General features: G+C 42.9%; 4 protein-coding genes across 6 annotated transcripts in view; all 4 read right to left on the reverse strand.

Annotated features, from left to right (window-relative positions):
• Positions 1-12792, reverse strand: part of WWOX (WW domain containing oxidoreductase) — a 748321-nt gene extending 735529 nt beyond the window's left edge. The window contains exons 1-2 of the mRNA XM_055000490.1: positions 12631-12792; positions 1090-1154 (exon numbers count right to left, since the gene is read on the reverse strand). Coding sequence (XP_054856465.1) covers positions 1090-1154; positions 12631-12737 — 172 coding nt within the window. The 5' untranslated portion in view covers positions 12738-12792. The remainder of the gene's footprint in view (positions 1-1089; positions 1155-12630) is intronic.
• Positions 12793-44023: 31231 nt separating this feature from the next.
• CLEC3A (C-type lectin domain family 3 member A) lies at positions 44024-49221 on the reverse strand. Of its 2 annotated transcripts, none has more exons than XM_055000795.1 (3): positions 49104-49221; positions 47723-47800; positions 44024-44415 (listed from the first exon to the last, which is right to left on the reverse strand). In XM_055000795.1, exons 1-3 carry the CDS (start codon positions 49219-49221, stop codon positions 44024-44026), a joined length of 588 nt encoding a protein of 195 aa, XP_054856770.1. The 2 variants fall into 2 exon arrangements, with proteins under 2 accessions (XP_054856770.1, XP_054856769.1); XM_055000794.1 differs by having other exon boundaries at positions 49095-49221.
• A 25172-nt stretch (positions 49222-74393) lies between these two features.
• VAT1L (vesicle amine transport 1 like) lies at positions 74394-179744 on the reverse strand. The gene is made up of 9 exons (XM_055000864.1): positions 179524-179744; positions 158549-158678; positions 152361-152576; positions 135736-135878; positions 127360-127463; positions 126081-126136; positions 121645-121839; positions 79785-79868; positions 74394-74505 (listed from the first exon to the last, which is right to left on the reverse strand). Exons 1-9 carry the CDS (start codon positions 179742-179744, stop codon positions 74404-74406), a joined length of 1251 nt encoding a protein of 416 aa, XP_054856839.1. The 3' UTR covers positions 74394-74403.
• Positions 179745-216646: 36902 nt separating this feature from the next.
• NUDT7 (nudix hydrolase 7) lies at positions 216647-227674 on the reverse strand. Of its 2 annotated transcripts, XM_055000547.1 has the most exons (5): positions 227567-227661; positions 226208-226293; positions 223767-223920; positions 220584-220742; positions 216647-218952 (listed from the first exon to the last, which is right to left on the reverse strand). In XM_055000547.1, the coding sequence occupies exons 3-5, from the start codon at positions 223917-223919 to the stop codon at positions 218581-218583; spliced, it is 684 nt and encodes a 227-aa protein (XP_054856522.1). In that variant the 5' UTR covers position 223920; positions 226208-226293; positions 227567-227661; the 3' UTR covers positions 216647-218580. The 2 variants fall into 2 exon arrangements, with proteins under 2 accessions (XP_054856522.1, XP_054856521.1); XM_055000546.1 differs by lacking the exon at positions 226208-226293 and having other exon boundaries at positions 227567-227674.
• Between the last annotated feature and the right edge of the window lie 60684 nt (positions 227675-288358).

The following is a 288358-nucleotide window of genomic DNA, read 5'->3' on the forward strand; positions in this document are numbered from 1 at the left end:
TGGCCAGAATTCAGAAAACAGTACTTGTTGAACAAGCATCGTGTGCATACAGTATTAGCTAGAACAACTATCAAGCATCTTATATACTAACAGCTAAGTAGCCCTGATCTGTGGATTCTTAAATCTAGAGACTGGAGCCAGGGACAGACAAGGCAGATCTTCCTACACACCTGAGAAAAGCCCCAAGTTTGCAGAAAAATCTGAAAAGTAATATGTATATATTGGTAGTTAAAAAAACAAAATGATAAAAGGAACACCTTTAACCAGATGTCCTCAGTGGCTGTTGCTAGGCAACTGTAACAGTTTAGCCAGTATTCCAGACTTGGTTTCTGTCAGTAAATGGTGGGAGGAGGGAGCAGGGCCCTTTCTCAGGCTGTTTTGAGGGAGGATTCAGTGGGACCAGGCCCAGAAGCAACCACCAGATGACATGATTCCACAAGACTTGCATGACTCACCCAGGTTGGGCTGCTTGCTACTGTTCAACAGCAGCCACCCCCCACCCCCACAAAAGCCAGTGTAGTGTAATGGTTAGAGTTTCAAAGTAAGTGAAGTACTCTGCCCCCTCGCTGCAAGTCCCTGCAGGTTCCCCACCATGCAACTGTGCCCGTCTCAGCTGGTACCTTGCAACTTGGGTATAGGGGAGAGGCTATCAGGGAGAGGTGAAGATAGGGGGAAGACAGTGGTGGATGGGAAGGAGAGAAAGAAGCAGGAAAGGGGGAGAGGCTCTGATCAGGAAGGAGGAAAAGAAATGCCTTCCTCTAGTCCTTGCAGGTCCCCACGTGTTTATACTATCTGTAACCCTCAAACATACATGACAGCCAATACTTCTGAAGCTGCTTTTATATGCAGAAATGTTCTTGCTTACAGTCATACAGGTTTACCGACACTCCAGGAGCAGCCTCCAGATTTCAAAGTAAATGTTCTGGGTTAAATGGTTTGAAAACAGACATGTAGATCCCCTTTGTAATTCAACTATTATTTAAATCATGTTTTCCTAGCTGTTACAGTTAAAATCCAGTGTTTTCAGGTTTCAGCTCACCAAGCTGATAGCTCAGAAAATTTGTTCCATCTCTTAGACAAAACACAAACCTCCTGCAACACGCTTCCGTTTTCCAGACTTGGGATGGTCCCACTGAGTTCTCTCTTCAAGGTGACTGAAAAAGAGAATCATTAAACACTATTTTAATGAAACATTGCTTGGGGAAAGAAGCACATCCTCAATAGCATTTTAGCACATGCCAAGACTATCTGATGTATAAATGCTCAACGTAAAGCAGTGTAGTCCCTCTCTATACTGCCCTGGTCAGGCTGCACCTGGAGTACTGTGTGCAGTTCTGGAGGCCCCACTTCAAAAAGGATGTGGACAAAATCAAGAGGGTGCAGAAGAGAGCAACAAGGATGATCAGGGATCTGGACATTGAGCCCTACGAGGAAAGGCTGAGGGCCTTGGGAATGTTTTGTTTGGGGAAAAGGAGATTGGGGGGGGGGACATGATTGCTCTCTTTAAATATTTGAAAGGCTGTCATTTAGAGAAGGGCAAGGAGCTGTTCCAGTTGGCAGCAGAGGATAGGACCCGAAGCAACAGGTTTAAATTACATGCAGAAAGGTACCAGCTGGATATTCGGAATAACTTTTTCACAGTCAGAGTAGTTCAAAAGTGGAATCAGCTGCCTAGGAAGGTGATGAGCTCCCCTTCACTGGCAGTTTTCAAGAAGAGGATGAATGAATATTTGTCAGGGATGCTTTAGGCTCATCCTGCATTGGGCAGGGGGTTGGACTAGAAGGTCTGTATGGCCCCTTCCAACTCTGTGATTCTCTCTGCCAATACCCTCTAGCTGCTTTCTGGCATAAATTTCCTCTAGAGCACTTAACTGGCTATAAAAGGGGTCATTCTAAATTCATACCAAGCAAGTCAATGCATGCTAGCTTGAACAAACAGACAGAGCATAATCCCTCTAAATCGTTAAGAGACAGAATTTACACAATTCTTTCTACAGAGATGGTCACGGAAGGAAAGTTTATGAAGAAAGGGAACAAAATAAGGAATGCTAATTTGGAAGACAAGGTGTATTTAGAACTTTATATTTAGAAGATGGTGTTGTACTGATTTTTAAAACAAAAGAAAGGTTTATTTCTTCAAATTTGCAAGCTGCAAACCAAGAAATTGTCAACTCTATTATAAACTAACTAGCACCATTAACCTCAGCCCATCCTCTGCAGTACTGGGATAACAACAATAGTTATCATTCGGCACTTTGAACACTTGAAATTGCTATACAGACACCAAGTCTGTAGGTCTGAATTCAGGCTCTTTATATTGGTGAGAGAGTAATTCTTATGTACCTAAATACACTCGGCAACATCAATGAAGGGTGTTTGGAGAGTTGGGTGGAATCATTTAATAAGTGTATATATATATTAAAAATATTTCTTTCCTGCCTTTCCACAGTGCCCAAGGCAGCTAGCTATACACTAGCAATTCATCCTATAAAACAGGACAGGATCCGGCTTGCAGTGGTATGGATCTTTGGCTACTCTCTTAAATTTCCAATCCTAATTAACAAAATGAACCTGAGATTATAATCAGAATACAGTTTTTTATTATTTATTATATTCATATCCTGCCCTCCCCGCAGGCGGGCTCAGGACAGGTACACCAACATCAAAAGCAGCAGTTCCAACAGCCTTCTATACACCCACATCACACTAACCAGGGTGGATAAAAATCAATGATTTTTTAAAAAAAATCAAAAAAATCAATTTTTTGTATTTAAATTGGATTTTTTTTAAATCGGATTTTTTTTTTATTTAAATCGGATTTTTTTTAATTTAAATTGGATTTTTTTAAATAAAATGCTTTTTGAGGAAAATATATTACCATCCAAAGGTTATTCCATCATGAAATAAAGATTAGTTTTTAATTATGTACAATAAGGATATATATGTTTAATTTTTTTGGTAAATAAATTCCATTAATCCATTCACAATGTCATGCTCTTCCAGAGGTTTTTGTAAGATTATTGGGCAGTTTCTCTGCCTACAAGATATTATCACAGATGCTTGGTTTTGCAGTTCTCAAAACTGAATTTGTGTCAGCTCAGCAGAGATCACATGCCTCTTCTTCACAGTAAAAATGTTATAACATGAACAGAGTTGAGAAAAAGACCTTAATCCTATTGTTCTACAAACCTATGAAGACAGAATCAACCCCTTCAGTGCTAAGTTTCAAGAAGTTCAGTGAACAGAAACAATATTTTTCTGATTGTTTGGAGTGAAATAGATCTGCACAAGAAGAAACTAAGTGTGAGGAGGGACGGGCAAGCAGTACAAAATGAAAGTGAAACTTTTTGAGCACAATACTGCACAAGTCTTTGGATCTTTTGTGTGTATGACCTGAGGTTTATCACATTCTTTCCTTGGAGGAAAAAACCTATAATGGCAGCAGGCCGTAAAAGAGACCCAGTTTGGGAATACTTTAATGAAGTTCCTTTACCTGTCGGTAAGGCAGGCATGCGTGCAAAATGCAAACACTGCAACAAAGAAATGCAAGGCCTGGTGGCCCGAATGAGGCAACATCATGAGAAGTGCTGTGATGAAGATGACCAAAGAAACACATTTGAACAGGCAGGATCTTCAGGTTGGTAAACATTTTTATTGAATCATATTTCTAAAGACTGCCTTGAACTGTCATGTTCTTATTATGAACTGTCATTTCTTATTATTACTGCATGTTACTGTCATTTGGTACAGTTATGAAGAAAAGCAAATATTCCTTTTGGGGCAGTGCTGTACAATAAGCAGAAATTGTATAAACAATAAAATAACAGCATTGACTTTTTTTGTTTAGGGGAATTCATCGTCAACATTAAGGATTCTGGAAACTATCCACCTTCAAGATCACCATCCTCCTGTTCTACAGTTTCAGAGTTATCCATCCCGGATAGTGCTTCATTTGCATCATCATCAGACACCCACAGTATATCACCTAAAAGAAAGAAAAAACCCTTCCCTCCTGGAACCACCATAGATAAGTTTGTGATAAAAACTAGCAGATTAGAAAAAGAGTTGATTGATGAAAAAATTGCCCAGTTTGTTTATGCAACGAACTCTTCTTTCCGTCTGACTGAGAACCCACATTTCATTAATATGGTTCAGTCACTGAGACTAGGATACAGTCCACCCTGCAGAGCAGATGTTGCAGGGAAACTGCTGGATAAAGTGTATGACAGAGAAATGGAGCAATGTGCAACAGCTCTGGAGGGTAGAATTGTTAACCTAAGTATTGATGGGTGGAGTAATGTCCACAATGATCCTGTTGTATGTGCTTGTATAACAACAGAAGAAGGGAAAGTCTTCCTTGCACAAACAATTGATACGTCAGGAAATGCACACACAGCAGAATACTTACAAGAAGAGGCAGTAAAAGCTATAATAACATGTGAACAAAAATTCAAATGTCTAGTACGCAGTTTGGTCACAGACAATGCTGCAAATGTATCCAAGATGAGAAGAAATTTAGAAGAGCAGGAAGAGAATACAAAGCTAATAACATATGGTTGCAGTGCTCATTTGCTGCACCTCTTAGCCAAAGACTTAAGTGTTCCAGAAATAAAGACTAATGTTGTTGAAATTGCTAAATACTTCCGTAACAATCATTTTGCTGCAGCAGCTCTGAAAAGGATGGGTGGAACCAAGCTAACGCTCCCACAAGATGTTAGATGGAACTCTGTGGTGGACTGTTTTGAGCAGTATATCAAGAACTGGCCTATTTTGATGACAGTTTGTGAACAAAATCGAGATAAAATAGATGGCACTGTCACGGCCAAAATCCTCAACATTGGGCTTAAGAGAAATGTTGAACATATGCTGAGCATCCTGAAACCCATCTCTGAAGCTTTAAACAAAATACAGAAAAATAGCTGTTTTATTGCTGATGCTGTTGAAATTTGGAAGGAACTGAGTGAACACTTAAAAACAGAACTACACATGGACAGAATTAAATTACAAGCATTAAAAAAACGAATGGGACAAGCACTGTCTCCAGCTCATTTTTTGGCAAATATTGTCAATATCCAGTACCAGGGTCAAAACTTAAGCGCTGAGGAAGAGGTGTTAGCTATGACATGGGTATCCAGCAATTATCCATCTGTAATGCCAACTATAATAAACTTCAGAGCTAAGAGGGAACCATTCAAGAAATATATGTTTGCTGAAGATATTTTAAAGAAAGTCACACCAGTGAACTGGTGGAAGTCACTTAAGCGCTTGGATTTAGAGACTGTTCAAGTAATGATTTCACTTTTAACAGCAGTAGCTTCTTCTGCAGGTGTTGAAAGAATATTCTCTTCCTTTGGACTCATTCATTCTAAATTGAGAAATTGTTTGAGACTCGATAAAGCAGGAAAGCTTGTTTTTCTTTTCCAGATTATGAATAAAGAAGAAGATGAAGATGACGAGTGAGCTACAGAGGACAGTATTTAAGTTTTTCATGTGTAGGCTGGGCTGACAGTCTAAGTTTCTTAAAATATATATATTTTGTTTAGCCAAATTAGTTAACAAACATGGATGTTTGTTTAAGCAAATAACATATGCTGTAATGTTATTGTTTCAGTTGAATAAATAAAACTATTTAAATTGTTATTATTAAGGTAATGATTATTTTTCTCCTTCCAATAAAGTACAACGGAAAAGTTGTCCAAATATGAATGATTAACCTAAACTGGGGATAATTCATCTCACAATAAATTAACTATAATGTGTTTCTAATAGTATTAAAATCAATATTTTATACAACTGTAAAACTAATATGAAAAGTTGTTATTCTAAAAATCTTCATCTACTTGCATATTAAAGTTATACCCGCAAGAATTAGTCTTTATGTAGAAAACTATTATTTAAATCAAGCCTTACTGACTAGTGATTTAAATCATGATTAAATCAGTTTGATTTAAATCAAATCCACCCTGACACTAACTAAAACAAAAACTTCGGACCTCGAACTAGTTCACAGCAGTGTTGACTAAAAACTGCTGGACAAGATTAGTATGAAAAAATGCAGAAAGTGCAACATTATGCAATCATATTTTCAGGTTTTGACACACTAAATCATCCATTTTACTACTCACTCATAATAATTAGCAATTGCTTCCAGGCAAGTAGCGCGCAAGGAAACATTGCACTATTATTGTGACTATTTTAGTCCTCTAAGGACTGGAGAAGGCTCTGTGGACAGTGCATCTTTTTTCCATCCCAAGACACAAATATTTCGGTAGTCAGGCAAACGAAAAAGTACAAGATTCCTGAAGATGGAAGATTAATCTATATGTAAGACTAGGTCATGCATAATATCATTTGAGAATTACAACCGGTATATTTGTACAACCTAAAACTGGAACGTGAAGAACAAACGGTAAAAAGAGCTCAATCCAAGCTATTATCTTCCCTCCCACCGTGAGAGCAGCTCAGTTATCATTTTACTTAACCAAACATAAAGCAATGCCTGCTTTAGAAATCAAGCAATAAAGGCAGAGGAACAGGTAACCAGCAAGAGTTTACAGAAGTCAGCTCTAAACTAGGCCTAAGTTTAAAGAGGAAAGAAAATAAAAGTCATCGTAACATAGTCAAGGATTCTGCAAAAGGGATCTTTTGCAGGGTGGTCTTCTGTATTAGGTTTCTGGTTTAATATAGGCAGTCTTTCAGTTCCAGAAAGTAATATAAGTTGCAACATACATTGGAAAAAAAATCATTTCATAACTAAATATAAACTACAACGGAGCCACTCATTGTCAGTTGCAACAACTCTCCGGGCCTCCCTCCGCCCCCCGTTTAATCATTGTTTGCTTTGGGCTTTGATTCTTCAATTAAAAATTAACAACTCTCCATAATGCCACGGGGAAATGTGCCTTAGAAAAGCAACGAGACTTGAAAGCACTTTGTGATACGGAACCAGAGTATTGTTCACTCCACAAAATACGCCAAGGTTGTGGGGCGGGGGGAGAGACTGAAGCCCAGCTGCTGAGAATTTGCACTCGTAGCCTGGTAGTGTGAAAGGGGACTGGGAAAGCACATGGAGACACACCTTTCACCTTTTGTTTCCATTAAGGTATGCTGTCGACTGGCTCCTAGAAAGGGCAGCATCCCTGCAAGAGGCACAAGCCAAAGGGCAAGAGCAGAGGGGTCTTGCCCTCACACCCAGGCCGATCACCCTGTACCTGGGTAGAAATCTTACCAAGCCATCAGCAAGGGAGAGACCAAAACAGCTCCATGAACGCCCTGGAAAGCTCCAGAGTTAAGACAAGACTATACTATGAGTGGGGCTCAATGGCATGTAACATCTGGAACACGAACAAACCCTGTAACAGTTGACAGTGCAGTAGAAAGCCGTTGTGGGGAGATGCTTGGATGTGGTTTTAGGAGGTTTCTACTGTAAGGAAGGGGTTTCAAAGAGATGCATTAGTAAAGGAATAGGGAATATATGTGTTACCACTATGGAACTGTCAGCCGCTGTAAGTATGATCCTACTCGGCAGTTTCTGCATTGTTTAATATGTCAGGCCTAGAATTGCTTTAATAATTAATTTAATTATTTCATTGATTGATAATTTATTAATCATTGTTTAATATGTCAGATTTAGAATTGCTTACGCTCTGTTTCAGCGTTGATTCAAATCCCTACAAATTTGCAACTGTGCGCCCTGTTGCATTGTTTATTGAAAGTCTCTGCTGTTGTCTGAATTGACTTACACTGAGAAAGGTAGACTATAAATAACATAAATAATAAAAAAAATACTGTTATCATTCAAATATATTTTGTAATTGGCTTATAGATTGACTGAATAGTTCTATTGTACTTGTAATCCACCTTGAGAGCAAACAAGAAAGGCGGACTATCAATGAAATGAATAAATAAATGTGCATTAGGTATCTTTGGCTCTCACAGAGCAGATCGGGGCTGATGAGCCTATCAGTCACATTACTATAAAAATACTTGGTAAGATTGTGCAGCAGTACTTATGACTTCTTGCATCTAGTCTGCATGTGTCTGGGCTCAGAGCAGCTTGGTTAATTCAACAAGGCTGAAGTTTAAAACAAAAGTGTTATCAGAACACCTGCTAATCCAACCTCCCTGAAACACACTGAGGACACATAGGTAGAATTGCTTCCTCTTTCAGGTATGTTATACTTGTTCCCATTCCCAATGTTGGCCAAAGTGCAGAACAGCTAGGTGTGTCTCCCACTACCCTTGCAGAGCTTTCTAGAAAGGATGCTGCGTGTTCAGTTTCAGTATCTGTTTGCCTAATCCAAACAAGGTTATTATGCGTATCTAATCAGAAAAAAATATTTATGTCACTAAACGAGCAGCAGTTGTTTTGAAAGATGCTTGAATGCTGAGGAATCTGGCTCTTATCCTGCTTGCAGGTTGCAAGCGTGACACCAGTTGCTCAACAAGCTGTTCAGACGGTGCCAAAACAAATTTGCGTGTGTGTGCGTACATTTCTCATGATTACACTGCTTTCTCATCCACACTGGAAAACAGTGCCAACTGGAAACCTCTGCCTAAACTACCTGTCTCAGCAGAAATAGTGCAAATAAAAATTGAAAACCATGACCACGGAAAGCAATTCAGAGATTAACATCTGGAACTGAAAGGAGGCACACAATGTGGCCCTATATAGCTACTGCACAAGCTTAAAGCTGCTCGAAAGGAACTTGGGACAATGACCATCCAGCTGATCTTGAGAGCCAGTTTGGCTGTAGTAGTTAAAAGCAGCAGGACTCTCATTCGGAGAACCAGGTTTGATCCCCCACTCCTCTGCTTGAAGCCAGCTGGGTGACCTTGGGTCAGTCACAGCTTCTCAGAGCTCTCTAGCCCTACCCACCTACCAGGGTGTCTGTTGTGGGGATAATATGACACTGACTTGTTAACCGCTCTGAGTGTGGCACTAATCTGTTGAAGAGCGGTATATAAGCAAAAGGTTATTATGATTATTATCATCATCATCTAATCAAGAATTTGCATTCCATCTTATTGAGGGAGAGAAACAAGGTAAGTTTGCCTGGCGGCCCTGGCCATTTCTAGCATGTCTGGTAGTTACCAGCTGAAATCTTTTTAATCACCTGCCAAACTAGCAGAACACTGTACAAGCAAAACCAAAACAGATGCAACCAAATACCAGCAATGCAAATACTGAATTAAACCAAGTGTTTTAATGACTGAAAAACTGCACTGGAGACAGGGTGCAAGGAGCATGGCCTGTAGTGACCCAAACTTCAGGAGAAGTTTCCAGAACAGAAGCCAGTTTGCCCAGATATATTTTTAACCTTAGCAACTTCTTTACCAACTTTAATCCTATCTTTGTGTTGTGGTTGGGCAGCGTCAGGAAATTATGGTGAGGCGGTGAGACAACTGGGCAGCAATGCCAATTTTGGAATCAGCCTCAGAAGCAGCCTGGCCTTTTAACAGTAATTTGCACGTCAGCGCTCAACGGCTAATAATGATAATAAAAGAGAACTCCATGTCCTGAATAGCTTCTCCATGTGATTCTGAAAGATCAAATTCAGTTCAAAGCATATAAACAAGCTTGTCATTTCTGGACAAACACAAACTGTTCCACGCATTCATTCCTGATGCAGAACTCTTACATTCCATTACTGGTTGAACTCCTAGAAGCCAAAATGACAAAACTGAGGCTTTCATACTTTGGTCACATCATGAGAAGACAAGACACTCTGGAAAAGTCACTTTAGAAAAGTGAAAGGCGGTAGGAAAAGAGGAAGACCCAAAATGTGATGGCTTGACTCAATAAATGAAGCCACATACTCCAGCTTGCAAGATTTGAGCAAGTCTGTTAATGAAAGGATGTTTTGGAGGTATTTCATTCACAGGGTCACTATAGATCAGAGGCAACTTGACAGCACATAACACACACACACACAAAGAGTTGAACCCTAACCCGCATTAAGAATTACAAGCACAGGAGGAGGACAGACAGAAATCAGGATGTATTACATTACACAACTCTCAAGAAGGGCAGATGTGCTAATCTTTTGCAGCAAAAATAAATCGCAATCCAACGGCACCTTAAAAACCAACAATATTTTATCCCAGATTTTACACTGGAATAAAGCTTTGTTAGCCTTTAAAAAGTGTCAGGCCTCCTTTTCGTTCCCCTAAATTCCTGCCCATCACAAAAGGGTGGGAGGAAAGAAGGTTCACCTTCTTGCCTGCCTGCATTACTTACTGGGTATGTCTTCTCCATAAAGAGGGGATCACAGACAATACCATCCCAACAGGATACAGGTGAAGTTTGCACCAAAAATGGGGTGGGGGGGCGCGAGGGGGCGGAAAGACAGCTAGTATGCCCTATTCAGATTCCACTCCACAAGCTACAGGGAGGAGAGAGGGAGACCAACTCTTTCTTTTCTAACAACTCCACGCTCCACACTCTGTAGCTGTGGAGCTTCCTCCTTTAAGGGCACAAGGAAGGAAAGAGAAGCATCTGCTGAATTTTTAACTAACTACTAAAGGTAAAGATGAGAGGATGCTGAAAACCAGTGGACAAGACAAAGAAGTTTGCACTCATACATCTGGAGGGGAGAGAACAAAGGCAGTACCCATTTGGACCCCTCCCCACAAGCCACTGGGAAAGGACAGGCTAATTCTCCCCATTTTCACCCCTCTCCAGCAGCAGTGAACTTTCTCGTCCTCCCTTCCTCTCCACAACTAAGGGAAGAAAATGCTGAATGCCTGCTTGCCACACCAATGGTGAGGATGTGAACCAGCACGGTTGGAGCATCAGACAAGGATATCGGAGACCCACACTCAGATTTCTTCCACACGGCTATGGAAGCTGTTGAACCAGGCACGCACACACACTCTCTTTCCTACCTCACTGTCAGTCCTAGGGTGGCAGTCCCTGGCAGTTACATCCCCAAGCCCCTCACAGCAAGCATGCAGGTGCATGGGTTGAAGAAACTTTATTCAGAGATCTATTCAGTTCAGGTGTGCACTTGTAGGTAGAAGTTTGCAGAAATGATTATTCAAACAATAGGACTACTGATTATAGGGGACGTTCTCCCGTCCTCTGGCCCGTGTTTGCGTTCAGGCACGAAAACCCAAAAAGTTACATGGGAACAGAGTACAGAGTGGAATCATTCCCTCCTGTAAAAAAGATACATTTCAGTCCACAGCTGCAGCTCTGGTCCAAGGACACTCAGAAGTGAAAGCGCATATTTCTTAGAGATAACAAAGAGGCCACCGGCTCCTCTGGAAATTAGTATTAGTCTAGAAATTAGTCTAGACACCCTCAAGTGACTTATATAAAATGCATAAGATACAGTATTTAACTTTGGCATTATATCAGTAGGAGTTTAAGATGCAGTGTAAAATGAAGAACACAACAATGGCATGGATGCTTATATCACTCTCAGCATAAGATGCAGAACACAACAATGGCATGGATGGATGCTTGCATACCTGCCACTCATATAGTTGTTGTTGAGTGGACAAAAGAAAGGCGAGGAGAACAGTGATGCAAGACACCCATCAGGGAGAATAGTGGGGTATAATCATTTAAACAAAGACCAACATGTGTGTGTGGGGGGGGGGGGGGCAAAGCATCGAGACAGAACAGAAACTCTGCTACCAGGAAAGCTCCCACCCGCCTGGCTTTCTGCAAACTATGCAAAACTGAATTATTCAGAAGGGCATTCTACTCAGATTATAGGGCTCTGTCATAATAAATAGCTCAGAGAGACACCTTGGTAAGAGACAGAGACTACAGACTAACCTACTGGGTGCTGTTCGCTAATATGGGTATGTTCCTACAGGGTAGTCCCCATGTTACTAACAGCAGGTGCTGTTTTGCCTTGGGTTGTACTTCTGCTGTACTTCTGCCTGCCATGCATCTGAGCTAGGCAAGCAGAGGTGGGTGCAGAGATGGAGCAATGGGGCAGGAAGGGAAGCAGCTGCATTTAGACACCCCCCAAGAACAGAGGGAAAGGCTTCCGACACCCACCCCTCCACCCTCGATGTATAGGGTTGCCAATTCTGGGTTGAGAAATTTCTGGGGATTTGGGGACCCCCCCCCCAAGCTGTTGTTTCTTTCAGGAGAGCTGATCTTTGTCACCTGGAGATCGGTTGTAATTCCAGATCTCCACACACACAAACACACACACACCGTGTATATATATAAATGGAGCTGTTTCCCCTCCTGCTCCGGCAGCTCCATCTCTGCACCCACCTCTGCTTGCCTCGCTCAGATGCATGGCAGGCAAAAGTGCAGCAGGTGCTGCTTTGCCTACCTGCATCTGAGCTAGGCAAGCAGAGGTGGGTGCAGAGCTGGAGCGACCAGGGCAGGAAGGGAAACAGCTCCATTTAGACCCCTCCCCGCTCAGAGCAGGGAGAAAGGCTTCCTACACCCATCCCTCCACAGAGGGTTGCCAACTCTGAGTAGGGAAATTCCTGGAGATTTGGGTGGGGGAGCCTGGGGAGGGACCCACCAAAGCTGGCATTTCCTCCAGGAGAGCTGATCTGGAAATCAGCTGCAATTCCGGGAGATCTCCAAGCCCCGCCTGGAGGTTGGCAACCCTCCCAGAGGCAGCCCCTGGCCCGCTCCCACCCCTTCCTCACTTGGCGTAATAGACCCAGCCGTCCTTGGTGGTCCGCTCCTCCCAGCCGGGCGGCAGCTCCTCGTCGCTGTCCGTGTCGTCCAAGCCGGCGTACTTCAGCGCAGCCATCACCGCCCGCCAAACTCTCCCGTCCGACTCCTCTGCCGCCTCAGGAACGATCGGCCGGAACTCTCCCTCAGCTGCGAGGGAAGGTGACAACCCCTTCCGGGACAATGCAGCCAATCTTAAGGCGCGGAGGGCCAGGGGCACGCTGGGAAATGTAGTGCCGGAGGGGAGAAACCCACGTGCCGCTTTCCTCGGGATTGGCTGCTTAGGAAGCCGCGGAAGAGAATTTGTGTTTGGACTCAGGGACGTTTTGACTGCAGGAGCGCAGTGAAAGACTGAGCGGGTGGCTCGCTCGGGGCAACTGACAGACAGACAAATTTATTGTATGCGGTCATAGGCCTTCACAAGTTGAAAACCTGTTTACAGCTCTAGAATTTTAAAACTTCTAAAATTACAGCCATCTCTAAAAATGCACCGTCAGACTCAAAGATTACATTTCATTTCCTCTAGCTGCTTTCTTAAGAACCACATTTGCTCTGATCGATTGTCAACTTTCTTCTTTAGGTTAGCACCTGTCATTAAAAAAAATACGCTTTGACTTTTTCAAGTGCAGTCCTCGCCACAGTGCCTCCCATCTAAGCCCCTCGATTTCAGTCATAGTGGCCTTAGAGGGTTGTAACTACACAGGATTGTACCCTTAGAGGTGAAAGGGAAAAGTGGAGGTTTCGGGATGCTACCCACCAAACTTGTTGTTCTTGTTCTTCCAATGTTCTGGCCTGTAAGTGCGAAGGCGCTGGGATAATGGATAGGCCCTAAGCGTTTATTTGCAAATGTAATAAAATTAAATGTTTGGTTAATATTACTTTATATATGCTATTTTATAACTTCAGATAAAATAGGCATGTTGCATCATGTCCGTTCTCTATTGATTCCCTCTTCCCTGTATTTTGGCTGCATACCAGAAGGAGGTGAAAATGGTATTACCTTTAAAAGGGCCATGTGGAAATTACCAGTACACAACATATGTACAATCTCATGCCTGTTCTATAGTGAACAAGCTATACTTATCATTGTTAGTAGTACTGCTCTCACTATATCCATTAAACTGCAATGCAACCCCTAAATCATTCAGTGATTTCAAAGTGGCTTACACTGGAGTAATTCTGCTTAGGCTTTCACTGATTATGTGAAATCAAAAAGAGTCCAGTAGCACCTTTAAGACTAACCAACTTTATTGTAGCATAAGCTTTCGAGAATCACAGTTCTCTTCGTCAGATGCATGGAGGGCAAGAAGAAACTGGTCAGATATATAGGTGGAGAGGGGAGGGAGGAGTAGATGCAAACAGTAGCTTCTGATATGGGTTGTAGATCACTGATGATACATTGGATGGGTTTGAGCTGGGAACTATAATGGCACAGCCATGGGCACACGCATGGCACCACAATACATTGCAGTATTCTAATCTAAATGCAAACAGGGCATGTACCAGAGTGGCCAGCTGTTTCCTACCCAGGAAAGGCCACATCCAGCCAACCAGCTGGTAAAAGGCACACATGACTCCTATGTGAAGTTCCTGGATGAATAATTTGGCAGCCAGATGGTACTTTGTAGGGAATTACTTAGCGTTGCCAGCTCCAACCTGGGAAATTCCTGGAGATCTTGTGGGAGAAACCCAGAGAAAGTGGGGTTTGGGGGAGGGAAAGGACCTTGGCCTGGCATAATTCCATAGAGCCCACCCCCCAAAGTAGCCATTTTCTCCAGGTTAACTGATCTCTGTGGCCTGGAGACCAGTTGCAATTCCGGGAGGTCTCCAGCCACTACCTGGAGGCTGGCAACCCTAGAAATCTGTTGTCAAGAGAATCATACTAGATAAGATTAGTACCTACCCACAGGAATCAGGAACTCTGGGAAATGTCTTGGATGAATGAGAAATTGATTGCGAGTCAATTGGATCTGTGTGGCCTGCAAAACATTCATCTGCATAATGGACATTTGCAAGGTGGACATTTGCTAAATTAGATCATTGTGGCTGCTGAGAAATACCAACTGTCAGAACCTGAATTGACCAAGAATGGCTTATTAAGCACAATGACCAGATGTGAGTGGATTGATATAGATGATATAGATGAAAGGAGTAATGAAATCATGAACACACAGCATTGTTTGTGCAATTGGCTTAAAACTGCACCAGGTGGTGCTGTAGACACAGTATAAAAATAATCAGGACGTTTCAGTCGGGTAGCTGCGTTGGTCTGCAGCAGAAGAGCAAGATTTCCAGTAGGGCTCAGTCTGGAAACCTTGTTGGTCTTTTAAGGTACTAGTAGACTTAAATCTTATTATATAGGAACAAACATAGCCACGCCCTCCCTCGGCATTACATTTATCTGAAAGACAAACTGCAATCTTAAGAATACTTTCCCAGGAGTAAACCGCATTCAGGAGACTAGGGGCCAAGCTACACATGACGAATGACACTTGAACAGCAAGTGTATTTCTCCCTGTTCACTTGCCCTCCGCTCAATCCACTTGCCGTTCAAGTATCATTCGTCATGTGTAGCTTGGCCCTTAGTAAGATTCTAGAACTCCTTAGGATTACACTGAAAGAAAGCAGTACAGCTCTCGTACATGCCTGTGGACCTTTGTACTTCGTCCTAAGAGCCACTGAGTGGAACAACTGGGACAGAAGTGAGAAGATTTTATCTTTTAAGATGCACAAACAGGAAGTTGCCTTGCACAGAACAAGACCATTGGTCTACCTCAGGGTGTTTGTTTCGTTTCATCCTTCGTAGGCAAATCTCCAACGTCCCATCAGAAGCCTTGCTGGGCAAAAGCTCTAGCTGGCCCAACCCACTTTCTTAAAAACACTCGGTAGGCACCAGGAAAGGTGGTTGCCAGCTCTGAGTAGGGGAATTCTTGGAGATTTGGGGGGTAGAGCCTGGGGAAGGTGGGGTTTGGGGAGGGAAGGGACCTCAGTGGAGTATAATACCATAGAGACCACCTTCCAAGGCAGCCATTTTCTTCAGGGTAACCGATCTATGTCGCCTGGAGATGAGTTATAATTCTGGGAGATCTCCAGCCACCACCTGGAGGTTGGCAACCCTAGATGTTGACAGTACTCATAGTGCCCAGGGGCACCGTGTTGAGGATCCCCTGTTCTAGTAAAAGAACCAAAGCAAAAAATGCAAGGTCTTGTGTCATGGTTATTCTTTTGGACTATGCCATCCACACTGACCCTGTTAACCCTTAGTCTACTGTTCGGATTAGGGTTCATTTAAATCCCATGCGGCTCACTCATCCCTGCATACCTGTTCAGCACTTGAAAACACACCCCTCTCTTTAGGCACAATCGGGGCACATTTTGGATTGAAGACATAGGTTTGCCTCCATGCGTTGTCGTTTGACCCTGAGCCCATTTAAATGTTAGTTATTGGTGCTTAGAGGTCCGGGAAGGCAGTTTCCTAGAAAGCATAACATTATTTACCAGGTTTTTTAAAATATGCAATAAGTTGCAGAACCCTCTTAGTTCTTCAGTGTTTGTGCGCATGTTTCATCTGATTATTCAAACATGGTAGCAAACAATCCATTCTGCTTGAAATCCTCTGTGACCTGCTTTGAGTGTCGGATTTTAGCTGCTAGCGCCTCAAATATATCGTTCTGATTCACAGCTGTGGCCACCTTGTAGATTAATTCTTCTGTAGATTCCAAGCCTCTCAATCCAAGATTGACTCCACAGCCTGCCAGCGAGGAAGTTTGAAGGGAAAGAGAACCATTACTTTCAAAGACTAATCAAGCTTCAGTGAATTTGTGAATTAAAATTGCTATTTTTTTAAATGTTTGCAACTGTTCTTTACCCAACAAAAAAGCGATCAAAGCACATATGACAGTATTGTAAATCATGGTGCAATTGTTATATGACCTAGAGCTGGAGAAAATTAAATCAGTTACTGACTTCAGCCAAGAGCCTGAAGAATGATGTGCGGTGCTTTGGGTCACCATAGTTGAGAAAGGCGGGGTGTAATAGAAATAAATAATAATGTTTTGTTTTAGGCAACTGTACATGTAAGAAAAATCCTGGGTTCGTTTAATTCCTCTGAGAGTCCAAAGAAAATAAAAGTAAGAATGAAAGTCGCCTTCGTCTGACTTCTGGCATCTAGATGTTAAAAGTGCTGTGCTGGTAATTAGCCATTTTCCCACTGACGTGAATTTCTGGACTCTGGATCAAAGCAGGTTAAGATGAAGACTTCTGCACCATTTGGTCAAAGTTTACAGCCCCTGACACCTTCCTATAATATAACTGGGCTTTGTCTGCAAACTAGGAACTGGGAACTGGGAACCAACTTCAGCTTCATCTATTCCAGCTCTGATCCCAGTGTACTGTAACCACAGCTTAGAAAGCCTCAGTATCTGTGTAGTCAGAACTATGTGCTGTCCCTTTAACAATTGGTACTCATGGGAATTGTAGTCCCCCTCCAATATAGAAGTTTATTGTAGATTTCCTGTGAAGGTGTTAAAAGTCTATGGTCCTCTTCCTCCCTTTGTTTGGACCTTTTCCCCTCAAGCAAGGATGCAACAGCTATAATGAATTTACCGCTAGTCTACGAATAAATCTGGACCAATAAAGATGTAAGTGCAGAAGGCTGCACTTCTCGGCCATCAATAGCCTAGCAGATGCCTACATCCTTTGAAAGAGCACAATTCAAGTGTGACAAAGTGTCTACATGGAAGTAAGTCTCATTTTATTCAGTGGGGCTTACTCCCAGGAAACAGCCCTTAGGATATCAACTAAAGAGTCTGAAATAAAGAGTTGGCTGCTAGATATCTAACTTTTAAAAATAGTTACCATTCCATATCCTCCAGAATGGAGCAGCCTGCAGACTCAAGCAATAAATGATAATGAATGTTCATAATTATTGCAGTACTCTCTAAGAGCAGACTTCATGCTCAAATGCAAAGGAAAAAATCTCAAAGGAAACAATAATGGGCTGGTCTGCACAAAAGGTGGGGGCTAGGAACTTGCAGGAGATGCTAGGAAAATATACGGAGCTGAAGTTGGTTCCCAGTTCCCAGTTCCTTATTCGCAGTTCTTCGTTCCTTATTCACAGAGCAAAACTCAAATATTGGGGGAAGTTGAAAAGCTCTGTACCCTAAAATAAAGACTGTAGGAGCACATATCATACACCTCAGTATTCAGCAGACTCTACCCTCTAAGGGCCAAGCTACAAGTGAAAAAAGGAACAGGTTGGACACTTGTCAGCTTCCCTCAAGTTTTGATGGGAAACGTAGGCATCCTGGTCTTGCAGCTTGGCTCTCCGACTGCTGTCCGATGGACTTTTCAACTGTCACTTGTCCAACATTCCGCCAAGCTGCCTACATTTCCCACCAAAACTTGAGGGAAGCTGACAAGTGTCCAAGCTGACAAGTGTCATTTGTCACTTGTAGTTTGGCCCTAAGTGGACATATACTAGGTTCTCCTACAAAGCCCAGTTCTTGAGTTAACACTTCAAAGTAGGGCAAGAGATACAAGTCCTCTATACCCCCAAACAATCTTGGGTGGCCCCAGAACACACAGCCCTGCACTCACTAAACTGTCCCCTACAACCAGACAGCAGGTTAAGATGAATGGTGGTGCCCATCCAAACACTGATTCTGGAGCTAGGACCTCCTGTTTGGGCCGCCTCCCAGAAGCTGGTGTTGGTAACACTGAAATATGGAGGTGTATGATATGTGCTCCTACAGTCTTTATTTTGGGGTACAGATTTTTTCAACTTCCCCCAATATTTGTGTTTTGCTCTGCGAATAAGGAACTGGAATAAGGAATAAGGAACTGGGAACTGGTTAGAACTGCAAACACGGAACTGGGAACTGGGAACCAACTTCAGCTTCGTGGAAAATATTTCCTTTTAAATGAAAGAAAGAACCCACACACCCAGGAGCTTGAAAAAGACTGAGCGTGCTTATTGCATTGAGATGCTGAAAGCAGCCGGATTCGGTTTCGTTTTCTCAGCCATGCCGGATGCTCCTCTTGGCTGGTCCGGGAGGAAATGACCGGGCACCCTGACCGGGCGGCTGATCCGCAAGGATTAGCCCCCAGGACTCCCAGGGAGGGAGCCAGGGTCCGGGACGCGGCGGGAAGAACTCCCCGAAATCAATGCGGGGGGGGAATTGCCCGTTTGTCCCTATGGAGGCCGGCAGACGTGCGCGGCGCCTCGAGTGCCGCCGGGCAACGAGAAACGGCAAGTAAAAGAAACAGGCGGAAGCCTGTAAACAAGCGAATCCCTTCTGTTCTACAAGCGTTTGTGAAGGAGAGGTTGATCTGAAGAAGACTCGCTCTTCCCCTTCGTTGAGTTCCAGAATTTTGTTGGCGCCCCCCCCCCCCAAAATGGCAGCAAAGAAGCAAAGTCCCGCTCTCGGTAAGTCAATCTCGGCTACCTTGCAGAAGGGGGAGTCGCTCGAAGAGTTGGTGCGCAGGGCGGTGGTGGAAGCCATAAAACCCTTTGTTGACAAGCTGAACGAAACTGATCAAAGGGTGGGCTTAATTGAAAGCGAGGTGAAAACCATTAAGGCAGCAGCGGGGGGGGGGCAGAGAAGTCTGCTCTGGAAAGTGCGTCACTTGTGAAGGCTACAAAAAAAGAGCTGAAGTTGGTGGAGAACCAGCTGATCGGGCTACAGGTGGAACGAACGCAGACAATTTTGCGTCTCCAAAATGTGAAAGAGGAGGAAAAAGAGGATCTGTGGGAGGTGGTCTCAGAACTATTGGCGATACCCGCGAGGACGACTAAAGAAGAGGTCAAAAGCGCCATTTTGGAGGTCCGTCGGGCTTCTTCAAAATATGCAACAAAGCGACAGTTGCCTCGTGAGATCATTATTGACTTTTCATCTAAAAAGATTCGGGACACCATCCTATATAACTCATACAATGCGGATTTGGACTTTATGGGTTTGAAAGTCAAGATTTTGAAGGACGTTCCATTTCTAGTCCGGAAACGGCGTTTTAAATATAAAAAGTTTGCAGCTCTTCTGAGGGACCATGGAATAAAGTACAAATGGTTATTCCCGGAAGGAATATGGTTCAGATATAAAGATCAGGCCTATAAGATATTATCAGAAGATCAACTAAAGGATTTTGAGAATAAAAACCCAGAACTCTGCTGCACCAAGAACGAAGAAAAGGAGGAGCCGGAGGGGGGGGAGGAGGAGGAGAGCACCGCAACAGCAGTTGCACAGAGAGAACTGCGTCCGGGACCTAGAAGGGGGAGGAAAGTTTAATCAGAATTTGAAATGTTTATTCTCTGTATGACTAACCACTCCATCATTATCCTATGGAGCTATTTTTGTATTATGACAGTATGAAGGGAAACATTGAAGTGTAGTGTTTAGGGTTTGTAGTTCATTCCCCCCCCTTTTTCTTTTTTTTTCTTTTTCCACCCCCCTTTGTCCCTTCCCTCTCCCCTTTCCTTGTGATAGTCTTGTGTAGTGCTGTGTAGTGTTTTGTAGTTATGAAAAATAAAAAAATTAAAAAAAAAAAGAGATGCTGAAAGCAGCCGAGAAGCAGCTTGGAGGCAGGAGGGAATCAATTGACAGAGATGAGAAAATCGGACTTAGGAGTTCATAATATGTTGGAGAAAATGATAACAGGTCAAGGAATGTGTCCCCATCATTTACATCCCCTCCATAAATCATGAACCATCAGCTTCCCCCACCCCCCACCCCCCGTGCCTTCTTTGACTGCCTGCTTTCCAAAAAAGGCCATTGTTAACATTCTGCAAACAAGATTTATTTTATTTACTTCATTTATATTCCTCTTTCCTCCGCAAGGGGAACCCAAAGCTGCTTACACTGTTCTCCTCAACATGATGCTATCTTACTTAATGTTCTTTTCCTTACTTTACCATGCCCAATTTTGCAAAACTCCTCTGAGCACATGTTGCAATGAAAGATCTCTTCCCAGATACGTCCTTCACCCTTCCCTGTTCACTTCCATTTTGCATGATTTTGCATAATGATTCCTTTTTTAAAAAATAGACAAACTAACCAGTGTCAAAATTCAACACTCTGGCTGCTTCTCCTTCCACAGTAACAACAGCATTATCACCCTCAATGAAAGCGGCAGTGACTCGCCTGCGGGATAACATGATCTCAAAGATGCGACGGCTGCACTGGATATGATGGAGAGTCAGTTCATTCACTCGGGGCTCAATATCCATCTTATAAGCATTGAAAGACTGGTGAAAGATGTTTTTCATTATCTGTGAGCAACAGAAACATTGTTCCGGGTTACAAACTTAGTCCCATGGAATTCTTTAAAATTATTAAACATAGGAACAATTACTACTAAAGATACGGTGGGTAAATGGCTAGAGATGGGCATGAACTGGGAAAAAAATGAACCATGTGGTCTGTGGTTCGTCAAATTTCACGAACCACAAACTTTCATGAACCTGCCCTCAGTTCATTTGGTTTGTGAAAATGTTCCATCCAGGTCAGAAAATCATCAGTTCGGGTCAGCAGAAGGTCTGCAGGAAGTTCATCCCCTGTTGCCTAGGAAACTGATTGATCAGCACCAGGCTGTCTGCAGTGACGACGAACCAAAAAACGAACCAAATGAACCTGCCTAAAGTTCGTGGCAGTTCATCACAAATGGGATCTGATGAACCGCTGGTTCAGCCTGATTCATCACGAATTTTGGTTCGTATTTTGGTTCGTTCCCATCTCTTTAAATGACTCACTCAAGTATCCCAGTCTCACTTACAATGGAACAATAGTAAAGAGTCCAGTAGCACCTTTAAGATTAATCAACTTTATTGTAGCATAAGCTTCATCAAATGCAGCTTCGTCTTGAAAGCTTATGCTATAATAAAGTTGGTTAGTCTTAAAGGTGCTACTGGACTCTACTATTTTGCAACTACAGACTAACATGGCTAACTCCTCTGGATTGGAACAATAGGTCCATAGGTCCATCGAAAGCATCTTATCTTTAGTTTGGCAAGGACAAAGATCCATCCTTTCATCATTTATGATATTTCTAGACCACCTTTCTAGACCACCTTTCAGAAATAGTGACACTCAAGGCAGTTTATAATAAAAACAAATTAATACAATTCACAAATTAATACAATATAATATTATAAAATAAATCAATTTGCCTGGCAAGCTGAAGAACTAGTGCATAATTGTCAGTCCTTCCTCCAAGTCATTCTGATCCGGGATCCCCAATGTGCCACAGGGCCATATCATACATAAGGCTGACTAGGCCGAAGCCTAAGGGCCCTGCAGGGACTAGGGGGCCCGTCAATTTATTTATTTTTTTTGCTGAGGCACACCCCCACAGAAATTACAGTTAGTTGATTCTCTTATCTAACCTCTATTAATAAGATAATTAACTGCTTCCTTATTGAAGTGAAACAAATTGTCTCTTATATTAAAACAATTATCCATAAATTATACATATATTAATAAATAACAAAACTGTTACTCAGTTCAAAATATTACAGTATTGAACAATTATACCCCCAAAACGTGCTTTCCTGAAGAGTTCTACTTTCACAATAAAAATATTTTTAAAATTGTGAATAGAACTCTTCAGGAGACCCTCAAAATGGATATAGGGCTATGTATTGTGGTCTAGTACCTACCATACCCAGGGTCAAGCTGTCAGATGTAGTAGGGTGAAAGATTGAAGTGCTGGAGGGGGCCCGAATATACCTGAAAGCCTAGGGGCCCGGGCATGGGTTAATACGGCCCTGATGTGCTGCTGACCAGGTTTATCACGGCACCCACCAATTTGTTATCTGGCTCCCACTCCTTCCTTCCTCAAACTGTCTCTATCCTAAAGCACAGCCAATCCTGACTTTCCTCTGCCTCCTTGGTGCAGGAGGTACTTCATATATGCTCAAGAAGCATGACTTTTATGCTTGAAGGGAATACCCATTTAGAAACAGCTGCCTCTGATATAGGAGGATGCTTGAGTGGGAAACGCCTGAGGTTTTGTGATTAGCCCCAGCTCCTATGGTAGGTAAACATTGCATGGTTGGCTGCACGCCCCATGGTAGACATTATGTGGTGGTGTGCACTACCTTTTCTCTAAATTCCAGATGAGCCTACAAACTCAACAGGGTTGTGGATCCCCTGAGCTATATGTTCCATTTACTCCCGTTTATGCCTGTTATGCTCCCTGCTTTCCCAGATCTTAGGATGGTACTGTAAGTTTATGATTGAATATTTGACTGTATATCGACTGTAGGAAGTTTCTGCTAGCTAGCTAGTGTTCTTCCATCATACTGGAAGAGGAGCATCTCCTTCCCTGTGCACTTAACAATTTGCAAATAAGCCAGATGTGTGCAATCTTTCCCCCTTTTGTTTGAGGCGGCTTCTATAAAACATTTTGCAAATCAGAAGTTCTAGATAGATGATCAGGAGCTAGGATATCACCTAAGGTCCTTATGTTCTTGACGTGCAATGTTTGTCCTTCAAGGTTAATGTAGCAGAACAAAAATTCCTGATACGACCACTCTGCAGGCAGGTCTCGTTAATTATTTTCCAACAACCCAGGATTAAAAGTGCTATAGATAGTCACATCACAACTGTAATCAGAGCTGCCCCGCCGACTAGCTGCGTCATTTCTACTAGATAGCAGAGAACAAATTTCAGTGTGATTAATAGATGAGGATTGTAATAAGAAATCTGTCATCCAAGCAATACTGAACAGAACATGGGTAAGAGGAAGATAATTCCCTTGGACGATAACAGCTGTTGTGCATGTTCGGGTGAGTGCTGGATGCATCCACCAGTACAACTGATCTGCCCAAACAACTCACAACTTGAGATCCTGTCAGAGGCAGTTCCCCCTCCAGACATTTTGCTCTGGCTCATCTTCAAAACTGAAGTGTTGTTCTTGCGAGGATCCTATTAGAAACGCACCAGTTGCCTGCCTGCCATTAAAATGTGCTTCTGCATTTGAGACAAAGAGATATTGTAGCATAGTTGCCTTACAGACAGGAATATAGTGACTCTCTCCCAAGCCCAAGAAGTTGGCTGTTTCACCAGGGTGGGAGAGCATCAAGCAGGTTTCCTCTACAGGGCCAAGTGTGTGTGTTGAGGAGTGATGGCAAGTTTAAGTAGGTATCTCCCATTCTTCCAGAACTCCCAGGGTGGAAGACAGGCCTACACAAGAGGCAAAACACTTGCTGAACTCTGTACCCTAGACAGATGGTCCTACTCAATCCCAATGTCGAGCCAATGCAGTGATTATTTTCCACCGTAGAGCCAAGCTACAAGTGATGCCTGACACGAGTTGGACACTTGTCAGCTTCCCTCAAGTTTTGATGGGAAATGTAGGCGTTCTGGTCCTATAGCTTGGCTCTCCATTTAATTGAAGTTTACGGAGCGACAGTCTATGGGAGGGAGAGCATGCGGTTGGGAGGGGAGTGCAGGCGTCAGGCTCTCGCCGAGCACTCCCCTTCCTCTCCTCTGGGTGGTGATGGTGGGGTTCTGTAAACTTCAATTAAATGGAGAGCCAAGCTGTAAGACCAGAATGCCTACATTTCCCATCAAAACTTGAGGGAAGCTGACAAGTGTCCAACTCGTGTCAGGCATCACTTGTGGCTTGGCTCAGAAAGACAGACTTTCCCAGGAATTTCAATCCAGAAGTGGGAAAGAGCTTCATACTCTGTGAAATTAAAATCCAGACTCCAGCAAAGCAATTAAGAGGAATGCAGTGGAGTCAGGATTTCAGTCTCAAGCCACACATTCTGGTTGCATTAGCAGGTTAACTAAAAAAAAAACTGAGTTGCTTTATTAACATGTGGCGCAAATGAATCAGTAGTGACAACTGGTTTCAAGCAGAGCAGCTCCTTACATGTGCTGATTTACATTGCCCTGGTATTACTTTTTGCTCTACAAGAACATTTGCGAAGTTTCTGAATTTATTTGGCCTAGATGTGGCGATCATTCTATAGTGAAAGAAACTTGGGCAGCAGATCTAAAATGAAGCTTTAAAGGCTTTACAGTAGCATTATATTAATGAAAACCTCACATCATAATTAGTTCCCCCAGTATAATCACCTGCCCATTGTTAATAACGATTTATTAACAACACAAGCCCATTGACTTCAATAGAAGGGTGTAACAGAATTGCACTGAAAATGAATTAAACTACTGTGCCTTCATTTCCTCCTGCCAGGCATGCTGAAAGTAAAGATTTAATGAAAATGCAAAGAGGAAGCTTTGGCTGGGCACAAACTAGCAATGATTTGATTAGCAGCTTGCAAACAATTAAATTATTGTCTGTCTTGTATTTATAAACCATGCAGTAATCTCTAAAGGTCACTTTGAATAGGGCTACATCTAGGTGATTCCTGGTGGTGGAGGAAAGTGCCATCAATTCATAGCTGACTTGCAGCAACCCCTGCTGGGGTTTTCAAAGCAAGAGACTAAGAGTCTCTCTGCACAAGACATCTTACACAGGGATACTCGTGAAAGATCTTATACCTGTTCTCCCATTGTGGATACACATGCACTGCTAGGGAGACAGAGTACATTTGAATATAAGACCACACAGAAAGGAAGTCACTTGAGCGTCCCCGAGTAAGAAATTGTGGGTAGACAGAATCTAATACAGGTGGTTTGCTATTGCCTGCCTCTTCAACCCTCATCTTCTGTCATGATCTGGCTGTGTCAGGAAGGCCTAGCAAGGCCTCAGAAGCCTGTTAGCAGTGGGAGTAGGCCTGCCTACGATTTCCAGGAGCCCCTGGGCTGTTTTGGTGCCCTTTTTGGTCAATCAGAACAGGGGGCTAGTGCTATATAAGTCTGGGAGGGGACACGCCTGTGTTCTTTCTCCCAGGGAGCAGGCCAGAGGAGGTTCCTGCTAGGGGGAGAGGCCCTCATCCAGGTAGGGTGAGAAGACAGGCCTGGCAGACAGAGGGGCAAGGAGTTCGGTCGCACTAGGACCTTTTGTTTATTTTGCTTTCACCCATCTATTGTTGCTAATGCACCTTGCTTGCTTGCTTGCTTGTTTGTTATTTATTGACCTCCTTGTAAATAAACCCTTTTGTTTGTTGTTACTCTGCTGGGTCCTCACACCCGTTTATTGGCCAAGCTACGGAGGTCAGAAGGGTTGGGAGGGTACTCTGGGCCTTCCCAAGGGACCCTAAATCCCGGAGTGGTGGCAGCATATGGTGGCTTACCCTACCTGAGGCATGACCATTTCTTTGGAGGTCTCCCATCCAATTACTAACCAAGGTTGATCCTGTTTAGCTTTTGAGATCAGGCTTGCCTGGGCTATCCAGGTCAGGGCTTTTAGGAGAGTCTTACTGTCCTCTTTTCCACTTTTCTTGGGCGTGATCGCGTCTGGAGAGGGTTTTTCTAAGTGTTTTCTTTCCCTTACAATGAAATCCTAAGCAGAGTTAGACTGGAGTAACTCTGTTTAGGATTACACTGCTAATTTACTTTCTCAATAAGAGACTTGCAAAGCAATAAAAATGAAAAAGAGTTGTTCCAGCTAATGGCCGTAACTAGAGATGGGCACAATCCAAAATAAATTAACGATCCAGCCAATCGTGGATTGGCGCCGGCGACGATCCCCAATAAACGATCCACACTGATCATCTCCCGTTCCCGATCCGTGGATCGTGGAGGCCAAAGCGGGCCGCGCTGCTATTCCCAGCGATGTGGGAAGATGGGTGCTGGTAGCGGCCGCCGGACCCGGCGGGCACGGGGAGACGGCAACGAGCCGCCTCCCCTCAGGGGGCAGGGGTTCTGGCCTGTGTTTGGCCATCAGAGCTGCCTATCAGAGTTTGCAGGGATGAGATTGGAGTGCCCATGGCTACAGAACACCCACTTCCTCCTCCCTCCCCTGGCTGTCTTCTCCCAACTGGTGACTGCTTTGCTGCTCTGTGGTTGGAAGGAAGCCCTGCTGATCAAGGAAAGCTGGGCTTCCATTCGGGTTTCCAGGGCGACAGAAGGAGGGCAAACAGAGCTCAGGCATTCCCCTGGCTCCATTGCCAGGGGAATAGATTGCTGGTGCCTGAGTGTCTGGCTTCCTGATCCGAGCACGATCGCCCCGATCCAGCCCCGATTCAGCCCCCCCCCCGACTGCTGCATCATTGGCCGTGGCTGAGCACGATCCGCTGGGTCCCGATTGCACGATTGCCGTTATTGTGGGGGGTTTTCGATCGTAATGCGGATCGTGCCCATCTCTAGCCGTAACAGACATAATGAAAGTTAAAAATCCTGGTTCGGTTCATTTTGGGACATAGAATGATGAAGTATCCATAAATATGCAAAGGTGCATCTCCTACAACATGGTTATCATATTACGGCTGCAGCCCTAAGAATGCTTTCCTTGGAGTAAGCACCATTGAGTAGATTGGGACTTCTGTGTCATCCTTTTGCATTGTTCCCAATATGACAAAGAGAATGTACCTCCCCTCCTACACACACACACTTTCATTTGAATTGAAGAATTTCGAAGTTTGGCTTTTTATGGCAGATCACGGTGCAGCTTTAGAAGCTTGGAACTTGACAACTAACACCGCCGTTCCCTTTCACAGTAAAAGAAGCATTTTATCTCTTCCTGCTGCATGTCCTTATCTCTTTCTCAAGCCAGCATGTATTCAGGTTTTACTCAAGAGCAGAGTACTTTAAGATCTGTTTGGAACAAAAGTTCAGATTCTCTTCTAAAATGGTTACCCAGTAACCACACGAGTGTCTCTTGAGGTACCAAGCTAGCGACCAAGCACAGGGCTATTTTTCACAATGACTCACCCATACGCTTGCAATATGCATGAACTTTACCACTTTAGGAACACACACTTGCATACAAAAATACCAATCCCGTAGCTGTGAGAAGAAAGCAGTTGGCCAAGAGGTGAGCTTTTTTTGCTCCATGTTTAGATTAACCAAAAGCAGCATTGCTTAGAAACTGCTGCATTTGGAAGTGGGTTATAATGATAAGTGCTTTGGATACTCATAAATTATAATTGCCAACAAGAAATGAATTTCACTTTTGGATCTGATGCCCGAAACAAGACATAATTGGGTCTTCTCAGCAATTTTAAAAGCTTCTGCATGGCGCTTGGATTTGGATCAGGGCTTTGTGTTACTCTGATTCAAACTGGAGGCTTGGCATGGGGGGAAAGGTGTTTACATCTTTCACCCATGCATGGGATTTAACTCTTTCACCAAACTATTATTTTTTATTTTATTTTTATTTACTTTAGACATTTTTTCCACCCTCCCTGTGGGCTCTAAACTCTAAACTCTCTAAACTCTCTGTCTCTGGCTGATTCCGCACACATTGGATAATGCACTTTTAATGCACTTTAGCTATCGTTTGGAAGTGGATTTTTTGTTTCACACTTGAAAAATTCAGTTCCAAATGATCTCTAAAGAGGATTGGAAGTGCATTATCCAACGTGTGCGGAGTCTCTGTTTGTCTGTATGTCTGTCTCTTTCTCTCTCTCTCTCTCTCTCTCTCTCTCACACACACACACACACACACACACACACACACACACACACACACACACACACACACACACACACACACACACACACACACACAAAAGTAGGATTATCAATGACCTGGAGAAAAAAGATATTCTGCCCTTTTAATGGGATATTATTTACCTCTGAGCCATGAAACACTTCAACTGCCCATTTCCATACATTAAGCCTCTATTAAAGGGGCAAGACCTTTTTTCTTCAGGTTCTTGACAACCCTAACAATCAAATATGTTAAGAGTCCTCGAAGGGAAAACGACAGGCAGAGACAATTACTGTCTTTTTATTTCCTTTCCAGGGCTAACGAAAACATAGACATGATGAGATGGGGGATCAGTTTTAATCAGGAACACTATGCCAAGGTGGAAAGAGTAGATCCCTTCCCCACCGGCACCATGGTTCTGATCTGAATCAGGGTCATATCCAGTGGCTATTGGAACCTGGAAAGATCCGATAACGAACCCCCTAATGTTACATCTCTTCTGGTCCTATGCAAAACAAAAGTTCTAGGTACTCACTGAGGAACTGAACGTGTGGCGTAGGAACCGGACAATTTTGGAGTCAGACGCTGGGCAGGCCAACGCCAGGTAGCGGTTACGGAAAGTCCCATAGATTTTCAGATGGAATCCGGACTTAGGAGACTCCTTTCCCATAGCAGCCATATCCATGCCATAAGCAGAGAGATCAAAATACAGGCTGTGGGCTCGGATCTCAGGGGTCGGCACCTATGATACATTAACATGGAAGGGAAGTACTTTTGTGACTGAGGCCCTGGGGAACATGGCCTGTCTAGATATGCACAAATATACCAACTTTGTGTGTTTTCATTCTGGCTCTTGTTTTTTGCTAATTGTCTCCAAAATGTCCTTTCTTTCTTTCATACTATTTTATTATATCATCATAGAGGTTAACTTTCTAGCTCTTTTTTGACCTGCTTCTGGTCTAAGGTTTGTTTTATTAACTTGTTTTTGCTTTTGCTTTTTAAATTTTCATTGTAAGTTGCCTCGAGCAGGACTCTGGAGGGGCAGCATAAAAATCTAAAAAAATAATCACAATTGCACATTTTTGTATGGCATTTTGTCTGTTTTACTGACTGAGGGCCAAGCTACAAGTGACGAATGACACTTGAACGGGAAGTGGATTGAGTGGAGGGCAAGTGAACAGGGAGAAATACACTTGCTGTTCAAGTGTCATTCGTCATGTGTAGCTTGGCCCTGGGTCAGTGGAATTCTAAGCAGTTACTCCAGCCTAAATCCATTGATTTCAATTACATAGGGCCAAGCTACAAGTGACGAATGACACTTGAATGACAAGTGGATTGGGTGGAGGGCAAGTGAACAGGGAGAAATACACTTGCCGTTCAAGTGTCATTCCTCACTTGTAGCTTGGCCCTCAGCCTCCTGATTCATTGAGCTTAGTATATAGACTACTCTGAATGGCTGCCATATTCCACGTGCAACATGAAAGATATGCAGGCAAAAGACGTAAGATCGTCAAATGGGGCTTTTTTCTGCAGTTCAAGAAAACCCCAGCACATGGTCATTGCGAACAAGTTCAGGCATTCAGCTTCCTCCATTTTTCAGCAGATGGTTAAATGGATTGGATGCCAAAGAGAATCAGGCTGACGTGGTTAAGGAAAGCAAAACGTGTTAACCTGCTTTGGCCTTGCCACAGAAACAACACCCTTGTCCCATTCCTTGTGCATTGCAGAAGAGCTGGGATGGTGTCCAGTATGGCACAATCCGTGCTCCAGCTGAAATCACAAGAAGAGCTGAAGGAGATGAGATTCAAGCTTGGTGTGGGTGCAGTTGTATTTGCCATAGCCCATTGTTACTACAGAGAGAAGAAGGAGTTGTGACTCATAACTCAGTGGTAGAACATCTACTTTGCGTGCAGAGGGCCCCAGGTTCAATCTGCTGCACCTCTGCTTAAAAGAACCAGGAAAGAGGTCATATGAAAAACCACCACTTGAAGTCGTGGAGTGCCATTACCTATCTGAGAGGACAATACTGACCAAAATGGGCCTCAGTGTAAGGCAGCTTCAGGAGTTCAGGGCATTCCTTCTCTTCCCCTATTCCCACCGTTCACTTTTCAGGACAGATGTGAAGCCCATTTGATGGAACATTTGTGGTCCATTGCCAGTATTACCACTGCCCCTTCCACACACCTTGCATGACATGGTTATTCAGTGCAGGATAATGCTATAGAGACACCCATTAATGAGCAGAAACAAGAGAGATTATGGGGAGGAGAAAGTGTTTAGGGGAATTTTAAAGCAAATTATCTTCTCCAAAAGATGGTGGAGGGTACCCTCAAGTCATAGCTGACTTACGGTGACCCTTCGTGGGGTTTTCATGGCAAGAGACTATCAGAGGTGGTTTGCCATTGCCTGCCTCTGCAACCCTGGTCTTTATTGAAGGTCTCCCATCCAATTACTAACAAAGGCTGAACCTGCTTAGCTTCTGAGATCTGATGAGACCAGGCTCTCCTGGGCTATGCAGGTCAGGGTATCTTCTCCAAATAGGTTTGCAAAATTTGTAATGGTTTTTCTACTCTTTCAGGTTTTTTTTGTTTGTTTGTTTGACATACTGCCCCTTGTTTGTTCATATGCCAGGAAGAGGGTTGCCAACTCCAGATTGGGAAATACCAGGAGATTTGGGGGGGGGGGGGGAGCCTGGAGAGGGTGGGGTTTGTGGAGGAGGGACTTCAAGCAGAGTATATTGCCAGGGTCCTCCCTCCAAAGCATCCATTTCCTCCAGTAGAACTGATCTCTTTAGTCTGGAGATCAGTGGAAATACTGGGAGATCACCAAGCTCCACCTGGAGGTTAGCAACCCTAGCCAGGAAGGAGAGCATAATTGTAGATACATCTGTGCAAGAGTCAGGAAAAGTCTCTTTTGATCAGTAGTGATCATCTGCAGCCATTGTTGCACCACTGTGCCAGGGGCATCACTGACTAGTTGGGTGTGTGGTGGATGGATAACAAGTAGGACTGGAGACCTCCCAGAATTACAATCAATTTCCAGACTGCAGAGACTGTATAGATCTGGACACTATAGTTCCATTGATGCAACCCCAAATCACATTTGCCTTTTTAGCTGCTGCATCACACTGCTGACTCATGCTCAGTGTATGGTCTACGAAGATCTCTAGATCCTTTCCGCATGTACTACTGCTAAGACAAGCCTCAACCATCCTATAATTAGGCATTTGATCTTTTTCAACCTATATATATATATATGTCTCTGTTGAAATTCATTTTGTTAGCTTTAGCCCAGTTTTCCATCCTTTCAAGATCATCCTGAACGATGGTTGTTGTGGGTTTTCCAGGCTGTATTGCCGTGGTCTTGGCATTGTAGTTCCTGACGTTTCACCAGCAGCTGTGGCTGGCATCTTCAGAGGTGTAGCACCAAAAGACAGAGATCTCTCAGTGTCACAGTGTGGAAAAGATGTTGGCAGGTCATTTGTATCTACTCAGGAGGGGTGGGGTTGAGCTGAGTCATCCTGTAAGAGTTTCCCAGGGTGTGGAATGCTAATGGAGGGAGGCTTCACTGTATCCTGAAGAGGTTCTTTTGCATATGGATTGGTGCTTGATGTGCTAATCTTCTCTGCAGGGCTATTGTTGAGTATAGAGTGTTTTGTTAGCCTGGTGTTTTTCAGAACTGGAAACCATGCTCTGTTCATTCTTAAGGTTTCTTCTTTCCTGTTGAAGTTTTGCTTATGCTTGTGAATTTCAATGGCTTCCCTGTGCAGTCTGACAAAGTAGTTGGAAGTGTTGTCCAGTATTTTGGTGTCCTGGAATAAGATACTGTGCCCTGTTTGAGTTAGGCTATGTTCAGCCACTGCTGATTTTTCAGGTTGTCCAAGTCTGCAGTGTCTTTCATGTTCTTTTATTCTTGTCTGGATGCTACGCTTTGTGGTCCCGATGTAAACTTGTCCACAGCTGCAGGGTATACGGTATACTCCTGCAGAGGTGAGGGGGTCTCTACTGTCTTTTGCTGATCGTAGCATCTGTTGTATGTTTCGGGTGGGTCTGAATACTGCTTGAAGGTTATGCTTTTTCATAAGCTTTCCCATCTGATCAGTAATTCCTTTGATATATGGCAAAAACACTTTTCCTGTAGGAGACTGTTTTTCCTTGGTTGTTTGATTCATCCTGGGTTTGATTGCTCTTCGGATTTCATTTCTGGAGTAGCCATTTGCCTGAAGTGCATGGTTTAGATGATTAGATTAGATTTCTCAATGACCTCATTGAGAAAGTGCGGCTCACATATCCGTCTTGTGCGATCCACTAATGTTTTCATTATGCCTCTTTTCTGTCGGGGGTGGTGATTGGAGTTTTTGTGTAAGTACCGATCAGTGTGAGTTGGTTTCCTGTAGACCTTGTGTGACCTAACTGAAAGTTTGCTTTGCGTATGACCAAGGTATCCAGAAATTGGAGTTTTTCCTCGATTTCTTTCTCCATTGTGAATTGTATGTTCCGGTGGATGTTGTTGAGATGATTCAAAAACCCCATCAATTCTTCCTCCCCATGGCTCCAAATGATAAATGTATCATCCACAAACCGGAACCATACACTAGGTTTGTGGGGTGCTGATTCTAGAGCTGTTTTTGACCTGCCAACATCTTTTCCACACTGTGACACTGAGAGATCTCTGTCTTTTGGTGCTACACCTCTGAAGATGCCAGCCACAGCTGCTGGCGAAACGTCAGGAACTACAATGCCAAGACCACGGCAATACAGCCCGGAAAACCCACAACAATCATCGTTCTCCGGCCGTGAAAGCCTTCGACAATACATCATCCTGAACCTTGATTCTGTCTTCTACTGTATTAGTTGTCCCTTCCAATTTAGTAACATCTGCAAATTTCCCTTCTATTCCTTCATCTAAGTCATTTATAAAGATGCTGAACAACACAGGACACTGGACAGATCCCTGAGGCACTCCACTTGTCCCTCCTCTCCAGCAAACAGAAGAGAGAATAAAACGGTGATTGCAATCTTTTACCTGCCTCTGATCTGGTCTTTCAATGACAGCATTGGCTCCGAAAGCGTTACAGGATTCCACAATGTAGTCCGGACTGATTCCAAGGATTGTGCTTGATTCTCCACAGGATCCATCAGCTACGATGATTACGTTTGGCCAATCCGAGGCCAAATTCTTTTTTAGAAAATCATCTGAAAACTAAGAGAGAGGTATAGAGTTGCCTTGCAAATGTTCCATGTATACATGATTAACTTACACCCATCCGGACCAACTTTCTTAGTTTCAGCCAGGTTGCTCTTCAGCTCTGTTCTGGTATCTAATTGGGCCCACTTGATTAAGTTAAAGCAAACCTGGTTGTTGTTTTTTTTTTAAACGTGGCTGTACTTTGTGAAGAGTCTTCCAGAAGAAAGAAAAACAGCACTAAAGAAAGCAGGCATGCTTTCCCGCCCGCCCCCCCCATACCTGTCCACTATATGGCATCTCAACATCAAACTCGGTGTGACAGAGGGATCCACCCGCATACTTGTTCACCTGTTCTCATGTAAAATAGGTGGCGAGAATCTATTTTCTAACAAAAATGGGTGAGAAAAGATAAACCCTGCCCTCTTCTCTTCCATGCCTTACTGTGTTTTATTGCTTTAAGGATTTTTCTTCCAGCCAGAATCTTACAGTAATAGCAAGTGGGGAAGTCTTCTTGATTCTGGGAGCCTGAAAAAGAATCAAGGATGGGGCCCCAGAATCACACTGCCCACCCCCACCATTGGAGCCAAGTGAGGAGAGGCGCTGTTGCTGGCAGCCAGCTTTGTGAGCCCCATTCGGGGCAGATATAAGCAGTGGCAAGAGCCTCCTCTTCTTTCCTCTCTTCTTCGTCTCTATGAGCAGCCAGCCTCTCTGCTCTCCGCCCCCCCCCCCCAAGGCTGGGCCTTGGGCAGCTGAAAAAGACACTGATTTCTAAAAGAAAGATTGAGAATGTGACAGATGCACCTTTTACTGTCAAAACTTCCACATTGTTTATACAGCTCAGCTTTGCAGCACAGAGGAAGCCAAAATGCAAACCAGGCAGGAAACTGTGCTACGGGAGTTCCATTGCCTCTCCAGGCTTACGAATGAAGCAATGATGAGACCGCACTGCAGTAACGAACGTAGATCTACGCTTGCAGCTTGCAAGCTTCATTTGCTAGTATTTATCTAAAGCTCTTATCATTTCCTCCTTTGAGCCTGTAGTCCCAGTGCATCCCTACAATGGATTTAGCCAGCTGATTTAACCTATTGTCAAATGTGTTAACTTTCAATATTGCAACATGAAAGGCTTACTAATGTGGACTTCCCTGGTTCTCTTTGCTTAATTAGAGCCCAACTGCTATTCCTTTAGACCTTTTCATCGTTGCCTATTGCACTTCTGTTTGTTTTGGTTTAGCGAATATCAGTTGCCTGGCTAAATATGTACAGCAATAATTTAACAGCCCAGATTTATAGATTGCTTCCATACTAACTCATCATTGCCTAAAGTAATTGTGGAAGTCTCGTAATTTCATGCAAGCTAAAGTAAACAAGGAGCAATAGCTGAGCTAATGTACCTTTGAACTAAACCTGGTTAACTTGTTAGGCATGAATCAAAGCGGTGTGCTTATTTAAATCTACAGTGTGAGATCTGATTATGATTTGATTCAATAGTGTGTTCACTGGAGTTAAGCTGATGGACATATTTGCACTCTCTAAAGCAGGCAATCATGCATGGCTGGTGAGGGCCCCTGGGGGAAAAAGCTGTTGATTCTGATTCTCACTTTATTTTTTTGCATTTTTACTAAATATAAACCTAGCTCCATACATCTGAAACCCTCATATGTCTGGTACATGTCTACTTTGCCCTTCCTCCAAAAAGCTGGAAGGGCTGTACATGATTTCCCCTTCCATTGTATCCTCACAACAACCCTGCAAGGTAAACTAGTCTGAGAGAGAATGACTGGCAGAAGGTCACCCAGGGAACTTTCTGACTGAGGGGGAAATTGAACCCAGATCTCTGCTAATCCAACTCTTAACTACTGGATCTCCCCAGTAGAGACCCTTGGAAGAGGGGCAGTTTGGAGCACAGAAGAGGTGTGTGGACAAAGGGTTAAGTACTCCATCTTTAAATTAAACCAGCTCCTAACTAAAATTCTAAATAGACATGGGCATGATCCAAAAAATAATCCTGATTTAGCTGATCGTGATTCCGCACCGCCGCCAAACCCTGGTTCCCGAACCTCACCGATCAAGTTCCGTTTCCGATGCAGAATCAGGAATCGGGAATCGGGAATCAGGAAGGCCGACGCGGGAGGGCGCCCCACCACCAACACTCCCCCAGACTAGAGTGACCAGGCACTAGAGTGTGTAATATTGTGCGAGCCCTCAGCCAAGGAGGTGCCCACTGAGCTTGGCCTCAAAGCTAGACAGCAGCCCTGGAAGCAGAGAGAGAGAATAGGAATAGAGCCCAACCCCAGCTGCAACACTCCCCCCCAGACCTGAGCCCTCAGCCGAGGTGCCCACCGAGCTTGGCCCCAGAGCTAGGCGGCAGCCCTGGAACCAGAGGAGATAACTCCCTATTCCCTAATTTCCTATCCGCTGAAGCCCAAAGCTAAAGCTCCCTCTCTCTCTCTCTTGTGCTTTCTCTCTCCAAAAGCGGCAAGCGAGAGCTCGCCTCTGTCCCACTCCACCCGCAAGCGGAAAGTGAAAATTTGTTGCGCACCACATGGCTATTTATAAAGCCTGGGTCTGCTACACAGGAGGGCTGTGTTTGGCTGTAAGAGCTGCCTCTCAGGCTTTGCAGGGATGAGATTCGAGTGCCCATGGCTACAGAAGAACACCCCCTTCCCCCGCCCTCCCCTCTCTTCTCCCAAATGGACGAGATGGGTGCGTGCTTTCCTGGCTCCTCCGTGGTTGGAAGGAAGCCCTGCTGATCAAGGAAAGCTGGGCTTCCATTCGCGTTTCCAGGGCGACAGAAGGAGGGCAAACAGCTCCGGCATTCCCCAGGCTCCGTTTCCACGGGGCTCCGTTCCCTTGGGAACAGATGGTTGGCGCCAGACTGTAATTCTGAATGTAAACCGATCGATCCAATCGAGACCCAATAGAGCACCCCACCCGAGCGCTGAACCGGGAGCCGTGGACGGAACCAATCAGCCCGGTCCCGATGGCGCAAACGCCAAAATCGGGGCAATTTTCAGACCGTAATTCTGATCGTGCCCATGTCTAATTCTAAATGCTGAATAAGGACCCCATGGAAGAGATGTGCACATTCTCTAAGAGTTTCTGGCAGAACTTTCTCTGGCACCTGTTGTAGTGCACGACAAGAAGCTGGAAAAATATCTCCCAAAAGCAAAATTGCAGAGGGAAGCAGTTAAAAAATTCTGAAATGTATGAGTATTTCAAGTATGTTACAAAGTGCAAAGTGCAACATGGATATATATTAATAATAAATATCAATATACAAAAATAGTTCATATATTATCCAAAGAATCCAATATACAACAGTTTTATAAAATAATTTTACAAACAACAGCCCTCCTATGTACGAATAACAGTCTATTTTATATTTCCATTACAGGTGCTGGCATAAATCAAGAAGCAGAAGCAGAAGATGTCAATGCTTCAGTAATCAAGGTAAGTATCCATAAAATAAGGATAATAAATCTTCAATATTCTTTATACTCTCTTTTCTTTCCGCAGGTGCTGTTATGGGGACACAGGGACGCCACGACTCAACAAGGAGCCAGCTGACACCAGCGACATTTTGAAGTGCAGATAAAACCACTAAAGAGCTTCACGGTGGTCTACTTTACGTGTGATTATTGGGCGACTCCTGAGGAAGTTCTGACGAAACAAGAGATTAGCTGGCTGGATACTTACCTTGATTACTGAAGCACTGACATCTTCTTCTTCTGCTTTTTGGATTTCTACTAATGCTATGTCTTTGTGAACTTGTGTATCTATTTACTCTATGGCATTGTTTATGGAACTGTTCCTGATATTGACGGTACTAATCTCACACTGTGTAATCCACCTTGAGTTTCAGAGAGAAAGGCAGACTATAAATAAATAAATAAATAAATAAATAAATAAATAAATAAATAAATAAATAAATAAATAAATAAATAAATAAATAAATAAATAAATAAATAAATAAATAAATAAATAATAGTTAGAAGTATGTTCCATTGGTACCAGGCAATCTTTAAACACTCAGTTCTATTTTCTGTTATTTCAGAGGCAGCACTGAAAGATGGATAACTTGTGAACAAAGATCCCCCCCCCACCCACATCCTAACCTTTCTCCAAAGAACCCTGGCTGGCACACATGTCCTGCCACTCCCCTATTGTATCCTCACAATAGCTTCAGAGTAGGTGTTGATAGTCTTACAAGCCATCCAATCCCACCCTCCAACCAGCTCAGGGCATCCACACTTGAGCATTCCCAATGGATGGGCTGTCCAGTCTTTGCTTGAAAGCCTCCAATGAGGAAGAGCTCACTCACCCAACTAGTTTATTGGTTCCACTGGTGAACCACTCTTATCCTTAAGACGGTAATTGCTGTAAGGTAGCCAAGCTACTCTGTAGCAGCAAATAAAACAGGACCAGAAGTGCCTTTAATACTAACAACATTTGTTCCAGCATAAGCTTTCATGAGTCAGAGCTCACATCACCAGATGCATTGGAGTGTATATATCTACTGGGTCTATCTTCATATATAGACAACGGAAAGGCAGGTGGGGGCTGTTACTCAGAGCTGCTGGTTTAAAAGAAGGTCCAGTATAAAAAGAACTCAGTTCCATTCATTCAGATGAAGTGGGAGTGAGTGGATCTTTTTAAAAATCATCCTCTCGTTGGAACATCTCCCCCCACCCCCCACCAAGGCTTAACCTAATATATGTACACTCTAATGCATCTGATGAAGTGAGCTGTGATTCACAAAAGGTTATGCTGGAATAAATGTTGTTACTCCTTAAGGTGCCATTGGACTCTTTTTTTACAGTTATGAAGTTTCTCCTAAGGTTTATATATTCTCTTAGGGTTTTAAGAATGTCATCGACAATGACCCTGTAGGGATGAGGAATACTAATTCAGAATGAATTGATGGAATTTGTAATGCAGCTTAGGATGCGAGTGGCTAGCTAAATGTCACTAAATGAACATTATGGTCAAGGTCGGATTAGAATTCGGGGTTCTCCAATCCTAAAAAAGAAAGAAGCTTTGATCCTTGAATGTTCTCATACCCTGGAAATCTAGTCGGTCTTTTTGAGGCTACTGGACCCGAATCTTGCAGTTCTAAGCTAAGAGATCCCACTTTGGATCTTCCGCTCTGCCACAGAACTTTCCAGATACCCTTGGCCCAGTCACCCACTCTCAGCCAAACTTATCTCACGGGGATGAAAAATGAAGGAACGGTGAATGTCATATGCCACTTTGGGGCCCTATTGGGGAAACAAATGGAAGTATAAAATAAATGAGATACTCAGCTCCTATCTAGGGTGCTATGGGGTGAGGAATTTCTTTTTCCGAAATTCCCTTTTTAAGATATAGCCATGGAGTCCTCTTGCTCTCTTTTTTTTCTCTTTTAAGATCAGGATTTCTCTTTCATTTCTCTTCAAAGAGAAATCAAGGCACCTTTCTATAACTTCAGCCCTTGCAGTTGTTTTATGTTATATCCCCTAATGTAGTACTCTAGCAGGGTGGGAAGGTTTCTGAGGACATTCCCTGCCTCTGAGCATCTACAGAGTGAAAACCTGGAATTTTTCAGACCCTCCCTTCCTGCCCCTCCTCTCTTCAAATTTCTCCTTGATCAAAAAGGAATTTATTAAAAAATGACTCCAAATTCCTAAAAAGAGGAAAAGAAAAGGATTGTTGGATTTCAAGGAGAAACTGGGAAAAGAAGACCTAAGAGGATTTCTCTTAACAACCCTGCTCCCAGGAAAGTGCCTGCCACGGGACTGTCCTTGAGCAAGAGCCCGATCCAACAGCACCTTAAAGACCAGCTAGATATCCAAGGAATGAGCTTTCAAGAGTCAAATCTCCCTTTGTCATGTACAAAGAGTGGGAAATGGAGTCTTTATAATCCAGACAAAGGTGGGACGAGTGTTGTAAATTAGGGTGTCCAGAAGCTAGCTATAATACATGCTGTCATTAGCTTGATAGATCCTGGGTGCGAAGTCCAGAAAATTAGCATCTGTTATGCTAGAAAAACCCCATGTTCCTATTCAACCCTGAAGGATCCATTCTTCTAGATTTGCAAATAAACTCAATTTCAGCAATCTCTGGTTGCAATTTTCCTTTGAAGTTTCTCTGATTGAGAACTGCTACTCTTAAGTCGTGGATGGAATGTCCGGGAGCTTAAAATGTTCTCCCCCTGGTTTTGGAACGTTGTGATTTTTTAAGATCAGATTTCTGTCCATTCTTTTGCGAGGCTACTGACCTCTTTGCACACTGCCGGCAGTGGTGCTTTACACCGCGTGGATCGTGGAGGGGACTGAAGAAGTGAGCTGTGACTCTTGAAAGTTCATACCCTACCACAAATTTTGCTAGTTTTAGAGATGCTACTGGCCTCTTGCTCTCTCCCCATTGCTCACCTTGGTACCCAGCAAGACGGAGATGTCCAGGCGTTTCTTGTGCCACTCCAGGACGCTGAGCAGGTGCTCCTGGAAGACGCCGATCTTGGTGAAGAAGCGCTCCTGGTCCCAGCAGCCTTCCATGTTGTCGAAGTCCACCCCCAGCCCCAGGAGGAAGCGGACGCTGCGCGGCTCCAGCGCGATCTGCTGCGGCCGGCAGAGGAGCGCCGCGCGGGAGCGCTGGTCCAGCAGCCGCAGTTTCAGCACCTTGCCCGAGCGGACAGCGACCAGCGCGGCCGTCAGCCCCACCGGGCCGGCGCCCACCACCAGCACCGAGACCTTCGCCCGCCAGCGGCGCAGCCCGTCCACGCTCGCCTTCAGCGCCGCGTACAGCACCACGGCCAGCAGCGTGCTCAGCGCCGCCTCCGCCGCCAGCCGCTCGTACTGGGCAGGCCAGCCGTCCGAGCGCGCCCCTGCCTCGCCCATGGCTTCTCCTGCCCGGGCAGGGCGGGAGCTCTTTAGATCAGGTTTCTGGCCATTCAGTCGCCTTTGCCCGGCTCTTTGTGGAGGGAACCGGAGAGCCGAGAGCCCCCTGCGCCCTATGCCGTCTCCATCCCCTCTGCGCGCCTAACCCGAGTGCAGGGCAGGAGCAAAAGCCAACGGTAAACCCGGCCTGCCCCTTCTGTTACCTGGTGCCAATAGGAAACTTGGCTTGAGTGATGGCTAATGAGGAGAGGAAGCAGCCGCTCTCCTCTTTAAAGCCTCGCCGATGTGTTTTAACGCGTTGTCCTGAGTTGGATGCTACTACTGGGTAGTTTCTATGTTCTTTACTGTGCCAGTCTTAGAATTGCTTATACCTTTTCCCCAGTGTTTCTTGAACTCTCTATCGGATTTCTGCTAGTTTAAATCTTTGCAAATTTGTGTTTCTGGACCCTATTCCATTGTTTATTGAAATGTCTCTGACGGTACTGACTCACATTGTGAAATCCGCCTCCTTGAGTATCATGGCTTAAAACTTTAAATTAACTGAGCCTTGGCAAGGCAAAGGCTTCAGAAGGGGAGACAGTCTGGCACACCAGAGGCCCAAAGGGCTGTGAGAGAATCCGTCCGCTCCAGAGTGATCTCCGCCGGCTATGTCATTTAAAACTACACTTCCCAGCTTAACATTGCATCTCCTGACATGTCAAGAATACATGTCAGAAGTCTTGTGCAGAGAGACTTACAGTAAAAGGCAGATTATAAATCAAATAAATTATGTCTCCATGGTTGAAACACATGCCTTCCCTTGAATTTAGGCCTAGCAAGCAACAGGTTTTTTTAAAGCAACATGGATTTGTTAATCCAAAACAGGGATTTTGTATTCACCCACCACCACAACTAAAACTAAAAGAGGATAATACTTTTATGAGAACCAATGAAAATATTACAAAACAGAGAGTGAGCTTTTGAGTTGGTCTTTAAGTGCAACTGGACTCAAATATTGCTTAATCATGATATAAAGTCTGCAGATTCTGAAGAGACGTAATGCACATGTAATTACTTTGAGGCTGTAAAGTGTAAAAAAAATTCCCAGGTTACACCAAAAAACTAAAATGTTGTAGCAGCTCTTTCCTTGAAGAAAGGGGGCAACTGCCAAATCTGTTTCTAGTTTTCATCAGAAAATGCAGGTCCCTTACTGTAAAGGAAAGACATAAAAGTTTAAGAAAATATTGCAGTCCTTATAGTATCAAAACTGGAGATTAATTTCAAGTAGTGTGCTATGAAATGTAAAATGTAAAAGCCAAACTGAGTAGTATTACCTAGTGGTTGAGGAAAGTTCCCTTGAACTCAATAACATTCACCTCCCAGTAAACATGTAGCTAGGATTGAGCGACATGACCCCTCAGTTCATACACAGGCTTGTAGGGAAACATGGCACACAATGCAGGATCAAAGCCATACTCTTGTGCTTTTCAGAAAAAAAGAACTTTATTAAAATTTAAAGACAGCAAGAAAGAATGGTATTCAAACATGAGATAGAACAGCAATGTTTTGGAAGCTACATTCCAGAGAAAGGATTCCTGCTATCTATAATTATGCAGATAGTAGGCAAACAATGAATTCTACATAACAAGAACAGCTTGTTGCTGACGTTTAGTTAAACAAATCCAGCCCCTAGGCTCCAGACACATCCATCTGCTAAAATCCTTCTTGGTTTATATATTGCTAATGAGATACAGGCTCGTGACTGACTAGTACAGACTGAAGTTTTTAAGGGTATGATGAACGCGTTTTTATTTATAATTTCAAATGCATAGCCATATTAGTCTGTAGCAGCAAAATAAAACTACTGTAGTTAATGTTTCATTACTGTTTCTCGTTAGGCAATGAACAAATGATCCAATAATAATAGCAGGACTAGAGAGACTTTATTGATGACTGTTTATTCCCAGTGTCCTGGAAGGCTTAGATATTAAACTCTTGATGCTTAGGAAACCATACAGGCTGTAGAATTTAGACAGCAATCCTAAAAACACTTTCCTAGGAGTAAGCTCCGTTTAATAATATGAGCTTTACTTCCTAGCAAATCCTGTGAAGATTGTTCCCTTAATATCTCAGGGACGATAGATCTAGTTCTCCCCCAACTTTGCCCTCTTTCCTATATTCCAGTATAAATCCTGGGATGGGGCTATACTTCATTTAATCCAGGGCATTGTGGAATACTGTTAGAATCAAAGAACATGTGTGTAAACAAACCTCCGATGATTGAAGCACTGGCAATTTCTGAGCAGTGCTCAAAAGAGAACATTGCTTGTCCTCGCAGCTTATGGCTCTTTGAACACACCAGTCCCACCAATTGCATGGAAAACAAATTAACATAAAATACCTTCTTTAGGAAAGAGGTGGATTTGCATTGAGAGATTTGTGTATTTCAGTAAACTGCAAGGTTATCAATACGAATGCAGGCGTGCATTGATCCTGAAGTGTCCCATTGTGGCTAATATCTGCTTGTATTGCTACTGTCAAAAGACAAGGATCTCAGGGGTCGGACTAACATGTTTGCATGTATGAGAATGGTAATATGTGTTTGTTTCAGAAAGAAGCCGTATCATGCTTTAAGACTTGGAAAGACTGGAACTGGAATCCAAAAGCGGAACTCAAGCTACAATTCTATGTTCTCTTACCTGGGACTTACTCCTAAGTAAACTTGCAGAAGATGAGGCTACATATCCTCTAGCCAGCATAGAATCTACAGAAAAGCTAGAGCTTCTCCACTATTCTCTGGTGACTGAAATATCTCCTTCTCATGCACTGTTTTATCAGATCCCTGTGTCCCTCGCAGACTCTTGGGGAACAGAAAGGAAATCTAGGTCTCTGCTCGGTTAGATCTTTTTTTAGTTATCAGAAGATTGAGATCAGGGAGTTTTAGTGACAAATAGTACTGGCCGGCTGAAAGCAATATTTAATAACATTCGATTTATATACTACCCTTCAGGACAACTTAACGCCCACTCAGAGCGGTTTACCAAGGGTGTTGTTATTATCCTCACAACAATCTCCCTGTGAAGTGGGTCGGGCTGAGAGAGCTCCGAGAAACTGTGACTGACCCCAAGGTCACCCAACTGACTTGTGGAGGAGTGGGGAATCAAACCTGGCTCTCCAGATTAGAGTCCTGCCGCAATCAGGCAAGAGTTGGAACCAAAGAAGGCTTGCAGATGCAGAAAGCAAAATGAGAGCAGGCAGGGGCAGAACAGAGACTGGGAGCTGGGAGCAGAGCATGGGAGATGTTATGCTGCAGAATTGGAAGGGGAAGCCCTGCACAACTTGGGTCCCACCATGTATGGCAGCCTGTTTGATGCATAGGAAATCTTGGTTTGGTGCCTTCCTGAGATTGCAAAAACGGGAAGGTGGTTGCATACCTGGCAACCATAAGGAATCCAAGCTGCGGAGGCCTGTTATGATGCAACAGTAAAGGACAGTGGCCACTTAACTGTGCCCAGATGTGAAGCCAGACTATGACCCGATAAGGTTACTTGGGCCACCAAAGCCAACCAACTTCTTGAGACATCACAATAGCTCAAAGAGCAGAGCTCCAGCCTGGTTCCTGGTTCAAATCCTCTTGTGATGGATTCACCTAATATTTCCAGCCACTTGTTGTCTAGGAAGCATATGCGAGTGTGTGTGGGTGAATTCAGTTATTGCCTATGGCCAGCATTTTAATTGGTTGCCTGTGAACATGGGTGACTGCAAGCCTAGCACGTGTGTCTTTCCAAAGCAAAATTGGAGGCAGCCCCGGCTGCAAATACAATTAAGGGATGAGGAATTCGCAAATGTATCGTTTGAGTGTGCGGCAGACTTCATCTACCCACTTTCCTTGAGCCGACTGAGAAAGCGAGACGCAATTTTCACGTTTCCCCCCATTGGGTTGTGAGCGGTCCCAGTTGAAGTAGTTCAGAACCATTCCGTTGACATCGACAAACTTCCCCTCATTGACCATATCAGTGACACCCACCCAAAAATCAGCCACCCCTGCCAGGCTCTTTTTGCCGTAGTCTCGTAGTGCATTGGTTTCATCACCGTCTCTGGGGATAGCAAGAGTCCCTCCTTTGGCTATACAGTCTTCATTGGCTTCATGGAAATGTTTGGCACTGTTGGACGCCAGGTAGCATTTCTTATGGACTTTGGTTCCACGAAGACAGACTGTGAAAAGAAGAGAATGTAGCTCATCAGGACACATGCAGCCCCCAGCAGTGCAAATTGTGCCTCTATGGGGCCATTGCAGGTCTGGAAAATGATGCAGGAATTCTCCTACCATGTGCAGCAGTCCTGATCTGAATCGGACACATACATAATAACGTAATAAATAATAACATTTGATTTATATACCGCCCTTCAAGACAACTTCACACCCACTCAGAGTAGTTTACAATGTATGTCATTATTATCCCCACAACAAACACCCTGTGAGGTGGGTGGGGCTGAGAGAGCTCCTAGAAGCTGTGACTGATCCAAGATCACCCAGCTGGCTTCAAACAGAGGAATGGGGAATCAAACCTGGTACTCCAGATTAGAGTTCTGCCGCTCTTAACCACTACACCAAACTGGAGAAACATGGATGTTCATTTGCAGCCAGAACGTTACTGGAGTGGGTCATCGGGACCGTATCACTCCAGTCATGCCTCATCTACACTGGCTCCCAGTTGGGTTCTGGGCCCAGTTCAAGATGCTGGTATTAACCTTGAAAGTCCTATATGGTTTGGGTCCAACATACCTTAAGGACTGCTTACTCCCATATAAACCTACCTGGCTCCTATACTCTTCTTCTGATGGCCTGATTCAGGTACCCCAGCTTTTTGAAATGAGATGGGTAGCAAACCGAGAGAAGGTGTTCTCAGTCATGGTACCAAAATTATGCAACTCCTTTCCCATGTCCTCTTCTAACTCTGGCTGCTTCCACACACGTTGGATAATGCACTTTCAGTGCCCTTTAGTGATCATTTGGAACTGGGTTTTTGTGTGCGAAACACAAAATCCACTTCTAAAGGATAACTAAAGTGCATTGAAAATGCATTATTCAACATGTGTGGAAATGGCCTCTGTCTTCCATTAGTGGGTGAAGATTGACTCTCCAGTAGCCTCCAGGAGGAATCTTTCCTACTCTATGCATTATTTGTTGTTTTTGTGTGTTAATGTATTTATGTATTTGGTTTAATTGGCTTTTAATTGTTTTTATGATCTGTTTTTTTGTTATGATCTGTTTTTAGTTGTTTAATAGCCTTGGTTGGGCAGAAAGGCAGGGTATAAATTTTGTAAAGAAAATGCAAATAAACTTTAGAATATGCTTCCATCTGTCCCAAAGATGTTACCTAGGAAAACATAATATTTATATCTTGCTTTTCTGTCCTCAAAAGGGCCCCTAGGAGGCTAACAAATTAAAAACAGAACATTCTAAAAAAAATATGAAAACATACATAGTAAAATCACATTTTAAAACCATTCAAACCAATCAATCATCATCAACACCAGCTGGACAAATGTCACATCTGGGCTCACCCATTTTCTAAAAAATACTTGGCAGGCCCCAAGAAAGGTGTCAGGGGATGCTGTGTTGCCCATGGGTGCCACATGGGGGAGCCCTGGAGTATTTGGCACAAGACCCAGCATCCCTTATAGAAGTATCTCCCATTTTTAGAGCACTTTTTTTTTTTTTTACTATTCATAGTCAGGATCTGACTGCTTGTGCAAGTTGTTGAAATGAATTCCAAGCTCTCTGTGAAATCCATGAGAATCCATTTCACACAGACAAAAATGTCAGTGGTGCTGGTTAATAATCATTTGAACTCAACCAGATATTCAATTTTGTCTGTCTTTCTTTCAGCTGTTCTTATTTGGAAGGGTGGAATAGGGAACAGGGAAGCTAAAAATGACTTGGGGCTGTTATTTATACTATTTATGTTCAAAAACGGTTCCCCTCTGCCTCACCGCACAGGTTTCATGGCATACTGCAAGGAAAAATGGATATTTGTATTGACATTAGAGTAGACCAAAAATATCAGGAAATAGGTGTATACTTGGCTTTGCACCAAAGGCAGGGATCTGAAGGCCTTTTCATTACTTAGGACCACAAAATGCCAAAATAAAGTTAACTGTGCATGAGGTAAGTCCAGCGCTTTGCAAATGCAGGACAAAGTATCTAAAATGCTATTTACAGGGGGGGAAAACCAAACTGAACATTCTGAATATCAGCATACTTGTTTCCTTGAACAACTGACAAAAACGAGATGCCAGTAGGAAAACGAAAAGAAATTTTCCATCTTTTCCCCCTTCCCCAGATTAATTCAAAGTGATTTAACAGAGCTGAATGACAGGAAGAAAATTGACGCATTTGGAATGTGGTGCTGGAGGAGAGTTTTGCAGATACCATAGGTGGCCAAAAACACCAATAAGTGGGTTCTAGATCAAATCAAGCCTGAATTCTCCCTAGAAGCTAAAATGACAAGACTGAGAATATCATACTTTGGTCACATAATGAGAAGACAGGAATCTTTGGAAAATTCAATAAAGCTAGGAAAATTTGAAGACAGTAGGAAAAGAGGAAGACCCAAAATGAGATGGCTTGACTCAGTAACAGAAGCCATGGCCTCCAGTTTGCAAGATCTGTGCAAATCTGTTAATGATAGGAGGTTTCAAATGTCTTTCTTTCATAGGGTCACCATAAGTTGGAAATAACTTGCGGGCACATACCACACACACACGTTTTATGGGAAGAGACTATCCAAAGATAAGCACTTTGAAATCCCAGAGATTTTTAACAGGGGTTTAATATCCTTTGACTCTGTCTCATTAGACCTCTGAAGCTAAGCAGGGCCAGCCCTGGTTGGATGGGAGAACAGCAAGGAAGACCAGGGTTGCTACACAGAGGCAGGCAATGGCAAACCACCTCTTAACGTCTCTTGCCTTAAAAACCCTATGGGGTAACCATAAGTTGGCTATGTGTTGATGGCACTTTCTACCACCAATGTGCTTTGACTCCCCCATCAAAATCCTAGAGCTTAGGACCAAAGTACATGCCACACAGATCTGTAAGTGATCTCCCAATTGGTTCAGAGCAAAAGCAGGCACAAGGGAATGCTTCACTCTTCCATTTGTACGTGGATTGTATGTGCATTCACTGTCACTTGCGAACAGAGCCTCCATGTACACTTGATTTTTCTTATACTTGTGTTGAAAAGTTCTCATGCTACATTCAAAGCGTGTGCAGCGGAACATGTGATATAAACCACACATGTATCCAGGTGTATCCACGGTTCGATTTGTAAGGTGAACGCCTGTTGGTTCTTTCTTACAAACAGAAGTGTGCACGTACGTGCAGGATGTACAAATGTTCGTTGTAACTTGTGAAAGGCTCTTAGTTAGGAGGGAGTCTGGTGGGTAGGGAAGAGCCATTTCAGAGACATCCGACCTCTAAATATTCTTGTAGAAGGAAGAGAAGGAAATTCAGTGGTACCTGTCTGGAGGGCTTGCATTTCTTTCAAGGAGTTGACCTCTTGCCAAAGCTTGTCGATTTGACTCTTTAGATCGCCATCTGAAATAGGTCAGTTTTAACAGAATCAGTACATCTGCATACAATTAGACATGTACATTTCCAATACCATCTGGAATATACATTTCTGGGAGAGAGTAACTCCACTGAATTGGAGGATTCTGAGGATTGCTCTCTTAGCTGCACAAAGCAGCGTGGGGAGGTTACTTCATTACAAATTTAAAGTGGTTTAACAAACCGGTTTCAGGACCCTGGAAACTGTTGATGTGCAAAGGGTTTGGGATTAGTAATCTCTATCAGAACTCTTGGCACTCATATTACAAATACCAAGGGTTTTGTGCTGATTGTCAGTAAGAACAAGATGCTGTCACAGTCCTTCCTCATCCAACCCTTCCTCTCCCACTCGCCAAGGCCAACAACCTGGAGGGAAAAAATGTCCTGTCCCTTTAATAGAGGCTCAATGTGTGGATTGGGCAGCCAAATCTTCTCCTGGCACGGAGGTAAGTAAACAGCAGCTCATTTCGCCTCTATTAAAAGGAAGAAAACACTTTTCTCCTGGCTGTTGGAAATCCTACCCAAGGCTTTGGGCAAGAATTTATTGAAGATCCCAGCTCCAAGCAAATTCCAGGCTGGACTCTGGTTTGGAAGGGGAGTGCTGGAGAGGGTTGTTCCAGGTTGGCATGCTGCCATGTGAATGAGCCCCAAAGCAAAAACAAGAGGGGGAAAGAGTTCCTCTGGATCCAGAAACACTGTCCACTAACTACAGAAGCTACCCGAAGTGGAATTGATTTAAATATTAATATTATTTATCTGTGAGAAGTGCAAAGTGCCAAAGTGCTGTAGTTATAAATATCAATAAATATTGCAATGAAATGCATAGTGAAATACACATACAAAAGTTTCCAATAGATTAATCATATTCCATACAAAAGTCCAACCAGTATAGAATTACCATGGATGGGACCTGCTGGATAAACGTAACGTCTAGTGGTTATAGTTCTTATTTGCTTGTCTTGTTTTTATCTTCTACAGGTGGTATAAATCCCTACGGGTGGAATTTCCAAAGACAACGTGATCTAGTGGTCCAATATATAGCTGTTAGAGCCTAACAGCTATGTATTAGATTTCAAAATGGACCACTAGACCACGTTGTCTTCGGAAATTCCATCCTTGCCCTAAAGAAAATGTGTACGGAAGCGCCGTAATATTATTACTCTTCTGGAATCTGGTATTGTAATACCAGTTGTCCAAATCAGATTAATCCATAGAGCCCAAATACGAGCGGTCTGTAGCATGTCAACAACCAAAATGATTATTAAGCGTCATTTCCATTTGCTCTGCTTACCTTTCACCCTCCGCTTGCTGTGCTTCCTGGCTTTTGAATGGGAAGCCTGCCCAGTGACCTGATCCAGGAAAAGGATGGTAACAACCAGAAGGAAGATCAGAAATCCCATTTGCGCCATATCTGCTTTCAGGCTGGGAGTGAGAGCTTTCGCAAGCAGCCCCAGTCACAGGTTAGAAAGCCACGTCCCAGAAGAACAGGCCGGGCTCAGCTTTATAAAAAGCTGAGGGGGAGAATTGGCTCGGCCTCTTGTTTACAGAATGAGCTAAAGTCTTCTGCTGGCTTCCACATAAGGTGCCTTCTTGTTCTCCGTCCTCCTCCCAGACCCGTATTTCCTGTCAATTCTGACCAATTACATTTATCAGACTTACAGCCCAATCCTAAAATTGTTGACTCAGAAGAAGTCCCCACTGAGTTCAATGAGGTCAAGTTGCTTTAACAGCCCCAGAACAACTGTCTAGGAGGACCTGCAGATTGTCAGAATTGCAGCTTAGTATAAGGCAGAAACAGTCTCTGGATTTTCCACCGGTAATTAGGATTTCCAAGTTATGAAATAACAATGATAAAATTCCTGAGGGGGCCATCACTTTTAAAAATATTTTTTCTCTATTTCTTGACACTTTCAGGAAGACATTACAATAAAATAATTCACAGAAGTTCTGACCTGTATAGGCTAGTCTGATCTTGTCAGACCACAAAAGATAAGCAGGGTCAGCCCTGATTGTTTCCTGTATGGGAATTTTATTTTTAGTACTTTGCGTTTTATTCATATCCCCCTTACAGCCAATGATTTTACACAAATCAAGACACCAAAGGCAGTGATCTTCAAAGGAATATGGATTTATTGGTTTTATATTGATAAGCCCATGACACATTGGTAGAAATGTGTAAAGATCAGTTCCACTGGAGGGCTTTTTATACCCTTCAGCTCTAATTTTTTACATAATAATTGCTATTTGTTTACAGAATAAAAGATCAATGGTTAATACAAATAATTCTTCAGAAGTACATTTCTCCAGGAAACATGGCACCAACAGGCCTAAATGAAAGGACAAATTAAATCTTGTAGTATAAACATATTTAAATATCTGGAGCTGTACTTTTGTTATGGGTATAAAACCTAAGAGACTGCTTCTTTAAGGCAAAGAAAAGAAAATGAAAACAAAAGAAATGTTGATATTCTCTCCTTACTGTAGGTTCATCATGACCCGCAGCTTTATCTGAGAGCAGGGGTCATTTCGTAGAAAAAGAGCTGGAAGAACTTATTAGCATAACTCATTAGCATATGCCACACCTCTTGCCATCACTGGAAGTGTGTCATTGGTATAACTGATTTGCATATGCCACACCCCCTGACATCACCTATTCTGGCTGTTTTGGACCCAATCCTGGCCATTCAGGGCTGAAATTGGGCCCAAAATGGCAAAAAGGGGCTGAAAATGGCTGAAAAGGGCCCCAAAATGGTCAGGATCGGGCCGCTGCTGAGTGGGAGAGTGATCCACTACCCGTCAGAGGCCCAATCCAGGCCGTTTCGGCCCCAATCCAGGCCAAAATGGGCCCAAAATGGCCGAGAGTCAGGTGGGTGGGGCTACCTGACATGTGACCTCTTTGGGGAACTGCTGGAACTGCGTTCCTGTGCATTCCCCCTCGAAATGTGCCCTGTCTGAGAGAAGGAATTTACCCATCAAAGCAGAAATTGCCTCCTGTATAAGAGGGCAGGTTCAATAAGACCTCATATAGGTAAAAGGTCAGAAAAATCCCTTAACAGTTCCAAGGAAGTCCGGGGTCACTATGCCGAGACAGGCAATGGCAAAATCATGTCTGTTCACATCTTGTCTTGAAAATCTTGTGGGGTCACCATAAATCAGGTGTGACTTGATGGTACCTTAAATACAATTCACAAAAAGCAGCAATAAAGCTGCTTAAAAGCAGCAATAAAGCTGAGTCATCCTCAGCTCAACACTCTATACCCGACAATAGCCCTGCAGAGAAGATTAGCACATCAAGCACCAATCCATATGCAAAAGAACCTCCTCAGGATACAGTGAAGCCTCCCGCCATTAGCATTCCACACCCTGGGAAACTCTTACAGGATGACTCAGCCCAAACCCACCTTCCTGAGTAGATATAAATGACCTGCCAACATCTTTCCCACACTGTGACACTGAGAGATCTCTGTCTTTTGGTGCTAAACCTCTGAAGATGCCAGCCACAGCTGCTGGCAAAACGTCAGGAACTACAATGCCAAGACCACAGCAATACAGCCCGGAAAAGCCACAACAACCATGTATTTTTTTTGTTACTGTCTCCCCCCCCCCCCCCCCAGCTGCAATGGATATTGCATGCTTTAACCTGGTTACCTTCTTTGAGTCTCCGTTATTAAGAGAAAAATGACTTTTTGAATATTTCAAGTAGATAAGATTATCTTGGAAGTTCTTCTGCAGCTCAGAATGTAAAATGAGATTCTGTACCTTCTTTGGTAAATATTTGGAGTGCTCCGCAAGTATGTGAACAAGAGTACTTTAAAGCTAAGCTCTTACTCTCAGTGAATGTCTCATTGATCACTGTGAGCTACATGGCCAGAACACCTTTTTGTTTGTGGCTTCTGTTTGGGGGCAAATTCGAACTCATTTCTTGCAAATGTTCTATATCCACTTTGTGTGGCGGAGTATAATTTCGAAGCATCTTTCCATTACCAATTTTAGTGGGGGCTACCATTCCCAAGGTGCAATGCAATGTGATACAAATGCCCAGACTTATCAGAAAATATAAGGGAAGGAAGAGAACTGTTGCTGAAATCCTATGACTTTCTTTGGTGAATGCTCGCCAAGAAAACACATCAGTGTCAAGATGATTTCTACTTGGGCTGAGGAGAGTTCATCTACCACTGCCTAACATGGAAAGAGATGAGGCATGGAAAGCAGTGAGGGAGAACCACTGTGTCCTAGATATCGAGCTGCTGTAGCATAGCAGTTAAGTGGTTCAGCCGTGAATCAGCGAATCAGCATGATGCTGGTTCGAATCCCACTGCTGCCATGAGCTCGAAGTCTCTCTACATGAGTCATCTGACACGTGAAGAACACATGTCGGGAGATACAATGGTAGCCAGGAAGGGTAGTTTTAAAAGACAGAGTTGGTGGCAGGGCTTTGCTAAACACTGGAGCTGTGCAAAGGGACTGTGAAATGCCAGAAGGGTAACTTCAGAGATTATAACCTCTCCAGGTCCAAGCCCTAACAACAACAACATCATCATCATTCGATTTATATATCGCCCTTCAGGACAACTTAATACCCACTCAGAGAAGTTTACAAAGTATGCCATTATTATCCTCACAACAAAATACCCTGTGAGGTGGGTGGGGCTGAGAGAGCTCCAGAGAGCTGTGACTGGCCCAAGGTCACCCAGCTGGCTTCAAGTGGAGGAGTGGGGAATCAAACCCGGCTCTCCAGATTAGAGTCCTGTGATCTTAACCACTACAGCAAACTGGCTCTAGAAGGCAGCTCCAGCTCATTTCCATTCCTCACTGCCCCCTGGTTGTGATCCCACACAGTTTTAGACTGGAGAAGTGAAACAGACAGTCTTCAGGGAGGCAAAAATAAAATTACAAACCCTCTGAGGAATGATCTCCATAGGCTCTGTCTTTTTAAACTATGCTTCCCATCTAACATTTTGTCTCTGTACAATTTCTGAACATGCGCTGAGGTGTCTCGTGTAGAGATACTCTTAGTACATGGCCTTGAGTAAGCCACTCTTCTCAGCACCAGCTCCCCAGTTCTATTGTGGGGATAATAATAATACTGACTTGTTCACCACTCTGAGTGGAACACTAATCTGTCTAGAAGAGCGCAGTTGTTGTTGTTGTTAGTAGTAGTAGCAGCAGCAGCAGCAGCAGTAGTAGTAGTAGTAGGCCCCGTGGCGCAGAGTGGCAAGCGGCAGTACTGCAGCCCAAACTCTGCTCACGACCTGAGTTCGATCCTGGCGGAAAGCAGGTTCAGGTAGCCGGCTCAAGGTTGGCTCAGCCTTCCATCCTTCTGAGGTTGGTAAAATGAGTACCCAGTTTCCTGGTGGTAAAGTGTAGATGACTTGGGAAGGCAAGGGCAAACCACTCCATAAAAAGTCTGCCAAGAAAATATTGTGACACGACATCCCCCCATGGGTCAGTAATGACTTGGTGCTTGCATAGGGGACTACCTGTAGTAGTAGTAGTAGTAGTAGTAGTAGTAGTAGTAGTAGTAGTAGTTCAAAAGAACCAATTGGGAATGAAAGAATTTCTCAGAGATTAGTTCATTTGAGGCCACATTTAAGGTGTTTGGAAAATATTATCCCAATTTGTAGAACCTGAAAATCTTGCTCAGTAAGGCTCTTCCAGACTCAAATCTTGCTGTCCTCCTACAGACCAACATGGCTACCCACCTGGAAAATATTCTTGAATCTGTTCCGCACATGGGTTGCGTCCACCCAGCTTTCCTGCTGGTGACAAAGAAAGGTCCCTTTGACCATCAAAAATGGCTGTCCTGGGGATCATGGGATCTACATGAACAAAATCTTGTGTGTTTGGGAGTCGTAATAAGAAGGGGGATTGGGTGAGATTGAATGAAAAAGGTGGCTGAATCCAGCCCATTTCTTTTATCACTTGATCACTGCAAACACAAGGGATGACTGAGGGGTGTGAATGAGCCATCGCAGATCTTGCTGCTGCTTCACATCTGTAAGATGGAAATAGGATGGACTGTGCAGCTCAGTCTGCAGTGCAAAAAATAAACCTTTATTTTGATTACTTCATTCCAAAGAAGTAAACAGCACGGAACGCTGCATTTTCTGCGAGGACACAGCTCTGGAAGGCTAAGCCACAAAGCTCTCCTTGTGAGAAGCCATCAGAGAGTACTCAAAAGAGCATGCTGGAAAATACAGACATAATGCTTAGTCTGAGAATGGAAACGTACTGCTTTTCAAAAGCCCATGATCCACTATAAAATGACGCCAGAGGAATCTGTAAGGGGGTTGATCTATTCCATTCCCAAATGATGGAGGCTGAAACCCAGCTTCCTGACATGCTAGCTTTCCATGTGCAGGGAGTCTTATCACCAAGGGAGAGCACATATTAAAGACAAATTAATTCAGCATAATCTTTTGTCCACTATAAAATGACACCAAAGGAAGCTGTCAGGGGGTTGGTCTATTCCATTCCCAAATGATGGAGGCTGAAACCCAGCTTCCTGACATGCTAGCTTTCCATGTGCAGGGAGTCTTATCACCAACGGGAGAGCACATATTAAAGACAAGTTAAGTCTCCCATAATCTTTAGTCCAAAAGGTCCTATACCTGGCTACCCTTTCTAACCAGGCAGTTCCACTGTGTGTCAAATCAACCGAATCAACCCTGGTGATCAATGGGGTGACAGATATCGCAGCCAGATCGCTCTCACATCCTCACAGTGTTTGAAAGCACTATGAATCTCATAGATAAGAAGCAAGCAATTCTCAGATGGGTGTGCAGGGCTGCCTCAAAGCACCTTCAGCTCTGGCCAAACCTCCGCTCGTCTCCAGGCAATGTTCAGTAATGCAAAGTCAAACAGCTCTGCCTATCCTTTTGCACATGGCCATTCACCTTTCCCCATCCATCCAGGATGAAGAGAAAAAAAGAAATTAGAGCTGCTAAAAACAATGACAAACCAGACCATTCAATACACATATTGAACTGGCATCAATGCCAAAAGTAACCTCAGGGCATTTTCCTTGTATCATACCTCCTGCCTCATGAGGTCAGTAGCCAGAGCTGAAATTAGGGAATGACTCAAGCGGTGAGAATCACTTCTTCCTTAAACAAAAGGCAGTAGCTTTGGTCAATGAAAGGAATGCTGCCCAACACCTGCCTCTGAAGTCGACTCTCTTGTGCAGTTTGAGCCAAGCAGCGGAAGTTGTGTCAAAACTGGAAACTACTTTAAGGCCAAAAGAAAGTTCAAATGGGCCTGGGAAAGGTACAAAGCACACACAAGTGAATAAGGGTTATGTCACACATCCAACCTTCCTTCTGTCCATCTCTCTATGAAAGTTCAGTTCAAGATAGCTATATGATAATAGTCAGGGCTTTTTTTCTGTGAAGAGAGGTGATGGAACTCAGTGGTGGAACTCAGGACCGCACAATGACGTCTGACAGGTGGCAGCTTTCCAGGATTTCAGGCAGAGGTCTTTCATCTCACCTACTACCTGGCACCTTTAAATGGAGATGCTGGGAACTGAAACTGCGACCGTCAGCATGCTACGTACTTGCTCTACTATGGTACTACACAACACCCTTAAATACTCACTCCTGTTCTTCTCCTAATAACCCTTTATCACAGTTTCTTTCATCTTTTCCTTCCTTTGGCCTCACCTAACCTCCATCTTCCAGCCCCTTTCCATTATGGTTCTACAGGTTCTGGTGGTACTTCATCAGCTCACCTTCACCAGGGCACCAGCCCTTTTAGGTCTCAGTTGTTTTGAGGTACCCTGAAGCATCAACTAGTCTGGCTTTGTTCCCTGTAGAACTGCAGAAGGGCCCACCTCAAACCCAGAGCACTTCAGGAGTGTGTTACGTCCTAGGCCATGGCTGTTTTACACCAGAGTCCTCCTTGAAGGAGTGCAAATGGAGTGCAAGTGAACAGGAAGGAATACACGTGAGTCTGTTCACTTGCCAGGCAAGTGTAATTTGTCACTTGTAGCTTGGCTCTCAATAAAAAGGTCTTTGGATCTGACCAGGGCTTTTTTTCTTGGAAAAGAGGTGGTGGAACTCAGTGGTGGAACTCAGGACCGCACAATGACGTCACTTTGGGTCAGCTGGAACAAGGGGGGAGTTTTTAAAAGTTTAAATTGCCCTCGGCGAAAATGGTCACATGGCCGGTGGTCCCGCCCTCTGATCTCCAGACAGAGGGGAGTTTAGATTGCCCTCTGCGCCAGCAGTGCGGAGGGCAATCTAAACCCCCCTCTGTCTGGAGATCAGGGGGTGGGGTCACTGGCCATGTGACCATTTTCAAGAGGTGCCGGAACTCCGTTCCACCGTGTTCCAGCTGAAAAAAAGCCCTGGTTAGTTGCACCAGTAACTTCTTAGCATAATGACTCATGAGAAGGAATGTGCTGCAGCTCGGTGGTAGATATTGATATTCAGTAGGTTTCTGGTGCAATTCCTAACAGCTCCAGTTAAAACATAGTAGGTAATGTGAGAGACTTCTGCCTGAGACCTGTGAGAGCTGTTGTCCATCAGAGCAGACAATATTGACCTTAACAGAACAGACATGGTGTGCCTCTGGAGAAGCTTCATGCGTATCAATTCATTAATGACTGACTAACCAAGCTGTAACATTAATGTTCCACAAGATGGCAGCATTTGAAAAAATAAAAGCAACGGTTTAGTTTTGCTTCTGTTGGAATTTATTAGTATTGTCTATGTTTCTTCTATGAACCTTGACTTCACTCTTCTTGCACATCCTGAATATGGAATCTATCAGAGAAGACTACATTGCCCAGCTCCATATCTTCAGCAGTTTTCATATTATAATTTCTGAGTTTGTTCCGGATGCATTTTTGTGGCTCTTAGAGAGGTCTCTCTTAGAACAGAGATCCCAAAGAGAGCATGAAGGAGAAAATCAGCACAGTCCAGGGCCACGAGGCAACTTTTGCATGGTTTTCTGTATAAGAGTGCTCCACTTCATACAGCATCGCCTTTGCGTGTTGCTCCATTGGGTCCAGAAAAATGAGGAACGCAACAGTTGTTGTAGCCCAAGAGACATTTGGAAACTTTTTATCGATGCTTACGTGTAGATTTCTCACTGTAATGTTCATATGTTTATTTCTATTCTGTATGAAGCTTATTATTATTTTTTCCTTTTCCAATAAAAATTAAGAATAAAGAATCATAGCCTGAGAATCATATCCTTTATACAGCTTCAAGGCTAGACAAGATCCAGACACAATGAGCACTTCTTCATAGCAATGAACATCTATTTATTAAGAATATTTTTATCCTCAAAGGCTCACAGCTGCTAACAAGATGACATTTCAAAATAACACTGTGCATCAACCAGTTTAAGCCACAGAATGTAAAAGTCCTCTTTCATTTGTTACAAGGCTACGACGTGCCATGTTGTTTCCCTGGGTGACAGGGCCTGACATAAGTAGATTAACAGGGCCATCCTAAGCATAGTTACTCCAGTGTAAGCCCATTGATTTCAGTGGGCTTAGACTGGAGTAGTCCTGCTTAGCATGGTACTATTACAGAGCAATCCTAAACTGGTTTACTTAGAAATCTAACCACGTCTATTCAATGGGCACAATTCCCAGGAAAGTGTTTTTTTTAGGACCACACTGTCGATTCTGTAATTAACAGAAACAGGCACAGATATAAGAGTTACAGTTTATAGGAAAGATCACCCTTCTGTTACCGTTCCTGTCCTACCTACTTGTTTCTGTTAATTACTGAATCTGGCCAATCAACAGTGCAGACCTAATAAATCCTTTCCTGGGAGTTAGGCCCATGGACTAGACCTGAGTAGGATTTTAGGTAGACCAATACACAAATCATTTCACAGGGGAGGAGCAATTCTTGACAAAACCCTGGTGCCCTTCAACGCCAGTCAGATCTTTCCAAAGAACCAGTTCAGCAGTTGTAAACGCTGAGGAGATCTGGCAGCCAGGAACAAGCTAAGCTTAAGAGGCTGCTTTGCTTGGATCTATTCAGGTGTCTGTACAACTGTTGTCATCTCCTCCTCCTTTCCAACAACTGCTGGAGGCCTGGGAGGAGGAGTTAAAAGGTGAGGCAGCACTGATGCTGTCCAAGGTCGTTGCAGTTCGGCTTGCTCCTGGGGCCCTTTTAAACTGCACAGTCCGTCTGCAGAAAGTGAGAATCTGTACTGCATGTGTCTAGGGATGCCAGCTCTGGGTTGGGAAATTCTTGAATATTTGGGGCCAGAGCCTGGAATTACTGGATGTGGGGAGGGAAGGGATCTCAGCAGGGTACAATGCCATAGAATCCACTTTCCAGAGCAGTCATTTTCACCAGAAGAACTGATCTCTGTTGCCTGGAGACCAGCTGTAATTCCAGGAGATCTCCAGGTCCCACTTGGAGGATGGCAAGCTTACATGTACCATTCAGCCACGATACCATATTTATTTATTTAATCACATTTCTAGTCCGCCCTCCCCGTCAGACGGGCTCAGGGCGGTTTAACAACCGTTTAAAACAGTAAAAACATTATAAAAACATTAAAACATATCAAAACAATTAAAATTGTCGGGTATAAAATATTAAAATACAGCATTTTCCTGCATGGGTGGTGGAAGGTCTTCAGTGGTATGGCCGGCAAGAGGACAGCCTAGCCCCCACCAAATGCCTGGTGGAACATCTCTGTCTTGCAGGCCCGGTGGAAAGTTAACAAATCCTCCCGGGCCCTGGTTTCCTCAGACAGAGAGTTCCACCAGGTTGGAGCCAGAACTGAGAAGGCCCTGGCTCTGGTAGAGGCCAGGTGGACCTCCCCGGGGCCAGGGGCCATCAGCGAGTTCTTAGTGGCTGATCGAAGCGACCTCTGGGGAACATATGGGGAGAGGCGGCCCCGAAGGTATGCTGGGCCCAGTCTGCATAGGGCTTTATAGGTCAACACCAAAACCTTGAACTGGACCCGGTACTCAACCGGTAACCAGTGCAGCTGACGGAGGATATGTGTCATATGAGCCATGATTGGTGCTCTGGCAACCACCCGTGCAGCTGCATTCTGAACCAGCTGCAGTTTCCGGATCAAGCCCAAGGGAAGCCCTGCATAGAGTGAGTTGCAGTAGTCTAATCTGGAGGTGACTGTTGCCTGGATCACTGTCATAAGGTCATGGGTTCATAGGTAGGGGACAAGTTGTTGAGCCTGTCTTAGATAGAAGAAAGAGGATCTAACAGCCGCTGCAACCTGTGCCTCCATAGACAAGGAAGCATCCAGGACCATCCCCAGGCTCCTCACTCTTGACACCGGCGTAAGTGGCGCTCCGTCGAGAGCAGGGAGCCGGAGTCCCGCACCCATGGACCCTAGACCCACATGCAGGACCTCTGTCTTCAATTGGATTCAGTCTCAGCCAACTCTGCTTCAACCATCCAGTCACAGCTCTGAAGGCACATTCCAGGACATCTGGGGCAGAGCCAGGCCGTCCGTCCATCATCAGATACAATTGGGTGTCATCTGCATATTGATGGCACCCAAGTCCGAAACTCTGTACCAGCTGGGCAAGGGGGCGCAAGAGTGACACCAGGAGAGACAGACAGACAGACAGAAAGAGACATGATACATTTCTTAATACTGGCAGAACTGTTTCCTAAAGGACTGTAGGAGGCACAGATTTGACTGAGCGCAGGCAAGCGTGACCCTGGGAAATGGGAAAAGGCAGAGAGTTGTTAAAACAGGGGACTGCACACAAAGGTGATGAGCAGGCAAAGAAAGGAAAATAATTTTAAAATTCTCACACTTGTTATTTTATTTTAAAGAAGGGTTATCGGATTAGATTCCCCTCTCTTCCCTTCTGTCCCTGCAACGTTTAGCAACAAGGCCGACAGTGGCTATCTGAGTAGGGCTATAATTCTAAGAACACTTCTAATGATGTAAGTAAGCTCCATTGAATGAAAGGGGGATTACTTCTGGGCGAGTCTGCTTAGAATTGCTCCTGGAAATGAGCCCCGTTGAATAAAAGAGGAATAATTTCACATCAGACCTGCTTAGGATTGCTCTCTAGGCCTGACAACCTGGCATCCGTTCACTGAAGGAAACAGTGGCCGGTTCTCATCTGGGTCGGAGCTGGAAACTGAGTTTGTGCTGCAACCACCGAAGAAGCTTTTTGTCCCCTGCAATGAGGGCTCTTTCTCACATGCTTTAGAAGACTGTGCTGGCTCTCAGCATCCTCTTGCTGGCCAAGATATTAAAGCCAAGTGCCAATGGATGGGTGGGCTGAAACATTCTTTCCATGCTTTTGTCCTCTGAGCTCACCCTTACAGTAGCACCGGCACAACAGTGTCCCTAATAGCCCTGTATTGCTGTGAATAGGGGCACATCCAGCATCGATGCACATCCATCGGTTTATAAGCAAGAACCAACATTTTCACTTTAAAAATAAACCAGGGATGAGTGCTTGAAGCAAGGCAAGGTTTAAATTGCATGCTCAGATATACACACATTGGAGGTAAGATAAGAATCATTCAGTGTGGGTATAATGAAAAAATTGGTGTACACTGTGCATGCATTGAATGCGTGCACACTAAAGTAGCGGCCCCAGACTCATGTGAGCGGCCAATTTGCTGCCTGTGGGGCGGCCGGTGGGGTAGAATATGTGGCAGCCACCAGGCTGTCTTCTTCCCAGGCTCCCCTGGGCCACCCAATCTGTTCAAATTTGCAGCTGGCCAATCAAGGCCGGCTGGGAAGCGGTTGGTCTTGGGGGCGTGGCTGGTGCTGGACCGGGGAGCCTGGTTTTCACTCAGGTCGGTCAGGCTGCTGTTTAAGGTGGGCAGCTCTCCCTCCGGCTTCAGTTGCTTTCCAGCAGGCAGAATCCCACCCACTGCTCCCTGCTATTTTGTTCTTATCCTGGGTTTTAGTTTGTTCTCTTTGTCACAACTTTAGGCAGTATTGCATTGGGATCTGATCCCTCTGTGGGGAGAGGGGGCCTGCCTGTCCCGTCTCCCCTCATTTTAGGGGATTCTCATAAGGAATCTTGGGAGTGAGTCATGGCGGGCAGGCCCAACTCGGGGGCAGCCAGGGAAGACTCACTCCCAGGTGGCCGGGGGACACTAAGGGGTGTACACCCAAGTGGACCTCTAGAACTGCCACTCCTGGGTTTCCCCCTACAGCTGGTGTCTGTGGGGGCTGGAGGTCATTGGCTGGCTGGCAGGTCAGCCGATGTTGGGATCCAATCCCTATGCTGGCCAATGCTTCTTTTTCTGCATTCAATAACGTTGTGGCCATCTTTTAACTTCATTCACTGTGTCCGTGGTTCTTTGTCGTCGCTGTTCCCTCCCCTCCACCGCCCCTCATCACTGAGCAGCAAACATGTAGGCTTACCAGTTGCCTGCTAGTGGTGGGCAATTTCACATGAGTTTGCCTGGTTGCCGGAAGGAGGTGGCAACCCCCCCTCCCAGTGATGACCTACTACCAATAGACAACCCAAGAAGCCCATACCAGACAAGCTCACAGCTAGGCACGATGATGTCACTTCCTGAAGTGATGTTATCACACTGGCAGTGTGCATGCTCCTGCTCTGCAGTGGGGCCGATTTTGGCCCCAAATGGGCCAGAATTAGTCCCACTCAAAGAGTGGGAGCATACCTGTGGCCAGCGTGATGATATCACATCCCAAAAGTGACATCATCATACCTGTCTGGGAGCACGCGTATGTGAGGAGACTTAGGGCCAAGCTACACATGACGAATGACACTTGAACGGCAAGTGTATTTCTCCCTGTTCACTTGCCCTCCACTCAAGCCACTTGCCGCTCAAGTGTCATTCGTCATGTGTAGCTTGGCCCTTAGTCCTCCACCTCTCGCCAGGGACTTGGGAACTCTAAAAACATGTGATATGCACAGCAGGCATCAAGGGCTGGAAGCAGAGGCTTGACGAAGCAGGCAGCATGGAGCCATAGCCCCTGGCTTCCTTTCATAACAAATTGGCCACATTGTAGCACCTGGCAGCTTTATAGCTGATAGTGGCGGAATTGGCTGTCTAGGAGCACCAGATTAACAGGCCCAAGGAGGATTCTGGGCTACTTTATCTTCCCCGTCTTGCTTGCAGTTCTCATTCTGACGAGTCTGATCTAAAGGGCTCCTGGTTTGGGGACCCTGCTGTGCCTGATACCCCAACCCTAATAAAATCCTGAAACAAATATTGGCAGAAAACACGCCCAGGCAAATTCTGCTACTTGAACGTGCATCCAATAGCAGTATAGTCTTCTCTTATCTCCCCTTTCATAGTACTGAATTTTAAAATCTTACTCGTTTTAAATGTTAAGAACAAAGCTTACGTTCTTAAAAATGCTCCTCAATATCAAAACTGAAAAACAAACCAAAACCCAAGAAATGGATGTATAGATTTTTATTTTTCAGTGTGTGTGCTCTAGAGGCAATCTATAAAATCTACCGGATCAGTCTTATCCATGCGCTTGTTAAAACTTCTCAAAGAACTCTGAAAGGTCGGTAAGGCAAAAGCAAATGTCGATTTTTCCTCATCAGGCTTTGTGCTGAATAATTCTGTCTTTAATAATAATTCCTAGTATTCTACCTGGGACAGACGATAGGCTAATTGGCCTGTAATTTCCAGGATTCCCCTCTTCCCCAAATTCTTTTTAAAAAATTGCTACTTTCCAGTCCTCCAGTACAGAAGTGACCAGTAACATATATTGTTAGGCAGTTCAGCCTTCTGTCCTGAATCAGCTCAAACCTGAGCGAGTTCTTTGCAAAAAGCGCAAGAAGCAAACATAATTGGCGATGCTTAGCCTCCAACCCTGCAGTGATCCAAGGGAGACTCGAGGCAGACAATAGAGTTTCTTTCCCAGAGAGTAAGAAAGAGGCATTCATACCCACAGCATGCACATTCATCCCACTTTCACGTTGGGTCAACCGGTTGTGCAAATGTTTGCAGTGTGTCAAAACCCTCCAAAAGCCGCTTGACCAGATGCATCAGCAGGGCAGGAGGAAAGATTATGTCCATCTACTGGTGTCGAGAGCTACTTGACACCCTCTTGGGTTCTCCAGGAAACTATTGTCTGTCTCCCAATGGAGAAGTCAAAAGGTCAAGGACAAGCTGTCACCTCCGTATTTTTACTCGATCAGGCTCTCTTGGAAGAAAATATTTGTTCGCAGATGCTGCAATGAGTATTTAGAACTGGCACCGTATGAGAGAGTCTTGCTTTGATGGACAGGGAAGTGGACGCCTGTTGTGGGTGGATGGTTGTTTAATGTCTGATTTGCTGAGAAAAACAGAGATGGGGCAAAAGAATTGGGGTGCATCTGCCCTTCTCTGACACCTTGACACTGGCTCGGTGTCATGTTCTGCTTTCATCTTTAAGCTTGCAGATAATTTCCAATGTTTTCCCTCTACCTCTGCACCCTGACTGTGATCTAAGTCATAGATCTCTGCAGTAGCATGGCTGGCGTTTCCACAGTGTCATGGCTCATCATGGAAAGGTTGGAACAGGGTTCCATAGGGGTGACTGGTGTGCATGATACATATTCTGGTTATCAGCAGTATTTACCTCTGTTCTGCATATAGGGGGAAAGTGGAAAGAAACTGTCATAGGAAAGCCCCCTTCCAGCCTAACTTGGACGCACCCCTATCCTCACCCCTCAAAGGAGGGAGCACCTGCACAGCCAGCCCTGTGCAGAAGGTGCAAGAGTGCAGCTGTGAGCAGGTGGTGCCAGCCAAACTGGGCAGCCAGGCTCGGTGAGGCCACGTGGTCAGTCCTACCCTCACTGCAGTCGGGGTGGTCCAAGTGAGGGTAGGCTGTACGGTTACCAGCTCTGGGTTGGGAATTTCCTGGAGATTTGGTAGGCAGAGCCTAGAGAAGGTGGGGTTCAGGAAGGGGAGGAGCCTCAGTGGTGTATAATGCCATAGAGTTCACCCTCCAAAGTAACCATTTTCTCCAGGGGAATTAATTTCTGTTTCCTGGAGATCAGTCATAATTCCAGATCTCCAGCCACCAGCTGGAGGCTGGCAACCTTAGTAGGCCAGGATAATGCATCCCTCTGTCCCTGTGCTTCCAGCTCACACCTGCCCCTCTCTAGTGGGAGAGGTGCCCCCAGATTTGAGTGGCCCCAGTGAGGGGAAATCCTCCCAGGCCATCACCCCTCTGGGTCTCTTCCAGATGGCTTTAATGGCCAGTCCACCCTGATAGTGTACCTGCACACAATGGTAATGGCTGGTTCTTTGTAATTTAAGATACAGAGAAGTGAGCCTGGGGCCTTATGCATGCAAAGCAGATGTTCTACTGACTGAGCTGCAGCCCCTTGTTAAGACTGCTTAGGATTGCACTGCAAACAGACTCGAGGAGTAAAACTGAGCATGAATTATTTCGGGTTAACCATTTTTCCGTGTGATTGGATACCAGGGGAGAGTTAAATACATGCTGCAAGACCGCTCTGGAAGCCTGCTGTTATTTTCTTCATTGTAGATATGAGTCAACATTTTGTAACGAACAAATAAAATTGCAGGTCATTGTTGCATATTGCAATGCTTAAGTGGGGAACATTACTGAAAGTGCACTGCACAGAAAAGATTTTTAAGGTTTGTGGTTTGGATCCTACCAGCTTTTTGACTGATAAAAGAGAAAGGAGGTGACCCATTTGACTACACAAAAACCTATGCTGGGGTTTGTAGGACCTGCGTGAACAAAAAAAAACACACGAGATGGGGGCTACCTTGAGGAGTTGAGTGGGACAGAGAGGAAGAGCTGGTTGGAGCCAGCCCTTTCATCTGAACTTTCCTACTGAAATGACACTTTACTACAAAGCCCTACGAAGCGAACCTGACCCCAAATAGAATCCAGTGTTGGAGAATGAATTGTGTACAATCTTCTGTTTCCCGGGAAAAGCCTTTTATCGAGATGCACTTTATACAGACTAAAGATGAAAGCAACTGTGTTGTCCTGAGGCTGCCTCTGTCTTTTCTTATGAATTAATTAACACGGTCTTTGAAGGGAATGGAGAAAAGACGTGCGCTTTCTCCCATTGATGTGTGCACGTGTCCCTTGGCATATTTCCTGATCGGTGGCTCCCAGATCTGCCTTTGTAGTATTTAATGCACTCGTCCTCCTGCTAGCAGGAATCTTTTGGTGCAGGAAGGAAGCCGGACTGAGCAGTCCATGGTTGTGTGAGTAACTCTCTGGGCAGCAATGTTCTAAGCTCTTCTCGGGATGGCGCTCTCTGTCTGGTGGCAAGTCTCCAGGGTCTGAGGCTGGGCTGTTATATTTCCCAGCTTTGTTAGCTGAAGCCCTCGTGGATCTGGGATGTCAGAGGTGTCCCACTACTAACATGGTATACAAGTTAGGAACAAGTAAGGAACCACGACGAGAGGGGAAAACATTTGGAAATTTCCTTGATGATCTACCCAGATTCTGCCTGCTCTCAGCAGTTTGAGAAGACCAGTTCCTCCATCTTTGCCCTTAATTGTTTTCAGCAATCCTGAATCCGAAATATACTCAGTCCCAATCAAACTGTTTATATAATTTACAAACTCGTATTTTTCTCCCTACCTAGGAAATAGATGAAGACTTTTACCTAGTCTGTAGGTGGCCAGGTTGTGCTCTTTTCTTGATTGGCACAGGGGCCAAGTACTTTGATACTCAAATGACTCATCCTTCAAGAACTAACAGCCAGCCTTCCGTTCCTATGGCAACAAAGAGTGTCTTATCAGCCTGACAAAGCCTATGCTTCTACACTGGCCTGTCCTTCACTTTCTCCCCAAACTTAACCAACAATAAGCACAAAAGACAATTTCAGCCAAGCCTCACAACACACACACACACACCACCTCTCACTTTCACTCACATCATCACTTATCCTCCGCCTTTCTCTTCAGTGGGCACCCAAAGCAATTTACATCCTTCTCTTCTACCCCATTTTATCTGCACAATAATCCTATGAGGTAAATTAGACTGGTGGGACTGGCCCAGGGTCACCCAGAAAGCTTCCACAGCAGAGTGGGGATTCAAACCTGGATTTTCTTAGTCCAGTACTCTAACCACTACACTATGCTGTCTGTCTTACTCATATTATCTGACTCATACTTCATGTGTTCTACCTCTGTGCTATTAATCCTTCCATTTAGTACAAGCAATATAACAGATTGAGCACTGCCAGCCAAAGTTAATGCTATGCTTCATATTTTATTTATATTTTAATGTAAACATCATTTGCTTGGTAGGCACAAGAATAACAAAAGCTCTAAAGCAACAAATAACAATTAAAACAAATGTTTCAGTTCACTTCATTGGGGCGGATGTTCAAGAGAGGCCTTCACGGTGCTGTAACACTGATTGAGAAATAATTTGCTTTGGCTTGGAGAAAATAACCAATTAATTAGATAAATTGAAAAGGGTCCAACTGGAAACAGATTGATTCACAGTGGCATCCTAAACAGAGTTATCCTCTTTTAAGCCCACTGACTTCAATGGGCTTAGAAGGATGTAGCTCTATATAGGATGGCACTGCCAGTCCCCTCCGGCCCTTCCTAGTAATAATACTGAGAAAACACATTTTCTATGGAATCTCTTCTAGCCACCCTGAAAAGATTCCATCCTTTGTCCTTGGGGATCCTGGGGCATATTTTTAAATTCAAGTTGTGATCTCACAAAGCTTCAAAAACCTGGCTACAACTGGCAACATATTTAGGCACGTCTTATCGAGCAGTTCCCTCAAAGACAATAGGAATACTCATCTGTGAAATTTATGATTAAGAGTCAAGCCAAATATTCAGAAAAAGTATGTGGTACAGTCCTTGGAGGACTATACCACTACAAGGAAAGCAAGTGGGGAATCACATTCAAATTCACCCCCATATTAAACATATGCTGCACACGGAAAGCTACCACATGGAGAAATGGCTAGGGTATACATACTCTACTTGCTATGTGCAAGAAATTTCTGATCTGGGGGGAGAACATACAATTTACCCCACATGTATTCTGAAGTGGCACAGTCTCAGGAAGATTACCCCATGTTTTCCTGAACATTTAATGTAAAAGTAAGTTAATTTATGGGGGAAGTTAATCAGGACTGTTGTAAGTATACGTTAATGACTCTTAATGGTTGTCGATCGCAAACAAATGAATGAATGGGGGGAAGTTAATGCAGATGACCCACAGAATCAAGACACAGTCTGCTGATTGGGACCTCTCATCTGTCTCTGTAACAGAAGGGGAGCATTTTGCAGCAATTCCTTTCCGCCAGAGCCAAAGTGCTATGGTGACACAGAAGACTGAATTCTTCTGGGAGGAAAGAGCCTCATGTGCCTCCCCCCTCCAGTGTAGGATTTTACTTTCAATTTTACATTAAGGAACACATTGGACACTTTTGATTCCACTCATTTGCAAAATATCTTTCAGTGCAATGGAAGTTCACTTCTACGCTCATTCTACAGTAGCATTTTCTAGGGACAGATAGTCTCCTAGAGGGATTCCCATGAATTAATCCCTAAGGAAACAACAAGTGATGCACAAACATTTCTCCTGGCTGATATCATGAAACTCAGAGTTGGGTGAGTATGAATGATCTGTGTGACTTAGAATCTCTCTACATAAGATGCCTTGGCGGGTGTTCGTCAAGTGTAGGGAAATGCAATGTTAGCCAGGAAGTGTAGTTTAAAAAGACAGAGCTGGTGGAGATCACTCCTCAGAGGGATTGTTAGTTTCATCTTTGCCTCCGTAAAGGCTCTGTCAATTTCACCCCTGCAGTCCAAAACTGTGTGGGATCGCAACCAGATGGCAGCAAGGAACGGAAATGGGCTGGAGCTGCCTTCCAGAGCTGGGCTTGGACCTGGAGAGGTTATAATGGGCTGAAGTTTCCCATCTGGTATTTCACAGCTCCTTCACACAGCTCCTTTGTCCTGCTGCTGGCTCTGTCTTTTAAAACTACCTTTCCTGGCTTCCTGGCTACCGTTGCATTTCCCGACACATGTTCTTACACATGTCAGATGTCTCGTGCAGAGAGACTGTCATTTACACGCCACAGTTGCATGTGTATCTGCTTCTAGGGGTTTATTCTGGACTCAGCCTGCATCAGGATTTACCTACTGCAGAAGTTTCCCATTGGATATTAAAGGATGAGAAAGGTCAAATGAGCATGAATGGTAATATGGCAGACCTTCAAAAACAAAAACCAGTTAATGAGCATGCTAATTCTAATCCTACCAAGACATCTCTAGAAACAAAAACCAACCCTGATGAGGTGCTGATTGGGCTTTTTAAAAACTGCCTCCTCCAATTACACCTAGGAAAGTGTTTCCTGTCAATCTTCATTCTCCATCGTTGGAAATACTCCGAGGAAAATCACACCAAAGAACAAATCATTCTAGCATTCTTAAGGTGTGTATGAGTGCATGCACATGCTCTTTGGGGAATGTATGCCACACCTGAGAATCTTCGAAAGGAAGTGGAAATTTGGACTGGGAAAGCTTTGAATGAGTTACTTTCCACAAAAAGAAGCAGCCAAGCAGCAGGTTAAAATGTAGGCTGTGTACAATGCTGAATCATCCCTGGATCACTTCTTGGCCAATTATTCCAAGATTTTCACCGCAAGCTGACATGATACGCATATTGTTATGAATGCCTCTTTCTACAAGAGGCAGCTGCGGCTTGGTAAAATGATAAATTTATGTTGCAAACAGCCATTGTCCAAGACCTCTCCAGGGACTGGATTCTGCCAGCTTTTCCCAATTATATCCCAGCCAATTCTCCTCCTTACAACCCCCATCCCACATGGCTTTTGCCCATGCACATTCCAGGACTCCATTTCTTCCTTTTCCACCAGCAAAGAAGCTGACTGGATCTCAGGACTTCTGCCATTATGCCCAAACATCAAGCACTGATTCGGAAACAATGCATGCCTTAGTATTTTTTTTAAAAAATTAAGTATTATTTTAATAATAATAACAACAATTTATATACTGCCCTTCAGGACAACTTAATTCCCACTCAGAGCAGTTTACAAAGTATGCCATTATTATCCCCACAACAACAATCACCCTGTGAGGTGGGTGGGGCTGAGAGAGCTCCTAGAAGCTGTGACTGAGCCAAGGTCACCCAGCTGGCTTCAAGTGGAGGAGTGGGGAATCAAATATGGTTCTCTAGATTAGAGTCCTGCACTCTTAACTACTACACCAAACTGGCTATAAAATGTTTCCTCTAGAGAAGAGGTATAGCCTAAAACACACTGGAATCCCCCTCCTCCTCAAAATTCTATGAATTTTCTGGAATTTGTTGATGGTCATTATAAAAAAAATAGGGCATGGAAAACGCACAATAACAATATAGTTCTAGGCAGATTTGCACATTGACACAGTCTAGGTTAGGCCTATCTATTTTGTCATATCTTGGAAGCTAAGCAGGGTCTTAGTTAGTACTTGGGTGAGAGACCACTAAGGAAGTATAGGGTTGTTATAAGAGGCAGAAAATGGCAAACCACCTCTGCTTATCTCTTGCCCTGAAAGTCCTATGGGGTCGCTGTAATTCTGCTGCAACTTGTTGGCACTACATGGGGCAACATGATGTGCACAGGATGCACAAATGTTCTTTATCTCAGGCTGCATATACACAGCATTGGATATTGAAACCGGATCTCTAAAGCAGACAAGACAATCTAGTTGTGAACAATGGTTGTAGTTCACTGATAGTCCAATATTCAACCATGCGTGGATGCAGCATCAGACATTCTCGAGAGAACAGGTCCAAAAAAAGTCACAATAGGGCTTCCCCCCCCCCATGACTTATTTGTAGGCTTCTCAGAAGTATCTGCCTGACTACTGGTGAAAATAGGATGCTAGAGTGGATCGCCTACTCCTAATGCTCAAACGGGTTCAAGATTCCTTGGCTCGTATCGACTCAACTCACATTTCAGTCTGAATTGGCTGAAGCAAGATTAATAATCATTTTTTTGCACCTTATTTCTCACTCCAGTCATACTTTACAATTGACTTTAATGAGAGCACTTTTAAACTGCTCCCACAGTTATTTCTGATTAAAACGATACTTAATTCATTTTTTAAAAAATCCCCAGTGACTTTTGGCATACTGGATCGATCTTGTGAAAGCTTCAATGACTCTACATTTTGCGACATCTAATCAACTTGGAAAATCTTCTCAGAAATTGTAACAGGATGGGGAAATTTTGAAGCATTCATATGCCTTGTTTGCTGTGTGAAATCAATGCACAAGATTCATTTTGGCATGTAAAAAAAGCAGTCATATGAACTGTCCCATGGTTTTGACTAGGGGTGTGCACCAGGGAAATATTTGGTTTTCCTGCTTCAGGTTCAGGTTATCGGAAATCACTTCGGTATGCTTTGAAATGAGTTGGAGCATGCCGAAGTGAGACCCCCCACCTCCGCCCTGAGCTCCCCTTCCCCCAACCCCAATTACTTTTCCTGAAGGCCGCAGCTGGCGCCTCTACCACCCGAGCCACCACTTCGGCCGCCGCAGCAGCCAGCAGAGGGGCAGGGAAGGCCACAGCCAGCACCTCTGCTGCCCATGCCACTGCTTCAGCCGCCGCGGCAGCCAGCAGGGCGGCAGGGAAGGTTGGTGGCGGCACTACTGCTTCCACTGTCGCCAGGATGTCACAGGTAAGTGGGGTGGTGGTGGGAGGGAGCCCTTTCAAAAGGCCCCGAAGCTTCCTGAAGCAATCCAAATCACTTCGGTAAGCTCTGATTTGGTATTTCCGAATCGGGGCCATTATACTGGTCCTGATTTGGAAATACCGAATCTTTATGAATAGGGCCTGGTTCGGGTTTTTTTCCGAACCGGGAACCCGAAGTGCACACCCCTAGTTTTGACATAAAAAGGATTTGTACACATTAGCCACAACTTAGCACAGAGTTAAACTAATTTAAACCTGTTGAAATATGTGGGCTTGAGGGTTCTTTTTATGTTAGACTGTGGAACCTTCATAACAACAATTCTCTTGGCAACGCATAGAACTAACTTTTGGGATGCAGAAAATACAGTTGGAAAATTGTCAAGTTTAAATTGCATCTGTATCATCTGCTAATACTCAGAATGGTTTCTAATTAAAGTTTCCACCCAATTTTCCTTAAAGTTAGAGGCTCTTCATTTGGTGAAGGAAGGAAGGATGGAAGGAAGAGCAAACAAGCCCTGAGGACTTTCAAAAAATGCTGCCCTTTTGCTGAAATTAGTGATATTTTTCCAGGGAGCTTCCACACATCTCTCTGTCGTCAGTAGATTGAGTTTTGCCTGAAGTGACACATAAAACAAGTTTGGACATTCTTCCTTAGGAGAAATATCTGAGAAAGTTTGAGGGAAGCCAAAAAGAATTTTAATAAGATTAATACAATGTCTGTTTTGGGGGAGGGGGATCCTGTGCATCTCTCAAATTCTCTAAATCCGTAGGCCACAGTCCAGCTCAGGCATACTTGACTTCCTTAATGCCAATTTAAACCGGCCAGCAGCCACATGTTAAATAATATGGTTGGAAGATACCAAAGTACAGGGGTCATTTCATAGAAAAAGAGCTGGAGGAATTCATTAGCATAACTGATTTGCATACGCCACGCCCCTTGATATCACTAGAAGTGTGTCATTAGCATAACTGATTTGCATATGCCACACCCCCTGACATCACCTGTCCTGGCTTTTTTAGACCCAATCCTGGCCATTCGGGGCCATAATTGGGCCCAAAATGGCAAAAAGGGGCTGAAAATGGCTGAAAAGGGGCCCAAAATAGTCAGGATCAGGCTGCTGCTGAGTGGGAGAGTGATCCACCACCCGTCAGAGGCCCGATCCGGGCCGTTTCGGCCTCAATCCAGGCTGAAACAGGCCCAAATGGCCGAGAGTCAGGTGGGCGGGGCCACCTGACATGTGACCTCTTCGGGGAACTGCCAGAACTGTGTTCCTGCGCATTCCCCCTCAAAATGAGCCCTGCCACAGTAAATCCAAAGGAAAACCAAGTTATTTTTTAACCTGTATAGGTCTAGCTTACTTCTTGACTAGAAGAGAATGGCTGTTTCTTTTTAAAGGCCTTAACTGCAGTCCCCATGGCTATGAAATTCCTACTGAATTCATTTGGACTGCAAACTGTGGCCTATAATATGGCATCAAGACTTCACATGAGGATCAGGGTGAAGAGAGAGGATGGGGTGATGCTGAATTGTGCATACCAATCTGAATATTGGTTCTAACACTTCAATGATATTTTTTTTCCTTTTTGGCATTGTTTTCACCCTAACCTAAGTGGTTCTTATCTGTAGTTTTGTTGACTCAGAATCAAGCTAAACTCTAATAGGCACTAAATCGTATATCTATCATCAGAGCCTAAATTTCATAGCTACAGAGAAGACAGCATATATACAGTGAATATTATACAGGAAAGTTAGAGAGAGAAAAAAGATAAGTAATCATAAATGAGATACCAAGTTAATCCAAACTCATCCATTCTCGGAACATACAGAATAACGTTAGTAACCGTTTCTTTCTTTCCTTAAAAATGCTGTTAACCGTAGGTGTGTGTGATTAGAACACTTACGAAAGGTGATTTCCTTCAGTAACACAAGATGCTAGATTATGCATAATGCAATGCTAGGATTACTTAGGCATGAATGAACTGTGCCAGCAAGAGGAAGTGCTGAATGGTGGAGTCTGACTGTGATCCATTCCCTTAACAGTGTAATTTTAAGAATAAATTACATGTTACGTTTTCCACGAGTTTTCCACAGGGACCTGCAGTTATACTGCAGCTGTGAGTCCCCAGTGGCGGAATATAAATTTAATAAAATAAAATAAATGTGTCAAGAGGGGCCTCGTTCAGATCAGGACTGTGGTGCAGGGGAGGAGGGGCTCCTGCTTCCCTCTGCTATTTTCTGGAGCTGACATGTCCCATCGGAGTGTCATTTCCTCTCTTGGAGGGCTGACGTGCATTGAATGCTTGCATGTGTAGTCTTCCCAATGGGGCAAATCACATCCTCCAGGCCGTTTCAGCTCAGGAAAATGGCGGGAGTCTCTCCTGTCCCCACACTGTAGTTCTAATACAGAGCAGGCCCATGAGGCATTTTTAAATTGAGTTGCTACCAGGGACTCATAGTGGCAAGATGGCTGCCAGCCCATTGGGAACTCGTATAAAATGTAGTTTGGCCTATAGTTATGCCCTTTTGAACACACTGGCTTCAGGGAACTTAGAAGGGTGTAATTCTGCTTACGATAACACTGTTAGGCTACAACACAGCTGCTACTGGATCAACGAGAAGGAAAGAGCTTCATGCTGAGAAAAGAATTGCTTAGGACTTCGATGAAGTATACTGGCATAATTTTGGTGCATGGGTATATCAACGAACTAACATTTCTCCCAGTGTTTTGAACAGCAATCGTTACCATTATTTTTAAGAATGGATTTTGCTTTCAAATCACCAGAACAAAAAATATCCTATACTTTGTGATGAAAGAGCTTTCAGGACCAAAATAAAGCTACCCTGGAAATTTTTCTATATAAGGCAATAACATTTTGAGGGGTCAACATATCTGTTGGCATCACAAACAAATTAGTTTTCAGTTAGATGAGTAGTTTTGATCATTACTGTATGTACACCTATACCAATGAATTTTTCTGAGTCTCTTCTGGTCTCTTTCTTTTTACCAAACAAATAGTAGCTTGAATTTATAACTGAGGTATTTTACTTTCTCAAGAAATTAAAGAGGTTTTTTTTTCTTCTTTAGAAGACAAAATAGAATTTGGAAATGAAACAGATAGGAAACCATCATCTCAAGAACCTGGCTTTGAAGTTCAGTAGAAAAGTCTCATTTTCCTGATATATACAGGAGTGGGGGAAAGCCCCCATACAAGGGAGTACCCCAGGTTGTAGTAGGCAGTTCTGGGCAAGTATCTTGTTGCACACACAGACCTGTTACTAACACCAGGACCCGTAGAGGATTGTCATTTTGTAGTGGAGAAACTAGGTGCAGGGACACAAGGCATTGTGTGAGCCAGATAAACCCTATATGCATGGAAACCCACTTCCCATTTCCTCTTTTCCTAAGCAGAAATGCATGCTTGAGCTGATGCATGGAGTTCCTGATACACACAATGTCTAATAAGTGGCACGCTCTGTTTACCATGGAATGAGAATTCTTGACTGGAGGTGCAGGGTAATCTGAAACAAATGGGGATTATGGGCTCTCATTCATTGGAAACCATCCTTTTCTAATTATTTCACTGGTCTAATGAGTTGGCGGCATGGGTGGGTGAGTGGGTGGGAAATGAAACCCTGCTAAACTGGTTTTGAAAATTTGCCTGTGAAACTGCAAGAGAGGAGCTTCTGGTCTTGAAACAACCCAGTATGTTAATAAGGCTTTAGAGAGGGATTCGTACTGGCCAACCTGGTGCCATGTGATGGAATGTCATACCGTAGTGGGTGGGAATGGCACTTGAGTTCAAAACATCAATGACCAACAGCTTATAGCTCAGCTGACTGCAGACAAATAAACAACACACACTGTACTAGAGCATTTGTTCACTGGTACACAAAATGGATTTTGCAGTCGTCTTCCCTTCTTCTGCTCGATCCATTTTTTTCCCTCCTGGCTTTCATTCCCACCTGTCGTAACTATTGCTGGATGAATGGTATACGCTCTTTGTTTTCATTGTCGCCCTCGTGGTCTTCTTCTTCTTCACCGGCTTCACTGGTTTCTGTGCTGTCATTGGCCATCTGCGTTGGGAAGATAGCAAACCAAGAGGCATGGTGAATCACAGCAAATGGAAGACCTTTGTTTATTGGGTTATATACCCAACGAAAGAAATTTCATTCACTTGAGTTTGGTGTAGTGGTTAAGAGCATGGGACTCTAATCTGGAGAACAGGGTTCGATTCCTCACTCCTCCACTTGAAGCCATCTGGGTGACCTGGGGTCAGTCACAGCTCTCTCAGAGCTCTCTCAGCCCCACCCACCTCACAGGGTGTTTTGTTGTGTTTGGGTGTTAAGTCATCCTGAAGGGCAGTAAATAAATCAAATGTTGTTGTTGTTATTATTATTATTGAGTTCTGCATTGTTTCTGAGAACTGATCCTGGTTGCTGATTTTTTGTTGTTTATATAGGTTTGGATGTGTAGTGATGCTTTAAAGGCGATGACAGTGTATGTTTTTATGATTTTCATTCTTACACATTTGTGAAATTGTATGTTTGTAACATGCTTTGGGTCCCTATGTGGGGAAAAGTAGTTTCTAAAAATTTCAATAAATAATCAGTAACTTCATTGATTGATTATGTTTATTTAAATCTGCATATGAATAAAACTATGATTCTGGTCAAAAAGCTTACTTTGATTTTAGATAATATATATGTCATAGCAAGCAGAGTCATTCCTTCATGTAAAATAGATGTATCTGACGAAGAGAGCTATAGTTCTCGAAAGCTTACGCTACAATAAAGTTGGTTAGTCTTAAAGGTGCTGCTGGGCTTTTTACTATTTTGCAACTACAGACTAACACGGCTAACTGGATCTGTTCCTTCATGTGTGAGAGTGAAGAGGGGAATGCCCCTTTTAATCAATCTACCTACCTCGTTCATTTATACCCCACCTTTATGCCCAGGGGGGACCCAAGGTGGCTTACCTCATTGTCCTCTCCTCTATTTTATCCTCACAACAACCCTGTGATGCAGGTTAGGCTGAGAATGTGTGGTGAGCCTAAGGTTATCCAGAAAGCTTCCATACCAGAGTGGAGATTCATTCCTGGGTCTCTCATATCCCAGTCTAGCAGTCTAACCACTCCACCATACTGGCTGGAAAGTTGATGCCTGCCAGTCATAAGCAGTTTTCATAAATATTACACTTACACTTACACACACACACACACACAGAGAGAGAGAGAGAGAGAGAGAGAGAGAGAGAGAGAGAGAGAGAGAGAGAGAGAGAGATGTATGCACGTGCACATCTGTGATTAATCAAGCGTGCTTTTTAGGACTATCAAAAGTTTTGAAAACCATTAATACATTAGTTAATCCCCTTAAGGTTGCAGCCCTAATTGTCTGTGATATGTATTTTCAGCTTGTTTTTAAAGGAAGGGACATAATTTGCTTGTTTGTATTATGGTACTTTAAGCTTCTGTGGTGTATGACAAATGTTTTAAAGGCACTTGAAGGCACAACCACATAGCCGTTACTACATAAATGGTATACGTATTCTTTTTTTTTTTCCTGGTACAGATTTGCATGGTTTTGAAAACTACAAAAAAGGTGTGACCAGACAGCATTATGGGACCAAAACATGAAGGTGTGCCTCAAAGCTAACAAGGATTGCAGAAAAACCATCTTCCACACTTAGAGGCTCTCTACACAAGACATCTTGGCAAGTGTTTGTCAAGTTTAGGGAGACGAAATGTTAGCCAGGAGGTGTAATTTAAAAAGACAGAGCCAGCCAAGATCTCTCCTCAGTTGGTTTGTTAATTTCATCTTCACCTCCCTGAAGGCGCTGTCAATTTCACCTCTCCAGTCTAAAATGGTGTGGGATCGCAACCAGAGGGCAGCGAGGATTGGAAATGGGCTGGAGCTGCCTTCCAGAGCCAGGCTTGGACCTGGAGAGGTTATAATAGGCTGAAATTTCTCTTCTGGCATTTCACAGCCCTTTCACATAGCTCCAATGTATAGCAAAGCCTTTGCCCTGCTGCCAACTTGGTCTTTTTAAACTACCCTTCCCAGCTACCATTGCATCTCCCGACTCGTGTTCTTCATGTGTCATATGTCTCATGTAGAGAGACTCTTAGATTTAGTTGGGAAAGTGCCTTAGTAACTGTGGTTATTCTTACAATCTTCCTGAGATATAGGTCATGATTATGCTCCCTCTTAAAAGAGCAATAGTAATTCTGGACACAGCTGCTTCAAGAGGCCATGGTGTAATTTCTAACATAATCCCAACTATCAACATCTCTCTGATTAAAAGCTAGAACTAGCATATATACATGAGCAGTATAGCTTCAAAGATACAACTGTAAAACTAGCTAAAACATTAGGATGAATTATTTACCATGCAAGTGTTATGTAGAACAGCTGTGCCATGGAGCTTGGTGTCTGTGCTGCCATTGGTGATATGGGAAATAGTCCTATGAAGCTTTGTCATGCTGTCTTCCCATCCCAAAAAGGTTTAGGCATCTTTGTACATGAACATCTAGTAACTAGAAGACTTCTCTGAAGCTGGGATGTTGGAAGGCCAACGACCCACATCGCCTCTAAAAAGGAGACTAGTACAGAGCCATCTAAGCAGAGTTAAACCCTTCCAAGCTTAGAAGGGTGCAATTCTGTTTAGGATTGGATTATTAAGCAGGTCACTTTACTAACCACAGGTGTGGATCTGCCCCCTCCTACCTCTGAAATGTCAGTTGTGGGGGCAGCTAGTACTCTTAAGGGGAGCAGCTTTGGTCCTTCGGCAATCAGCTGCTAATTTCTAACATTTGGCACAAGGAAATTCAGGTTGCCATTGTCATTTATAACACACTGGGGTTTTACATAAGGGAAAAGGTCTCTAGCAGCCAAAAGCTCGTATGGTGTAGTAGACAGAATGTCAGACTAGGCTCTGGGAGGTATACATTCCCACTCTGCTTGTTGGGTGACCTAGGGTCATACTCTCTCAGCCTAACCTACCTGACAAGGGAGCAAGATTTGGGTCCAGTAAGACAAAAAGATAAACAAGTGGGTAATAGATCAAATCAAGCCTGAATTCGCCCTAGAAGCTAAAATGACAAAACGGAGGTTATCGTACTTGGGTCACATCACGAGAAGACCAGATTCTCTGGAAAAGTCAATAATGCTAGGAAAAGTGGAAGGCAGTAGGAAAAGAGGAAGACCTAAAATGAGATGGCTTGACTCAATAAAAGAAGCCATGGCTTCCAGTTTGCAAGATCTGAGCAAGTATGTTAATGATAGGACATTTTGGAGGTCTTTCATTCATAGGGTCACCATAGGTCGGAGGTGACTTGACCACCAACTCACCCACCCACCCACCCACAGAGCACCTTAGAGACCAACTAGATTTCCAGGGTATGAACTTTCGAGAATCAAAAAGCTCCTTTCATCACACCTTTCTTTAGTTCATTTTAGGAGGCAGCAGAGAATCATACTAAGCAGGTCTACTCAGAATCCAACTCAGGTCTAGTCAACGGGGCTTGCTCCCAGGAAAGTGTTTTTTGGACTGCAGTGGCCATGTGTTAGCTATACAGTCAAACTATGATTGGGGAGATGTGCGTTCAAATGGCTACTCAGCTTTGAGGGTTACTTGGGGAAACTTGGGTCAATTGTTCTGTCTCTCTCTCTCAGCCCAACCTAGCTCAAAGGGTTATGAGGATCAAATGAGGGAGGAGAGAACCTCGTACATTGGCCTAATCTCCTTGCAGAAGGGTGGAATTTTTTTCTAAACAATGTACACAGTCCTTAATGGTTTTAGCCAAAGGCTTCACAGGAGACCGAAGCCATAGAATGGAGTGAAATACTGCAGCCAATTGGTAGAAGTCTCCGAGTCCTAATGAGAATGAAAGTGGATCTTAGCATTTGGTAGCCCCAGGCTTTCATTTCTTCCCAGAATTACTCCGGGGAACACGCCTTCAGTGCCAGCGCTCAGAATCAAGACTTGGCAAAAATTAAATCCATGCATAAAAGAAAACACTGGAGAGATTTCTGCTTGTGATTGTCTCTGAGAAGCCATTTGCATCTGCAGTCATTGTTTGAGCAATCATTTGAATGTGGTTGTTGTGTGTTACAGCACATCTGGTTTTGCCTCTTGCTTCCAAAGACTTTGGCCAGGACTAGAATCCTACAGTAATCCAAAGAGGCATCTTAGACAACAAAATTTACAGGGTAATCCTAAGCGGAGTTACTCCTGTCGAAACCCGTCGATTTCAATGTTAGTGGTGCATTTTGGTATTCCAGAAAAGAGTTGCAGAAAGTCTCTAGCAGGTGCCTGCCAAAAATCAAATTGCTCTTTTTTTGATTGTATAAAGACAGCAGAAGGCACCATATAACACTTCCAGAGAGAGGCTGCAGTCTGATGAGAGAGACGGTACTGAAAACCTACTCCATCAATTTGCTATTGACTCACTGTGTTCTCTTTACCAGCCTAGCAACAAAGAATGTTATAATATAAGTTATTTTATTTACATCATTTATAGTTTGCCTTCCTTGCTGAGACTCGGGGCAGATGACAAAATATAAAAATCAATTCAAACATGCAGCAAAGATCCCTAATAAACAAAGGGTCACCAAGGAAGACGTGGCAACGGCAACCTGCCTCTGCTCTTCTCTTGCCTTGAAAACCCTTTTCTGGGGTTACGATAAATCAGTTGTGACTTAATAATATCTCAATATATACATACAAATAAGGTGCCTTACTCTCAGGGTCTGTGTCAATGCAGTTCGGTGATATGCTTAATACGGCAAGAGATAGTTGGATAAAACCTTATATCCAGAACTCTAGCTATGTAGTGGATAATTTGAGGTTTCTTTTAACAGGGGTGGATTTTCATGTTACATTGGCAGTTGCCAAGTTCCTCTCTCAGTCGATTAAGATTAAAATCTACTAATTTTTTTATATTATAAATTTTTATGTATCAATAAACTTTCTCTTTTTTTAATTCTAGTGTGACAGTGTTCAGAGCCCAATTGACAGTATAAGTAGTATCATTAAAGTAAAAGTAATACATACCTATGTAATATTTACACTTACAGGAAAAGATTAATGTTGGGGAACTTTATAATGTAATCCCTCCCCGGCTGTCTGAACTAGTGTAATCTTTCTACCAGCTTGCGACTCTACAGCAACCATCTGCCTCATGCACAGTCCAGGTCTAAATTCAAAGCAGCATCGTGTGTTCTCTTGACCACGTTCAGAGACAGGAATCTCATTTCTTTGTGTGTGTGTGTGTTGATTTGGAACATCTCAGATTCGTTATAGCCCCAGCTTTCCGCAAATGGCTCTTTAGTAACCAACCCCCCATTCTACTCACCAATGGAGTTGGTGTCTTCTCCACATCCAGAATTAATTTACCTATATTGCCTCTGTCATGGATTCTTTGCATGGCTTCCTTCACCTGTAAGATAACCGACACTTAGGTTGCGCTATCACTGTAATGCAAAAATAGCAATTCAGCTTTGCACAGATGTACGTTTTGTGTTGGAGATAGGCAAGAACTGACATTGTAACAAAATGGGAAAATGCTGAAGAACTGGCGGCTAAAAAGCTGGCTGCGAAGGATAAGGACTATTAAAATTGGAACTTTCAATCAGTTTCTAGAATACTGAAATACTATTATAAAGTGAATAGGCCTGGTTTATAAAACTATCACAATCGGCAATAAAAGCATTGCAGACAAATTATAAATGTCATTATCTTTACTTGGCTGACATTTCTGCACATTGAATAGATGCAAGAAAGTGCAATAAAAAAAGAAAATGAGGAATATGAAAATGACACAGCAGCAAAAGTACGTGCATTGTTCAATATGATGATCGAGTCCAACGTTGCTTTTGAGTAGGATATAAGCTCTGATAAAGGAGGAACTGGGGAAGATCCTGCTAGTTAGCTGCCACGGAGTCATGTCTCACTGAGTTTGCTCTCCCATCTGCTCACAGGTATTTAAGGCCTGTGTGTGCCCAGAGGCACGAGCCAAGCCGAAGGGCTCTTGTCCTTTGACTCATAGCTGGAGGGTCAAACTCCGAGCTGGGCAGAAGATCAGCAAGCACAGGCCTCAAAACCTGCTTGGAAATTGTAAGCCTCTCCCCTTTTCTTGTTACTTCTGTTGCATTTCTCCTCTCTGTATTGATAGTCATTTACTGAACATCAGTTCTGTAATATACTCAAAATGTCTAAAGAAGTGGCTTGCAGTATATCGGAGGAAATGAACTTAGGGTCCAATTAGGTATTATGGTGGAGAGCAGTGACTGGATCTCCTGGAGTGCAGTTAAACCTGCAAAAGAATCCACACTCACACCCTGCTGACTTTGACCTTCTGGAGCCAGGCTCATCCATGGAAGGGGAAGCAGAATTACCAGATCCTCTGTAATCCTGCAAAAACCTTCCTGCCATTGCATGCTGGAGCTGTTCCCCACAGATTAGGAGCAGTGCAATCACCGTAAGAACAAAGGTGGAGGGGAGCTTGAGCAGAAGACCTTAACGGAAAACAGAGCATCCACTATGCAGCACAAGGTCTTCTTCCACATCTCCTTCCCACATTTCTGATCACGGGGAAGGATTCTAGACGTAAGTAGAACTGGGATCAGCTCCCCTGATACACTGGAAAATGGGAGCTTCAGAGCCAGCTAGAGGTGGACTGGCCATTTGACTTACAGGAAAATTTGCCAGCGGGCCACTGCCCTAGAGGGCCATTGGTGGCCATTGCAAGCAGAGCCAAGCCCCAGCCAGCACCTCAGGAGCTGCATGGTTTAGACTAGAGATGGGCACGGACCGAAATATGAACCAAAATTAAGCACGAACTAGGCTGGTTCGTGGTTTATGAACCACAGTTCGTCAAATCCCATTTCTGATGAACCGCCACGAACTTTTAGGCTGGTTCATTGTTTGGTTCGTCACTGCAGACAGCCTGGTGCCAATCAATCAGTTTCCTAGGCAACAGGGGATGGACTTCCTGCAGACCTTCTGCTGACCCGTAAGTGAACTTCTGCTGGCCCGGAAGTGGTGATTTTCTGACCTGGATGTGACGTTTTCATGAACCAGTTCGTGAACCAGGGTAGGTTCGTGAAAGTTTGTGGTTCGTGAAATTTGATGAACCACATGGGTCGTTTTTTCCCGGTTCGTGCCCATTTCTAGTTTAGACCCTTCATCAGCAATGGTAATTGGTATTGGTTCACTGTGTTTTCCAGCTGTTAGTTTTCTGGTGGAAGTAATGTTTCTTACAAACAGATGTATGCTGTTGCTCACTGTTTGTATGGCTGAGCTGAGCAATCCCTGCAGAGCTGACCTGGCATGCCACAGGAACCACTCTTGGCTTGGCTTCTCCAGGGCCGCTTTCACCTTTCAGTCCACTCCTGAAGTAGCTATGAAGCCCTGGATTCTACTACTGAACCAGGTCTTTACAGTAGCTCTTCTTGGCTCATCCTAGCCCTACCAATCTCACTGGATGGCAATCTTGCTTTGGTGGACAGCTCCTCCTCTCCATTTTCAGAAATGTGTTGAATGACATAAATGACAAATACTGGGTCTGCCTTACCAGTTAGATGAAGAATCCTGTGTCAACAGGAATGGGACATATTTGGAGCAGATGCTATGACTCTTTCCTCTATACTTTTACTTTAACATAACAATTCCCTCCTAACTGCTATTAGTCCTAGCAGACAGCTTTATTATACCCATTTTTTTACCCTTTACCAAGGCAGTAGCAGCTCAGTGGGTCTGATTTCTAGCAGGAAAATAGAATGGGGGTAAGGAAGCTAATTCCTGCTGCTGCAAGGACACAGGACCCAATTTTCAAGTATAGATCCCCATTTTGTCCCTTGGTGTGCATTAAGATAGATACCCTTAATAGTGCAATTCCACGGTTTATTTTGAAGCATGTCTTGCTGTTTGCAATGGGGCTTACTATCAGGTAAGTGTGCACTGGCTTGCACTGTAATATGCAATGTGCAATGATGTCGCAATAAAAGCAGTTCCCATTTCAGGTACTCCAGAATAACCATTTCGAAACCAAAGATAAGTTGGTTTTCTTGTATTGTTTTCTTACACTATTAATTTATCAAGGGACTCATGGAGAAAAAAAGGCAGTAACATTTTTAAAGCTTCTGACTGCAGAGCTAGCCATTTAGAGTTTCTTACAATGCAATCCTATGGAGAGTTACTCCAGTCTAAGCCCGTTGAAGACAATGGGCTTAGACTGGAGTAACGCTCCACAGGATTGCACTGTTAGTCACTATAAATATCCCACTAAGAGTGCAGAATTGAAAGAATCAGCAAACCTATTAGATTGCTGGCTAAAAATTATCACCAAAATCCTGGAACCGTTTCCTTGCAGAAAGGGAGAAGCGGGGTGATGGGTCTACTCATATTAAAGTGGTTTTGGGCTTGCAGCCGAGAGAGAGAGAGAGAGAAATTTCACTAAATGCAGCATGCCATATCTCAAGCTGGCTGAGGAAAAATAAGCTGCCTTTGCATTTTTCTCTCCTACAGAGTATCTGGTTTAATGCTTAAGAGAACAATTCAAGCCAGGTATGTTTCTTGGCTGGTCCCCACAGCTAGTTTCTAAATGCTGTGGGAAAAAAAACAAGATAATTTCTTTCTTTTTTAATCCCCCCATCCTATTCTGGATAAATAAAACAGACAGAAGTGGTTAAGGAGAAATGGTAAAGGAATATACGTCATGGGGGAATCATTTCAGACTGCAGTGGCGAAAAAAAGAGAACTTCCAGCATGCGGCAGGAGGCAAGACACTTGGATATATCCAGGATTGTCACAGGGACCAGCAGCTTTACTATTAAATATCATGATTTAACTCACATTAGATGTGCTTCCTTTATTCATAATAACTAACAACATTTATTCAGGTATAAGATGTCATGAGTTGAGTACACTTCATCATGAAAGCCACTGTGGTGTAGTGGTTCGAATATCGGACTGTGAACAGGGAGATTCAAGTTTGGAGTCCTACTCTGACACTGAAGCTGGCTGGGTAACCTTGGGCCCCTCACACACTAGCGTTGCCAGGTTACCCTGGCAACCAGTGGGGAGACTTATCAGGTTTGGTGACTCAGAGCAGAACCACAAGTGACAAAAGGCACAGATTGGACACTTGTCAGCTTCCCTCAAGTTTTGATGGGAAATGTAGGCAGCTTGGCGGAATGTTGGACAAGTGACAGTTGAAAAGTCCATTGGACAGCAGTCGGAGAGCGAAGCTGCGAGACCAGGATGCCTACATTTCCCATCAAAACTTGAGGGAAGCTGACAAGTGTCCAATCTGTGCCTTTTGTCACTTGTGGTTCTGCTCTCAGTGGTGATGCCATTACATCACTGGTGACATACTGACATCACACTTTGAGTGCCCAGACGTGAAACCAGTGTGTGTCTGAGGGCCAAGCTACACATGACGAATGACACTTGAACGGCAAGTGGATTGAGTGGAGGGCAAGTGAACAGGGAGAAATACACTTGCTGTTCAAGTGTCATTCGTCATGTGTAGCTTGGCCCTGAGAGATGCCAGGGAAGCTGTGATATATGGGCAAACACTATAATTTAACCCTAGACTTTTGCCCAAATACCAGTGTGTCCCTGGCCTCCCCCAATGACTCACTGACATCACTTCTGGATGCTGCCATTCCCCCCACCAGCCACCTAAGTGGAGCCAAGATGTGCCCACTGGTGGGAGGGGATCTCCACACCAGCGAGGACCTGGGAAAAACTATTACACACTCTCGGCCTAACCTATCCTTCAGAAGAGAACAATATAAGCAACTTTGGGTCCCCATCGGGAAGAAAGGCAAGGTATAAATGAAATAAAATAAATTTCCAAAATTCTGTGTAATTAAAAAAACCCATTGGATGGGCTTCCTTTATTCATAATAGTTGGCAGCATACCTTTCAATATTATGTGGTTGTAAGTTTTTATGGGATTATTTTATATATTATTTTAAATGCTGTTTTGATGTACAAATGTTTTAAGGTTTTCATGCCTGTCACCTCGGGGACTGTGTTTGGGTGGAAAGATGGCATTAAAATGTCTTAAATAAGTAACCATTCCAATCTCATTGCAATAAAGGCTTCTTCTGTCACATTTTATTCCAAATGTCCCCTTCTTCAGGGGGAAAAATTACTTGGGCACTCTGACCATGGGGTTCCCAGCATCTCCTCTAGTTTGATCCTTACTCCCAAGACAAACATAGATTATCTAGTTTATAATAATTCAACTAGCTACCATATTTCTCCCCCAAAGTAGGAAGAGATCATCCAACTCAAGCAGCTACGTTTTATTCATTTATTTAGAACCGTAAGTCCTGCTTTCTCCCCTTATCTAATAGCTATTACCGTAGCAGAGTACTGTTTGACTCTTTTCAATATAACAGCAAAAAGTTGGTTTCCAGAGTGTTCCTGTTGGTCTGTTGTGGCTAAAAATCCAGGAGTCTTGTCGCACCGTAAAGATTACCAGTTTGGGAGCAACTCCTTACAGTTGCTCCTCAGTTCCATTTGGTCTCTTTCCCTTCCCTTTGCTAAGGGCCAAGCTACACATGACGAATGACACTTGAACAGCAAGTGGACTGAGTGGAGGGCAAGTGAACAGGGAGAAATACACTTGCTGTTCAAGTGTCATTCGTCATGTGTAGCTTGGCCCTAAGTCCCCTGTGTCAAATTCTGGACCAGGGCTAATCAACCTTTTCCAGCCTGTAGGCACCTTTGGAATTCTGATGTAGGTGGGTGGGTGCAGCCGCAAAAAGGCTGTGGGAGATGTGGAGCCACACACACACACGAAGCCCAAATGGAGGGGAGAAGAGGAATAAATGAAATCTATCTCTCTATTGATCAATACACACATGCACATACTGGGAAAGAGAAGTTAGAGAATGGATAAAACCAATACTGTGGTGGCAGCTGCTGCCAAAATAACATTATTTTAATCTGCACAGCCGATCAGATCTCCATGGACAATCAAAAGAGCTCCACTTTGCCCCACTCACTTTCTAAAATCTGTTGGTGGGCAGCATGTTGGGGACACCAGTTCTAGACTGTAAGCGCCTAAAGGCAGGGACCTTGTAATCTGTACATTAGTTGCACACTGGTGGTGTTAGATTTATTCTCTTTTTTCATTATTTATGCCCTGCTTTGAATCCCCTAAGGGGATTCAAAGTGGCTCACAACAACATCTTTCTGCCCTTCTCCATATAATCCTCACTACGCCAACCCTGTGAGGTAGGTTAGGCTGAGAGTGTATAACTGGCCCAAGGTCACCCAGCAAGCTTCCATGGCAGGGTGCGGATTCAAACCTGGTTCTCCCAGATCCTAGTCTGACACTCTAACCACTATACCACACCGGCTTTTAATTTGCTTCTACTGAAAAGTGAGAGACCGTACTCTGTAAAATGCTGCCGTGAGAGGCCAAGAATGGAGAAGCAGCCAACCAAGCGGCAAGGTGAGAGGTAGCCACAAACATGCAGAGAAGATACTCCTGGCAGGGATCCTCCAAAGCCGCTTGATGAATTACCTGGAGACTTCCTCTTTTCTTTTCCCCAATGTACTGTGGCACTTTCGTTGTTCCGTTGAATAAAGACACCTGAGATTCCCGCTGCTAATTTCTAATATTCAGATACATTTAGAGTTTCTCTAAAGGCATAGAGTCAGCATGTAACTGAATAAATTTGCCAGCTCTATATACATACAGTAAATGTTTAAAGAGCTCTTATCCAAATGGGGCAATAAGAACCCTAGCTGCCTTGTGTATCATTTTTCATTTCAGAAAATACAGGTCTCTTAGGGCCAGTTTATATCCCATGTTATTATTTATTTACATTTATACTGTGCTTTTCCTCTAGAGAACTCAAGGCATCATATCCTAGTTCACAGACAATGTTCCATTGAACCACTGATTGGATCCAGGACTACATAAAAATGTTACCAAATTTTACAAAGCCCCCCTTCTTATTAGAAAATTCTTCCTTTTCTCTTTTGCAAAGCAAACCTGTGAGTCTTTATTTCCATGCCATTTTCTGTTTGCTCCTGCTGAATTTTTTCTTATTAAAATGCAGGCATTTTTGAATGCTCATTCTTGCACTGATTACATATAAACAGCATACAAATGACTTAAAGATCACTAACAAATTGGGAACACAGCAATGAATATGTGTGAAATGAAAACATTCACAGCGACAAACATACAAAAACAAATGAGAAAGGCATTTCTGTAGGTCCTCGGTCTTTCTTAACAGAAAGGCGCTTAGTAAATCCCTAATAAGCTCTGCTGACGCCATGCTCTTAATGGAATATGGAGAGAGATTCAAAGCCAAACGTAGCAGAAAGTACAAGAATACTGAATGAACTGTTACAGCAAAGTAACACACTGGCAGAAGAATGAAGCACTCCGTCCATGTTCATGCTTTTGTCTTGTGTATAACATCACATCTGGCCAGAAGGTCCTGTTCCAATTTAATATTGGCTGTGTTTGAATGGCTGTAACCAAAACCAGAACTTTTTTTTTTGAAAAAATTTTTATTGGGTTAGAATCCGTTATTTTTACATTTACATTCAATTTTCCCCAAATTTTTCATTTCTAACCCCCTCCCTTTCCCCCCCTTTTGTTGACTTCCAACAGTTTTCCAACCCTTTGTCCCTTTTCCCTTACTTCTATTAAATTTCTCTATCTAAAACAAATACATATTCTCCATTATACTAAGCAGTACATCCTTAACTACTTTTCTTATTGTATACCCAAACTGTAAGTCTTTGTTTCCATCTTGGATAAACAATTTATCCCATTTTCCAATTTTGAATATTTCTATATATCATAAACCTATATATCATAAACCATAAAAATCTTACACATTTAAATCAAACAATTTGACTTATTCTCTATGTATTACTCATTCTATCTTTTTATGGTAATTCTATATAACTCTCGTCACATAGTCAATCAATTTGACTCGTCTATACATTCAGTTTGGTGCATTATACAAATCTTATCAAAGAAAGAAAATATTGTTGATTACTCAATCTGTATATTTAATCCTTATCCTTAATTATTTTCTATCAATATTCTATTTATTAACCAATATATATCTATATATATATCAATCTGTTAATCTAACTGCTTATAAATTCACATTTATCTCTTCCCCCCCCCCGGTAAAGTCACCCCCCTCTACATTTTATTATACTTCAGTAGTTCTCAAACTGCCACAGTTTTCCTCCCACCTCCCATTTCTTCTCCAGATATTGTTTCAGCTTCTCCCAATCTGTGTTAAACTGCCCTGAGTCCAGATTTCTCAGTTTTCTTGTCATCTTGTCCATTTCTGCCATGTACAGCAATTTGTAGGTCCAATCTTCAATAGTTGGCACTTCTTGTACTTTCCATTTTTGCGCATACAAAAGTCTAGCTGCTGCTGTCATATAAAATATCAACGTCCTATGATGGGCTGGAATTCCCTCCATTCCCAAGTTTAGTAGCAGGAGTTCTGGGTTCTTATTTATTTGAAATTGTAAAATTTCACTCATTTCTCTTATTATTTCCCCCCAGTACTGCCTAGCTACCTCACACGACCACCACATATGATAGAGGGAGCCCTCATGCTTCCTACATTTCCAGCATTTATTAGAAGTGTTCAAATTCCCTAGCGCAATCTTCTTTGGTGTCATGTACCAACGATAAATCATTTTATAGATATTCTCTTTAATATTTGTACATGTCGTTGTCTTCATTGTAGTCTTCCACAAGTATTCCCATGCCTCCATTGTTATCTCTTTGTTAAAATTTATAGCCCATTTCACCATTTGTGTTTTAACTGTCTCATCCTCAGTATACCATTTCAACAGTACTTGGTATACCTTGGATATTCTTTTCTTGTCCTCTTTAAGAAGGGTCTGCTCTAGTTCCGAATTCTCTATTCGTATACCTCCCTTTACAGAGTCCGAGTTATACAAATCTCTGATCTGTCTATACTGGAACCAGTCGTAATTCGGTGATAGTTCCTCTTGCGTCTTTATTCTAAGTTTAGATGCTTCTATTTTAGTTATTTCTTTATAAGTCAAACATTGTCTTTCGTTATCAACAGCTCTCGGGTCTATCACCTCATATGGAACCACCCACCAAGGAGTTCCTTCTTGTAGATAAATTCTGTACTTCTTCCAGATTGTGTATAGACTTCTCCGTACAAAATGGTGCAGGAACATCGAGTTGACCTTTACTTTGTCATGCCATAGGTATGCATGCCATCCAAATATTTTTTTATATCCCTCTAGGGCTAATAGTTTCTTGTTCTTTAATGTCATCCACTCTTTCAACCAAACTAGGCAGATTGCATCGTGGTAAAGTCTCAGGTTGGGCAGTTGCATTCCGCCTCTTTCCTTTGCCTCTTGTAAAACTTTCATTTTCACTCGAGGCTTCTTGCCTGCCCATACAAAATCTGATATTTTCCTCTGCCATTTTTCAAATTGTTTAGAGTCTCTGATGATTGGTATTGTCTGTAGCAAAAACATCACTCTTGGTAACACATTCATTTTAACCGCTGCAATCCTACCCAACCATGACAGATTGAGCCTATTCCATTTAATCAAGTCTCTCTCAATCTGAATCCACAATTTTTCATAATTATTCTTGAACAAATCTATATTCTTTGCAGTCAGTTCAATTCCCAAATATTTCACCTTACTTGTTACTTCACAATCCGTTGTTTCCATTAACAATTGTTGTTTCTGCTTAGTCATGTTTTTGCATAGTATCTTTGACTTCTTTTTGTTAATGAAGAAACCTGCCAAGTCTCCAAACTCCTTGATCTTATCTATCACTTTTGGCATGTTCTCCAGTGGGTCCTCTACAATTAACATTATGTCATCCGCAAATGCTCTGACCTTGTATGAATAGTCCTTTATTTTTATTCCTCGAATTTCCTCGTCTTGTCGTATTTGTATCATCAGAATCTCCAATACTAAAATGAACAACAGTGGAGACAACGGGCAACCTTGTCTTGTTCCTTTGCTTATAGTCAATTTCTTGGTCAATTCATCATTCACCACAATTGCTGCAGTCTGGTCTCTGTAAATTTCCTTAATTGCTCTGATGAATCTTTCTCCTAATTGTAGCTTTTCCATAGTGGCAAACATAAAGTCCCAGTTTAAGTTGTCAAATGCCTTTTCAGCGTCAACAAAGAAGAAACCAACCTCTTTATCACAACGCTTATCATAATATTCAATAGCATCAATCACTGTCCTTAAATTATCTCTTATTTGTCTGTCTGGCAGAAAGCCTGCTTGCTCCTCCTCTATAACTTCCGAAAGCCACCCCTTCAGTCTCTCCGCCAGTATCTTCGCAAAGATTTTATAATCATTGTTGAGTAACGATATAGGTCTGTAATTTTTCACACTAGTCAAGTCTTGGCCCTCTTTTGGGATCAATGATATGTTCGCTTCAGACCAAGTGTCTGGGATCCTTTGATCCCTTAAAACTCCATTGATCACCTCCTTTAGGAATGGTGCCAGCTCATTGGCCATAGTCTTATAAAATTTAGCTGTAAGTCCGTCTGGCCCTGGCGCCTTTCCTAAATTTGCAGATTGTATTGCCTTACTTATTTCCTCATCCATTACTTCACTGTTCAGTTTATTTCTCCAAGCGTCCGAGATTTCTGGAAGTGTCATTTTCTCCAGATATGACGCTATTGAATCTTTATTTACTTCTTTCTTATTATACAGTTTAGCGTAGAATTTATAAAAGGCTCTACTAATGGTATTCTGTTCCAAATACGTTTTATCATCTTCACAAATTTTATTTATTGTTTTCTTTTCCCTTCTCTTCTTCAGTTGCCATGCCAGGTACTTCCCAGGTTTATTTGCACCCTCAAATGCTTTCTGATTCAGCCTTTTGAGATTCCACTCCAATTCTTTATTACTCATTGCTGTTAGCTGTTCTTGCAATATTTTAATTTCCTGGTATAATTTCTTTTTCCCTGGTCTCTTTTTTAACTGTATTTCCTTAGCTTTTATTTTCTCCTCAATCTCTTGTCTCTTCTCCTCTTTCTTCTTTCTTGCTCTACCATTTAAGTCCATTAGTATACCCCTTATAACCGCCTTATAAGCATCCCAAACTTTATCAGTTGGTACTTCTTTATTCACGTTATATTGTATGAAAAACTTTGTCTCTCTTCTCAATATTTCCATATTCTCTTTTTCCTGTAACAAATCCTCATTTATTCTCCATGCTTTCCTTTTCCTCCTTTTCCCCAGCTTCCACATAATTGGGTTGTGATCTGAGCCTACCATCGGCATTATTTCTACATCTTTAGTCCATAACGCCAAATCTTTTGAGGCCCAGATCATATCAATTCTTGATAATGTGGAGTGCCTTGCAGAATAAAAAGTAAACTGTCTGCTTTTAGGATACTCTCTCCTCCATACATCTTCAAGAGTCTCTTGTTGAATCAGCTCAAAAAAAAGCTTTGGTAATAGTCCTCTTTTCTTTTGTGCCATTGTAGTCTTTTTATCCAGTTCCAAATCTGTCACTCCATTGAAGTCTCCAGCAAGAATTATCTGGTCATATGAAAAATCATCTAAATGCTTCCTCAAATCCTCAAAGAAGCTCTCTTTTGCACCGTTGGGTGCATAGATTCCGACTACCAACACTCTCTTTAAATTCCAAGTACATTCCACTGCTACAAATCTGGCTTCCACATCTTTCATTATGAATTTTGGTTGCAGCTCCTCTTTTACATACAACACCACTCCTCTTTTTTTCTTACTTGAGGCCGCTACAAAGTCTTTGCCCAATTTTCCCAGTTTTAGATATTTTACATCCTGTTTTCGAATATGAGTCTCTTGCAAACAAACAATATCACATTTTTGTTTTAGTAGCCAGTGAAAAATATTTTTTCTCTTATTCGGTGAATTTAGTCCATTTACATTCCAAGATAACACTTTACACTCCATATTCATAATCTTGTTGGTAAGTCTTTTTCATTGTCCCTTATAAATCGCTCCATCTCCCGCTCAGATCTGATACGCTTTTTGGCGCCTCCAAATTCGAAGGACAAACCCTCTGGGAGCTCCCATCTGTACCTGATTTTCATGTCCTTCAGCATCTGGATTAGCGCTTTATATTTTTTCCGATCTAGTAACACTGATCTGGGTAGTTCCTTCATTATAATGATTGTCTTGCCATCGATCTCCAATGGATCTTGAAACTGTTTAGTCACAATCTTCTCTTTCATATTTCTTGTTGTAAATTGTACAATCACGTCTCTTGGTACTTTTCTCTGGGTTGCAATTCTCGAGTTCACACGATATGCCACATCTAGGATAGCCACAACATCCTCCTCCTCCTTCCCCAGGTATTCAGCTAACACCTCCGTCATCTGCTCTTGCGCTGTCTTTCCTTCCATTTCCGGCAGGCCGCGAAATCTGAGCTGCTTCTCCATATGTCTACTTTCCGCAACCGCCATCCTTCCCCTCATCAACCTCATCTCTGTTTGTTGCGTATCTGCTAAGTTCTCCATCGCTCCTTCTACTGTTTTAACTCTCTGCTGCGTCCCTTGTAATTCACTTTGTATTGTTTCCATACCTTTCTTCACTTCTGACAGCTCCGATTTTACTTCTGACAGCTCCGATTTTACTGTCTGTTTAACCTCTTTGATCAGCTCCAATTTCATGTCTTTAAATTCTTTAATCACCTCCAAAAGTTTTTTATCCAGGTTTTCTATTGCCGATTGCCACTCTTTCTTCGACATCGTGGGGCTTGCTTTAGCTCGCTCCCACGAATCCGCTCTCTTCCTTAGCTCCGTGGCGTTAAATTTAGTACCTTTTTTATTTCAAATGTCCCGGTCTTCTTGCATAAATTAATTTTAAAGGGTCCAAAATGTCGGGCGTCTTTTCTCTATGGTCTCTCTATGATTTTATAATCCAATATGGCCTACTTCCTTTTCCGCTGAAGCCGCGACCCTTCCCCTCTCAAAGATGGCGATTCCCTTCTTCCTGCCCTCCAGCAAGGGCCGCTTCTCTCCAGCCGCTCTATTGTTGTTACGCACTTCCTGTCTCCCGTCTTCCCACAGCAGGTCTCGCGATGGTGTCTTTTTCTCACAGCTCCAAAGCCACAGGTATTCAAAACAATAATCCGATTTCTTTAATAACTTCTTTAAACTTAGTCTCTTTTCTAGTACAACTCCTGCCGGAGCTTCCCCTCCTTTTCACTAGTCTGTTGCAGTTTAAAAGTCTACTTTTTTTCCTCTCTGTTTTTATCAATCTGTCCCGTATCGGAAGATAGTGATCTTTACCTTCCCTTCACTTTCCTCGGGTTGTAATCGCTGTTTCGATTTCAAGTTCTCCTTTCCACTTCTTCCCCCAATCGAAGCTTGGGTATGTAGGTCTTATGCCAGCCGAATTGGCCCCAAAACTGCCGCAGAGATTGTAGCCGACCCGTCGCAAGGTGGGACCTCAAGGATCGGGAGGGGACCCGTTATGTAGAGCCCCCCCTCGTCCGAGATCTAACTCACCCTAGGGTCTTGAGCGTTCTTTGCCTGCTCTCCGCCTGAGAGCAGTCGGCCGCGGGCTATTTTTCACCCCGCCGGCCGCTTAAAACGGCAGTCCGGTCAGCTCCACAAATGGAGCTGCGTTAGACCTCCATGAATCCCCAAGCCGGAAGTCCACCAAAACCAGAACTTAATGTGAACGGCTTCATTTCTACGCTGTTGAGAACCATCTCTGTCTTGACCAGGCAGAGAGAACCTAATATAAAAAGTTTTGACAAAATCACTGGTGATAAAGAGTATCCTCAACTCACAGCTGACTTATGGTGGTGACCCCTGGTGGGTTTTTCATGGCAAGAGGCTATCAGAAGTGGTTTGCCATTGCCCGCCTCTGCAACCATGGTTTTTGTTGGAGGTTTCCCATCCAATTACTAACCAAGACCAACCTGGCTTAGCTGCTGAGATCTGATGAGATCAGGCTCACCTGGGCTATCCAGGTCAGGGCAACAAAACGCCTCTTGGCCTGGAAATGGATTCGTTTGCTAAACTGAATGGTGAGAACTTGTCAGCCAAGAAACTATGTCAGAGAAGCTAAGATAGCAAGCTTTTAAGTCTTTAGTCAGATAGTTTTAGCTAGCAATAGTCAGGTTTATTTCTTTTCCTTGACCTATTGCTTAAGAGTGCTTCATGCTTTGCAAACCCTCTTTGTAACCTGTATTCAATAAACTAAAAGATACTTCATTTAGCCTGGTTGATACTTCATTTAGCCTGTGTCTGCAGTCACTTGTGGCATGTAAGTACAACCTCATAATGATCCCTGAGACTGAAAAGTCTCACAATTAAAATGAGCAGGCACCTTCCTGCTGCCTAAGGAGTCTGGTGTGGCTGTGGTTCAGCGCCCAGAATAGGAATTTGGGGGTACCTGCTTCAACAAAACCACTAGAGCACTGTTATTATTTACTTAGTATTCTCTAAGGGAATCTATTTGCCTCCTCTCCAGAGGGGACAGAGATGAATTACATAAGGACTCTCAAGTGAAGGGAGCTGCAATGTTAGCTGGGAGGCCAAGTTCTAAAAGACAGATAGGAAGGCTTTGTTAATTTCCCTCTCTACAGAGCCAGCAAAGATGGCTGCTCAGGGGGTTTGTTTATTTCCTCTTTGCCTCCCAGAAGGGGAGATGAAACTGGCAGAGTCTTCGGGGAGGCAAAGAGGAAATAAACAAACCCCCTGAGCAGCAATATTCGAAGGTTCAGCAGGGGCTGGGGGGAACTGACAGAGTCTTCCAATCTATCTTTTAAAACTTGGCTTCCCAGCTAACATTGTGTCTTCACTAAGGTGGATATTTGCCTAGAGAGGAACAGCTTTGTGCCTGTTGACTCAACCAGATCTACAGCTGTCAAAGTCCAGGTGGTGCCTGGAATTCTCCCAGAATTACAACTGTTATGCAGACGGCAATGATCAGTTACTCTGGAGGAAATGGCAGCTTCAGAGGGTGGCCTCAATGGCATTACATACTTGCTGAGCTCCCTGCTTTCCCCAAACTCCACCTTCCCCAGGCACTGCCCCCAGATCTCGAGGAATTTCCCAAGTTGGGGTTGGCAACCCTATTATGAATGTACGTAGTCTGAGTGGGGGTTAGGTAAGAAAACAGAGGTTTAGGAAAGTGGGGTTTAGGTAAGATAATGAAACAGAAAAGAGTCCAGTAGCACCTTTGAGACTAACCAACTTTACTGTAGCATAAGCTTTCGAGAATCACAGTTCTTTTCGTCAGATGCAATGTTAGGTAAGATAATATTTGCCTTTACTCCAGAGAGAGAGAGGGAGAGAGACACAAATAAAACCTACCATGGTGCCTGGCAAAAATATAATATGGAACCAAACTGGTGAAGCCCAATAATCAAGAGACCTCGCTTGCGTTGGATGATGATGTACTGCAATGTGTTGGATCTGGCCTGATTTTTCACTCACCTTCACCCTGCTTCTCTCCTTTCTACAGCCCCTGTCCCACAATGATTTTGTCCATGTAGGTCCCATCATGCCCACCTATCCAAGGCTATCCATTTGGGATTCTAAAAAGGGGACCTCTCTTTCTTTTTGTACTAGCAGAGAAACTGACTGGATCAAACCAATGCAATTTTTCATTGTTTTCTCCTTTCTCCTACCCCAGTGAAACAGGCGTTGGAGAGCTAGTTTGGTGTAGTGGTTAAGAGCAGCAGAACTCTAATCTGGAGAGCCGGGTTTGATTCCCTACTCCTCTGCTTGAAGCCAGATGGGTGATCTTGGGTCAGTCACAGCTCTCTCAGAGCTCTCTCAGCCTCACCCACCTCACAGGGGGATTATTATGAGGTAACACACTTTGTAAACTGCTCTGAGTGGGAGTTAAGTTGTTCTAAAGGGCAGTAAATAAATCGAATGTTGTCATTGTCATTGTCGTCATCATCATCATCATCATCAACTATTTGATCTTCAAACAGAGGCTTATATCCTAAAGGAGCATGTTCCAGTGCGGTACTGCAGTGCTCAAGAGAGATATCCCATTAAACATTTTCAATAGTTTCTGACCTTCCTGAAAACATGCATGGGGGGGGGCATGAAGACCCCTTTCCATGAACTCCATTCTGTTCTAGTTTCCTGCTCAATACAAGCTGTTGTCTTTTACTGATACTACAAAATACCTTCCTTTACCCTGCCTACGGTGCATTCAATGTAATTGGTAGGCGTTATTGATTGAAAAACCACATATTATATCTCCGAGAATCCGTATCATTTAAAGCACATCCTCAGAATTAATTAATGTGAATTGATTATTTAAAAAAAGAGGCAAACTCCCAAGGAAAAGCTTTGGTGAGCTCTGATTTCACAATACTGCATTGTCTATTGGGAGTGCAGTTTTAAGTTCAGAGGAGAGAGAAGGGCTGCAACATTGCTGAGCAAATTGACTCGAAAAAGCACCCAAAGAGCATGACAACAGGGGTTGACAGTGCAGTCCTTACACCCTTCTAAGTCCGTGGACTTGAGTAGATTTAGAAGAGTCTGACTCTACTCAGGACTGCACCGGAAGAGAACCAGAAAGTGGGTCACTTTAAAAAGATATCCAGGCACAGTTGTTCATATTACAGCTGGGCTGGAAGTCCATTCAGTATCAACAGGAATCTTAATCTAGACTTCAGTCCATCAATTGTCAACTCTGAATTTCTGCTTTCTGGTTTCAGACGGGCATGTTATGTTGATACTAAAGCAACTCTATAGCAAGATGGGTAGCCAAGTTTGTCTGTAGCAGTAGAAAAGAGCATGAGTTCAGTAGCACGTATAAGGGCCAAGCTACAAGTGACGAATGATACTTGCCTGGCAAGTGAACAGACTCACGTATATTCCTCCCTGTTCACTTGCTATTCACTTGCTCTCCCCTTGATCAAGTGGAGTGCAAGTGAATGGCAAGTGAACAGAGAGGAATACACGTGAGTCTGATCACTTGCCAGGCAAGTGTCATTTGTCACTTGTAGCTTGGCCCTTAGACTAACAAAATTGCCATCTCTGAAGAAGTGAGCTGTGACTCACAAAAGCTCATATCCTACTACGAATTTCATTAGTCTTATAGGTGCAACTGGACTCTTGCTCTTTTCTAACCCTATAGCATTGGTAATTAGTTGGCAGTGACATGATATACCACAATAAAACACTCATAAAATGCCTCTACAAATACAGACAATGGCCCTTTTCACACTGCCTAGCGGGACTCGCAACGACGCAGAACATCGCACTACAAACACGACATCGCGCAAATCTCGCGCGAGAAAACGCGATTTTCCGTGTTTGTAGCACGATGTTCCGCATCGCTGCGAGTCCCAGTAGGCAGTGTGAAAAGGGCCAATGTATGGAAACCTTTAAAATGCAACTGCCCGGGGGTTCCATTGATTCCCAAAGGAAAGTTTTAAACATAAGCTACGTGCCTCCTGTCTAGATAAACAATGAGTATTAAGGGAAGCAAAAAGTTTCAGTAAACTAATGAAATTCTGAGGCATGTGTATTTTTGAGTCACCAAATTCTGCATGGGTGAAGAAGTGGAGGGATTTCAAAAGAAGAGGAGGAAGTTTCTTTATGACTGATGACATTTTTCACTGGAGTTGGTGCATATTTTTTGGCTGAAACATTGTGATGTTTTAGATATTATGCATGCCCCAAGCAGCAGTCAGAGACACCCTGCTGGACTCCCAGTATTAAATATTGACACAACCAATGTGAAACATGTTCTGCTAACCCTGATGGATTGTTGGTAGCTTTTCTAGTAATACAAACTTGACATCCCTGAAGGACAAACTTAAACCTCTGAAGTCAACACTGGACGCTGCATCTAGAAAAGATATATTCTCTGCCTCCAACTAATTCCTCCCTCTGTCAGGCCTTACCATGCTGCTGCCAAGGAGCCAGCCGCTAAATCGCTTAGCGACAAATTACATGGATAAGATCTCCATGGTTACAGGCCACGTGACAAACAAACACAAGTGTTCACGTCAAGGTTACTTTGGCAACACAAGTGCCACAGGTAAATGTTTCAGATCTTCTCCAGATTTATGAAGGGATAAATATATTTAAAAACTTGCCAGTTTTACATGCTGAGCCAAGTAGTAACTTTGGGTAATGAATATCAGGCACTGCGCTGTCAGTTCACATGCTAGCTATCTTGGTTGAAACCACAGTCATTTTAGTACCAATAACATAGAGATAAGCGTTGCATTGACCAACTAAGAAACATAGAAAGCTAAGCTACCCCATGCAGATAACTATTTTAACTTACGTAGTCCCTACATATCATCTGTTGCTTTAAATATGTACTCCTATGTACTACCTGTGCTTTATGTTATGTAATGTCAGTCCTAGAATTGATTATGTTCTGTTTTCAGTATGTCTCCTACTCTATATTGGATTCTTGTTAACGCTATGTCTTTTAAAACTTGTATCTATTTACCCCATGGCATTGTTTATGGAAATGCCCTTGATACTGTACAGAAATGTACTTGATACGGATTGTACTAATCTCATACTGTGTAATCTGCCTTGAGTCTGAGGGCCAAGCTACACATGACGAATGACACTTGAACGGCAAGTGGATTGAGTGGAGGGCAAGTGAACAGGGAGAAATACACTTGCCGTTCAAGTGTCATTCGTCATGTGTAGCTTGGCCCTCAGTGAGAAAGACGGACTATAAATGACATAAATAAAATAAAATATGCAACCTAGTGTGCTATGCAACAGAAGGAAGTCACACTGTATTTGACAAGACTAACTCAAAGTAAGAGTGCATAGTGCGTCCTTAACATTGTAACAATATTCAGAAGGATCATTAACTCAGTGGGTTTATACAATCGCTGTTGCTGTTCTGGTTTATTAGAATCTGATGTTATCTTCGCTGGGGATGCATGCGTTTGGTGTTCCTCTGGCCTGGTGAGAGTTACAACAGTTATATGGTACAAATGAATAAATAATAGGAACCAGGCACTGTACAGAATATTTAAAGAGACAAATGGGCCGTGCTGTAAGATTCCAATCTAAAAAGGACAACAGGAAAAAGAATGAAAGAAACAGGAAAAGAAATGGAGAGCAACTCTCAAAACTACCAAAGGGACTAAAGAATCAAGGGATGCAAACTGATATTAACCTGGAAAATACCTCTTGAAATGTTTGGACATACTAGGAGAAGGGCCACCTGATGAGAAAAGCCAAGGAATTGGTGTTTGCGGCTTGGGTTAACTAAGCATCTGATGTTTCAAAGCCTTCTTGTAAAATATGAGAAAATACCAAAGAGACTAAAGAGCTAGTTGGAATGCTTGTTCATCTGTGGCTGCTGGACTGATGATGACAAAACTCTACCATCCCAATGTGACCAGAGACAAGTCTGGTTCAAGATACTCCTCACAGTTCTAAGCAGAGTCATGCCCTTCTAAGAGCCAAGCTACAAGTGACGCCTTACGCAGGTTGGACACTTGTCAGCTTACCTCAAGTTTTGATGGGAAATGTAGGCATCCTTGTCTTGCAGCTTGGCTCTTCATTACAGCTGCAAGGCCAGGATGCCTACATTTCCCATCAAAACTTGAGGGAAGCTGACAAGTGTCCAACCTGTGTCAGGCGTCACTTGTAGCTTGGCTTTGAGTCCACTGGAGTCAATGGGTTCGGAAGGCTGTTACTCCTCTTAGGATTTCATAGTTTATGTTATGCTAAGGAAGGCATACCCATCACTTCTTCCCACATGCCACCACCAACTTAGCTGGAGCCCTGCTGGCAAAGGCCTAGGCAATGCTGACCAGCTCTCCCACCTGATTGTGAGCCAAGCCCTTGTGGTGCATCATGAAGAAATCTAGGCTGGGACTTGTTTTCCAGACAAAGAAGTTTTGCAAACACATAGCAAACCAACCAAAGGAAATGAAGTGGTACAAGACCAGACAGAAATCTCCATTTCCACGGTCAGGGCAGGGGCTTCCAGACACCACTCAGCTGGCCAGTGGTGGCGGGGGGGGGGGGGAGAGGAGGCAAGAAACAAGAGGAAACATGCAGCATCCCAATGTGCTCCCTATGCACCTGGAACTGATGTCAGCATGTCAAAGGGGAACAGCAGGGATGATCTAGTATTTTGGCAAAACTCTATGATTAAACCACAGAGTTTTGCCCAAATACCAGAGTGTCCCTGTTGATGTTGCTTCTGGGCATGTGGGGGTGATATTAGTATATTACTGGAGATGTGACAACATCACTGGCCAGCCTCTCCACAACCCAGGGGGAGGTGGTAATCTCAGAACCAGAAGGAGTTAAAACTAGGCAGCCACGGAGCTTTAGACATTCACAATGTTTTTTTTTTGTAAACTTGTATTTTATCTCTCCCTTGTTCATGCTTTGCCACAGCAAACACCTCCAGTATTTCCTTTATTAACAAGTGAGGAGAATCTGCTTCCATAGATGCAGAGGAATGTCTTTTACTCCAAGTACAGTGTTGCTATAGCACCAAAACGGAAAACAGCCCCTCCTGAAGGGGAAAAAATGTTTTGAGGATGAAAAAGTGTTACTGAAAGGTCAATTTGGATTCTCCAGGCTACAATTTTATCTGGGGTGGGGGAGAAGAAAGAACAGCAGCAGTAGATAACATTATTCTGGTCTGCAGGAAGCTTCCGGATGGGACTAGAATTGTACCCTTGGGCCTTGGAACCGGGACAAAGATTTTCGAATCCTCTATGCTCCATTTCTAATGCATCAACCACTGAAAAACAACCATTAGGCAATGACTGTTTTCGTTGCAAGAGCCATACTCTGTTTTTCTATCAGATGCGAGTTCTGCAAATGGGTTTACTGGCAACAACTATTGCTACTCTTTGAACTGTATATTGGTAAGGATCAGAAATGAAAACCTCTTGGGTGACCCTCAGAGTGAAAAGCAGGGGATAAAGCTAATAAGTGAACTAATGTATTTTAGCTGTTAGAAATAAATTACAGAATCCCGCCCCCTGAAAGTAAAAGATTATTCATCACCCAATATATATGGGCCCTGACCTGGATAGCCCCGGTGAGCCTGATCTTGTTAGATCTCTGAAGCTAAGCAGGGTCAGCCTTGGTTAGTAATTGGACGGGAGACCTCCAACAAAGACCAGGGTTGCAGAGGCAGGCGATGGCAAACCACCTTTGTTAGTCTCTTGCCATGAAAACCCCACTAGGGGACGCCATAAGTCAGCTTTGATTTGAGGGCACTCTTCACCACCAATATATACAGAAGTGCTTCCTAATCAGGGATGTGTGAAACCCCTGGTTCTGTTTTAAAATTTTTTTTGGAATGGGCAAAAGTACTTCTTGCATTGAGTAGAAAGCTCTCAAATTCTCAACGAGGACAAAATTCTCATATTTCAGGAATTTCCCAACCTGGAGTTGGCAACTCTAAAGAAATCATGCAAGGGTGCTTGTAGGGAGTGCTTTGCTCTTCCCCCTCTCTTAAAGGAGAAGCGGGGAATCTTCCTCCTTCACCCTCTATGACTTTCTTCTTTCTCAGTCTTACTTCTGTGCCAAGAACACTCTGCTAGATGGCCTGACCTCTTCCCCATACTTCACAACTCTGGTAAATTCAGATGGAAAAAGAAGAAGAATTGGTTTTAGACCCTGCACTTTCTCTCCCCACAACAGATCCCGTGAGGTAGGTAGGGCTGAGAGAGCTCTGAGAGAGCTGTGACTGCCCCAAGGTCACCTAACTGGTTTCGAGCACAGGAGTGGGGAATCAAACCTGGTTCTCCAGATTAGAGTCCTGCTGCTCTTAACCACTACACCAAACTGGCTTGTCCAAAGAAGTCTCAATTCAGAGGAAGAGTAAGGTTTTCTCTTGTAAGAAAAAGAAAACATGTTTCCAAGTAGTAAAGTCTAGAAATTACCCAGAATTCCATGTTATGTTACCCTAGGGTTGCCAGCTCCAGGTTGGGAAATTTCTGGAAATTTGAAAGCGGGTGCATAGGGGGAGGGTGGCGTTTGGGGAGGGGAAAGATCTCACCAGGGTATAATACAATACAGTCTGCCCTCTAAAGCAGTCATTGTCTCCAAGTGACCTGATCTCTGTAGTCTGGTGATCGCTTGTAATTCTGAGAGATCTCCAGGCCTCATCGGTAGGTTAGAAAACCTGTGTCACCCAAGTAAATATACAGGAGACCTGAGACAGCAGAATTCAATCAAGCAGGTGTGGGTAAACAGTTCTAAAGAGGATATGAATTCCTTTGAATCCCAAACAGTAGGCCTGGGAAACAAGCCCGTTAACACGATTGTTTTGATCATTTCGAGTTAATCCTTCAGCACAGATGCACTGGGATTTGTCCTCATAATTTTTTAAATGAGGAAATAATGAAGCAAGTGCACCCGAAGAGGAATTGAGCACCAGCTGTCTGGCCTACCAGACAATTTTTAGAAAGGAAAGGGAGGGGATGGTTGATTGATGGCCACGCAAGGGAGAAAATGACATTACTGCTTCTGCAGAAATACAGCCGGTGCTAATCTCTGGAAGCCACTTAGGGAACAGCGGAGTGAAAGAAACACAGGTAGCATGCCTTTTCTTCCGGAGAAAACGGAATCCATGTTAAGGCAAAAGTATTGAGACGTCTAAATAAAACATGATTCTTGGATTGGCTTTGAGGATTTGCTGACTTTATTGTGGATTGCGGCTGTTCTGCCTTCTTAATTATTTAAAATTGCATGGGGCTCATATGATACTGCTTTAATGGCTTGATTTCTGTGTAAGTTATTTTAGCTGTATTTCAGATTCAAGCCAGCTGCCCTTTTCAGCCTCCGTTTCATCTGTTTTAGGCTGCTGTTTTATTCTTTAATACCAACATTTTAGCTTGTTGTTCAGATTTGTTTTTAGGAATTGTGTTTTACTGTACTGTGTTTCGAATTGTAGGTCACCCAGAGTGCTGTTTTTAAAAGGTTAGGCAAAAGTTTTCTAGACAGACAAAAATACACAGTGCTGAGGAAGAGAGAGTTTTAGAAGGGATGGTAGGAAAGAGATGTTTTACAATACGTCTGTCACGTATCAAAAAGCAAGCTTGGTACACTGGTTAGTGTTAGTCTAGGATCTAGAAGATTTGACCATGGAGGTTTGCTGAGTGAACTCAGGCCAGCTGCACACTCTCAGCCTAGCCTACCTCATAGGATTGTTGTTCTGAAGAGAAAATGGAAGTGATGAGACTGAGGGCCAAGCTACACATGACGAATGACACTTGAACGGCAAGTGTATTTCTCCCTGTTCACTTGCCCTCCACTCAATCCACTTGCCGTTTAAGTGTCATTCGTCATGTGTAGCTTGGCCCTGAGGCTTGCAGATCTGAGCTCCTTGAAAAAGGTCAGGATAATTTAAGATGGAGAGATACTCTTAGCAATCAGCTACTTGGACAATAGTCGTCCCAAGTTGTCTGTGACACAGAGCAGCTAAGCTGATGGGAGCAAGATAGGTACACAGAGGTCCAGATGAAGACTACAAAGTGACAAAGGCAATTCTAAACAGGTCTGAAGCAAGTCTCATGTTATTCAATGGAGCCGACTCCTTGGGATTGCAGCCAAAGACAATGGTCTATGGCAGAACAAAAACCAAAGCAGCCATCAGATTTATGGGAATGTATATAGCTTAGCAGTGGGACAGAATGACAAACCAAAGTGGGGTGATGGTAGATGGGAATATGACGTAGAACTCAAGGTAGGAGTCTCCTTTACTTTGGAGATAAGGGGCTCAGAAGGAATAGGAGGCATTCTGTTTGCAGATCTTAACTTCTGCTGAGATAAGGAATTCTTTTGATGTGGCCTTAAAAGCCCTGCAGTAGACAGGGGAAGGCCAAAAGGCTGCCCTGGATTATAACTAAAGATAGTTGCAGACTTACCAAAGGGTATCCTTTATTGAGGGCCAAGCTACAAGTGACGAATGACACTTGAATGGCAAGTGGATTGAGTGGAGGGCAAGTGAACAGGGAGAAATACACTTGCTGTTCAAGTGTCATTCGTCACTTGTAGCTTGACCCTCAGATGACATGCTGTGTGCATAAAACTATGCATACCAGGGGAATGTTTTACTACATAACGTAACAGAGAATCCACTTCTTGATTGCTCTTAGGAGCCATCTGAGGGCCAAGCTACAAGTGACGAATGACACTTGAACGGCAAGTGTATTTCCCCCTGTTCACTTGTCCTCCACTTAATCCACTTGCTGTTCAAGTGTCATTCGTCACTTGTAGCTTGGCCCTGAGTGTATGCTAGTTTGTTCTTAGCATCTTACTAGCTCTGAGAGACAGACATTGCTTTCTTACACCAACCCTGCAAGGTAGGCCGCATACAGTGACCTATAAGAGAAAACCTGGGGGTGAAGCGCTGTTTTCAACAGTTGTAATTGGCAATAATATCTAAAAATATCTTATATGCAGCACCAGGGCTTTTTTTCAGCTGGAATGCGGTGGAACGGAGTTCTGGAACCTCTTGAAAATGGTCACATGGCTGGTGGCCCCACCCCCTGATCTCCAGACAGAGGGGAGTTAAGATTGCCCTCCAATTTAAACTCCCCTCTGTCTGGAGATCAGGGGGTGGGGCCACCAGCCATGTGACTATTTCTCTGATGGCAACCCACTGAGTTCCACCACCTCTTTTCCCAGAAAAAAAGCCCTGTGCAGCATCATATAAAAATCTACAGAAACAGACTAGAATTTAACTAAAGTCCACAGAGCTGCCTCGTCAAGTAAGAAGTAATTTAGTTTTTCATCAAGCAGTTAAAAAGGGGGAAAAAATTAAACATAATGTAGGCAATTTCATTAGAAGAAAAGCTTAGCCTTAATACTGATTAGCAGTCATTAAAAAATACTGAGATGACTATTAACATGAAACAGACAGCTATGCAAAGATTCATTGATTTTTAAAATTAGTAATATTGCAGCTGCTAATTATTTCTGTGGCTGCTGTTTTGGGGGTTTTATTGTATTTTAGCAGTTGGAAACTGCCTCAAGCTTTTCATTTGTGAGACCAGTATTCAAATGTATTAAAATAAATCATGTATGTGTTGTTGTTGATAAAATATACAGCATAGCCAAAAAAATGTCATTATGCCCCAAACAGAGTTTTATAGACTTATTAGGCAAGCAGTAACTCTTGTTCAAGGTAGAATTGAACTGCAGTTAGTTGTCTTGTTTTGTGTTTGCTTTTGTGAGTGTGGAAAAAGATGCCTCCCATTTGTGGTGAATTGAGATTAAGAACCAGTTTGTTTTGTTTCAGTGTTGCTCTCCTCCGGCATCGCTTCCCTCCTTCTTCTTTGCCTTTAGTTGCCTTCACTGCTGTTTAATCCAAATCACTGTGGTTTTTGAATAATTTGTGATGCTACAGCTGCCATGTTGTAAACAAAAATGGGATACGACTTCTTAGGACCAACATGGTGTAGGAGATAACCAGGGCTTTTTTTCAGTGGGAACATGGTGGAAAGGAGTTCCGGCACCTCTTACAAATGGTCACATGGCTGGTGACCCCGCCCCCTGATCTCCAGACAGAGGGGAGTTTAGATTGCCCTCTGCTCCGCTCGGCAGTGCGGAGGGAAATCTAAACTCCCCTCTATCTGGAGATCAGGGGGCGGGGCCACCAGCCATGTGACCATTTTCGCCGAGGGCACTTTAAACTTTAAAAAACTCCCCCCTTGTTCCAGCTGACCCGAAGTGACATCATTGTGCAGTCTTGAGTTCTACCACTGAGTTCCACTACCTCTTTGCCCAGAAAAAAAGCCCTGGAGATAACACTGTTGGACAAAGACTGGAGAGAAACATCTTCGCACACCCATTCAGTCACAAAGCTCATTGATTGACCTGGGGCTAGTCCTTCTATTAAAGCTTAACTTACCTGACAGGATTGTTTTGAAGATAAAAATAATCCCTGTGTTGGCCCATATAGAAGTAGCTGGACTTCTCTAGTGGTAAATTGATATACATCCCAATGATATTTCCCTACTCATTTCCACACTATGTATATTTCTACAGCTGCCACAGAATGAGATGGTTTCTGGGGTGATAATACTGCAAGGGACATAACACTGGGATCTACTCTCTTACCATTTGTCTACTGTCAATATTTTGTATAGAAATTCTCGGTTATGTACATTCTTCCACTAAAAGTCAAACAGGAGTATCCCATTATTACTCTCAAAGAAATGCGTTTGCAAAAAGGACGTGTGCTCTTGGAATGCCCCATAGTCCTTGCTATAACCATAGACTGTGGGAGTCGGGACCCTCAGTGGGAAGCCTCATGTTGACCACCCAGTAGGAAGTTCTATCCAGGGAGGGGGAGGCAGAGAACTAGGAGAATTCTGAGGACCTGCCTGCTTCTGGAACCCTTAAAATCTCTTCTGGACTGCAGGAATGGAGAAGACCAAAAGGTCAAGCAGAAACCTGGGTCAGAAGATGGCCTGGCCACCTGTGGAATCCCTTTGTATACGATGGGGGTGAGAGGTGAGCTTTTTCAGGATCAAGATTCGTTCAGCAAGGGAGATGAAGCCACCAGACACTGTCATAAATCCTCAGAAGAAGTTTAGCATTTGCTGGTCCAGGAGGCAAGGTCTCTTTTGAGAACTGGTCTGGACAGCTCCTCTGCTGACTCACCGCCTAGCTTTTCAGGATATCCATCACTTCTCCCTTGGACAGCTCCTGTGCTGATCCAGGCTCAGCTGCCAGACAGTAAAGTTGTGTTATGGGCAGGGATCTCTATCAGCCCCTCTACCCGTCACAATGTGCAATGGTTGGCTAGCAGAGGGTGGTGGTGGAGAGTGCCCTCAAGTCATAGCTGACTTATGGTGACCTCTGGTAGGGTTTTCATGGCAAGAGACTAACAGAGGTGGGTTGCCATTGCCTGCCTTTGCAACCCTCGTCTTCGATTAAGGTCTCCCGTCCAATTTCTAACCAAGGCCAACCCTGCTTAGCTTCTACAATCTGATGAGATCAGGCTTACTTGGGCTATCCAGAGGGTAGTGTGCCATAAATGTGTGTTGGTGAGCGGTCAATAAAACTCAATAAATGTACATATTAAGAAGGCTGGATAACTTGCTGACATCAGTGATGACAACCGAGGTTTCAGGGGTTAATCTATACTCTCCCCACTTTTTTATTTGACCCACACAGACCTCTTCTTTTAACAAAACAATGAGTTCATTGTCTCTTCTGTAGAACGGTTAAACAGCTTATTTTGGCCGATAAAATGTTGTAAAGGTGCAATAATTTTCACAGTTTAGCTGGACTGCAGTTCTTAAGAATCGTTACGACGCTCCACCCACTCCAAGAGTTACAGAACCGACTGGTGGTTTCTCCTAGTGAGAGAGGTGGAGTGATTTTATCTGGGACTCACTAAACACTAGGATCCCTGATCCTTTCACTACTGGCCTTCGCAACACTGATAGGGATGCAGGAAGCGAGGACCTTATCCATTTAGCTCCCTAGTCTGGCCACCCCTTGACTCAGACCCTAAAGATGAAGTTCATTGATCCTCTTACCCATTCCTAATGTACTGCCTCCCTGAGACAGGCTAACATGCCTAACACGAGATACCTAGGTCTATCCTTATCCAATCACCACTTCTCTGTGAGCAAAAGTTAGATGTAATGGCATCCTTGAGTCCACCACAGGGATGCTTCCGCTGTTTCAGGGATGAAATTCCCTGTTGACAAAAGGAAAAGGAAGTTGATTGTGATTGGGACCGCTGCAAGGGATAGAGGAAGAGCTCCTGTTTTCAAGAGCCAAAATCTCCGGTGTTTTGGCTCTTGAAAATGGCACACAGGCAGGGGGAACATTGGGTCCATCCTCCCCCTGCCATGATTCCATTCAGGATCAGGCCCATGTGTTGTTTGCAAACAGAGATCATTTCATCCTGAAAATAGTGGAGGCATCACCATAGTGGACTCAAGTCTCGTTTGGCTCTGAATAACTGGAATGAGCCCTAACTGAAAACTTAGGGCCAAGCTAGAAGTGACGAATTACACTTGAATGGCAAGTGAGCAGACTCCCGTGTATTCCTCCGTTTACTTGCATGCCACTCGATCACGTAGTGATCGACACAGTGCTCAAGTGATCAAGTGGAGTGCAAGTGCAGTGCAAGTGAACAGGGAGGAATACACGTGAGTCTGTTCACTTGCCATTCAAGTGTAATTCGTCACTTATAGCTTGGCCCTCAGTTCATCTTCTAACCATCCTGTCTTCCATAATGGAACCACAGCCTCTCATTGGCTGGAAACTCTAGGAACTGACATGCACCCCAGAGGATCAGGGATTGGCTGTGATACCTGAGGGGTGGAACTAGATGCTGTCTATCACACCCTGTGAGTCTGAATTGTAGTTGGAAATGGGACAGTAAAGAAAGCCATGAGATCTGTCTTTCGTGATGTAGAGTTGGTGTAGGACTGTGGCTCAGTAGCAGAGCAGCTGTTTGGCATGCAGAAGGTCCCAGGTTCAATCCCCAGCACCTCCAGATATAAAGGAGTGGGTAGTAGGAGCAGTGGAAGAACTCCACCGAAAAGCTTGGAGAGCCACTGGCAGTCAGAGGAGACGATCTTGACCGTGATAGGCCAAGAGTCTGATTCAGTAAAATGAAACTTCACGTGGCTTGTCCAGTATTGCCTACTCTGAGTGACAGCAGCTCTCCAAGATCTCTGGCCAGTCTTTCACAGCACTTGCCACTTGAAACAATTTAATTGGAAACACTGGAAACCAAACTTGGGACCATTTGTAATCAAAACATCTGCTCTTGCCACTGTACTACAGTCAAGGCCACGGAGTAGATGTCATCCACACCCTTCTGTCTGTGACTCTGAAAAGCTTGGTGTGAACGGATACATTCAAAACTATGGCATGTAAACATGGGATTGTTTCTGCTACATTGAAAATCCAATAGGTTTGCCGGTGGTAGTTAATGTTATTGCTATTTCCAAGCCACATTTCAGAGTCGCAAGCGCCTGCCTTCTGATTTTTTTAAAAAAAAAAACCCTTGAAGGATGTTCCGAAACCATTTCTGCTTTCTTAATACAAATCCTTTTGCATTCAAAGTAACTAGTTTTGCATCACTGAGCTAGCCTGAAAGTGTAGCACACAAAGACCTAATTCAGTCTTGCTGCTTGGGAGACTTCTATTGAGCAATCCCTTCAGCCTGACACCCCAGTCCTTGGTTGTGTGATCTGTTGCAAAGAGGCAACAGCTCCTTGTCGCTTGTGCAGATGGCAGCATACTCCTGCCTTGGCTACTGCAGCCACACTTGGGGACCCTGGCAACCATGTCTCGCCAGTGCTCTGTGCTCTGATCAGAAATCTAAAAAGGCCTTAATCTCCCCTATTCAGCGTCATGCTGGTGCTATCTCATTGTAATGCAGCTGCATCAGGCAAAAGACGATTTCTCATTCTAAATCAGCAGAAGCTGCTTGCCATTTGCAAAACTGGAACCCTGGGCTTTGGAAAGCAGTGCGGTCATAGCTCCGGGTTGCCAACTTCCAGGTAGGACCTGGATATCTCCCAGAATTTCAACTGATTTCATGCCAAAAATGCTTCCCACGCTCATTCTTTAGGTATGGTACTTTGAGGCAAAGGAACATGTTGCCCAATGTTGTAATTCAACTGTCACGTCGTTTTCTGGTGTTGGGAAGAAGGAGAGAATTATGTCAGATCCTTATGCTTAAAGGAACTCTTTCTAGTTTTACATGTTCGGCATGTCCCCAGCATATTTGCCAAGGGAGCCCCACATCTGTAGCACATAGGAACCAATGTGCAGTGGAGGGGGATACATGGGAATGGCAGAACTTGAAGGACTGATGTTGCTTTATTGAACATGTTTCAGTTCTATTCATGCCTACTTTTAAAGTAGTCTGTGCAGATTTCAAATAAAGGAGGAAGGGCTATTTGACTGAGTCTGTCCAAATGTTAATATATAGCTTTAGAAGTCTCCTGCAGAGGCTAACCATGGGAACTGAATTTTCTGTGATGCAGGTTTTTTTAAAAAGCCTAAAGCAATTCACATACACAAAACCTCATTGTCCTGTTTATTTTATTTCTTTGTTTTTGGCTTGCTCTGACCTCCAGTTGCTGAGTCATTTGAAATGTGCTGTTGCAAAATTTTTAATAAAAAATAATCATTTTTTAAAAATGTGCTGCTGCTATAGAACTGACTGCACTGTAATGTACAGTGCAGTTGTAAGCAGTATTATACTCTTGAGGGCTGTTGTCTCAGGAATGTAAGGTGACTTAGGGGGACCTGATAGAGGTTCAAAGCATTATACATGTGATGAAGTACACAGATAGACAGAATATTGGCATTTGGCAACCATAATCCAAGGATTGAGAGGGGGCACATGAGTTAATGAGCTGTAGATTCAGAACAGACAAAAGGAAGTACTTCACACAATAACAACAACTACAACAGTGTGCTTATATACTGCTCTTCTAGGCAGATTAGTGCACCACTAAGTTCTATGAAGAAAGTCAGTGTTATTATTATCTCCAGGGCTCATTTCGAGGGGGAACGCACAGGTCCGCAGTTCCATCAGTTCCCCAAAGAGGTCACATGGCAGGTGGCCCCGCCCACCTGACTCTTGGTCATTTTGGGCCCGTTTCGGCCTGGATTGGGACCGAAACAGCCCGGATTGGGCCTTTGACAGGTGGTGGATCACTCTACTGCTCATCGGCGGCCCAATCCTGACCATTTTGGGCCCCTTTTCAGCCATTTTCAGCCCCTTTTTGCAATTTTGGGCCCAATTTCAGCCCTGAATGACAATGATTAGGTCCAAAACAGCCAGAATAGGTGATGTTGGGGTTGTGGCATATGCAAATCAGTTATACTAATGACACACTTCCAGTGATGGCAAGAGGTGTGGCATATGCTAATGAGTTATGCTAATGAGCTATGCTAATGAATTCCTCCAGCTCTTTTTCTACAAAATGACCCGATTATCTCCACAATCCAGCTGAGGAGTTGGGCTGAGAGGAGGGGCTTGCCCAAGACTGACTGCTGAACTCATGGCAGCAGTGGGATTCAAACCAGCAGAGTGCTAATTTGCAACCCAACCACTTAACCACTATGCTAGAGAAGCGCATAATTACCGGGTTGTACCCCACCAGGTAGTCTCACTGAATTTCATCCAATTCCTCTCCTCACCACAGGCCTCTGATCCACGTGACTTATGACCACGGTATCCCACAATCCCTAGCGTAGCCGTTTTGGTGGTCAAAAATGCTGCCTTTCCCTCTTTCAACAGTGGAAAAGCTGTAGGATCCAATCCATTCTGCAGAAGTTACAGGATGTGATTGGCCATATAGCACTGACAACTTTCAGGTGGGTATATAACAAGAGAGAGTATCACAGAACAAGAACAAGAGTTAACAGAACACTGTGAAAGCTAACTACAAACAATCAAGGAATCATCAAAAATATTTATATCAACGCATGCATTTTTGGCACCAATTGATTGTTTGCAGTTAGCTTTCATAGTGTTCTGTTAACCATATAACTTTCAGGTGGGACCTGGAGTGCTCCCAGAATTACAATTGACCTCCAGATGACAGAAATCAGTTTCCCTTGAGAAATTGGCTGCTTTGGAGGGTGGAATCCATACCATTATACCCCTGATTAGATTTCTTTCCTTCCCAAACCTCGCCTTCCTCAAGATCCACCACTAAAATCTCCAGGAATTTCCTAACTCAGTTGGCAACCATAGCTGTGTTGCCAAGTGTTGCTAGTATAGGATGTAGCAGTTGCAGCCATAATCAGAGAATTTGAAAATTTCATTTCTGAAAGAGCAAATTTCTAGTTCTCATGGATGTCGTGAGCTGCAGTTTGGGCCAGCGTAACATGAATAAGTTTATTGTGTGCTGACCTTAACTCCAAATATCTTTAGTGATCAAAATAAGCACTAAATGAATCAATGAATGAATGAATAACTGTTTGTCCTTTTTTGTTACATGTGATGATACTCTCTTACTGAGCTTCTCTGCTACAGCTCTTTCGGCTGGTATAATATGCCACAAAGAAAATCAGAACGTTTACCGCACAGTGTTTAACCAACCGTGTGTGCGTCGCAAAAAGGGTGGTGGCCCGTGCAAAATTAAGCCACCCTGTAGAATGCATCAACTGTTCTCTGATCATTCGAGAGCATAGGCCCCATAACAATAACAAACAACAAGTGTGCTCAGGGGTCATTTTGTAGAAAAAGAGCTGGAGGAACTCATTAGCATACCTCATTAGCATATGCCACACCCCTTGGCAGCCCTGGAAGTGTGTCATTAGCATAACTGATTTGAATATGCCACACCCCCTGACATCACCTATCCTGGCTGTTTTGGACCCAATCCTGGCCATTCGGGGCCGAAATTAGGCCCAAAATGGCAAAAAGGGGCTGAAAATGGCCGAAAAGGGGCCCAAAATGGTCAGGAACAGCTGAGTGGGAGAGTGATCCACCACCTGTCAGAGGCCCGATCTGGGCCATTTTGGCCCCAATCCAGGCTGAAACAGGCCCAAAATGGCCGAGGGTCAGGTGGACGGGGCCACCTGACATGTGACCTCTTTGGGGAACTGCCAGAACTGTGTTCCTGTGCACTCCCCCTTGAAATGAGCCCTGTGTTTATATACTGCTCTTCTAGACAGATTAGTGCCTATTGGGAGCAGTGAACATAGTCAATGTTACTATTATCCCCACAATCCAGCTGGGGAGCTGGGGCTGAGAGGAGTGGTTTGCCCAAGGGCATCTGCTGTACTCATGGCAATAGTGGGATTTGAACCAGCAGAGTGCTGACTCGCAACCCAACCACTTAACCACTATGTTACAGCAGCACCATAAAGCATTCTATACAGCCCTCTTCGATGTGGCAAGTCATATGCCTCATGGAGATCTCCATCCTCCCGCATTCTCTAAACAATACAGTGAGACTCCTATGAGCTATGCTTTAAAAGCAAGTTTAAGGGAAATATTTTTTTACAGTCTACACAGGGCCTATATGGTCATGTCATACAAGATAGCTGATTCTCTGGGGACACAACTCAAAAGGCCCTGATCCAATTTCTAATCTATTTCTCCCCTTGACTGGAAAGGACTTTGTGCCAGAGAGAACAAGACATTTCTTTGGGGTTAATGATTTCAAGATAGCGGCTGGCTGAATAGGGGTGGGGAAAGTGTCCAGTTGAAAACTGTTGGCTATTATTGTCCATGTTTGTAGAATGGTGCCCTGGGAAACAGAGTGAAAACCAATTCAGTTTTATACTAGAAATAGCTAAGATGTCAGTGTTAGGACAGTACCTGCTTGGCGGCCGCTCCACTGAATAGAGTTTTGAGCTACTGTTCCCCTGTTAACCATCTGCATGGTCTGTTGCTCTTACCCTGAGGAGATCTCAAAGCTACATGTTTATGGGCAGTGGCAGCTTGACAAGCTCCCGCCCCTTGAAAGAAACCAATTCCAGTCCTTTTTCCTGAGATAAAGAGGCCCTGCCCCATTAGAAAAGGCGCTGGTTTTACATTAGTCAGGCGGCGTAAGAAAGCTTTACCTTCTAACCTTTCAAAGGGCTCACGGTCCCCTTGGATTCCTTTGTGCATCCCCATGGATCCTCAGACCCCAATTTGAGAACTGCTGCATTGGAACACTTTTATACTGTTGCTATTTATCACTGACTATCCTGGGTAGCATTAGCAGGTTTCCCACTAGCTCTTCTCTCCATTTTTAAGCAGATTTCCAATAAATATAACCAGCAGCCAACTGCAACTGGTGCCCGGGCTTTTGCCCTTGTCAGGAAAATAACAGCATCTGTGCATGTGAAACCTGTCACAATCTATTACTCTGGACATTTGGGAACTTGTATGCAGCTAATGAGATCATATCCGAGTCTGTGATTTCAGGTCACCTCATTTCTGTTTGGTGCTGGCTTGCATTGCCAAACATTTGTACTGAGTTATCTGCTCTTTCTAGTGTTCCTGGTTCTATCAGGATCACACAATTTGACTGTTTGCATTTGGCAACACTGTTATGTACGGCGTCGCTCAAGAGATCTGGTTGATGGGACCCTGCAGTAAAGAGGACAACCAGCCAAGATTATGTTCAAAAGCTGGCTGGATCCAACCCGTTAATTATGGTATGAAGTATGGATGGTTTGGGGGAAGAATTATGTGCATATCTATTTTCTTTTTAAAAAATGGTATTGATTTAAATCCAGTGAGAAGAAGCAGGGTGTCTCAAACATTTGCCTCCTGGGTCTTAAAACAATAATAATACAACACTGTCAGCAGAATAAAACAGTTTCTTTTTGTTACAAAAGAAAGCAGGCAGAACCCTGAGGGATGTGCATCAGGGGTCAGCTGCTGGTGGGCTCCAATCAAAACACGGCCCTTGGGGGTGCCCAGTTTCCCACCCCCATTTTCAGCAGCACAATCAAATGGGAATTGTAGATGAGTGTGAATTCCATTGGGGATGAGACTTGGCAATAGGCTATAAAAGGGAACAGATGCTTGGATCTCACCCGACTTCCCCTTATTTCATTAGGACAATCCCTCACTGAGAAACTAAGTTCATGGCTTTGGGAAAGCATCGCTTGCCAGACTGTTTAGATTGGACCATCTCCCTCGAAGTCTGTTTTCATTTATTTGGAATTGAAGCTCGTTATTGCTAATTGCTGTTGAAGCTCTAAGCAGAACGCATTGGCCCTGCTTCTGACTTTGTCGGTATCTAACGAACAATTTGCTGCAAACGGAAATGCTAAAAGGATTCATCTACGTCGATGATTTCTTGTTGGCTTGTTTACAGGTTAGTTGTCTTCTTGGTTTAGCCCTTGTATTATCTCTCCACCGATTTGTTGCTGAAACATGCCCAATAGTTAGGCCTGTTAGGCCTTCTGTTAGCTTTGATTCCCCCCTGAATGAGGTTGTCTTTGTCACAAGGGACATTTTTGTGCAGGGGGACAGCGATCTACCTTCTAAACATATTAGGAGACTTTGATCATCTGATACTTAACAGAGCCATCAAAACAACAGAATGTTAGGACCGGAGAGACAAATACCAGCACAGAATGCCAATATGCCACTATCTCTGGTCTTTTCTCCTCCCACCAATAAACTTATTAGCTTGATAAAAGGTAATGTTGCCATGGGAATGACCGGAGGGGCAGAAGAGCACATTTCATTAGTTCATGAGCAGGGGAGGCTTCACCTTGGAAAAGAAACATTCCAATTAATTTTTAATATTCCGTCTATTTTTAACATTCCGTTTGAAATATGCACTTGATCATAATGAAGCCACCAGTACTGTGCTAAGGTAAACTCTAGCATAGCTGATGCAAATCATCCTAATTCTTAGTATTCTGGCCAATGAAAAGGGTGGTTTCTATCTATTTGGCAGATGTGCTATTTGTTTTTAATTTTATTTACAGTCCATCTTTCTTACTCAGGGCCAAGCTACAAGTGACAAATGACACTTGAATGGCAAGTGGATTGAGTGGAGCGCAAGTGAACAGGGAGAAATGCACTTGCCATTCAAGTGTCATTCTTCACTTGTAGCTTGGCCCTCAGACTCATGGGAAAGATTACTCAGGGCAACCAAATAGCAGCATGAGACAGCAAATAAGCCATTGGACTAGGATTACAAAAATCATAGCTGTGATCATTAGCTAGACTGGGGGTCCCCAACCTTTTTAAGCTTGTGGGCATATTTGGAATTCTGACACAGTGTGGTGGGTGCAGCAACAAAATGGCTGCCACAAAATGGCTGCTGCAGGAGACGGAGCCAGTGACAAAATGGCTGCTACAGCATAACTTCAGTCACACAGTGAAGATCCTTGTGCTGTGGAAGCTGCTTTTGTCAAAGCAATGTTTTTAAAAATCTGTACAGCCAATCAAATCTCCAATGGCCACTCAGAAGCCCTGCTGAGCAAAAGCCCCACCCACTTTCTAAAAACACTTGGCAGGCACCAGGAAAGGTGTTAGTGGGTCAACTGTGCTCACAGGCACTGCGTTGGGGACCTCTGGGCTAGACAATCTTTTCCTGTTAGAGTCAAACCACATCCCAGTTCAGAGCAAGAGACAGGCTGACTTCTCTTTCTGCAGATGTTTAGTCTGGATGGGGCCAGAACTGCAAGACAGCTCTTGGCCCTTCAGCTCTTGGCCCAGAGCCTGAGGACGTGCAAGGAGTCAAGTTGGCAGACCCAGACCAGATTTGTTTGCCTATTTGTTTTTGGAAACTTTTCCTTTTTGTAAAATGCTTTGTGTCCCTCTAGGGAGAAAAGTGACTGACCTAAAAATAGTTAGACAAAGAAAACCAGGAGTGGCGCCAGGGTTTTTGGCACCCGCGGCCGGCTGGTGGGGCGCACATGTGCATGCACGCACACCAGCCTGCGTGATGACGTGTGACATTATCATGGGCGTGCGCACAAGCTGGCCCGATTGCTGCGGTGGGCGGCTGGGACGGCGCGCAGGTGGCCTCCCAGCTCTCCCGCTTGGTTGCCCTGAGCCGCCCGACACCTGCTGCGCCCGGCCAGGGGCGTGTGCTGGTGGCAGCAGCAGTGTGGGGCGGGAGGTCTGGGAGGCTGCAGCTCCGTGGCATGCACTCTTGCCCCCAGCGCCTGCTCTGGCGCCCCCTCCAGCACCCTGTGCCCTGAGGCAACTGCCTACCTGGCCTCAGTGGGTGCGCCAGCCCTGAAGAAAACCAGTCCCATAAGACATCCCTGGGATGATTTCCTGTGCGGATCCTGTTACCAGCCCTATGACAAATCTTTATTGCCATGTTCATTGACCTCCATACATTTCACACCTTTGGGTCATGTAAGGAGAACAGTTTGCCTTCTGTTTTTGGCCAGTGAAGTGAGGAGGGGAAGGCAACAGGGATGGAAACAAGGTCATGGGGAGGACTGTGGTGCTAGGGGTGGTTGTAGCAAAGAACTGTAGGGCCTCTCACATTGTTGTAACAAACGAAAGAGAGATCTGAACGAACTTTGCACAAATCTGTGCCATGAGCAAACATGAGGCTGAGAAGAACAACCCATCTAAAAGGTAAGAGCACATTTCCTATGAGGAAAGGGTAAAGGGGCTGGAGCTTGGGGTTCAGGGAATAAAATTACAACTATGCTATAACATGGTAGAAGTTCATTCACTTATAGATGCTCGGGAGACAGAGGGTGAAGCTACAAGTGATGAATGACACTTGAACGGCAAGTGTATTTCTCCCTGTTCACTTGAACTCCACTCAATCCACTTGTTGTTCAAGTGTCATTCGTCACTTGTAGCTTGGCCTAGAGAACTTTAGCTCCTTTATGACACCAGCAGTGCAATCCTAAGAACACGGAGTAGACTTGAGTAGAATTCTGAGCAGATCTGCTTAGTGTTGGCCCCTAGATCTTAAATATACTGGCATTAGATCCAGTTCAGATTATTATTATTTTTTAAAGAACTTCATATGGCACATAATTAAGACATGGCACTAACTGTTACAAGTGATGACCACAAAAATGCATGTAGCATAGTTTTTTATGAATGACAATAAACCATGATAACTCATTGGAACCTCCACCTTCAAAAGCAGTATATCTGAATATCATGTGTTGGGGACAAATCATATGGGATGACATTTATTTTCACACCATGATCAACAGCTTCAGGATGTTTTCTGACACAGAAAACGTGTGGTAACACAGGTTCTAGAAACACTTTTCTAGGCCACCCCAATTCTAACACATTTATGTTCTGGGCACAGCAAATTTGCAACAATGAAAGATGCTGTTTCCATTCCCCTTGTCCGTTTTTGTCACTTGTCCCATCTGTTAATCTGGAGTCCTCCATTCATCTTCTTAAAGGTCTACAGAAAGCTGAATGGCATACTAAACCGTCATTGCAGACTGATGAACAGTGAGCTCAAAGAGTAGTTGAGACGAATCAAAAATCAAAGACAAAAACAATTAGTGGTGACCTGGAGCGACAGATTCATTGGTATTCTGGTCTCGTCCTCCAGTTTATTCGGGTCGTCGCTCATACCGCACCGGTCCTTGTTACCGCCATGCATAATGCAACCCCAACTGCACACAATTCAGAGGTGCTTTAACATAACATACGTCTTGCAATCAGTTTTAAAGCCACTGTCAGAGAAACCAGGGTCCTTGCATCAGAGTCACAGAAGAGTCTTTGCATCTGTTTGCAAACCAGTTTGAATAATGCTGTCAAGCATTCACTATGGTTACAGTGACGTGAAAGAGACATTAAAGTGCAGAACACAGAAGGCTGGATTTGTTTTCTTTGAGGAATCATATATTGAACAAAAAAGTCCTTCTTTCAACAGAAAAATGCATCCAACAAGAAGATTAATGTTACTGAACTACTGGAACTAGGGTTATTGTTATCATTGCTATTACTATTGCTATTATTATTTGCTTCACTGATACCCTGCCTGTCTCCCAAATGGGAACTCAAAATAGCTGGCAACATTCTCCTCACCTCCATTTTATCCACACAACAACCACCTTCTGACTGGCCCAGAATCACTCAGCAAGCTTCCACGGTAGAGTGGAGAGTCGAACGCAGGTTTCCTAAATCCTAGTCCAATACTCGAGCCATTGTACCATGGCTTGGAGATTTGGGGGCAGAGTCAGGATGTGATACCACAGAGTCTACTCTCCAAAGCTGCCATTGTCCCAAGGGGAACTGATCTCCATAGCGTGGAGATCAGTTGTAATTCTGACATTATACCTCATTGAGGTCTCTCCTTTCCCCAAACCCCACCCCCAGGCTCCACCTCCAAACAGAGTTGGTAGGCCCCCTCAACCTCCCGGCGGGGGGATAGGGGCCTGGCACTTACCTTGGGGGAGAGGGGTGTGCATGCGAAGCGTGCGCATGCACCCCCACAAGCGCGATGACGCCACTTCAGGAGTGACATCATTGCATGGCCCCTGGAAGCGCACCCATGCTCCGTAGGGGCTCAAAACGGGCCCGATCCACGCTGAGATGGGCCCGTTTTGAGGCACTGCGGAGCACAGGAGCGCTCCTGTGCTCCACAGCACCCAAAAACAGGCCCATTTGGCCACGGATTGGGCCCGTTTTGAGGTGCTGCCTCAAAACTCCCAATATTTGTTTAAATAGCCTGCTCCTGGACTATTTTAATGATTTTTAAAACATTATTATTATTTTTATGTTTTTGTGATTTTAATGTATTTTTTAATGTTGTTAGTCGCCCTGAGCCCATCTGTGGGGAGGGCGGGGTATAAATCGAATAAAATAAATAAATAAATAAATAAATAAAAAGAGCCTGGTGTTTTGCTAGCTACAATTCCAAGCAAGCAAACATTAAAATGGGCATTACGTGCAAGGACGCTCATCAAACCCGGAAACTGCAAGAGCCTTATATCCTTGCTGGCTCCAAGCTGTAACATCCTTTGCAAATTTCCTACTAAATCATGAATAGTGAGTAGGCTTGTTGAACAAGCAAGGCTAGAGTCCTGAACAGCTTGTATTTGCATACTTCTCAGATTAATGTCAGAATGACAGCCAAATACTACCAAATGTTAAACGAAATGTTACCGAACAAATGAAAGGATATTGCCCTAGGATTCTCAATATTGCTCGACACATTGAGAAAATGGAGAATTTTGGCCCTGCCTCGTAATCCTCATCTGGACACCAGTAACTTGTCTGTTTACTGCCAAAGGCTCAATATTTTTGACATTCTGTAAAATATGTTACTGTAGAACTGGGTCTGTGGAATATAAAGACAGATGCAGGAAGAGCAACAGCAGTTGTGAAGGGATAACGGCCACGGGAGAGTTACTTGAAAGGATGGCCAATATGGTAACCATGGACTTTCCTTTTTTAAATTGAGATTTTTGTATTATTCAAGAACAATCCTAAAAACTACAATTACACAAAAAATTGATAAACAACAAAAGAAACAACAAGCAACTAACCAATGTACAAAAGTAACAACACATACTAATAATACAAAGAAACAACCACAACCAAAAAAACCCTATATAAACTAAAAGGGCTTCCGATTTTCTCCGGAACAAATATTGGTATCGTCTTCAAATTTACACTTAATCTAAGTAGTCATTAAAAGCCTCTTTTTCCTAATGTCCAAATTGCTTAGTCTCTAAATCCATAAATCATCAAGTCATCATTATCTATTTCATATAAAAAAATCTATGAAGGGTTTCCATTAATCAACAAACAAACTTATTGACTTTTTTCTAATTAGTACAGTAAGTTTTGCCCTCATTGCCAATTCTAACACCTTTATCAGTCAATCCTTCTTTGTAGGCAATGTCAAACTCTTCCACTTCTGTGCTGCTGTAATCATATATAAAAAGGTAGTACCGAAACTCTTTTCCTGTTGACTGTGGTAACTATGGACTTTCCAAGGTTCAATATGCCAGAAGATCTGCCTGCTAAGCGAGTACACATCATTTCTAGCCAAAACTGACTGGAGGTGCTTATTGCTGATAGCTGAAAGTTTAACCACTATGAATTTCATGTCTAGGGTTGGTCTATCCCTTCTAAATCCGAAAATTCTATCAGTCGTTCCAAAATCTGTCATGCTTTCTGATAAATGCCTGTCCTATTCCTGCTCGCATAGATAACCATTATGTAATCTCTATCCATTCTCTATTGCTATCTCGTACGTCAGAAATTCCTTTACAATCCCATCTCCTCCTCTGTTCTTTCAGCTCCTTCCCTCTATATTCATCTTTTCTATTAAAGCTTATGGCTCCATCCCTCATCGCTGAAAGAATGTAAGAAAAGTTCTGCTGGATTCACAATGGTTCAGAATCCTGTTTCTAGGGATGTGCACCCATATATTTCCGGGCTTAAAATAACCCCCCAAATGCTTTATCAGTATTTTTCATGTATATACCAGTCAGTCAAACTGGTGTTTGGAATTCTAGAAGATTGGTTTCTGCAAAATCCTGAAAATATTTAGGAATATCCAAAAAAAATTTGGGCCCAGCATTTAGAGGTTCCCAGCCCTGTCTGTCTTCCATTTTTCAGCGTTTCTGTATCACTGGCTGTTTCCCCACGGTCTAAAAATAGCACGATACTCACGGAAGGCTGCTGGCTTCCTTGCACGATTTTTGATGCCATCCGTTTACAAAATGGAGGCAGCCAGCCACAAAAGTGGCATCATCACCGCCTGCCTCCATTTTGTAAACGGATGGCATCAAAAATCGTGTGAGTATCGCGCTATTTTTAGTTTGTGGGGAAATGACCAGTATCTTGCCAGGACTACCTGGCTATGTTGGTACTGTCTCGTACAAGTTGGTTTGGCTTGGAATTGCTGGTTTGACATTAGTTGTGTTGGATTTGCAAGTGTCTTTTGCTTAAGTTGGATTCTCTGGTTTGACACTAGTCTGTGGCCTGTGGTTCTGCTGTCATTAATAGGTTTGATATTTCAGTTGATTATGTTTGCCTTGGAGGCTTTTGGCCAATGGTTGCTTGCTCTTGTGTGTTGTCCACTGGCTTCCACCTGCAGAAAGCAGGCTTTCCCTCCTATGGGGACAAGTAGGATACAATGTATCCTATGGGGATACATCCCTAGAAACAATGGGGACAAGTAGGATAGCTGGAGGCACCTTGTTCAGGGGTCCATAGAATTTAATCCTTTGGTCCACTTTGCTTAGGGGAGTCTTTAGTGGACAGCCAGCACTAGGACTTCTGAAATTTTAGTGTCATTTTTTGAAAAATGGCCATTTGAGCTCCCCTGAAAATCCCCAATAGGGAATAACAGAACTCAAATAACTCCGGAATTCTTGCAGTATTTTAAGCCTTTCACACCTAATCGTCTTCTTTTTATTGAAAGCAACATGCATGCACAAGACCAACTAAATGTTTGTGCAGCTGAAAAACTACAAAACTCGCAACGTGATGCAGCCAGGAGCAAAGCACACACGAATGCACAAACATCTAAGGCCTTTCAGTAAGGATTTGGTCACACTGAATAAAATGACACACATTTTTAAAATCCAAACTGGCAGCAGCCTTCTCTATGAAAATGGATGGCTCATCACCAGGTAAGAGAACTGCAAAACAAAATCCCTCCACATTTTTGCATGTTACATTCATCTACGTTATTGGTAACAATTGAAAATATATAAAAATATTGTTGCTTAGGTTATGTTATTTGAATAAATCATTACAAGTCTTGATTCAGAAATGCTGTTAAAAATATAGCAATGCGTGCGGAGAATATGCTAAAATGACCATCTTACCTCTTCCAGTGCCCATAATGAATCAACCAGTGGCTTGATCTTCTTGTCGTTGTACAGTGTTATGAGTTTGTCCATTACATTGTTAATCAGGCCGCTTCGGCCTTGTTTGAAAAGCAGGTTTAAGAGAGAAAATCCAGCTATGATTTTGTTCTCTTCGTATAGCTTGATTGGGTTGACTTTCTCCACTTGCCACCACTAGAGACAAATGGCAACAGGGTCAGGACAACATGGTAAATAAGCATAAAGTCATGTACGGTGTTAATCAATGTAAAGTGATATACAGTGGAGTAAAAGAATAGTGCTACATCTGTCTGTCTGTGACTATCTGTCTCTTGGTGAGCTTTGACCTGGCAGTAGCTAAACAGGAAAGAGGTCTTGGAGTCAACAAAGAAAACCTGGAGTGTGACAACATTGACAAAGGCAAATTTGGAACTCCCTCTCCAAGGAGATTCGCCTGTCTCCCTCCGTCATTCTCTTCCACCAGCGGGTGATGACTTTTTGTTTCATTTGGTGTATGTCCAGTAAACTCTTACAGGCCTTTTCCTTGGTTTGTGCCTGTTTTTGTTTATATAATAACTGTGCTTATATACTGCTCTTTAGAACAGCTGCAGACATCCTACCCATGAGAAGCAATCAGCTTATAAAAATGCTAACTCCACTGCCTCAGGAAATGATGGAAGATTGTGCCTAGCAAGGGTGGATTTGGGGAAGGATTTGATGTTCATTTTCTAGGAACCTCCTCTAATCTCTATGGTCCTTACCATAGAGGGGAAATCCCTAGAGAGTTTCTACAGAGGCCATTTTTTCTCCCGTTACTCATGCTGCAATCCTAAGCACAGTTACTCCAGTCTAAGACCACTGAAATCAATGGTCTTAGTCTGGTGTAACTCTGCTTAGAATTCCACAGTCAGATTCTTAAGTGTGAGAGACTGGAGATGAGGGCAGGGTTTGCCAGCTGCAGGCAGGAAAATGACAAGCCTAACTCTATGTGCTCCTGCCGGAGGCTATAGACAACCTCAAGGATGATAATGGTGGGGGAAGGAGGCACTGAAGGAACAAATTTCTTTCTGAGGATTTTCTGATTCAACACCTTTTAAAAATTGTTTTTCTATGTGCCTTTGTTGTACTGGGGTAACCTTTAAAGAGACTCTGAATTGGAAAACACATCCTTGCGATGGTTAAATCCTCAGCATCAAGCATTGTAGGGTCAATCATACATTTTTTTCATATAAAGGGGGATCGACTGATAGATCCAGCACTGAAATGATTTAAGAGTAAGGTAGTCTCTCACCTCCTATATGGAGCTGAAGTGTGGGGTTGGAAGGAAGATATTCTAACCAGTCTTGAAGTAATCCAAAATAAATTTTTGAGATGAATTTTGGCTTTACCCAAAGGCGCTCCTGCTGCCCTGATGAGGGCCGAAACAGGACTCCCCTCCCTTAGGGCGCGGGTACACCTTGCAGTTTTAAAATACTGGAAAAGCATCAAATTTTCCAGTTCTGACTTTCCCCCACACCCACTTTTTCTTCCTTGTCGTTCTGACTCCCTAAGCTGCCAATCAGTAATTTTTTTACTATCTAAAGACCCCACACGCCCTGGCTTTCTATCCACCATTTGCCAAAGGTATACCATCCCGGATGACCTGTTAGGGGTCTCAGCCAACAACGTCTCACGGCTATCAATATTAAAATCTAAGGCAGCTCCTTGGTATAAACTAATCAAATTTGTCCACTTAAGATCTCCCTACCTAGCCAGTATTTCTCATTATAACCTCAGAGTCTCTTTCACTGCTCTGCACTTTCAGATGATGCAAACAGCTCTCTTGGCAGGGCGATATTCTCACACCCCTATGGAACACCGCAGCTGCATTTGTGGATTATCTACAGTGGAGAACCTTTCCCACTACCTACTTTATTGTCCATTATATAGTGTACCCAGAGCTAAATTCTTGGCCAGAATCTTATCAGTCACAAACACATATTCTGAAATCGAGAAGATTGTGTTTTTGTTATCTGACACTGATAACCATGTGTCCTACAGAGTCTCTCAGTTTGCACTTGCAGCCAAAAAAGTAAGATCTAAGGTGGTATTGAATGAGGCTGTTTCGTGATTCCTGGGATAGTGTGATATACTGTATTGTCTTAATTAATTTTAATTAACTTTTTCAAACTGTGATACTGGATTTAACTGTTTATTAGTTGATGTTTGGAACATTTGTGATGGCCTATGGCTATAGACAATAAACTCTTTGGTACTTTGATTGCATTTTTAACTTGTCCTTCCTCGCTGGAGTTCTGAGCAGCATGCAGGCTTCTCCCCTTGTCACCCCTACAATGAACCTGAGAAAGAAAACATGACAGAGGCCCAGAGTCATCCAGAAAACTGCCGTACAAACCTGGATCTCTTTTGTCCCAGGCTGATTCCGCACATGTTGGATAATGCACTTTCAATGCACTTTATCGTTTGAGGTGGATTTTTTGTTCCGCACACAAAAAAATCTGTTCCAAATGATCTATAAAGAGGATTGGAAGTGCATTATCCAATGTGTGCGAAATCACTCCAAGTCTCACACTGTGGCCAGTAAACCACACTTATTCAGAAACGTAAAGCGTATCTGGCATTCCCTCTACTCTCTCTGTTCCCAAACATTCACTATTTTAGCCAGATGAGCAACCAGAATTCATTTTGGAGGCTCGCACTGTTTCTTTTAACATAGAAAATCTCATTTTGTTATCGTCTAAAGGAAACCCTTGCTGGCCAGTAGCACGGATCACTTTGCAACAGGGTCTCCAGATGAATTTGCGCCAGTATTGTATTCTTGACTGTAATTCTTTTATCATTTCCAATGCAATTAAGGCTGCCTGCTTTAGCCCACAGGCATCTTTGCGAGAGAAGCAGTCGGCATTTGCAAGAGGGGCCAATTCTTCTTAATTGAAAAAAGGCATATTTGATAACTTGATTTTTAATAGTTTAATTAGATTAGGATAAAAAAGCAATTTACATTTTTATGAACAATTCAATGAACTTCTCTACTTTTTATTAAAGAGCTTCCTTAATGGCTTGCTTTTTTCTGGCAGATACCATTTTTTAAATGCAATATCTCTTCCACAGCAGGAGCTGGCTGAAATTTTAATGGTTTAAAATCAACATGTGCTTTGCACTCTTTATTGGTGAAAAATAAATGTTATATAGTAAAAATTAAGCACTAAATACTCTCGCTACTGCTATTTCTACTGCCCAAACTTTCTGCTTATTCAAACCCTGATTGCTCTTTCCTCTAGTTCAATACTTCATCAAAGTCTGGTTCTAGGCCTTGAGTGGCCAATGTCTTCCCTTCGGATGGCTGATGTGCCTCACACTTTGACAGCTGGGGCTCTAGGTCATATTTGTCACACAACTACAAGCTGTCACACACAAAACATCCTTTACCCCTTTTAGCAGCAGTACTGCAAGGAAAACTTAATAATGTTTTGTGCCTTTCTTTTCCAATAATATATGATGCTACCTACGGTCATTGGGGAAAAAATAATGGAGACAAATGAAAACAAAGCTAGATGTTACATGGGAGAGACATGAAGAAGGTCACGACAGTGCAATCCTAAACAGAGCTACACTTTTTTTTTAATGGTCTCTCTAGATGTGCAAGTTTTTAAACAGTTGGGCCCAGGTTCCCTAGACCCAACTCGGGTTCCCCGCAGCCACACAGCAGCTGTGGAGAATGGCTATTTAAAAACAAAGGAGAGCTCAAATGGCTTCAGAATGCCACCAAGGCTGGAGGAAGGGCTCCGGCCTTCCCCCCAAGCCATTTCCCCATGTCAAAATAGCACAAGGGGAGAGCATTTCCCTGTTTTTACTGCTCCACATGCACAGAATACTCTGTGTGGTAAAAACAGAGATACCTCCTACTCACTATTTTGGAAAATGGTCATTCTGCACAGTTGCTGTGTGGCTGTGGGGAACTGAGTTGGGTTTGGATAACCTGGACTCAACTCCTTAAAAACCTGCAAGTCTAGAGAGACCCTAAATCCACTGAAATCATTGGCATTAGAAAGGTTCAACCCTGCATAGGACTGCACTGTGAGAAACACTGGCTGGGTGTATGAGGGATAACCCTTTTCCTCAGATTTTTTTTTTTTTTGCAGAGAATAACATCTCCTAAACTGCTTGCCTATTCGTGGGGAAGAAAAGAAATGGTGACTTGTATCCAGATGAGAATGAGTTTAAGCAGTGCTCCCCCCACCAGGTGTTTCTGAGCTCAAATTGGCCTCCTTCCCAAAAACTGGGAGTTTCTTCATGCATCTCTTGTATAGTTCGCTACTCAGTCTGCAAAATCGTAATCAAGCTGTAAAAGAAGAAAAGAATTCTGGGGTGGTAGAAAATAGCAGGAACAGATGAATAACAGCCATTTAGGAGAGTCAGAAGAGACTGGTACTTACAGATTTTGCAAAGCTGAAGAAACTTTTGGTTTCCCCAGTAACCATGTTCGACGAGCCTGAAAAACAAAGGGAAAGAGAAAATGCATGAGTGTAGACGCTGTATATCATGTGCCATGGGGAACGGGCTGAACTATTTTGGCACCCTTAATCAAAAGCCAAACATATCACCTCCCCCTGTCTGTAAAATCTTCCCAAGGAATGATGAAGGTGGAATATCTCCTGTTTTGTTACACAAACTGTGCCAGCTGCCGACGATGGCTGTCTTTCAATGGATACTAACATGGAGTCTTCAGATAGATTCCCACTTCCTTGGTGTACATGAAAAGGATCACTTGTTACGAACACCCTGACATTAACCTCCCAGTGCAAAGCTACACATGTTGAGGAGAAGGATTGGGCCACTAGAATTATTCTCTGTGACTAGCTGTCATAGTCCCAATTTGAACTGGGCATGAAGTGCAGGGGAATTGAGGGGAACCTGCAACTCTTGCCGGACTGGGTAGGTACCCTAGACCCAACAGACTAACTCCAGAATATGTCAGTTAACTAGTCTGACTGACCCAGATGGTGTTGGACTTTCATACAAGCAATTTCTCTCATGCCTTCTTGACACTATGCTCTGTGCCTCAACAAATATCTGAAGTAGTTCCTAAGAGTTCATCACACAAAGCATGGCAGTATAATAGTGTCTGACACCTGATGAGCCCTAATTAAGAAACTGTAGCTAATTCCAGCTCCCCAGATTGTGTGCCACTAGGAAACAAGGGAAGAACACATATCGACTTCTCAAGAAAGCACGTTTGATAACTTCAGAGGCCACCTCAGAAAATGCCCTCTTCCTGGGAGAGACGTTAATCACTAGAAGATGGAACCTAGAATGGGGTTGTACTGGCTAGTCTTAAAACTTTGTGTGTTTGTGTCTTTCAGTGTTGGAGTACTGCCATTTTCATGTGGGGAGTTACCACAGTTGGATGGGAGGGGCTGGGCTCAGTGGACGTGCCTCTGCTTTTCATATAGAAGAATCCAGGTTCAGTTCATAGAATCTCCAGTTAAAAGAACCAGGCAGTAGGTGATGTGAAAGACCTCTACCTGAGACCCTGGAGAACTGTTGACGGAGTAGACAATTCTGACCTTGATGGACTGATGGTTTGATTCAGTATAAGGCAGTTCCATGTGTGTGAGATACTACTTAACCCCTGCTGGGAGAGTGACTATGGAGTATGGGGATGGTGGTGAATATATTACCTGCTCCGTTTAGAATGTATTGACTATCACTCACCATATAAAATGTAAGTCCCAAGGGGTTTGAGAAGACCGAGGCCTTTCCCTGTGTTTTCCCCACAAAGGCAATCTAGAACAATGTCTACACCATCTGCAGAGATTCTGGAAAACAAGAGAGATACATTTTGCAACGTGAGGGTCTCACAGCTTAACCCCCACCAGAAGATTCTCATCAAGGTAAGTGGAAATAAATGAAGAAAATTAAAATCTGGCCTATGAATCATATATGCAGAGGCTTTTACAGTGATATGAATCATAGAGGCACACCCAGTAGAAGCCACATAACTATCATTTATGGATCTTCAGATGATCTGTATGGGGAAAGGCTCAGTGATAGAACATGTTTTGCATTCAGAAGGTCTTAGCTTTAACCCCTACATATGCAGTTAAAGATTTCAGGTGGCAGAAGCTGGGAAGTACCTTCGTTGGCTTGAAACCCTGGAGATTAGCTGCCCATTACTAAGGTAGGTAAACCAATGGTCTGACTTAGTAAAAGCCAACATTCTGGGTTTATTTGTGGCAGAGTCCATGCTTTGCATTCAGCAGACCCCTCCAGTTCCTGACATCTCCAATCAACTGATCTCAGATGGGAGAAGCCTGCCTCCAACCCAAATGTGCTGATGCCAGTCAAAGATGACAATACAGAGCTACATGGGCCAGGGGGTCTGACTCAGTATGAGCCACCTTCTTGTGTGCATGTGCAACAATGGCATGCCAGCCATCTTTGGTCCAGACAGATGTACCTCTGGCAGGTAATGCACACCTATGGTCCAGCTCAAGCACTCAACTTTAGACTTGCTAGAACTGGATTAAGGCCAAAGTTGGTCCTCTGCACTGGTGTCTAAACATGGAATTACATTCTGGACACAACAGCAGCAGACACTGGTACTGCTATGGAGGGCTAAGCATCATTTCTCTTGGTCTGGTCTAACCTGTAATGTGGGCCCTACCACTATGGGCTGGATCCAGACTCTTTTTTGGGGGCGCAGGGACTTGCAGAGTGCAATTTTCCTTCCTTCCTCTTCCTTAAGGAGTTCAAAATGTCCCTGGAGTTCTTTTCCTGGGGAAGCAGGAATACTCTAGGGACAGGATTTTTGTGGGGCATTTTGGGTCTGTCACAGAAAACGGAATATCATAAAATTATGCACTGCAGCCAGAAATCTTTGCGCAGAAATGTCTAGCTGGTATCAAAGACGATGGGGAAATAATTTTGAACACAAACTAAGGATTGAACTAGAGACTTTCCTGCTTCATGATCCACAGCTCTAGATCTACCAGACCATTTTAGGCTGTGGAGATATAACCAAGGCAATAAGGAAAAACAAATTAGGAAGGGACAAAAGCATGTATTGTTAACCTCTGCAGACTCTGGAGGATGCAAGAAGAGATAAAAAAAGATTAAAAAAACATGATTTATCACTATTATTTTACAAGGCAGGATGGGAATGGAGGCCAATGAAGAAGTGAAAATAAATTAAGGTTATATGATGCGGAAATATGGGAAGCCTATAAAAAAAAAAGGACGGTGAATATTTTAAATAAACAAGCGATTTTAACAGCATGTTAATTATAACATATTATACGACTCTTTGCAGTATAGATACTGAATTTGCTAAATGATGTTCTCCACCATCACCAGGAACAAATAAAATGGGGCTGCATTCAGAAGTTCATGATTAGGCTTTGCTATACACTGGAGCTGCGTGAAGGGGCTGTGAAATGCCAGAAGGGAAATGCCAGTCACGCACTCTCAGCCTAACCCACCTCGCAGAGTTGCTGTGAGGATAAAATGGAGGAGAGGAGACTGATGTAAGCTTTGGGGAGAAGGGTACAGGATAAACAAAGTAAAACAAACAACTACATAAATAAATGTTTGAGTCCTCGCTAAGCATCCTGCTATCTGGGAAAGAAATAAACTCTAATTTGTTCACATCTGAACACATGTGTCATGCAAGAGGCAGGGAGGAGGGATGGATCTCATCTTTGAGCTTGGCCATTAAGAATGCTTGTTCCCATCGTGGACAAAACTGAGTTTTCTTGTGGCGTTATGCGGGAGCATAACTGGGCATTCATGTGGCGTGTCATGCATCACACATGAAGTGATCTGTGTGGCAAAGTGCAGCGTGCCTTCTCTTCCACCAAGGATTTTTTTTTCCTGAACTAGTAAATGTTTGTACTGGGTAGTGCTTCTGTATGGTACAGTCCAATATCATCAGATCTTGGAAGCTAAGTAGGGTTGGTGCTTGGATGAGAGAGCAACAAGGAAGGCTACAGAAGAAGGCAATGGCAAATCACCTCTGCTCCTCACTTGACTTGATAACCCCTTGCTGGGATTGCCAAAAGTTGGGTGTGACTTGACGCACCCATGTATGTAAATATCTGTACTAAATTATTTTTTTAAAAAGCAGACAGACTGAGGAACAACGAAGGGTGGGTGTTGCTTTTAGTCTGACATGTCAAGTTTGGACAGTGTTGCTCCTCAGTACTCCTTAGCAGAGATGGTCACGAACAGCAAAACAAACTGAAAAAAACCATGAACAGCCCAATGTGTTGTTCGCGAACAAGCTGTTCATGAGGCCCCATTCTAAACTAACAGGTGGTCGTTGCAAGCCTCGTTCGTTGCTGTTCGCCAAGCCGGACAGTCTGGCACCTGCAATCAATTCCCTTGGCAACTTAGGCAGGGATTGTCTGAACTCTGTCTGAACTCCCGCTGTTGCCCTGGGAACCCCAATCTAAGTCCAATTTAGCTTGATAGGCAGGTCCTCTTTCCAAGTGTGGACTGGAGCTCCAAATTTGTTACAAGAGGAAAAGACCAGGGGGGAGGGGGGCTCCCAGCTCTGGCTTTCAGGGAGAGACAGTTGCTGTTAGAGAGACAGGGTGAGTGCATTGGAGCTTGAATTTTCTTTGTGTGTGGTGGGATAGGGATCTACCCCTTCAGGTTCCAGGGCTGCTGCCAGGCTCTGGGGCCACACTATTATTTATTATTGGTACCTTTCCTGCTACCTGCTCAGGTAGGGTTTCTGTGAGTGGTGTGGTAGGGATCTACCCCTTCAAGTTCCAGGGCTGCTTTCAGGCTCTAGGGTCACGCTATTATTTATTATTGGTACCGTTCCTGCTGCCTGCTCAGGTAGCGTTTCTGGGAGTGGTGCGATAGGGATCTTGATGGCTGGAGGAGAGCCTGCTGGTCCCCACCAACAATGAATAACGAACATGTTCGTGAACAGGATCATGTTCGTCAATGTTCGTTGTTTGTGGATGGCAACGAACAACAAACACCATGTTCGGGGGGGGGGTCTGTTCGTGCCCATGTCTACTCCTTAGAGCTCAAGGCTGATGTACAGATACAACCCAAGGCAATTTGTAATGACAGTATTTATAAATCTTGTTTAGCTTTCTGTGGCCTTCAGATGCAAAGATTAAAATCAAAATACAAGCAGAAGGTCAATAAGCACTCTTCATAGAATCCATGTTCTTTGACTCCCTGTCCCTCCCACCACGCCTCCATAGATTCCTAGATTAATGACAAAAACTGGAGTAGATGGCTTCCCTGGAGCTGCCAAAAATCTGTTCTCCTCAGTCCCACCTGAGGCCATTTCAGCTTCCTTGCTCTCTTTACTTCCAGTCTGTTGAAGCTCCACTAGAAGGGAGGGAGGAAGAGGAGGAGGAGATTTCTTCCACAGCTCATGCCTGCTCAATCTGCACCTCAGGCAGCAGGCTTGCAGCAGCCATCTACAGCTCAGGCAGCCAGCTTCTAGCGGTAGCAGTGGCTGATCACCTTGTTTGGTCCAACAGGGGGGTAGAAGTGATTCTGGGGCCCCATCCTGGACTTTTGCCCAGGGCCTAAGACTGTCCCCACTTGGAAGTACCGCCAATGTTTTTTCGATTATTTCATCTTATTTCATCCTGATTTTCTATTAAGTCTGTTGAGTCCACCTTTTCATGGCTTATCAGCCATTGCCACCCCCTGTCCCCCACTTTTAACTATGCTGCCCTCCTCTTGGTTCACCACCTGACAATATCCTTCAGTGTCTGTTACACATTGGGTTTGATCTAGCAGTCATTTCTACTCACTTGTGTCAGCAATATGGGACTTCTTCGCCTCTCCTGTTCCATTGAAGCCTGAGATACTTTCTGGTAACCCAGAACAGAAAGAGGGGGAAACTGGAGGTTTGCAGGGAGGATATTTGGCAAAAAAAATCAGCTCTTTTTCTATTAGTGGAAATCTGCCACTGGATCTGACCCACAGTAAACTAGAATATTTGGTCCTCCTTTCTCATCTAAAATGACACGTCCTGCTATACATACTAACCATAAGAGTCCAAATTGGACTTCATTCTTCAATTATACAATGCAACCACATCAATGGCTGCAAAAGTTAACAATTTATTTTTTTTCTAACCCACTTTAATTAAAGAATTATGAAAACTCTCAGTGCAGTTATTGTAGATAATTATACCCGAGGGAATGTGAACGGCATAAGGTACAGCAGATACATTCTAATCCTCACAAGCAGCGTTGGTCTCATAACGGTCTGAAATGAGCTAATAGTGGTGACCGTCACAATCGAGGCTAAATTTCCTGGCCCAAATTATGCATTTTTTTCCTTCCCCAGAAACCACAAAACTAGTTCTCATACTAAACAGAACATGGTGGGGGATGGAGGCGTGGTGGGAGGGACAGGGAGTCAAAGAACATGGAAGATGTTTCCATATGGTTTCCTTATTCTAGAACAGGCCTTTTCAACCTGATTCTAAACTAGTTACTCAGAAGCAGGGCTTTTTTTCAGCCGGAACATGGTGGAACGGAGTTCTGGAACCTCTTGAAAATGGTCACATGGCTGGTGGCCCCGCCCCCTGATCTCCAGACAGTGGGGAGTTTGATTGCCCTCCACACCGCCAAGTGGCACGGAGGGCAATCTAAACGCCCCTCTGTCTGGAGATCAGGGGGCGGGGCCACCAGCCATGTGACCATTTTCTCCAAGGGCAACCCACTGAGTTCCACCACCTCTTTCCCCAGAAAGAAAGCCCTGCTCAGAAGTAAGCTAACTGTACATCTGGTATAACTGAGTCACTGTAGAAGCAATGATGTTATTATGAACTGATAACTGTTGGTTTGCTTTAACTACTACTGCCTTAGCTAATGATTTAACTTCAAAAGTATAATAGGAAATAAAAATGTAAACTACATTCAGTTCAGTGGGATGTTGCTTCCCAGTAAGTATATTCAAGAGTAGAATCTCAAACACAGCCTGCCTCCCTGAGGCCAGGTCTTCATGGTCAATTTTGAACTGATGTATTAAAGTCACTATGAAGTGAATTTTCCGTCATTCTTTCTGATGACTTTTATAACAACAACAACAACATCAGATTTATATACCGCCCTTCACTCAGAGTGGTTTTCCAAGTGTGTTCTTAATATCCTCACAACAATCCCCCTGTGAGGTGGGTAGGGCTGAGAGAGCTCTGGAAGAGCTGTGATGACCCAAGGTCACCCAGCTGGCTTCAAGTAGAGAAGTGGGGAATCAAACCCGGTTCTCTAGATTAGAGTCCTACCGCTCTTAACCACTACACTAAACTGGCTCTATCTCATGTACTGGAATATATGATACTCAATATTTTCTCAAGGGATCAACTATATGTTAGCAGGAAACATAATCTCACTGAATTGTTAAGAGAATCTGGCCTGGCCAAGATTTCTCGAGTGTAGTTAGGGAAGACAAAATTTATCTTACCTCAGAGGCAAGGCTGGCTCAGCACACAGCAAGGGAGGGGGGCAGCTACCACTGACCCATGGTTTCTAGTGGGGCCCACTGCAGCTGATTCCCTGCTCACACATTTCCTTTGATGTCTGCACTCACACCCTTCCACTCCCTGCTTGTAAGTGCTTCGTGACCTCTGCTCCCAGCTGCATTTGCTGCCTATTGCTGCTGGACAAGGCCAAGGGGGTAGTGAGCAAAGTATCAGTTTTCATGCTGGCCACTGCAGTGGCACTTCTAGCTATGCCCACCTCCCAGCAACATCAGGGAAAGGGCATGCAGGCAGTGTGGGTAGTTGTGACAGCAGGTGGCGGGAGAGGTTGTGAGTGGGTAAAGGAAGGATGCAAAGGCAGGTAGAGCATGTGAGGGGGAAGGAAGAAGGGGAGCCTAGTTGTGGGCATGGGGGGGACACGGAGTGCTCTCTGCCCCCCCCCATCTGGAACCAGTCTTGTTTGGATGATCGATGTTTCAAAACTAAAAAAATGTCGACTAGTAAACTTTTTCTTCTTAAGTGAGATGCTGCCATTTTCTGTAGTTTCTCCAGCTCTGGGATACTACAACACACTTGTTTAAGGAGCCAACTTTAATAAAAGGTTTCCAAGTTTTCTCCAGCACAGCTCTTAAAACAATTACCACAGGAAAACAGTCAACTCCCCCGAAAACGACGACAAATATTATAGAACCAACCCAAACACTCAGATGTGCAACAGCACCACCCACTGGTAGGGATGATTATGTAACAACTGGAATGTTGGTTGTCGAAATGGAATTCCCAGAACTGTTGAATCTCTTACTCCTGGGTTCTCAGAGCGGAACCACAAGTGACAAAAGGCACAGGTTGGACACTTGTCAGCTTCCCTCAAGTTTTGATGGGAGATGTAGGCATTCTGGTCTTGCAGCTTGGCTCTCTGACTGCTGTCCAATGGAATTTTCAGCTGTCACTTGTCCAACATTCCGCCAAGCTGCCTACATTTCCCATCAAAACTTGAGGGAAGCTGACAAGTGTCCAACCTGTGCCTTTTGTCACTTGTGGTTCTGCTCACAGTCAAGGTATGTTCGTGAACACCCAGAGGCATCTAGCTGGCTGATGGCACAATACACGGACGTGATCCGATTTAGTAAAGCAATTCTCTCTATATATACTCCTATAGCTATTCTGTTAATGTATGTTTTATTCCACTGACCTTCGACCGTAATGACTGATTTATTTATTGACTGATTGATTGTAAGGCAATTCTTCTTAAGTGAGAGCTAATTTTGGCTAGGGCACTCAAGTATGCAAGAGTTGCTGTTTTCTAGATTAAACATGGAAAGTTTAAGGATCATCTTTATTCTCTTAATGCAAACACTATTGATTTTTTCCCCTCATGGATCTTCTTGTTGCTCATCAAAATTTTGGCTAGGTAATGCTTCAGACATTATGTGAAATCATGACTTAATTAAATTAACTACGGTTACCATGATGTTCCAAATGTCATGGTTAAGGCACTTTAAGCCAGAACCTGAAGCCACCATTTGAAGCTGGTTTATTAACCATGGTTAGTCTAAATGGTTTTGTGCAAAATATGAACTTAGTCCTTGTTTGTTCTCCAGCCACCATGTGGGCCAGGATATCACCCGACTTTCTGTGGGGGAGGTGGGGGAAAGAGGAAAGGCAATGAAACCAGCATTTGTTAAGGCAAACTAACGCTTGAACAATTGTCTGGGAGCCCAGCCCTGGTTTCACCAACTAACCATGGTTATATCTGAATGGAAACAGTGACAGCACCATACTCTCTTCAGTTTTGCAAAGCCAAGTTCTGACAAAGAGGAGGAATGGCCTTTAACTTTAAATCTGGAGACCTCAATTTTTTTTCCAGAATAATACCTGATTTTGGAGGTTTCAGCCTGAGAAAACTAGAAGGAGAAACTTGAGCATGTGCCCGCTTAACTCAATGAAAGTGCTAGCTTGCATTTTGACAGGTGTCAATTGGATTTCCCAACTCTTTTATTCTTGCTCAGTTGAGACGACTTCACTGAAAGACATAATCTCTTTTTTCCCTTTGCAGAATTGCCCCAAGCAATTGCCAATGAGCGTATTATTGTAATATCCTCTTTTGATGAGCTTTATGCTAAAAAAAAGAATGACTCACTTCTTTCAGAATGTGATCAAAGTTTTGCCAACATCCTTCTCCTTTGACCCAGTTCACATATTTGCCCAAACTGATGTTCAGATGAGAAAATTAAGGGCCCAAAGTCTGCTTATGCAATTTTCTCAAGTAATGTATAAGGTATGTGACTTCCCAGCAGGGATTAAGTCTAGTAACATGGAGCTGCTGAGGAGGCCATTTTAACAGAAGGAGCAGAGTTGTATTTCTAATATCTGTGAAAAAAATTGCATTATTTACTGTACTGTATTCTTTACTGCTTTATTATGCTGTTTCATTGCATTGTTTTTAATTTAATTGAGTTTGAGGAAGAAAGGTGGACTGTAAACAAAGTAAGCAAATCAAGAAATATGCCGCACCAGTTTTGATAATGCTCAAACTGAAAAGTGGGCCTAAAACATTTTTTTTTCTTTTAGAACCTTGCTAGCTTTACCATCATTCTCAAAAAGCAAAATGAGATAAAACCACTTACTTTTTGACTTCTTGGACGTAGTCTGCATTCCGGTCAAAGAGGTGAGTTACCGAATCTTTGATCGCCTCGTGCTTGAAGGAGGAAGCCGTTCCAAAGACGGTAACGTTGGGGACTGTAGAGCAAAGCTGAGCTACGGCTTGGCCCTACAAAATACATTGCATGTATCAGTCACACAAGCCAACATGAGTCTATTACCTGATTTTCAGGTCTGCCAATTCACTCTTCACTTATCTTAGTTATCCAGAAAAGACCTACTGCTGTTGTGAGTGCCAAAATAAAGATATATGATAGCTACGCAAAACAATTAGGTGCTGTGCAGTTATTTCTCTACATCAACACTATTACGCTGATTTAGAAATACAGTACGGGTGGGACAGAGTGAGCCTCACTGCGAGGAGAAGCTTTCGTTTGAATCTTTTCAACTTAATTTTTTAATATACTGAGAATTAGTTGCTTAAAAAAATATAAAAACATACAAGAGCCAGTGTGGTGTAGTGGTTAAATGTTGGAATATGATTTGGGAAACTCAGGATTCTCATGCTGTGATTGAAGATTGCTGGGTAACCAGGAACCGGTCATTCCCTTTCAGCCTAACCTACCTCTTGGGAGTGGCTGCTGTTGTTGAATAGCAGTAAGTACCTGGGCCTGGGTGAGTTAGGTAAGTCGGGAATTAGCAAGATGCCAGGCAGTTGCTGGCATGCCTGGCCTTGATGAATTCTCCCTCAAAGACTAAAGCAGTCCCAGAAAGTGCCCTTTCCCTTCCCCCTGCCTTTTACTGACAGAAACCAAGTCTTGAAGGCTGGCCATACTGTTGTAGTTGCCTAGCAGCAGTCACAAAAGCCACTGAAATGATATTTATTTCTTAAAACTACAGGCACTGCTTCTATCATGGGGGGGGGGGGTTTACCCCTCTCAATGTATTTATTTTTATATTTCAGTTTTCTGTAAAACTTGGCCTCTTTTCCGGGGGTGGGTGGGTAATATTTATGGTTTCATAAATGAAATACTGTTATTTTCCCACTCTAGTATGTTTAAAATATTCTTCTGTGCCAGGATGGATTGTTATGCCTACAGTGGCCATACTAGACTTTAGCAGGCTGTTCTTACAATCTCAGATTTAATTCATGTGTGTACATTACGAGAGAAAATCAGGAAGTGGTGGCATGAGACGGTCCCATCAGCAATTCTGGCTGTTTTAATGCAAACATCAGAGACTGCTGCATGTGGTCCACTTAACACCATAAAACCTCCATAACGAGGATAAGGAAATGAAATGTAATTTTCAGAAGGCAGCCTCTATGCGAGTGTAACAACAGGGCACTGTTCTATTACTGCTTTTATTATAATCTCACTGGAGTGAGTTCGAGCAAGATCAGTAATGTGTCAGTGTGCAGTAAGAAACAGTGACACTGAATAGATTATAACCTAAGCAAGCAAGAAGGCAAAAGGCTAGAGAAAGAGTGTATTGTTAGTGCGAACTGTTGCCCTGCATAGACCATAATACCCAAACAGTATGCCAAGGAAATCCTAAATATGCACTTTGAATGAACTGGAGTCATTAGACAACATTGACTCGAGTCTGGTGAAGTTGCATAAAATGGCTTTAAAATGTAGGGGACGAAAATTTTGGACAGATCTGCCCATTCTTATTTCTTCAGAATCTAGAGTATTGCTATTGGGGTTGGTTAGCATTAAAGGAGAACTGAGTCATTATAAGATGATAAAGTTGTTGATATGAAGGGGTGAATTTATGAGATGAAGGGTGAAACTAAACCTTTGGTTATTGCTTGAAGCCTTCGTCATAATGTAATCTGCCCTGAGTCTGCCGGTGCGGAGAGAGTGGAATAGAAATCAAAACAAACAAATAAATAATCTCTCGTAAGTAAAAGTAAAAAAGGATGCTTTGATTTTCCTCATCTCTAGTCTACCTCAATGGTTGACATTTGTGAGGATGGAGAAACCAGAAGTACTGTGACATCACCCCATGAATTTTCATTTCTAAAGACTGTGTGACACAGGGCTCCTATTTTCGAATCGAATCGAATACCTTTATTGGCATAACAGGACATACATATGCACAGTCAGCAAGGAGACAACAACAACAAATCTCTTGCCCCATCACTTAAACCATTCCTCTCCTCTTCGAGGCACAACAAAGAAATTTAGCCACAGACTCAATGATCTCATGGTTATGTGCGGATAGTAAAAGGTGAGTCTTACTGTCATCAGATTGACCTTCATGATTTTGAAGCAAAGGTTCTAGATAAATGGCGCGGATATCACAATACAATACAATAAGCAGTACAGGAGAACATGTTCAGTACTTTCTATATCCCTACACAGGCACAATACCTTGTGGAGGAAGGAATTTTCTTAAACTTCCCATGGAGTACCGCAGAAGGAAGAACATTAAAGCGCGCTAACATAAACGCTCTCCGAAGGTGAGGGGAAGTCAAACCAGAAAAATACTCTGCCAAAGAACCATTAAAGGAAATCCCCCATCTCATAGGGGAACATCTACCAGAGGCGAGGCTCCTAAGTTCTTGCATCTCAATATCTACAAGTATTTGTTTAATCAAAGCAAATGCAGGCCTCTCGGAAAGAAAAACTAATCCATCAAGGCAAAGCCCAATTACAGAGATTTTGTTTTCTATATCAGCTAACTATGCAGAAGACTGGGATTCAGTTAACATCATGTATGCAATAAGACTATTGGGGCTGCTCCTGAAGTGCAAACGCAGCCAGAATTTAATTGTTAGAATCCAGGCTTTTGTCTCTAGGCATCTTTGGTTGGTCTCCAAACAAATAGCTGCATAGGGCACACATGATGGCAGCCCTAAAATTTTCCTTAGAAAATTAGATTGTATCCGTTTGCCTTCTTTATTAAATGCTGTGATCCATCTTGGAATGCCACAGGGCTGCTATTTTCTTGGTCTCTTATAATGTCTAACTTCTACCAAATTTGTTCACTGATTTTACTGTTCAGATCTCCACTTATAATGACAAAGAAATCTTAGCTAAACCGTGTTTGAAACTCCAGGTACCAATATTTATTATCATTATTGATAGCAACATAACATAACATTTTAAACATAACACTGTATGTTACAATCATTTGTGCAATGACACACCCCAAATATTGTGCAACAGCTCACCATTATTTCCATTGTACAGAGCAGAAAACAAGTCAACAAGAGAGAAAGAGATTTGGAAACAGAACTTGAACGCACGTCCCTCAGATCTAAAGCCAATTCCATCTGTAATGCCTAGAAATAAATCTCAAGGTATTTTTTCCACACCTTCCAGTACCTAGGCTTCTATTTGGAACTAAAATTGGCTCCCTCTCCAGAGACGTTATTAAAATTTAAACTGAATCACAGAAATACCTTTGCTCCAAGGAGTTCATTCTCTTGCCAAGGGAAGTCCTTCATTAACAAATGTGCTAGGTTCTGGCCCCCACCCCCCAACAGGTAGTGGTCAGACTCATTCTGGTAGACAAATCTACACAGTCCTCAGCTTTTAATGGAAGCTTTTTGCTATCGTTGTCTATAAAAATTAAGCCTAGCAACAAATAAAAATCATCCAATGATGTCATTCAAGATGACCCTCAGTAATTTCCCCATTATCTCGCTTTCCTCCATTTGTACGCACAGTTGCATGGGAGAGAAAGTACATTATGAAACCGGTGATAACCAGACTTGTTTAAACTCGCTCAGGTATTAAGCAGGGATAATTAGATTTGTATCTCCAATGTCCACTAGAGAATAAATTCAGGCAGTGGATTTGTTCAGCAGAGCATTGGGACCCTAGGGCCCTACCATGGCAGTGAGATCATGTTTCTCCAGTCATTTCCACTACATCATCTCCTGATCAAGATCTTCTTTCTGTGTGTTTTCATTAAATAAAGTTGGGGAGGGTCTACACAGCAGTAAGACAGGAATCTAATGTTTCCTTTGCACTGTATCGTCAATTTAAATCTTCACCCCAAAGCTGCTATTTGCATAGCAGTAGGTGTTCATCTGCAGCGACTGGAAGGTCTGCTAAGAACATTAAGAAGAAAAGCTGGATCAATTATAATCCTATATTCAGACTGACAGCACAATCCCAAAAAGATTTATTCCAATAGGCTTACACTGGAGTAAATCCATTCAGGTCTGCACTCTAGGTCAAGCACTACACAGTCAAGGATCTGACGAGAAACCACTCTTGGCATAGCAGAATGGAAGCCTCAAACTCAGGGGCTATGGTGGTGTCAAGGTGAGATTTTGGGTGAAGGTCCAAGGCCATGACTCACAGGCTCAACTGGGGGGTTGGCCAACAACAGCAAGTAGCACTGCCTTACCATGAATTACCATCTAAAGAGGGGCTCCCATAATATCATGAAGTCCTGTGTCCAAAGCAGCGTTTCCAGCTCTATATTGGGAAATTCCTGAAGATTTGGAGGTGGAGCCTGAGGATGCTGGGGTTTGGAGAGGAACCTCAGCAATGGATAGTACCGTACAGCCCACCCTCCAAAGCAGCCATTTTCTCCAGGAGAACTGATTTCTGACATCTGGCGATCAGTTCAAATTCTGGGAGATCTCCAGGCTCCACTTGGAGGTGCGGCGGGGGGGGGGGGGGAGACAGGGTTGCTGGTTCCTTGGTGGGGGTGGGGGATTCCCTGCTCTAACCCTCCACCCCAACCCGCCTCACCTGGCCAGCAGGGAGAAAAGGCAGAAAAAATGTGCCTCCTGGGGGGGGGGATCCCAACATGGTGCAATGTCACTTCCAGGGGTGGCATCATTGTGCAGGCCAATTTGGACCCCAAACAGGCCGATTCTTAGAGAATTCTTAAAGACTGCTAATAATCGGCCCAGAGTGAAGTGCGGAAGCGCTCCTGTGGCCTGTGCAATAACGTCACTCCCGGAACTGACATCAACATGCTATGCCAGGAGAGCATGTGCAAAAGGTATGTGCCGGGTTCCCCAACCCTCCCACTGGGAGGGTAAGGGAACCTGGCAACCCTAGATGCATCATCATTGGTAAAATGTATGTAGTCTGCACATGCTCAAAGGCACACATTCCTCCACACTGTCTAGGGTTGCCATGCTGAGGCCTGCAACCCCCAGGAGGAAATGGGGCAGGACCTGGTGCATTTATGTCATTTCTGGTAAAGCCCAGAAATGACACAGAGGACATTCGAGCATTTTGAAAGTGTCTGCCATGTTACTTCCGGTAAAAACTGCTGCAGTGCCAGCAAGCGTTCCTTTCCTTGCCTCATTTTCCCCTGTGGTCCCTGGGGCACTGAGAAGCAACAAAAGAGGATACCAGGCAATGAAATAGGAGGGCTGGAAAAAATGATGATGATGATGATAATGATGATGATATCCCTAGTAGTGCCATGTAGCTGCAAGGTGGCTTGCAACAAATGATTAAAAATAGAAAATGGAGACTGGTACTATTTTTTTCTTTCTTTGCCTTCCTTCCCATGACCCAAATCAATTCCTGAAGCAAATCCCCCCCTTCAAATAGACAGCCAACTTAAAACAATATTGATGTCACTCAAATTTCCAACTACTGCCCTGACTAATATTTCCTGGCAACATGAAAAGGAGGAACTTGAAGAAAGAGGGAAAAGAGCAAAGGAGAGAAGATTTTGGAACAAGGTAGATGAGACTCAGTTTGGTCAGCTCTGAGCCTACAAGTAACTGCTTGAGTCCTCTCTGGGTGGAAAAAGTGGGGTACAAATGACTTAACAAACAGGTGAATAAGGGACACGCTGAAAAATGTAAATAGATTTAAGGTACTTGGGATGTGCTTTTTATCTCACTAGATAATTGATGAAATAAACTGTTTCCATATTTCTCTTCCGCTCCACAAGTATGGGACATACTATGCACTTTTATTTTATTGCTCTTTAATTGTGTAATCCAGCTTCATTGCCATGTCCTCTGTGTTGAATTACTGTGGTCTCCTATTGCTTGGTTTTTATCTGCCTTGAGTCTCACCAAGAAAGGTGGACAATCAACGGGGAAAAAACAAGCAAAAAAGGCTTGCAACTTTGTTTTAAAATGAATATGAGAAATTCATAGGGGAAGGGGGTTGATCCTCACATATTCCCTTACAGCGATGGGACAGAGTGTATATGTCAGGGTGTGTGTAGCATCTTAGCAACAGCCGTGTTTGAAGACCCGTGCTGATTTTTAAAAAGCAGCTATCAACAAGATGCATTTAGTATGCACACCAAAGCACAGGTATAAGTGCTTTTTGGATCAATCCACCCAATTGCTGGACTTGGCAAGTTTGCATTGGGAATGGATCCCTGCAATGCACACAGGAAGACGACGGCTTTCACGACTGTTCAGCAAAAACAGAGAGAGAGAGAGAGAGAAACGTCGTCACCCTGACCCAGCTGCCATTTTTATAGCTCCAAGTTCAAACAGAAACCATTTCTTTTGTAGTCTGCTCAAGCTGTTTGAGTGCCCTCTGATGCTGAGTTTGAGAAAAAAACTGGAGATCCGGTCATAGTTACAGGGTGACAATCGGTGCTTCTAAACCCTTGCCTGTTAACTTCCCAGAGAAATAACATTACAATTCGAAATGCGTCAACGGCAATTTACTAAAATCAATTCTCGGGCTGAAACCACTTTGATCCCCGATGGCTTCTGTAGCATTGAAACAGCTGAGCTCCAAGGTCAGATCTCAAAATCTTACAGCCAGTTTGGAAGCAAGATGACACAGAGTGGCATGGATGGATGGGACATTGAGCAGAGAAATCCTGGGCTTGCTAATTTTGTCCACCTCTTCCCAGTTTCTCTCAGGCAGTCTTAACTGAGGGCCAAGCTACACATGACGAATGACACTTGAACGGCAAGTGTATTTCTCCCTGTTCACTTGTCCTCCACTCAATCCACTTGCCGTTCAAGTGTCATTCGTCATGTGTAGCTTGGCCCTCAGACTTTGAACAAGAACTCAGGGAAGTAATAGTACACAACAATTTATTTCCCCACAGGACTTGGAGTCGGTTTTTCTGCTGGTCTAACTACACACACAGACACAGGTGCACCTGTTCCTGTAACAAAATACATACCTGGGCTCAGAATTCAGGTTTGTTTTTATTTTACATTTCAAGCACTTAACATTTGTACTTGAGTAAAATCATCTTAAGGTTTTAATTCAAATAACTTTTTGGGGCTACTTGAAACACTGCTCTGAGCAGGAAAGGACAAAAACAGACAAGGAGGCTCCTTCCAACTACTGTAATCACTCTAAGGGCGGAAAACCACACATGGAAGGTGGCAAAAAAATAAGTGTCACTCAATAAAATAAGTGATGTATTATGAGTATATTATGCGAGAAGATTATATTACTATACTAACATCAACTACTGTATATATGCACATACACAATTCAAAAACAGTGTGAGATAAATATTAACAAAACAACAGGGATAGTCTAGGAAGACATTCAACAGGTAAGTTTCCACAAAGTAATATGCGAAGACTCAAGGCAAGTACTGCTAAATACACGTAATGACTGTTGATTTGTTAATATTTATCTCACACAGTTTTTGAATTATTTATGTGCATATATACAGTAGTTGATGTTAGTATAGTAATATACTTATAATCTTCTCATGCAGGGCTTTTTTTCAGCTTGAACGCAGTGGAACGGAGTTCCGGAACCTCTTGAAAATGGTCACATGGCTCGTGGCCCCACCCCCTGATCTCCAGACAGAGGGGAGTTGAGATTGCCCTCTGCGCTGCTCCAGCGATGCAGAGGGCAATCTAAACTCCCCTCTGTCTGGAGATCAGGGGGCGGGGCCACCAGCCATGTGACCATTTTCACCGAGGGCGATTTAAACTTTTAAAAACTCCCCCCTTGTTCCCGCTGACCCAAAATGATGTCATTGGCCCCAGGAGCATGTGTGCACTTTGTGAGCGCACATGTGGTACCAGGGGCACCACCTCTTGCCAAGAGTTGGCCCCTGTGCTGGCAACCCACTGAGCCACCACCTCTTTTCCCAGAAAAAAAGCCCTGTTCTCCCATAATATACTCATAATACATCACTTATTTTATTGAGTGACACTTATTTTCTGAGCAGGAAAGGGGCAATATTTTGGGATGGTCACAATGGCTAGCCAATCAGCACTTTCCACAGGTGGTTGGAAAGGGGGAGTGGGCTTTGTGAATGTCCAAGGGCAGCCAATCTGGAATTCAGAATATTTATTGCATGTGGCCAAAGGCCATCATAAACAAGCGAATAAAACCAAATAAAACACATAAGCAAAACATAAACACTAAACAAAAATCAGTGCCCTACACTGCCAGCTAATGCCTGTTCTCTGGCCACCCTCACTTTCTGCCCTAAAGTCACTGCTGTACTCCATGACTAGGTGGTTGGGAGCCCTCCATGCTCCCCTCAGTGCAGGGCCAGGGGTAGTTGCCTCAGGGCCAAGCTACAAGTGACGAATGACGCTTGAACGGCAAGTGGATTGAGTGGAGGGCAAGTGAACAGGGAGAAATACACTTGCCATTCAAGTGTCATTCGTCATGTGTAGCTTGGCCCTCAGTTGCCCTGTGGCTAAGATCACCTCAGCAGCATGTAGAGTCTGGACTTTCTGTTTACGAGAAGGAACAAAACCGTTATTTCTGTGCTCCTATGCCTGAGCAGCAATTTCAAAATAAGGCTGTTATTGAAACATGGGGAAAGGAGGTATGGAGGAGAATAAAAAGCAAAACAAAAACCACAGGCATAGAGGGGAACAGTTCGTGAAATAATCTCTTCCCAAAGTCTAGTAGTGAGGAGAAAATAGGGCCCTTGTGTCTCTGAAACGAAGGCATAATTCTAGAAACGCTCAAGGAGCTGCGTCGTTCTGGGATCAAATGAAGACTGTGGTCCCACTGGAGGGGCTGGGTGTTGACTGCACATGGATCTTTTCTCCCTCAGAGACTCCCTCCAAAGTTGGTTTCAGCAGCGGCTTGGGAAAATATGGTCCACCACGCCCGATTGTACATACAAAACTTCCACAAATCTTTCAGTATCTCCCCCAAAGGACTGAAAAAGAGATATGACGCAGAGAAGGATCATAGAAACATAGAGCTGGAAGGGATACCAAGGGTCATCTAGTCCAACCTCTGCCCAATGCAGGAAATTCACAGCTATCTCCCTCCCCACCTCCCCCAGGGACTTCTGCTCTATGCCTAGAGGAAGGGGAAAAAACCCTCCAGGATCCTTGTCCCGTTTGGCCTGCAGGAAAATTCCTTCCTGACCCCAAAGGGGACCGATTCCATCCTCACTTCCTTTGGCTGTTTGGCAGAAAGAGACAGGATATTTAATTAGCAAATCATCATTCCACTAGGCATAGTGCTCGAGGGACTGTACAGCAGTACTACCAGTAGTAGCAGCAGCAACAGTAATACATAAACTCTGAACTGGGATTCAAAAGTTCTGTGGTAAATTTCTGCTGTGTTCATATATTAACTGACACCTGAAGTAAACGTTTTCATTCAGTCTTTTCATTCTACTGTTTTCAGTCAGGTTGTCGAGTAACAAACTGTTCCATCTCCTCTCTTTCTGTCAGTGGCTGTGACTGGTACCTCAGTTGCCCTGAGGCGGCATTATGAGGTGAAAAAAACCCCCTAAGCTGCAACCTCTTAAACAGTGGGCAGCTCCCATCAAGCTATCTCCCCGCCTTTCATACCATTGAAACAATAAGCGAAGGAGGATTTTGTGTCCCCCTCCAACCATTTTCCTTTCTTCTGCAATTATTTCTGGGATAGAAGGGGAGTGAATGGGCTTATCCGGTCTTCATTTCTAAAATGAAGTATGAGGGAAACTGGTCTCAGAGAAAGCACAGCAAAAGCCTGTTCTTCCCCTCGTCCAAAGATCAAATAGGCCATGGCTAGCTTGCACACTGTTTTAGTACTGTGGAGATATCCATTGTTAGTATGAGGGATGGAGAACCTGTGGCTATGGAAGGTTTAGAGGAAGGAGAAAAAGAGAGAGTGTGTGTTCTGATCTCCTGCTATTTTTATGCAGCGGTAAAAACCCTCCAATCTCACCATCTTTTCAGCCTATGTGAAATCATTTTTATTCCTCTAATTCCATGCTCGGGGCTCAGCGTGGCAGAGCATGACAAATGGAACTTTTGACAACATATCTCACATCTTAACAATTTGTCATCACTCGCAGTCATACATTCTGGAAAAGGGGAAATAAGTCTTACAAGCAAAAGAACGCATCAAGTCTATGATTATATGACTTGATAAAGATTATGGAATATTCTTACCTCCTATTGCATCTCTACAGCAATCATAATGTAAGGTCATCAGGCCGACAGCTTTATAAAGCTGGTTTTCAAAAATTCTTTCGTAACTTGCCTGCGTGCCTTTGGCCATCTTTAAATATGAGTATCCAACTACAATCATTAGCTAGTTGCTGTGCATGGAAGAGATATTTGCTATGTAATCGTTTCTTGCAAGTATTTTTGCTATTGTATGTCTTATTTTGCTGATCCACAGCCATAACAAACAATTGGCTGATTGTTTAAGGTATCTGCATTGGCTCAACAGTTACACTGTCACTTCTACTGGGAACAGATGGGATAGGTAAGTCTCAGGGCCAAGCTACACATGACGAATGACACTTGAACGGCAAGTGTATTTCTCCCTGTTCACTTGCCCTCCACTCAATCCACTTGCCGTTCAAGTGTCATTCGTCATGTGTAGCTTGGCCCTCAGCTTCCACATATTACAGTTCCCAGGATTTTTGAGGGTGAAGCCATGGCAGCCAAACTGGTATGAAACTGATATAAGTTTGTAAGTACCAGCCTCCAGTTGCAGTCCTATTCTGTACACTGGAGCCCTTGACCTTGTTAAACCTGAGGGCCAAGCTACAAGTGACGAATGACACTTGAACGGCAAGTGTATTTCTCCCCGTTCACTTGCTCTCCACTCAATCCACTTGCTGTTCAAGTGTCACATGTCACTTGTAGCTTGGCCCTCAGTACTGAATCTCATGGCCCAACAGGGCTGCACAAGTAATCCAAATGCTAATTTGGAACAGCAACGTTTGCAGGAGACACACCAATTAAACAGCACACAAACCAAGAGGTGCACTCCAGCACCCTTTGCGGTCCTATTTGGACCAATGGTTTGCAGTAGATCACAGGGTTTGACTTTCAGTTCATGTGATGTAGTATCTGGGTTTCAGAATGTATCACAGACCAGCCCTGCCTTCCTTGTTACCTGATCTAGACTCAGGGCCAAGCTACACATGACGAATGACACTTGAACGGCAAGTGGATTGAGTGGAGGGCAAGTGAACAGGGAGAAATACACTTGCTGTTCAAGTGTCATTCGTCATGTGTAGCTTGGCCCTCAGAAGTCTGCAGCTCTGGCATAGTTTCACCTCCAGCCATGGCCCAATCTACAGTACTGATGTATATTCAGTAGATGCTTATTTATTTAAAGAAAGCACAGCTGCTTTCAGGATGTAGGCTGTGACCTTTCAGAGATAAGAGGGGTACTCTCAGAATAGCATGGAGAGGCATTTTAACTCTGGACGTAAGAGAACTTTACTTTCCATCATTAGCAAAGCACCCTTTTCTTTCCATCATTAGCAAAGCAGGAAGCAGGCCGCTATTGGAACGGTAGACCTGGAGTCTTTATTCCTGCCCCCAGAAAAATGCAGAGTAGATCCTGGTTGAAGCTTCCTACACTTTTGAGGACCATGAATGTGCCCTTCGATGCCTGAAATACTCGAAACAATAACATTAAGCTTGCATTGATGAAAATAAAACAAGTGCTTCGTTGTTTCATTGACTGATTCAGGAATGTCCCTGACATTTAGGAACAAATCAGGCCCTTTCCCTTTCCAGCTTGTCAGATGTTAATGGCCCTTGATTCTATTATCAAAAGAGCCCACAAGCATCTCTTCCAGACCTACTTTCAATGGCTGTTTCCATGGACTGTGAGTGCGTTTCTCATGAATTAAATCGAGTTTGGTCTGTGCTACCAAGTTTTTCAACAGTTTAACACATGGATGACCAGCAACAGATGATCAAGTCTAATGTACATGGGACTGAGGTTCATCCAATACAAAACCCAGGCACTCCTGGAGAAATGCTGCTAGTCAGAATACACCATACTGAACTATTTGGACCAATGATCTGGTGTGATATAAAGCAGCTTCAGAGAGAGAAAGACAGAGAGTCAGAGAGAGAGACGGAGAGAGAGACGCACAACATGGTGCCTGCCAATATCATTCTTAGTACACAGTTGCTTCTCTTTCCCACAGGCTTAATAAGGTCAAGGATCCAAGGTGTACACCATTTCAGGAGGGTTGCTGTGTCGGTCCGTAGCAGAAGAGCCAGATTTGGGTCCAGTAGCACTTCAGAGACCAACGAGATTTCCAGGGTGTGAGCTTTCGAGAGTCAAAGCTCCCTTCGTCTGTTTCTAACAAAGGGAGCTTTGACTCTTGAAAGCTTGTCTAATGAAGGAAGCTTTGACTCTCAAAAGCTCATACCCTGGAAATCTAGTCGGTCTCTAAGGTGCTACTGGACCCGAATCTTGGTGCACAAAGTTGAATTGTGAACCACAGGTTTGAATCCTGACTCAGACATGAACCTCAGATAGGATTGGAAGAGCATAATTTCCAAATTACCATTTCTTCAGCTTTGTTTAAATTAACGAGCTCATGATTTTTGCTTAAATTTGACTGTGTTAATTGTGGCTTTTATGAATACATCTAGTCCATTGCATTTTGATACTATTATGTTTTAGATACATTTTTAAAAATTAATTGTTTTTAATTGTATTATATTGAATGGCTTTGAGCAGCTGGAACTCCTGTTTATTTTTTAAAAAACGTATTTTAAAAGAGATTAGCTGCAAAGACATGCCTGCATCCTTCATGCTGATGAGACAGGTGAACTTTTGTATTTGTGCACCTATCACAGAATGCAAAGTAGCACCAGGCTTGTTTTAGAATCAGTTCAGTTCTCTGAAGCAGAGACAAACTTCTCAGGAAATGAGGTCCGACCTGTAACGCAGCCAAACGTTACAAGCTGGGCAAATGTGTATTCTGAGCAAGATAACAACGAACGGCTGTGCCGCTGCCCGTGCAAACAGCTGAATGGGAAACCTTCTGGCATGCTTTGCCTGTGTGCATGGTGTTTTATTTGTCGATACATATATGTATCGTGTTGATTAGTCTACTGAACAATCAAGTTCTTCTTCAAGAGCAGGGCCATCCATTTGGTCGATATTCTCTGTGACTTCCTGTCCATAATTGACAGGGGTGCTGCATCCCAGATGCCATAATGTGATTTGCATAATGAAAGGCCTTCCAAAGTGTCCCCATGTTCCACAAAAAAAGGAAGAGGAAATGGTCAGATCAATACGCCAAATGTCCTTTCCCATTAAGGAGTCACATTCCCAGGTAAAATTTGGGGTAAGGCCATGGCGCACTAGTAGAACATGTGCTTCATATGCAATAGGTTCCAGATTCATCCCTCAATATTTCCAGTTAAAAGGATGAGGTGATATGAAAGGCCTGTGCCTGAGATCCTGGAGAACTCCTGCTAGTTAGAATAGACAATACTGCCCATGACAGACCAATGGGCTGACTGAGGGCCAAGCTACAAGTGACGAATGACACTTGAACAGCAAGTGTATTTCTCCCTGTTCACTTGCCCTCCACTCAATCCACTTGCCGTTCAAGTGTCATTCGTCATGTGTAGCTTGGTCCTCTGTTGTCCTCTGCACATGACCCCTTTGCACAATCCTGCAGGGAGGGACAGGGGGCATAAGCGCTGCCCCTGCCCCTGCCTCTAGACGATCACCAGGTCATCTGCACAATGTGAATATGGGACAAATGCCCCACCAAGGTGGAGGAGGGTCAGCATTCTCCTGCTATTTTTTTTTTAAAAAATGGCCTCAGCTATGTCACTACATTACTTCCAGGAAAAAACCAGAAGTGACAGCGTGGCTCTAGGAATTGCCAAAAACTCTATGATTTTACCATAAAGTTTCTGGCAATTCCTAGAGCTACATTCTGTCACTTGCGAGTTTTCCCTGCAAGTGATGTAGCAACGTACTCAACATTGCATAGAACTCCTCTCCCCACCCCCAAACTTTCTGTCAGTAGCAAGTCTTGACTTGGTAACTCTATCCAGCATGCTCATGCTTGCCCTTTTTCTCTGTATGTTCGTTTAATGGAAGGGGTTGTGTGTACAGAGCTAGAATAAGGCAGCTTCATGGGTTCACAGTGTATTCCCAAATATGAGCACAAGGCTGTCACGTTCAGGGGGAATCTTATTTGAGGTGATGTTCCTTGAGGTTCTCAGGATCCTGACCAAAGGATCGTGCCATTCCCACTCTTCCCTCAGTTGTCTGCTTCCCCACTGCCAAAGGTTAGACTGTAAGCTCCTTAGGGCGAGTAAGGCCCTGCTGTTTTCGCTTGTGCTAATCTGTAAAGCACCGTAGACGCTGCATAGCATCGTATGTTTAAGTTATAAATACAACAACAGCAACTAAGTTTTTCCTGCGGAGTCATTAAGTCTCAGTTTACTTCCGAAATTCTTGAGCAATCTTATTTTCTCCCCCAGCTCCCTATTATTTCCAAATTCCACACTTCAGATTTTCTTAATATTCAACAGAAATAAAACAGACCTCCTCTGTACTGTACTGAGCTGTAATACGATTATAAATTCCAGTCCTTTGCTGTAGCGGCCCGGGAGGGGTCTTTCATCTTAAGCACAATTATCTTGGGTTAAGGAGATTTTCTGCTGAGATAACTTTATCCTTGCTATGCCAGTTGTAGCCTGCATACTTAGGAATTGGGCAGACAGGGGACAGGGCACCTGAAACTTGCCACCTTCTTTCCCAAATGTCTGTCAAAAGCTTTCAAGTTGGGCTGTGTTTGGGGAGTATATTCTGGCTGCTTTGGTTCAAGTAACTAGTTTCATGGACTTTCTTTAAGGGATTCTCACGGTACTCTGCTTTTGAGTTGAACTTGGATGTCAACTTCAGCAGCCCTGGTTTTCTGTCTTTTCCATTCTCTTTCCGCCTGCCTCTTTCCTGCTTTCTCCCCACCATAGAACAGGCAGAAGCTCTAGACATTAAAGCTTGGTTAAGAAGGAGTTTCAAGGCATTACACTTGCCATACAACTGAACTTTCTGAATCAGTTTCTCTCCCCATCCTTCTCTTGTATTGCTTAGTAACATTCACCATGAGGTTTCTGTCCATCTCCTGATTCATGTCCGTGGTAGCTATTGAAAATGATACGATAGGCAGATTCATATGGTAATTTATACTAAATGATATGGTGGGAGATTTGTTATGGAGTTGGCAGTCCCTGTGGTGGGTGTAACGTGTCAGCCAGCTCAGGATTTTGGGGGCCAGTTTGGTGTTGAGGTTAAGAGCGGCAGGACTGTAATCTGGACAGCCGGGTTTGATTCCCCACTCCTCCACTTGAAGTCAGCTGGGTGATCTTGGGTCAGTCACAGCTTCTCAGAGCTCCCTCATCCTCACCCACTTCACAGGGTGATTGTGAGGATAATAATAACACACTTTGTAAACCACTCTGAGTTTGTGTTAAGTGGCCCTGAAGGGCAGTATATAAAATGAATATTGTTGTTGTTGTTGTTATTGTTATACTGCTCAAGATCCTAAGAATATAAAAACATATACCTGGAAAGCCTTTACATGGGACCCCAAATTATTCATTGTCTCATAATCTCGGCCTTATGGCCTGAATACCCACTCTGAGGAAGAGGAGCCAGAGACCTCAGTGAGGGAAGGCCCTACAGTCTTGCCATTGTGTCTGCAGAGAAGCCAAGTACAGGCCACAGTAATGAAGAAATCCCCAGGGCAAATCTGGAACCAGGGCCCATCGATCAAGAACCCACCAGGTGCAACATCCAAAGGATGAGCCTGAACTTCAAGAACTGCCATGCTATCTACCCAAAACTCTTGCTCGATCTCACCAAAAATGCCAACAGGAAACAACAGGAAGATGTCAAAACACAAGGTTCCACTCTAAGACAGTAGCTGATTCCGCACACGTTGGATAAGGCACTTCCAATCCTCTTTAGAGCTCATTTGGAACTGAATTTTTTTAATGTGAAACAAAAAATCCACTTCCAAACGATTGCTAAAGTGCATTGAAAGTGCATTATCCAAGTGTGTGGAATCATCCATTGCCCAAGAAAGCAGGCAGAATTTGGGACAGGCTGTTGCATCAGAGTGGGGATATCACAGGTCAACCTGCCATTTTCGAAAGGGGGAAAAACGCATATCCTGCTTGTCATACAAAAACTGAATACATGAAATAAGGTCATCAAAAAGTAAACGCAGTGATTTTTGTCCCTAAAATAACATTTATGATTTGAAGTCTTTAAAACTGCCTGTTTTCTCAAAAGCTCACAATGACAACCGACTGAGAAATTATGCTTAATCAATATGTGTTAATGCTTACAGATGTGTAGACAGGGAAAGAGATGACGGAATTCCATCATCCTGTCTCTTTGACAGATGGGAAAATTAAAGTAAGGTTATCATTTCAGAACCCCTACCAAGTTTTAATGCATCCAAAGATACAATTCCTCAAAGGCCAAGAGTTATATCAAGCTGAACTTACCACCCCACCTCCTGCAGAGTGAACCAGCACTGACATGCCTTCTCGCAAGTTGGCGACTTCGAAGAGCATCATGTAGGCGGTTACAAAGTTCATAGGAAAGGCAGCCGCTTCCGAAAAGCTCATATCGTCAGGAATCTTGTACACAAACTCGAGAGGGGTGCACACGACTTCTGCCCAGGCGTTGTAGTTGACAAAAGCCATGACTCTGTCTCCAATCTGAAGCAATTCAAAAGTGTCACCGTCAGATGATGGAATTCTTGAAGTCCCTACTTGAATGACAACAGGGCTTGTTCACACACACATCACTGGATTAAACACATGCATGTATGAAAGGGTTATCACAGATGTGCCTACCCAGACAGCAATTTTGTAAAACCCTCAAGCACAATGCTTTACAGCAGTAGGCAGTTCATACCCTATACCTCACAGGATATAGATTGCAGCTTCTGGTCATCACTGGAATCAAACGGTGTATGACTATGCGCGAACCAGCGAAGTACGTGAAAATCGCCATGCTGCAACTTTGAGGTCAAAGGTCTATCCAGCCTCGCAATCCATTTGCCAATGGCCAGCCAAATGACCTAAAGGACTCATAGGCCATCATCACACGGCCATAAATTTAGCGCCAAACTAGTGCCATCTCCCGCTGAATGCTCACCTTATTCCAGTTCTCTTGCGATTTCGCCATTCTCCCCAATTCATGCTTTGTGACTCTTTATGTCGTCTTTATCCACTTCCATGTGAATGCCCTGGATCGACTACGAACGCTTTGCAGCACCAAAACACTCACTCTCCCCGATCATCTGTCTCACCGAACACTGATTCTCTTGCCCTACACTCCCACAAGCCCCAGCGCGACCCACAATTAAGCCTCAAAGTAATTTTTTTTTTAAAAAAATGTCAGCCTTATAGCGCTATAGCACTATTCTACCATGGGCGGAAACCCTCTGCTACTTATCACAGTTGGCTTTTGGGTTGGCCCAGCACAACATTGGTATAATAGAAGAGTGATATAGCGCAAATATGCGAATTTTTTTTAAAAAAGGGGGCGGGATTTCTAGGGCCCTGTTTCCGGAGGCACTTTGACTGACCGTCGAATTGCGCTTTTCCCTTTTAATGTGACTGACTGGAAGTGCAAGCAGTCGTCAAAAGATGGGAGAATCCGTTCTAATAATGATAACAGAAGAAACGATTTCTAGTGCAAAACTGACAAAATAAGGGGCCGTGTGACAACGGCCATAAGCCAGGTAAAATGCATGTTATGTTATGTTATGTTATGTTATGTTATGTTATGTTATGTTATGTTATGTTATGTTCGGCATGATGAGATGTGCTGTGATGTATTATGTGTGGTGTGAAGTGGTGGAATGTGTGATGTGTTATTTGTGGTGTGATGTGTTGTGGTAGTGTGTAATGTCTTACGTTATGTGTTATGTGTGGCATGAAGTGGTGGGATGTGTTGTGTGTGGTGTGATGTGCTGTGCTGTGGTGTGATGTGTATTGTGACGAGATGTGTTGTGTGTGTGATTGTGTGATGGGGTGATGTGTGTGATGTGTGGTGGTAGTGTGTAGTGTGTTATGTTATGTGTTATGTGTAGTGTGAGGTGTTGTGATTTGTTGTGGCATGATGTGATGTGGTGTGTGTTGTGATATGTGTCATGGTGTATATTGTGGTGTGATATGTGACATGCTGTGGTGTGTGTGTGATTGTGTGATGATATGATGTGTGGTGGTGTTGTGTGTTGTAGTGTGATGTGTTGTGGTGTGTGTGTGATTGTGTGGTGGTATGATGTGTGGTGGTAGTGTTGAGGTGTGTTATATTTTGTTATGTTATTTATAGTTATTCTTTCTCACTGAGACTCAAGGTGGATTATACAGTGAAAGTCAATAAACAATACCAGATCGCAGAAATCTGAAAACAAGCATAAATCCAAATACAGTACAGAAACAAAACACAAGCAATTTGGCATGACACAATGCAGAAACGACCCAGTAGGAGCATACCTGCAACAATATACAGGACACAGTAGTATAGTCTACAATCCCCATCTCTTTATCAAAGCATCTCTCTGAACTGTTTCCCCACAGCACTGCAAACTCAACAATCTGTTCCCTCCCACCCAATTACTTGTATTATGAGATAAAATGCCCTGAATTTCTTGGGATGCAGTGTAAAAGAGCTTTCGCCAGAGATCTAACAGGAGGAAAGCTGAGTTCTTGTTCAATTGGACAAGGGAGTTTCCCCGAGTTTTCCTGTTATGGGACAAATTTGTCAGCTGCACAAAGCAGCAGTGTGGTGTAGAGATTGAAGTGTGGGGCTAGAACTGAGCAAGCCTGCTCTTCCCTGAAGCTCACTGGCTAACAGCCTAACCCATCCCTACTTGCAAAGGCTGGGTGAGATTGTTTGGAGAAAGACAGGTACCTAGTTCTTGTCATCTGCATCAACCAAAGCAGATCCAGAGGAGTTAGCCTTGTTAGTCTGCAAAAGAGTAAAGAGTCCAGTAGCACCTTTAAACTAACCAACTTTGCTGTAGCATAAGCTTTCGAGAATCACAGTTCATCTGACGAAGAGAACTGTGATTCTCGAAAGCTTATGCTACAGCAAAGTTGGTTAGTCTTAAAGGTGCTGCTGGACCCTTTTCTATTTAACCAAAGCAGGTGTCATCTTAAACAGATGTTGGAAGTTAATAATGAGCTGGATGAGAGATAATAAACTGAAGCTCAATCCAGACAATTCAGAAGTTCTATTGGTAATTTACTGCTTACTTGGAATTTCTCTTGTTCTGGAAGTACATCATATTATAGGTTATTTCAATGGAAAGACATGGTGATACCCCCTTAAATAAATTATTGTGTTTTCCCTCCAAGATCTCTATAATTGCAATAATATAATTCTTTAAATCAGTGGGCTAGATCCAGACATATTGTCAAGTTGCATTAATATGTCTGAGCGACTGCAATTTTTTAAAGAGTGTTCAGATTGGATTTTAACTGCAAACTTGGTATCATTGTACTTTTAGACTTGCATCTAACTTTATCAGTTCCTCTTGACAGGTTTTAAAATAGGAATGCAATATACATTACTCTTGAGGCTGAAATTCTATTACTATCCAAAAGATACAACCAGCAAGAAATGGGGAAGGGGTGCTTATCTTAAATATAATGCAGCAAAGAGAGTAGGTTTTTTTTAAAAAGTGTGTTCATTATTCCATATACCATGTTCAGATTTAATTTGCTGAAGTCTATAAAATAAAGTAAAACTAATTGATTTAGAAATGTTTTCTGCATGTTTTGATACAGAGAATTTACGTATTCGAGTTCATATTGTTCATGCAGTTGTAATAGCCCCATTTTAAAAAGAACACAGAGATAGAAAATACAGAAATGGCCAGCTTCAATGATCAACAACAATGATCAAAGGTTATGTGGAATCGTCTTTCCTTTGAGGCAAGGTTAAATAGGTTGGAACTTCATAGCTTACTGAGCAGCACATGAAAGGGCTTCTAAAATGATCAATGATATGGATAAAACTGATGGAAATAATTTATTCTCTCTCAAAACTCTATACAGTCTTTATCTCTGATTCTGAAACTGGGCCCAGACTGTGGATCAAAAAATCCATGAGGTGGTGGTGGGAGCTGATAGGAGGTAGGGGGAGGAGGAAGGAAGAGGCAGCAGGGGAGGAAGAGGAAGAAAGCTGCAGTGAAAGAGAAGAAGGCAATAGGGGGATGGGATTTACCCACTTTGGTTAGTAGCTCCTTTGGTCGTTACCTTATAAAATCCATTGATTTGATGGGCACCAACTTAGGTGGCTCTAAAACTGAGACAAAGTGAGCCATCAATGTTTCAGTTACAAAGAGGAAATGCACTTGACTGACGGTCAATCAGTCTATGCATCTGACGAAGAGAGCTGAGGTTTGCGAAAGCTTATGCCTCAATAAAGTTGGTTAGTCTTAAAGGTGCTACTGGACTTTTCACTATTTTGCAACTACAGACTAACATGGCTAACTCCTCTGGGTCAATCAGAGCAAAGCTACAAGTGACGCCTTACACAGGTTGGACACTTGTCAGCTTCCCTCATGTTTTGATGGGAAATGTAGGCGTCCTGGTTTTGCAGCTTGGCTCTCCATTACAGCTGCAAGACCAGGATGCCTACATTTCCCATCAAAAGTTGAGGGAAGCTGACAAGTGTCCAACCTGTGTCAGGTGTCACTTGTAGCTTGGCTCTCAGTTGCACTTGTGGATATTTTCGCTCCTTTTCTTTTCTTTCTTTTCTTTTCTTCCCTCCCTCCCTACTTATTGCTTATTGTGGAGAAATTCTTTTTCTTTTATGATTTTTAATTTTTTTCTAAAATAAACTTTATTTAAAAGAAGAGAAAAAAGATATCCGAAAGTAAATAATCTTGAACAGAGTACAAAATAATAGATTTAAGCTACAACAGAAAATATAGACAAGATATATTTAATTCAACTAAATTACATAATATTACTCCTCTCCCTCGATTTGGTCTGTTATACAGGGGAAAAAAATTAATTTAGCTATAGACGTGCATTTATACTGCAATACTTGTAGGTAGAATATCTAATATGCCCCGTCTCTAGTTGCCACTCATCTCACATTTGAAGGTGGGGGCACAGAGGCAGGGCTTGAAAGGCAGATCTTAACTGGCAGGCTGAATACTATGGGAGGAGAAAATCCTTCAAGCACCCTCGTCCCAAGATGTTTAGGGCCTTAAAGGTAAGAACTAGCACTTTGAATTCTGCCTAGAAACAGATGCATTATATACAGGCATTTTCCCTTTTCAAGATTTTAAAAAGAAAGTTGGCAGGTCTGTAAACTGCTGGCATCGTTTTGAAAAACTACCCAACCTTTTAATTGGGAAGTGTGTGTCAGTGAAATTGGTCTGACAGGTCTGTTTCAGCAGTGTTTATCAGCAAGATATCACCCTTTCGGAGCTATCAGAAGGCTTCTCGGGGGACTCAACGTCAAAGTCCCTGTGGGCACATAGAGAAAGTTGTGCAGTTCTATAGATATTTCCATTATTGTTGTTATTGTTTAGAGGTGAGTTCAAAGGTCCACTCACAGAGATATCCTTCCACTAACAGAAGGATCCTTCCACTGACAAAAGAAGTCTTCTCTTCTGCTCATAGGAGGAGACTTTTGGTCACAAAAACTGGAAGAAGTACCAAAACTGTGAACGTTTCCCTACGTCCTTATTTTAGCGGCATAGTATCGCTATTGTGCTGCTATATTCACATTAGTACATACATTGAGCCATGAAAATCTCGTCATCCTCCCGTCATCGTTGTGTTTTCTCCGAGAATGCAGATTTACCGCTTTTTCCACTTTGAAACACGTTTTTAGTGGTATTTTTGGCATGCATGAGAATGCTTAGAAAAGCTTCTCCAGAGATGCTCACTCAACCACTCCCCTTTTCTCAGTTTCTGCTTCCTAGGAACAGTTTCCCCCGCCTATGAACAGGAATCCTGCAAAGTTCTGTGGACTCCTGTCAAAATTTCCCCCAAACATTTTTTTTTTAAAAAACATGCTTATTGTGCTATTGTGAAACATCGAAATAGTGCAAATCTGAACACGGGTTTAAACAAATCAAAAATGGGCGTGAATGTGCTTGACGCAAGCTTATCCACTGCCCATAATAGTGCTTTTTCGGAGGCATGTGAACTTCTGGAAGTGCAACACAGACGCACAAGTCAAGGCATTTGAGCAGGCATGTGAATGGTGCTTCATGAGAGCAGGATCACAACTAAGGCATCATGGCATAAAGAAACAGGAAATTAAGGCACTGAGGAAACAGCCTGTGTCATGTATATTGTTTCAGCTATCCTTAAAACCACCATTTAAGTTGACTAATATGCCTATATTTTAGATAGGGTGAGAAGAGGCTCTGAAATGAGATGCAGAGGAGTTAGCCGTGTTAGTCGGTAGTATTTTTTGATTCTGAAATGAGAGACAACTGTCTACTGAAGACCAACGAACTGGATGGGTTCGTGACGAACCAGGGATTTGTTCCTTCATAGTTTAAATGTTTAGCCATTTAACTTACTGAAACAAGGTAGCATCAGGTTGATCGGTCTGTTTCTGGCTCTGGAAAGCAAACCTGAGAAATACCAACTCAAGAGAAAAACCCCAGGCTCCCAAATGATATTGCAGCTAAGCATTACATTACCTCATAGCCTTTCACATTTTCACCTAGAGCTTCTACAATTCCGGAGCATTCAAAGCCAGGTACAAGGGGGGTTTTGGGCGGATTGTCAATATTCCCCTGCCGAACCATCAGATCGATAAAATTTAATCCGCTGTGAATACAAGAAGTAAGAAAAGATTATATGAGAATTTTAATGACAAGGAAAAAGAAATCCAGTGTATAGATTAACCAACGTCTCTTGATGTTCCTCTGCAAATACTGAAAGTTCTAGAATCTGGAACAGACATGGAACAGGGAGATGGAAAATGAAGTAAAAGTCTGTCAGTAAATGCATTATCTCTCACCTGAAATTATCTTGAATATTCTGGGGGAAGGACTGAGAGCCAGTTTGGTGTAGTGGTTAAGAGCGACGGGACTCTAATCTGGAGAGCCGGGTTTGATTCCCTACTCCTCCACTTGAAGCCAGCTGGGTGACTTTGGGTCAGTCACAGCTTCTAGCTCTCTCAGCTCCACCCACCTCACAGGGTGATTGTTGTGAGAGTAATAATAATGTACTTTGTAAACCACTCTGAGTGTGGCATTAAGTTGTCCTGAAGGACAGTATATAAATCAAGTTATTGTTATTCTAGACTGGGTTGCCAACCTCCAGGTGGTGGCTGGAGATCTCCTGGAATTACAACTGAGTTTAAGGTCATAGAGATCAGTTCCCCTGGAGAAAAGGGCTGCTTTGGAGGGTGGACTCTATGGCATTAAACCCTGAAGAAGTCCCTCCCTTCCTCAAACCCTGCCCTCTCCAGGCCTCCCCCGCCAAATCTCCAGAAATTACCTAACCTGGAGCGGGCAATCCTAGGTACAGATTAGGGTTACCCCTCACTCCCTAAAACTTGAGAGATCCACGACCAATCTGAGAAGACAGCACTGTGCTAGATAGATCAATGGTCTGAATCAAGAGAAGGCAGTTCTTCATATCTATATCTGCAGATACAAAAAAGAGAAGGGGGGAAGTCGTGTGTGGAAAGCACTAAAGCTTTTAAAAATGTATGTAAATTTAAACCCCTAAGGCTGAAAATATGAACAATAAGAATAAAACATTAGGAGAAAACTGTGGATGACACAGCAATGAAAACAGTTAACACTGTTCTAAAACCAGAACCAATTCCATCCATCCGTCTGTCTATCCCTCCCTCCCTCCCAGTTTAGCATAACAACAGCAGTTAACCCACAAGGCCTTCTGGAAAAAGTAAGCTGTTTTAATTGATTTCCTAAATGCCCCAGTTGTCTGAGCCGGGCCAGTGCATCTTGCAAGGAGAAGTAGCCCCCACAGCCAAGACCCGGATTCTAGGAGAGAATGACAAGTTCATGGTTTGGAACGTCATCAAATGGGTATCACAGCCCGGTTCAACAATGATACAAAAACAGAATAAATTTGGAGATTGTCAGTTGATCCACTTTAAAATAGATTCAGTCTGAATCAGCATGGCTTAGAGGTTGAGAGCCAGTTTGGTGTAGTGGTTAAGAGCACAGGACTCTAATCTGGAGAACCAGGTTTGATTCCTCACTCTTCTGCTTGAAGCCAGCTGGGTGATCTTGGGTCAGTCACAGCTCTCTCAGAGCTCTCTCAGCTCCACCCACCTCACAGGGTGATTGTTGTGAGGATAATAATAACATACTTTGAAAATTGCTCTGAGAGGGTGTTAAGTTGTCCTGAAAGGCGGCATATAAATCGAATGTTGTTGTTATTACTACTATAATATTATGTTGGAACCTAGAACCCTCCCATTTCTGCCTGTAAGCCTCCCAACCCGAATGGGAAACTCTTTCCTGCCTCCCCTCTACTTTTTGGAGACCACCTTATACAAGTCACACATTTATGACAGCATTTAAGAATGGCTTCCCTTCCTAGCACTATTCCCACATAGATGGGCACTCTCAGCCATCTCTTACCCCTGGAAAATAGCTTGAAGTGGATTTTTCTGTGTGTGTGTGTGTGTGTGTGTGCGTGCGTGCGTGCGTGCACGTGGCATGAATCTTGGGTGTTGGAAGGTATTGGGGGTGGGGGTGGATTTCCAGGGTTTTATCCAGCCCCATTTTGGACTCGGAGCCATCATGCAGATTCTTAAATGGGGTTAGAGGAGAACGCTCCAGTGTGGGTATCCAGACTAAATCCAGATCTGCTCCTGTTTTCTCAAATATCAGTTTTGCTTCCCACCAGACTGGCAGTGGATTTATCCAGTGGCTAGATGGTTATGGCACTAACCCCCCGCCCCAAGCTGAATCACTAAGAGCCAAGCCACAAGTGACGCCTTACACAGGTTGGACACTTGTCAGCTTCCCTCAAGTTTTGATGGGAAATGTAGGCAGCTTGGCGGAATGTTGGACAAGTGACAGTTGAAAAGTCCATTGGACAGCAGTCGGAGAGCCAAGCTGCAAGACCAGGATGCCTACATCTCCCATCAAAACTTGAGGGAAGCTGACAAGTGTCCAACCTGTATCAGGCATCATTTGTGGCTTGGCTCTGAGTATCTGGTGCAACACAGGGACATTTAAGGCACCCAGCAGTACAGCAACCGAGAAGCATACGTGTTGCTAGGGTAGGATTTCCCTTATGGTCTGATATGCTTGAAAGACATAGTTTAATCCTATGAATGCTTTCCTGAGAGTAAGCCCACTGAATAGGCATGTTTAGTATTATACAGACAGCTGCTGTTATACAGAGGGGGAGGATTCTAGTTATTTTTATCACACTGCTGGGAAAATTGAGACTTCCAATTCATTTAATAGGTTTGATCATGTAAAACTTTAATTACAGACTGAAATTTCTCCTTTGCTAAATAAGTATACAGCTTTGATTGAAGGGGATACCACCATAAAGCCAAAGCCATATGCCAGCTACCCGTCTTCCTGTGCCAAATTTGATGAAAAACATTGATTGTTCATTCCATTTTTTACCATGTATATATTTTCCACGTCAGCGTGAAACTGCTGTAATTGTGTGTGTTAGCAAAAAGAATTAACTGGAACTAAACCCAATAGCAAAATGTTAGTACCACTTTTAAATCTAAGCATTCTACATTACTTATGAAATTTGAACTCAGTTTTAAAACCATTACTGGCATGTTTCTTATCAAGAAATATCCTACATTTAAAATACCTAAACAGATGGCTTTTCCTTCTAACAATGTTTATTAAAATGTTCTAGAATGTAAAAGAAAAGTCCTCTAAAATAGGCAGACTGGGGTATTTTGAATTATATATATACATATTTATATATGCATATATATACATTTTGAATTAAGCCAGACAATAAAGTATATAATCAGCTGACAGTTCTATAAAATGCCAATGATTTCAGTTTTCCACCTGTTGCTGTTAGTGTTTTTAAAGGTGCAATTCTAAGCAGTTCTACGCTGAACAAAGTCCCATTCTATTAAATAAGGCTCATTTGCCGGAAAATGCTCTTATGGAGCAACTCTATGGAGAGTTACTCCAGTCTAAGTCCATTGACTTAAATGGGCTTAAACTGGAGTAACTCACCACTGATAAGTCTTCAGTAACCATCAGCCAGAGTGAATGCCAGTTTGACATGGTGGTTAAGAGCGGCAGGACTCTAATCTAGAAAACTGAGTTTGATTCCCCACTCCTCCGCTTGAAGCCAGCTGGGTCACCTTGGGTCAGTCACAGCACTCGCGGAGCTCTCTCAACCCCACCCACCTCACAGGGCGATTGTTGTGGGGATAACAATAACACACTTTGTAAACTGCTCTGAGTGGGTGTTAAGTTGTCCTGAAGGGCAGTATATAAATTGAATATTATTTGTATTAATATTTTATATGCAATGTAGATGATTTACTGGCGATTTACTGATTAGATAGGAAATAATATTGAAAAGTGTGCACATTTGGTGGGGGGACAAGGAAATGAAAGTTAAAGCAAAACAGAGAGTCTGATACTCTTAAGGGAAAAGAAAAATCCTAACATGTATTTTGAGTTTGTAGTGGCAGAGATGAGAAACAAAACCATCTCTGCATACCTGTTGGATTTGTGCGGAGATTCCACCTCCAGCATCATACATGACGGAAGACTACTTCCATAGCTGTATCAGGGCAGCTCTCTCTGCCTTTAAAGAAGCTTACTCCGTGAGTTTCATTGTCACAAGTGTCAAATGACTGTAGCCAAGTTAGGAAGATGTCATTACTGCCTTTGTGAATGGTCACCTGGTTGGTCTTGTATACATCGGAGCTTTGCCTTGAAATGTCAATGACTTGAATTTCACGGCCTTTTGACTTCGCTGTTTATATTTCCTCCTTCTATAACTCTACGCCCGCAGGTGGGCATGCAGGTATCTGCTGAGGTCAACCTTCATGCATCTGATTAAGGGGGCTCCATTCTATGAAAGCTTTCCCCACAATAACAGTGTGATCCTATGCCGAGATTGCTAGTGGAACTGCTGCTCCCAACACTCTTGTTTGTTTGTACTGTAACAGTCTAGCATAGCCAACTTTCTTGAATTCAGTATTTCTGAAACTTTATACAACCCCACATGTACCCTCATGCAGATTTAAAACATATCTGACAGGGCTTCATTTAGAACGTCATTATAAAACTTCTTTGTGGTGATTTCTCTCTGGATAATAACAGCTATCTTTCTGAGGAAATCAATTCTTCCAATGTCTTTGGATATCACTATTTAAACCTTCCTTTTTAACTGCCCCCTTTTACATCCTGCCCCCCCCCCCATTACATCCTAGCAAAATACACATTTATGACAAGAGGACAGATTCTCATAAGACTGAAGCTGTACAATGTAATCTTACAAAGACAGTGCAATCCAAAAAAAAATTCATTTCAGTCTAAGTCCATTGAAATCAATTATCTTAAACTTTAGTAACACTTCTTAGGATTACATTGAGAGTTGCTCCAGTTTAGACTGTAAGGACTGCAGAGTTACAGTGAAATCCTAAGTAGAGGTACTCCCATCTAAGCCCATTGATTTCAATGGGCTTAGATTGGAGTAACTCTGCTTAGGATTTCACTGTTAGTCACAGAGAATTCTTCAAGTTTCAGCAGCACCAGTGCCCGCACTTTTATAAAGGGAACAGGACTGTAATCTTATGGTACTGGGGATGGTATATATTATTTTTTATTTTATGTATGGATGTGAAAGTGTGAAGAAAGCTGACAGGAAAAAAAATTGATTCATTTGAAAGGTGATGCTGGAGGAGAATTCTGTGGATACCATGGATGGCCAAAAAAGACAAATAAGTGGGTACTAGATCAAACCAAGCCTGAATTCTCCCTAGAAGCTAAAATGACAAAACTGAGGCTATTGTACGTTGGTCACATTATGAGAAGACAAGAGTCTCCAGAAAAGTTAATGATGCTAGGAAAAGTAGAAGGCTGTAGGAAAACAGGAAGACTTAAAATGAGATGGCTTCACTCAATAAAAGAAGCCACGCCCTCCAGTTTGCAAGATCTGAGCAAGTATGTTAACAATAGGATGTTCTGGGGGTCTTTCATTCATAGGGTCGCCATAAGTCGGAGGCGACTTGATGGCACATAACACACACATACATTATCCTGCCCCTGCCTCATTGCCTTCCACTTTTTAAATAACTGTTTGACATATACTTTTTTGCTCGTTTCTAATTTTCATAATCCTAGTCCTGTTGCATGGATTATTAGATGTTTCATTGAATTTTTCATGATTTCTTGCATTGTTTAAATTACATTGGTTGACAGTATCATGCACCTCAGTGAGAAAAGTAAATAAGTAAAGTAAATAAGTAAATCAATAAATAAGTAAATCAATAAATTCTAAATCTCACATTTTAAGGATTTTCTTAATGACTGATTACTGATAATCTTCAAACAAGTTCCAAAACATTAGCGTGGTATTTCTTTTACAAATGTCTTCTTTAAATAGATGATATCCTGAGCATGTTCAAATAGATAACCACATTTCTCTTGGAGCACTGGTACCAGTACACCCATTGCAGAGCAAAATAAGCGCAGTAATTTGACATGTCCTGCCATGAGTTATTTGTCCTTCAGTGTTTGTGTTTATGAAGCCCTACTCTGCATTAAGAAGGCCAACATAACTTGCATTTGTGGCAGGGTGAGGTGTGTGGGAATACTGGCAAGGAAAAGACCAGCAGATGTAATTCTATTGCCCAGAGTAAATGACACAAAATCGTCTCTCGTCCAAACAGCAAGCTGGAGACTGAATGGGCATTAGGATTGATGGTTTACCGTCAAAGGTACATCTAGCAGAATGTTGTCATCTTTTTTTTAAAAATTCCCATATTGAATTCCATTTTTAAATGCCCATATTGAATTCCTAGATTCCTCTTGAGGGATCTGTTAAACAGTTATGCAATATTCCTTTAAATAAGTGTTCTCTCTTTAAAAAGAAAAGCCCTATCAATTGCATCTCTAATCAAAGCTACTAAATAAATAAAAGTGGGACAAGTAAAAACTTTCCTCGCTGGCTGTAGACAGTCATTGGGAGCTGCAAGGGGTGGGGGAGAACCCGATGCAACATTTACATTCCTACGGAAAGCCTTTCATCGCATTCCCAATATTGTACGAGAAACCCTTGAGACACACGACTTCCTTCTCTTTGTCTCTCCTCTGAATATTGCAAAAATAATTAATACTGTTTTAAAGATAGAAACATGTTTATGCTTTCTCCCTTTGTACGGATGCCAAAGCAACCAGTCCCTCCATGGGGTCTGAAGTTTCCCAACAAACTAAGGATGTAATTGTATAGAAAAACATTTCTTGGCAAACAAAAAACGTTATGATAAAATGCTAGTGGCTGATGCCAGAAATCAGCTCCCCCATCCAAGCCTGACTCAAGTGCATGAGGGGGCCGAGAAACTCTTTGCCACCGAACGTTCTGCCTGCTGTGTGACTTCACTTACTATTATATCCTGTGTTTTGACTGTGACAGGTCAAGATACTCCCATTTCAAATTTTAATAGCAATGTAGGTACCTTGGGACTATAAGTGCTATATTTTGAGTTTATAGGTAAAGAGCTTGATGAATTTGGGTGTTCCCATCAGTGAGACATGAGCTGATCTGCTTCTTTGCGCTTGTGCATGTGTATACAAATATCAGTCTTTCTTTCTGTGTCCTAGTGTCCCCCAGATCATGAAATGGTCAGTGTTGGTTCAAACGCACAGTGCCAAGGGAGAGGAAATACACAGGGAACCAAAAGCCACAACCATCAGGGTGTGAATAGATAGAAGGGTTCAGGAGGCACCTGTCATGGGATACTAAGTCATCTTCCTTCTTGATGGCCCATCCATATATCACAACGCAGCTCAGCTGCCATGTCAACAGCAAAGCTATAGATGCAACCAACAGGTTCAGCTATCTCACAAGAGCCCAAGAGACACCAAGAAACATGCTAAGGTTGTAATGTCCCCTTTTGGCTGTGAGTTCCCAGGTTAGAGTATTGCATCTGATGAAGACAACTGTGGTTCTCGAAAGCTTATAGTCTTAAAGGTGCTACTGGACTCTTTACTATTTTGTGACTACAGACTAACATGGCTAATTCCTCTGGATCTCTGACCAGGTTAGAGTGATCACTCAGGCACGTATCCTCAGGTCCATTCAACAGAGAAAAGCTGGCTCAAAACATCAAACATTTATTTGCAAGGACAACTCTAACAACCAACAAATTCAGCTAACATACAAAAGTGGAAACTGAAAACAAGAGCTCCACCCAACAGGACCAAACTAAATCACACAGATATTAGGGGAGAAGCAGACTGTTCCATTACATACATACATACATACATACATACATACATACATAGACATATATATATATATATACATATATACATATATACACACACACACACACACACACACACACACAATAAGTATACCACAAAGGTCTATCTATCTAAGAGCAGAACCACAAGTGACAAAAGGCACAGATTGGACACTTGTCTGCTTCCCTCAAGTTTTGATGGGAAATGTAGGCATCCTGGTCTTGCAGCTTGGCTCTCTGACTGCTGTCCAATGGACTTTTCAACTGTCACTTGTCCAACATTCTGCCAAGCTGCCTACATTTCCCATCAAAACTTGAGGGAAGCTGACAAGTGTCCAATCTGTGCCTTTTGTCACTTGTGGTTCTGCTCTAAGACCATGGAAAGGAGCCACTCCACTTCAGCTTCAAAGAGCAGGGAACAGAGAACAGCAGGATTTGAGCTCTGAAGAAGAGTATCTGAAGAAGGGAGCTCTGACTCTCGAAAGCTCATACCCTGAAAATCTTGTTGGTCTCGCAAATCCTGCTGTTCTACTGCAGACCAACATGGCTACCCACCTAAGCAACTTATATATCTGAGCTTGTGAATAAGGCCGACATGCAGGGACAGACTAGCCATTTAACTTACAGAGAGATTTCTTGCTGAGCCTCTGCTCCGGGTGGTAGCTGGAGCTCTCCCAGAATTACCCTTGATCTCCAGACAACAGAGACCAGTTCCTCTGGAGAAAATGGCTGCTCTGAAGGGTGAACTCTGCAGCTTTATACTCGACTGAGTCCCCTCCCTTCCCCAAACCTCGCCCTCTACAGGCTCCAACCCAAAATCTCCAGGAATTTCCCAACCTGGACCTGGCAACCCTATCTCTGCCCTAGAGGGTTGCTGGTGGCCAGAGGACAACCAAGCTCTAGGTACTTTGTCAGAACTTCAGGGGCCACTCAGTTCAGACCTTTCATCTGCAATGGCAGTTGGTGTCAGTTCACCAGTCTTCTTTTCCTACATCGCTGCCAGTTCTCAGGAGGAAGCAACAGGTGTGCTAATACCCATTGTCTGCACCGCTGAGCTGAGTGATCCCTGCAGCGCCGGCTTGTAGCACCACAGGAGTTGCTCAGCTCGGTTTGCTCCAGGGCCATTTTCTCTTCCTGGTCGGATCCTGCTGACATGCAAAGCCAAAGCCGCTAAGAAGCCCCAAAGCTTCCTGGGAACTGTGTTCCCGCACATTTTCCTTCCTTCTATCTATCTCATCTCATCTTCTTCAAACCTACGGTTGTCTTCATGTGGCTGTAGTCTGACCCATGAGTAATTCTTCTGATTGCTCTTCACGCAGAGCCACATCACGTGACTATCCAGATTTCAATGCGACAGTGGAAGCAAACCGTGACAATGACCAAGACAGAGAGGGCCTGACCCAGAAAAAGAGAATGAGAATCTGCGTGAATAGCAGACAACATTCATGAGGAAATTTAGGTCACTGGGAATATCAGGGGAAATGACCAGAAGCCAATAATGAGTTCAGAATTAATTGAATCACCAGCCCAGCCTCTTTCTATTGACAAGTTGGGGGGAGGGGTTAGTTTTTCCATTTGAAAAATTTCAAGCATTTCCATGTTCAAGCAAGCGCACAGGTTTCTCTGGCTGTAACCTCACCTTGTGGAAAAACATGCCCAAAGGAGTCAGAAGATGTCTCGGTTACTGGCCTTCTATCTAAAAAAGGCTAAAGCCATTTGTATTTCAGGTAGCTTTCTTCTGCTTTCTATGGGCTTTTTGTCAGTCGTGGGTTTTGGTGCGTTTATTACAGGTAATTTTTTTTACTGATGTTAGGGAATGTTTATAGTTAATCTATCACCCACTCAAACTTTAAATTTCAATCTCATTGACACTTTTGTTCTTTTTTTAAAAATTAAAATTTTATTTCACCAAAAGAAAGATATAAGAACAAAATTATGAAATTTATCATACAACCATAACATTCAAAGTGAATACCATATACATTATCCCATAATAGGAAACTATGGTCTTGTCCAATTACTAAATACAAATTGTGTTTACAATCAGAGCCAGAGGTTCATTCATGAATATAACAAGGTTGTATTAAGAGGGATAATATTTTGTTCAGCCATATATTTCAAAACGGGAAGCCAGGTGGATTCGAAATCAGATTTATAATCTTCATAATCAGATCGTTTCAGATTATCATTTATTTTTTCCATAACAATCTGATCCCAAATTTTCTCGTGGGCACTTTTGTTCTAAGAGTCTTTCTACACAAGGCATCTTATATGAGTAGGATCAAGAGAAAGATCTTACGCTAGCTCTCCCATTGTGGATACACATGCACTGCTAGGGAGACAGAATACACTTGAATATAAGACCACACAGAAAGTAAGGGCCAAGCTACAAGTGACAAATGACACTTGCCTGGCAAGTGAACAGACTCAGGGCCAAGCTACACATGACGAATGACACTTGAACGGCAAGTGGATTGAGTGGAGGGCAAGTGAACAGGGAGAAATACACTTGCCATTCAAGTGTCATTCGTCATGTGTAGCTTGGCCCTCACATGTATTCCTCCCTGTTCACTTGCCATTCACTTGCTCTCCACTTGATCAAGGGGAGCGCAAGTGAATGGCAAGTGAACAGGGAGGAATACACGTGAGTCTGTTCACTTGCCAGGCAAGTGTCATTCGTCACTTGTAGCTTGGCTCTCAGTCACTTGAGAGCCAAGCTACTAGTGACGCCTGACACAGGTTGGACACTTGTCAGCTTCCCTCAAGTTTTGATGGGAAATGTAGGCGTCCTGGTCTTGCAGCTGTAATGGAGAGCCAAGCTGTAAAACCAGGATGCCTACATTTCCCATCAAAACTTGAGGGAAGCTGACAAGTGTCCAAACTGTGTAAGGCGTCACTTGTAGCTTGGCTCTAAGTGTCTCCGTGTAAGATGACTTGTGCAGAGAGACTCTAAGCTTCCTCAGATCAGCAGGGAAGAAGGTGGGATGTAAATACTTTTAATAGATAAAAATTTAAAAGTACAGTTAAATAAAATAACATTACCTATTAAAGAGTGCCATCTGCATCAATTGTGTATACTAATCATCATCATCATCATCATCATCATCATAATCATCATCATCGTGTATACTAGTAATAATCATGATAATAAATAATAGTGATAGTAACTTTATGTGCTTCCCACTTCCCTAAGCAGTAAAAAAAAACCCAGAGGCAGTGTTTGGTTTTCAATGGATGAGATAAATATGGCATATTTAGGGGATGTGCTTATAAGCCGTTTTATTTGTTTCTTTTGGGTTTTGTCCATAATGATCCCCCCCCCCAATGTCATCCCACCTATTTCTCTTGGCTCATATTTGTGCCCCATTTGTGCTTTTCTTTGGTGCCATTTTTAAAAACATTTCCACACCACTACGTGATATTTTAAATCCGTTTCGAACTTATGTGCCATCTAGGCCATTCCCGCTGGCTCCCTCTCACCTTGTCTGCTTATCTTGCCCGTTGCCTGTCTTGAAGTGAAAAATTCAGTGTGGAGGCAACCGGGGATTATTCACAAATGGTTTTTAGATTAGCAAAGACATACTGACAGGTGAGAAGAGACAGTAAGGAACCGGATATCACCGGGGCTTCTTGCAGCAATATCAGGGCAAAGAAAACATTTAGCTTCCCTGCTAATCTGTTGAAGTGAGTTTTGAGATTCATGTGCTCCACTTTTCCCTATTTACCAAAAGCTATCAAAAGTGTCATTGTCCCTACAGGATATTTTGGAAAGACACAGGGGTTGCCTTTTAAAAAGTTTTTCGTATGCACTTACATGCAATAGCTACAATCAGGGCTTTTTTTCTTAGAAAAGAGGTGGTGGAACTCAGTTGGTGGAACTCAGGACCGCACAATGATGTTATTTTGGGTCAGCTGGAACAAGGGTTTTTTTTTTTAAGTTTAAATTGCCCTCGGTGAAAATGGTCACATGGCCAGTGGCCCCGCCCCTGATCTCCAGACAGAGGGGAGTTTAGATTGCCCTCCGAGCCGCATGGCACAGAAGGTGCCAGAACTCTGTTCCACCGCATTCCAGCTGAAAAAAAGCCCTGGCTACAATCATAGGTCTACTTACCCGAGTGTGGGCCTCATTGAACAATGTGGGATTTTCTTCTAAGGGATAACCTACATATTATGTTTTAAGCAAGTTGGGATGGGGTTCGCTGGACCCAACATGCTTTCTCTGCAGTCACAAAGAAGCTGCAGGTGAAAATATTTGTCAAGTTCATGGCAGCCTTCCCCTCCACTGTGATTTCTCCAACCCCAAATGGCCCTGGCTGGAAGTTATTTGCATAACTTCACACCCTTGGAATACTCCACATGCATTTTCAAAGCTATGCAAATAATTAACTCCCTGCTGGTGCCATTTAGGCTGTGGGAAAAACACTGTGTAAAGGAAGGGAAGAACCTCTCCTTCCGTTATGCCATAGATTTGGGCTCCTGTGGACTTTAAGAATGCCTGTCCCCGCAGCTGGGATGGGACTGCAGGGAAATTGTGTAGTTGTGGGGAACCTCAACCCAACTTGCCAGAAACCATAGTGTTTTGTTTATTGTACTATAAACCCATGTCCGTGTTATTTGGTCTATACATGGGGAAGGGGACACTAATGCACAAGACAAAGAAATTATTTAAGAGTTTTTTTCAAAATGGAAAGAGCCCTAGCCCCACATTGCCGTAAGAGTCTCTCTGCATGAGACATCTGACACATGAAGAACACAGAGAAAACCAATAAACACCGTGCTGTATTGGTTTTCTCTGTATTCACACCGTGGTCCAGCTGTATTCACATGAAGAACACATGCCGGTTAATGCAATGGTTGCTGGGAAGGGTTATTTAAAAAGACAGAGCTGGCAGCGAGGCAAAGGCTTTGCTATACACTGGAGCTGTGTGAAGGGGCTGCGAAAGGCCAGAAGGGAAACTTCAGCCCATTATAACCTCTCCAGGTCCAAGCCTGGCTCTGGAAGGCAGCTCCAGCCCATTTCCATTCCTTGCTGCCCTCTGATTGCGACCCCACACAGTTAGACTGGAGAGTTGAAATTGACAGAGCCTTCCGGGAGGCAATGATGAAATTAACAAACTCTCTGAGGAGCGATCTCTGTCAGCTCTGTCTTTTAAAACTACACTTCCTGGCTAACATTGTGTCTCTCTACACTTGACGAACACACACCGCGTCTCGTGTAGAGAGACTCTAGAGTGCCTATCTGATTTGTTTTTAGACGTAATAATTGGATTGGTACTGTGTTAACTTCTATTTTATATTGTGCATTTATCAACTTTTATGTATGTTTATTCTCTTTCTTTATATTTTATATGTGTTTTATCATTGTTGTAACCCGCCCTGAACCTGCTTGCGGGGAGGACGGGCTAAAAGCTGAATAAACAGAAACAAACAGAACTGGCCCCATTCCTCGAGGCAAGAGAGGATTGGGACATCAAACATCTTCACCACTTGGACTCCACTGTATGGACCAGAGCATGTCTTTGGTGAAGCAATCCACACCCTGACACACTCAAATCACTATTTAAACAAAGCTGAACAAGGAGTGGCCATAGCTGACTTGGGGTTTTCAAGGCAAGAAACGAACAGAGGTGGTTTGTCACGGCTTGCCTGTGCAACACTGGTCTTCGTTGGAGGTCCCCCATCCAATTACTAACCAAGGCTGACCCTGCTTAGCTTCTGAGATCTATCCAGGTCAAAGCTTTGCTATTCTTACTCAACTGTATTTCCCACAGTTCTTCGGGACAAGCTACAACCATGGTTCTGTTACACAAGGCTGGCACGCAGTTGGGGGGGGGGGGTGCTCTCTGGGCAAGATGCCCTCCATTGCTCCATAACTAAGACAGCTGCCCCTTGGGCATAGATGTATATGCACACATTCCCTGGTGGATTAGAAAGCAGAGCAAAACACTTCCGCTTGGAAACCTCATCAGCGCCAGTACAGCAAAAAGAGCCTGAAAGAATCGTGTTTTCCTCCTTCTAGGCAATGGGGCATTGTGATACTGCAGAGGCAAAGCAAAAGGAAGGGCCTGTGTCTTTCAGCACTATTGCAAAGGGAACGTCAGCATCTATGGGCAACATTGAATTCTCCATTAGACCATGGCAGGGGTGCAGATATGCACCCCCCCATGACAACCACCCTGCTAGTACAGGACAACTGATACAAACGTGGAGTGTAAATATACCACCTCCCTGGTTCCTCTCAAAGCCATTGTACTGCCACAGGAAATCACCATTAGCAGGATAAAATCGCTTCTGCAATATTATCTAGGATCTAATATGATTGATGATTCAGTTTTGCAGACCAGACAGAGCTGAAAACTAAGGGTTGCTTCCCCCCCCCCCACAAAGCAAGCAAAATCCATTGGAAGTCCCCCCACCTCAGACCCCTTTGGCAAAACAAACCGATCTCCTCGAGATAACGTCACGCTCAGTGTCAACTCTTTCTAAAATAAGCATCTCAGCCGTTCACCTTGACATTTCGTTCCCATAAAAGGCCAGGGCATTTGCGTAGCAGGAGCAGAGTACGGGTCTTAGAGGACAAAACTCGCTTCCCTGACAGAGATGCTCAAAGGTCCTCATTTCCTAGTCAGTTCTGGGTGCAAATAAGTTGTGGAGAAAACTATACCATCACAGCTATACAGAAAAGGGATTCTTATTACACCATCGTTCACAAGTTACAGCAAACACTTGATTTTTCTTTACACATGCATTGAGTAATTCACGTGCTCCATTTAACACATATACAGCTCAAAGTGTGATTTAGTACTCATACTTATCCAGGTATTGGCGCCTGGTTTCAATTGTAAATTGGATGCATGTTGTCTCTTTCTTGCAAACAGGTGTAAGCATGAATGCCCAGGAAGTATTTGCATTCATTGTAATGTATGAGCAGGGCTGAAGTACGTTTCCTGTGGATGCACAAGAAACTAGAATGGGAGGAAGGGTAGGAGCAGAGGGGGACCCTTTACATCTCATTTATTTATTCGTTTCATTCATACCTCGCCTTTCTCCCCAGGGGAGACCCAAAGCAGCTTACATCATTCTCCTCTTCTCCAGTATCTTGACAACAACCCTGTGAGGTAGGTTAGGCTGAGTGTGTGCAGCTGGCCCAAAGTGACCCAGTGAGCTTCTATGAGCCAAGCTACAAGTGACGAATGACACTTGCCCGGCATGTGAACCGACTCCCGTGAACAGACTCCACTCGATCAAGTTAAGCGCAAGTGAATGGCAAGTGAACAGGGAGGAATACACGGGAGTCTGTTCACGTGCCGGGCAAGTGTCATTCATCACTTGTAGCTTGGCCCTATGTCAGAGTGAGGATTCAAATCTGGGTCTCTCTGACCCTAATCAGATGCTCTAACCATTACACACCACATTTGTTTTCACACAGTTTTAGCCTCATGATTATACCTTGTCGCCCATAAGGTTTAGCTACGTGATCTCTGAAGCCAACCGATGTGAGGACAATGTTTCTTGCCCGCTCTTGAAACAAAAAAAGTCTGACTCCCTACTGGCGAAGGCTGAGGAAAGGCATGCGCGTTGCCTTCGTGTGGCCAGCAAGCATAAGCAACAAAAAGCATTGGGCAGGCATGCTCCCCCTCCTCAGAACTGGGCTGCAGAGAAACCAGGGGGTTGCTTCCCTAAAGAGCGAGAGGTTTGCACATGCTCAAATACGTATTCTCCAAGCACAATTCTATGCTCTTTTGAACAGACAGCCCGCTCCCCAGTTTAATGGGGGGGGGGTATAAACTCTAGAAAATGCACACTGTCAGGCCCACATTCCCCAAGCCAGTAGGATCCTTTAATTTGTAAGGAGGTGGAGGGCAGGAATCCTTCTTGGCAGTCAAAATGACTGCAGGGTCGAGTAGACGCACATCCAAATTCACATCTATCTGTACCACATTGTTCAACGGAATGCTTATCTAGATAAGCATTTAAATGCACATCTGAATACTCCCATGCACATGGATGAGTAGCTGAGTCTGCAGGCTTCTGGAAACAAGGCCCCGTGGATGAGGAACATTCCAAAGCGCGCCCACACTTGAGATCTGGTGCTCTCTTTGCAGCCTGGGAGCAGTTGCAAAGGGCTCTATTTTTTTCAAAAAAAATCAAGTGGTATCAGAGTGAGGGCAAGAAGCATTGCCCTTACTCTGTCTAAGCTCCACGATGGCACCTTATAGGCAATAAGATTTAGCTATGTGCAGGGTTGCCAACTCTGACTTGGGAAATTCCTGGAGATCTGAGGATGATGTGCCTGAAAAGAGTGGGGAGAAAAGGGGAGCTCAGCTGGGATGTGATGCCATACAGTCTACCTTCTGAAGCTGTTGCTACCTCCAGTTGCTACAGGACCCAATGGCGTCAACTACACTATCTCTGGCTCTTACAGCTGCTCATCCTCCAACGTGATATATGCTCTCATGTGCCAACAATGTCCATCTGCTCTGTACATTGGACAAACCAGCCAATCTCTACGCAAAAGAATAAAGGGACACAAATCTGACATTAAAAACGGCAACATCCAGAAAGCTGTGGGAGAACACTTCAATCATTCCATCAAGGTCACCATAGTTCAACAGAAACCTTTCAAAAACAAAATCCAATGGGAAGCTGCTGAACTGGAATTCATATGTAAATTTGACTCAGTCAGACTTGGAATGAATAGAGACTATGAATGGTTATCTCATTATCAGAATTAACTGATTTCATTATCTGAAGCAAACTGATCCCATTATCAGAAGCATCTACTCCCCCCTCCCCACCTATATATATCTGACCAGTTTCTTCATACCCTCCATGCATCTGACGAAGAGAACTGTGGTTCTCAAAAACTTATGCTTTGTAGCTTATGCTACAGTAAAGTTGGTTAGTCTTGAAGGTGCTACTGGACTCTTTTCTATTTTGCTACTACAGACTGATGCTGCTAACTCCTCTGGATCTACCTCCAGTTGTAATGCCAAGAGATCTCCAGGTCCCACTCAAAGCCTGGCAGTTCTACTATGTGATGGTGTCTGAAGCTAGCACATAATACGGGCTCTCTTTCTTGCCCTCGTTCTGGTATCTTCTGGTTAAGAAAAACTGGCACCCAGCAGAAGAGTAAAACCATTGCTATTTGTATTACGAAAACGGCAGATGGAAAGGAGAAAGTGGTGCAAGAGAAGGGCTTTCCTGAAACCTTTTTGCGGTCATCACCAAATCCTCTATTTTGAGCTGCAATGGTTAGTCTGTGAACGTTTGGCTTGGCTCTTGCATTCTCAAAGGCACATTTGGACACACATCTGATTTAGGCCCCGAGCTGGCAGAAAGCTGCTTTGGCATACATAGAAGGAAGAAACATTTCTTCTTCCCCTCCCTGCCTCTTTTCACCTCTGGAGGCAGAATGTAACACCGAAAGAGCTAAGGAATCACACTAACAGAAAGGTTTTTCATAAGGGTATACTTATATTCAACTATTTCTTATGCATTTGGGGAGAAAATAATGCCCCCCCCCCCCGCCCCATTCTCCTGGTTCACTACTGTCTTCCAGTTTCTGTAAGAAAGCAGGACAAGAAATATTCACAGAAACCTAGAACACGCTTGTATGTGAGCTGAAAAGCAGCAGTGCGAGCTGAATGCTGAAGTACAATCTAGTCATGCACGGCATCGGTTTAAAAGATCAGTTCATCGTGCACAAAGGTTGTGGGAAAATCTAGTGCTTTCCCCCACGTTAAAAAAAAACAACTGAAACAAACCAGGTCATACGAATTAATTCTAAGTATAGAAAAAATAGTAGCTATTAAAAGAAAACGTTACACAGATAAACTGAACCACAGAATCTCACACAAGTGTGAAGGCTGGAGGGAGAAATTGGTCGATCAGGCAAGAAAGTCGTCCACGCTTCTTTGAAATAATTCTCAGGCCCCTCCCGATGACTCCACTAAAATTCTCTCAATGACAGACTGCTGAAATTCTGGGATTTGGGAGCATTGCAGGTACAATATAATCCATGTTGGGAAGGGGGGGGGTGCACAGAATGCCAGGATGTGTAGCGGTTAGAGCACCTGATTAGGATTTGGGAGACCCAGGTTCAAATCTCCCCTCTTCCATGGAAGCTCCTTGGACCAGTCACAGACACACAGCCTAACCTACCTCACAGGGTTGTTGTGAGGATAAAATGTAGGAGGGGAGAATGATGTGGAACCATTTGGGGTTCCCCTTGGGGAGAAAGGCAGAGTATAAAGAAGAACATTTAAAAAAATTAAATAAATAATCCTTTGCTCATTGGGGGAAAGGAGGGATAACAAATTTAAGAATTTTTAAAAAATGAAAGCCCATGTCCACCCTAGAGAGCAACTGAGTCGAATTCCTGGGCTACTGCCCAACCTTAAAAAAACAACAACTAGATATGACCTTACTTGCTCACTTTCAACACTGCTGCTCGATCGCACAGGGGGAATTTTAGACAATTTTTTACACAGATACCAAAGCACCAAATAATTTGATTATCTGAGGAGATTCTTCTATCCTATGAGCCTTGAAATTTACAATCGGCAAGTAAATCTCTGCTCCAAGCACCACTATTAGATCACAATGCACTCTAGCGGGAGCAGGGCCTTTTCTGCAGTGGCCCTTGGGATGTGCAATGACTGGCCAACTTTCTTCTTTCCTTCTGAGGACAAGTGAAAATGTATCCATCCACTTGCTCTCGTGAAAGTTAGCTTATATTGCTCCCGTATTGTGAACTGGTTGATGTTGGTGATGTCCTTTCTATTCTTTGTTTGCTCGAGTGAGCAATCCCAAGTAGGCCTTCTCAAAAGCAAGTCCTGTTTAATTCAGCGGGTCTTACCTTGGCTTGCCTATCTTTTGGAGATCTTCTGGAATTACAACTTGTCTCCAGACAACAAAGATCGGTTCCCTTAAAGAAATGGCTGCTGTGGAGGGTGGAGTCTACGGCATTCTACCCTGATGAGGTCACGCCTCTCGCAAACACCATCCTCCCCAGGCTCCTCCCCCAATTCTCCAAATATTTCCCAACTAGTTGGCAACCCTAGTTATCTTCAGGAAAGTGTTCTTGGGACTACAGACTTATGCTCTACTTGCATTACTAGTTTTAGATGAGATTTTTAAATTATTTCAAAATATCCTGTAAACTCTGATAGGAATGTTTTCTGGAAAGAAGAGATGACGCCATTTGGGGGTGCTGCATGTATGTATAGTTGAAGTCAGCATAACTCAAAATAAACATACGTTCATGGCTGATTAGTGCCAGCTGAGCTTCCTTTCCTCCCCCTCCCCCGCTTTTTTTTTGCCTTTGCAACATTTCATTAAATTCTGTGGTATGTCAGCCGTTACCGTTAATTCAAGTCCTCACTGAACCTGATCTTCAAAAGAATGTTCTCAGATATTCTGGACATCCACTAGAGATTACCCAAATTGACTGTCACTGTTCTCCGGCATAAAGGGATGGATGGTGGTGGGTGGGGGCAACTTCCTATTGAAGTAGTTTGTTTTATGAAGAAAAGACAACCTATTGGTAAACTCTAGCAGAAGACCCTGTTTTGAGTAAGCAAGCAGCTTCAGTCTCCTGATACTTCTGGGTTGGATCCAGATTAAATTTTCCAACAGCAGAACAGAACTTTCCTGCTTCCCCCCTCCCACTGCAGCCCACTGATCCCCCCAAAATGCTGTACCAGGGAGGGGACCCAAAAGAATGACATGGGGGGGGGAGGCTATAGCGGGAGAGGAATCAGATCCAACTCTATAGCTGATAGAGGAAAATGCTGCCTTTTCACGGTTCTCACCTTTTGGGGAGTATATCTATATCTATATCTATATCTATATCTATATCTATATCTATATCTATATCTATAGATACATTTGCTTTGCCAAATGCTTTTTTGCTTCTGATTTTGGAATTGATTTTATGAACTTGTGATTGAACTCCTAGTTTGCTACATGGTTAAAAAAAATTATCAATGACCCATTACAGGGAAAAAATGTTTGGAAACTCAACCCTACCTTACCACTTAGTTCATATTTTCTTGGTCTCTCATTTGAACTTAAAAAAGAACCACACTTTATCAATTGCAAGCAACTGTATTCTTTTGACATCAGCTTTTCAAAGTGTGAAACCATCTCTGCATTTTGTCAAACTCCGAGCCATCAAACAACAACAAACTAGGTTGTAACCCTGAGTGAAAGAGTATTTTATGCCAGCGGAAAGGCAGAAGGCAACCGAGAGGAGAGAAGCAGCTAGCTAGAGAAATGGGATTCCTCCCGAGTCCTGAGTTTAAAGCATCCAACATAGAAACTTGGGGGAGGGGGGAGATATTAGCTTCAGCTGGGTCAGAACATCCACAGCCAACTGATCCATTTCTAACCAAGGAGCAAAAAAGTTAACCCTGTACAGGAGATACCCAATAGGATGTGTGAGGGTGAGCAGGACGGGGAAACCAGCCAGTTGCTACTGAATTGCCGAGTCACGAACGAGCAAGAAGATGAACAGGAGGCAGAGAGGGGACGGAATTGCTGATGTTCACCAGCCCTGTCTTTCTTCTCTGCCAAAGGGGTTCAACAGCACCTTTGGACTGCTGTTATCGGATGCTATCGGACCCGGATCTTGCTCTCTTTCTGCAGACTGCTCTCCAGCTACCCACCTGAAACTATCTCCCCACCAAAGGGACAATCTTTGCCAAGGTCTCCCAGTCCGCTCCAGAAGCAGCCTTAAGCCCTGTGCCGAGATGCCCGATCCCCCAAACTGAAGAAAGAATTGGATCCTCAACTCTGCCCAGGGGGCTGGAAGGGCCCCGCTCCCCCTCTGCTTCTCCCCTTATAGCACTGCCTTAGAGAAGGGATCCCTCCAGACTCCATTGGCCGGCATGGCAGGCATCCTCCTGCCTCTCTCCTCTCCAAAAGATGCTACCCAGGGAAGGGGGGGGGAGAGGAAGGGGGGGGTGGAAGGAAAGGTGGTGGAAAGAGCCGTCAAGTCATGGCTGACTTTGGGCGCCCCCTGGCGGGGTTTTCATGGCAAGGGACTAGCAGAGGCGGTTGGCCCTTGCCTGCCCGGTCTTCTCTGGAGGTCTCCCCTGCAATTCCTAACCCAGGCCGCCCCTGCTCCGCTTGGGGCTGTGCGGCGATGGGGCTGGCCTGGGCTACCCCTTGCGGAGAACGGGCCGGGAGGGAAAGGGCAGTCAGTACCAGGCTTTGACGCGGATCTTGAGCTCGCCTTCCTGCGCCTCCGGCATGACTCGCTTGGCCACCCGCAGCTTGTTCAGCCCCCCGAAGGCGGCCAGCACCACGGCCCGCATCTCCTTGGCGTCGGCCGCCTTGGGGCTGCCGGCGGGGGCGCCGCCTTCGGGCGCCTCCTTCTCGATCATCTGCTCGGTCTCCTCGGCTTGCTCGGCGCCTTCCTTGGCCATGGCGCGGGCGCTGCTCGGGGCGGCTGGCGAGGCGAGGCGGGCTGGGCGGCTGCGGCGCGGCACAGGCGGGCGGGCGGGCGGGCGGCGCTTCCCCTCCGCACGCAGCCGCTCCCTCCTGTTGAATGCGCGCCTGCCCGAGCGCGGCTGCCCACGCCGCCCGCCCCGCGAGGTGCGCAATGGCTGCGGCCGCCCGGAGGACGGAGGGGCGCGGGTCCTACCGCCAGCCCGGCCCAGGCTCGCCCAGTAGAGGCGCAGCGACGCACACAGCTGGGGTTGCCAGCTCCAAGTTGGGAATTCCTGGAGATCTGGGGGGTGAAACCTGCAGAAAGTGGGGTTTGGGGAGGGAAAAGACCTTGGCGTGGCATAATTCCATAGAGTCCACCCCCAAAAGTAGCCGTTTTCTCCAGGCGAATTGGTCTCTGTGGCCTGGAGACCAGTTGTAATTCTGGGAGATCTCCAGCCACTACCTGGAGGCTGGTAACCCTACACACAGCACATACAGGTACATGCAGTCCTGGTATCACACACACACACAGGGTATCATACCCTGCCACAAATTCTGTTACTCTCCTAGGTGCTACTGGACTCTTGCTCTTTTCTACTACACACAACCCTGACGGCGGAGTGCCAGCAGCAGGGCTAGGCAGGGTGAGAGGCACGAAGCGTTGCGGGGCTCCTGGCTGGACCAGCTGAGTTCGAGTGGCAGACGATTTGCCCTCCGGGCCTGAATAAGGACCTGAGGTGCCTGGCTCACCCTAGGAGCTAAAATCGGGAATTTCTCACTTCTTAGGGATGGGTGCCCCTTGGTTTAGCCACGCCGGGTTGCTTCCTATTGAATCTGCTTCTTTGGTGCTAGATATATTTGTTACGTTTGGATGCATTGCATTATAATATAATGCATCAGGAAAGAGCAAGAGTCCAGTAGCACCTGTAAGACTAACAAAATTTGTGGTAGGGTAGGAGCTTTCATGAGTCACAGCTCGTTTCTTGTATCCCTTTCTTGAAGAAGTGAGCTCTGACTCAAGAAAGCTCCTACCCTACCACAAATTTTGTTAGTCTTATAGGTGCTACTGGATTTTTGCTCTTTTCTACTGCTAGACAGACTAATACAGCTACCCATCTTAATATAATGCATTGTAACCAATAACAACAAGAGTGTGCTTATATAACTACCCTTCTGGGCAGATTAGTGCCCCACTCAGAGTGGTGGACGAAATCAGTGTTATAATAAACCTTATGCTTATGACCTTGTGGTTATATACTGCTCTTCAGGACAGATCCATGCCACACTCAGAGCAGTTACCAAGTCAGTGTCATTATTATCCCCACAACAGACACCCTGTGAGATAGGTGGGGCTGAGAGAGCTCTGAGAGAGCCATGACTGACTCAAGGTCACCCAGCTGGCTTCAAGCAGAGAAGTGGGGAATCAAACCTGGTTCTCCAGATTAGAGTCCTGCAGCTCCTAACCACTACACCAAACTGGATGTTAGTTTTGGTATCCCCACAATACAACTGGTGAGCTGGAGATGAGAGGAGTGGCTTGCCCAAGGCCATCTGCAGAGCTCATGGCAGAAGTGGGATTCCAACCAGCAGAATGCTGATTCGCAACCCAACCACTTAAACCAGTACAGCATTATAACCTTTGCATCTCTCCCTGCAAGGAGCTCACGATAGACGTACAGCAAAATCACAAACAGGTCTACTCAGAATCCTACTAAAGTCTACTAAAGGGGGGCTGGCTCCTAGGAAAGTTTTCTTAGGATTGCACTGTGGGAGATTTTCCATTCAGTCGTGAAATGTTTTTTTTCTTTTCCCCACTCCCCCCTTCCACTGATTAACCAAACTACTAGGCTGATTTATTGGTGCACAAATAATTTCGAAAACGGAGCACCTAGAATGGTGCGAGAAAACAGAAAATGCTGTGAAAATAATTTTTTTAAAAATCACAGGTGCAGTCTGCCGAAGGCAGAAAGAAGCATCATCCAAATGAGGATTTTCAGGTCAAAGCAGTAGGCATAAGAAATGTAAAATCATCCTTCATAGACACGTTTATGCTTATTGGGGGAATCCCTGAGGACATTTACAGGGAAACTCAGGCTTTTCCAGAATACATTTGAAAGCCTGTGTTCTAACTAAATGCCCTGGTTCATATATTTCCAGGGGGTAGCCATGCTACAGTGCAATCCTAAACAGAGTTACACCCTTCTAAGTCACTCTGATCTTGAGCTTTCAAACAATGTTTCTGCTTCAAATTAAACAGCTACTTAGTTGTGGCAAAGATATCAAAAGACTCGCTTTAAACAGCTCCTTTTCTCATCTACAATTCCCACTCCAAAAATCTTGAAATTACGCATTTCTTGGAAAGTACGCTTTCAAAAGGAACGCTTTATGGGAGAAATACTCCTAAAATTTTAGCTCATTTGCTTGTTTGCCTTTTCTCCCAGGGCATTTACTTCAGACACACTGACAACTTCTATTGCCCTGAAGGGTAGAACCACTTGCGCTGAGATTTGACAGTGCGGTCCCCTCCCACCTCCTCCATTCCATCACCTGTTATAATAAGCACCTTTGCAAAAATAAAGGATTTCATGCACACAAAAGAAGAAGAAAATCCAGCAAACCAAGTCATTTTCTGAATAAGCAGATTATTTCTTAAGGAATGCTTTTATTATTTTTTAAATAAAGAACTCCGAGGGAAAATTCTTTTGATCTAAAAGGGAGGCTGGAGTATGGGGTGATGGTGGTGTGAGTACATGCTCAATAGCACGTTTTTTAAAAACCAAAAAGCTACAAAGCTGCTCATACTGAATTAGACTATTGGTCTACTTACCTTAGTAAATTGCTCTGATTGGCAATGGCTCTCCAGCATCTCAGAAAGAGAAGAGAGACAGCATGGTGCGCTGGTTAGTGCCAGACTAGAATCTGGGAGACACAAATTCAAATCCCCGCTCTGCCATGGCAGTTTGCTAGGTGACCTTGGGCCAATCGCTCTTTCTCAGCCTAACCTACCTCACAGGGGTGTTGTGAGGAAAAACAGAAGAGGGGAGAACAAAGTGATAAGCTGCTTTGGGTTCCTACTGAGGAGAAAAAATGGAGTATAAATATCTGAATAAAATAAATGCTCCCGCGATCATTCATTCGTCCAACACTCTAACTGCTACGCCGCACTGGCTCTCTGACAGTCCTATGAATGAACATGTTCTGTCTATGCTCAGGTCTTGCAAACTGTAGAAATAGCCAAAAAGACACATACCCCCAGTTAAAAGCCTCGGTAAAATGAAGCACTGGATTCGTTGTGAAAAAGACAGGTAGTTGCCAGGTGTGCCACATGGGGAGGATATGTCAAAGGTGAGGTGCTGCCACTGAAAAACCCTCTTTCTGGTCACCACTCACCTCACTTCTGCAGGTGGGGTAAAGAGAGCAGGGCTTGAGAAGACGATTTCATGAGGGCTGGACAATACGGGAGGAGGCAACGCTTCGTGTACCCCAGCCCCAAGCCATTTAGAGCCTTACAGGTAAGAACCCGGGATCAAGATAATCCAAACTATGATATTCCCCATTGCCATGTAGGGATGTGAAAGCTGGACAGTGAAGAACGCTGACAGGACGAAAATGGATTCATTTGAAATGTGGTACTGGAGGAGAGTTTTGCAGATACCACGGACGGCCAAAAAGATAAATAAGTGGGTATTCGATCAAATCAAGCCTGAATTCTCCCTAGAAGCTAAAATGACAAAAACTGAGGTTATCGTACTTTGGTCACATCACGAGAAGACAAGATTCTCTGGAAAAGTCAATAATGCTAGGAAAAGTAGAAGGCAATAAGAAAAAAGGAAGACCCAAAATGAGATGGCTTGACTCATTAAAAGAAGCCACATCCTCCAGTTTGCAGGATCTGAGCAAGTCTGTTAAAGGTAGGACTTTGGGAGATCTCTCATTCATAGGATTGTCATAGGTCAGAGGCAACTTGACGGCCCATAACACACACAGATAGGAACCGCCACTCCAAATCTTCCCAAAAAATTCCAACCTACTTCTGTGAAGACATGAAACTACTTTGGATGACTTTATCTCACTGGATTTGTTGTTCTCTGCTGCATATACAAACCAGTTTATTTATTTCCTTCATTTATATCCCTGCCTTTCTCCTCAAAGGGGACCCAAAGTGGCTTACATCATTCTGCTCGCCATTTTATCCTCACAACAACCCTGTGAGGTAGATGAGAGTGCTGACTGGCCCAAGGTCACTCAGTAAGCCTCCAAGGCACAGCAGGGATTCGCACCTGAGTCTCCCAGATCTTAGGCCAACTCACTAACCACTACACCACACTGGCTCTCTACTGTGGATTTCTATAGGGACATAGCTACTTCCTTCAGTCAGCTATGTTTTACGATGGATTGCTCTTATGCCTGGAAGTTTCTAGCACAAATCTGATGAGGATACAAAGGGAGTAATTATCCAGCATCTTGCTAATTGGCAATTTTCAGCGTGCAGAGAAATGCCTCCATCTCATTGATTGTTTATTTGTCTATATATTGGTAATAGAAATGTGATTTCGCTTTGGTCCTCTATTTTCTTTTGTACTTTTAACAGAAGGCGGACACGCAGCAATTAAGTCAGTAAAGCTTTTTTCCATCCATTTATCTCCATGCCAGAAAAAAAGCCTCACATGTTACATTTTAGTGTGCCAGGCAGCTGTTTAAACTTACAAAAGCCAATAAGGTGACCTGAGTCCCCCAAATTCAACTTCTGAAGGAGATTATGGTGCCTGGTACCATGTAGCCCCCCCTCCCCGATGAAATAAGGAGGGGGGGATAAATGGAGCACATTCTTCTAGAGATCGTGTTGTGAAACTGAGGTGTGATTTGCATGGGAATCCATGTGATAACTCGTCAGCTGATTATGTAAAAAAAAATTAAGCCCCAGAGACATCTGTAAGACAGGACACGTGCAGGTGGTGGAATTTCTTGCCCTGGGCAGGGCTGCCAAGATTGAGTAAGGCCCTCCATGCAAAATTTCTCTGAGGCTCCCCAAGCAATGTCCAGATTTAACCCAATCATCATATGATAAGTTATTTATTTCCTTCATTTTAACCCTGCCTTTCTCCCCAATGGACACTTAAAGCAACTTATATAGTTCTTCTTGCCTTTGTTTTATCCTCACAACAACCCTGGAGGTAGGTTAGGCTGAGGGGGCACGATTGGCCCAAAGCCACCCAGCAACTACCACAGCAGAATGGGGATTTGAAGCTGGGTTTCCTAGATCCTAGTCTGATTCTATAACCGTTAGACAATACCAGGGCTTTTTTTCAGCTGGAACGCGGTGGAACGGAGTTCCGGCACCTCTTGAAAATGGTCACATGTCTGGTGGCCCCGCCCCCTAATCTCCAGACAGAGGGGAGTTTCGATTGCCCTCTGCGCCACTGGTGTGGAGGGCAATCGAAACTCCCCTCTGTCTGGAGATCAGGGGGTGGGGCCACCGGACATGTGACCATTTTCGCTGAGGGCGATTTAAACTTTTAAAAACTCCCCCCTTGTTCCAGCAGACCCAAAGTGATGTCATTGTGTGGTCCTGAGTTCCACCACCTCTTTTCCCAGAAAAAAAACCCTTGACAATACTGTCTCTCTAACAAATCATAGAACTTGCTGTTTGCATGAACAGGATAATTATTAATCATCTCTGAGTACATCATGCTGTAAAAAACTCATTCCAGACTTTTATATCCCATTCTTTCCCCAAGGAATATAGGGCAGTGTACATGAGTTCCCCACTTTATCCTTACAACCACCCTGTGAAGTAGGTTTGGTTAAGAGATGGACTATCCCAGACTTACATTTTCCCCTTCCCTTCCTCCCAATAAAAAAACACTGAATTTGCAGTGGCGTACCAAAGGTGCTTTGTATAATTTTCTAGGCCCCCATAGCAGCCCCTCCCTTGGATTTGTTCTCGTTTCTACGTTATTCACAAAGATGATCCTACTGTCTAGTCAGGGATCATGTACTGAATGAGATGGTGTCACATAACCCTACTTAGCGAATTGGGTTTGACTACGTGATTGTACCATTAAGGGCAAATGATGGCAGAGCAAGTGAGGGCAATGCATATGAACATATGAACACTGTTGCAACACAGGGAGAGGAACTGTTGAAAAAGGGGTGGTGATGGTCGCAGCTGTCAAAAACATTCTCCAAATTTATGAATACTTTTTGGAGTTTGCAAATAACTCCCATCTATGGCTAAGAAATAAATAAGAAGAGGAATAACACCCCTTCCCCCTCACACACATACTTGCCTCCATCCTCTCATCTCTTTCTTCTTGGCATGCATTGCCCAGCATTTTCTTCCTTGCAGTCTTACAAAGCTTCTTGGTAGCAGATGAAAAATACATTTAATGTATGGGGCAAAGCATGCCAGAGTCTCTCCCTATTCCAGGCAGCTATTTTAGACCGCTATTATAAGCCATTGTCCACCACCATTATTTGGAGGGAGATCTGCTGCTAGCGATTGATTGTCTTCACTATGGAAAGAGGGTCTGAAAAAGAGAGAGGAAAAAGTCTCTCGCTGTCTGGTCTCTTCACCCCGCAATCTTGCAATTCAAAAAAATCACGCGCAATCTGAGATAATTGTTTTATTTTTTTCTCCTACTATGCTCTTCACGGAGGCTTTTTTCTCTCCTTATTTGCAGAACTGTATGAATCATCGATGCAATGAAGCAATTTTGCCGTTTACAGAGGCTGCTGAGAGCTGTATTTTCCCCCTTAGCTGAGAAAACTGTATTAATGGGCTTTGAAATCATTTGCAGCCATGCAAATAGGCTCTGTTTTTCATCGAGGAAGAGAAACCCAAAGTTTATATTCTCTGGACAGGGATTCCAGATTGACTAAAGTGGTTCCATCATTCAGAGAGTGGCCCAGGTTGTTTTCTCGCAGACAAGTAAGGACATTTTGTGCCATGGCACACAGAATTCAGACCTCTAACAACATCTGTTTTTATTTATTTAAAAAGGTGAATTACTAGCCATCAAGGATGGGGAAAGGTATATTAGAAAATGTAGAGATATTCAGTCCTCTCTGAGCTGGCTACTGACACAGGTCAATGAAAATGACTGGCTGGGAAGCTATTGCAAACTAAGAACAGGAATGTTTCTGAAATTATCCAAATTTCTGGATTCTGGAATTTTGAATGACCTGGCCGCTTTCTGAAGCGGAACCAAAGAGGCAGGAATTGTTCCATTTTTTTAATTTCCACATTTTGTGCAGTTTGTAATACTTTTCACTTCATTGGGGTTTCTCACTCTCTGCCCACTACTGATGGGGCAGGCACCCACAGAAGAAACACTGCAAGCCCCCCACCCCGAGTTTCCATGTGATTGTACATATTTGTTCATCAAGATACTTTCTGTGTGGCGTTTTATTGATATGCTCGCTTACTTATGTGCATGGATAAAACAGTGCAACCTCCCCAAAATTGATGCCCTCATACGTAGAGTTTGATCCAGCTTCTTTTGCACAGTGTTTTATGAAGTGCATGTGTGCATCAATAAAATACTGCACTTTTGGGGTGGGGGGGTGGGGTGTTTTGTAAATAATGCAGAGCATCAACTATTAAAAATAAAAAACAACAGAAAATACCATTGTGGAACAAATAGAGGAAATCATTTGAGCATAATTTGATTATTTAAATATTCATCTGGAAGAATATCCACTCAGACTAATGAGAAATATCTTGTCATTTCCCTATTATGCTGTTCCCAGGAGATGCTCAATTGCATCAAAGGAGTAGATGCGCAGGTTAAAGCATGCTCATTGCGGGAAATGAAGCTTTGCTGCAGAAGAGACTTTAAAACCCAGGCTGTTGATTAAGACAGTCTGAGCTTGGATGACAAGCTTTTTACAAAAAGGATAATAATATGATAATAACATTCAATTTATATACCACCCTTCAGGACAACTTAACACCCACTCAGAGAGCGGTTTACAAAGTGTGTTGTTATTATCCTCACAACAGTCACCCTGTGAGGTGGATGGGGCTGAGAGAGCTCTGACAGAGCTGTAACTGACCCAAGGTGACCCAGCTGGCTTCAAGTGGAGGAGTGGACAATAAAACCTGGTTCTCCAGATTAGAGTCCTGCCGCTCTTAACCACTACACCAAACTGGCTCTCACTTTTACCTCTGGAACCTGTAGTTATTCTTTTACAATAGGTGCAAGAACAAGATAGCAGCTGCCTCTTCCCACATTATGGACCTCAAAAGTTGTGTCTGAGGTGTCCACCCTGTATTGAATGAACAAAATCCTACCCTCAAGTCATAGATGACTTATGCTGATACCTATCAGGGTTTTCATGGCAAGAGACTAACAGAGGTGGTTTGCCATTGCCTGCCTCTGCAACCCTGGTCTTTGTTGGAGGTCCCCCATCCAATTACTAACCCAGGCCAACTCCTGGGTTATCTACGTCAGGGCCCACCTCGTGTTAGGATGACATAAAACAGTCACATGAGATTTATGAGTTGTCCTAAATTCTTGCTAGCAGTCCTTGTTGCCTGTTGCAGCTCAGAGTAGTGTTGTCTGAAAAATATTTTTTTTAAAAAATATTAGCATTGTATGTACTGAGATATCACTTCTGGGGAAAATCAGGAAGTGACATCAGGTAGGTCTAGAGATCGCTAGAAACATTATCAGAGTTTCCAGTGATTCGTGGAGCCACGCAATGTCCTTTCTGAGTTTTCTCCAGAAGTGATGTCACAGTGCACGTGATGACCTGCACCTCCTATGTGCCCTCCCTCCTAAAATCCTGCTGGTTGCCACTATGTATGCAGTACCTGGTGAGGATCAGAACTATGGTGGACATGAAGAATGGGCTTCAGACTTCTCCCTTACAGCATTTACCCAACCAGAAAAAGTCCCAGGGATGCCGTTTGGGAAATCCACATGTTGGTTTTCCCAACAAAAGGAAGCGGCTGACTCACCAGCAAGCTGGGTTGCCACCTGGGGACGGACGGAGTGGAGGCGGGACGAAGAGTGGAGGCGGACCGTCCATCCCACGAGGATCCAACCGCATGGTCAGCGCCATTGCGGTTTGAGCATCTGCAGGGGTTGGCGGGTTTTGAGGCATTGGGCTGGATCCCAACAGGGTGAGCGGGCCTGCGAGCTGCTCACCCCAACGGATCTGGAGGCACAGGTCACCAGGCGGGGCCGGTGATGGAACAGCAGGTGCCGTGGTGGCCAGCGGGAGGCTGGCGGGTGATGCATCGTTTCGGCAGTGAGGCCTACGATGCCAACGGGGATCCAGCCCAGATGCCAGGCCAATGCTCAATATAGCTGTAATCAATAAAGTTGTGGCCATTTATAACCCACACAAGTGTCCGGTGTGTTTACTTAGCTGCAACGCAGTCCGACATAGCCCCTAGGTGGCAAATCCTATAGTGCTCCTAGGACTGATTTAGGATGGGAAACAGGCACAAGGGGGAATGCTAAAGCCTTTAGACTATTTCCATTTCTAAAATATAAAATCAAGCCGGACTCTGGAGCCATTATATCTGAATTCTTTAAATAAATAAGATTTTTTTTTAAAAAAAGAAGCTATAGAGCTATAGAACGACAAAACCGATAGAGATAACCAAAATGAATGTGTCTCATGCAGTGTTACATCTGTAGAATATAAACTCCAGTACAAGACAAAAAGTGTCCATATCCCCCCAGATCTGATATGTATTTCATCCCTCCGGCATACTTTTATCAATTAATACATCCATCTCAGCAATTTCTAACACTTTAAGAAGTGACTTCACAATCATTGGAAGTAAGATTCCAAGGCTGCGTCTTCTGCACAATTCTGGCTGCAATGAATATATTCCCCTACTAATTTTCCTGTTTCATATCTAAAAAAAGATATTTTTGAAAAACATGTAATAAGAAGCAAGAGGCTCATCTTTTAACCTCTGATTTGAAATTATTTGTTGTATATTCTGGAGAACCTACGTCCAGTACATTTTAGGATAGACACAACTCTGCCAAACCTGAATATACTCTGTTTGATATTTTTGACATTCCCAGTATGTGACTGTATTAGGTTGTTAAATTCTATTTAATCTTTAATCAGAGTTGATTTTATTCTGCTGATACTTGCAGTAGGATCCCACGACCACAAAAATGAAAAAGGTTTTTTTAAAAAAAAAAAAACACTTTCGAGTTATTCATTCATTATCTCCAACCTCGATATTATTAAACCTGTAATGTCATTTTCTCAGAAAATTAGTGCATGTTGGATTTGAGGAAAAAAACTTTAACAGGTTTTGAAAGAAACCCAAAACAGCCAAACGGGGACAAGGAAGAGAAGGAGGAAGAATGATGGTTCTGACTGAGCAGGAGACAGTTCTGCCCCCTTTCTTTGCCCATCTAATGAAGTAAGCACAGACTCACGAACCCTTATGCTGCAATCAGTGTGCTAGACTCACAAGACTGTTTGTCATTTGCGAAGCAGCAGATTCACAAGGTTACCCCTCCAGAATTTCCCTTCTTAATCACATATAACATGTTAGATTAGTCATTTTAGCACCTTCAAGGGTATTTGGGAAAACACTGATTATGAGCTTAGAAATTTCATTTCCTTGGAATAAAATCTGGTGTTTTCTTCACACATGAGTTAGACTTGGCTGACACACTGTAGGAAGGAAAATGCTGAGACTAGAGCTTGAGGTTATTGAACAGTACCAGGCTAGCTCAGGAGCTAGGAGAGCATAAACCTGTGGCTTGACAAAGAATAATGCTCAGCTTGTTTTTAATTCCATCCTTCTTTGCAAGAAATCCAGGGTGCTCCCAACAGCTCTATGGGTGGTTGGCCAAGGGTCATACAATGAATGTCATGGCAGAATCGAAATTTGAAGCTAGGTCTTGCTAGTCTGAGAGCCAAGCTACAAGTGACGCCTGACAGAGGTTGAACACTGGTCAGCTTCCCTCAAGTTTTGATGGGAAATGTAGGCGTCCTGGTCTTGCAGCTTGGCTCTCCATTTAATTGAAGTTTACAGAGCGGCAGTCTATGGGAGGGAGAACATGCGGTTGGGAGGGGAGTGCAGGCATTGGGCTCTCACCGGAGGCCCCCCTTCCCCTCCGCTGTGTGTGTGTATGTGGGTTTCTGTAAACTTCAATTAAATGGAGAGCCAAGCTGCAAGACCAGGATGCCTACATTTCCCATCAAAACTTGAGGGAAGCTGACCAGTGTCCAACCTGTGTCAGGCGTTACTTGTAGCTTGGCTCTGAGTCCAACACACTAACCATTGCATGCCTTTTTATGTGGTGTTTTATTGACATGTATTGGTAACATACCACACAGAGAGACACACCCTTGATCCAACCATAAAATCACACATTTGATCCGACCATAGTATCATATGTGATAATATCACATTTGCAATATTTTATCATTATGGTAAAATACTGCAAACATTTATGCATATCAGTAACATAGAGTGCAATCCTAAGCAGAGCTACTGCAGTCTAAGCCCACTGATTTCACCTTCAAGACCAACTAGATTTCCAGGGTGTAAGCTTTCAAGAGTCAAAGCTCCCTTCATCAGATTCAGTGAAGTATGCCATGTCGGTTCAACTTCAGAAACAAGAGCAGGCAATTAAGTACTCCAAAATCCAGGAAGACACGATGATGAACCATCCCTTGTATAATTTGCATCAAAATATTCCCCTTGGAACCAAAACTCGGTGTGAGTAAGAGGTGTGTGTGTGTGTGTGGGGGGGGGGTGAATCCCACATTCTCCACAATATTTGGTTTGGCAGCATGTCACTGCGTGACGCATTTCAAAACACAGAGACCCCCTCATCTTCGCAAGACACATTTGTTCTTTTGCTGTTGCCCAAGGCTTGAAGGTGCCTGTGTTGATGCAGAGCTTGTGTTCTGCAAAAGCTATTTAACTATTATTTATGTTTATACAGATATAGTGCAGTGTCTTGGGCTAGGAAGAGATGATCCTAGGTGGAGAATGGGGGGCAGATCCCATGGGTCTCAATGTCCTTAACACCCTAATGCAAGAAAATACATACCTACACTAAAATATGTTTACTTGATTAACTATATGCTTTTTAGCTGACGTATTAGGCAATTACACGTCAATATCTTTGCACATTGTCAAAAAGGTCAAGGTAAGTGTATGTATTCTCTGTGTAATGAAGGAAGCAGAAATTTCATGTTTTCCTTTTCAATCCGTATTATGGTGAAACACTGCAAACAAAAAAGCCTCCAAAATGTGTCTCCTCCAAAATGCTTAGCAATACCCATTAAAGCTGGCTTCCACTTAAAATAAACCTTCAGTGGATGAATCTACCACATTTGGTGGAGTCAGTTTGGTGTAGTGGTTAGGAGTGGCAGGACTCTAATCTGGAGAACCGGGTTTGATTCCCCAGTCCTCCCTCCTCCTTTCTTTAGAGGCCTGCATTTTAAACCATGGCAACATACCTTTGAAATTCCACATTAAACAGCAGAAACAAAATACATAACCTATTTACATGGCAATGATTATATATGCCTTCTTCCCTGAAGGACTGTCACTCTATTTGCCTCTAAGGTGGGGGGCAGGAAAGAATTCAACAGTGTGCCGCTTTTTGCAGCATGGAGATAGAGCGAAGGGAAAGCTGCCCCTGTTGAATTTCTTCCTGTCATGGTAGATGTTAAAGGCAAGGGACTTCAGTCATTAATCAAAACTGCTAGGAATAACTTACATTTGATCGGTATTCACTTTGAAAAATGATAAATAAATTACTTGAAAAGCCTGTATATGTTATTTTTAAAAAATTAATTAAAATTTCAATGAAAGTGTTACTGATTATTTTAATCCATCTTCTTAGTCACAGTCTTAATATTCATAATGGCCTTAGTAAGACAGATGGTTTTGCATTATCTTGCATTTTATCAGTATCAAATAACATCCAGAACAGCTCCCAGTTTCTAATAAACAGATTGGCCTTCCTGTTCTAATTTGTATAATATTTGTTAATTAATCATGGAAATAATATCCTGTACTGTTAACAGCCAGTCTTTAACAGATGGGGGTTATAATTTTTCCCCTTTGGGGGGCCATTACTGTTCTAGCAGCAATCAACTGATGGATAAATATTTTCCTAACAACCTTGTATTAGTTTTATATGACTTTTAACTACTTCCCACAAAGATTCCTGGGAATTGTAGTTTGGAGAGCGTACTGAAACTTGCTATCCCTCATAGAACAACATTTCTTGGAGTAGCGATGCATTCAGTTACACAATCGCAGGAGCCTCTAATGTCCCAGTTCGGAACCTGGGATTATCAGCGCCGGATACACTGGGTTGAACCCAGCTGGCTTTTTCGCTCAGTCTTTCTCACTCCTCCGCCTTACGTCAACTCTCAACCCACATGGCTTTTGTCCCAGCAGGTCCCAAGATCCCCGGCATAGCCTTTGGAGGTGATAAAAGTGGATCTCACTTTCCTTTTTCACCAGCAAAATAACAAAGTCAGAAAACCATTAGGATTAAAAAAAAAATTCATATGACTGTTTTACTAGGAATAAGATCCAGAGGATCTTATCTGACGAAGAGAACTGTGATTCTCGGAAGCTTATGCTACAGTAAAGTTGGTTAGTCTTAACGGTGCTACTGGACTCTTTTCGATTTTACTAGGAATAACTGATCCAGTCTCTCCCTGTGCAGGGCTGTGTGTGTTTAAATGCAGTATCTGAAATTGTAAACCACCATTTGACATTTTAGATCAATCCCCTTTGTGAAACGGTGACAGCAGAATTTCTTGTCATAAACGAGACTGCCCCTGCCTAATCATATATGCTGCCGGTAATCCGCCCTGAGCCTGCTGGTGTGGGGAGGGCAGAATATAAATTGAATATAAATAAATAAATAAAAGATTCAGGCACAATAAACCCGCAGAAGCAAAAGAATCCAATAGCCAAAAGTTGCAATCACTGGCACCTTCCAGGAGAACATACTGAATTGATTTATTTAAGAAACTGGTATTCTGTGTTCCCTATTAAAAATGGTTAAGGCATCTCACAACAATCATTTAAGATGTAACAATTGATGACTCAAAACAGCAGACAAAGCACCCATTTTCCATTTAAAATCAGTAAAGATGGTACATTATGTATGTATGTATGTAAGCATTTCCACCCTGCTTTTCTCCCCACCGGGGACAAAGAAGCACAAAAACATAATAAAGAGGGAAAAATATACAACTTCCAAGCTGGTCCTAGATTCACTATGCTGCCTAACTCAGCGTCACAGGCCGCAACCCGTGGTCTAAGATGCTCTCAGCTTACCCGAAAAGCAACACCTTGGCTATAATACCGGTATCAAGGCAGAGACAAAAGCTCACCCCAGATCTCATTCAGCCAGCTCATAGAATAATCATCACAGAACAGGAATGTTTCCAACTAGCCAAAAGACTAGAGGGGGAGAAACCCTAACCACAACGGTTGACCAATAATGCATTTTCTTTCTTCCTGAAGCTTGGCACCAGGAAAATCACCAGGGCTTTTTTTCAGCGGCAACGCAGGGGAACGGAGTTCCGGAAGCTCTTGAAAATGGTCACAGCGGCGCAGAGGGCAATCTAAACTCCTCTCTGTCTGGAGATCAGGGGGCGGGGCCACCAGTCATGTGACCATTTTCTCCTAGGGCAACCCACTGAGTTCCACCACCTCTTTTCCCGGAAAAAAAGCCCTGTAAATCACCATGTGTGTGTGTGTGGGGGGGAGGCATTCTACATTTGAAGTACCATTATAGCGAAGGCTCTGTTTCTGGATGCCGTCCAGCTAACCTCTGAAAACAGTGGGGCATGTTGAGAAGGGCCTCTTTAACAGGTGTCAACCGACAGTCAGGCTCATATGGGACTAGGGCATTCCTTCTGGGATCCCTGTTGACACCTCTAAGGAACTTGAGTGGATGTACTGGAACTCTAAAATAAAACGTATCTTCAAATTTGAATCTAAAACTTCATGGTCATAATTTTATTCATGGACTGGTAAATTTTGGGAAATTTCAACTGCTTTCCAAGTATCGAAGAAACCTTCTGAGTTGTGACCTGGCTATTCTAACCAAAAATGTAGAAACAGGTGAGTTGGGTGGGTGAAGGATTCGACTTTGTGTTTAAATGACAGAACACAAAAGAACTTGGATGAATCAGACAACGGGTCTGTTTAGCTAAGCTTTTTTGGCAGAAAACACTTTTGACAACCAAAGGAATCTTCCCTACACGGGTCTCCAGCTAGGGCCTCTCACCAAGATTTAATTAGTTGGGCTGATCCCCTTGTCTCTACTGAAACATCTTCTCTCTGAAGACACCCTCGAGGAGGATTTGATTAGTTCTTTTGCAGCCCTTCCAGCCTCAGAGCAAGTGGAGATCACTGATAGATTGGAACAATTGAGATCTAGACTCCTGGGAATCAAAGGTGGCAGACTTACACCATCCCCTCAGACTCTTCTTCCTGCAGTGGTTGATGCAGAAGTGGTTATACTAAGGCCCAGGGCTTTTTTCTGGGGAAAGAGGTGGTGGAACTCAGTGGGTTGCCCTCGGAGAAAATGGTCACATGGCTGGTGGCCCCGCCCCCTGATCTCCAGACAGAGGGGAGTTTAGATTGCCCTCCGTGCCGCCGAGTGGCACGGAGGGCAATCTAAACTCCCCTCTGTCTGGAGATCAGGGGGCGGGGCCACTAGCCATGTGACCATTTTCAAGAGGTTACAGAACTCCGTTCCACCGTGTTCCTGCTGAAAAAAAGCCCTGCTAAGGCCTACTCCAGCTTTGCCACCTCTTACCCCATCTAAATCCCCAGGGCCTCTCCCCATGACAGCAAGTGTTCCCAGCCTAGAGAATACATCTTTACTCATCAGTCCACCAAAGTAAACGGAGCTGGGAATGAGGCATCATGCCACTACCTGGAAGATTTTGAGTTGAGATCATGTGGCCTATCTGCAAGGAACCAACAAGAAAACTCCTCTGCTGCTGACCAGATGCCCTTTGCTAAAAATGGGTGTATTTGTGTGGACCTAAAGGAGGGACTAGATTCAGTCAAGAAATCAAATGGACAACTAAACTTGCTTTTATGGAATCTGATGGGGTGGGGGAATAAGCTACATGACCCTGAATTTTTTCGGTTCTTGCATAGGTATGATATATTATGCCTACAGGAAACATGGGTGCAGGAGCCTGGCAGTCCTACTCTCCACAGCTATCGTGCATTTCCAGTACCTGCAGTTAAATTCCATACCAAAGGTCGTCGTAGTGGGGGCCTGGTGGTATTTGTCTCTGTTGATTTAAATACTGATGTCCAGCTATTGGAAAGCGATTCTCAGAATCATATCCAGATCATACCGATCCAAGGTCAATGTATTGGTTCTCTTATTTGTGTCAATATTTACATTCTTCCCAAATGCCTAAAAGTTCAGAATGTGGAGAACATTTGGGATCTTTTATCTAACACCCTTGAAACTTTAGCTCTCCGCTTTCCCAATTCACATCTCATCTTGTGCGGAGATTTTAATGCTAGAACTGGCCCTGGTATTTCCGAATCTTCAGCCAGTGTTAATAATCAGGACCCGATTCTGAACAAGCCAGGCTTAAGACTGTTAGAAATGCTCTCTGTCCATCAACTCCACATTTTACATGGCCCTGGTTTGGCACTTCTGGAGGTGAAAGCTTATGAGTTTGTGACCTGGCTATTCTAAACAAAAGTGTAGAAACAGGTAAGCTGGGTGGGTGAGGGATTAGACTTTGGCCATTTCCACACACGTTGAATAATGCACTTTCAATGCACTTTAGCAATCCTTTGGAAGTGGATTTTTTGTTCCACACATGGAAAAGCAGTTCCAAATGTTCACTAAAGAGTATTGAAAGTGGATTATCCAACGTGTGTGGAAGCAGCCTTTATGTGATTCCACACATGTTGGATAATGCACTTCCAATACTCTTTATAGATCATTTGGAATGGATTTTTTTCGTGTGCGGAACAAAAAATCCACCTCAAAGGATTGATAAAGTGCATTGAAAGTGCATTATCCAACGTGTGTGGAATCAGGCTTTGTGTCTAAATGACAGAACACAAAAGAATTGAGATGAATCAGACAACTGGTCTGTTTAGCTAAGCTTCCTGTGTCTTCAGAGGGCCAACCAGGTATCCTGGAAAGCTACCACTATGGCACAGAAGCCCAGAGTCCCCTGTTGCTGGCCCATAACAACTAGGATTAGGGGCCTGTGGTGAGGAGGGAAATTGGGTGAAACCAAGTGAGTCAAGCTGGTGGAATGCAACCCCTAATTATGCATTGCGTGAAGTACTTCATGTCATCTGTTCTGAATATACTGCCCATTAACTTGTGTGCCCCCTCTCAGTTCTTGGATTATGGTTGCAAAGATTCTCTCCATATAGCTATTTCATTGCATGCAAAATGCTACGAACCTCTATCAGGTCCTTACCAGGTGTGTGGGGTTGGGGGGGGGGCAGGAGCCAGCCATGCAGCCACCAGAGGCAGCAAAGGGCTGCGAGGGAATCCTTCCTCTTCCCAAGCAATCTCACATAGCTCTGTCTTTGAAAACGACAGTTCCCAGAAAAAATTGCATCATTGACCACTGCAATGAACACTTGCCTGGCTTCTTGTTTAGCTTTACCCTAAAGTCACCTTCTTAACTTTCCAAGATAGCACTCCTCAAGAGTGTAAAACTGCTTACAACTGTACATTACAGAGAAGTCGGTTGTATAACTGCAGCACATTTCAAATGACTCAGCAGCTGAAGGTCAGAGCAAGCTGAAAATAAAGAAATAAAATAAATAAGACAATGGTTTTTTTGTTTTTGTTTTTTGCGTGTGAGTTGCCTTAGGTTAAAAAAAAATAACCTGCCATCCCAGAAAACTCAGTTCTCATGGTTGGCCTCTGCAGGAGACTCCAAAAAGTATATATTTAATATTTGGACAGACCCAATTGCGAATAAAATAGCCCTTCCTTCTTAATTCTGCACAGGCTACTTTAAATTAGGCATGCACAGAACTGAAACATTTAATAGACCCACACCGATCCTTCAAGTTCTGCCATTCCCAAATATCCCCCCCCCCATAGGTCTCTATGTGCTACAGGTGTGGGGTTCCCTTGGTAAATATGCTGGGAACATGATTACCATGTAAAACAAGAAAGAGTTCCTTTAAGCAGAAAGAGCCGACGTAATCCTCCCCCTGTTCCCAACACTAGAAAATGACATGACGGTTGAATTATAACATTTGACAACATGTTCCTTTGCCTCAAGGTACCGTACCTAAAGAGTGCAGGAACTGTATTTCTGTACGAATACATCTATCAACTGAAACAGATTACCAGACTGTCCAGTGTCTACTTGTTATTTGGAAGACTAAGATGAAGTGCCAAGTTATCTAGAAAAATGGGATATCACAGGCAGCCTCAAGCACGTCGTTATACATACAGAGGAAAAAAAAGACCTTTCTGGAGAAAACCAGCATGACACGTCCCCCTGGTTTTGCAATTCTGAAAGCCTGGGCACATAGGCAGAGAGGGAAACAGTGCCATTAAAGAAATCAAATAACATGCATGAATGTATGAAACAGGCACGATCTTGCACTTTGTCATTAACGGCTGTAGTGTGGAAGATCATAGCCCTATTTCATGCATTCATGCACATTCATTGAAAGTTCTGCACTGAAGAGGTGCATATTTTTTGACGGCCAATCAAAGATGCAAAAGGGCTCCAATGAAAACCACTGTCTGTGATGGGAGGCATTGTGAACATTTTAGCTGTGAAGGCCCATTCACAAACTCAAGTCCTGCTTCAGGGATCAAATGATGGACTGTTGATATCCAAGCAGTGGTGAAAAGGCTATGAAGAGAGGAGATGGAGTCAGAGAGAGAGGAAGCACACAACAGCATAGTTGCCTTGGTGTTTCGAGCAACTTCGTGCTGCTGCCCTCTTGCTGGCAGCTGCTGTTCCCCCTCTGCTGTCTGCTTTTCTCCACAAGGCAAGAGCCGTGGATTCCCATTCCACCTCCACTCCCAAGCTCCAAAAGAGTCCTTCAAGCTGCTGTGCCTGGTCCGGCGAGCCCTCCTTGATTCTCTGGTTTGACATTGGCATGCTCTGGTTTGACATCGGTTCCCTTGCTATAGTTATGCTTTGTTGGAACTTGCATTGGGACTGGCTTTTGGCCAGGGGTTGCCTTTGCTTAAGGTTTCTTTTTGCCTGGAAAGCCTTGGAAACGTTCCCCCCCCATAGGAAAAAATGGAGAGCAGCTGGGGGCATCTTGTTGAATGGCTCATAGAATGGGATCCTGAGGTCCAATCTTCCTGAAACTTGAAGGATCTTTAATAGACAGGATGGAATTTGATGGAATTTGCTTGAAAAATGTACCCCAGCCCCACAGGTAGTTTTCCCCATAGGGAATAATGACCAGATACATTTGGGATTCTCTAATATTACTGAACCAGATTAGAGAAACTGACCCAGATGTCAGGGAGACTGAATTTTATGGCACCCCTGATACCCGGATCCAGATTGAATGGAATTTTTTGGGGGGTGCACTCTCCAAGCCTGGAGATCTCCCAGAATTACCACTGATCTCGAGATTACAGCGGTCAGTTCCCCTGGTGAAAATGGCAGCTTTGGAAGGTGGCCCGTACAGAATTCCATTCTGCGGAAGTCCTTGCCCTCCCACATTCCACCCGCCCAAGGCTCCACCCCCAAACCTCCAGGAATTCCCTCCCCCACAGTTAACATCTCTATTTCTACCCCAAATAGCAGCTCTTGAGGGTTGAGGAGCCCTTGGGAATAGTGTGGGAGGTTGCAGTTTAATCACACATCCCTCGCCACCCCGCAGAAATGGAAACACTTTTTCTTGTACCATGTCTGGTTTGGCTCCATCTTTAAATATCACCAGGGCTAGGTCATAGACTGGATTTGGAAAAAAACGACTTTAAAAAACAGCCTCGGACCTATCGGATGCCCACCCTTCCAATGCTGGTAGTCAGCCATAGCTATTTTCTTATATTTTTCAACTATTGATGGGACACCTCTCCCATGTAGTGGCTAGGTGGAGTGGTTGTTATGGTAACATCATTAAAGAAACAAAGACGGCTGTGCACTGCATCAGACCGTAGACCCGCACATCATCTCTCCACCTGAGCCCAAGACATTCTGAGTATATATGTATGTGAAATTGTACAGCCTGCCACTGGGCAGCAATGATATTTATGGGGTTGGCTGAGGCAGTGCCATATACTATAAGCTGAAAGATGGAATTTCTTCAGAAAGAACTTGGGCTCTGCTGCATTTCAAGTCTCTTGCTGACAATAGAATATAACAACTTGAGTGCCTTTCCTTTGTTTCCTAAGAGAGGTCCAAACTAGATGCAATGGTGTCTATAGGTCCTATCTGTGGACATCACCAGCATTTTAAAGGGATTTAAATAGTCCTGATCCTGATTGGATTTGCAGACTGGTAGGCTTTAGTGCTTTTGTCCCCCCACCATGCCACCTTTCAAGAGCCGAAACAGCTGCACCCCCCGCTGCACAGGTGTGACCTCTGGATGCCATCATGTATAGTTTAGCCCTGAAATTATTTGTGCTTAGACTTCTTCTTTTTTTTTTTTGACACTTTATTTTTTTTTATTATTATTATTTTAAACCAAACAAACAAACAAAAACAATGTACAGAAGTAAAATAGAACAACAACAAAGTCTTAGTGAACTATATACAATAAATGTCATGCCAATATAGTTAAAACAAAGACAACTAGCATTTTTTTTCAATTATTTGATAGTCGTTGCTTCAAATCTGAGTAACAAAAAGTAAATGCTTAGGTGGAGAGTGATTTGTATTGGAAATGAATTCAATGAATGGTAACCATTTTGCAATAAAATCAGTTTCTTTCAAATAGTGTTCATTCTGGTATAATTCGTCATGTATTTTTTCTTGTATATAGTGGTCCCATATTTTTTCTAACCATTTTTCTGCTGTGGGAACCGTCTTTGATTTCCAATGTAAAGCTAGCAAGTTCTTAGCTACAACCAAAAGGTTGCTAATTAGATCTTTTCTTATTTGTGGAATTTCGAAAGTATCCCATACATTCAAGAATATGATCTTTGGATCAAGGGGGATTTTGTAGCCCGTTATTTCTTTTATATAACATAATATATCATTCCAAAAAGGTTCTATTCGGGGGCATTCCCACCAGCAATGTTTAAACGTTCCTATATTTCCACACTCTTTCCAGCAGAGCGGAGGATTTGTTTTAGTTATTAGTGAGAGTTTTCTTGGTGTTATGTGCCATCTGTGAATGATTTTGTAATTTTGGATTTGGGAGGTAACTGTCTTAGGTTTTAGAATGTTTGCAGTCCATATTTCTCTCCATTGTTCAGGTGTTAGCTCTATGTTGCAATCTAAGTGCCAATTTGTTTGGCATTTTAGAGTTTTAATTTGGTTGAGAGATAAAAGGATGTTGTATAGTTTAGAAATTAATCCCTTTTGTTTGAGTGATTTGGTATCAAGTAGGAGTTCAAAATCGGTTGCGTTCTTTTTAAGTAATTCTTGTATTTTTATTTGTTGTAGCATGTTTGAGAGTTGAAAATAGGTAAACCAGTGAATCTTGTGTTTTATTTTTTGTTCTAATTCTATTTTGTTTATGATTCCCTTTTTTGTTGTTATATCAATTATGCGGATCATATTTGCTTGGAGCCATATATTTTTAAAGGCTTTAGTTTGCCCTGGAGGGAACCAATGCTGTTCTATAAAAGAAGAGAATCTTGAGAATTGTGGTGCTTTCCAAGGTCATAGATCCAGAGGAGTTAGCCGTGTTAGTCTGTAGTAGCAAAATCAAAAAGAGTCCAGTAGCACCTTTAAGACTAACCAATTTTATTATAGCATAAGCTTTCGAGAATCAAGTTCTCTTCGTCAGATGCCTGATCAAAACTGGGCAGATACAGAAGAGGAGGGGGAAAGAGAGAGAAAAAAGGGAGGGGGCATAAATCACAAGAAGGCAGAATGCAATTAGCATGGAGGCTATCAAAACATTCCTTTGCTTGGAAATGTAAACATTTCCTTTTGGTGTGCAGTCAGTTTGTAGCAGTGAAGGTATCCAATTCCTATGTAGTATAAGCCTTCGATGACCACAGCTCTCCCTGCCAGCTGCATCTGACAAAGAGAACTGTGGTCCCCGAAAGCCCACACCAGGCGTCACTGGGCTCCCCCAGATCACGCCTCTGTAAAGAGAATCTGTTACCTGTGGTAATGTGATAACCATTCATAGTCTCTATTCAGTCCCCGCTTGACAGAGTCAAATTTGCATATGAATTCCAATTCAGCAGCCTCCCGTTGGATTTTGTTTTTGAAAGGTTTCTGTTGAACCACAGCGACCTTTAAGTCTTTGGTGGAATGTCCTGGTAGATTGAAGTGTTCTCCCACTGGTTTCTGGACGTTTCCATTTCTAATGTCAGATTTGTGTCCATTTATTCTTTTGCGTAGAGGTTGGCTGGTTTGTCCAATGTACAGAGCAGAGGGACATTGTTGGCACATGAGGGCATATATCAGGTTGGAGGATGAGCAGCTGTAAGAGCCAGAGACAGTGTAGTTGATGCCATTGGGTCCTGTAATTGTATTCCCTGGGTAGATATAGGGGCAGAGCTGGCATCTGGGTCTGTTGCAGGGCTTGGTACCTGTGCTGGTGACTCTGCTGGCCGATTTATGATTGTAAGTGAGAAGTCGTTTAAGATTGGGGGGCTGTCTGTAGGCAAGGAAAGGTCTTCCACCCAGGGCTTCTGAGAGAGAGGTATCATTTTCCAGGATGGGTTGTAGCTCACTGATGATACGTTGGATCGGTTTGAGCTGGGAGCTATAGGTTAAATAATTCTGGCATCGTAATCAAGGAAGCTGACAAAGGCGGAGCAGTTGTCATCATGGATAAACAAAATTATATACAAGAAGCAGAAAGACAACTCTCCAACACAACATTCTATAAAATACTACCTTCTGACCCCACTGAACAATACAAAAGGGAACTCAATAAAATATTAAAAACACTCCCCATGGACATACAAGAATGCATCCATACAGACACACCCCAGGAACCACGACCAGGAAGATTCTACCTACTACCCAAAATCCACAAAGCGGGTAACCCAGGACGCCCAATTGTTGCAGGAAAATGCACCATCACAGTAGGAGTCTCGGGATACATGGACTCTATCCTCAGGCCCTATGCCACCAGCACACCCAGCTATTTACGGGACACCACTGACTTCCTCAGGAAAATACAATCCATTGACAACCTACCAGATGACACCATCCTAGCAACCATGGATGTGGAGGCCTTGTACACCAATATCCCACATGCAGATGGATTGCAAGCCATACGGAATATTATCCCGGACAAAACCACAGCAAACCTCGCCACTGAACTTTGTCACTTCGTGCTCACTCACAATTACTTCGAATTTGGTGACAACTTATATCTACAGGTTAATGGCACAGCCATGGGCACACGCATGGCACCACAATATGCTAACATATTCATGGCGGACTTAGAGCAACGCTTCCTCAGCTCCCATCCACTGGAACCACTACTATACTTAAGATTCCTGGATGACATCTTCATCATTTGGACCCATGGGAAGGAAGCCCTTGAGAGATTTCATCAGGACTTCAATAACTTTCACCCTACTATCAACTTAAGCCTGGACCACTCTACACAACAGGTACACTTCCTGGACACCACTGTACAACTACATAATGGACGAATAAATACCACCTTATACCGGAAACCAACAGACCGATACTCATATCTACATGCCTCCAGCTTCCACCCTAAACATACCACTCGGTCTATTGTCTACAGCCAAGCCTTACGTTACAACCGTATCTGCTCCAATGCTCTCGACCGAGACTCACACTTAAGAGATTTACAACAAGCATTTTTGGGACTACAGTACCCACCAAATGAAGTGAAGAAACAAATTAACAGGGCCAGACTAGTACCCAGAAACAGTCTGCTCCAGGACAAACCTAAAGGAACTAACAACAGAACACCACTGGTTGTCACCTATAGCTCCCAGCTCAAACCGATCCAACGTATCATCAGTGAGCTACAACCCATCCTGGAAAATGATACCTCTCTCTCAGAAGCCCTGGGTGGAAGACCTTTCCTTGCCTACAGACAGCCCCCCAATCTTAAACGACTTCTCACTTACAATCATGAATCGGCCAGCAGAGTCACCAGCACAGGTACCAAGCCCTGCAACAGACCCAGATGCCAGCTCTGCCCCTATATCTACCCAGGGAATACAATTACAGGACCCAATGGCATCAACTACACTGTCTCTGGCTCTTACAGCTGCTCATCCTCCAACCTGATATATGCCCTCATGTGCCAACAATGTCCCTCTGCTCTGTACATTGGACAAACCAGCCAACCTCTACGCAAAAGAATAAATGGACACAAATCTGACATTAGAAATGGAAACGTCCAGAAACCAGTGGGAGAACACTTCAATCTACCAGGACATTCCACCAAAGACTTAAAGGTCGCTGTGGTTCAACAGAAACCTTTCAAAAACAAAATCCAACGGGAGGCTGCTGAATTGGAATTCATATGCAAATTTGACTCTGTCAAGCGGGGACTGAATAGAGACTATGAATGGTTATCACATTACCACAGGTAACAGATTCTCTTTACAGAGGCGTGATCTGGGGGAGCCCAGTGACGCCTGGTGTGGGCTTTCGGGGACCACAGTTCTCTTTGTCAGATGCAGCTGGCAGGGAGAGCTGTGGTCATCGAAGGCTTATACTACATAGGAATTGGATACCTTCACTGCTACAAACTGACTGCACACCAAAAGGAAATGTTTACATTTCCAAGCAAAGGAATGTTTTGATAGCCTCCATGCTAATTGCATTCTGCCTTCTTGTGATTTATGCCCCCTCCCTTTTTTCTCTCTCTTTCCCCCTCCTCTTCTGTATCTGCCCAGTTTTGATCAGGCATCTGACGAAGAGAACTTGATTCTCGAAAGCTTATGCTATAATAAAATTGGTTAGTCTTAAAGGTGCTACTGGACTCTTTTTGATTTTGAGAATTGTGGTATAAGTTTGAATCTTGTACAATCCCAGGTATTGATTATTGATTCTAGAAAAGGGTTATTTATTTTGTGGGGTCGATCTTTTTTTGTGTTCCAAAACATATTTTGTATATTGCAATGTTTAAGTTCTGACTCCAAGATTGCGATCCAGTCAGTCTTATTTGCTGTAATTAAAATTTGTAATGTATTGAATAGTCTGGTGGCTGTCTGATAGAGTTCTAGATCAGGGTATTTAAAGCCTCCTTGCTGTTTTCTTAGCTTGAAAGTTTTAAAGGCTATTCTTGGATGTTTCTTCCCCCATAAGAATTGGTTTAATAATTGTTGCCATGATTTAATTTTCTTTTGTGGAATTGTTAACGGTATTGCCCTAAAAAAAAAGAGTAATTTTGGAAGTACAAATGACTTAATTAGGTGGTATCGTTCTAACCATGAGGGTGTAATCCTTCCCCATTTATGTAGATCTGCTTTAATTTGGTTGACTGTTTTGATGTGGTTTAGTTCCATCAGTTGGTTAAGGTTATTAGGGATGGTTACGCCTAAATATGACATTTGCTTATGGTTCCAGTGGTACTGACTAGATTGTTTGATATGTGTAACAGTGTTTGCGTGGAGAAATATTGGAAAGAGCTGTGACTTGGATTGATTGACTGTAAGGCCTGAAATTGAGCCGAATTCCAGTAGTTTATTTTGGAGTGGGTATAGAGAATCTATGGGATTTGTAATATATACAACCATGTCATCGGCAAAAAGGCTTAATTTATATTGATTGTTCTCTATGTTAATTCCTTGTATTTTGGGGTCTTCCCTAATAGCTATAGCCAACGGTTCGATAGCCAACGCAAATAAGATTGGTGAGAGAGGACACCCTTGTCTCGTGCCTCTTTGGATTAATATTTTGTGGGATAGATGATTGTTAATTGTTATTTGGGCAGTTGCTTGTGAGTATATAGCATTTATTATTTTGAGGAATGTCTCTCCAAATCCCATGCAGTGTAAAACTTGTTTTAAGTACGATATTTCTAAAGAATCAAACGCTTTCTCTATGTCCAAAGATAGAAATATTGATTCTAATTGTTTTTTTTGACTGTGTGAAATTAAGTTGAGTGTCTTATAGATGTTATTAGTTAAATCTCTGTTTGGAATGAAACCTGATTGATCTTGGTGTATGTAATGTGTAATAAATGAATTCAACCTTTTAGTTAGTATAGCTGTAAAAATTTTATAATCTTGATTTAGTAATGAAATAGGTCTGTAAGAAGTTGTTTTAGTTGAGTCTTTACCTGGTTTAGGGATTACTATGATCGTTGCAGTGAGCCATGATGGGGGTATTTGTCCGGTATTTAAAACTGTGTTGCAAGCATGCATTAGTGGAGTAGCAATTAGTGTGGCAAACTTTTTATAAAATTCTGATGGGTAGCCATCAGGTCCTGGAGTTTTGTTATTTTTGAGTGATTTAATAACATCAAGTATTTCTTGATGTGTGATGGGGCTGTTTAAGAGTAAACGGTGTTCGTCATCCAATTGTTTTAAATTCTTGAGTGATTTTAAGAAATGTGTAATTTTCTCTTCATTTGGTATTTTAGATGAATAAAGTTGTTTATAATAATTGACAAAAGTATCAAGAATTTCTTTTGTTTTGAATTGTAGTTTCCCATTTTTATCATATATCTGTTTAATGATATTGGATGATTTTTTTTCTTTTATTTTATATGATAGTAACCTCAATGATTTCGGATTGTTATACCAGTAGTTTTGCTTAACATATTGGAGATTTTTCAAAATTTTGTTCGTTTCTAAGGTTTCTAATAATTTACGCTGAATCAATAACTTTTTATATGTCTGTTTGCTACCAGTTTTTTTGTGCTTGAGTTCTAGTGCTTTGATGTTTTCTATTAATTCCTGTTTCATGACATTTCTCTTCTTATTTAGTTGTGATGATAAAGAAATGATATGGCCCCTAGTAACTGCTTTAATTGTATCCCACACGACGCATGAATTAACATCATCTGTTGTGTTTTCTTTTATAGCCAGCTCAATGTTATTGCTAATTTCTTTGATAGCATTTTGGTTGTTAATGAGTAATTTATTGAATGACCAATGCCTTTGTTTCAATGTGTCTTGGGTGGCCATCAGTGTACAACTAGTCCAGGCATGGTCTGATATGGTGATATTACCTATTTCAGAGGAAAGTAGCCTATTTATTGCTGTATTGGAAATTAGAATGTAATCTATTCTAGTATAGATGTTATATTTAGATGAATAGTATGTGAAATCCTTTTCTATACCATGTAAATGTCTCCATACGTCTGTTAGAAAGTTATTGTCTAGAAGCTTTGCTAGCTTAGTATTTGAAGTTTCTTTTTTACATTTTTTGTTTTTAGGTTTGGATCTGTCTAATTTTGGGTTTACTGTGTAGTTCAGGTCTCCTCCCAAGATCAGTTCACCTTCCTGAAAAGAAGTCAATTTGTTTAAACTGTCTTCCAAGAACGCAATTTGATTTGAATTTGGGGCGTAAATTGAAGCTAGGGTGTAAGTTTGTGATCCTATTTTGCCCTTTACAAAAATGAATCTCCCTTTGGGATCACTTAACGTGCTTTGATGTTGAAAAGAAATGGTTCTAGAGATTAGGATAGCTACTCCCCTCGCCTTAGAAGTGCCTTTTGCATGGTATTGAAGGTGTATCCAGCTTGCTTTTAGATTTTGACTATTTATGGGGTGGAGATGTGTTTCTTGAAGAAAGATGATGTCTGACCTTGTTTTAGCTAAGTTTGCCAAAATGCGTTTTCTTTTAATGGGGTTACCTAGACCACGAACATTAAAAGAGGTGATTTTAATATTTGATGACATATTGAATCTAATGAATTGTTCAGATGAATTCCCCCCCTCTTTTTAAAATGTATTTTAATTAATTATTTGGTAATAGCACTATCTCAAGGTAGATTGATAAAATCAAGAATAAGGGTTTAATTAAATGATGATGTGGTATTTCTCCCCCCAATCAATTTTCTTCCAATTATGGCAATTAATTTATAGGTAGTAGTTTTGTACTGTTTGGTAGGATTCAATTTATAGAAGAACTTGCTAGCTTTATATGAAGGATCTTTAGTAGCTAAGATGAATTGTGGATACTTAGTATTAAAGGTTTTAATAGATTAGTAAATTCCTATTCACTTGAAAAGTTTTATTTTGACTTGTGTATATACTTTCCCTTCTAACGTTGTCTGAAGAGATCACAAATTGCTGCAGTAGTGACTATATCAATAGGATCTATAAATAATCTTTAGAGTGTTCTTTGGTACAGGTATCAAGTAAATTTAAACAAGTAAAAGTTAAATGATTTTCTGTGTTTATAACTTATGGAGATTTTTATTAACTTGAACAATGCATTCAGCTTTATATAACTTAGCAATTACCCTTGAACGTTTCTAAGCTTTGCCTCTTTCTCTTTTCTCTCTTTTGTTTATTTTAAGACAAAAATAGGCCAAAATAAAATAAGAGAAATGATTCTATTAGTGAAGTGTTTTATTCACACTTCAAATAGTTATTGAAAATAAATTGTTTGATTTCCTTTCCACTGACCTCTTACCCTTTTCTTTCCCTCTTTTTTGCAGTGTTGTAGTTTCACACTAAGTAGTTTGAATGTAATATAGAAGGATTTATTTGATTTTCCCTAGCTGTCCACTCCTTTTCTCTAACTCCTTACTCTGTTCTATTTTCTTATATCCTTTGTTTAGATAAATCAACTTATTTCGTTTAATTTTCCCCCTTTCCCCCCTCCTTTCCCACCTCTCTTTTCCTTTCTATTCCCTCCTCCTCCCTAACCCACCCAACTTTGCCCTTTAAGTCTGAATTAGCAATACAAATGAGCTTTACAAATGTCTCCCCCTCCCTTGATGTTTCCCTTTCCCCTTTCCCTAGTTATCTTATCTTTCCCTCCCACAGAACTCTTGGTTGATTAGCTCTAAGATCACAATAATGGGAGATCTATTTCAAATCCTTTCCCTCCCACAAATCCCCTGGCCAGTTGTTACAAACTGCACAAAAATAATAGATTTGTTCCCCAAAGCCCTTTTAGCTAGTGTGTTCTATTCACACACTAGTTTGGTATATACCAAAACTTACCGGGCTTAACTAAAAAAGGAGTTACATTGAAAGGACCGAACTCCCCCCTCCCTTTCTTACCCCGTTTTGAATCTTCAATAAAGAGTATTATGATAACGCTTCCCTTAAATTTTAGCATTGTGGCTAAGTGTCTAAATCAATTGTCTCTTACTGAAATTTTACTTCCCTTCTGAGGGGATGAAGATGTTGACTGAGAAAATTTTCTTTTTTGACTTGGTTTGCTTGTTTCCATCGGTTCTTCTAAGTTCAGTTCATTTAACATTGATGCTGCAGAGTCGTAGTCCGAAGCAATAAGACGATGTCCTTTGTGATAGACCAGTAGTTTCGTGTAATTCCACCATTTGTATTGTACTTTTGCTCTCCTCAAAGTCTCGGTTGTGGGTTTAAGTTCTTTTCTCTTTAAGAGAACTTCATTAGGCAGGTCACTGTATACTTGTATCTGGGTGTTATTGAATAATAGAAAGCCTTTGGATCTTGCTTCATTGATTATTTTCTTCCTGATGTTAGTATCTGGTACTTCAATAATGATATCTCTCGGCATATTTCTTTTTTTCTGCTGGCTTAAAGATCCGATGCGATAAGCTTTTGTTATGAGTTGGCTTGTGCCTTCCTTAATGCCCAGCAGCTTAGATAGCCAAGGTGTTAATGTTCTGATTATATTTTCATTTTCTATAAGGGACACTTCAATCCCACGGAGCTTGAGATTTCTGTAACGAGCTGACACTTCCAGGTGAAGAATTCTTTCCTCCTGCTGTTCTAGTTTATTATGTATTTCTCTTACGTCTCTTTGAGTCATGATACTAAGTTCCATAGCACTTTCAGCTGTTTGATTTGTCTTTTGAAGTTCTAATTTGATTTCTGTTAATTGTGTAGATAGCGGTTGGATGAGCAGCGTCATTTGCTTGAGCAGGTTTTCTTCAAATTGTGCAAACTGTGCCTCGAGGGAGTGGTTATTAGTTTTTGCTGCTGCATTTGTTTCTACAAGTTTCCTGTCGGCCATTTTGGATAGCTCGGCCTTGCTGCGTTCCTGAGGCATAGTTTGAGTTGTGCTGTAAAAGAGCTGCTGCAAATTTCTTGCTGATTTTGGATAGATCTTCTTTTCCCTCTGCGTCTGCTTTCTCAAATATATAATGCAGGGTAAGCGATATCAGCTGTTTTCCAGGGTTTACAGGGAGGAAGGAGACAGAGATCTTTCAATGTGCGTCCATACCCGAAGGCTCCGACGCCACGCCCCCGTGCTTAGACTTCTTCACGTGCTAGTTTTCTCAGTACAGAGAGTTTTTGATACAGAGAGAAATTCACCTGGATTCTTTAGTAGTCAAAGCTCTAGTATTTTTCTACTTTTCTAGGCAAATGAGACTCATCTCTGAAATATATTCAGGGCTCTTTTTCAGCGGGAATGCGGTGGAACGGAGTTCCGGCACCTCTTGAAAATGGTCACATGGCCGGTGGCCCCGCCCCCTGATCTCCAGACACGGAGATCAGGGGGAGCAGCGCAGAGGGCAATCTAAACTCCCCTCTGTCTGGAGATCAGGGGGCAGGGCCACCAGTCACGTGACAATTTTCGCCAAGGGCAATTTAAGCTTTAAAAAACTCCCCCCTTGTTCCAGCTGACCCAAAGTGACGCCATTGTATGGTCCTGATTTCCACCACTGAGTTCCACTACCTCTTTTCCTAGACAAAAAGCCCTGAATATATTACACATTCATTTTCCCACCCAGAACTTTTTGCCTGAATTACTGCAGGCTCTCCCTGCAATCAGACTAATAGATCACATCAACTATATTTGTTATAAAAGTTTTACCGTTGTTATTACTTCAGAATTGAATTGACGTTAGCAACTTCCTGTGTTTTGCCTTCACTGACAGATACTGATATCAAAGCGATATAACCACCATAACAAAGCATTTCCCCCAGACATAAAGAGCTTAGGAGCAAACAATCGGACCACGTGGGGCAGTGTAAATATCCCAAGAATGCTAAGATCACTTTGAAATGAATGCCAAAATGGAAGGCTGACCTCTACAAATGTATAAACCACGCACACACTTAGTTATTGGTGGGGGGGGGGAGAGGGGGAAGGATGTGACTCTGGAACTCAAACAATACAACGATGAATTCCAAAACTCTCGCTTCTGTTTAAGCAGAAGAGATTTGAAAAATAAAATTAGTGATGTTTTTATTTATGGAGATTTGGTGTCAGATAATACTCTTGTGGTTTCTCCTGCTGAGGTTTGAACTGTCTGGTGGAAGCATCCTAGCTTAAATCACATTATGCTAAGACCAGGGCTTTTTTTCTGGGGAAAGAGGTGGTGGAACTCAGGACCGCACAATGACGTCACTTTGGGTCAGCCGGAACAAGGGGGGGGAGTTTTTAAAAGTTTAAATCACCCTTGGCGAAAATGGTCACATGGCCAGCGGCCCCGCCCCCTGATGTCCAGACAGAGGGGAGTTTAGATTGCTGAGCAGCGCAGAGGGCAATCTAAACTCCCCTCTGTCTGGAGATCAGGGGGCGGGGCCACCAGCCATGTGACCATTTTCAAGAGGTGCCGGAACTCCGTTCCACCGCGTTCCAGCTGAAAAAAAGCCCTGGCTAAGACACATAATTAGGGTTACCGATCTTCAAGTAAGGCTTCGATTTCTCCCAGAGTTACAATTGTTCTCTAGACTACGGAGCTCAGTTCTCTTGTAGGAAATGGCAACTTGGGAAAGAGGACTGTGTGAAACAACATCTCCACTAAGCTCTCTGCTTTCCTCAAATTCTGCCCTCTTCAGGTATCGCCAACAAATCTTTAGGAATTCCCAGGCCAGAGTTGGCAACCTGATATGTAATGCTAATCAAATCTGGGCAGCATTTCTCATCGTGATTCTTGAGATTCTTTTCAGTAAAGGAGAAGGATGTGATCAGCTTTCCTTTTATTGATAAGAGCTTTTATTGATAAGAGCTAGCATGTCTCCAGTTTCCTTGTTGCTGCATGAAGGTGACCTTTCATGTCCAGATATTGGGAGGGTCTATCGAACTCTCTTGGTGGTGAAAACTGTATCAATTCTTCTTGGTTTTAAGACTTATTCTTCGGACATCATGTTCGGTTACTCTCTTGAAGAGGCCATACCGAAATGGAGATGAGGTATCAAATGCTATGAAATGCTCATGGAATATGTCCACCAGAACATGCCCATGATTCTTAGGATTGTGTCAAGTTATGCTCCTGAGGAGGCCAGGTCAAAATGGATGGTCTCTCCTATTTGGGTTTGAATTCTTTGGTGGAAACAAACCCTCTTGTAAATGAATAAAAACAATAACATTTGATTTATATATACCGCCCTTCAGGACAACTGAACACCCACTCAGAATGGTTTACAAAATGTGTTATTATCATCTTCATGACAATCAGCCTGTGAGGTGTGTAGGGCTGAGAGAACTCTGAGAGCCAAGCTACAAGTGACGCCTGACACAGGTTGGACACTTGTCAGCTTCCCTCAAGTTTTGATGGGAAATGTAGGCAGCTTAGTGGAATGTCGGACAAGTGACAGTTGAAAAGTTCATTGGACAGCAGTCAGAGAGCCAAGCTGCAAGACCAGGATGCCTACATTACCCAAGGTCACCCAGCCAGCTTCAAGCAGAAGAGTGGAGAATCAAACCCAGTTCTCATAATGACAGTTGAGAGCCAGTTTGGTGTAGTGGTTAAGAGTGGCAGGACTGTAATCTGGAGAGCCAGCTTTGATTCCCCCCTCCTCCGCTTGAAGCCAGCTGGGTGACCTTGGGTCAGCCTCAGCATCTTGGAGCTCTCGCAGCTCCCCTTACAGGGTTATTGTCATGAGGATAATAACACACTTTGTAAACTGCTCTGAGTGGGCTTTAAGATGTCCTGAAGGGCAGTATATAAATTGAATGTTATTATTATTATTATTCATGAAGAAACAAATACATCATAGGAACTGAGATAAAAAAGGAGTAGCCAGAAACTGAGCAAACTATCGGATTTAGAAATTAGTGGAAAGGTAACCAATTCTGCTTTGGTCTGTGATCTGGAATATGTTTCATCTGCACGATTCATTCCAATAGGGCTGCCAACCTTAAGCTGGGGCCTGGAGATTTCCCAGAATTAGAACGTACCTCCAGACTACAGATATCAGTATTCTTGGAGAAAATGGCAACTTTGGATAGTAGACTATATGGCATTATACCCTGCTGAGGTCCCTCTCCTCCCCAAACCCCACCCTCCCCAGACTCTGCCTCCAAACCTCCAGGAATTTCCCAGCCTGGAGTTGGCAACCCTATCTCCTGCAAAACTGAAAATGGTATTGTTTGCTCTCTCTCTTAAAATAATGACTTCATATTTTAAGCAAAAAAAAAAAGCCCCTCATAACTACAGGATCTACTTCACAATAAAATTCAATACATGTAGCAGCAGGAGTTTGAATAGGATATGTTATCGAGTAATATTTTGGTTAGGGAATTTGAGAAAACAATACTTATCATTTACAGGGAATTCATTTGTTTGTACCACTTTTATCCTTAATAAAATGCACCACTTGTCAAGGAGATCAGCATCCTTGGCCTAATCCCGTGTAGATTGTCTGTAGGTACTAATTTAAAAATTTGAAATTGATTAATTATAATTTATCAAGAAATTGAGCATATATGTCTAGGTTTGAACTGACAGGGAGATTTTTATCACCTAGTTTATGTGTTAAATGAGCTTGGCAATTATAGAAAACTGCTTATCTTGTATACAACTGAGTGTTGCATAGAAATATTACAGACTATTGCCTCTTGCCCTTTGACTTCCTCGCCACATCTGTTCTCTCTGTCTGCTGAAGACATCATGCATTTGATAAATTGTGCCCTAAACCGGGAAAGTTTTGCCAAAGTAGATCTGTCTGTCTTTAAAGTAGCACAACACTCCATTTTTGTTGTATGAGGTTTTAGCCTGCTGTCATGAGAGCTCCCCTATTGTCTATAGAAACAGCATGTGCTTCTGGTGATCATCTTTGAAAACATCATAACCATCTACTTCTTTCTTTAAAAATATGATTGTTTTATAGAAGAGAATTTTTGACTATATTTTTGAACAGGCTAAATTGCTATGGTAACCCCATGGTAGTCTGAAAAAGTAATTACAACAACTAAATCCTATTTAGATTGTAAGCTCCTACAAGAAAATGTTTTCTCCTTCAGTGAATTAGCCTGGGCATATTTGTTTCTCTGTTCTCTTTTTTGGAATGAGAACATTTCCTCGTCCCTCACTCTGTCCAATTATCAATATCTTTTCAACTGCAGTAATTTATTTGCAGCTTAACTTCAAGATTAAAGGTGATAATGTTTGTAGCGATTGGATACGCTGACCTGTATAGGCCAGGCTAGCCTGATCTTTTCAGATCTTGTTTGCTAAGCAGGGTCAGCTCTGGTTAGTACTTGGATCCACCAAGGAATTCAAGGGTTGCTACACAGAGGCAGGCAATAGCAAACCACTTCTGAACATCTCTTGCCTTAAAAACCTTCCAAGGCTACCACAAATATTAAAGAAGAGATTGAGCAACCTTTTGAAAATGTTTGGGCATAAAGACCATCCTTTTTTTTCCCGCAAGGTCAAGAGGAATCTCTTTTTCCTCTGTTATTACCTAGGGAAAGGGCCTGCTTAGAGTATACACTTCTGCACAGAATCATGGCCTTTTAAGTGGTTTACTTCAAAACTAAGGGACTCATTGTTATGTTTATAGTGTGATGAGTTGCTATTTTCTTTTACATTGGGATTTTATTAATATATTTTATGGATTTGTAAGCTGGATCAACTTTAGGAGAAGCAATATAAACAATAATTTAAATAAATAAACTTTAAAATAATTTCTCCCTTCTGTTTAAGAACTTTAAATCTACATAAACAAAGCCTGATGTTGTAACCTGAAGCAAGTCTGCCAGTACAGCTGAATTTATAGGATATTGAATACTTCTGGGGACAGTGCAAATTTATTGGCACAAGTCCCTCTGGAAACAAAACACATGTATAGGGCAATATATGTATATCCCAACAGCATTAAAAAAAAATCACACACATATTCAGTTTATAAGAGACTGTTACTTAGTAGTACACACTTGTAGTCACATATGAGTTCAGCCAAATTTAAATGAGAAAGTACTCTAGCTAGATTCAGTAGCTGCAAGGTTTTCAGAGGAAAGTAGGTTTAGAAGAATCTGATATGCCCTTCCTATGTGATTTCAGTGATACGCATTTCTCTAACTCAACCTTGTCCAAAAATTGAGCAGACGGAAACCTATTATTTTTATCTCAGTCATCCAAGCAACTCAACAACCCTGCAAGCTAGGCCATCCTAAGAGCTATGGACTGGTCTAGCATTACCTAGTGAGTTTTGTGGCAGAGTGGAGAATTGAATCCAAGTTTCTGCAGTCTTCCCTCCCCTTGCCAGACTGGATCTCAGCCTATAATCCTTCTGCTTTTTGAAGACAGATGTGGTCAGAACGAAGGATGTACAGACTTATTTACTTCATTTATACTCTGCTTTTCACCCCAGTGATGACTCAAAGTGGCTTACATTACCTCCTTGCCTCCATTTTATCTTCACAAGCTTGCAAAGTAGGCACAAGTGGTCTCAAAGAGATGCATCAGTAATAAGGACCATAGACTGTACTACAATGTACTACCTGTTGCTTTAAGTATGATCCTACTGAGTAGTTCTATTGTTTAATATTTCAGTCTTAGAACTGCTATCGCTCTGTTCAGCATTTCTTCAAGTATGTTAATTGTATTTCTGAAGATTTAAATCTTTGCAAATTTACATTTATATACCCATTACATTTTTTATTGAAATATCCTTAATACTGACTGTTCTGATTCACACTGTGTAATCTGCCTTGAGACTCAGTGAGAAATGCGTACTATAAAGGACATAAATAAGTAAACAAGTTAGGCTGAGAATGTGTGACTGGCCCAAGGCCAACCACTCTGCTTGAGAGGCAGAGTGGGGATCTCCTAACTTGGATCTACTAGATACTAGACCAACACACCACATTGGCACGATGCTCCCCTCCCTATTAGTATAAAAGTATTTATGAATCTTGAAACAACAAACCATCAGAAGACTGACGTAGAGGCAGATGCCCTAATGTCTTGTGTCCTGATTGTGTCAGGACAAAGGAAGGCTACATAAATGTTCAAAAACAGAGGATCCAAGAGTCTCTAGTTTGCCATCTTTCCATTTTGCCCTTCCTCTATCTCACGGAGATATACATGGCTCTTTCCCCCCACCCAGTTCCTCTTGGGGGAAATCCTGTGAAGTAGGAGTAAGGGCCAATGCAACCCAGCAACCTTGATCGCAGAACAGGGAACTGAACCCAGGTTTCTCTAACCGTAAATCAACATTCTAACCATTATACAATACTGACTTTTCTATATTCCATTGTCTACAAGCATGAACCATATAGAAACACTTGAATAATGTAGACTTCTGAGGTTTGTTATTTGTTGTGTACATGTTCATATATTAACTACGGAATTTTAAACGACAGTAAGTTAGTAACAATAATCTAATTTGCAGACGCTGCCATTAACTTCCCTTTAAAAAGTTGCCATTTAGCATCTCTTGGGTATTGTGGATTTCCATTCATCAACAGGTGTTACCAAACAAAAGCAAAGTGCAAAATCTTGTTCTTTTATTATACAAACAGAATCCATTTGTTTAGCTGATTACTGAAAAAACAAAACTCGTTTTCAAAACCAGAAAAAAGCATATTGGATATGGAGAAAGGTCAATAGTAGGTAGATTGAGGACTTCACTGCTAGCTTGCAAATTCTAATATTACCTACATTAAATAATAAAAGTGCTGTAACCATGGTTGCAGCTCATTTATGCATATGTGACATGAGTGGGTGAACATTTATCTAATTCTGCTGTATGAATGATCAAGACAGGTCACTAGAAAAATTCAGAATTCATTGCCCCAGCCCCACTGGGCACACAGAGTAATTAGAAATCATTAAACACGCCCTCTTGCTTCATTGTTCAAATCAAGCAACAAAGATTTGAGTTCTAACAGCAATAAACAGCATAGTTGTTTTTAAAAAAGAAAAAAACCTTACTCAAGTGATTTAAAAGCACCAGTTATATTCAATGAGTTTTTAATGTCTAATGGAACTATCTAGCAAAGTCAACCAAATCTGGAAGGTCAGTTGGGCTTGGTGCTGTAAATTTACAAATTTAGTCAAGTCAGGCCTAATTAAAAGTTGTTTACTGGAATCAAGTTGCCTACAATAAGATAAGGACTTGCAGTCCAGATAAGGACTTTCAATTCTACAGTTTATTATTGGAACTTAGTTGCTGGTTATGCGACAAAAAAGTGTGTATGCTTTACTATCAAGGAATTGCGTCTAGTTTGTCATCTCTAACCATCCTTCCTCCAAGACCTGCAAAAGGTTATAATCCTATTTTGTTGTTACATCCCCAAGAAGCAGATTAAGGTGAGAGATACAACTTATCCAAAATCAGACAATGAGCTTCAAGGCTGAGTAGTTATTTTAATATGGTTTTCCAACATTACAGCCTCCAAAGTGAACCACTTATACTACTTTCTCTCCTGCTGAAAAAATAATTGCCCTCACAGCTTTAAATAAATTTAGCTTTTTATGCCTATTTTGTAAGCAAGTAATGAGGCTCAGAGAAAAGCAATTTCTAACTTGCATTTGGGACAAAAATGGAGGAAGGGAAATAGGAACTGCTTAGTCCTAATTCAGTCTAGGTTGGGATATCTGCTTTGGCTTTGGTATATACATGAGAACAGATACCCAATAACAAAATGCACTCAATCCTGTCCCCTTCTGATGCTATAGTGTGATGTTCGAAGCATTTTGGTTGATAGCAGAAGACAATCTGTGAGGAGAACAATGCAAAAAGGAACACACAAAGTGACAAAGTACAATGGAAGAAGAGCGCAGGCTTAGCTCTCTTTGTCCACATTCTGTTTTTAACTCCCTTCTCCTAGTTTGGGGACCCAGAGGAAAAACTCACTTGCATGTCTATGTTGCCAGGTCCTTTTGTGCACCGTCTGCCAGCAAAAAGACCTGTACAATATGAGTGCTTTCTTCTATCATTTAGTATTATTCAGGGAAGGACCCTCAGTGACAAATATAATCTCTGAACATGTCATCTCTATTGGATTGAAACTACTGAACAGTTACAACTGGAAGCATATTTCCCATTGAAATATGCGGAGTAAATAAAGAATATACAAGACTAAATTATTAAACAAAACAAGCGAAAACAAACAAATAAAATTTGGGTGCACAACTCATAGTCTGCATTTAATACTGGAATGCTTTTTTTAAAATGTAGTTTAAGAAGCAACTGATAGGAAATGGACTGTTGGTCCTTTTGAGAAGAGCAGGCTACCGAATCTATATTAATGGAATCTGCAAAACAATGACCTATGTCTTCTTTTCTATAACCCTATTAAAAGATCAATCATGCAAAACTGGATCCATAAAATTTCAAAGTTCATTTCAATTTGCATTTTTTAATTTAAAGGAATGTGTATAGCATCACGTGTACCTGATTTATACACTCAATTTCCTTGGGAAATTAACAATTTCATAACTTAAAGTTTGTTTTTTGTTGTGTTATATAACCTCATAAAATTGCTCTCAGCTGAAGAAATCAAATTATCGAGATCATAGTCAACTTCAAATGTTGGTTTTTCTCCAAAAACGGCAAGAGCAAGAAACACAGTGAAGTGTGCTGTTAGTCCCCATATGGCGAAGGAGAGATTACGCTCCGGATCATCATATTCAAAGAAATGTACTGGAACGGAAGCCTGTCCCAGCATTTGAACGTGTAGGGCCTTATACTTTGAAGGACGAAGAAAATATTCCAGTGGCACATAAAATATATCACTGACTTCTTCTGGATTCGGATGGGCTTGGAATGAGTCTTCTATAAAGGCTACTACTGGAGTTACTATTGAATGAGTCTGAAAAGGAGAAAAGCATTAGACTTGTTACCATCTGAAGCAAACAGCAAAACAAACTTTGAGGATTATGGCATTAAGCCATCAGAAAAGCAAACAGTTCTTTTCACTAATTAATATATATATATACACTGAGGTTAAATAAAGATGTCAGCTTGTAAGGGACCATTATATGATCATCTCTGCTATTTCAGAATTTTAGCAGGATCCGCGTATGTGTGTACATAACTGGGAACCACTAGAGAAGTAGAGGTGATACTGAGTGGGCTGTGTTTTACATTTTTTAAAAATGTATTAGCCAGAACAATAGAAGTGAAAATGAAATCTCTAGCCAGCTAAGCTCACCTATGAAGCTGCTGTTGAGGTTCAGGGTAACATACTACATTGCAAGCAGTGACTGAAGTTCAATCTAGGTATCTTTTAACAAGAGGGCCGAATACTCTTAAACTCCATAGTTGGCCTTGACCATGTTAATTATCATGTTAACTTAGAAGTGGTACCCAGCTAACAAATGGCTTAGAATCCTGTTTCTTTCATACTATCACATTAATGCTACCCTTATTTTATTTTATTTGTTTATTTTCTACTTTTATTCCGCCCTCCCTACATTTCCAGCAGGCTCAGGGTGGATTACAGACACATAGAGGTTAAAATATATAAAAAACAGTTATTATACATTAACAATCCTAAAAGCATCCAAATTTACAGAGATTAAAATACATATATAAACATCAACATAGCAGCACAAAATTCCACTGACCAGATTTAAATCTATGTCAGAGCATCTTTGTAGTAAAAGATTTTTAAACGGGGGTATTGGTGGTGGGGAGGGCCCAATCCATCATCAATCAGCCAGGGGGGTGGGTCTGCCTAGCATTGCCCATTTGCCTGGCGGAACAGCTCCATCTTGCAGGCCTGGCGAAAAGATATCAAATCTTGCTGGGCCTTGGTCTCATTAGACAGAGTGTTCCACCAGGCTGGGGCCAGGACCGAAAAGGCCCTGGCCCTGGTCGATGCCAGGCAAGCCTCCTTGGGGCCAGGGACCTTTAGCAGATGTTTCTCACTAGAACGGAGAGTCCTCTGGGGTTCCTATGGGGAGAGGCGGTCCCGCAGAAACGCTGCTCCCAGTCTGCATAGGGCTTTATAGGTTAATACCAAAACCTTGGTGCTGCTGACGCAGTGCCGGTGTTATATGCTCATGCATCGGCAACCCCGAGATGACACGCGCCGCCGCATTCTGCACCAGCTGTAACTGTTGGATCAGGTTCAAGGGAAGCCCTGCGTACAGCGCGTTACAGTAGTCTAACCTACTGAAGATAAAATTTAAGACTGTTACTGAAGACCAGGAAGAAATGCTTGGCTTCAGATTTGTCATCTATCTGGAATGCAATTGTAACTTTATCATGAACGCTACAGTTAATGGAGCCTTTGACAATTAATGGCTACAGTTTGGATGCTAGCAACTCATTAAACTTAAAAAAAACCACAGTTGAGACTTTTGGTATATTAGGCAGAACTCAGCAAACACGACCCCTCCTCACAAAAGCTGAATGCCTTCACAAGGCGGTAACATGCCTTATGTTTTCACAACTAACTGTTCTTTTATGAGAATGACTTGGGGAAATGAACCTTACTCTGTCTATTCCTGGAACAAGCCTACAGATGACTTCAGCCTGTTCTGCACGGAGCCCCACTTCTTCTTCAGCTTCCCGGAGAGCTGTGGCTATTTCATCTATGTCCGTTGGTTCTCTCCTGCCTCCTGGAAAACACACTTCTCCTGGTGATCTTGTCAACTGGGAATTAAAAGAGCAGTTATTGTTAACTAATATTGGGGGGGGGGGACCCAGAAATTGAAATCAATGTCTTAGACTGGAGTAACTCTGCTTAGGATTTCACTGTAAGTTTTCCAGCAACAGAATGTAACTTTCCTGCCTCTTTCCTCCCACGGGGACCCACTGATCTCCACAAAATGCTAGTCATAGAAGATAGGGGACCCAGAGGAATGACATAAAGGGAAGATCTGCAGTGAGAAGGAGGAACTGGAAGATATTACCAATTTAGTCTGCATCCAACCAATTGTTATTAATCTAAATTAGCCTTACTTTGATCCTTGTGGACAGATTGCTCATCATCAATTTTTTAAAAACCCTTTTCCAACTAAACAAGTTGCTTGCTGCTAAATGAATCATTATTTCCTTCAAGGACTCTAACTCAGTGTACAAAGAATTATTTCGCAACATTTTCTTCAGTATTAGTACACTGGTAGGACAGCTGATATTTGGCATATGTTAGGAAAACAAAGACATTTATGCCTCTCTTCGTTTTCTTAAATGCAATATGCTTACAAAACTATCGTAAAAAGAATAGCAATAGAAGCTAAATTAGAACATTGCATATACACAGTTATTCATACACTGAAACATCATTCTTTGCCCATCTGTTTAGAATCTGTATAATGTTTGAACCAACTTAGTCACACAGATCAAACCTCACAATTTTCCCATCCATTCCTTAGGTTGATAGACCAAGGTTTCTTTCCAATATTGTGCAAACATGTCCTGCTAGGATGGCATTCAGTACAAATCAATGCATTCTTTTTTATATCATTGTTATATAATTAAATAACTCTGGTTCTGAATTAAAGAGTATTTCAGTTCTATATGGGGATTAGCCATATTAGTTTGCAGAAGAACAGCAAGATTTTAGACCAATGGCACCTTAAAGATCAACAAGATTTCCCAGGTATAAACATTTAAGAGTAAAAGATCAAATCTAACAAAGGCAGCTTTGACTCTTGAAAACTTATATCCTGAAAATTTTGTTAGTCTTTAAGGTATCACTGAATTCGAATCTTTCAGTTCCATTTGAATTTATATCTGTTACCATGTTTCCAACAGTATCTGGCTCAATTACAGTTCTCCCACATGTTAAGGAAGGTAGCATTACTATTGTCACAGAACCAGCAATTACTATCAGTATTATGTTTTAATAATAATAATATTTTATTTATATATCACCACTCAGGACAATTTAATTCCCACTCAGATGGGTTTACCAAATGTGTTACAATTATCCTCACAACGATCACCCTGTGAGTTGGGGGGGGGGGGGGCTGAGAGAGCTCTGAGAGAGCTGACTGAGTCAAGGTCACCCAGAAGGCTTCAAGTGGGGAATCAAACCTGGTTCTCCATATTAGAGTCCTGCTGCTCTTAACCATTACACCAAACTGGTGCCACTGGTAAGCCATCAATATTATTAAGATGGCTTACCAGTGGCACCAGTCTGGTGTAATATTATTGTCTGTCATTCTCAAAGTAACTGAGAAAGTGGAGTTTCAAACATCACACCATGTCTAGATTTTCCTTCACAGAGAATGATATCCATGTAGGATGCCTTATGAAGCTTTACAGTAGAAAAAGGAAGGGATAGACTAAGGTGGAGAAATCTTCATAGAGGGTCAGAGGTGAGTCATGAAGTCAGAGTCCAAGGGTCAGAGTCATGGAGCCTACCTGTGGCCTAATTTTACTGCTTACTGCTCTTTTCACTGCATATGTGAAGAAAAACACTTGTTCTCTGTACCTGTGCTCTAGCAGCAGATCTTTTCAAAAGGCAGCTTTTTAAAAAAAGGTTCAGAACAGCTCTTAACCCTGCATGAATGGTTCTGTGATCCACCTGAGTGTCCAACTCATGGGCTGAAGACCAGTGATTGATCTAGATTACAACTGCAATACATTTAGAATAATGGTCTGCATGCAGATTAAGTAATTCAGGCAAATGAGCTATGCCAAATACTTAAGTCACACAAACAATTATGCATGTAGGAAACAAATTCTGTCTCCTCCTCACTGCCCAGCTTCTCTTTAATCTCCTCCCCTCCAGTACCCTTGTGCAGAATGCAGTGAATGCAAGTGTCACAAGTAAATAAATGAGCCAGGCTTCTTCTTGCTAGTGCTCCAGTCTAGTCCGCAGGAAGCTCCTGGACACAGCAATTTCAAGTTTTGGATAGATTTGTGCAAATATGCACACACAAACTCATGCTTCCAGGTGAAATAGGAAAAAAATATTTTATGGTAGACACTGCTTTGACCATCAGGAACATATAATTCCTTAACAAAAAGCATTCACTTTTTCGGTTATTGATTGTGAGTCACTTTGAATAACTGTTTGGATGCAAATAGAGAGCAAAAGCTATTAATTTATTTTCAGATAATTCATGAGAAATTCTATTGGTGGTGGAACGCTGAAAAGTATTACCAAGAATCATTTTGGACAAATTTATTTAACCAAAACTTGTAACAACTACAGCCAAAGTAAGCAAGATACTGTTGTTTAAAAAAACAAATAACAATAAGAAGCCACAATCCAGGAACAAGCTAGGTCACTGGATGAATGTTCTTTCAGTTAAGGAGCAAACCTTTCTAGCCTCCTGTAGAGGAGGCTGGTAGAGGAGGGATTCAGGTATAGATAGCAAATGGACTTAGACAAAGTGGACTGCATCCAAGGGAGATCATTTTTGATTCCTGAAAGGGATCATTCACCTGCTCATGAGAAGAAGGGCACCTATGGCCCCAACCTCATGGTTTGGAACCAACCCAGTTTGTCCTCATTAGGAGAATAATGAATGCATTAACCTTAACTATCAGGGGTACAATAACATGAAAGCGTTTCATAAGGAATATTTTTCTTGTACACCAGTACAATTTACCTATGTTTCTCTTCATCTTGGTTTCATCTCTTATATGTTTCTATCAGCACTCTTTTTTGCTGAATAACCTTCGAAGCCCTTAAAGCTAGTTTTGGCTTTTAAATTTACATACCTTCATTGATCTGACAGTGAAAAGTACACACAGCTTTCCATCTCTAACCATTAGTGGCACAAGAACAGAGGCTTTTGCTAGCGGTAAATAAGAAAATTTGTCTCCAACATCAAATTTCCTTAAGTGCAGCTTCGCCTTATCTTTCACGCTCATTCTAGAGTAAACAAAAAAAAGAACATTTCATAAAAAACAGAATTTTCAGTCCAGAGTTATGGTCAATTTGCATAAAAAGAATATGAAACTTCATACTGACAGACCAATCTGTTCATTTTCTCACAGACGAAGAGAGAAATATCATATACACATATGTTTACACAGGCCTATAATCAGTGTATCTTCTCCAGAAGGCAAGTTAAATTAATACTTGAACTTTACTGCAAACCTTGAGGGCAATGTAATAACAAGACTTGTAAGACCCGTATGAATATAGTAACTGATCTTGAACAAAAAAGAATGTATGGACAAAAACAGGATGGTTGTGGGCATTTGTTTCTTATACCTTATTTGTTTCCTATACCTTACAGCAAATCCTAAATTACATATAATATTAGAGTTTAATAGCAATTTTTTTTCATATCCTCACCAAAGGACATATTGATAAGAATTTGTCATTTTGCTCTGAATCACTTAACACAGAACATGTCACAAAGGAGCCACATTTGTATAGCACTCATTTGCATCCCACTATTAAAGCTTCCATTAGTCATTGCTGAAGAGTTTACTCTACCCTTCATAGCCTGCTATTCACTAATTTAAAAGCAAAGAAGTAATGCTCTCTTAAAAAAAATGCAATTGTTATAATTCATTACTCACCAAAATCTACTAGTGTGTTCAATTACAGATTCTCTTGTATATATGGCAACTTAGTATTCCTATGTGTGCATTTAAACTAACAAATTTAACTTCATGAGGCTTGACTTCAGGTCCTTAAGCACTAGCAATATTTAAACAAAGCATCCATAATGGAGAGAAAAAGAGGTAAAGAAATGTACCAGAGATAACTATCACAAAGATCAGAATGGTCTCTCATAACCAGGGACAGTTATAGCACATGAGTATAAGTAAATCTACTTCAGAGGGCTGAAAGGAACGGCAATGAAATATTCTAATAGCAACAGCCAGAATCCTAACGCTGCAGGATTTGTATATATAGACAAACTAGCTACATATGTATAATAATTCCTTATAACAGCAATGTAACATTTGCTTGAATAATCACTACATATACAAACACACCCTTTGCAAAAATGCAGAGGAGTTAGCCGTGTTAGTCTGTGGTAGCAAAATCAAAGAGTCCAGTAGCACCTTTAAGACTAACCAATTTTATTGTAGCATAAGCTTTCGAGAATCAAGTTCTCTTCGTCAGATGCATGATACAGAGACTGGTCAAATACCGTATTTGACCAGTCTCTGTATCATGCATCTGACGAAGAGAACGTGAGAACGCCTTTGCAAAAAGAATCAGCCAGAAGTTTAATGGGTTGAACACTGAATTTTGGCAATTCAAGTGAATAATTTGATGAAAATTTTCTGCTACCATACCCTATTGTAGCTGTTTTCACTGAATGTCCTGTTGTTCATTATTGTATGTTGATCAAAGAATGGCCTAGCTGTTGATTATATTGTATTGCACTTGCACTGTATAATCCACCCTTGAACTCAGGGAGAAAGGTGGACTATAAACGCATAACAACAACTAATCAAGATTTGACACATTCCTCAAGCTGAACAATTTTTTTCTGGGGCCATTGGAGAACACTGGGCTAGCCAGTTTGGAAGCACAACCTAAACTGTAATTGCAATAGCAGTTTACACGAATAGTAGTTTATAAATCAATAATTACAGGGCAGGGAAAGAGCAGAGTTAGTCTATTTCAGATAACACAAAAGGGAGTCTTGTAGCGCTTGAAAGATTAACAGATTAATTGTAGCATAAGTTTCTGCTAGAGCTGAACTTCATATGCATGAAGTGGAGAACCATAGAATTGGAAGGTACCTCCAGAGTCATCTAGTCCAACCCCCTGCACAATGAAGGAAATTCACAACTACCCCCCCCCCCACCCCCAGTGACCCCTGCTCCGTGCCCAGAAGATAGCAAAAAACCTCCAGGATCCCTGGCCAAATTGACCTGGAGAAAATTGCTTCCTGATCAGCGTTACCCTGTGCATATAAGAAAGGGCCACAAGTCTTCAGTATGCATATACATCAACATACATGTACATATACAAGACAAAATGCATTGTGTGATCTTTGAACTCTACTATAAGCAAGAGGCACCGTTTGTGACATTCCTATGCAAAGATCAAAAGTGTACAAAATAAGCATAATGACTATTTTCAGCAGTTGTAGCTTATGCTAAGAGAATCTCCAGTTACTCTAAGCTGATTTAACTCCAGTAATGGGTGAGAATCAGTAGCTAATTTCAGAGATGAGTATTATCACCTAATAATCTCTGCCGGTCTGACAGCTGTTAAAGAGACAGGTCAAAAGAAGATAAAATAAATGAGCCACTCCAATCAGCTGCCCATCTACAAACAAAGAAATGAAAATAGCTAAATGTACAGATCTCTCATGAAGACAAAGAACAAATTTTCAACTGCTTTGTACTGTTTCCAGCCCTGTTCTAAATGGGGTCACTATAAGTAGAACCAAACTCAATGGAATTTACTTCTTAATATATAATATTTAGAATTCCAGCCTTAAAGTGCTGTGCAAGTTAAATTATGACAACAACTTTGGGAGGATATGATTGTTTATTCAGAACTCTCATGGAAATCCTTTTTGCAGATATTGCTTATATTTGGGTACGGTGGGTCGGTTAGGGTTTTATTTTATTTCCAGGTTTTATGGCTTTGCAGGCAGAAAACAAATAGATGAAAAAAACGGGGAGAGTTTTCCCCTGTTAAATCTGTGAGAAGCCAACCAGTGGAGGAGGCAAATTAATTTATGCTGTTAGAAATCTTGGCATGTTCTTCATCAGCCAGGAAAAACAAAATTAAAGCGGTGTGTGGATTAAATTTATTTTAAGATGTTGAATCAATAATAGCAGGCCTTAGGTTAGTTGCTCCTTTTGCAGAGAAGGGTAAACAGTTAAATCTGTTGAAGGGGAAACAAACAGGAGTCTTGAGGCATAGAATGTTTATTCCAACATAAATTTTTGTAAACAGGAGCATATTTCTTCTCTGATACACTAAATGGATCCTCACTCGGTTGATTTTATTTAGGCATTTTAAAAAAAACCCTCAAAATTGCATTGCAACTCAAGCCTCCGTAGACTAGCTTCCACTTCTTCAAATGCATCTTCCTGGAGGCGTCCCAAGAATCCTGTTCGTGTATTTATTTTGCCTCAGGGGCCTCAAGTGGCTGAGAAACTAAAGGAGCAATCCTAAACAAGCCTACTCAGAAGTAAGTCTAATTTAGTTCCGCGAGCTTGCTCCCTGGAAGACTGCCGCCTAAAACGTCCTGCTTTTTAAAAAAAAAATCACTAAATGTCTTTACTGACTTCCCAATTAGCGTGCTTAGAGCTGCGACGTGAAAGAAATAATTTTTAAAAACAGCTGAAAACCGAAGGACGACGGATCTGGCAAACCGCATTTAGACGGTATTTATTTTATCGAGTGAAAAGTTCCATTACGGCTGCCGTTAAACAAAAACGACCTAATTTTTCCTCACACAGCCTTTTTTTTAAGGAGGGAGCCCTCAACCCCCCCTACATTTTCCCGCCTTTTTTCCTCGGAGGGGACAGGTAGTGAGGCGCGTCAATCATCTCCAGGAGGAGGCGGGACATTCCATTTACGTTACCCTGCTTGTTCGCCTTGAGGGTCCTGCGCAGCCGCCATTTTGGGGGATCCCCCCCCCCTCCAAAGCCGCATTATATAAGCGGGCGCGCCAGTCTCTTGAGTGCTTCTCCCTTCTGGTGAGCTATTGGTTGCTTGTTCATGATTGACAGCTGTCTAATTCCCATCCCCCGCGTTCTCTTCGGGACAGGAGAGAAAGGGGTGGAACCGTCCGTGACCACACCGATGCTTTTTGAGTTCTAATTGGCTAATGACGTCAAAAGGCAGGCACTGAAGGAAGGGTGAAACGAAAAGGAGGAGGGGAGGGAAGTTGAGAGAAGCGCAGTTTTTATTGGCTGAAAGCTGACGGGAGGGTTGCTTTGGGCCAATGGTCTGCGGCGCTTTTTAAACTCCCCACCTCTCCTATAAAATGGAAAAAGTAGTTTAAACAAGGGGTGTGCTAAGGGAGGTATAGATTGTCCGTATAAGAATCTCTGCTTTTTACAATTTATAACACTCACGTGTATATACACACAGAGGATTTTGTTCTCCTAAGAGAAAAGCATAGCATTATTCATCCAGAGTGACTACAAACATTAGCATTAACAAAGTAATTGCTTTGTTTGCGGGAATGAAAACTTTCCTTGTCTGCCTCATTTTTTTCAAAAAGGGACACTTACTTGGAAAAGAACAAAACCTTTTTGTGTGTGTGTTATTTTTTATTATTCCCACAATCCAGCTGGGACTGAGAGAAGTGGCTTACATAATGCCACCACTTGGAATTAGTGAGAGTTGAACCAGCGGAGAGCTGACTTGCGTCCCAACCACGCTTAAGCATTATGTTGCAGCAGCTCCTGGTATATATGATGAGCAGGCTCAGGACAGATAAACAAAAGTTCTTATTCTTACATTGAACTATTAATGGGCAGCATTTATTGACAGGATATGGTGATTGCAAGGTTCTGCAGAAAGCAAGGCTTTCTGGTGAGAGAGAGGAAGTTCTCCAGGAAATTCCTGGAGATTGGGGTGGGTGGGGAGTATTATACCATTCTCCAAACTAACTATTTTTTCCAGGGGAACTGATCTCTGTTGTCAGGAAGTTAGCTGTCATTCTGGGAGCTTTCCAGCCACCCCCTGGCCAGGATGTTAGAAGGTGTCTTTCAAAGCTGTGACATGTAAAGAACATACCTCAAATCTTTCTTGCATCAAAGAGCCTTGTACACATGCATAGACACATATTGTACACATTTAGTTGTACACATTTCCACTAATTAAGTTATATATATTTCATATATACAATGTTTTAGGCCAGCCAACAATCCTAGCTACATCCCTTTATCTATTAAAGCAATCCTCAGTTTCGTGGTAACGTCTCAGGATATCTTGAGAGGTTACTGTGTTTGCACAGCAGGATGGGGAAATAAAAATTTAAAAAATTACATTTGTAGTTTGGTTCTTGAGAACTAACGCTATAACAGGCTATAGGCCTACCCCATAAACCACAGTGAATACCAAAATACCAGACATGACCATCAGTTTTAACTATGATTCCTTATGGCTGTTCACCCCCACTCCCTAAAATGGGCAGACAGTTTCCCTCTACACGAGACGCCTTGATGCACGTTCGTCAAGCGTAGGGAGATGCAATGTTATCCGGGAAGCACAGTTTAAAAAGACAGAGCTGGCTGAGATAGCTTCTCAGAGGGTTTGTTAATTTCATCTTCGCTACCCCAAAAGTTCTGTCAATTTCACCTCTCCTGTCTGAAACTGTGTGGAATCTCAAGGAGAAGGCTGTGAGGAATGGAAATGGGCTGGAGCTGCCTTCCAGAGCCGGGCTTGGACCAGGAGAGGTTATAATGGGCTGAAGTTTCCCTTCTAGCATTTAACAGCCCCTTCACCCAGCTACAGTGTATAGCAACACCTTTGTCCTGCCGCCGGCTGTGTCTTTTAAAACTACCGTTCCTGGCTACCATTACATTTCCCGACATGTGTTTTTTACGTGTTAGATGTCTCATGTAGAGAGACTCTCTAACCTTAGAAATGCGTTTCATTCATTTGGCATGATAACCACACACCTTTTCTCCATCAGTAGAGGGACGGCATGTACATGATCAAATGGACTTTGCTTATTTGAGGCTTCCTGATAGACTTTCAGAGTACAGTGGGAAACAAGTGAAAAATATCAGAGAGGGCAGTTAAGAACATGTCTAAATCCTATTTATTTCAGAGCCCAGAATGTTTTAAACCTGCCTTTCCGTTGAAGAAATTTCCAAGGATAGAGAGCAGATGTGAAAATCAGTGGGTTTTAAAAATATTTAATTTTGCTTGGATTGTGCCCTATATGGCAAGATCCCTTGGGCTGTATTTATTTATTTACGTCATTTATAGTCCGCCTTTCTCACTGAGACTCAAGGGGGATTACACAGTATGAGGTTAATACAATCAGTATTGAGTAAGTACATTTCAATACAATACCATAAGGTAAACATATACAAGTTTAAAGGTATAGCATTAGCAAGGATCCAAGATATAGTAGAAAATACTGAAGCAAAACACAATCAATTCTAGGACTAACAGACAACATGGAGCGCTGGTTGTACATAGGAGTTTAGATAAAGCAGTCTCCCTACCCCCACAAACCATTGTAGCCTAGCCTCTCTGATAAGCTATTTTTATATATGCAAGGATTATCTAGGAGTCACATTTAACTATAAAATTGCAATCTGAAGTGATAAGGTTTGTAAATCATGTCTCTCTTTGTTGTTTGTATGTACTGACGCAGCAGTGCCATTTTTGTCAGTAAGTTCCACAGCACTTTCTATTGTTAATGAATTTTAAAAAAGGAAACGTTTACAGTATTTAAATTCTTACCCTAATCTTGTGAGCCAGGTTATTCTGAGAGATGGTGATGTCCTATCCATTGAATGTAATTGACAGACATATTTGGAATAGAATTCCCCTACATCCCAGCCCAGCATATGGGCAATGGGGTTTCAGAGGTTAACTGCCTTTGAACATGGAGGTTCCTTTTATTCACCCTTGCTAATAGCTGTTAATGGACCTACTATGAATCTGCCTAACTCCCTTTTATAGCCATCTATGCTTGTGGCCATCCCTATGCCCACTGACAATGAATTTGACAGTTTAATGGCTGGAGCCAACCCATTCATTCCCAATGCAGAGCCACGGTTGCACGTGAAACTTACAACGTGGCTCCAATGTAAAATGTGGAGTCATTCAGGAAAAAAAGCCTTTGCTCGTATTCATCGGGATATCCAACCATTCTCCAAGAAGCTTTCCGCTATCTTAAGAAGACTTCCTCCAACTTAAGTGACTCTTCCAGCTGAAGAGTGACTTAGGCTGGAGGAAGGCTCCCAATTTTGCTAAGTGGTAGGATTGCCAGGCCCTTACACTCCTGCAGCTTATTCTCGTGCATGCACGAAGCACATCTGCATTCCCAACGCAGCACAATGACATCACTTCTGGGAGTGAGGTCATTGCACTAGCCCTGGAAGTACTCCTGGGCTTCGTGCTAGGCTGAATCGGCCCATCCCAAAGCCTGGGAACCCTCCCAGGGCCTATGCAGTGACGCCACCCTTGGGAGTGATGTTGCTGTGCCGCACTGGGGGTGCACCTGGGAAGTCACAGCTGTTTCCCCACCAGCAAGATGGAGGGAGGAGGCTGGGAGTGGAGGATCTCCCGCCCACACTGGGGGAAAGGCAGCCCTACTCCCCATTCTTTATTATGCTTCCTTCCCACATTTTTTCCTGCTTCTGTTTCCTCCCTTATAGTCAGCATTTAGACTGTAAGCGCCTTGGGACGAGAACTGTCATTTTTTCTTTGGCTTATGGTATTCCAGTACAATGCTATGTGCAACAATGGTGCTAGATTAATTATAATAACAATAAAGTTAATTGGACCGTAATTTTGCTCATCAGGCATGCATCATGGCCAATAACAATTAAAGTGGTGTTTTGCAATATATGTTATAAAATGAACATAGAGTTTAGGAAACCCACTGCGAGAATTTGTGTGTTGAGATATCTCCCCAACTAGCTTCAGATTTATGCTATGTAAGCCAGTTGAAAGCTGGCTTCTGTGCAACATACACTTTTTGCAAAATGGATGCAATTAACTTATACTACTTAAAATAATTTCAAAAACAGCTTCTTCTACACCAGTCTCATTTAACAAAATATGGACACGTCTGCAAAATTCAATAGGTCTGGCGCACAAAATGCCGTCCTTGCTTAGCTTATTTTTCCTCACTGCAAATAATTGAAGAGTACTTTCTATGAAGCATACATTCAGGGTCAACATAGCCTTGAAGAAAACTAATTCTTCTGTTTTGTTATATAAAAAGTATGCTTGGGCTGCTATACAATATATATTCCCACTATTTGTCTTAAGAAAAATATACTGCAAAGTGCATCTTTATCGGTGACCTTGCAGTTCTTCTGTATAGTAAAAAAATGTGGGTCCTGATGCTATTCATTCAAAAGCAGTAAGTGCCTCTTGTAACATGATTCCAGTCAACAACACTGTCAGACTTTATATTTTTCCTTGACTTTCTCATTCAAAATGCAGATAAGCTTAAAAGGGAAAAAACACAATTCTTTAATGTATATTTGAGCAGAAGTAAATAGGGCCGTATTATTTGGTTTTAAAATCTGTATGAGCCTGGTTGAACACTTTGCATCAGCTGGCTTAAAAAAAAACCCTCTATCTTTGCTTTTCCCAGCATCTTCTCTTTGTCTAGTTCTATAGCCTACTGCATTCTTCTGTCTGGTGAAATCTCCTTGTAAAAAAGGGAAAAAAGCATAATGTTGGATCTTCCCATATTGAACCTTCTCAATTATAACAATAACAGTAACAACAACAATAATTAACAACCAGGGCCGGTGCGCCCATTGAGGCCAGGTAGGCGGTGGCCTCAGGTGCGGGGTGCCGGAGGGAGTGCTGGAGGAGGCGCAGGGGGCGGGAGCGCGCACCACAGAGCTGCAGCCTCCTATCCCTCCCGCCCCGCGGGCATGTTCCCATGCCTTGTGTGGGGAAGTGCAGCAGCATGCCCACAACCAATGCAATGATGTCACTTCAGGAAGTGACCTCATTATGTAAGAACATAAGAACATAAGCAAAGCCATGTTGGATCAGGCCAGTGGCCCATCCAGTCCAACATTCTGTCACACACAGTGGCTAGAAATCCAGTGCCATCTAAAGGACTGTCAGTGAGGCCAGGACACCAGAAGCCCTCCCACTGCCTTCCTTCCAGCACCAAGACAACAGAGCACCACCTCCCCACAAAGAGAATACCATCTATCTCCTGTGGCTAATAGCCACTGATGGACCTCTGCTCCATATATTTGTCCAGTCCCCTCTTGAAGCTGGCAATGCTTGTAGCTGCCACCACCTCCTGTGGCACCAGAAGCGCACCTGGTGTGCACTTTTATGGGTTTATGGGTTGTCTGCCAGTGGTGGGTGATTGCTGGTGGGGGTTTGCCACCTCCTGCCAATTTCCAGTTATTGGTGGACAACTGAGCAACCCCCCTGAGAGATTGCCTGCTGTTGGCAGACAACTGGTAAGCCTACATGGTGCCTCATTGGGGAACAGTGCTCAGAAGAGCCACGGGTTGCTTGTCAAACAGCCATGTGTGTCTCTCAAGCCACTGAGTACCACTGCTCTAGACTATGCTAAAGGCCCATTTGATAGTGACACTGTACCACGTTATGGCCCGTGAGTTGAATCCCACAAAAGATTTTTATATGTGTAATAGTCTTCGTGGATGTGCTAAAACTACTCATGGTATATTTGTGCTTGTGAAAGTGGTTGTAACCCCTGCTATCTTTTCCTCACATGCAAGACATAGCACAAAATATTTCCCCTGAAACCATTTCAAAGCCAAATTAAATGAAAGAATGTGAACCTTCTGTTGTGCCTTCTACTGCTTCGCATCCGCATTGTCATATTGTTAATAATAAAGCACCATGTGTTGCTGCAGACCCTGTGTTATTGCTTGCGCAAGTGGAACTGTGCTAAGTGCATTTTGCTTTCCAGTTGCACTTTGCTTGATCCAGCCCCTGGTGTAGAAAAGTTTCCTTACAGCTTCTTATGTTTAATTTCTTTTAAAAGGTGATGGGACTGCATCAGTTGAAGAAGATTAAAAACAGCAAGACAAAGAGAGTGGGAAGATGAAGAGAAACTAGATGACAGTTTAGAGGTAATATAAATCAATGAGAAAGACAAGGGGTTGAGCCAGACCACATTTTCCTCTAACAGAAGGAGAGGGATAATTTCTGCCAATTTGCCCTTCCGGCTGCAGACACACAACTTGGCCCCACTTTGCCATTCCTGAGGTTTCCCCTGTCCTCTGGGAAGATCGATGGGTTGCAGAAGACGAGCTGTTCTGTTCCAATAGATGGGACTATGTTAAACATAAAAGAAGAATGCACCGACACATTTAGTGTAGGAATAAAGCACTGTAGTGTCTCATTTGAACATGCAGGGTGCTTGCAGAGTAAAGGGCTGGATACTTTGTATAGTCTGTTTGTCTGTAGCTCCTGAAGTAGCCCCGCCCTGCTGTGAGTGAAGATTCTGTTCTGTCTGTATCAGTCGTAAAATGTCTGTTGCAGAAACTGTCTCTCTCTCTCTCTCCTGTACAAGACATGAATGTTTCTCTCAGTTTGTTGCTTATCTTATTGTAAATAGTTTTTAAATGAAGTTCTTATTTAACTAAACAAACTTATCTTAAAGTATATTTCTTCTCACTGGACTTCACTGTGCGCTCTGCTACACACATTCATGTGTGTGGAAAGGTGGTATATCCTTCACCAGGTGAGTGATGGGATGTGCCCCATATTGAGGGTCACAGAGATATCTCTCCCCCTCACTTTTAGGTGCCTGAAGTACTCGTTATAGTCAAGAGCATATCTGACTACAAATCTGTCTAGAATTTCAAACCCTGTATCTGTAGCAAAGATTCATAGGTTAGACATACTGACATAAAAAGATACAGCTATGTAGCAAGAGGTGTCTGCCTGATCAAAGGCATTATTTGCAAAAACAAGATGTTGCCCCAGAAAACAAGTGATTACTTCTGTTACTATAATCATGTTTCCAGTACTGTATCATTATGGTGTCTAACTTAAAAAGCGTTTTTCACTGGGGGGAAAATGGCCCTTCAGATGTTGCATGAAGCTTGGACCTTACTTAGCTAAGAAGCTCCCTGTGTATGTAATGCATGAATCTTTAAACAACAGTTTAAGAAAAGGTAAGCTTTATTTAAGAGTGCACGCGTATTTTCTTGGATTGCAAAAGCTGCAACTGAAGGCACAGTACGAAGATACTGGTTGAAAGCCATCCCACACTCCATTGTAAAATGATTATACAATATACAATTATACAATGATTATACAATATATATATATTTATACAAATATATATGGTTTTTGATATACTGTCGAAGGCTTTCACGGCCGGAGAACGATGGTTGTTGTGGATTTTCCTGGCTGTATAGCTGTGGTCTTGGCATTGTAGTTCCTGACGTTTCGCCAGCAGCTGTGGCTGGCATCTTCAGAGGTGTAGCACCAAAAGACAGAGATCTCTCAGTGTCACAGTGTGGAGAAGATGTTGGCAGGTAATTTACATCTACTCAGGAAGGTGGGTTTGGGCTGAGTCATCCTGTAAGAGTTTCCCAGGGTGTGGAATGCTAATGGAGGGAGGCTTCACTGTATCCTGAGGAGGTTCTTTTGCATATGGATTGGTGCTTGATATGCTAATCTTCTCGGCAGGGCTATTGTAGGGTGTAGAGTATTTTGTTAGCTTGGTGTTTTTCAGGACTGGAAACCATGCTCTATTCATTCTTAAAGTCTCTTCTTTCCTGTTGAAATTGTGCTTATGCTTATGAATTTCAATGGCTTCCCTGTGCATATGGTGTTTACTTAACAAAGTGTGCTCTATTTACTTTCTGTTCAAGACCTCACCTGTATTACGTGATATAGTTATGTCACAGGCATTTTAGTAGGATGTGCAAACTCCATTATTTGTAATAAAGTAATAATCTAGTTGATCCCAGTTATTTTCAGCCCAAGAACTTGCAAGGCATGGTCTGACACTCAGCATGCCAGCATTCATCAATGCCTTCATTATAACCATGCTGCTGTTCGAATGGCAATTTATAAGAATTAGCATGGGAAACGTGTTTTCCTGATTCTTTCTAGAGTTAGTAAAGCCCTTCCCCAATGACTCCATCTTCAAATCTGCAGGAGTGGGCCAAAGAATCCTCCGGTTTCTGGATTTCAGCAGGATCTACCTGTACTGATGTACTTCTTATTTAAACTACTTTCTTTGACATGATTGTAGTTCAGGACTGACTCAGTGTTTCCAACACAGGCCAAGACTAAAAGGCCGATGACACCAGTTCTCTCTCTCCTTTCTCTTTGCATCTAGGGAACAAATGAGATTCCGAATCTGTAGCGAAGATCTGTGATGGACCAGAGAAGAGTGAACAAACTATTGCTTCATCTAGACAGGAGGGAAACTGTGGGCTGAGAACTGGCCTGATCTGAGACAAGATTATGTGCTCCATGCTGTTCCCATGCTGCCTCTATTTGTTCACCTTGATGCCGAGACCAGCTTCTCTTTCTGTTTTTTGCATTTAAGCAAGCAAAAGAAATATCTGGCCATCACAGAACAAATGGCAGAGAGGTAAGAGGAGGAGCAGGACCGCATGGGTTCAAGTATCTGGGTTGTGCTTGTGCATACCGTTCATCACAGCCTAATGGGATGAAACGCTCACATAAATATGCACCTGTACATGGATAGATTTCCCTCTTGCAGTCTGTTCATCTCTTTTTTTGTAATCAGGGAGAGACTTGGTGGGCAGAGAATAAACATATTAAGCTAGTTATTGGGCACAGGGTTCCACAAGGTGTGTCCCATCCATGTAGCCCTTGTGCTGTGTGTTTTTGTGGGTTTGTTTAAATCTGATCTGCCTTCTTCAGCATTTCCTGTCACTCCAAATATCAGGATTTCCTGTAAAACTTTTTGTTTGATCGGCGTTACATATTGGGATCTGTTTATTTTTTAAAGACTTTGGAAATATTAAAAAATGTCCAGGTTACAGTCAGGTTTCTCATTGTTCATTTAACAAGCAGGTTGTTCACTGAGAAGGGGTAGGGGGATGAAGTTAATATCTAAACTTGCAAAAGAATTCTCCTCATTTAAAACAGTGAGAGTGCTAGAATCTTAATGTTAGAAGAATTAGCAGATACGCTGATGGACCGTAATCTGATTGGTTGAATCCAGAAAGATGTTTTATCCAGACAGGGCTGGCTGTACCCAGTTCTAGACTGGGAAGAAGTATTCTTCATCTCATGGTACATGATGTCAGTTGTTGGAACTGGGCCAGATCTGGACTTGGCAAAGCTGAAGAAGTGCAGCAGACAGAAGATACTGGTCTATTGACCGGGAAGGGCAGAAGTCCAAACTCCAAGTATTTATCCCAGGGCAGACCAACATGACCAGCCTTCATGCTGCCTGCCAACAGCGCGTGCCTATGTTGCAAGGCCTTTGTGTGCCTGGATAAGTCAGCTTCAGACTGAACAGCAAGATGCGAGTCCAGTAGCACCTTGACAAGAATTTCAGAGTATAAGCTTTCAAGGGTCCAAAATCCTTTTGTCACATACCTTTGACTGATTTTTCATTCTGTCTGAACCATGCTACTCTGCTGGCTCAGCTCTTTGTCCATCAGCCATGGATGCTTAAAGTGCTGGACTACCCAGACTTCAAAGTGGGTCATAACACAACTTGAACTTCAGTCAGAACTTAAAACTACAGCTGTTGATCCATGCCTTTCCTTTCAAGGCAGAGAGCTGTTCTCTGGTGATGCTGACAGTCCAAGTTGATGAATCGTTCTGGGAAGAGGTGAAGAACGTGCTTAAATACACCTGCATGAATTTATCATGCATTATGAGACACTGTGTGCTATCCTTCCAAAATAACTAATGCAATGCCCATAAGTATATTGGGTGTGTGTGTGGGGAGGAGGGGGGGTGTTATATGGAGCGGGAAGGCTGGTATATTGCTGTGATGTCTGTATATGCACGTCTGTGTACAGAAGCCGAACATGGAGCTATGAGGTCCTCGTTATTAGAGGCCGAGCCATATTTTGACTGTGCATCAGCTATTCTTCTTGGGCAGCCACCTAGTGGCTATTTCCCCGCTTCCCGTGCCTTCTGCATTGTAGATTCTACTTTGTGGAACAGGCTGTCTAAGGAGGTGGTTGGGGGAGCTGACTTTAAAAATGTCTGAGAGAGACAGCAAGGTCGTTTCATTTGCCGTGACTTTTAATAGGATGTCGCCTGCAGGTATCTTTTGGAGGAGAGGGGGTTATTGGAGATTTTATTTGAATGTTTTAAATTGTGATGTTTTTAAGTGTGATTTGATGGTCCCCTTTAGCCATGACGAAAGGTAACATAAATATTTTAATGAATAAATAATTGGGGCACACACGCTGCAAAATATTGTATAGGATGTCAACCAGGTGCACATACATCTAACTTCTTAGAATGATGGATCCCATTTTTGATACATCTGAACTCAGCTAAAGCATAGTATAAAAAACCACCTGAGTTTAGTCCATTTTAACCTATTAGGAGTTAAAAACCGGGGGAGAGGAGGGGACTGACAAGTTCATATGTACTGCAGTTGATAGTTGAAATGTTTAGCAATGTAAGCATTGGCATATCGACTGTGTGACTGGGATCTTTTGTCTATCTTTTTATAACAATTTTTTTTTAATATGGTACCAGCATAGTAAGCCCAACTTTATGTTTCAGTGATCTGTATTTGTTGTGGTGGAGGTGGAGAGTATCCTCAAGTCATAGCTGACTTATGGCAACCCCTGGTGGGGTTTTCGTAACAAGAGACTAACAAAGGTGGTATTTGTTATAAGCCCACTGAAAAGACAAAAGGAAGAGTTTAAACAGCCACCTGTACTTGCATCTTCAGAGTTTTGGACCAACAAAAAGTGAATGTTTTCTTTAAAAAAACTATTATCAAAAGTTGGATAAGGGCTGCTTCCATGCCAAGGTGATTTTCTGTGGTAGCCTGATTCCTGATGCAATTCTGTGTGAAATTGCCCTCGCAACGGAGATTCTTGACAGCCCAAGGTAATCCGTTCTCTCTCCACTGCTAGCTGTGGTTTCCTTTTCACACTTGATGTGCGTTGAAGCTCCCCACAATGTTTTCACATAACTCTCAGGATTCCCTGCCCACCATTTTAATTTTTTTTAAATCTTGAGGTGCATGATAATACTGCAATGAAATAAAACAATACCTTAAAAACTCTTTTTTAAAAAAAATTTCCACATATCTGTAGATACTGTAGCATAGGGTTTAAGTGGTTTGGCTGTGAATCAGCACTCTGCTGGTTTGAATCCCACTACTGCCATGAGCTCAGTAGGTGGCCTTGGGTAAGCCACTCCTCTCAGCCCCAGCTCCCCATCTGTATTGTGGGGATTATAATAATACTAAATTGTTCACCTCTCTCAGTGGGGCACTAATCTGTCTAGAACAGCAGTATATAAACACAGTTATTATTATTATTAATCCTCTCCTCCCTCCCTAAAAGGCAGGCTCAGCTGTTGTTGATTCTCTTCTCATTTTTTTTTTCAACCAGGAGCATGAGAAACAATACATTGGAATCATGTGCTAGCTTCACAACTTGGTTCTTGTCCCTAACAAGATCTGCACTGCGAGTTGGACATCTGCCTCTTTGGAGTTTTTATCTGGCTTGCTAGGTGAGATTGTGACAGGGGCTTTTTTCTGGGGAAAGAGGTGGTGGAACTCAGTGGGTTGCCCTTGGAGAAAATAGTCCCATGGCTGGTGGCCCTGCCCCCTGATCTCGAGACAGAGGGGAGTTGAGATTGCCCTCCGCACCACTCAGCGGTGCGGAGGGCAATCTAAACTCCCCTCTGTCTGGAGATCAGGGGGCGGGACCACCAGCCATGGGACCGTTTTCAAGAGGTTCCAGAACTCCGTTCCACCGTGTTCCAGCTGAAAAAAAGCCTTGGATATTCCACTTTCTGATCTTGCTGTGTCTGACTGCAGCAATGTTAATTATTTACAGGTTTTAGTATTACTGTTTTAATAGTTTTTAATTGCATACAGAAACCATGTTGGGAGCTATCGATAAAGGAGTATCGTAAATAGATAAATATTTAAAATTAATAATGGGGTGGAGATTTCTGCCGTTTGACGAGGCACAGAGCTCTTATGTATTTCTTCCAGTGCTGCAGCACTGTAATTTCATAATACATTCTAAAGCCTTCTTCAGATAACCGTCTTTAAACGAAGAAGAAAAACCTCCCGGTTGCCAAGCAGTCACTGTTCTATATTTTATACCCTACCCGATAATCAAGACGGCATGAAAGACTGCTGATAAATGAACCTTTCATCTTTGGGATGTTAAATTCAATTTGTTGAACCAAAATTATTTTTCTTTGATAATGGCCTTCCGACTTGTACTGTAGTGTCGCTGGCTTAGCAGTGGGAGCCATTAAAATAAACGCTTGGCAACCCACGCTCATTTATCAAAAAGAAATTCCAAGGCAGCTTAACTTGTTAATCTTTTTGTTCATGGAGACTGACTCTGCCAACAGAGCAATGGTGTGTGTGGGTAAGACGGCTAGAAATAAATCAGACTGTGAATGCTTTGTAAACAAATATGCTTTCTACTAGTGAGAGATGCTACTTAAGGGGCCAGTTGGTGCTCAGCTAAACACATCGCTTTCCCCCAATAACAGGCTTCAAGTTCACTTTCGACTGGGATGGGAGACTATTGCTGCTCCTTTTTCTCTCGCCACCTTCCCCATTGTAATAATGATATTACCATAGTTAAAGGTAGTGGTGAGAGAATTCCTGTGGTTTAGTTCATTATTGGGTCAAACTCCTTGAAACGGCTTACAGAAATCTTGTATTTTTTAAGCAGGAGTTTTCTCTTCTTGTAGTTTATCTAATTACTTTAATTCAATTTTTCAGTAGGAAAGAAACATACAGGAATAGAGTCATGATGACAGGAAGACATAACGATGGCAAAGCTCGATGCCAAATGTGCCTTGCGGAAGGGATTTTCAGCTGAACTGGATCTGGTGTTCCAGTTTTTGTTGACCTTTCTCTGCCCTTCCTTCTTAGATCTGAGACCGGCTTCTTGCTGCCGTTCATCTGACGCTCAGTAAAGGTAGTTGTGGGTCATCCACCCCGCACAAGTTTAAATCCAGCAGAGAAGTGGCAGGATTGCTCAGTGGTCCACCTTGATTTTATTACACTCACTTGGAAGTGTCGGCCTCGGTCGGATCCAGACTCACCTGGCACCAGGGCTTTCAGACGGTTAATCAGGAGGATCTCCACAATTAAACAAGGGTCCTTTGACCACAGTAGCTTCCTATTATATCAACATTCCTTCAAACCCAGATCTCTCAAATTTTAGCCCATCTATCTAACCACTACACCACACCACTTTACCATTTCCGGAATTGGCTTTGCATTGCACTGTGCTGTGTACCATATTGTTTCCAAAAAAGCATTTGTTGAATAGCTAAATGTTAAATATTGCAGCTTCCCATTACAATGAAATCAACTGCTAAATCATCAATTCATGGAAATATTAAAGGCTGCATCTTAAATGGACAAGTTCCTTTGGTGTCCTGGAATAATCATCTTCAGCACCTGCTGAAGTATGTGAGAGGTTTTTGTTCTCTCTTTGCCAAAGAGAGAAAAGTCATGCTTAAATACAGAAATTAATTTACTTTTCAATCCCCATGATGTCTCATTTTAATAGATTTTAAAATCTCCAGTGCCATGGTGCACAAATGAAACATGCTTGTTCTTAACTAGGCAATTTGTTTTTAGAAATGGCTTGATTGGGGTTTTTGTTGTTGTTATTTTTCTTCTAGATTTTTTTCCAGTCAATCGCATTTTTAAAACAGATTCCGACTTAATGTTTTTGAAAAGCTCCTGGAAGTCCGCCACCGATTCTAGTAGTCTCAAGCAATGAAACATCTCCTTGCTCAAATCTCAATGGGCTGAGAAGGGCTTGTTTCTCTGTAGCCACTTTTGCCTTGTTCTATTTTCAGCTTGTAACCTTTTGCAGCTAGTAACCTGCCTCTCTCAGGTCACTTCAGGCTTCCTTTTTGCAACAAACATTGCTTCCCTGATTGTTACGCTGATATTACAAGTTAGAATGTAAACAGATTAACCATAAAGAAAATTGACATTGGCTCAGCTGCAACCAATCAGCAGGGGCAGTGGCGATGCAAAGAGGAAGTATACAAATCAATTGATAAAGTGAACAGCATTGGCATCGTTCCATTGCTGTGAGCACAAACGGAGCATTTACTTTTGCAAAAATCTGCCATTTATGCACATGAAAATCTCATGTCTAATGCTAATTTAAGACACTGCTTATACACACACTTGTGTGCATTCCATTGTATATCTTTCTTTTTCTTTTAGAAGCCAATTAGCCAATTAACAATTAATGGACATGCTAAGCAAGTTATTGAGTAGGACTCCAGCCAATTTTGGGATCCATGCAGCAGCCAGATTATATAGGGCAGTGGTTCCTAAACTTTTGAGTTATGGTGACCCATGATGAGTCAAGTTTACTTGGTATAGTGACTCACCCAGGGCTGGCTGAAGGTTTTCTGGTGTCCTAGGCAAAGTATGATCTTGGTGCCCATGTAGTCCAGCAATCCATTTTTCACAGGGGCCAGCCACATCACATCCAGTTATGAACCACAGGCATGTGGCAAGCGGCATTCTAAAGTTCACACAAAGATCAGGATTGCAGAGGCAGGCAATGGCAAACCACCTGTTAGTTTCTTGTCGTGAAAATCCCACCAGGGGTCGCCATAAGTCATCTATGACTTGAAGGCACTCTCCACCACTGCAAGTAGGAATCTGTCTGTATATGAGGGCTACCCTCCAACCTTTCTTTTCAATTAGCTTATGTAATAATAACCAAGTGGCTCTGATCTATGGATCCTTAAACCTGTGAATCAGGGTCACTTGGAAACAAAACAGATGTTCCTGCAACCTTGGGATACCCCTCCCCCCAGGGTTGCAAAAAAAAATCTGGTTAAAAAATACATTAGAGGGTTGAACTCCCCCCTTCCAAACAAAAATGTTTTCTGTGAAGGAAGGAGAAGCTCCCTAGATTTAATGTTTTTTTTAAGCCATTTATAGTCCACCTTTCTCACTGATACTCAAGGCAGATTAACATAGTGTGAGTCAGTACAATCAATATTATGATATTTCATTGTACATGTAATGGGTATATACATGCAATCTGCAAGATTTAAAGAGAAAGTAAGAAAGAATGAAAATAAAGGCTTAAAGATTTAAATGTTAAATGTTAAAACAGAACATGGGCAAATTCCATGGCTGATATATTCAACAACATAGGAAGTGCCCAGTAGGATCATCATTATAGCAATTGTAGTAAAGTCTGTGGTCCCTCATGGGTTTCAGTACACACACATATCCCACGATTGTCACGGGACTTCTACTAACAGATTCTATTTTACAGGAAATTCTAGCTGTTTAAAAATTGCCACAAGGCCCCAATCTGAATCACTGCACACACCAAATGGATCAGGGCCTCACCTCATTTTTTAATCAGAAAAAAATTGTCTGTAAAGGGCTTCATCAGGTGGAGCAATGGCAGCCACCAGAAAGGTTTAAGGATGTTAGCAGGAGTGCTAAATAACACAGCATAGTTACGCAGTAGTGATTAAAGGTTAAAAGAGTTTATTTAGGAAATACATATCTGACAGTAAAGAGGAGAGAGAGAGAGAGAGAGAGAGAGAGATGCTGTCTATCTAACTACATAGGGGAGTTAAGAGAGAGAGAAGGAGAAGGAGGATATTGCCCAGTTTAGCCCAATAGGAGACAAGACAAGGAAAGGACCTTTAGGAGACAAGAGAGTTATTGTCCTCTCTATTCTAACTAATTGATCCTTGTTGCCCCCTGTATGGAAAGGGGCTTCTTCTCTTCTTCCTTATTGTACACCAGACATTGCTACTTCTGACAAAGGGGGTAGGAAGGGGATGAGGCAAGGGTGCTCCAAATGATTAAAAACATTAGGGAAAGAAGTGACACATTGCCAGTGTGTGTATGTGGGAGGAACAGGCAAGGATGTTTAGGAAGGGGGGCAGCAAAGGCAGAGGAATGGGATTCTCCCATCCATAACTTTCCTGTACCCCCCCAACATAATAATAATAATAACATTCGATTTATATACCGCCCTTCAGGACAACTTAATGGCCACTCAGAATGGATTACAAAGTATGTTATTATTAGACATGGGCACGAACCGCATTACGAAAGCAAAAAACCCACGAATCGCCCGATCGTCCGTTCGTGAGCCAGCAGTTTGTGAGCTTCCAAGTCCAACGAACCAGCATTTGTAAGAAGCCCAGTTTGTTGCGCATGTCCGTGGTTCATGAAGCCAAACAGTCAGGCGCCATCAATCAATTCTCTTGGAAATGGAGCCGGGGGAATGCCTGAATTCTGTCTGCACTCCTTCTGTTGCCCTGGAAACCCGAATGGAAGCCCAGCTTACCTTGACTGGCAGGTCTTCCTTCCAATCATGGAGCTGCAAAGTGGTTACAACTTGGGAGAAGACACTCGGAGGGGGGAGGGGGTGTTCTGTAGCCATGGGCAGTCCAATCTCATCCCTGCAAACCCTGATAGGCAGCTCTGACGGCCAACCACAGACCTCCTGTGTTGCTCAATGGGACCTCAGCTTATAAAAAGCAGTGGGCTCCCAGGCTGGGTTTCACTTTCAGCAAGCAGTGGAGTGTGACAGAGCTGTTGCTTGCTACTTGTTAGCCTTTGAGGAGAGAGACAGAGGGAGTTTAATTGATCTTGGATTTTTGGGATAGGCATCTATCTCCTCTGGTTCCAGGGCTGCTGCCTGGAGGAGAGCCTACTAAACACTCCCCATGAATATGGGCTCTCTAATTCCAACAGGAGCCGTTCTGACCCCCACGAACCACAAAACCCGAACAGGTTCATCAGCGGGAAATGTTCATTTCGGTTCGTTAGTTCAGGTTCATCGGTGGCACCGAACCACGAACCGCGGGTTTGTTATTTTTTTGGGTTCGTGCCCATGTCTAGTTATTATTATCCCCACAACAAAACATCCTGTGAGGTGGGTGGGGCTGAGAGAGCTCCAGAGAATTATGACTAGCCCAAGATCACCCAGCTGGCTTCAAGCGGAGGAGTGGGGAATCAAACCTGGCTCTCCAGATTACAGTCCCGCCCTCTTAACCCCTACACCAAACTGGCTCTCACCACTATCCTTGGGACTGGGTAAGAGTGTCGGGCAGGGAGGGGGTGAAAAGGTAAGGGTGTTTCAAATGGGTGGAGAGTAAGGGATTTTCTAACAAATGGGGCTGCACTGTAAAGGGTGTTTGGAAGGCAGGGGGGAGAGTCACTCTGAAAGATGCTTGGGAGGGGAGAAACCAACAGGCAAGTGTGGGTAGGTGTAGCAGGAAAAGAGAAGGCTGGCTTGGATAGCTGTCAAGATGGCTCTCCACGATCCGTGATATTTTGTTGCGGTTCTCTCTAATCCCTCTTCGTTTCTAAGAAACTCATTCAATTAACCAGCAGGACACATTTTACTTGATTAATTTACTTGATTAATTTACTCGATTAACATGTATGTGCAGTGAAGAAAAAAAATCAATACAGGACATGGCATGATATTGTTGCCAAATCAAGCATCAGAGTTGGTTCTCATGGGAGCCACTTCACACATGATGATTTTCGTACAGAAATACTAATCCACATAAAAAAGATATATACCCGTGAAGTTACTAATTGCCCGATGACTCCCCCACCCCCATTATTGTTGAAAAGGGTGGGGAAAGTGAGTATGTGAAAAGCTGGTATGAAGGACGAGGAGAGAGAAAGAGATCAGCGCAAAGGGCAGGGGTAGCCATTAGAGAGGGCTGGCTTGCAACCCACTCGCAGTGGTTATGTGACCCACTTCTGGGTCCCCCGACCCACAGGTTGGGAAACACTGATATAGGGAGCAGGTTCTATCTTTTTTTCTTGCAATGAATAGCAATAATAATAATAATAACATTCGATTTATATACCGCCCTTCAGGACAACTTAATGCCCACACAGAGCGGTTTACAAAGTGTTATTATTACCCCACAACAATCACTCTGTGAGGTGGGTGGGGCTGAGAGAGCTCCAGAGAACTGTGACTCACCCAAGGTCACCCAGCTGGCTTCGTGGAGGAGTGGGGAATCAAACCTGGCTCTTCAGATTAGAGTCCCGTGCTCTTAACCACTACACCAAACTGGCTCTTTAAACATTTTCCATGGTATAGAACATTGCAATCACTGTTACAAGCTTCCACTTGCATGGTGGGGGTGGGTGGGTGGAAATCACCTGTAGGAAAAGGAAAGATTCAGTGCAGTTATAAAACAAACCCATAGCTCTCCTTCTAACCCTTTTATACAACACAACACAAAATGCAATCAGGGTTTATTTTACAGAGAGAAGTGGGAAATCAAAGTAGGGGAAAAACATCTAAATGTAACCCACTGGTTCCAATGTTTGAAGGAAGAGTGGGCAGTCTAATTTGACAGTGCAACTCCCGTCCGTTTCTATCAAATATATAATTTTATTATATATAATATATATATTATATAATAGTGTTTATAGAAACACTGAGGCAAATAACATTCTCCCCAGGAACAGTGCTTACAGTCTTCCTTCTTTTCATTCTTAGCAAAGTACTTTCTTAGTGTTAAAAAGAAATGTAATTTCTTTCCACCTTCACGAAGGTGGGTGTATAGATAGAGAGTAACAGTATATAAGCCACTAGTATCTTGCACTTTAAGTCTAGATCTGGGTACATAAAAGACATACAGACACTTGAGCTGTAGATCTCCTTGTGTCCCCCCCTCAAAGTTTGAAATCATGCCCCCATAATAGCTGTAAATGCAGTATTTTCTCAGTCGTCTCAAAATTATTTTTAGAGTTCTTGTGCTAAATTCTCAAATGTCTTGTTAAAAGGAGAGGAGGGTTAAGGAACAGTTAGTCCGTGGGGACAATGCTAGATGTAAAAAAAAAGTTTGATTTCACATGCAATAATTATGAAGTGTTGGTAGTGTGTAAATCTGTTATTTAAATAGTTTTAAAATCATGTTAAGACTCCATATATCCACTAGAGGGAAACCGTCAACCTAGTTCAGTATACGCTGTTTAAGAGTATTAGGGTATGCATGTGTGTTTTCTTATATATATATATATATATATATATATATATATATATATATATATATATATATATATATATATATATATATACATATATATATATATATATATATATATATATATATTTAAGGTGAGAATTCAGCTTGCTTGAAGAAAAACTCATCCTACAAAATGATAATTTTAGTGGGAAAGCTTCTTTACTGCTTCTCTAAATGTGTTAAGTACATAAGATCTGTTTAATTCTCAGTGTGGTGATATCTTAATGTCAGTGTAATGTATAGCCTGGTCTAAACATATCAAAATTCCATGCCAAGAAAAGCATAGACTTTCTGTTTGTGGCGATTCAGTCTGTTTTAATTAGTGACGGGGAGACCAAAGTTATACAAGGCACCGAAAACCTTGCCTCTGACACTGGAAATCCTGCTTAGCTCTGCCCCACAAACCAGTCTGAGATTTCTCAGTCCTAAGGACTGCTTTTTAATTGAAAAGCTGAGATCCTGAGGTGCTTTGGTCATATACCCAATATCAACTGCTCAGCTAGTTTGGAGTGAGATGCAACACCTTAAATATGCAATAAGCAGCATATACTGAACCTGTTCTTCATATTATCTAAGGTCTATCAGCTAAAAATAATTATTGAAGATTTCCAGTGCAGCTTTATGCAGAAACTCCAGTCTGCCTGTTGATTGGAATGGGAGAGGGAAGCAGCTTTGCATCGGACCTGAAGTTTTGTTTCATTTGTCTGTGAATCATATGAAGTTCCTTGTGAGAGACGTGCAATATACTTGACACATGTCTCAGTGCCCTTTAAATAATTATGTGTATGATGCATCCCCGCTGATTGTTGAGTCTGGATGGTAACAAAGGGATCCAAACCGATAATGTTGTGAAAACTTACTAAGCAAAAGCATTTAGGCCAACAATAAAAGTTATATCAAAATCATGTTTATATCTATTGTGTGGATTATTGAAGATGATATATACCAAATCAATATCACAAGAATTGCTCCCTTGTATAGAGTTTTTGCCTTCAGATGGTTTTAAGCATACAACCAGCTTTGAGAACCCTACAGAAAGTGCGAGTGCCTAACTATATTCCATAAGCCGTTTAAAATTCCTAGGTCTTTTGTCCATAAAGAGCTGGTACTCAACAAGTACAATACTGCAATAACTCATACAGAGACAACATACCATAATCCACCAAGAGCACAGTCTTGATTGCACTACATAAAAGACCAGACACGTTTCCATGTCCTACTCCAAAGTCATTGAGGCAAGTCCCTTTAGTCATGCACACTTCTTCAAGGGGTAATCGGGAGCAACAATTCCTCAGTGAAAAGCTCAGTGGGTGGTGACCATCTAACGGGTTGACCAGTTCTCCTTTGATCCCGTTTTTGTTCTTTTTCAAAGATGTAACGCTGGCACCGACGTCTGCAATACTCTTATATTTTCATAATATCCATACAATAATCACAAAGCCTTTGCAGCTTCTGTTCTGTGCAATGTGCTGCTGCGAGGGAGAACGCCAGGGCTGCCGGCGGTGAGTTAGGAAAATCCTGGAGATTTGGGGGTGGAGCCTGGGGATGGAGAAGTTTGGAGGAGTGAGCTCAGCAGGAATGTGGTGCCATAGGGCTGTCATTTCTTCCAGGGAAACTGATCTCTGTAACATGGGTTTCAGTTGTAATTCTGGGATAATGCACACCACCACCTGGAGGCCAGTCACCTTTTTTTTTTACTAGCATATAAAACATCTAGTTAGGGATGGTTTTCTGATAAGGCACTGGATGGGAATTTGTTTAAAGAGCCAAGACTTTTTAGATAGCCTTGGGAAAGGAGCGCAACTGACTTTGAATTTGGCAACATGATATGCAACAATGTTACCATGGAGTGGGGGTGTTACACAATTTTCTGATAATTTGGTTTTGATTGGAAAGTTGCTTTTTCTCTGCAATCAGAGCAAAACAACAGTCATCTTTCCTGACCGTGATTCTGAAAATTGATAGAATCATTCCTATTAAAATTGAGGCCTGCTTTTGCGTCAATGGTGGAAAGTGTCACCAAGTCTATAGCCAACTTGTGGCAACCTTGTAGGGTTTTCAAGGCAAGGGAGAAGCAGAGGTGGTTTGCCATCGCCCGCCTTTGCACAGCAACCCTGGACTTGCCTGGTGGTCTCCCATCCAAGTACCAACCAGGGTCAACCATTTTTAGCTTCCAAGATCTGATGAAATCTGGCTAGCCTGGACTTAAAAGTGATGCCTCAAATTAAAGTTGTATAAAAATGATGTGTAAGAAACAAAAAGGGGGAAATTTTGGCCAGGAAATATGGCTAGATGATAGTAGCCTTCCAAACACACATGAAAGCAAAACACGGAACAAACAGCTAGGTATGCATATATCCCTACCACAGTGTAACCCATCGGTGAACTACAAGATCAAATACGTCCACAAATACAATACTGAACGCTCCATCCAAACAATATGCTGGTCATATTGTTACACCCTTGGAGCAATGGGTGGTCCAGGAAGTGGGCCCACTTTTGTCATTGGACAGCTGGACTCATCATCGCCGTGGCGATGTTTAATAAGCCTTATTTGTTGAAGAATGGTTTTATCTCAGCATGTGATCACAGCTGTTTTATTTTAGCGGTGCAGCAGCATTGGCAATTAAATCCATATTGCTTCTAGGCTATTTATTTTCATGAAGTCGTTCTCCAGTCCATTGTCATGAAAGAATTCTTTGTGAATTGCAAAGAAGGAGGGGGTTGAGGATGAGTGGGAGGTAAGCTCACTTATAAAGTCGATGTCTATTTCTCTTTCAAACTGCCTGCCGAGGGCTAATATTCGTCTGTGAGACATATAAATAAGCATGTGGAGGGAAAACATCTATTAACATGGTTATGTTTCAGCCAGTGACAATGTTTTGCCCCTCGGTGTCCAGTCTTCTAGAACAGCTATGTTGAATTGGTTGATTAGTCAGCTCTAGTTGATTAATCAATGGGGGCTAATTTGAACCGATAAAACTTAGCATGCAGGGAAGAACAGATCCCTCTCATTTCATTATATTATTGTGAAATTTATTTATATATTTAGAAAATGTTCTAGGCTACATCTCCTGAGACCACTTTCAGGTGGCTTATTAGGTAAAAAAAAATACAATAAAGTATTAAAATGAGTATATTGTCAAAGGCTTTCATGGCCAGAGAATGATGGTTGTTGTGGATTTTCCGGGCTGTATCGCCGTGGTCTTGGCATTGTAGTTCCTGACGTTTCTCCAGCAGCTGTGACTGGTATCTTCAAAGGTGTAGCACCAAAAGACAGAGATCTCTCCGTGTTTTTTTTTTTTTTTGACACTGAGAGATTTCTGTCTTTCGGTGCTACACCTCTGAAGATACCAGTCACAGCTGCTGGAGAAACGTCAGGAGCTACAATGCCAAGACCACGGCGATACAGCCCAGAAAATCCACAACAACTATTAAAATGAGTACCATAAAATCAAGCCAAAACACTTTTACTCCGTGCCATCCTCTTGAATTGGTGGTAGAGAACTTCAAGTCATAACTAACTTATGGTGACCCCCTGATGGGGTTTTCATGGCAAGAGACCAACAGAGGTGGTTTGCCATTGCCTGCCTCTGCAGCCCTGGTCTTAATCGGAGGTCTCCCATCCAATTACTAACAAAGGTTGACCCTGCTTAGCTTCTGAGATTTAACAAGATCATGCTAATCTGGGCTATCCAGGTCAGGGTTCTCCTGAATTAACTGGAGTGTATTTAGTTGAATTTCTAAAATTCATTCTAGAAATAGAGCCATTAGCTGTTTCTTTCAGTTCCTCCACTTTGTTTTACCTCCTCTGCATTGATAAAACACTACACAGAAGCATTCTGGCAACTACGCATAAGCTCAGCTGACTGTTTGCTTTTTCACGGTAGATTATCAATGCAGCAAGGAAAACACTGAGGAAGAACTCAGATCATTGCCAGACTGAATGCACGGTGGCTTGAACAAAAACTGGAAATGAAAAACAGACCAGTGAAGGATTCCTAATCCTCAGTTCCACTGTGGAAACAAGACAATGATAGTTTGAAACTGCCAAGACAAATTCAGATTTGGAAGCATTCCTTACGAGTGAGTTAGGACACTCTTTTTGGTTCAGATATCTCAGGGCTTGATGTATGGAAATGTTAAAATGTGTTGATTTTGTTTCCTTTTATCATTTGAATCTCACCACATGAATTTGCCAAGATGACCCTGACTTCTGGCTCTTTATATATTTCCAGAGGTGTGGTGGCACGGAGACCAGACAGCACATGATGCTTATCAAAAACAACAACATTTGATTTATATACCACCCTTCAGGACAACTTAATGCTTCACTCAGAGCAGTTTACAAATTGTGTTATTATTATCTTCACAACAATCACCCTGTGAGGTGGGTGGGACTGAGAGAGCTCTAAGAGAGCTGTGACTGACCCAAGGTCACCCAGCTGGCTTCCAGTGGAGGAATGGGGAATCAAACCTGGTTCTCCAGATTAGAGTCCTGCTGCTCTTAATTACTACACCAAACGGATGTAGTTTGCTGCAGAGAAAGTGGATACCAACATTACAGCCTTGATCTACAGCGAGCTCTGCAGCCATTTCTTAGGATCAAAGGACATTGGCTTGCCAGGTCCCTTCTATCAATTAGCGAGGGGCAGTGGGTACTTACCCCTCTTCTGTTTGCATGCGCACATAAGTGTATGTGCACTCCTGCAGTATCAGTCAATGACATCACTTCTGGTGTGACCAGGAAGTGACAGCATTGTGCCAGGGGCCGATTCTTTAAGAATCAGCCCAAAACATAGTGAGCACATTTGCACACATTTCCCGGGCCTGCCTGCTGATAACAGGCAATTTTCAGGTGGCCTGCCTCTTCTCACCGATCTCCAGGAATCCCTGGGATATTGCTTGCCATTGACAGGCACCTGGGAACCCTAAATGACACATCTGAAGTTCCAGTCATGGAATTCCAGCACCACATGTAGTTTGGGTCTTCTGCAGTAAAATCAGGGGCTGCAGAGTTAGATGTCTTATATCCAGCAGTCCTGGCCTGAATAGGGACTAGAAATGTATAGCTTACTAAAGTGTTCCTCAAATTAAGAATTGGTGCATGAAAATAAAGAAACAAGGATTCAAGTTTGCACGAGTGAAATCAGAACAGAGATTTGGGCGAGGGCTATGTGTGCTGAAACTGAACTAAGGTGATATCATCCCTATTCTAAACCTGTTGTGTTTTTCACCTTCTCTGTGTGGTTAGCAGAAAAGATATAATGATCTTCAAGGGCAATTTGTTTAAACACAAATTACGCAATATCCCAAGATAAATATAGTTTCATGATGCTGGAAAGCATCTTTAATCACAAACACAAGATTTGATAAGGTAAGCATCCCAGCATGTTAACTTTTGCGAATGTGAATCTTGAAAGAGCTAATCCTTTTTGAACACACGAGAAAAGAATCAGTGTATCTCACAGTTTTGTACATCTGTTTTAATCCAGAATAATTACGTTCTTCTTTTGTTCCATCTGACCTGTGTCCCAAAACAAACATTTTCGTTTCTTTTCTGCCATTTTAAAAAACAAAACACTACACAGATTATTCATTATTTGTGACAGCTACTATTGAATCAAGACAGAAAGTTGGAAGCACATTGTGCCGGGGGCTTACTGCATTTAATCTTGGATTACTTTCAAGTAAGCACTTCAGTATTAATAAAATAATTTCAGTTTTTCATGAAATCTCCTTAAGGCAGTTTTTTAAAAAGTGCTGTGACCCTGGAAAAGAGGCTAAGTTGCCATTTCTCATAGAAGGGCTTCTTCTCCCCCCTGCTTTAAAGGGACTCCAAAGGGGCAAATTAATCAGTTACTGAGAAACAAAAATGATTTCCTTGAAACTCATTTTTTCATGAGTTAGCTATACAGTCATAATCGTTGGTCACAATTCTTGGGAAGAACAAAGTAGTCCATAAAGTTTATGCAGCCCAAACACTGGTTGTTGCAAGTCTGTTATTAGGAAGTAAAAACAACAAAATAAGTTTGAAATGAGTAGAGGGAGAATAGATAAGGGGTTGGAAAACTGTTGGAAGTCAAGAAAAGGGGGGGAAGGGAGGGGGTTAGAATTGGAATAATTAAGGGAATGTGATTGTAATAGATATTATATGTTTCTAATCCAATAAAATTTTTCAAAAAAAAAAAAAAAGGAAGTAAAAACAAGGAGATATATCCACCATGACTACTAATTAAATAACAACCCTTATCATAGAATGTAGCTAAATTCAGTACAAAATTTATATAATTTTTTTAATAAGTATTTCCCAACCACGTTACATGCACTCAGTTCATATGCATACAAAATGCTCCAAAGTTCCCACTAGAAATGCTTATTAGAAACAACTTTTTACAAATTACATACAGCAGAAATGAATACAAAAAATGTGTAACATGGTTGAGAAATGCTTGTCTAATTTTTTTTTTAAAAGATACTGAATTTAGCTACATTCTGTGATAAGGCTTGTTTTTAGTTAGTAGTCATGGTGGGTATATCTCCTTTTTTACTTCCTAATAACAGACTTGTAACAACCAGTGTTTGGGCTGCATAAACTTTATGGACCTTTGCGTTAGTAGCCATGGTGGATATATCCTTGTTTTTAGGTTTTTTACCATGATTCTCTCTTTGTATATTACGTTATTAGGAAGCAGGGCTGGACTGACGGGGGGAGGGAAGGGGGTAGTCTGCCTCTGGCGCTGCCAAAGAGGGGGCGCCGGGCGCAGCTGCCGGAAGTGTGCTGGAGCTGGCGGAAGCAGCGCGAGCTGCTAAACGGAGGGTTGGGAGGCTGCCCTCGCCCTTCGCCTGCCCCACTGACGGGGCAGCTGGCTTGCCATGTGCGCAGGACAAGGAGTGGCACGTGGCAAGCTGGCTGCCCCGTAAGTGGGGCAGGTGAATGGCATGGGTGGCCTCCCAACCCTCCACTCAGCTGCTTGCGCTGCCGCTGCCAGCTCCGTGGCGCACCCTGCACCAGGGCGGCTGGCTTGCCACACGGGCGGCATGCCTTGGGCCTTGTGTGATAATGTCACGGAAGGGGAGGAGGCCGGACTTGGGTTGCCCTGGGCGCTGGCAACCCTAGATCCGGCCCTGTTAGGAAGTGGCATGCCATGAGTTCTCACAATAACTATATACAAGAGCACCTCACATGACTGTTTAGTTCACTGGCACAAATCTTTACCTGGTTCTCACTTGGATTACTGGCAGCTGCTCACCTCTATCATTTCCCTTTCTAAGAAGCCCTTTAGTCCCATAAAATTCTTTGCTTGCCATTCCCTTTATGTGCTGGTTATTCTAGCACCTTCCTCTCCAATATACCTTAACAGATTGGATTTTCTTGTCCATATTTGGTACTGCATGAGGCATATTTGGCTCTAGAGCTATAGGCTGTAGACCCCTGATATAGTGAAACCCCTATGGACTTTGTAGAAAGTTATCTCTAATTAAAATAATTTTAGGTAGCAGGATGGGGGGATTCTGAGATTTGGTAGTAGTCAGTGAACTATACCAGATAGGCGAATGGTCTGACTCATCATAAGACAGTGTGTTTGTATGTGTGTGAGTGTGTGTGTGTGTGTGAGAGAGAGAGAGAGAGAGAGAGAGAGTGGCTGTTTTCACACGCCTGTTAATGCCTCCAGAAAATTACGCAAAACTCGTGGCACGACAGTGTCTTCATAGCACGATTTCCTGTTTAATGGCACGGTGACACCAGAAATCGTGCCATTAAATGGGAAATCACACTATGAAGACACCGTCATGCTGTGAGTTTTGGCAATTTTCTGGAGGTTTTAGCCGTGTGAAAACGGCCAGTATTTCTTTATTCTGGTTAATGTCTTTGGCCGGAAAAGCAATAAACACATTATTATTATTATTATTATTATTATTATTATTATTATTATTATTATTATTCTGGTTATAGCTGACTTATGGAAGATGTGCAAACTTCCTTACTGTTTGTTGGCTGCCCCTTCTCCATGTAGGATGGGAGTTGTAATGAGGATGGGAATTTAGTGAGACTGAGGGCCAAGCTACAAGTGACGAATGACACTTGAATGGCAAGTGGATTGTTTGGAAGGTAAGTGAACAGGGAGAAATACACTTGCCGTTCAAGTGTCATTCGTCACTTGTAGCTTGGCCCTGAGAGAAAAAATTGGCTGCATCCAAACTATGTTCTGAAAGGATCTGGACATAACTTAATAAGAAAAGGATGTTGAAGGAAGTTAACAATGGTGCGTTGATGGAGAGATTCTGGGATGACAGGCTATTTGAGATCATGTCGAGGGATTCTGACTGTGTTTCATTAGACTTGACCCCCTTTCATTAGCTCGCATAAATTTGGAAGTCACAAGCATGTTGAGAAGCCTTCTGTCCCGGATATCAATTTATTTTTCTCTATGCCATCAGCCAAAGTGCACATTTAGAAGGCATTCAGCCGAAGAAAAATAAATCGAAATTAAGGACAGAAAAGCTGTGGGTTTTTTTCTATTTGTAATTTCCGGATCTATGAGTCTAATGATACATGGGTAGAACCTCACCCTAGACTAGCACTGGGAAACGGTTCTGTAATCTAGAAGCATGGCCACCAATCTCAGGCAAGGAGGGCACGGCCAACAAGTCAACAGAAGGTGATTGAAGTGAGAAGCAAGAAACATTTGAGAAAAAAGTGTGCCCTAACCTGGATAGCCCAGGCAAGCCCGATCTCGTTAGATGTCTGAACCTAAGCAGGGTCAGCCTTGGGTAGTAATTGAATGGGAGACCTCCAAAGAAGACTGTGGTTGCAGGGGCAGGCAGTGACAAATGACCTCTGTCACTCTCTTTCCTTGACAACCTCAAAAGAGGTCACCATAAGCCAGCTATGACTTGATGGCACTTTCTACGACCAATCTTTAAATACCATAGGCCACAGCCAGAAATTGTTTTAAAGGCACAAAACTGCACTTTGATTCATCTTTGAACCAATACAGAATATGCATTATATACTCTTGGTGGCCAGGAATTATTTTTAATCTCTTGTACTTTTTATGGCCTTAGATAAGCTTTGTGCCTCTTTCTTGGAAACACACTCTGTTGTGAAGTGTAAGTTTCCTAAATGAGAAGAAAACAGCAACTAAATAAATTTTTTAGCTGTAGCCCTCTTGAGGGAGAAAAGAAATCCACATATCAACTCTTAAGTACAAAAAAAAATGCACATACACAATTTTGGCAAGTGAGAATATGTAAGTACATTCTCACAGCTGTGTCAATGGATCTATAATATAGTAATTTTGCCTTGGGTTCACAGGCGTTACATGTTGTTGTGCTTAAATGCATTAAAAAATTCAGGATTTCAAGCTGTGCTCTTTAGCCGAGCGTGTCGATGGGGGATCTGAACTGTAGGAAACTTATACTTTGTCTTTCATACGTATATTATATATATATACATCGAGCAAAGCCATGCTTAAAATAAACTCAAAGAGCGAACCGCAAACAGTACCCACCTGTGGTACTTGTATGCAATAATATTTGTGTATGTTGTAAACTGATATTTGGAAGATTGTAGCCAAAGGGGCAAAAAGAAGTGTTATTTACTCTAGTGAAATATTTATAAGATTGCACAGAAGCTCCTAGAGGAAATGGTCCTAAAACTTTTCACATGGAGATTTTGGAAATAGGAAAAAATAATTAGTAGCCATGACTATGTATTCAGAAGCCGTATACCAGAGTGACAGAGGCTGGAGGGCAAACAATACGGGAGAGGAGTGGCCTTCAGGCCTTTCTTGAGATCTCATTTTGCCGAGCCCTTTGAATTTTGTCAAGTCATTCTGTCATCTTTGTATTTAATGACAGCCAGTTTGGTGTAGTGGTTAAGAGCGCAGGACTCTGAGATGACACTGAGAGATCTCTGTCTTTTGGTGCTACACCTCGGAAGATGCCAGCCACAGCTGCTGGCGAAACGTTAGGAACTACAATGCCAAGACCACGGCTATACAGCCTGGAAAATCCACAACAACCATCATTCTCCGGCCGTGAAAGCCTTTGACAATAGACTCACGTGTATTCCTCCCTGTTCACTTGCCATTCACTTGTGCTCCACTTGATCGAGTAGAGTGCAAGTGAATGGCAAGTGAACAGGGAGGAATAGACTTGAGTCTGTTCACTTTCCAGGCAAGTGTCATTCGTCACTTGTAGCTTGGCTCTGAGGGCCAAGCTACACATGACGAATGACACTTGAATGGCAAGTGTATTTCTCCCTGTTCACTTGCCCTCCACTCAATCCACTTGCCGTTCAAGTGTCATTCGTCATGTGTACCTTGGCCCTCAGTGGAATCTTGTTGATATTGGCAGGAAGCTGAGAGCTGAAATGGCATCTGTTTCTTGTTTCCTTTCTCTGTGGGCCAAGCTACACATGACTGGCTTCAAATGGAGGAGTGGGGGATCAAACCCGGCTCACAGCAACCCTGTGAGGAAGGCAAAACTGTTAGCTTCCTTGTTATCATTAGTGATGTCTGGAACTGAGGCCCATGATGGATCAGGCAGGATGTCAGCATTTGAAGTCAAGCCGGGGATTTCGTAGCCAGAGGGTCAGAAGCTGGTAACAGGTTCATAGGCTTCAACAGAAACAATTTGAGGGCGGGGGAAGAAACAATTTGAGGGAAAGCTGAAGATCAGATTCCATGGAGAGGAAACCAAAGTTACCAAGGAGCATGGTTAAGGCTGGGCCAGAGGTCGGAGTCCTCAAGGTAACCCCAGACCAGGGGTCAAAGTATGAGGTATGAGATCAGGAACAACAGCACTCTTTGTATTACAAACAAGGTGCTCACCATTTGGCAGCTGCTGTACTACCACTTTTTTTTAAAAAAAGGGTTCTTTTGTGATCCAGCTAGTCAGGGATCACACAGACAGTGGGGTGACAAAGTGGCATACCACATAACCCTCGGATTTGGCAGCATCACAAACTCAAATAGAAGTTTGGGCTATGTTTCTGCTCTGCACGTTGAATGGGAGAACCTTTTTCATTCGACTTTGCAGCCCCTGCACTCCAAAATTATCACCAAAATAGGAAGAAAGAGATTATTTATTAGGCAATATATACTCTGAGAAGTTGTTTTTTCTCCTGTCTGATACTGCTGCATTTGTTTCTTACAGTGTCTTATAGAGTCTCTCTTTTCGCCTCCGGAGCCAAGAAAATTCAGGCTAGAGTTGTTTCCAGTTATAGCAATGCTTTTATCTGACTGGTATTTTCTGCCAGTATTAAATTAAATATTAAATTAAATATTAAATTAAATATTAAAGAGATTAAATATTAATCTCTTAATATTTGTACATATGTTTATATGTTCGACTATTTTTATGCAGGGGTCATTTCATAGAAAAAGAGCTGGAGGAACTCATTAGCATAACTCATTAGCATATGTCACGCCCCTTGCCAGCACTGGAGGTGTGCCATTAGCATAACTGATTTTGCATATGCCACGCCCCCTGACATCACCTATCATGGCTGTTTTGGACCCAATCCTGGCCATTCAGAGCTGAAATTGGGCCCAAAATGGTCAGGATCAGGCCGCTGCTGAGCAGGAGAGTTATCCACCAGCCATCAGAGGCCCGATCCTGGCCGTTTTGGCCCCAATCCAGGCCAAAATAGGCCCAAAATGGCTGAGAGTCAGGTGGGTGGGGCCATCTGTCATGTGACCTCTTTGGGGAACTGCGGGAACAGTGTTCCGGCATGTTCCCCCTTGAAATGAGCCCTGGTTTTATGTGTATGGATTGTAACGGCCTTTGGCCACAAACAATAAACCTACCTACCTACCAAATAGGTAAATAGGTATTAGGCAATATATTATTTACTGTCACTGCCTCTGTGTCGTTTTCAACATAATATATCCCAGTGTCCCAGTAAGCAACTCTCATCTTAATTCTGTTTTATTTGAACAGATTACTGTCCCTTCCCACAGAAGCTTAAAAACCATGCTCTTCTTCTAACGCAAGAGATCTGTTTATTTTTGTTCAGCCAAATTGCCCTGTTTGAAAGTCGAGGTTGTATCTCCTCTTGAGGAATTCTACATCAGTACTTCTGATATTTATATCATTTGGCAGCAGCTCAGATGTTTATAGTGCCCCATCCTTTAAAGCATTGTTATTTTAATGAACACGAATATCATTTTCATTGGGATTGTCTGTTCTTTTCTGGGTGGTTCTTATTTTACCACCTGCCTTTTTGACAACTGGTGCAGATAAAATAGGTAATTACATATTCTGCCCCTCCTGCAGAGTCGCAAGGGGAATGTTAACAAAGGAACTGTATCCTTACATTTGCTTTAAATCAAACTTCGCCTAAAGCTGATTTTCTTCATCTCTGTTTTGACTATGAATCGCTAAAGAACTTTATGGTATGCCGCAATAAAAATCAGAGAGAGCCCCAAGAGAACCGAGTTGTATTCTTACTTTAACTGAATTGCCTAAGAGCGCCAAACACGTTCTAAAATCCTAGCTATTATTGTTAGGAAGATGGACTAAAGGATCCAGACACTGGTGGTTCTTGAATACTGTTACAGAGAGAGAGAGGTATACCGTGTTCTCTTATCCTTTCCCTAAAACTCAGGTTACTTCCAAAATTCTCCTCACTTGAATTTCTCTATAGACTTTGGAATTCAGAATTGTCTTGTTCATTCCAAAATAGAACCAATATATTAGGGCAGTGAAGTGCACAGTTCCTCACTGAGGGCCAAGCTACACATGACGAATGACACTTGAACGGCAAGTGTATTTCTCCCTGTTCACTTGCCCTCCACTCAATCCACTTGCCGTTCAAGTGTCATTCGTAATGTGTAGCTTGGCCCTGAGAAAGACAGGCTGTCCTACTATACAAAGGCTGTGTTCCAGACAACACACTTCCTACCCTGGTGTGCCTCCAGAGGGTGCTGCCATGGAGGGAAGCTCAGAATAGGCAGCTCGTCCCTCCGAGAGCGCAGCACCGTGGGAAGCCCAGGCTGGGATCAGGCGTGGAGCAGGCGGCAATGTTTGCCTTCTGCCCTCACGCAGCAATGCCTGCCCCCTGCCTTCATCCAGCTGGGATCAGGAATGGAGCAGGTTGCAATGCCTGCCCCCGCCTTCACCCAGCTGGCATCAGGCACGGAACAGGTGGCAATGCCCGCCCACCACAATGGCCACCCTCTTCACCCAGCCAGGATCACACAGAGAAGGCAGCAATGCCCACCCCCCTTCACCCAGACAGAATCAGGATTGGAGCAGGTGGCAATGACTGCTCCTTTCCTTCACCCGGCTGGGGTCAGTCACGGAGGAGGAGGCAATGCCCGCCTGCCCTCCCTCCCCTTTCTAGAGCCCGTTATATTTTCCCCCACAACGGACTTTGTTACTAGTAAATAACATAAACGAAATAAATCTCTGTAGTCTGGAGATCAGTTGTAATTCTGAGAAAACTCCAGGTCCCACCTACAGGTTGGCAAGACCAACCTTAGCGGTCCACCTGCCCCTCCCTCCCACCATCCATCCGTCCATCCGTCCATCCATCGTGCATTCTGAGCTTGGGGGATGGGACCAGAACTTAGTGACAGAGTATCTGCTTGGCACGCAGACGGTCTCAGGCATCTCCAGTTCAAAGCATCTGGTAGGAAGTGACATGAAAGATCACTACCTGAAACTCTGAAAGTCATGACAATTCTTGGGGAGACTGATCAATGGCCCAACCTGGAATAAATCACTTGACAATTGACATAGTTGTGTGAATGTTTTATCAGACGTGTTTTACCAGCGAGAGAAGCTGGAATAGAAAACTGCAGTGGCAGGGTGTTTATGCGGTGTGTGTTTGTGTGTGTGGTGGGGTGATTAACTGTTTCTCTGCCTTTTGTTTCCTCTTTGAAAATGTCTCCCCTAAGCTGCTGTTAGTCTGCAAGGGAAAAGACACGCCACCCTTCCAGGTCTTCAAGGCGCTACCGGACCTGAATCTCGCCCTTCTACTGCAGACCAACACAGTTATCCACCCAAAACTACCTTCCAGGTATGTTACCTTCCACTGTAGATGGCACCTTCCCCTTGTTGGTTTTATTGCAAGGGGTGCGTGAAAAAAAGATTGGGGAAAACAATGAGCATCCTGTGTAGTTATAATCCTCTGCAAACTTATTTGAGAGGAAATCCTAGTGAACTCAGTGGTGATTCAGACATGACATAGGTTGGACTGCGCTTCATAATCATTTGGATACTTTAAAATGTGCTCCCTTCAATTAATTGAACTGGTGTTTAACGTTAAAAAAAATTTTTTTTGATACAGTAATTACCAAAACTGTAAGAAATAGATGCCATCTTGAAAGATTCGTTCTTCCTTTTCACTCACAGATTCTTAGCAGAGGGAATTCTTCTTTTAAACTGCTGCCTGCTACAAGATGAAGAAGTTTGAACTCCAAAATTGGATGGGGGGAAGAAATTGGATAAAAAGAATTTCTGAAATGTGCTTAGGAGTTACAGCTAATCCTGACTCCCTAATTAAGGTTTTGTCAGATGCATGCTGCATTTACACTTTCATTTTTTTTTAAAAATCATGCCTTTGGCTCATTTGTACGTGCAAATCATCACTTGGTAGCAGAGCCACCAAGTGATAAATGTGCAAGGCTTTTTCATGCCTAAGCCACACTGCGAATCTTTCAGCAAATCCTTGATTCCACCCCCCACTTATATTTACACTGCTCTCTTCCAGTTAAAGAGTTCATGCTGGTTAGCATATGGTTCCCAGATGGTGTACTATTTGGGCGGTTTATGGGGCCATACTTGTTTAGTTCCAGCAACAGCACTGTGTATTGTGTCTCTAGCCCATTCTCTGGGAATGCTCAGGGGTGGGGGGAGGGCAGGAGTGTAAAATTTGGAGGCGATCAACATCTGGGGTAGAAAACGTGGCACTTTATTATCTCTGAAAGCTGAGGCCAAAGCATAACTTGCATATGAATTTTGCCACATGAATCTGGATTGGCCATTTGACAGTGGGGATCTGAGATGCTTCTAGATGGCTGAACAAAATGAGGTATTTCAGTTGTTTGTAAGTTTGTCAGTTTGCGTAATGCGTAACGGTCGAACTCTGATGTGGCTGTGTTGTGTCCTGAAGATCAGGCATGAAAAATGGAGAGGCCTGCGCACTTTTAAACAGAAGCAGAATTTAAACAAGAAATTCTCTCTCTGCACAGAGTTGGAACAACACTTAGCTTCTAGAACGTCCCTCCCCCCTCATTCTAGCCCCAGTAATGTGGATTGTGTGTGTCAAGTGCTGTGAAGTCACAGCCTACTTATAGTGACCCCATAAGGTCACCAAAGAAGACCAGGGTTGCTATGCAGAGGCCGGCACAGGAAACCACCTCTGAACATCTCTTGCCTTGAAAAGCCTATGAGGGGGTCACCATAAGTCAGCTGCAACTTGACAGCATGCATGCACTCACACACTCACACACTCACACGCACAAATGAATAGTACAAGAATAATATTGTGCAAAAGTCCTCCCTCCTTCTCTAACCCAACAACCCACTTAAGAGCCAAGCTACAAGTGACGCCTGACAGAGGTTGGACACTTGTCAGCTTCCCTCAAGTTTTGATGGGAAATGTAGGCATCCTGGCCTTGCAGCTGTAATGGAGAGCCAAGCTGTAAAACCAGGACGCCTACATTTCCCCCCCCCCACACACACACGCGCGCGCGTGTGTGTGTGTGTGTGTGTGTGTGTGTGTGTGTATACATTACAGTGTATATATATACATTACAGCTGCAAGACCAGGATGCCTACATTTCCCATCAAAACTTGAGGGAAGCTGACAAGTGTCCAACCTGTGTCAGGCGTCACTTGTAGCTTGGCTCTTAAGTGGGTTGTTGGGTTAGAGAAGGAGGGAGGACTTTTGCACAATATTATTCTTGTACTATATATATATATATACATATATATATGTGTGTGTATATATATGTATATATATATATGTATATGTGTGTGTATATATATATATATATATATATATATATATATGTTTTAGTGTTCATATAGTTTGTTATATACATGGCTTTTTTTCAGCAGGAACTCGGTGGAACGGAGTTCCAGAACCTCTTGAAAGTGGTTACATGGCTGGTGGCCCCGCCCCCTGATCTCCAGACAGAGGGGGGGTTAGATTGCCCTCCATGCCGCTCCATCAGCACGGAGGGCAATCTAAACTCCCCTCTGTCTGGAGATCGGAGGGCGGGGCCACCAGCCATGTGATCATTTTCTCCGAGGGCAGCCCACTGAGTTCCACCACCTCTTTTCCCAGAGAAAAAGCCCTGGTGTTTTTTATTTATATATATATATATATATATGTTTTAGTGTTCATAGTTTCAGAAAATGCACCCCTCCCCATAGTCTGAAATTCATCTTTAATTTCGTATTCTGAAATTAATCTTACCACAAATGACATTTTTGTAGCAAGGTCAAAAGGGTCTTCCATTCATTTTTCTGTACTGATTTCCAGTTTTGGTGCCTATCGTGGCTCACCCACCATTTCCAATTCCAAGTTGACTGCCTGCTCCATGAGTTGGAAAGATTGCCTAAGTTGTCGTGTGTGTTCTGGATACTGTTCCACGATTCAGGTATGAACCCCAGTCTGATTCTCACACCAATTTTCAAGGGGGAGGGGCGGAGATGTAAAATACAGCACAATACAGTATTTCATTTGCGGACTGGGACTTCAAAATGAGCACCGGTGTGCATGTTCTGAACAAAATTCTGGCTTCTGCACCTGTTTCCAAAGGGGAGGAAAAATGCAAAAACATCGTGATGTGATAACTAAAGCCAGACTTCTTTGATACTCTTTTGTTTTCCAAAATTACAGAGGATCAAAAGCTGGCTTTCCTTTTTTCTGTTCTATAGCAAGGATAATGTTGTTCACGAGAGAGAAAATAAAGGCTTCAGGGCATATCAGAGTTGGGGGGGAAGTTTTTTTTTAAAAATTATTATAATGGCTGTTGTTGTCTAGCATCACAATCGGAGAATGAATGCTCTGTGAGACGGAGCTATTGGGCAAGTGCTGGATCTTTTCATGTGGTTAGTGCAGCTGTAGGCAATCTGTACATCTTTTCTGCTGCAAGGAGCCCAACACATGTTAAGGCAATACAGACTTCATATGATCTGCCAGAAAAAAGCAACATTAAAATTCCATGATTGCTCCTTCCTCAGAGTTCCCACCTTATAGAGCAACTTCAACATCCATCATTGTGGACTTACAGTGTCTTATTGATGATAGGAAGCTTTTGCAGAGAACAGCAACCACAACAGGTGCAGGGCTGGAAAAGTGCCCCTGAAGGTATTCTCTTCCCTCCTCTGGGACACGAGTTGCGCATGGAGGCAGTGGCAGTTTGGTTATAGGATTTAATGGCACTCCGCTTTAGGGATGGAATATCCTGGCTTAATGACTTCCATCTTTTCCTCGGAGCGGCCCTCCAGGAAAAAAAAAGTTGCATACTTTTTACAGGAATGTGTATCTAATATCTCTTGTTAGAGTGCCAGAACTTCAGGATGTTGGCAAAAACCTTTGTATAACTTCTCTTACCATGCCCAGGGACTCTAGAGACTACTTTCCCCAGCCACTAAAAAGCCTGAGCTCCTAACAATTGACCTCTCTTTGGTTTCATATCCTAGTTACGCCATAAGCTTTGGCCTCTTATCTTGGGGATTAGCTACACCAAAGTATTCATTGGAGGCCACGGAAAAGTAGCCACAACATAACAGAGTCAAAATGAGACCATAAAAGTTCTCCATCCCAAACCAGGTAGTCAAGAATTATTGACTGAGAAATTTTCTGTGATGCCTCTCCAGAGAACCTGTTGAAGGTTTAAGAAGTAAAACCTTTTTTTTTAAAAAAAACACTGTAAAAGTGGTTAACAATTAAAAACAAAACCAGAATGCAAAAACAACACTAAACATTGAACAGCTTAAAGCAAGTAAGGTAAAACACATCTGAGGCTAGAAGCAGACTATAAAATGATGCTAAAAGATCAACCCCTTAATTCAAACCAGAGGCATCTGTACCCAAATGTGGACCTGGAATATATGCTTTCCGTTCTCTAGTCCCCTGAGATCAAGTTGAGAAGGCTAAGAGAGACTGAAGGCATAGGCTAGAATTTGAAGTGCAACTGGCAAAAGTTCTTACTGCTGTGTTGACCAGGCAAAGTCAGGGGGACAGACACCAATATTTATACTGGGCAGGACCAGTCCAGAGACTTCATTCCACCTGCAAGGCCCCCTTCTCCCTTCTGTGCCTGAAAAGGGCTTCAACCACACACAGTCCCAGACTGAGAGCCAAGCTACAAGTGACGAATGACACTTGCATGGCAAGTGAACAGACTCACGTGTATTTCCTCCCTGTTCACTTGCCATTCACTTGTGCTCCACTTGATCAAGCGGAGCGCAAGTGAATGGCAAGTGAACAGGGAGGAATACATGTGAGTAGCTTGGCTCTCAGTTTACAAATTTCATGGTACAAGACCTGAATGTAGATATCACATTTGCCACAACAGGGAATCCCTTCAAGGGGGAAAAGTATCCTTTGTCAACATGGCAGTTCTACTGTTCCCAGACTCACTTTCTTCATGTGTGCTCCAGGTCCCACTGGAGGCTGTGACATAGAGTCTCTCTACCCAAGATGCCTCAATGTGTGTTCCTCAAGTGTAGGGAGATGCAATATTTGCCAGGAAGGGTAGTTTAAAAAGACAGAGCCTGCAGAGATCGCTCCTCATAGGGTTTGTTAATTTCATCTTTCCTTCCTGGAAGGCTCTGTCAGTTTCACCTCTCCAGTCTAAAATTGTGTGGGATCACAACCAGAGGGCAGTGAGGAATGGAAATGGGTTGGAGCTGCCTTCCAGAGCTGAGTTTGGACCTGGAGAGGTTATAATGGGCTGAAGTTTCCCTTCTGGCATTTCATAGCCCCTTCACACAGCTCCAGTATTTCGTAAAGCCTTTGCCCTGTTGCTGGCTCTGTATTTTTAAACTACCCTTCCCAGGAACCTTTGCATCTCCCAATATGTGTTCTTCACAGGTCAGATGTCTGATGTAGAGAGGCTCTTAGTCATACCTGAATAAAATATGAATAAAATAAAATAAAAGGTCTCTTGCACTTATGCCTAAAATCCACAAGATGGCGCACGTTAAAAGGAGTCACGTAAAAGACATGCAACAGTTCCTCAGAGAACAGATAAAAGGAAAGTGTACGGGGAAGCTGGAACATTTTTTACATGGTGATCAAAGAGTTACGTTCTTGACGTTTGCTTGTGCTGAACGTTTTAACAAAGTCTTGTTTTCATGAGCTTTGGTGGAGATGACTAGTAGAAATTGTTTGCCTCATTCTGGGGATTCATCTGGTTTTGCCTTTACTTTGTTTTTCTCTTTCATTGCACTTGATGTTTGGGTTACACGACATTTCAGACAAACATTGTTTTAAAATTAATAGGTGCAGTGGTTGTCTTCACCAATGGACAATGGGGCAGCTGCCTGGGCCCCTTGCTAGGGGGGCTAATCACTCACGACCCCACTCCACAAACCAGGGGGGGGGGGTAGCCAGTCAGCTGCTGAAACAGCCTTCCGAATGTTCATCTGCTACAGCGTTGAATGTTTATGCTTATTCTCAATCGCATCACAGTGCCCATCTGTGCTCCACTAACCTTGGCCAAACGCATCTCTTTGAAGTGCATCTCCACCTGGGGCCAGCAAATCTGACCGGTTGTCCACGAATCCAGCTTGATTGCGGCTTGAATGCTTTGTTCATGCACCCCTTATCTGTCTGTCTGTCTGTCTGTCTGTCTGTACGTTGTTTGTAGTTCGGCTTTCTCACTACAACTTAAGGAAGATTCCACAGTGTAAGTTAATACAACCAATAGAGTGAGACATCCAATAAGCAATTAGGACTGCAGAAGTCTGAAACCAAGGAGAAATCTGAAATGAAGCTGAAACGAAACAGAAGTCTTAATTGGGCATGTTAAATGATACAGAAATTGCACAGAATAATAGCAGCAACCAATAGTATGCACTACACACCGTGGTACAGTCCATGGTATGTTTCTCTTATTTAAATTTGAACGATTCCATTAAAATATAGTACAGTTTTGGAAAGTTGGTGGAATGCCAGTTCAGTGGCATTTCCTTGCGTCCTGTGGGAATGAGTTAGTCCCCTGAGTCAAGAAGCATCTTCCCCTTCACTATAGTTGGCCATCTCTGGACTAAATGAGCCATTCAGCCCCTGCACTGTTGGACCAGAGTAATGAAAGTATAGTACTTTCCTAACAACATTCCCAGGGCTGTATGAAAAAGGAACTACTTTTGCCATGTTTCCACATGGGTGCACCCGTGTACCGTCCTTTCCCCATTCACACTTTAAGGTATCTTATTGTCACCCATGTGCTATGTCAGACTGCGTTGTGGCCAATGAATCGCACCAGACACTTGTTTGGGTTAGAAATGGCCACAACTTTATGGATTACAGCTGGATGGAGCATTGGCCTGGCATCTGGGCACGGATCCCCATTGGCATTGGAGGCCTGGCAACCGACCGATGCATCCCTCGCCAGCCTCCCGCTGGCACCTCGGCACACGTTGTTCTGTCGCTGGCCCTGCCTGGCGACCCTTGCTTCCAGATCCGTCAGGGTGAGCAGTCCCGAAGGCCCACTCACCCTGTTGGGATCCGGCCCAATGCCTCAAAACCACCAACTCATAAAGTTGTGACAGTGCCCCCCGATAGTCCTTAATCAACGGAGGTTGGGAGAGTGACAAGCTGCTCCTGTGGATGCTCAGATGTAATGGCGCTGACCATGCGGCTGGACCAGTGCTGGATGGATGCTCCTGTCCTTCAGGTAATCCCACCTCCACTGCATCCTGCACCCGGTGCCAACCCAGCTTGCCGGTAAGTCGTCAGCTTCTTTTTGTCACCTATGTGCTATGTCAGACTGCATTGTGGCTAATAAATCACACCAGACACTTGTTTGGGTTAGAAATGGCCACAACTTCATTGATTACAGCTGGATGGAGCATTGGTCCTTTCCCCATTCACACTTATCACCTCCTAACATCGCTTCAGCTAATCTGTGCCCAATTCCGTCGTACAATTTTGCCCTTTTACTTTGTAGAAAACTGTCCTACGGTGAAGACAAGGAGAGCCGGGGGTGGGGGGAGGGGGATAACAGCTCCTCACAAAGTTCAGAATCCTTGTGGTATTTCTTCTGTTTATTCTGAAAATAACCACACCGTTTTCTCTTTCATAATGCTGCATATAGGAGCCAAACTGCGAAGAGCAGATTGTCAGTCATGGGGGAAAAGGATTTGAAGTGCAGAGGCTCTTTTCCCCAGCAGCCACGTGAAGTGGTCAGCAGTGTTCCCATTTGATGGATCTGAGGAACAAATTATGTATTCTGCCTTGGGGCAAAGAGGATGGTTGTGTCTCTGCCTTGGATCTCCCCCCGTAACTAGCGCATGCGTGGATCTCCCCCGGTTGTGTCTCTGCCTTGAGCCTTCTGGGGAAGGGGTGTAGAGACAGACGGATCTGTGAAATAAGAGGCAACATCTAGCAAGGATATCCACCGACATATCGATTCCTATTGCCTAAGGTTAGCAGATAATCAAGACTGCACTCATTCAGCCTTTCACCTTTGACTTTCAGGACACTGGCTTACAAAATCAAATGTCCAATTCTTGTGAATCAGCATTCATCATGATTATTAATGCAATTATCATCATTCGTAGCTATAAGCTAAAAGATATTTTACAGTTATGATGTCAATATTACATGTATTTAAATATGTCCCCGTTAAAGGGGTGTGTGTAACAACAACCTGTGATTCAACCCCGAGTGATTCTTTTGCAGGAGCAACAATCCCTCTAAATAGACTCACCAAGAGTCTATTTTTGGAGCAACGTAATAGATTCCTATAGTGGATAAGCACATGAATTTATTTTCAGTATTGAGAAGGCTTCAATGACTATTGGTTATGATGATACCTAAATTGGACCTTCATGTACCAGAGGCAGCATATTTGGTGCTAGGTAACAGGAAGGGCCATCTTCATGTTCTCCTTGAAGACAGTTTCTGGTGAGTAGTCATGTTGGTCTGTAGTAGGGCCAAGCTACAAGTGACGAATGACACTTGAACGGCAAGTGGATTTTGTGGAGGGCAAGTGAACAGGGAGAAATACACTTGCCGTTCAAGTGTCATTCGTCATGTGTAGCTTGGCCCGTAGAAGAGCAAGATTTGCATCGGGTAGCACCTTAAAGACCAACTATTTTTCTAGGTATGAGCTTTTAAGTGTCAGAGCTCCCTTCTTCAGATATCCAGTTCAGCAAGGTTTTTTAAAAATCTATTTCTCTTTGCACAAGGAGACATTGATCAGATGTTTAAACAGTTTCTTGGAAACTTCAAAGGAAAATTACAACACTGGGTTGCTGAAACTGAGTTTATTTGCAGATTTGAAACTATGGATCCCCCAGCGTTGAAACGGAACATAGGATTTTTTCCCCCGCTTGACAAATGCTGCTTTTCTTCATTCTACACCCAGGCTTCATCAAGCTAACTACAACATGAAGCAAGCTTCCTGACAGTCTAATTTACAATATCTCCCCAGATCATTCACACCATGCGTCCTATCCCGTTGTAACATGGGGGTTGCGATATACAAGCTCACATCTGTGGAGATAGTTTCAGATGGGTAACTGTGTTGTTCTGCCGTAGAAGAGCAAGATTCGAGTTCAGTAGCACTTTAAAGACCAACAAAATTTCCAGAATATAACCTTTTGAAAGTCTAGCTCCCTTCGTCAGATAGCTCACAAAGGGAGCTTGACTATTGAAAGTTATATTGGAAATCTTGGGCTTAAAGGTGCTACCGGACTCAAATCTTGCACATCTGTGAACTGTCACATGATCAGATGGGCTATTTTCATATGGAGAACTCAGTAATTTCCTCCTCCTTCCAGTCTATACTTTTAAAATCTTTAAATAATGTTCATGATTTTTTATTTGTTTATAACTGAAGCTTAAACCTTTCCCTAGCATTTTTATATGGTGAGATTTTAAACAAAATATATTGAAGAACATTAAAAATGCACAAAGTGGATCACAGCTTGACATGGTATGGTCACAGAAAGACTTTGCCATGTTATATGTCTTTACATGGTGTTTGGCCATTGGATTTTGGTGGATCACCAGGGAAAGGGTATTTCAAAACCAAAGGACATAATCTAGTAGCTGGTAAGAAATGTCCATGCCGTGTAGTACCTCCCCACCACAAGGAGCTTATCCTTTATTTGATCTTCCTAAAGTAATCTTGAAGCCCGGAGTTTTGTTCAACTCCATTATCCGGGTTATCATCACTATTATAGATTCCTTCTATTGAAAACATTTCTCTAATCCCCTTAGCTGTACACACACCTGGGGCAGAATTTATTGCAATTAGTGTCTTTCCAAGTCAGGGCTACGTGCAATGTTTACACTCTTTGCTCTTCAAGAATTTCTTGTTCAGCAAGTTCATGCAGAACCCCAGAAAAGGGGTTCATTTTGAAATTTCACTTCAAAAGCGAAAGGCTGATAACAGATTAATGCTCCGGTAAGCCCCCTCCCCGACAATTTGGGACGCCTCTGTTAAATGTAGCCTTGAGTGAGCAGATGGAAGTACCCTAGAAAAGTATCTGGACCACTTTCAGCAATGGTGGGACTACCAGGGGGAACTGAATTCAGTCACACATAGATGTGGCATACTCTGCATATAACTTCAAACTGGAGCCACACAATGGGAGATGATGTAGTAGTTAAGAGCGGCAGGACTCTAATCTGGAGAACCAGGTTTGATTCCCCACTCCTCCACCTGAAGCCAGATTCTCGGAACTCTCAGGGCCAAGCTACAAGTGACGAATGACACTTGAATGGCAAGTGTATTTCTCCCTGTTCACTTGACCTCCACTTGCGCTCCGCTCGATCCACTTGCCGTTCAAGCGTCATTCATCACTTGTAGCTTGGCCCTCAGTCACAGCTCTTTCAGAGCTCTCTCAGCTCCACCCACCTCACAGGGTGATTGTTGTGAGGATAATAACAACACACTTTGTAAACTGTTCTAAGTGGGCGTTAAGTTGTCCTGAAGGGTGGTATATAAATCAAACGTTATTATGGCTGCTATTATTATTCTAGATGCATGATGTAGGAGGAATTGCGCTCTTGTGACAGGAAGCACAAATATCTTGTCAAATGCATGATTTTCACCTTCTCTCAGTGGATTGATTTCTCTTTTGAGAGGGTCTTTTTAAAAAATCCTGACCACTCTTTATAACATTTCCCTGCCCTTCTGTTGTCTGCAGCTTTTAGTATAAACACTTTTTCCTAAGCAATGTATGCTTCATGCCCCAGATGACATGAGTTCCAGCTTGAATAAACTTTGTTACTCTTTTCGATGCCGCTGGACACCTGATTTATCTTGTCAAATGTGGGCAGTCAGGTTCAATGATGAAGCATGCTGCTGAGCGTCATCTGCAGGTTGTTTCTCCTTTTTCACATACCTCGAAAAACTAAGCAACTAAAATGAGCAATACACAATTACAAACAATTTGCACAGAACCCTAAGAAATCTTGTGGAAAACGTTGTAATCTGGATCACTGAGGCTGCTTCCGCACACGTTGGATAATCCACTTTCAATACTCTTTAGTGAACATTTGAAACTGATTTTCCATGTGTGGAACAAAAAATCCACTTCAAAAGGATTGCGAAAGTGCATTGAAAGTGCATTATTCAACGTGTGTGGAAATAGCCTGAGATTGATTGATTGATTCTGTTGAGTACGGCCTCTGGAAAGCTAGAATGTGGAAGACAATGTGACCTAGCCCAATCCTGGTAGAATTAAACAGGTGGGAGAAAATTGGCTTTCCCCCACAGCCCCTGCGCACCGAGTACAGACCCTGAAACTTGATCCCCAAGTAAACTTGTGCAGATGTGCCCTTGTGAAATAGAAAGAGAGGAGCTGCATGTTCAACTGACCAACAGATGGCGTCATTGTCCCAAACAAACCAGAGCTTCCTCCTGAGCAATTCTTAATGCTTGGCTGGTTGACTGGACCAGCTAAGCACAAAGCAAGCCAGAACAGTGAGACAAGCTGTAGCTCAGTGGCAAAGCATCTGCTTATTAAGCAGAAGGTTCAATCTTGGGTACCTCTAGTTTTTAAAAAAAGGAATTGGGTAATAGTAGGTGATGAGAAAGACCCTTCTCTTCCTGAGATATGGGAAGTCTGGGCAGACGATACTGACCTCGGTAGACTAATGGCTTTTACTCAACGTAAGGCAGTTGCATTTGTTCTGTAAAATGTATCATTTTTTCCATTGTCCCATCTCTGTATCTATCCAGCACTTTTGAAAAAGCCAAGCTAAGGTGAAGGATATTGTTTTGATTCTTCACTTGCGGGTGTGAATTCAGCAATCTTGTCTGGGTAAGATCTATGACACTGCTCAATGTTAAAAGAATCTAGAACTGTAACATGTCCATTTACCGAAGAACTGTTTGGCTTTTGACTTATCTTTACACACGGCATCTTGTCTTCAAATATATAGCTGGGACTCACTGTCAAATTACATACTCGGTCTAACACCCAGTTGTATCTCACAACAAGCACGCTCCTAGTAATATCTATTGCAGAATAAAGTGCTCAGATACAAAGAAGAGCACAAATTCCTGTTGTTTGCTAGTAGCTGAATGTACAGAGTTTGAGGGGTGCACCAATGCAGACTCTAAGCAGAGAAAAAATGATGAAGCAGCAAGAAAAGACATTTTATTGTATTTCACACAAAGATCCTTATGTGTTTCGCACACCATTTCATCAGGGGTTCTGTAAAGCAACCTTATGTTCCCACTGTAATAAGCAGTCTTGTAATGGGAATTAGTTGGAATAGTAAATTACATACCTGAGTACAGGGCTTTTTTTCAGCAGGAACGCGGTGGAACAGAGTTCCGGAACCTCTTGAAAATGGTCACATGGCTGGTGGCCCCGCCCCCTGATCTCCAGACAGAGGGGAGTTTAGATTGCCCTATGTGCCGCTGAGTGACACGGTGGGCAATCTAAACTCCCCTCTGTCTGGAGATCAGGGGGCGGGGCCACCGGCCATGTGACCATTTTCACCGAGGGCAACCCACTGAGTTCCACCACCTCTTTTCCCAGAAAAAAAGCCCTGCCTGAGCACATTCTTGGATACAAAATGGCCATAAGATTTCAGCATGTACATAGATCTCTGGGCATTCAGGGGCTGCCCGCATGGTTATATTCCAAACATATACACGAAGTATTCTTCTGGCATTTCAGACATTTTCTCGCACACGTGTGTACGTGTTGGATATTTTGCTTGGACCCTGTAGACACTAGACTGGAGCCAGTATCTGTGACATCTGAGTACTGAAAATCACAGAAGCGTGTATACAGACAACCCGTAGAACGTTTTTTAAAAAGAAAAATCCCAGGTAAGTGTCATCTGCCACGGATGTTTGTAGTTATACAGATAATCCAGATAAATGCAGGAAGCCACATTTTGGTCTGGTTGAGATTCATGAGATTTTTGCCACTGGCATAAATAGGATCGAATTCCACCCTCTGTTTGGCCCAACCGGCTTGCCATCCATTGGAGCTGACATTAAAAATGACGATAAGGTCAATTTATGTCAGCCTGAAGCGACCAATAGAGCTGCTTTCTTGGTTGATGTGATACATATCAATGCAGTTAAGATAAATGAATTGTAATCTAATAAACATGAATGGATGTAAAAGTATATCTGGTTAATTTGACAATGGCATTGAAGGAAACGGGAAGTGCATGTACTGGCCTGGAAATTGTTCCACAGGATATTATATATCCCATAGCCTCTAAACAGAGTGGAGGTAGTATCGGCTTCGGTCACTGAAATGATACAGTGCTATGAACTGTAATTTCCCCCAGTGAACCACTTAATTCATGCGCTCGTATCCTGTTTCATTTTAAATTAAACTTGCTTTTCCTTTTGTGAAGAGTTCTCTTTGTAAAGAGAAGGTCAGGCTGCAATCTCTATGCGACGGGGCTCCCGCTTGGAACGGACCTGAAGGGCAGCGGAGCATGACAATTAAATTTGGAGCTTGTGATCCCGTTTATGATTTCCACCCACTCTGACCTCTTACTGCGTCTTTCTCTTTCCCGCCCTGTGACTTTGGTCCTAGCTGCGTGCCCTGCCTTTGGTAGGCTCTGCAGTTCTGGGGTGTGTACTTTCTAGAGTAAGAGGTCAGAGATGATGGGAAACTCTGAAAGGTCCCCCAGTTCATGGAAATGTCAGGAGGCTTCCTGAACCACCATGCGGTAAGTGGAAATATATCGGTGACAGATAGGAATTTTTACATAACAGCTCTATGGGTGTCCTTTGACAGATAGTTTTTGTAGCAGGCACATGTGTCTAGAGGAATGGACAGAGAGATCCATTCAACAGAGCTTGGGTCCAGAGAACTATGAAATCCGTTGCCTGTGCCCTAAAGGATCCTTGGCTTTATGTCTCCTGAACCACAGACCCCAACCCCCTACGTCTTTGCGAGCTCCTATAAAACTGAGGGGTCTTCTAAAAGCAGTTTCCAGCACAGCTCTGTTATTGGAAGGGGGGGAAATCAAAGCAAGCAATTCCAAGTGTCCCAAAAGTCAGGTCCCAATTTCTTTCTTTCTTTCTTTCTTTCTTTCTTTCTTTCTTTCTTTCTTTCTTTCTTTCTTTCTTTCTTTCTTTCTTTCTTTCTTTCTTTCTTTCTTTCTTTCTTTCTTTCTTTCTTTCTTTCTTTCTCTGCCTGCCTGCCTGCCTGCCTGCCTGCCTGCCTGCCTGCCTGCCTGCCTGCCTGCCATTCCCAGATTAATATCCATGCCTAAACCATGTAGTCCAACATGCTCTTTCACACAGTGGTAAACCCTGAAAGGCCTACAAACAGGGCATAAAGGCTACAGCATGTCTTTGTTATTGCCTCTTTAGCATTTGGCAGGGAAAGGATTACTCAACATGGACATTCCATTTAGCCATCATGGCTAATATCCAAGGATCGATCTATCCTTATGGTGGTGTACATAGTACCCTCTTTTGTTGTTGCAGTGGCTCTATGCAGTAGCTGAGATAGAAATTGGTCCCCGGTCAGTCTGAGTTTCATGGCATGTGAGAATTTGAACCCAGGACTTCTCAATCCTATTCCAAATACTCGGAAAGCTGCACCTTGCTGGGTTCCACTGTTGTTTTTCTCATTTCTTTTTTAGATTGGCTCTGTGTTTATATTATTGTTTCAATATGATTTATTATTTTTAACTTTGTAACCTGCTTTGGGGGTATGAGATTGCAGAATGGTGAGATTTAAGTAAATAAATTATGACAATAGTTTCAGTCTTCCCCAGATCCATTATGTCCCCTGCCGGGCATTGAGCTCTGCAGACAAGCAACTCCTGGTGGTCCCTGGCCCAAAGGACATCCGTTTGGCCTTGAACAGGGCCAGGGCTTTTTCTGCCCCGGCCTGGTGGAAAGCTCTCCTGCTGGAAATTTGGGCCCTGCGGAACCTGTTACAGTTCCGCAGGGCTTGTAAAATGAAGATGTTCCGCCAGGCCTTTGGCCGAGGACCAGCGGGTATCTTCTCTCCGTGACTACCCTTGGCTATGTGTTATTCCCATATTTCATAGCTCATATATGGACTGCTGATTGTCTATCTAAATAGCATATACATAGAATGCACCTGAACTATTTTAATGACTTTTTAAGTTTCTACTGATTTTATAGTTTTTTACGACTAATTTATTGTATTGCATATCTGTTGTGAACTGCCCTGAGCCCATTTGTGGGGAGGGTGGAGTATAAATCAAATAAATAACAAAGCCACATTCTCTTAAAAATATGAAAATAATAATTGTAAGAGGCTTTTACTAGGAAATTAGCTTCTGGTAGGGGAATTTGTCACATTAACTGTGCAATCCTAGACAGAGTTACTCCAGTCTAAGCCCATTGAAATCAATCCTAAGACTCTGTTTAGAATTGCATTGTAAGTCTTCATACTTGATCATCAAATTATCTTAGCTAGAATCAGGTCTCTGAGAGATTTAGATTTGGGAAGTCTGACTTCCTTTAAAAAAAGAAAATTCACATAACTGATAGGTAGCTATTGGCTACCTATCAGTTACTGTGCTCAATTCGAGGTATTGGTTATTACGTACAAAGCTCCTCATGGCCTTGGTCCGGCATACCTACAGGACTGCCTCCCTCCCTATGTCCCTCCATCACAGCTTCGCTCATCTGAACAGGGTCTTTTGCAGGTGTCAGCCTGCACATGGGCAAAATCAACAGCAGTTCACACATAGGCTTTCTCTGTGGTGGCCCCTACCCCGTGGAATGGCCTGCCTGAGGAGGTCAGGAGAGCCCTCACTCTCCTGGCTTTCCACAAATTATGCAAAACTGAATTGCTCAAAAAAGCTTTTTACTCAGAAGGGAAGTATTGTAGGGAAGGGGTCTCAGATGTTTCGCTGATGAGTAGAGATCTGCACGATCAGAAAAAAAACCCGAACATGATGTTCGTTGTTCATTACCATCCACGAACAGGGACTCATGAATACTTATGAGCATGACCTGTTCACGAACATGTTCGTGGTTGGATGTTCGTGAAGACCAGCAGGCTCTCCTCCAGCCATCATCCAAGTTTGATCAAGATCCCTACCGCACCACTCCCAGAAACCTTACCTGAGCAGGCAGAAGGAAAGGTACTGATAATAAATAATAGCTTGGCACAGAGCCTGGCAGCAGCCCTGGAACCTGAAGGGGTAGATCCCTATCCCACCACACACAAAGAAAATTCAAGCTCCAATGCACTCTCTCTATCAAAATGCCAACAGCAACTGTCTCTCCCTCTCCACTGTCTGCAAAGCCAGAGCTGGGACCCCCCCCCCCCCGTTCCCCTGGTTTTTGCTCCACACTTGGAAGGAAGACCTGCCTATCAAGCTAAATTGGGCTTAGGTTGGGGTTTCCAGGGCAACAGCAGGAGTTCAGACAGAGTTCAGACAATCCCTGCCTAAGTTGCCATGGGAATTGGTTGCAGGTGCCAGATGGTCTGGCTTGATGGACAGCAACTAACGAGGCTTGCAATGACACCTGTTCATTTAGAATGGGGCCTCACTAACAGCTTGTTCTCGAACAGCAGATTGGGCTGTTTATGGCTTTTTTTTGTTCGTATTGCTGTTTGTGCCCATCTCTACTAATGAGTTAGGGACCGTAGACTTCACCACTATGTTGCCTTGCATATTATCTATTGCTTTGAATATGTACTCCTGTATACTACCTATGCTTCATGTTATCTAATGTCAGTCCTAGAATTGATTATGTTCTGTTTCAGCAATTCTTCAACTCTGTATTAGATCCTTGCTAATGTTACGTCTTGTAAAATTCTATGACATTGTTTATGGAAATGTCCTTGACGCTGTATGGAAATGTCCTTGACACTGATTGTACTAGTCTCACACAGTGTAATTCGCCTTGAGTCTTAGTGAGAAAGGTGGAGTATGTATAAATTGATAGATAGATAGATAGATAGATAGATAGATAGATAGATAGATAGATAGATAGATAGATAGATAGATAGATAGATAGATAGATAGATAGATAGATAAAATAAGTAATGATTATTAAACATCAGAGAAGAGCTGTGTGCTGAAGTGGGAACATTGGAAAACTCATCCAGTTGGACTATGTCCTTATCAAGCACTGCTATTCAATGTCACTCTCTCAACTCCCTGAGTGCAGTCCTCACTAAGGAATAAGTCCCATATATATGACTTACTGCTGCATTAACCTGCGTAAGATCATGCTGCATTTATTTATTTATTATTTAATTATATTTATAGTCCACTCTCCATAAAATTGGTTAGTCTTAAAGGTGCTACTGGACTCTTTTTGATTTTGCTACTACAGACTAACACGGCTAACTCCTCTGGATCTATCTCCCTGCGGACAGGCTCAGAGCAGACTGCATGTATAATTTGGGTGGAGCTTGAGCCTAGGTGTATTTACTCAGAAGAAACTCCCACTAATTCATTTGGGACTTCTTCCCAAACAAGCATATATAGAATTGTGTCCATAAAGGGGTTTGTCAGGTTGAATAGATGAAGTTCTACTTTGGCACTGTAGTCTCTGCTCTGCAGTGATCACAGCGCTTGCTCGTTGTCAAGTTATGTTTGATTTGTAGGGAGAGAGCATCCATGGCAAAGAGAGAGGAATGGAATGGCCCTTCAGGATCGATGAAACAGATGACCAAGACAGTGTTTTGTTTAGTATGGAAAAGTTATGAATTGTCTTGCCTATCAATCAAGGATCTCTGATGGAAGACATGCCTCTAGCAATACTAAAAGGGGAGAGCATGATTAACTGGGGGCAGGAGGGGTGTCTGCAGATATGTTTCATTTCAACATTCTTCACTGAATGCTTGTAGATTTGTGTGGGAGAATTGTGCGGAGCTGTTTCGTTCTATATTGGCAACGAAAGCTGATCTGAGAAGTTCCCAGCCGTGTTTCTAATTTGCTTTCCTCCTCTTTTACTGTCTTGTTTTGTGTATATGATCTGTACATTTAGTAACATCAGGGTGAAGTTAGCAACGAATGCAGAGATTTCCCCCCTCCCCCCCTTTCCACATGGCACCAGATGGCAGAACATTCAGAAAAGAGGGAGTAGAGGAGATCCAAATTTATCTGCATTTTCATGTTTCTTTTCTCTTTTTGACATGTTGGAAAGAAGGAAATGGATATCACTGTTGAACCAGTATAGTGTAGTGGTGTAGTGTAGTGGTTAGAGTGTTGGACTAGGATTGGGGAGATCCAGGTTTGAATCCCAGCTCCGCCATGGAAGCGCACTAGGTGACTTTGGGTGAGTCACGCTCTTTCAGCCCAGCCTACCTCACAGGGTTGTTGTGAGGATAAATTGGAGAAGAAGAATACTGTAAGCTGCTTTAGGTCATAATTGGGAGGAAAGGTGGGGTGTAAATGAAGCTAACCAACAAACAAACACATACATTTAAAGTCGGCAGTGATGTGTAGGAGTTAGATGGTCAGACTATGGGACATCTCATTTTAAATCTCATTCATGCCATGAAGTTCACTGGATAGCCTTTAACCGGTTATTAGATAATCACTAAAGCTAACTTACTTCCCAGGGTTGTTTTGAGGACAAAACTGCAACCAAACCATGTACAGTGTCCTTGAAGTAAGTTTGCTCCTCAGCTCTTCCCTGGTGCCTTTTTAATGATAATATAATAAACTACTCTGAAGTCCTGCATTAGACTTTCCTAAAGAGGTACTGTCCTTGTCTTTGTCATGATGTGACTGTTCCAAGGGACGTGCGGAGTGCAGTGTCCATTCTCAAGACATTTCGGCACTGCCGGCAGCAGCAAAGCAGCTTGGCTGGGGGCCGCACTTTGCTGCCTTGCCAGATGGGAGGGACAGACTCCCTCTCGGGCATCCGGGCATTCGACCAGGGATGGAGCCACGTGGTGGAGAGGGCGGCTCCACTTTCCCAACCATTAGTTGCTGTATGTGCTCGGCCCACCTTCCTCACCCTGTTACAGTGCAAGATTAGCCAGCTGCTTGTTTCCAGAGCCAGGTAGGATTTTTTTATCCTTTCCCCCAAATTGGCTGATGGGAGATTGGTTTTTTGCCTACCTTGCACTGCTAGCTGCGGTTTGAGGACTCTGGCCAGGGTGGTGCCGCTTTGCTAGGTCAGGGGCAGGAGAGTATTGGGGAATAGGGAGCGGGCCAGTCAGCACCCAGTGGCACTTCCCCATGAGTGGGGAAACAGGGTCTGCCATGAGGTGGTATGCTTGTGATGGCTACCACAAGATGGGCAGACACCTGTGAGGAACCCCCTAGGCAACTCCTTCCCTCATGCTTTATGGCTGAGGCTTTAGGAGCTTGAAGGGGGTATCCATTTGCCTGGCTGGCTGGGTCACAGCCATTCCACGGATGGCCTACACCCGGGACAGTGGAGCTCGCCCAGACAGGTCAAGGCAGAGGTCCATTGGTGACCTTGTGGCTTGACCTGTACCGCTTAGTTGGCCCTTGCCGTAATTGTATATTATAGTTATATTAATAAAATGGCCCTTTAGATCCAAGCCTGTGTCTGTCTTTTCATTCTGGCTAAGGGGGCAAACATAAAGCTAAGCTGGTTTGTGCAGGCAAGTATTCCAGTCCCTTCCTCATCATAAGATGTCATAGGATCCATGAGCCCATTCTGTCGAAAAGAATTATGGTTGAAACAAGTCACAGAAACATTCTCTCTTATGCCTTTTGATCGCCGATGTGTCATTCACACAGGCAAGTAATCTTTTTATTTATGTCTTGCTTTTCTTCTCGAAAGAACCAGAGTGGCTCATGATGACAACAACAAAAATGTAACATAAATAAAACAAAGCAACAATATGTTTTGGGCTCAGGGATTTCATAGCGGCTTCTGCCAAGGGTACTGGCTATAAGCCAAAGTGCCACAAGTCCTTTGGCTCTTGCCCTTGGGGCTTTGCCATACCCAATCCTGCCAGGAGAGGAAGAGCAACGTAGCCCAGATGGAATTCATCTGCCGCTAGGTTCCTGCCAGCAAGATCTTCCTCACACTTCTCCCTCCAATCGCTTAATATTATAGTTATCAGTGGAAGAACTCAGGGCCAAGCTACACATGACGAATGACACTTGAACAGCAAGTGTATTTCTCCCTGTTCACTTGCCCTCCACTCAATCCACTTGCTGTTCAAGTGTCATTCGTCATGTGTAGCTTGGCCCTCAGATGTGTGACTCAAGCTACACTTGCGCATGTGAACTGGCACTTGAAATGATCAACTGTTTGAAGACAGAAACCTCTTGAGTTTCAGTAGCAGTTAAAGGGGAACAGTGGTGCAATCCTATGCTGAGATACTTCAGCCTAACAACAACAACGGCTGTGCTATATACCACTCTTCAGCCTAACAACAACAACAACAACAACAACTGTGCTTATATACCGCTATTCTAGACAGATTAGTGCCTCCTCACGCAGAGCAGTGAACAAGTTAGTGTTATTATTATCCCCACAATACAGCTTGGGAGCTGGGGCTGAGAGGAATGGCTTACCCAAGGCCACCTACTGAACAGTGGTGAGATTCAAACCAGTAGAATGCTGATTCGCAGCTGAACCACTTAACCACTGTGCTACAGCAGGTCAATGTTTAGGTTTGTTTTTTTCATGGAATGGTTTGTTTAGCTGGAAAGTATATTCATGAGAGCGATTCAGCTTCATGTATTTTCACACTAAGCCTCTTGTGTTCAGCCAACTGCTGATGTTCTGTCATTCCTATGTTGGAGTTGCAAATTGCAAGCAGCAACCTCGAACCTTCAAAAAATATTCACTTATTCATAAGCACTCACAATTGTTTGGAATTCTATTGTAATAATCATAATCATAACTACTACTACTACAATGACAGTGCCCTTCTGGACAGATTAGTGCCACATTCAGAGCAGTGAACAAAGTCAGTATTATTATTATCCTCACAATACAGCTGGGGAGCTGGGGCTGAGAGGAGGGGCTTACCCAAGGCCACCTACTGAGGTCATGGCAGGAATGGGATTTGAACCAATAGAGGGTTGATTCGCAGCTGAATCACTTAACCACTGTGCTACAGCAGCTCAAAGCCCCTTCCTTTCAATTGACTTAAATAGAAATAACTCTGCAATGGACCGCACTGCATTTTTATTGTCTTTACATGGATTATCATATTGTCTTGACCTAAAGTCTGAAAGCCATAAGCTAACCAGAGATCTTATGCCCCAAACTAGGCTTCGTGTGTTTTGCCACGAAGGCTGTGATCCACTTATTGCAGAGTTGTTGCAGGATGCGGTATCTGTTTATGGGAAAGTACCAATGCAGTCCTAAACCGAGTTACACCCTTCTAAGCCCATAGACTTCAGTGGACTTGGGAGACGATAACTGCTCTGTTAGCCCCACAGAGTTCCACAGAACATACACCTAAGCAAATGTTCTTTGGAACCATGTCCATTTAAATTAGAGGAACTTACTTGCCATGCAGTGTGGTTGAGACTGAGGTGTAACTTTCATCTAACCTGGCTTCAGAATCCAAGCTCTTCTGGCTTTCTCCTCTCTTATGGGATATTTTCTTTCCTAGAATTCTAACTGTGCAAACACAGTACAAGAATGCAATATCCTAGAAATGACCAAGCACTGCCAGGAAAAAAAACCCAGGTTTTCACTCCCCAAGTCTTGCCATATTCCCTTTCTTAATTAATAGCAAATATGTCTGGGTCAGAGAATATCATTCTGTGGCACAATAACGAAAGGAAAAGGATAATGGCTCATCCCCCAAGTTGCTGCCTTGAAAAAAGAAAATGTCTAGCCTTATTCACATATTTCCAGAGTAGGCAGTCATACTTTAAAAGTTCGTAAGTTCATAGACTGTGATAACACTAGAGCTGTTACTCTTTTTTTTCTTTAAAAAGGCCCCTGTTGGCTTGGGAGGGAACTGGTGGTCATGGAAAGCAGAGGCAAGGAAATTTTCCCAGTGTGAGTGGACCGTTCTAAAAAGGCACACCTTTGCGGCCACATAGCACGCTAACATGCTTGGACTGCATTCATTCTGGAAAGGTTAGACCAAACCAGATTTGAGAAAGAATGTAAGAAGCAGGGGTCATTTCATAGAAAAAGAGCTGCAGGAACTCATTAGCATAACTCATTAGCATATGCCACGCCTCTTGCCAGCACCGGAAGTGTGTCATTAGCATGACTAATTTGCATATGCCACACACCCTGACCTCAACTATCCTGGCTGTTTTGGACCCAATCCTGGCCATTCACAGCCGAAATTGGGCCCCAAAATGGCAAAAAGGGGCTGAAAATGGCTGAAAAGGGGCCCAAAATGGCCAGAATTGGGCCGCTGCTGAGCAGGAGAGTGATCCACCACCCGTCAGAGGCCCGATCTTGGCCATTTTGGGACCAATCTTGGCTGTTTTAGGCCCAGTTCTGGCCATTTGGGGCCCAATCCAGGCCAAAACAAGCCCAAAATGGCCAAAAATCAGGTGGGCGGGGCTACCTGACATGTGACCTCTTTGGAGAACTACCGGAACTGCGTTCCTGCGCATTCCCCCTCAAAATGAGCCCTGGTAAGAAGGATGGAGAAAGCCCAGAAAGTGGATGAGTAGATAATCTGGTGGGAATGTTCCAAAACAGAACTATAGTTTGGAAGCAAAGACAGAGAAAACAAGTCTCTGCAGAGACAGCCACTGATGGTACAAAATGGAGAAATACAGCATGGTTGTCATTGCTGCAAAGCTATCTGTCTGTATGAGGCATGACTGAATGTTGTGTTGTTGCTGATAACCTGCGGCCTGCAAGGCTGTCCTGTGAAGAGAGTATTTTGGCACTCGGAGATGTCATCACAATCAAATTCTTGACATCAAAGGGCCATCTACAGTCTGAAAACAGCACATCTTTCCAGTGTGGTTCCCCCTTCCTCTGCAAATTCAGGTCCATACAAAGACTGCCCACCCATGTGGTTTGGCTTGCAAGTGTTTTTGTCAAACCACAAATAGAATGGACCTGTTTCAAAGATCAGAGTGTCATTGTGTGGTTTGTAAATATGCCCAGAAAACTGAACCACATAAATAGGGATTTTGTGTGTTTGTGTAGCCATACCATTGTGGGAATAACTGTGAGAGCAGCAGCATCCAGGTCAGGAAAGGTCCATGAGAATAAAGCCTAAACTACAAATGTGCCATAATGCATAACTCGAAGCTGAACACAGCCTACCAAGTCATGAATTAGAATCTTCAAGGCTCTTAATTTTATACCTCATTCTAAACCTCAGGTTGTAGATTTAAAAAAAAAATGTATAGCAGGGCCACATGCAAAGAGGGGAATGTGAAACTTTAAAAAAGAGGTTAACCACCACCACCCCGCTCTCCATTAAAAAAGCAAACATCACAACTTTTTAAAAATGTTGATTGCGATCTCACAGGGAGACTATGTCATAAGTAGAGATAGGCACGAACCGGAAAAAAAACGAACCATGCGGTTCATGGTTTGTCAAATTTCACGAACCCTGAACTTTCATGAACCTGCCCCTGGTTCACGAACCAGTTCATTTGGTTCGTGAAAACGTCACATCCAGGTCAGAAAATCATCACTTCCGGGCCAGCAGAAGATCACTTCTGTGTCAGCAGAAGGTCTGCAGGAAGTCCATCCCCTGTTGCCTAGGAAACTGATTGATTGGCACCAGGCTGCAGTCATGAACCAAAAAATGAACCAAACGAACCAGCCTAAAGTTCATGGCGGTTCGTCAGAAATGGGATCTGATGAACTGCAGTTCGTGAACCACGAACCGGCCTGGTTCGTGCTTAATTTTGGTTCGTATTTCGGTTTGTGCCCATCTCTAGTCATAAGATCTCTGCAACCATTTGGTGAGAAGCTCCAAACAACAAAAACAACAACATTGGCTTTATTATATACAGAGCAATTTAACACCCACTCAGAGTGGTTTACAAATTATGTTATTATTATCCCCACAACAATCACCCTGTGAGGTTGGGTGGGGCTGAGAGAGCTCTGAGAGAGCTGTGACTGACCCAAGGTCACCCAGCTGGCTTCAAGTGGAGGAGCGGGGAATCAAAACTGGCTCTGCGGATTAGAGTCCTGCCACTCAACCATTGCACCAAACTGGCAAATAACAACGCCAAGACATCTATTCCTCAGTTAATGGTTCTGAGGGCAATCTGGCTGTGACGTTTGTCACTCCACTGACTGCCAGGGTTGATTCAGCCAATGAAGGAGGGGGGAAGTTGGTAGATTGGAGGAAAGAAGAGAAGGAAGCAGGGATGGAGGAGATACTGTAAGGGGCTTTCAGGTGGGGGGAGAGGAAAAGCAGAGCTAATGTAGGAAAGGGGATCATTAAGTGAAAATGTGATTTTCCCCATCTGTGTGTCCTCACAGTTCCCTTTTCTTTTAAAAACTACTATTTTTGCTGCCTGCTTGTGAATGCCAAGCTAAGGAAAATTATTAAAATCCCTGGCAGGCCATTCAGTTGCATTCAACATGCATTAAACTGCAATTGCATGCAGACACTAGCATTCATTTTCAATCATTACAGAGTATAGATCTATGGTCACGGTGAGAAAATGTTTCTTATTTCAAGGTTTTTGTATTTGCTTATCTCTGCTTTTTGCTATTGGTTTGGTAGGTTTGTTTTAAGCGTGTGTACATGTCTATAATTTTGCTGTAAGTGTATATATGGGAATGGAACTAAAAAGAATCTGGAAGATTCCCTCTGACAAAGCTTCACGTGAAATGATTAGGGGTTGTACAATTATTAAAAATCCCTTTTATTCTGTACAAATTATCTATTCATCTTCATTTTGTCTTGGTGTGGCCCCCCTTCTTATATATATATCCATACATTGTTGATTTAGTGATGCACAACACACATTGTAAAATGCTTACATTTTTAGGAGGAAGATTTGATGTGAGGGAGCAGAAAATGGTGCGAGAATAAAGAATCACAGATTTGATTCACAAAAGGGAGAATCAAAGTCAAAGGGATTTTCAGGTCAGAAAAACAGAGATAAGATGTTTTAAAATCAGTGTTAGTTTATAGCAGGGGCACACTTTGAAATGATTTTCTGGCTAAACTTTAGCAGTGGCATATTCCAGATAAAGAACTGAAGCCCGGGGAGAACCTAGAATTCTAGATCTAAGACATGCCTGTTTCCTTCACTCTTTATTTGAGTTATATAAATATCTGATTCATGGAAAGCGATTATTTTGGCACTCAAAGATATCAGCACGTTAAGTCATTAACAGCCAAGGGGCATCTACAGTCTGTTTTCATTTCCATCAACTACTGTTTTGTTCTTTGGTTTAATCTGTTTAATTACTTTCAAATGGACATAATAAAAAACACTCCTTTTTTTTTTTTAAAAAAAAAGGAGATTGAAGTATTGTTCAAAAGTGAGTTCCTATTTTTAAAAAATCAGCCTCTCTCACAACAGAGTCTTGCTACATAGAATGTTCGGTTCACGTTGCTGCATTTAATTAAAATTGTATCAGAGTCAGTTTGGCAATCTGAACTTTAATAAATAACACACTGTCTGTGTCAGGAAGCCAAAATATTTGTTATGTGTCTAGCTGCGGGGAATTTTCTTTTTGGATGCAAGAAACCCATGCACTGAGGGGAACAGAAAGCAGATTCCATAGATAACACTTTACATAAAGCATATTTAAATATTTCTTAATTTACTGGAAATATTTTAAAAGACAGGTAGTCATAACGATAGTCTGCTTCTGTTACGTTTCAATATCCTACAGGCCAGTTCTGTATCAGAAATGTTTTTGTATGATTATTTTAAATGTTTTTTAGAACATGGATGGGGCCAGGTGGGGCTTTGTCCCAACAGGGCTTCTGATGGGCCACTGGAAACCTGATTGGCTATGCAGGTTAAAATGCATCCTGTTAAATAGAGCTACTGCCTAAAATGTTGAAAAGTTACTATCAGATTTATGCATAACCTCACTCCCTAACAGTTTTGGGTTGATTCCATCTCCTGTGGCAGCCATTTTGTGGTTGGGTCTACCTCCTGTGGCAGCCATTTTGTGGTTGGCTCTACCTCCTGTGGCAGCCATTTTGTGGTTGTGCCCATCCCCCTGTGTCAAAATTCCAAAGGTTCCTGCAGGCTCCTAAAGGTTGGGGGCCCTGGTATAAATAATGTTTTCCTCTGAAAGGAGGGCATCTTCTCATGCGTCTCAATTTTAACATGATGGGATCAGGGTATAGGAAAAGCCATCTTACTCAAGGCTGCACCAAGATTTCTTACGAGCATCTATCCAAAATGGAAACCAGCTGTAGTTGATAGTTGCTAAAGACCAATTCACATCTTATAAAGTCTGCATGGCTGTTTTGAGGGCTTTGGATCAGACATATGCCTGGATTCCCATGCTGGGAAATTCAATTCCCAGGTACATGTGGGCCTGATTGATTTACTTCATTTAGACCAGTCTTGAAGACCCAAAGAAGCATACATCATTCTCCTTGCCTCCATTTTATTTTCACAACAACCCTGTAAGGTAAGTTAGTATGAATGTGTGTGACTGGCCCAGAGTCACCCAGTAAGCTTCCACGGCGGAGTAGGGGTACAAACCTGGGTTCTCAGATCTTAGGCCAACACTCTAACAACTACACCACAATGGTTTGGAGTCATCTCACATTAGGAAAAAGGGCTTCTCTTTCTCTCCCCAACTCAGGAAACCACTCATTTTTCAGAGTCCCAAATAATAGCCTCGGCTAACCCAGTTGTGACAATGTCACTTTCCACAAGGTGGGCCAATCCTGAGTTATTAGACAGAAGGATAATTGCTATAATGTTATTTATATGTCAAGAAAAAAGATGTTTTTAAGATGGGAATGGTCTTGTGTGGTTTTCCCACTGCTGTTGTGGCTGCCAATATAGTGCAGCAGCTACAGGGCTTCTGTATGGCAGGTTTTCCCTCACTGTTCCTGCCCCATTCCCCGCAGTAGCCACACACTCCCTTCCCGCACCGCTGTATTTCTTTAAAAGTTGGCAACAGATGTATTCCTGCAGAGTTATCAAGGTGCAACCATCAGTCTATCTGCTTGCCTTTAGTTAAAACAAAATTGTCTTGAACCCTTTCTCTTGCAGGGATATGCCTTTCTCCAGTGACATCTTAGCTTTGCTGAGACCATTCCCGAGACATCACAGCAAAACAGATTTGGAGAAGATAGATTCACAAAAGTATGACGATGCTGTGGGGAAGTATGTGTGGGGGCAGGTCTTTTTTTCAGTGGGAACACGGTGGAACGGAGTTCCGGAACCTCTTGAAAATGGTCACATGGCTGGTGGCCCTGCCCCTTGATCTCCAGACAGAGGGGAGTTTAGATGGCCCTCCGCGCCACTCCAGCGGCGCGGAGGGCAATCTCAACTCCCCTCTGTCTGGAGATCAGGGGGCGGGGCCACCAGCCATGTGACCATTTTCTCCAAGGGCAACCCACTGAGTTCCACCTCCTCTTTTCCCAGAAAAAAAGCCCTGTGTGTGTGTGTGTGTGGGGGGGGGATCCCGATTCCCTGAAGCCAGGTCAAACAACCCATGTGTAATTGACCAGAGTTTTTTTTTTTTTAATTATCTTGTCCAAAACTCAATCAAGGAGTTGGCGATATGGCTGGCCCTTGGGAAAAGGTTCATTCTGTGGGCAGAATTGCTGAGAAAGCCCTCTTTCCTTTTCTTGCCCTGGTATGAGGAGGGCACCCAAAATTATTTCTTTATTTATAGCCCTTCTTCCCTGCTGAGACTTTATCAGGTTATAGAATGAAAGCAATGTATTTCTGCATTGAAGGAAGGGCGGGGTATAAGCTGAATAAAATAAAAATAATACAGCATAAGACATC

This window comes from Eublepharis macularius, chromosome 16, assembly GCF_028583425.1.
Source record: "Eublepharis macularius isolate TG4126 chromosome 16, MPM_Emac_v1.0, whole genome shotgun sequence".
NCBI lineage: Eukaryota > Metazoa > Chordata > Lepidosauria > Squamata > Eublepharidae > Eublepharis > Eublepharis macularius.

Excerpts from the sequence above, each read along its gene's own strand:
- CLEC3A (XM_055000794.1), bottom strand. The coding sequence starts at position 49,221 with ATGGCGCAAATGGGATTTCTGATCTTCCTTCTGGTTGTTACCATCCTT. Across the intron at positions 47,801-49,094 it reads GAGGGTGAAAGGTAAGCAGA|ATGGCGATCTAAAGAGTCAA; the intron begins GCAAATGGAAAT and ends GACCTATTTCAG. Across the intron at positions 44,416-47,722 it reads AATGCAAGCCCTCCAGACAG|TCTGTCTTCGTGGAACCAAA; the intron begins GTACCACTGAAT and ends TTCTTTTCACAG.
- VAT1L (XM_055000864.1), bottom strand. The coding sequence starts at position 179,744 with ATGGCCAAGGAAGGCGCCGAGCAAGCCGAGGAGACCGAGCAGATGATC. Across the intron at positions 152,577-158,548 it reads AAAATGTGAAAGGCTATGAG|ATTGGAGACAGAGTCATGGC; the intron begins GTAATGTAATGC and ends GAATTGCTTCAG. Across the intron at positions 79,869-121,644 it reads CATTATGGGCACTGGAAGAG|GTGAAGGAAGCCATGCAAAG; the intron begins GTAAGATGGTCA and ends GTTATCTTACAG.
- NUDT7 (XM_055000546.1), bottom strand. The coding sequence starts at position 227,637 with ATGCGGCTTTGGAGGGGGGGGGGATCCCCCAAAATGGCGGCTGCGCAG. Across the intron at positions 223,921-227,566 it reads CCTCAAGGCGAACAAGCAGG|AATGAGCGTGAAAGATAAGG; the intron begins GTAACGTAAATG and ends TGTTTACTCTAG. Across the intron at positions 218,953-220,583 it reads TTGTTCCAGGAATAGACAGA|ACTCATTCAATAGTAACTCC; the intron begins GTAAGGTTCATT and ends TCTCCTTTTCAG.